General features: G+C 39.4%; 12 protein-coding genes across 17 annotated transcripts; 6 read left to right on the forward strand and 6 right to left on the reverse strand.

Moving 5' to 3' along the window:
- Positions 1–549: 549 nt before the first annotated feature.
- Positions 550–41605, reverse strand: LIN52 (lin-52 DREAM MuvB core complex component). Of its 2 annotated transcripts, none has more exons than XM_083863505.1 (6): positions 41564–41605; positions 41407–41481; positions 41208–41245; positions 40675–40741; positions 39601–39684; positions 550–4508 (listed from the first exon to the last, which is right to left on the reverse strand). In XM_083863505.1, exons 1-6 carry the CDS (start codon positions 41580–41582, stop codon positions 4453–4455), a joined length of 339 nt encoding a protein of 112 aa, XP_083719631.1. In that variant the 5' UTR covers positions 41583–41605; the 3' UTR covers positions 550–4452. The 2 variants fall into 2 exon arrangements, with proteins under 2 accessions (XP_083719631.1, XP_083719632.1); XM_083863506.1 differs by lacking the exon at positions 550–4508 and adding an exon at positions 39093–39526.
- Positions 41606–41820: 215 nt separating this feature from the next.
- ALDH6A1 (aldehyde dehydrogenase 6 family member A1) lies at positions 41821–52177 on the forward strand. Its single transcript, XM_083863139.1, has 12 exons — positions 41821–41895; positions 42077–42139; positions 44189–44263; positions 45586–45747; positions 46308–46386; positions 46931–47233; positions 47936–48057; positions 48304–48493; positions 49179–49360; positions 49750–49929; positions 50121–50219; positions 50662–52177. The coding sequence occupies exons 1-12, from the start codon at positions 41836–41838 to the stop codon at positions 50764–50766; spliced, it is 1620 nt and encodes a 539-aa protein (XP_083719265.1). The 5' UTR covers positions 41821–41835; the 3' UTR covers positions 50767–52177.
- Positions 52178–59063: 6886 nt separating this feature from the next.
- On the forward strand, positions 59064–79177 carry ENTPD5 (ectonucleoside triphosphate diphosphohydrolase 5 (inactive)). The gene is made up of 14 exons (XM_083864412.1): positions 59064–59177; positions 62060–62337; positions 63536–63615; positions 64885–65028; positions 65384–65459; positions 67054–67089; positions 67964–68052; positions 70621–70700; positions 71379–71440; positions 72835–72936; positions 73783–73923; positions 74269–74325; positions 75830–75945; positions 76113–79177. Exons 2-14 carry the CDS (start codon positions 62121–62123, stop codon positions 76197–76199), a joined length of 1287 nt encoding a protein of 428 aa, XP_083720538.1. The 5' UTR covers positions 59064–59177; positions 62060–62120; the 3' UTR covers positions 76200–79177.
- Positions 79178–79706: 529 nt separating this feature from the next.
- On the reverse strand, positions 79707–89450 carry COQ6 (coenzyme Q6, monooxygenase; the record flags this gene model as incomplete). 2 transcript variants are annotated; one of them, XM_083864410.1, is made up of 12 exons in its annotated part: positions 79707–79861; positions 80981–81147; positions 82029–82144; positions 83269–83471; positions 83869–83976; positions 84293–84355; positions 84443–84550; positions 84917–85047; positions 85489–85612; positions 86687–86745; positions 87462–87596; positions 89282–89450. In XM_083864410.1, the coding sequence occupies 12 exons, from the start codon at positions 89448–89450 to the stop codon at positions 79832–79834; spliced, it is 1413 nt and encodes a 470-aa protein (XP_083720536.1). In that variant the 3' UTR covers positions 79707–79831. The 2 variants fall into 2 exon arrangements, with proteins under 2 accessions (XP_083720536.1, XP_083720537.1); XM_083864411.1 differs by lacking the exons at positions 84917–85047; positions 85489–85612 and having other exon boundaries at positions 89282–89390.
- Positions 89451–89623: 173 nt separating this feature from the next.
- On the forward strand, positions 89624–98136 carry FAM161B (FAM161 centrosomal protein B). Its single transcript, XM_083864568.1, has 8 exons — positions 89624–89944; positions 91122–91684; positions 93416–93753; positions 94149–94276; positions 94578–94745; positions 95269–95368; positions 96752–96882; positions 97106–98136. Exons 1-8 carry the CDS (start codon positions 89796–89798, stop codon positions 97194–97196), a joined length of 1668 nt encoding a protein of 555 aa, XP_083720694.1. The 5' UTR covers positions 89624–89795; the 3' UTR covers positions 97197–98136.
- A 1423-nt stretch (positions 98137–99559) lies between these two features.
- On the reverse strand, positions 99560–117886 carry ZNF410 (zinc finger protein 410). Of its 3 annotated transcripts, XM_083862989.1 has the most exons (10): positions 117845–117886; positions 116461–116690; positions 107271–107406; positions 106746–106979; positions 106266–106457; positions 105227–105386; positions 104727–104908; positions 101971–102060; positions 100742–100867; positions 99560–100194 (listed from the first exon to the last, which is right to left on the reverse strand). In XM_083862989.1, the coding sequence occupies exons 2-10, from the start codon at positions 116491–116493 to the stop codon at positions 100010–100012; spliced, it is 1338 nt and encodes a 445-aa protein (XP_083719115.1). In that variant the 5' UTR covers positions 116494–116690; positions 117845–117886; the 3' UTR covers positions 99560–100009. The 3 variants fall into 3 exon arrangements, with proteins under 3 accessions (XP_083719115.1, XP_083719117.1, XP_083719116.1); XM_083862991.1 differs by lacking the exon at positions 116461–116690 and having other exon boundaries at positions 117845–117885; XM_083862990.1 differs by lacking the exon at positions 117845–117886 and having other exon boundaries at positions 116461–117369.
- A 3758-nt stretch (positions 117887–121644) lies between these two features.
- Positions 121645–138544, forward strand: FBXO33 (F-box protein 33). Its single transcript, XM_083863655.1, has 4 exons — positions 121645–122174; positions 128512–128622; positions 131541–132226; positions 136151–138544. Exons 1-4 carry the CDS (start codon positions 121660–121662, stop codon positions 136420–136422), a joined length of 1584 nt encoding a protein of 527 aa, XP_083719781.1. The 5' UTR covers positions 121645–121659; the 3' UTR covers positions 136423–138544.
- Positions 138545–141926: 3382 nt separating this feature from the next.
- MIA2 (MIA SH3 domain ER export factor 2) lies at positions 141927–176944 on the reverse strand. Of its 2 annotated transcripts, XM_083863653.1 has the most exons (30): positions 176646–176944; positions 175009–175142; positions 173663–173749; positions 172207–173341; positions 168908–169123; positions 168659–168759; positions 165665–165796; positions 163174–163195; positions 162968–163056; positions 162503–162574; positions 161718–161828; positions 161327–161398; positions 160817–160921; positions 158178–158300; positions 157497–157620; positions 157019–157072; positions 156632–156678; positions 156355–156445; positions 155003–155141; positions 153281–153382; positions 151886–151946; positions 151541–151576; positions 150558–150625; positions 149804–149886; positions 149314–149445; positions 147636–147788; positions 146154–146285; positions 143681–143757; positions 143056–143290; positions 141927–142244 (listed from the first exon to the last, which is right to left on the reverse strand). In XM_083863653.1, the coding sequence occupies exons 1-30, from the start codon at positions 176758–176760 to the stop codon at positions 142096–142098; spliced, it is 4197 nt and encodes a 1398-aa protein (XP_083719779.1). In that variant the 5' UTR covers positions 176761–176944; the 3' UTR covers positions 141927–142095. The 2 variants fall into 2 exon arrangements, with proteins under 2 accessions (XP_083719779.1, XP_083719780.1); XM_083863654.1 differs by lacking the exon at positions 157019–157072.
- Positions 176945–183603: 6659 nt separating this feature from the next.
- PNN (pinin, desmosome associated protein) lies at positions 183604–193537 on the reverse strand. The gene is made up of 9 exons (XM_083862574.1): positions 193395–193537; positions 193044–193115; positions 192333–192401; positions 191161–191233; positions 190985–191079; positions 188980–189061; positions 187247–187402; positions 187026–187164; positions 183604–185997 (listed from the first exon to the last, which is right to left on the reverse strand). The coding sequence occupies exons 1-9, from the start codon at positions 193505–193507 to the stop codon at positions 184712–184714; spliced, it is 2085 nt and encodes a 694-aa protein (XP_083718700.1). The 5' UTR covers positions 193508–193537; the 3' UTR covers positions 183604–184711.
- Positions 193538–194461: 924 nt separating this feature from the next.
- TRAPPC6B (trafficking protein particle complex subunit 6B) lies at positions 194462–199366 on the forward strand. Its single transcript, XM_083862976.1, has 6 exons — positions 194462–194564; positions 194641–194708; positions 195753–195870; positions 197243–197326; positions 198438–198531; positions 199178–199366. Exons 1-6 carry the CDS (start codon positions 194484–194486, stop codon positions 199207–199209), a joined length of 477 nt encoding a protein of 158 aa, XP_083719102.1. The 5' UTR covers positions 194462–194483; the 3' UTR covers positions 199210–199366.
- A 712-nt stretch (positions 199367–200078) lies between these two features.
- GEMIN2 (gem nuclear organelle associated protein 2) lies at positions 200079–210310 on the reverse strand. Its single transcript, XM_083862975.1, has 10 exons — positions 210172–210310; positions 209567–209651; positions 208306–208395; positions 205947–206006; positions 205665–205775; positions 205048–205092; positions 204280–204348; positions 201119–201229; positions 200851–200909; positions 200079–200528 (listed from the first exon to the last, which is right to left on the reverse strand). The coding sequence occupies exons 1-10, from the start codon at positions 210291–210293 to the stop codon at positions 200489–200491; spliced, it is 792 nt and encodes a 263-aa protein (XP_083719101.1). The 5' UTR covers positions 210294–210310; the 3' UTR covers positions 200079–200488.
- A 3356-nt stretch (positions 210311–213666) lies between these two features.
- Positions 213667–241637, forward strand: SEC23A (SEC23 homolog A, COPII coat complex component). The gene is made up of 20 exons (XM_083863927.1): positions 213667–213723; positions 217175–217408; positions 219205–219262; positions 219520–219606; positions 220300–220536; positions 220636–220715; positions 221608–221752; positions 222090–222248; positions 223062–223177; positions 224584–224707; positions 225962–226042; positions 227738–227827; positions 229045–229151; positions 230132–230285; positions 231016–231093; positions 232055–232216; positions 233688–233774; positions 235094–235249; positions 235841–235906; positions 240166–241637. The coding sequence occupies exons 2-20, from the start codon at positions 217188–217190 to the stop codon at positions 240253–240255; spliced, it is 2298 nt and encodes a 765-aa protein (XP_083720053.1). The 5' UTR covers positions 213667–213723; positions 217175–217187; the 3' UTR covers positions 240256–241637.
- Positions 241638–288358: the final 46721 nt, after the last annotated feature.

Consider the following 288358-nt stretch of genomic DNA (forward strand, 5'->3'; position numbering starts at 1 on the left):
GAGTTGTTGCTCCATGGAAAGTTTCTGTCCAACTATAATTTTCCTGGGCTGAAAACACAGAGACAACCTTCTAGAAAATTGTCTTTCAATGAATTATCATCTTCTACTAAAGATTATTTAATGACTTCTTCAAAAGTGTCAGTACAGACCGGCATAGGAAGATGGAGGTACAACACTAAGAAGTGAGGATTATTTTCACACTCTATCAAGTTTGTATGCCATGTTCAGATAGTTCACTCAAAGATGTGACACATTTTCCCACTACAAGTACCCTTGTTGCCTGAGGTTCTTACTTACGAGAAACTTGAATGTGAAGATGCTTGAAGTACTTTTGTTGAAGTGTTTTTGAATGACTGCTGATTCTAGGGGAGCATATGCATCACTGTGGACTTTCTGCAATAGTAATTTGCAAGTAATCTTTTAGATATATACAATCAAAAGAAAAAGTTTATATTAGTTTAGGATGTTTAGAAGAAGTTACTGAACTTGTGGCAGGCAAGGAGGCCAGGATTTCAGACCATGTGACAAAGATGAAATTTGCCTTTTTCACATACAGTATAGGATGATGATGGAATTGCCAGGTGTCAATTCATTAGCACAGAATGGTTGGGATCACTGTCATTGGGATTTGGAAAAAATCATTGTTTGCCCAGCACTAGTTACTGTAGGTGAAGTGGATGAGATCAGCTGCAAATCTAGCTGATGATCCTGTTCTTAGGGATACTCAAAACAGGATTTAGGCCCCAATGCTGTGAAAGAAATCAGCAGAGTAACAAAATACAAGCTGCAATTAGGACATACACACTTCACAGTATGCTTGCACAAAGAGTACTCTGCAATTTTGATTATGCCAGCTCAGGCTATAATAGAAGACAAACCACTGAACATTGTGAACATAAGGAAGGTGAACATAGCCACAGAACAAAAACCATAGTAGAACCTGAAAAAACCACGAGTAGTGCACAGACAGTAAAGCAGAAAAAATCCAAACAACCATTCCTGACAATAAAAGAAATGAAAGATTCAAAACAGAATTATCAGGTAAGCAGATTTAAAACAACTTTCCCTGCCCCCAGCTTTTTGTTTGTTTGTTTGTTTTTGTTTTAATTTTTACTCTTTCTTTGTTTAACTGAATTACAGAATTCTCTATCTTGGAGCATTTTTCTGGTCAGAAGTACAGACAAATTAGGACCAAGACAAATTTATGGAGGGCAGTGTCTACTGTGGACCAGATTCAACTAAAACAGATTGCTAGATGCTGTGTAAGTTACTCTAATGTAAAATCACTGTGTAAGCCTTTTGTTTATATCCTTCCCTATCCTTCTACAACTGTTTATAAGCAAAGAGAAGATTACAGATAAGACTGGCTTGTGATTTGACTTGTAATAGCACCTCACATTTTTACATAATATAAAAAAATCAGTAAAACCAGAATAAGGTTCAAACATTACCTCCAAGACAGATTAGTCAATTTTCACTAATCTGTCATTTCTAGATGTCTTTTTGAGGGAAATATTAATCAAAGTTGAGAACTGTGAGTTACAGGACTGTTACAAAATTGTTGATTTTGTAATGGCAAAACACTGAGTTAAATGGAATATCACATTATTCCATTGCCAGTGCACACAGACTTTATTTTGATAATGATTAATATAACAAACAACAATTTCTTCTCAGTTGGATTAGATAGCAAAGCATTTGATAGTCCAAGACTGAAGTGAATAGCCTTTATAACTGAATGTGTGTAATACTGGCATTTAAAAGGAACCAAATAAATATTGAGTTTACCTCCAAGAAACTCACATCTAATATACCAATACATGAAAACACTTTATAAAACGATGCATCAGCTTGATTAATATTATGAACTCCTGATTTTCTTACACTTTTCATTCCCATCAATAACAAAAAATCACTTGGATTTTCTTGTATAGATAGATAACTATGGATGTCAGGAAGGATAGGACTGAAGGAAAAAATAGGGTTCAAAAGGGTATGAAAATACTTAGTAGCATTTGGATATTGACAAATATTTATTTACTGATGGGAATGGAATATCCACAGGCCAAACCCTGAGGTGGTGTCATGCAGATAAGTGAAGAAGAGCCTGAGGAATAGTATTGCCGAAGTGGCCAAGCAAAAGCTTTTGCATCTCAGAGGGCTATTTTGGAAACCCAGACAAACCTCTGAGGTTTGTATTTGCATATTATTAAACCAAAAAGCAGTAACAGAGAGAATAAAATTTCTCTGGCTAACACACAAAAATACATATAAATATTACCAATAAAAAAAGAAGATCATTGACTCAGCTCTACAGATGATAAGTACAAAATCAAAAAATATCACAATTCTAAAGCATATGTTATTGGCTGAGTTTTTTGGTTTGTTTTGTTTTAATGTATGTATGTTACTAAAAACTAACTAGAGTTTGAAATTTCTTACTGCACGTATCAGAAAATGCACATATACTTCCAGGACAGGCGTTCATATATTTTCCTATATCCTCTTTTCACATCTCAATTCCTGAATGTGTTGGACCAAGAAACCTCTATAAAATGCACAAACTAACACTGGTGATACAGATAAGTACCCCATTATGTCATATATGTGTGCATATATTACATATATAGTATACAAACTTAAATTTGCATTCCAAATCTATAATTCAATGCTTAAAGCTGTATCAACATCAGTTTGCACCACTGGTTTTTCTTCTGTTCCTGAACTACCACTTTCAGCTTCTCGTTCATCTGTCTCAATTCTCATGTTCTCAAGGGATGGAGGTCCTGTTAAGCTCAGCCCTGCATAAACTGTGAAGGACAGAAATAACTCTGTTAAGTCTTAAATCAGGCTCCTGATATTTCTAAATTCGTGCAGGGTCTTTCCAGGATGTAGGATTTAACTACTTAAACTTAGTTAACTGGAGCTGTCCAAAACAAGCCTAGTTCTCACTGGCAAAACCACAGACCGCAAACCAAAGTGTCACCGTCAATTCAGTAAAACTCAGAAGTTTATTTCATCAAAAAAACTCCCCCTCTTTATTGCACATGCACCCAAAAAGTCTCCTCTCTCTGCAAAGCCAGAAAAATGCAGTGCTGTAAAGACAGTCTGTTACATGTACTGTTTCCAAATAATTTCTCCTCTCAATATGTGACTACAGCCTGAGAAATTACACATTTTGAAAAGCCTACAAGGCAAAAATAAGATTATGTTATGTTATGTTTCAACATTATGTCGTATCCTAAAAAAGAACATATTTACTAATGCTTAAAATGTTGTTTTCTAGGAAAAGGAAAGAGGATGGAATGAAAAAATATTCTCTTAAGTAAAACAAAAAGTCTGAACATGTTCTGTATCTCTTCCAAGGGGTGAATATGTAGAAGTGCATGAACAGAAGAAAAAGGCATTAAACTGTAATCACAGTGTTCTGAAAGGGAGCAGCTCACAGAAGTTTCCATCTTAAAAAATTCTGGTTTTGTAGAAGAAGAAAATTTTGAGGTGCTGGTTTATAAGCAATAAAAATACCACAAGACATTATTTTCAGAAATGTTGAGATCCTGTATAGGCAGACCATCTTCACAATGTAGCTAACAGTCCTGTTGCCACTTCTTGGAGTGATAACTGAAAACATTACCATCTTTCAACTTTATAACTCTTTCCAGTTTCTAGCCCTGCCAGAAGCAAAGAATTGCAGAGGACTGACAAAGCTGTTTCTTTGTGTACTGGCCAAAGTTTCTGTGAGGATATCTTCCTTGAGACACAGTAACACTTCTTATTCCCTGTGGTCTGTTAGTTTCAATTTCACTTAGAGAACCACTTAGCAGTGAAAGGAAGCTCCTGGTACAGGCAAGGTCTGGAGGTTTTCCTCAGAGTACCATACATGCTTCTCTGAAGGCAGTGAGCAACTGGACTCTAATGCAGACATTGCACTCAGCTTCTACACTAAAAGCATATGCTCCTGCTGAGCCAGTGCTCCTGGTCAATGCACACCCCAAACTATGCTCAAATCCTTCAGCACAGACGTCACACCCAGGAAATCAATGCATCTAAGACAAAAGACACACAAAAGGGTCAAGGCCTCATGATGGACACTGGCCAGTGGCAGATCTGCTGTGTACCTCAAACAGGCTGCCCCTAGGAGCAGCTGAATAGGGACACTGGCTGTTCACTTTGAACTGCTGATTGAAACAGGGAACTGCATGTCAGGGCCAAGTCCTCCTGCTGGACATCCTGTGGTCAGATGTAGTCCGAATTCCAGTGCAACCAACTGCAGTCCTTGTGACCTGTGCAGACCATACATTTCCCCCATAAAAAGATGAGCTGTGGAAGCAAAAAGACATGTTTTTCTTCTGAAGGTCTAGAGCAAGAGCTTTGTTCTTCTTAGAATTTCTGAGCTTCATCTGGATCCAAAATGGCCTAGTTGGCGTATTTTCATCCAAATGGTAGATGCAGCTACTTTTTGGGTTTCTCTAGGATGTTCAAGAATTTCCCTCGAGTCATTTCTCTAGCTGAAATCACAAGGGAGGAAAAAGAGGTCAGTATTTTTTAAAAAGCCAAGAAACTCAAACAATCATATAATTTGTATAATTGTATAAAATATTCTAACCATAGGATAAAGAAATTCATTTAGATCTGTGCTTGTACCAAAACTAAGAATTATTTTATTTACCTATTAAAATGGAAAATAAATAAAACTGCATTTCAGCTTGAATTCCTGACATGCTACAAATGCAGGCAGGGTCTGGAATCTTCTAAACTCAGCAATAATTCCCACAGGCTGTCTCATTACATACAATCTATGCTTTCTATTCCTACTGCATTATGCTCTTCCAGCACCTCCTTTTCTCTGTACTATCCATCTCTGAATGATGAAATCCAAATCTCCATCGCTCTATCTCAGCACAATGGTTCCTGTATGTTATAATCTGTCAGAGATTATGGAACTCTCTCTTTCTCTGTTTCAGGATTATTGGTCCCTGGATGATGTGGTCTTCAACAGAAATTAGGCAGCATTTTCTCTCTCTCAGCAGTGTCAGTCCCTGGATGCTGTAATATAATGGGGTTTATATTCCTTCAATGCAGTTCATCTATGGATAGGGTAATAAAGTAAAGTTTATAGAGCTTTGGTCTTCTCTCTGTGTTGTCAGTCCTTCGGTGTTTAATACAGCAAGGCAAGGCTTATATGTCTCTCTCTCACTCTCAGTACCATCAATCTCTGGTAGCTGTACTACAGCAGGGTTTACACAGCCACTTTTCTGCATGAGACATGTCTGACTTGAGAACCCGTAAGATCACAAACTGGCAAAGCAGCCCTCATACCATTCTTGTCTTGCAATAACAATACAATGCATCAAAGACAATACCATTAGCAACTGAGGCTTGGAGAAAGACAATCTTCCCACTGGTGTCCCTTTATTTCTTTTCAGTAAAGGTGTAAGCTTTGTGTTAGACTGGTGGCACCAAAACATGGAGGGTTTTATTCACAGGAATGCTGAAAGCAGGCATGTTTCCCACACCTAGCCTCAAAGACAGTCTAGAAGGAGATAGGAATTAATTTTCTGTTTTACGCATTCAATTCCTGACTTCTCTACTGAGACAAACATCAGAAATTAAAATTAGCATAAAAACTGGAGGTGGGTTTGTTGATGTTGGGTTTTCCTCTGACATTATTGACTATCTGTTAGAACAGAACTAAATAAAATGTAATCAAAATGTTCAGCTTACAATACTCAGTGTGCACTCAGATAAAGACATTTTGTTGTTGTCTACATGAAAGTTAGTATTTGTCTCTTAAAGCCTCTTGTTTAAATTATTACATTCTAATATGTTTACACAAAATTTTATCACGAGGTATTATCATCAGCAAAATCCTTGTAAAACAATTAATTGTATGTAGAATTATATAACCTGTCTGTTACATACTGATACTTGTAGGCTGCAAAGTCCAGTGTCCTGAGTGGAACATGCTTCAGACCAGCTGCAGGTTCAAGCAGATCACTGCACACTATTTACTTGCCTCACACCTCCAGCTATGAGTTATATCATCTGGGATCCTGCTTCTGATTTGCAGCATGAACTACTACAAAAAGTACTCATTTGTACCTCTACCTCCCCAACCCCAAGATAACCTCCATGTTTTAAGTGCTGCTGAAGTGACACAGGGATAGAAGGTGCTGCAGAAGAACAGAGAGAATAGGTATTTTTTCAGAAACTAAGTTGTAGTGCACAAAGAACATGACTAAATAAAACTGAAATATTATTAAAATTTTAAAATTGGAAGAGATTCTTAGTACTTAGTTCTTTGACACCTCCCTGCCTTGCTCCAACAATAGTGCACGGTTTTAAAACATTCTTAACGAGAAAAGCACATAAGCTGAACTGTACTTGATAAAGTGGAAAGTTCTCCAGAGTGCAAGTCCCATACAGGAGATATACTAATGCATGACAATTCTGTTCCCCTAAAGAGGGCTGCACCCTATAAATCAGGCAGAGAGCATAGACTCCTTCTGTGTGCTGAGTGAAATTACTGTGGGTTGGAGGTTGCTCCAAGAGCACGTGCCTGCCTGTTCACTTGTCATCGGAGATGTTAACATTTCTGATTAATTCACAGACCTCTCATTTTATTCTTCATTCCTTTATCCTTGCTATCCTGTTCTGCTGCAGCTTAAAGATTCTTACCGACCTGCTACAATAATCACCACCCGCTTCCCCCCCCAACCTGGTGAAATTGTTTAGTGATGCCAACCGCGCTTTTAATTTGCAAGACATCAGACACAGAGGTAATTTATACCAACATCTGTTCATTTCTGACTTCTGAAACAAACTCGCACATGCTGCTACAAAATCCCATTAGGAGCAGGAGACAGCCTTCTGCTATTCTGTATTCCTCGTCTCCTCACAGATTCAGGCTTGCAGCAGGGCTTCATTTTTAAAGATATGATGCCAAACTGAGAAGGAAAAAGGACCTTTTATCTTTGTATATGTATGAAAATGGCCAGGAAGTAACATACCCATTTGACAGAAAACCCACAGCCAAACTAAGGGCAAGTTTCCTCAAGCATTAACAGTCTTGTCTTCCCTGCTTCAGCTGCTTCCCTCATCTGCCCAAGAACCACAGTTCAATGTACTCCTGGTAAACACAGGCCAAATTTTTATTACATGGTACAGTGTTCAAACATCTTGGCTATTCCTTCACCTTTGTTTCATTTTCATCTGCGCCGGAGTACAATCTGATGGATTTTGCACAGTAAAAGGCTCTAATATTAAACTGACTTCTGCTCAGTATTGCTTCTGAGAAATGAATTCTTAATAATAGGAATATAATTTCCATTGGGTCTTAGGGAGCTTGCTGGAGTGAGGGAAGCACTTGTAAATGAAGAAACCATCACCCACATTCCAAATACAATTGTAGGCTAAGAGATGGTAAAACCAGCTTTAAGTAACTACTCAAGGGACTAGCAGAAGCTATTTGAATAGTAGAGGTGGATTTTTTAATTAAAAGATTGGACAAAACTATATTGAAAACCTCAGGGATTTCTTTTTTACAATGGTAGTTTAAACCACAGACTTCAAGGGAAGAGAGGGTTTGAGCACAGGTTTCATTGTACCAGCAGACACACACTACAGAGGCTGCGCAGCACAAAACAGAAACATGAATCTGCATGACAAGTCACAATTTACGACCTTGCCTACGCTGTGCATCTACTACAATAGAAAAATCAACAATGGATACCATTGCAATAGCTTGGATACAAATTAACGTCACCTACAAAGGAAAGGAAGACACGGAACTCCACAAAAAAAATCACTCGAAGTTGATATCAGCACTGGTTGCTCTGGAAGTAGTGCTTGAATAAACTCCTTCAGATGAATGTATTGAGAAATGGTATCAGGTTATTATAATTAACAGAGAATGCTGTACTGTAGGAATTAAGTTTGCTGCCCAGCAGGATCTGCCAAGCAGATCTCAAGAACAGGTACTGGATAGGAAAGGCTGGGGCTGAAAGGAGGAGGAGACATTTCTACTTGATAGGGGAGCAGAATAAGGTTTAATATAATCTCCTCTTTAGAACTTCAATCCCTCAATCCCACATTTAGCTTTGTTGCCTCAGGCTCCATTTTTACTACACTTGTCCCCAAGCTGCCTCTCCGCAGTAAATTTTGTAGTTGCTGGTTGAAAAGATTCAGTAGTACAGATTGATTTCCTACAAGTGAGGAGATGAGGGATTACCAAAAGCAGTCCTGGTTAACAAGATTGGGTGCAGAATCTCCTGCTAGAGCAGCCCACTCTGCCAGTGCTTTGCATCCTTTCACTATGACATATGGGTTTCATTACACAAAGATTTTCCTGATTTTAACTTGGAGGCGATTACATTGGAAACTCAGAGCTATCTTTACATCTGTAGCAATTTAAAGGTTAAGTAACTTTTAATCAAATGACAAAGACTCATAATGTTTTTTCCTCGATTGAAAATGAAAACTGCTGTTCCGGATATTCCTTCCACTGACAATTTAATTAGAAAAAAACACTGCACTGGAGATTGGGGTCCAGCCTGATTATGGTCCCCATAAAAAGCCTTCTCACACATATGACAGCACAGGACATACTGTGTCATAAGGTCTGGATAGCCAGGAAATAATGGAAGGATTTACTGCTTTAAAATCAGCAAGGAAAACAGTGATTTATACTTACATAAGCAACTTTCATCCAGGAGAATCCCTAAGCAACACACATAAATGCACACTTTTTAAACACAATATACACTTAAATATATCCACAACACACTTGGGGGTAAAGTCTATGTAAAAGATATATGTGACAAACTGTATTTATCACACATTCATCATGAACATTATACCTTCACTGCTTACTACTTCTGGGCTTATCTAAAAATCTCAAAACAAAGCTTGCAACTATCTTCAAATTATAGATACTTTAATACAAAGTCACTTCCTAAGAAGCACTTCTTAGCTTCTATCCCAGATGTACAACTTATGGGACAAAATTTGACTGTGATCCTTCTCCGACCTGAAAATATAGCCTAGCTGAAATCTAAAGATCTTGCTACTAATAAAACCCAGCAATACAATTATTGTTTTTAGTTATGAAATGTCTTGCAGTGTCACATTTTAAATGCCACATTCTTGCCTACAAAAAGGCTATTTTAGGCACTGTTATACTTTGTTACCTTATCAATTATTCCTTCCATTCAGCTGTATTTATGGTAACTAAAGAACTTGTTTTTCAGCATGGAAGAATTCTTTTAAAGTATTAATAATGCACTCTCAAAACACTGGTGTGTCATTGGACTACACAGAAAACAAAACTAGAAAGGTTTATATCTGAAGCACTGTCAATGCAAATTACCATTTTATGGCAAAGAATATGAACTGCAGAAAGACAGCAGAACAGTTCTCTGGTTTTTAACCTTCTATGACAAGAGTGTGTTACATCAGAAATTATTTCTTATGGGCTGAGATACAATATTAGGATAAGAAGACACAATTATTCTTTTTCTTAGTTGGCAGGGCATAAAAAAGACCTAGAAGAACCTGCTGTGAGCAACTGTGGGAGCTTTGCTTGACTGAACTTGTGAAAGCCAATTGCAAAGTCATACCTTATGGTTGGGCTCAATATTGCATGTGGAAGGAAAATAACAAAATAAGTCAGCAGATGAGGGTTGAAGGCAAAAAGGTAATCTTAAATCAGCAAAAATATTTAAGATTGACATTAATACTGAACAGCCCTCAAAGAAAAAAGAAGCATATGACAGACAAGACCAAGAGAATTACTACCCAGACAACAAAATCTGAATTTCTGTAAGAGAGATAGAAGCTGGTCCCTGCAGATCTATCTCAAACCAGACCCCCAAAATCCTATCACCACCTGGCACCAGCTCACACCTCTTTATTCAAAGAAAGAGCTTCAATTACTCTGCTATCTGTTGTCTACTTCCTAATGTAAGTGTTAAATGACCTGCTAGCTGAAGACTGTTGGCCTTTGCCAAATACCAATGAAGGCTACCCCAAGCCCAATTTCAGAGAGAGTTGAACTGCCATCTCCGGAGAGCAGTGGCTAGTGAAAACAAGGTCAGTCACCTCCACTGGAGTCACACCTGGCACACGCAGACACTACAAGCTGTGCTTCAGGAACTGTTACACTGACACTGAAGACCACTGCAATCACCTAACACTCCTGAAACACTTTCCTCAGGTAAGACAACAGCATCAGTGTAAACCTCCAGGTGGAATAAGTTTGCACTACCATGGCATCTCTCAGCAATCAGTATCAAAGCACTTGCAAAGTTTATCAAGCCTTACAATATTCTTGAAACATACAGTCATTTAATTCCCACCTTACAGATGGGGTCACAGCCTCAGTACAGATTCTTGTGCTTTCACCCCGGCCAGCAACCAAGCCCCATGCAGCCATTTTCTTACTCCCTCACTAACAGAATCAGGGAGAGGATCAGAAGGGTAAAAGCTAGGAATTCTTCGGATCAAGATAAAGACAGTTTAACAGAGAAAGCAAAGCAAAACAAGGAATAGATTCACTGCTTCCCATGGCATGCAGGTGTTCAGCCATCTCCAGGACAGCAGGGCCTCATTACACATAATGGTGACTTGGGAAGACAAATACCACCACCCTGAACATGCCTCCCCTCCTCCTTTTCTCCCCACTTTATATACTGAGCACAATGTCATGTGGTCTGGAGTATCCCCTTGGTGAGGTTGGATCACCCGTCCCAGCTGTGTCTCCTCCCAACCTTCTATGTACCTCAAACCTCTTTGCCAGCGTGGCAATATGCAAAGCAGAAAAGGCCTTGGCTCTGCTCACCAATAACAAAACCATCGCTCTATTATCAACCTGTGTTCAGCACAAATCCAGAACACAGGCCCATACCAACCACTGTGAAGAAAATTAACTCTACCCCAGCCAAAACCAGCACAAGATGTATGTGAAAGGATTCAGCAACTGTGCTAGAATTCAGGCTCTGAGAGATGAGCTGTCAAGTCTTTCTGCAGCATTTTTAAAAAACAACACCCCCTTGGTACAAAACATCAGCGTCCTTCCCTGGGTGAATGAGACAGCAGAATGTGCCCTTATGTCAGCTGTACTTCACAGTCTGGCATGGCTTGTTTTGAAATGCTGAAGAAGGCGAAAGCTTGCACAAAGCCAGGCTGTGAATAGGAGCAGGTGAGCACACAGACTGCTCCTCCCAGTGTGCCATGAGAACAGTCCTCTCTGACAGAGAAATGGTAAATAGCTGAGACTGATAAAGTTTTAAACCATTGAAAAGTTCAGTGAGTGTTAGCTAGAGCCTTAAGAACTGTAATCAAATACCTAATGCTTTCTTGAATTATGAAATCCCCACGTGACCTCTTTCCACCTTGTTTTTCTCCACACACAGTACTCATGTTTTATATTATACCTGATAAGAGATCTCAGAGATCGTTCAGGATTATCCAGTGATAACAGACCTGCTACAGATTAATAAATCCTCGAAAATGTTATTGTTGCTATCAATAAATACTAAAATTATATCTGCTCAAAGAAAAAATAGATTCCTTTCCTGCAGAATAATTTACATTGTTCTCCTAACCAGATTTCCCTACCTCGCAAGGAGGTTACCATTCTGTTTGCATTCAGCTGCAAACTGTGATGTTCACAGAGCTTCGAATGCCAAAACCACAAACAGTATTCATTCACATACAGATGGGCAAAGTCAGTCAATGAAAATGCTCAAAGCAAGGGGCAAAGACAACCCTGCCAATGACCAGGGAGTTACTAAACTTATGTTCCAGGCCACAGATACTAGGATGTGTAGGTATTTTATCCTGAGTGACCCTGATATTACAGTAAACTCTTACAGTACCTCCCAATTCTAGGAGCTGCCTGCAGCCAATATCTCGTAGGGCCAAAGATCTGATCCCTCTGACCCCCAAAGCAGGGAAAGAGTTACATCTTCTCTCTGCAAAGCCAATAAAAACCTCTTGATTATAATTTAGATAAGAGCCACTGGATTGAATAATAATGTCTGAAACTCCCCTGGCTGTTTCACCTTGAGACGTCCATCACTGGGTTAAACATGATGCTAATTGCATTTGGATTGATTAATTTCTCTCACTCCTGTCTATTCGAATAATGCTTAACAAAATAATCACAGCACCCAGAGCCAAATCTTCTCCGTCAAAGGAATGAAGCCATCAGAAGCAGCAGAGATGAAAGAAATGAAGATGACCCGTAATTACTGCTACGGTGATATCATTACCATATTACAGAAAATGAGTGTACGTGGGGGGAGCGGGGGCTGCGATTATTATTTATTTTTTAATGGAACCTCACATCCTAAGAATACAGATCCAACACAGTGAGTGGAGCATACAGAAATACAGAACTAAAAAATTATTGTGCGTTAAATTGCAAAATACAGTGAACACTAGGACTCCTGATACATCAAGCATCCTGTACTGTGAGCTGCTGCTTATTCACTTCACTCTTTTCATTGCAATAATATTTTGTGTATGACTAGCATAGAGATTTAAGATGCCTCTCTTCTCAAAAAGATCCTCAAGGGCCTGCAGCAGAACTCACCCATAACCTTGATGCTAAAGTCATTATTTTTTAATATTATTACAAGTCATCTTATTTTCAATGCCAACATTCAGATTTTTAAACCACAAGACCTAAATTGATGCTCAAAGAAAAGCTATTATGGAAGAAATTTTTATTCTTCAATGCTGATTCCTCTCTGAAGGCAGTTATAAACTGCATCCCCAGCCACAGTAGATCACTTTCAACCATTCAATATGCTGGTTCTGTAAAGATAGCAAATGTATCAAGTCTGGAAGAATTTAAAGCAGGATTTGAAAAAAAAGAAAATGAAAAAACCTCGAACAACCAAACCCACAACCCTAACATGCAAATGGAAGGCCTTCTGCTCCCTTTATTCTCCAAAATGCACTCCCAAAGCCCCTATCATTTGAGAAACAAATAACTTGGCAATTGTGTAAGATCTACAGACACCTGTGCACTGCAATTCTAATTGTGGTTTATACACTTCACTTCTCTCAGTGCTCCTTATGCCTGCCCCCTAGTCTCAGACCAAAGACAAAACACACAACTAACAGCTTAAAATATTTATTCTGGAATAAAGCCAAGGTCAAATACACAAGAAAATTTCACATGCCAAAAATGTCAAGACCTAAGACCAGGCACTGACTCATGAAGCTAATTAAACACAGAAAAATTATTTTCAAGTATTTTGCAAGGCTGAAATTAAAAAAAAAAAAAAGAAAAAAAAAAGAAAAAGAGTTACACTTCTAATTAAAAGCAGTAAGAAAAGAAATTTTGCATCAAAGTTGAGGATATTTTCAAATATATCTGAAAGGTACTTTACTAGCGTAAGTTATCACTGGAAGAGCTACAACTTGGGAGAGCTCTGACCATCAAATCCCAGAGATATCACAACTAAACAGCAGAATAGGGCCATGTTTTCACAAGGAGCACTCTAAAGGGCCTTTTTTCTATTTGCTTGTACCAAAAGGAAATAATCTCTTTCTGGCTTCCAACACCTGCAGTAGACCAAGAGCTCTTGATAATTTAGATTTTCTCACCACAGGATCTCATGGAAGAATCTTTCTCAAACAACATGCAGAAACAAGATCAAAACTCTTTGCTCAAGAACTCTTGGGCATAAAACACACAAAAAAGCTCAGCAAAGAGATCTGTGCTGAACATACACATGGAGCCAGGTATGAAAGGTTTCTGGAGGTGAATAGACCCTTCTCAAGGGAATGGAGGCAGAAGTGCTGCCCACACTTCCACAACACAATGCACCACAATGCAGTGCCTCTGCCTGCACTGGGAAACACGTATTTACTGCTGGGAGCAAAGCAGGTGAACCCTGAGAGTAACAATTTTTTCAAGTTTTATCAGTGGCCAGGGCATGAAGGCCATGGCCAAATCTGAGCGCAGGAGCCAATAGAAACAAAGGGATTAAGAGTTATTAGGAGCAGAGAGAATTACATATTTACAGTACAGTTACTGAAAAATAATCGTGTAATGATTATGTAAGTCCCTATATTCCTTTTGGCTAATAATGCTGGGATACAAGCTGTATGGTTATGCAAGCCAGGGCACACAAATCCAATCAGAAGACATCAAGGCTTGTTTACAGGAAGGCTTGTAGCACTGCACCGAGAATGCTACAGCTCCCTTGACCTCCAAAAGGCAGAAACTAGCCCTTGTCAATAGGTTAGCTAATGGCCTGAACTGTGAAGAAGAACTGAATTTTAAAATTTAACTTCCATCAACAAACTTAATGGAGAGAGATATCTAGATCCAAGAAGCTCATAAGATGGTAGTCTGTATTTATTTGTCCAGACATATGTCTTTACTTCATAAAGAGCAGACTAAATCTTTGAAATGTTTTCTAATCCCAAGATTCCTTATTGAAACATTTTTCTGTTTAGATGACTGCAGCTCTTGACACAACAATGCATTATCAGTATTGAAGGTCCCTATGAAAAGAAGATTCATGGGCTTTGACTGAAAAATACTATTTGATTTACATATGAATTACACCAAGATTCCTTTTGCAATTAGTTCATACAACACATTATATTACATAGACTTCCAAACTTTCCAAAAATCCAAGGAAAAAGTCTGTATGGCCAAATACATGCAAAAGACTGAAATCTTAGTCTTCCAAGGTCAAAGTCTCAGGTTTTGTTAAGACAGAATTATAGAAGAACAGCAATATGCAGTTTGTGGGCTGCAGAAGAAAACCCTCACAACTGCCTCCATCATTTTATTCTTTCCTTCACATGGATCAAAGGTATTTCATGTAACAATTACCCTTATCCCTATCCTCATCTTCCCCAGTATATTCATTGCTTGCTTTACTCCAGCATTTTAAGTTATAGTTATACTATTTTAATTATTTTAACTTGATAAGTTTGATGTGTTTTGCCCACTACAGTACCCTTCTGGCAGCAATATCCTGAGCTAAGGAGTATCCGAGAGATCAGAAGAGGTTTCAGGAAATTCAAAACAATCTTAACCAACTCCAAGCGGGTCACAAGACATCTGAGGAAATGCACTGATTTAGAAATGTTACAGTTTTTAGAGCATCCAAATGCTAGCAGAGTCAAGTTCAAATGAACAGGGAAAAGCTGCTATTACTCAGAGAATCTATGACTAGTGTTAACCTGACCTATGTGATAACAAAATTGTAACATCACTCAAGGCTATTTGGAATGGGTATTAAAATATAAATAATGTAGGTTCTGCTAGTTATTACAATTTAGCTGCTAATGAGCTTAAAGGCAACTAGGCAAGGCTCAACTGTAAAAGCAGATGTAAAAGATACACTCAAAAATATACCCTTCCAGACCCACAGGGAAATGTGAGAACATTTTTCATGAAGACCCTCATGCTTCTAGTATTGATGAGTTTTGAAGAAAATATTAAGAATATCAGAAATATGAAGGGTATTGGAGTCTGAAGATATCTCCTGAGAGTAGAGGCCAGAAGAAACTCCAGTTTTTTGAAACTCAGAAATAAAGCCAAAACAAACAAAAAATCATTATTTTTCACTCCAGAAGGTCTACTGAGAGTAGCCAGTAAGCTTCCAAAAATCTCTTCATGTTTATTTACAGTCCATACATACCACTAGTCTGACACCACGTTTACCATTAGATACTTCTCTTATGAAAGCTGAATGCAGCCACACCGCTATCTTTTAATGAGCACAGAATTGTTTGTCATCCATTACTAGAAGAAAGAGCAGAGGCACTGCAGCAAAGCAGACAGCAAACCTTCTACAAGACAGCTCAGAAAGGAAGGCAGAAGGCTGTGCCTCTGTTTTGCCATGAAGACAGCCATGAAAGATGACCATGAAGAGTCTCCATAGATTTGGTGACTGGGAATACTGTTCTGAGGGCTGAGGGGCAATGAACAAACTTTGGAAGTCAGGAGAACTCTGAAGACTCCATGATCCAGTGACAATGGAACTATCAGATGTCTTTAGAGTTAGAAAGGTATGGCAGAGTAGAAGCAGTATAATAAAATGAGGATACAAGGAAAAAGTACTTGGTGAAGAAAATTTAATCTACCAGAAGAGAAGAGATCAAATAAGGTATACAGTACAATATCATATGAGGAAAATTGTACAGAATCAGAGATTCATTCTGATTTAATAGAACCTTGGCAGGTCTCAAGTTAATGCTCAAGGCTTTATCCAGTCAAGCCATAAAAACATCCATAGATGGAGACTGCACAACCTCCCTTGACAATCCTTCCAATACTTGACTGTTCCATGCTGGAAAAATTTTCTCTTGATTCAAGTCAGAAAGATTCTTGCATCAATTTATACTTATTGTCTCTTGTCCTCCCACAGCCTGACACCATCCTCTCAAAAAATCTCCCCGCACCTTCTAGCAGGCAGCTATCAGGTCCCTGTGAGGTCACCTCTTCTCCATGCTGAATAAGCCCCATTCCCTTGGCCTCTGTTCACAGGGCAAATGCTCCAGCCCCTGATCATCTTGGTGGCCCTCCACTGAACTCACTCCAGTTTACCAATGTCTTCATGCTGGGGCATGGAGGATGCCACTGGATGTGGTGATGCAGATGCATCACTTCCCTGGATCTTCAGGTCATGTTTCAATCATCAGACGTATATGAAATCCCACAATGCTTTCCCATATACTACTTACTTGCTGTATTCCTTTTCAACACTGTTTCCTTGCCTTTAATCTTCCACGTACCCACTGCTTTGCTTAAGGTTCCAGGAAACCCAAGCACCATAGGCAAGAATGAAGGCATTTTATGCCCTGAGACAGGGAAGGAATTATTTGCTCCTTTCAGTTTTATATACATTCTATATACACATTAATATACATATATACATTAATAAACATAAATTGTAAATGCTTTTTTTTTTTTTTTTTTTTTTTAATTAATGAAATCTTTATTTTAAAGTAAGCCAGGTACTAGACATGAAAATCTTGGGGCAACCCAGAGAACTATCTATTGAAAACCAAATGAGAGCTTGGCCTGCTACCCAGAAACATCCATCACCCAGCCCTTTTCTGCTGGGATTTGTGTTGAATGACGTCCTCTGCAGGTTAACAATTAGTTTTTAGCCTAAGAGTCCTGTGTCATCGTCATCATCTCCCCAGGAGACCAAAACAGGCTGAGTGATTTTTAGATTACATGGTCTGATAAGACACAGGCTCCTGACTCTCTGTGTGCTTGTGCCATGCAGGCCACCTGCTCTATGGAGCTGCCACCAGGGACACCTTCAAAAAGGTTTAATAATGATGTTCTCTCTAGAGATGTAACTCAGAGCATGCTCAGAATTTACACTCTATACCACTGACTAAAATCTTGCATATAAAATGCTATATATAAATAGCATCTATGACTAGCTGCAGAAAGAGATTGTAGAAATGTTATTTTCTATTAAACGGGAATCTGTGTGCTCTGTAGTCATAAAAACTGTAAATGAGCACAGGAATTGATAGAGCAGGGCAGATCAGTAATCTACCCAGTCAGACAACCTGTCTGACTGCACCCAAGATCAGAAGCATCACAAGAAAAGGGAGGGAGTCACATTATGAAGACACATGGAATAATTATTACCAAAAGATTCCTCTTCTTCTTAAGTGCTTGTTTTATATCCTGAAGGAGCTGATATTTCCTACTTATTTTAGATTTTTTCTGTTCTAACTAAAAATGTTCTCATCGTCCATTTAATTGCCTGATTCCTTTTCAATTGCTGCTAAGTACTTCGTCTAAAAAAACAATAATCCCAGTGTGGCAGAAAGTCCCACATCAAATAATTTATTATGTTAAAAGCATTTATTTTTGCTAATTTTAATCTGACTATCTTCCATTATTTGCTTTCTGATTTTCTTCCCTCTCATTCTTTTCAGGGTTGGGAGTCAATAGGAATTTTCAATTTATGTTCTCATTGAAGAGATGTAAAATAACAACTGCACTACCTTTCAAAATCAAAGAAATCCTCTTTTTTCCCCCCACATTCTCATGAAGGAAACTCTTGATTTATAAGCAGCTCTCTAAAAGTGAATAGTGTATACCACACTATCACAAAATTATTCCTACCAAAATAATGTCTGAAGTGACAGAGTATGCAAAGTTACAAAATAGAGAATGAGAGTGATTTCCTTCCTGGGAAATTATTATTAGACCTTATGCAGAAATACAGGGTGTAAAGCATAAACAATTATTAAATTCAAACAGAAGAGGAGGGAGATAGCATAATAATTTGCTGTGACTTGGAGATTCACTCAAGCCTGAAGACATACAGGAGAAGAACAATTTGCTCAGCTTCACCATGCTGGGGACCTGGCTATTCTGGACCTGGCTGTTTTGGAGGATCCCAGGAACTCAGGAAGTTTGAGGGGCACATGCAAAACAGGATTAAATCCTGCTACATTCATCAACTGTGCACAAAACCCAATTACTCTGAGCAAATTCTCCAGCAACTTCAGACAGATTTTTCAAGACAATCCTGCCAAACAGCAAGTTTTTCATCCAGAAACACAAAAGTCATGTAAAAACCCACAACATCAGAACATCAGAACAAAGAAAAAACATGACAAGAAAGAGAAATGGAGAAATGGTCTGATGCAATAGTAAAGTATGTGTAGAAATGTATGGAGATCTTGATTACAGTCAAAATATGGAGCTCATTTTTGTGAATGGAACAAGATTTGATAAGATCAGAGTAAAAGATTCTGAGAAAGGTATAATATTATAAAAACTTGGATAAGCACTGTGTGGAACCATAGGAAAGGTTTTATTCCATAAGTGGTATATCAAAAAAATGGAAGAAGATTTTAGATTATGGCTTGAGTGCTTCGACTTACTGGAGAGTCAAACATTATACTTGGTCACAAAGTTAAATGAGCAACAGAACAGCAGTCATCGAAAGAGGGATCACAGACAATTAGTTTGACATTGGAAAAGGAGTAAAAAGTTCCAGTTTCAACCAGTATTCAGGTCTCACAAATATAAGGGAAATGAAGGAGCTGCTAGGAAGCATTTTTAACCCACAGGTTCTAGAAAGGTAGCAATGTTCGTTAGCTCTTGCTCTAAATACTCTGAAAAATGGATGTTGCTAACTTACAGTTGTAATACAGAACAAAATATGATGTGAGACAAACAAAGCCATGCTACACATGCATTCACACTCGCTCTACAAGATAGTTTTGTTTCATGTACATAAATTTTACTTTTTTTTTTTAATTATCTGGCTTCTTAGGAGTAATAAAACACTACCTCGCCTGAGCATTGTAGTGCTTGAACAGAAATTATATTATGAGAATTATTTACTGAAAAAAGAATAAAGATAAAAAGAGTACTGATAAGATGGGAAACAAAAAAAAAGTGCTACAGAACTGATATTCTCTTCATTCATAGAACATATTTTTCACTTCTCAGTTTCATTGCCATAACCACGTACAATCTGAATCATTACAATACATCCACATCCCACTTTCCTCATCATTTAATTGGAAACTAGGTGATACCCACCCTAAAAATCATCAACATTCACCATTTCTCCTCCTCTCACTGACACACATGCAAAGGGCCTATAAACTCCTATTGTCACCAGCCTAAGACATGCCCTTCACTGGGACAGATGTTGCTACTGGCTTGAAGAACTTGTGCCCTCTCTGGAAATCCAGCAGCAGGCCTTTTGTTTTATCCAGCAGGCAGGGGCCACTCAAAATCCTCATTAGGAAGTGATCTGCAGCTATGCACTAAAGGGAAGAGTCCAGCTTGTAGGATTTTGGATTTCAGTTAAGGCAGTGCTTAGCAAGAAGAGAGACCAGCAGGTACATTTTCAATGCCATCTGCTGGATAAGACAGACAACTCTAATAACGGCAAACACCCACTGTTTTCTACCTATTACCATCAACTCATACCAACAGCTCCCTCCTCTTTGTACCTTACCTAAACAAAGATCAAATTTGAAGTTGTCTTAATAATCTTATTCCTCTTAATAGTATCTTATTCCTTAATAATATCTTATTCTTTAATACTCTTCCTGTTAATGCATCCAAGAAAGCAAATAAGCCAATATTTATGGACATGTTTGAATGTATAAAAATGACTGCATTTTACCCCAGCTGAGAATTCAGGGGGTTCTTACAAAGAAAAAGATCTTAAAATAGATATGATTTAAAGAGCCTGATGCCTGTGCTGCAAAACATATTCCTGCACTGCATTAATTTCATCTCCCATTCTGGAAGGGCTAATACTTCTTTCTGAGGAGAGCAATGAAAACATCACGACACAAGAAGTTTTTTTCTCCTCTTGCCTGAAGAGTATTTATCCCACTGCAAAGACCAACAATGGAAAGCATTCACTCAGCTAAATGAGTAGAAACAAACTTGTATTTCACAATAAAACAGAACAGACAACTGCTCTAAAGAGACAGGTAAATTATTTTCCTAGAATAGTCCAACACCAGATATTCTAGGATTTGAGAACAGGTTATTTATTAATTCAGAGTGAACAAAATGTTGGTTTGATCTTGAACAATTTTCTGACTTTTGTGAATTATGACATATTATGGTCAACCAAATTGCAAAGCTTCACTAAACGTGTCTCAACTGTTCACAGAAATAATCAACAATATGGATATCTGCAATTTCTCATAAAGGACATCTGAACACTTGTGATAGTGGAACCAAAGAACTTCTGAAGACTCTGGCAGAATGACCCTCTTGCTCTATCATGCTATTTAGACAGCCTATTGGATCACCTAAATTGAGTAAAAAAAGAGGGAATGGCATCAAATGAGGTCTGGCATGAGGTTGATATAACTCATGTAAGAGATACAGGAACAGATTGCACTCCTAGGTCCTCAAATACAAAAATCGTACATGCTGATGTGAAAAAACAACAATTGTTAATAAACAGATATTCTACTCTTCAACACTCCATATGGCAGTCTGATGGATTAAACACCAGCAGAGTGTTGATCACTCTAAAAGCTCATATTGAGATGATCTGGAAAATCTGTCTATCTACAATTTACGAATTCTGGTTAATTTAATTAAAATGTTGCATCACTAAGTGCCTTAATATGGAAAGCCATAAGCTTGTGAGGTTCCTGGCACATGCTTGCCTTCAGAAGAAGCTACGGAACAAATTAGCAAGAATCTCCTTTTAAATTTGGGGTATAAGAAGGAAGGAAGACTCCTGAGCTAGAGAATTAGTCTGAGAGTACAAGCAGGAAGAAGAGGGCAGAAAAATCTCCAAAACAGGCAGAGGGATAGGTGATACAATAAGGCTAAGGAATGCCCATAGCATAAGAAGCAAAAAGGACACAGGCTGTCAAGGTACAGGTGACTTCTTTGAAAGGGGCCAGCTAAGGTTAAAGGAAACTAGATGTGTTAGAAATCACAGACTGAGAATTGGAGAGAAAGGGGTGGGGTTCAGAAAAGAAACTGTCCCCTTGCAAGGAGAACAAAGGCCAGGAAGTCCCCAAAAAGAAGAAGCCTGTGATCGACATGCTTGGCCAAAGGTAAACCCAGAGATGTAATCTCCCCTTACCAAGGAAGGCTCAAGATCTGGCTTCTTCAATTGAGACAGGCTCCAGCATATACACAATCAATTACTGCAATTTAGCTAAGGGGCAGTACTTGTTCATTTTCAATTTGGTGTCAGTACCATGAAAGAGAATCTTTGAGGCTAAGCCAGCTTACAAAGATTTTTTTTTCTTCCTAGAAGCATGGTTGGATGAAAGAATACAGACATTCCCAATGCAGAACACCTGCCACAAAAGACAAGTGAGGAAACTGCTAGAATGTGGAAGCAGATGATAGTTTGGAAAACAAATGAAAACCATATCTGAATGCAGCTCTAAGTTAATAGAAAGCAAAACATTCCCAGTACATTCACTACTGTCTCTGGAATGACACGTGTGTTAATACATTTTTATACTTAATAATATCTACTGTTCTTCTTCTTAAACAAAAAATGAAGATGCTGAGTTCACTTCTTAGCAGTTAAAGCTGAGGATGCAGCATCAAGGGTTTTCTGGGCACAACTGCTAATATTTGAGAGGAGTCTGAAAAAAGGGAAGTGGTGTTGTCAGGGAGATATTGTGAAAGTACAGACAGAAGCCCCCATGTTACTGTTGTCCACTCCACTGTAATTCAGTGTCTTGGGGTTTCCTCCTAACTTGTCTTAAACTGAGACATTCAGCAAAGCATAAAAACCTTTTTTTTCTCTTTCCATTTTCAAAACTATCTAGACTAAAGAAAAAGATTCTAGATTGAAGGAACAGCAGTTATCTCTAGGAAAAAATTGCTTTAGGCTCATTTCTTGTTCCAAATTATTAAACATAAACAATTTTGGATTTTGTTCTGTAGAATGATCATTGTAATTGGAAAAAGTAGGAGGAGCAGTCTCTCCAGTATGGCAATTGGTCCTCTACTTGATAAGGTTCTGCCTGCAAAACCCAAGAAGATCTGTTGACTTTCTGCAACAGACAATGGGGTATGTGAGACTGTGAAGAAAGCCTGGCTGTGTTCTATGTCTAGCACAGTATTATAAAAACTGTCACCCCTAGAACACCACTTCAGCCGTGTTTCTACAATTCACTGTGTGACAAAAAAGAATATTTACCTTTTACAATGCACACCCCTATACTAAGTTTCCCTGTAAGAGTAGAATTCAGAAAAAATTATCTGGGGTAAATAAAAAAATCTGTGTGCTTAGAAAAGAAAAACCATTCATAAAACATTTGATCACATTTACATCTCCATGCTTCCTCCAGACTATTTACAACTACTTTTCAGAACACCCAACTGAGTGTGTCGGAGCCAAAGTTAATTATTTCCATATTCAAATACAAGAGTACTGATCTTCTATACTATTATAAGCATAAGAGCCAATAAAAAGTGCCAAAGACAGAAAGCAAGGTGGGAAAATAACCTTCCTTCCCATAAGTCTTCTCTGCTTCAAGAGAGACCAAGCAGGCTGGTTTCAAAACAAGAGCAAGTGATATCACCAAACAAAAGCAGATTTGAAAGGTGAGCAAACCCCACAAGCCACAGAGTCATTATTATTGTGTCGACAGCACACTTGTTAAAAATGTATATTTTAATTTTCTGTATTGCTTAAAGGTCCCAATTTGCCCAGGGATCTAGCTAAGCTGCCATTTTCTACCACGACACAGTCTAATCTTTATTTAATGGATTTAGCATCTATCTTCACTAGAGTGGTCTCTAAGGGGAAGGGGAGGGGAGTATGAAGGGGCATGAAGAGATGATCAGGGCCCCCCTCTCCTTCATCCATCCGGCGCTCATGTTTGTGTTCAAAATTCAATTACCTCCTTATTGATACTTCACAGAGATATTTAAGCTGCAAACATGAAGCCCTGATTTCCCAGGGGGCCATGCCCCTCTCTATTTCACTGCTCTGCTTCCCCCAGGGTGAATTCCTGAGGCGTCCATATTAATAGGTAATCAGTCACAATTCATTTATTAAACAGCTAGCAAGGTTTATCAGCCTGCCCTGATTAGCCGGAAGAAGCCACTGAATTCCTAATTTATTTATGGAAATATAAGTGTCTTTTTGAATTCCATTCATGAAAGACAGGGGTGTCATGGGTCTGGCACGCTGAATTTTAGCAGGGAAGCACCAGGCAACCTGGACACTGAGGACTTTGCTACATCAGCCTGGTAAACCCACTGTGGTGACCCCAGCATGACAAGAGATTTAGACCAGAACCTCAGACAAGGATTCACAAGCCAGCTCTTCAGAGAGTAGGCACTGCCACCCATTGCAGCTAGAGAATTACCATCCACTGATGGCTCAGTGTGTAGAATGGCTCAGTGTGTAGAGCCATCAGTGCAACAAAACTAGGTCAAAATAACAAAGAAAAAAAGATGCATTTTCAAAAGTTTGAATGAAACATTCAGATCAGTGCTGAAAACAATTGCCAGGTAACATTAATACATGCATTTACAAATGAAGTTCAGCTTTTTGAAAACTGCATACTGTTACAACCCTTACATTATTTCTGCTATAATAATTTCAACTAAACTTTTTTTAAAATGGAACACCACTACTGTACATTCAAACTCAGATACAGAAAGTCAGTGATGCTGCTGATTACCAAAAAGTGAAAATGGCTAAAAACAATTTTAAAAGTAATTTCTCTATTTTTTAAAAAAGAGATACAGAGTACTCAGTAAAAAACAGACCTTGAAGTGAAAAGACTTATACATTCACTGAATACACCTTAAGGCAATTAGAATACAGCTTCATATAAAATAAAGCTTATATACACGAGCCTCTGAAGGTTCAAGGCTACCATTGGTGAAAAACTATTTTTATCCCTGTCAGCTGTGCAGTGATCTCCAAAGCTCATATGCACCTGAATTTTACCCACTATAGCTACTTAATTGGAACACAATTAGGAATGGAAGACTACAGAAAATGTTTATTTCCTTTTTCTTCTTAACACAAATTTGTACTAAGTAACTTTCAATGTGTCCCCATCTGCCTCTGGTCACTTTCCTGAATAGCACTACAGGGAAGTAAACAGAGATAAATACAGTAAATACAGGGATTGTATGTTCAGATGCTCTGAAGGAGGTGGATGTCCTTCACACAGATGCAGTAGCCAAAAGGCTATTTTTGATTAATTCTTTCCTAAAATATTTAGATCTCAAATCTGACAGGATTTAACAATATATAATGTTACATGAAATATAGATAGAGGCATGTTTAAACATATTGAGAGCATTTCTGTTCTGAGACATCTTATGAGACATTTTGTTTAGCAACTTCAGTATTCTGATCATGCTATTAACTGACTACAAAAGTATTCAAAACTAACAAGTCAAAGCATAAAGAGCATGCAGATGCCACTCCACAATACTGTATCTCACAAAAATATTTCAGTTCAATCACAATTACTTGAAAATATACTTCAAAAAACACGCCAAAATCTTGTGTAGATTAAAACTGGCTATGCCTATATCCTCTGAATTTACAAGCACAAGCTCAATAGTTACACAAAAGGTTTTAATTTAAGATTCCATTACACAAAAATTGCAGTGGTGCATTAAAACATATAAAATCCCCACTTCAACTGAACTAGTACAACCCATAACCTTAAATACAAAATATATTATTTCTTCTCAAATTACAGTGGTGAGAGATGAAAAGATGTAGTACATGCAATAAATACATCCAAAATGCTCAAACACTCATTCAGACACTCAGGAGGACTGAATGTTTGAATTCATCTACAGCCAGAACTTGTATGTTGCAGGTGTTTGAAGTCAAGGATGGCATGGGGACACGAATCCTGGAAGTATCTTTTTTCTGCCTGAAAAAGTAGTCAATAGCTTAGTTGTTATTAGTGTGTGTTTTCCGCAAATAACGGTGATTCCGTGTATTTTTCCTACTATGAAATGTAGTTCCTAGAAGAAGGAAAAAGACACAGAATCTACATGAAAGATTTCTCAATACCTTTCCTTCACTGTATAAGGAGGATGTTCAGGCTGGCACAAGAGGCAGACACCACAGGATTTTACAACACACCCAAACATCTAATCAAGTTGTGGCTCTCAACAGCCAGTTTCTGCAGCCCTCATTGCTTGGGGAACTGCAAATGCTACCAATGAAAATAAAACAACCTCTTCCTTTCCTGAGTCTATCCATACTTCACCTTTTCCCCCTTCAGCAGTAAATTCACAAGGGTGATTTTAAACAAGGGCTTTGCAGAATACACAAGATAGAACTCACCATAGAGCAGGTAAAATAGGACACTCATACATGTTTCCACTGGGAAGCTCACTGAGCATCAAACTCAGTGTTATTTTCACTCCCTCAATATGTAAGCTCCTTATCATGCAGAACACTGCAGCACTGTCCATAACAGACATCCAACCCATGATGCCCAAAGGTGCTGCAAAATGTAAGCTGCAATCATGTTGCAGTTATTTCTAGTCTAGACAGATGTTATTTCTAGTCTTGTAGTTTTCACAGATGTTACTCCTAGTTATTTCTACTTTTCACTGCTTTCAAAACACAACTGAGTGAAAGTAATGCAACACTGGCACATATACAGAAAAAAAAAACCCTACAAAACTATCAGAGAATAAAATTTACTATTACAACAGAGAACACAACATTACAATCTTTAACTGCTTGACTGATTTTCAGATCAACCGGTTTAAAGTCCATTTTAATGCAACCAAGTTTGATATAGTTACTGAGCCAAACCCAGCATACCACTGCCCACCCACCAAGCAGAACTGGAATTCATGTCCCTGTATAGCACTCAAAGGGTTTTAAAATAAAACCAGAAGTATTACCAGAAGATACTCTTTCCTTTCTAAAGCCATCACAGAACTTGAGGACAAGCACCTATTACTCTGCTGAAAATTATCCTTCATACTTTCATCCTGTCCCATCTTGTCCTCCATCTTATATGTTTATTTCCAATTCTCCTGAAACAATGCCATATATACTTTTAAGGCTACTACAGTAACAAACTGCATGATTACAAAAAAGCCTGGGATGATTATCTTCTCTCTTTTGTCTTGCACAGTCAGTGCCAGCAACATCATACTCTTAGTGACTTCATAAGGAACATCACAAACTGCACACACAAAAATTACTTCCTCCACTACTTAAATCCTGTAACTTAAGTGTCAGACATTTACAGGCAGAGTACAACATAGTTCAGAATAAAAATGAGACTCTTTAATTGACACCGGAAAAAATTAGATTCTAATTGCATATGCTATATTTTGCTGATGACAATGAGGTTAGCACTTGCAAAAAAAGTGTTATGAGTTCCTTAACAACCAACAGGTTATTAAGACCTTTGTCATATAAGTGATTTGAAATGTGACATTTCCAACAGCAGAGAGCCCTCTAGAGCTACCATGGGATAACAGTTCAGCAACCCTCCAGGAGAAGGGCACTAATACTGCTTAATGCAACACCTGGGCTCTTCACAGATTCCCCTCCACCAAACCCGATTCTACCTGGTTCAGCAGAACAGAGCTCAAACCCCACAGTGAGAAAACAAAACTCACATTTTAATTTGAAGAATATGACAGCTAATATTTATTGTATTGCCAGTAAACTTGGAAAGCTTTGAAGTGTAATAATAGGTTTGGGGAAAGTTGTGCAAGGACTTAGAGATACTTATTTATAATACATATGTTTCTAAAAAATCACCAAATACCTGAAAAGCAAAATTTTACATGACAGTGCATAGTGACACCAAAGTAATTGTCACTTTGTGAAGTTTAAACAATATGTGGATATATCCCTCATAGCACAAAAAGCTCTCCATATGAAAATGCCCTATCAATGTAAAATAACTTATACACAGAAAATATATTCTGCTGAACTTATAATAAAGTTTACAAGCTTTCACTAAAACAGTGCTCAAAAAATACATAAATGAAATCTACTTAATCAGTTATTAGATGTCTTTCAATTACCTCCACTCTTGTGCTTCTGCTGTAGCAACCAATCAGTACAACTAAATTACAAACTGAAAATCTCTTCTTACACAGCATGGAGTTTCCTATTCCCACCTCCACAATTACAGTACAAGTTGTAAGATAAATTACAAGAAAATAACTGAACTGTATCTTTTAGCTTTACTGTCAAGACGTACGACTGCAAAAAACAGTAAGCACAACTTTATTATCTCCTCATTGTGACCAAAAATAGAGAGAATAAATTTACCCATTTTCTCAGAACCAAAACCCATTGAAGCATATAATTTTGTGACTGACAACCAAATTACAGCACACCAACCACAGGTTTGGATCCACATTTTAAGAGCCTAAGTTAACCACTTAAAGTTATGAGCTTAACTTTCTGCACATTAATTCATCAGACTTAATTATGATACAAGTTTGCAGTGTGCTTAGGGAACAACAATCTCTTGGACACTTTAAAGAAGCCACAAACAGCCTTCAAACATGCTTTCATGGGGAAGTATAAAGTAATGTTTTATTACCAAAATAAATTTCTAAGAGCCAACACTTCACTGGAGGGGGGAGATGAAGAACAAACTTCCAGTGAATATGATAAGAAGAGGTAGTATGTCTACTCTCCCGGCAACAGCATCAAGCTTCCTTTTTTGATCTCCAGCTAGAACTCAAAAAGCCACAGCAAAACCTTCCTCTAGAGACAGAGGCAATTCAAAACATCTCAGCACTCTGACAAATTCATGTTAGGAACCTGGAAGTCAGGAGTACAGTACCCTATTGGGGCTATTTTTGTCTCAGGCCCACTGCTCTATTCAACAATGCACTTCTAAATAAGAATATTTTTAGAACAAAAATCACTCTGTTTTACATAAATTGGTTATTCCTCTGCCCTAAACTCACAAAATCTCATGCCATAAACTCCAGTCATATTGGGACACATGGATATGCTATGTTTTTACAAGATTTTTATTCTATTGTACATTCAGTTTTCAATGCCTAAGAAAATGCAAATAGCTGTCATTGCTTCCATGCTATTAACAGCAGCAATCCTTCAGTATTGTTAAATAAAGTTATTATCTTCTTTAAGAATCAAGTACAGTCTTTGTGCATCACGAAGACAAGGCTTAAACATGAAAGAAAAGGTACATTCAGGTGTAATCTGTTGCACATGCCTGTGCAGACACTGAGCAGGTCCATACCAAGACTAAGGCAGAGCAAGAACATCCAGTCATGGAAACACGTCAGGACAGTAACTACATCTGTACACCAAGGGTCCTAGCAGAGTCCTCAGCTCCTTTTCCTTATCCCCTTCAAATGTGTATTTCTGCAGGAGATGTATGGGAACTAGTTATGAAAGTCAAGCAATTAAAAAGCATTTCTGAGGTATTCATGGGACTGTACCAGCCACAAGTGCCTGACAGCTCTGCATGTGTGAAAGTCCCTGGAGAGCCATCACACTTCAATTACTATCACTAACATTAGTCATTATCAGGCTGGCTTCAGTCCCTGGGGAAGGCAGCTTGTGATGACAATATCCAGCCTCTCCTTGTAAAACAATTCATTAGGCAAAGCAGAACAGCTGGGGCAGCCACGTGGATGTCTGCAGAGTGGCCCCCCCACTGGGACCTGCAGCCCCCCTTTTCCTTTTGGACGGGGCAGCCACTGCCCCCATGACAGCTGTAAAAGCCTCTGGGGACACTTCAGGTTTAATCAGTGCTCCTTATACTCAGGGGAAGCATTTGATTGCAAACTTAAACTAATGGCACTCAGAAGGTTACAACAATCATCAGATAAGAGGCTTTAGGGCATTTTTATCTTGTTCTAATGCTCACAAGTTAATGAAGCAATAAGAGACAGATACTATCAGACTTGGTCTAGCAACATTGTAAAGATGGGATGTTCAAAGCTGCATTTACTGCAGATGCAAGAGGTAAGGTGGCAGGTTCACTATTGATCTTATAGAAGACTTCATGCTCAGAACGACTAAAACCACTCAATAAAGTGACAAAATGCTTGGCAAATTTTCACATACCCTTGTATGCATTATCACTCCAAAATTAAGAAAACTGAAGAGGAATATAGCAAATGAAACAGGTAAATAACCTCTAGCATTAGAACAGATACAGACTAATAATTTCTAACCTTTATGCTGCTTGCAAATAGAAATCCTTTTATATATACATAATGTCTGCAAATGGCTGAGAACACCCTTGCTTTTCTTAGCTACCCTGCTTGGGTCCAGGCTGAAAAGTATTTGATACTGGGATCTGTTTTATTATCATATTCTCATTTTAATTTTGATGACCGACACGATATTCTAATGATACCTTCCTGTGGCATGTAACAGCAGCAAGCAGTGGGAAACAACAAAAAGCAGCACACAGCAAAGGATACTTAACAATAAATGCTTTATATACTGTTTTTTAAAATTCATTATTTTTTCAATGCCAAGTTAACATGAACTCCACCTTACAGCTGGGGAGATAGGAAAAGGCATGTAAGAAAACAGATAAACGAACCAAGCAGAAGAAGGGTAGTACCAGAAACTGAGCCAAGTCTCCAAAGTCACACTCTAGTGAGATTTTTCACTAGGATCAGCTGCTGCTCTGCAAATAAGTCCAGCAACCCATACTGTGGAAGAAAATTCTCTCTTCACTCCTGCCAGAAGCCAAAATTTACAGGAAAACGTTTCAGACAGAGATGGCACAGGGATAATCTTTCCAGTGTCTTTAAATGCAGAGTAAATGTTCTAGTAACACAGAAGTGGGAAGTTTTAATTAAATAAAGACATAAACAGTAAAAGATGTTTAAATAATAAATACAGACCAGTTGTAAACGTTCAAGAGTCCCTGCTAGAATGACTCCTGAGATTTGTTTGGCATTTTTGTGTTTTTAAATTATAATGGAAAAATGCACATAACCTTATGCTTGATCAAAGTTTTCCCCATCCTCAATTTCCCCACTGACAGTAGTCTACAAGTTATCCTGTCAGAATGAGAGTAGCAAAAAATAGGCTTCTGACAGTATAATGTAAGAACATTTTGTTTGTAGTCATGTTTCTTTCTGTGCCCAGCATGCGGCAGGTAGAAATGCTTTAATGTGACAGCCCATTTCTTTACTTTTGTGGCTAAAAGCTCTTCAGTCAAGCCCCATTGACCCTCTACTTGTCTAGACAGACGAGGATAGTTTCACTGTTCATTTCAGCCAAGACACACAAGAATCTCTGCGTATGCTGAGGACCAATTCTCCTATTCTGCTTAGTTGTACTGAATGGACTTCATCTCCCTAGGCACAAAAATGGGCTCTACAGCCCACACAGCACAGACTTGTAATCAGCTCTGTCAGTGAAAGTATTTGAAAGTCCATTCATCATGCCCCCCAAAGCCTAAAAACCACCACTGTGACACAGTCTTAAGTTTTCTCTTCCTAATCAGCTGCTCCCATACAGGGAAATCATAAAGTTGCACCTTGCCTAAAGCTCATAAGCTGAATTGTTTGGTGCTGTGGGGAATGCAGGCTTCAAATGCACTCCTAGTCCTAGAAAGAGATCTTAGATCACAGAAAGATGGAATCAATGCATTAATGGGGTTATAAGGGCTCAGCAGGTCTCCTGGTCAAAGTAGGGTCAATTATGAGGTCACATAATGCTGCTTAAAGCTTTATGGAGTCAGGTCTGGAAAACCTCCAAGAACAGAAAATGCAGAACTGGTTACTGCACAATGTGTTCCACCACTTCAGTAACCAGTGCTAATATTCCAGATGTCTTCGCAAAGCACAAACTGGTGTGTGGAGTAGCACACCAAAAATGGCACAGAAGTTAATGGTGATGAATCAGATGACTGATTTCACTGTCTTCAGAGCAGTTTGGTCAGTTGGTTTTCAGATTAATCAGATTTCTTTCTCTTCTCTCCCCCACTAACAAGGAAAAGGCTCCCTTTTCTTAACCACAGCAAGTATCTAGAACAACCTTTACACTACCAACATAAATTCAAAAACTCTTTTCCAGAAAGGATCAAACCATTGCAGAATTTCTTCCTACTACTGAACAAACTATAGGAGACAAAGAGGACTTTCACAAGAGACATTCCTAGACATTAATACCAGGGTACAGGAAATGTTTTGTGTGAGGTTTTTTATTGGTTTGGTGGTTTTATTTTGTTGTTCGTGTTTGTTGGTATTTGTTGTCCCAGGTTTCTTTTTGGTGGAGGCAGAGGTGGTATTTTTGTCTTTTTTTAATAAAGCGAGTAATACATCCTGGCTGAAGCACCTATCAGAGGTAACCTTTGTTTTAATAAAATCAGATTCACAAACTCGGTATGGGCACGTAGAAAAGGTGAGGAAGACGACAAGAGAAAAGGAAAAAAAACCCACATGTCAATAAAGATTGGGTAAAAAGCATCTCATCAACTCAGCTTTTATTTAGAATTTAGCTGTTGCATTGAGCATCACTCACTTCAACAGCAATTACCTGCCAGCTTTTGGGCCACTCAGCATGTGAACCTCATACACATAGCTTTGGAAACTCAGTTATCAGAGCTAGATGGGACCCTACCACTAGAAAAAGTCCCTGTTGTACTTCCAACTTCAGGCTCTGGAATTAACCATGCAATGGCACGTGTCATTTTAGCATTTCTAACACTTCTACACCTAACCACATTTTAAAGCTATCTACCCAATCAGAGAGTTTACATTGTCTATGATAATCTCCCTTTGGTAAGAGGTGTCAATCAGAATTAGAAAAATGCAATCAGCTGCATTTGGCAGTCTCTGAATACCTAACATAATGGAAATTTGGGGGTTTACAGTCACTTTGGATATTTGAAAATAATTCTGAGGTTAAATAATTATCTTATTATGAAAAAAATTAAGTCACAGACAAAAAATCCAATCCAAATTGTAGAATTTAACAAAAGAAGATTCCACATAGACAAGTATCTACAACAGGCATCAAACAGAAAGTACAAATACAGAGGAATTGTAGAAGTTTGAATTTCTAACACATAGAGGAGAGTTTTCGAGATTTTTTTTTTCCTTTTCTCAAACTTCAAAAGTATACACCTCCTTCTGCAGCAATCAGGATAATCAATGCCTGGAGACTATGATGATGCATTAGTACTCACCATCAATGTCCACCACAGCATCTTTCCCTAAGAGCAAGGGAAGGGCAAGGCAAAGGTGCAGAAATTTCTTGAAACTTAGAGAAATATTCATTCTACTTTACCAGCAGACAGAGAACACTCTAAGGATTCATGCAGTATTTCTTTCCATATATGACAGTTACCTAGACACAACATTTGTTTTATGGTAAGAATGCACCATTTATGCATATGGGTAGAATCACATCTGATATCATCAGTATACTGTCTCTCTCTGATTTTATATTTAAGAATAACCTGAACCTGCCTTTTTTTTTTTTTTCTTGCACACAGAGGGCAACTCAAATACGCACTCTTTAAAAAAAAAAACCAAAACAAAACAACAATAGCAGCCATGGTCCAAACTCAATTTTTATCCTCACCACCGCAACCTAATCTCCTGGCACGTTAATGCAAATCAAAGCGAACACTTCTCTGACACTGGTAGCAAAGCGTGTTCCTCTCCCAAGAGAGACCTGTAAAACAGGACAGTCACTGACAGCAGCACAATTACTGACACAGATACAGACTTTATGGACATGTTTATCTCTGCTGTAAATCCACACTCTCTCTCCACTCCGATTCATGAGTCATAAAGAAATTGCAGATAATGAAAAAGTTGGAGAAATTTACAGCATGTCGGAAACCTCAGACAGCCAGAAGAAATTAAAGAGCTGACTGAGGATAAATCACACAGGTACAATTAAAACTTCCTATGCCTCCTGCACTTCCAAACTGGGGCACAAGCCAATGGAGATGATGAAAAGTTGAGGTCATGACTTCTCTGACTGTAATAATTTCTTAACTACCTACATGTCAGAATTAGCCAATTCACAGGTCATGTATGAATGGCAATTTCAGGCTGGCATTCTGATGTCTCGCTCTTCCAACAGGAGGTGCCCCAGAAAAATCTTGCCAGTAAATAAACCACCCAGCAGACAGTATAAGGAAAGGTGATTTCCTTGTCCCTCTGCAGATGCAGAGTATCTCTTACCACAGCAATGTACATGAAAATGAAGCGGTAGATCTACAGTGTGGGAGGAGAGTGTAAAAAGAATCAGGAGAAAGGCCAAGGTTTCACATGGAAATCATAGCACCTTGGATATCATGGTGACAAGTCATATAAACATCTTAACAGACAATTTAAGTGTTCTTTTCACCTCTCTGAAACAATCAAATAAGGCCCAAGAATTACTACAAATGTAAACAGAAAACAGCCTCCATGATTTTCCTACTGTGAAAAACTAAACCAACCATTTCAGCTGATGGTGAGCTCCTAAAACTCTCTGTGATCATCTCCTAACCCAAAAATGAACCATCGAAAATGTAAGACATTCTATGGGAGAAGTCTACTAACTCTGCTAAGTAACTCCTCAAGCTATGTATTACAGAAATCCAGTGTTCAAAGAGCATATTTTTGCTGTCCAGATGTAAAACTCTGCCTTCGAGCTTTGAAGCACATGAAGTATACTATTTCACACAAAGTCCTTGCCAAACACAGTACTAAATAACAAAATAAGTGAGAAGTATGCTTTCAAGCAAAAATGAAACATGATAGATTCACTTGGCAAGGCAGGGAATGCAGAAAACTAACCAAGAAAAAAATAGTTGCTACAAAGAAAATTCTAAGTAGAGCAGAAATAAGTGAAGCATACACATTGCAAACTGCTTCTTCCTATGCAGGACAGTTCACCTTGCAAGTAAACAAATCATGTATTTTGTTTAAGAACAAAACAACCACTGGTAGACAGGGTTCTCTCCCAAGCTCACCATATTTAGAACAATGTAGGCAATCCAAAACATATTTTCTTCCATCATGTTACAGATTAATACAGGCACATAAGCAGTAGATGCACAGTACTTGTGGAGATGCCAGCTTTTAACAAGGAAAAAGAGGGCATCCTCCTCACTCTTTTGTCAGCAGTCAAGGTGGTAAAACCACTGCCATACCTTTGTAATAGCTGCACTGAGACTGCTGTGGGATGTAGACCCAAATCACATGCCACTCGTTCACTTTATTTCCTTCTTGCCTCTCCAAAGGCAGTTCCCTTCTCCAGCTCCACCACAACACATTAGTCTTAATTCCCCAAGGAAACAGAGTTAATGTTACAGAAAGAGTCTGCTCTTCTACACAGTTCCAAAACCTCATTTTGACTAGTAAGAAACCATAAGAGTCCAATTCACTTTTCCATGCAATTCTCCAGACTACATAGAGTGGACATACAGCTGTTACTAAAATGGATCACCAAGAGATTTCAAAAGATGTCATAAGACATATTAAAACATCCTTTACTTACACATCTGTTCATATATTAGTTTCCTACAAATGTAAGAATCTGAAACATTTTGTTGGAAACAACTGTGCATACACACCAGAAAGGGCACCAGGCAACTGTAATGTAGAAATGAGGCTATGTTCACACATGTAAAGTAAGGCTTCTGAGCTTAAAAAGGCTCTGTATTGCCAGGGCTAAAGAAAAAGTGGTTATGATCAGAAAATATTTTTATCTGATCAATTACATCATTGGTAGAAGCCTATTTGGGTACAAAGGCCAGGTGTTTTGCATGGAGCCTAAAAACACTGCATGTTCATGCTACATGAAGACACTCCTAGGCAAGCCAGTCTAAAATCTAATTCACAAAAAAGGAAAAAGATATTTCAGTTAAAGGATACATTATCTTCCCTCATTTCCTTATTTTGATTCTAATTCAGCAACTTTGTACAAAGTAAGTTCAAGTGTAGCAACTGTCATGCCCTGTCTTGTAGTTTAATAGATAAATTCAGTCCACCAAAGATGGAGCCCAGTTTAAAGGTATCCTACCTATGATCAGCATCAAAATAAGGTAAAACAACCCCCACCATCCAAAATTCAATGACAAGAGCAGCCTGCAAGGATCACTGGCAGAACTAAGGGTCTGTGTTTAAAAATCCTATAGTTAAATCCTGATGAACTGCTCTGCCCCTCCAAACCTACAAAAAAAGCTGAACTTGCAGGCAAGAGATCACAACAGACAGCATTTATCTGAAATGAAAAATGAAAACCCAAAGACTACCAATCTAAGGGAAAATGGTGATCCATATATAGCTTGGAATTCAAAAGGACTCCTTTATGATTTTCCAGAAATTTCAGAGGCTGCTGAGGTTGCAGAGGACTACAATTCAAAACCAAGGACAGCTTAACTTGAGAGCAAGGTAGTTGTTTCTCATTCATGTGCCCATCCATCTCTTGCTGTCTCTGGAAGAGTCCCTCCATTACAGGGAACCCTCAGAGATTTCTGGTAGTGGTTGCTTAACTACCAGGCAGTTTAGCCTATTACTAAAATAAATAATATCCATTGTCAAACAAAAGGTTCTTCCAACCCACCATCCTGACTGACATGCCAATAGCAAACGTCTATAGAAGAGTGTAAGTGCAGGGAGGCACACAGCTGTACCTGCATAGTAATCTCTCTCTGCTTTCTGCATCTCCAAGATGTCCAAGCCAGTGAGGACTTCTCAGCATCCCGGAAGCATTTATCTTCCAATCATTTTCCTCATTATTGAGTGAGAAACTCCATGCCCACAAGCTCCAGTGGTGATGTGTTCCAACTTCAATGCACAACAGAAGCATCTCCTCATGCCTGTCCCAACACACTCTTATTCTCTCCGGCTCACGTACCATGAGAGTGAGGAGTCATTCCCTATTCACACTTTCTCTGCATTAGTGTTTTACAGATCTTTTTCACATACTATATCAGCTGTTTCTCTCCAGGCCAAAAAACCCTGGCCATTTACTTATTCTTCATATTAAAGAAAACGATCACTGACTGACTAAACCTGAAATGGCTTTTCCTCTACCAGTCTGGTGCTACAAGATGACCAATCTTTTGCTGTTCATCTGCAATCTCCCAGGTCACCCAGGTCTAATCTGTGGGCCCTTGATCAAACAGCTCTTCCACTGCACTCTTTTTTTTAAATTTGCTTGAACATATGTGGAAAATAAATTGGTGTTACAAAGAAAATGGGAGCAAAGTTGCTAGAACCTGCAGCTAGCCAGGGTGCACAAAACCATGGGAAATTATAAATAAGGAGACTTGGTTGAACATGTTCGGGAACTGTCTCATTGCTCCTGAAAGAGTATGAGGATTTGACATTGGATAATACAGTTATTCCTAATTTTACAACAGGAACGTCACAAACTATCTTCAAATAAAAATTGATTCTAACACAGGAGATTACACTAGCAAAAATCACTGAGAGGGAAATTATAAATGATATTCATATCTGTTTGGTCAGTTATCCCACATTTTCTAATATTTAAGGCACAGATAGCACAAGGCATCATTACCTTCACAAAGATATTGGGCTTTAAGAAGAACAGGCTTGGCAGGACTCGCACTGACGGTATCACTGGAGCTGTGATACCACAGTGGCCAGATAACCATTCTGCATTAGTGAGATTTTATAAACACGGCTGTGATACCAGCTGTCTGTATTTACATTTCAGGACTTCTGAACCAGTATTGCAGGTGTTATCTGAAAAATATCAGAGAGTCACAGGGAAACAAGAGCAGGGCTTTCAAAAAGTCCCTGGACAACCACATTCCTTCCGTGAGAGAGTGCTTTTCCCATTCTCCGATCCTACATATCTGTTACTTTTATACATAAGTTTTTGTTCTGTTATGGCAAAACCCAAACTTTTAGGCTTTTTGTATGAAAAACATTTTTCTCTTTGTATGTAGTTCTCAGATACATCTTTCTATATACATATATCCCAAAGGACGGCAGAGCATATCTTTAAATGCATGGAGTTCATCATGCCAAATCCATTAATTCAGATCTCAATTCTAATGTTGCAACAATACCTCAATAAATGAACTTTTCAAAAGATATCCAGTCCCACAGCACTCTGCCTAATGAATTCTAATGCAAAATTGATGTGAAGTATGTTGTGAACTGGGTGTAAGAATAAAAGATTTCACAACATGATTGCAATGTCACTCAATAGCTACATTTTTCATGGAGTGCTGCAGGAATCACCCTGGTCCTGCACAGTATGTAATTAATAGCTTGGATTAAAATAAAAGTCTTTGAAAACATGAAGGATTTGAGGTGGGATCTAGAACAGAAGAGTTGGAAGGAAAAGTAAGTTGCTAATACAATGAAGCAGAATTGTCTCTCAACTTCACTGCTGATGAAACACTTGAAAATACCATAAAAAAAAAATGGTGCACATTCTGAAGAGAAAATATGTCACAAAAAAGAATCCTGGGAAGAACAGCTTCAAACCATAACTGAAATGTCAAGAGTTCTATAAAAAAGCAAGAGGAGGGAGGCCTCATGCTGCCATCTAGAGGAGACTGGTCAGCAGCGGGTTTTGTCTGCTTTTGACAGCCAGTTTCAATGAACCAGCCAAGTCAAGACGGGACTAGTAAACTTCAGTATAGAAATATAACTAAATCCAAAATATTCAAGACAAACCACAAGTCCCTTAATTTTATTGAACAGATCTTCTGGATTTTTTTTCTTGTTCTCTCACTTATCTAAGTCCATAAAAGAAAATAACCTAATGATAGTATTAGGAAAAACAGTTCTGAGCAGCTTCTGTTCAAATTCCGCAACTAATGTTTGATAATAATTTCCCAAAGATAAATGTATATTATGACACAGAAAGTATTTAATGGATTAGAGTGTAAAGGAAAACTGCCTTCAGTAACAAGAGGTTATAAGCATGGAAACTTTCCATAAAGCTTGAAAATTCAAGACTTAAGTTATAACTGTTGAGCCTCAGATATTTTGGTTTTGTCTTTACATATACACTCGTTCTCAGTAAAATAAATGGAAACACATGCAACAAATATTGCACATGCAGTAGGGAAACAAACACCTCCATGGCTTTACTGCAACTCAGGCTCTGCTAAAGTCCATTTAGCAGAACAACACTGTCTGACATCAGAGCCTACAACTTAACTGAGAAAGCCAATCATCAGCCAATCTTTGCATTTACTCAGTTTTACAATGTTATACTTTAACTTCGACTCTGCTAAATGCTTTACACAGTCTTAACAGATGTTAGCATTGAAAGTAAAATAAACTTGAAGTGTGTTTTAAAAAGCTTAATAATTTGTTATTAAGAATGCATTAAGCTATCCTGGGTTTGCAGTCAGAAAGACTCTAAAGGTTTATTACTAAGTTGTGTTATCCACTGAAAGGAAGGTGAAAGACTTGAAATTTTTGGTGCTTTGTGTATTAGCCCAAGAGAAATTACAGCCAAGGTCTATGTTAGAGCTTAACTAAACAGAAAAAAATAAATGTGTTGGTATGTATGGGTAGCATTAAAAACAACTCCACAATTCTCTTGAAATCCCCAAAGCTGGATCAACCTGTTAACAAGAGTCCTAAATGAGACAATGAAAGGAGCTCTTTCTTCAAAAAAACCACAGTAAGAGTTGGCTGTTTGCAATTGGGATGAAGGTCATCTTTATTACTCAATGACATCACTTCCCACCATAAAATGAGTGTAGAAAAAAGTAACAGCTACAGAAGCAGAAAACAGTCTGAACAACAAAGTGACAGGAGAATCCTATACACAAATGCAAGTTTCACTGTGGAGGAAGTGCATGAAATTTGAGAGAAGTACTGCCACAAGTATTCTGAGAAATACCTTCAGTATTCTGAGTGAGAAATTTAGCAAAGTGACCTGATTTATTTAAGACAATGTTAACTCAGGAACAGAAGTCTCTATGCCACTGGGTAACACCAGACTGACATACATTTTCCCCCATGCATGTAGGCTGTAAGTTGGAGATGTAAGATCATTCTCTCATTCTGTTACAGGAGGTCACTAACTGTCAAACACTTGGAAAATCTGCCAACATACTTTTCCAGCTACAAATGTACAAGCACATGCTTTAGTGGAAAGATTTGCAATGCAGTCAGTCACATCTGTGTACAGCACTTACATTCATCCAGTCCCAACTGATAAGCCAGGTTCTGCAGGCCACGAACTTTTTCCATCAGGTTAGCCGTAGTGAGGCTCCCCAACTCTTAAGAAGAGAGAAAAAGGTGAATTTTAACAGTGTCTATAGTCCTCCAATTCACTTGTTAAGAACTTCACAGAGCACTTTCAAGCCATACTTCTGTCAGGATCTGTTCCAGTGAACAGCATATGCTCAAAATTCAAGCTGACTCCACTCCTAATTTTAACGTAAGGAGAAAGACAGCCATGACTCTAGTTCATGCTTTAATCTGCCACCACTGCAGAGTAATTTGACCCATACTTTGGAAGTTCCTGCAGGTTCACATTGCAACATGAACAAGCTACATAAAAGTATGCAAGGGAATTATTTCACATTAATAATGTGAGTTCAAGCACATTTCTTGGAGAAAATCAGAAGTAATTAATCTCATTTTCCCTTTGTAGCCGTGACATGATCACACACCACCATCCGGAATCCACGAGAGGCAGAGCACGCTGAAGGATGTTTACTGCAAACTAACAACTGCAACATGCAGCAAGTGTACGTGCTGGCTAATCCTTCTATAACTTGCCCATACAGCCTCAGCACTGCATTAGAGCTCCTGGATCTGTGAGGGAAGACACACACATAGAGCATCTCTGAACAAATCAATCAACGAGTCTAAGCTACTCACCAAATGATCAGCTGAGCCCCTCCAAGAAGTTCACACTAATTCTCAAAATACAGGAGACACTCACTATACTTATACAGTGATAAAAATGGCTAAGCAAGGTGACTGAAATATACACAGCGTTACACTGCTCATTTTGAAAAAAGAGCCTGCCACTGACATCTGGATAGGCTCTAGGAAATAGCTGGTTTAATGAAAATGTCTATCATTAACAAGATAAAGAGACTTCTGAGTTGGAGATTCTGCAAATATAAAGGCTAGAGATCTCAGGCCATAGGGCCACCACCAGAACATTTAAAGAACAACTGTTTTAAGCTTCTTAAGTAAGTACTGAATTCCCATCTGCTTTGGCAACCTCAACTTCTGTTCACAATATTCATACTCACCCTTCAACATATCAATATCATCATTTTCTAATTCAGCCATCCACTTGGGAGGAGAACTTGTGATGGGCTGTTTTGAAAAAAAAATAAAACTCATAATCAGAAAAGTCTATTTTTATAATTATACAATGAAGAACGATCTGTATGGAAAACCAGTTACACTTAAAGCAAAAAATACAAGAGTGTCCTCCATAGAGACACTTTTATGTTTAATCTTGTTTTTTCCTGGACATTTTAGAGTTAAAAACAGCATACTACCAAAACGGGATCCAGAAGCCAAAAATCAGTAGGAAAAATAGGATTTTCTAAAGTTTAAAACCCTTTATTTCTTCCAAAGTATAATTCGCATCCACAGTAAATTGCATAAGATATATATTAAAAAGACATTTAAACAAAAAGGTATATTGTATCATACACTGGAGTTATTACTGAAATACGGTTCATAGAAATGTAAAGCCCTCAAGAGAACCTGCAGCTCGACCATCGCACGGAAGGAAGGAGGAGGAAACGCGAAAGGCAAAGCAGCGCTCACTCACGCTTTTGAAGGAGGCGGCGAACTCGGCAACCCCGGGCACTAGGAAGAGAAAGAGGAGGTTGGCGGGGTGTGAGCGCCTCTGAGGGCAGCACCGGCCCCCCGCCCAGCCCAGCCAGGCCCTGCAGCTGCCCCAGGGAGCTCCCCCCACCCCACCCCGCTCCGAGCTGTCAGACCCGGGGCCGCGGGCCCGCCGGACTTACGCTGCTCGGGCCACAGGTCGGGGGACGCGCGGTCCAGCTTCTCGAAGCTCAGCAGCGAGGCCTCCAGGTCGGCGCCTGCAAGAAAGAAGGGGTGAGCGGAGGGCGGGCGGGGAGCGGCGCGGGGGAGCGGCGGTGCCGCGCGGCCCTCCCGCCTCACCGTCCGCGGGAGCCGCCATGGCCGTGGCGCGCCTCACGTGACCGCCCGCGGCCGGGCGGGAGCGGCAACAAACCCCGCCCCCGAGCCCCACGCGCCGCTCGGAGGGCGGCTCCGTCCCCTCCGCCAATCCGCGGCCAGGCACGGGGGGCGGGGGCCGCGCGGGGCGGGGCCGGAGCGGCTGCTGGCGGCGATTGGCCGCGGGGCGCTCGGGGCGGGGCCAGGGGCGGGGCCGGGGGCGCCCCGGGGGGCCCGGAGCAGCGACCCTCGGCGGGATGGCGGCGGCGGCGGCGGCGCGCGGAGCGTGGGGCGGGAGGCGCCGCGTGGCGCTGAGGGTGAGGCGGCCGCCCACGGCCCGCGGCGGCTCCCGCGGCTCGGGGGGCGCAGGGGGGTCGCGGTTCGCCTGGAGCTGAGGCCTCCCGGGGGTGTCGGCCCGGGCGGGGAGCAGCCCAAGGGGGGTCGGGGGTCGGTGCCTCCCGACCCGGCCTGAAGTGGTCTGTGCTTCCCCCCGTCCAGCTGCCTCGGAGTGCCGGTGCCCCTTGGATCACCTCCGTCACCGCGTCCTTCTCCTCCTCGGTGGTGAGTGCCCGTCCCGGGAGCGGAGCCGGTGTGGGGGGGGGAGGCGCGGGGAGCCCCGGGCGCCGCCGCTGCCCGACGGGCACTGCCCTGGGTGGCCCCGCTGAGGCCGGTCCCGATGGAACAAACATCGGCACTGCCCCCGGGAGTGCTCGACGGGAGGGACGGAAAAAAGTTCCATGTCCGATTTGTCAGACCGGAGCTGAGCGGTGGCCGCCTGTCACCCAGCGTTGTTCCCTGTGCCTCTGGACTGGCCCCATGGCATCCCTTTGCGACAGAGAGAGGATCTGGTTTCCTTCGGACAGTATCGAACAGCTTTAGGTGTTGTACTGCCTTTTTTCCTGCGCTGTCTGTGGCCACACGTTCCCCGAACTCCAAGCCAGGATTCCACAGTCTGCTTTACTGCCCTCCATGTTTCCACAGCAGGTGCATTCTCTACATGAAAAAAGGTGGCGATCTTATGGAAAAAGTGCAATTAATATTAATCCAGCGTTTCCTGGCTTGCTTAAAATATTTTTTGTTGCATGTGCAATTTTTGAGATACTCTTTTTAAGCAATTTGAAAAAAGCCTGAATTAACTCCATTGAAGTGAGGTCTGTGTGGGTGATACAGCACTGGAGCTTGTAGCTCTATTGAAGATACATGGCACTGAGGCTAATGGAGTGATTGAGAGCCGTAGGAGTTTGTCATTCTTTAGACCAGCACTGGCCCAGCAGCTTTTCTGACATTCAGGAAACTCGGTCAAGGGACTCGGATTTCCTGTGCTTCCTTCCAGGTTCTAGAGGAGATTGTGTTTTCCTAGGCAGAGTTCTGCCTCTCTTCCACAAGTGTGATTCCGGCTACATAATCATCTGCAACTTTTTCATTTTAATTGTCTCCTAGTGTTGCTTTCCACATCATTAGTTCTTGTTTGTCCATTAAAAGACTTATTTTACACTTCTGATCCTAGCTTTCTCATCTCTGAGCTTTCTCAGTTCGTTCCAACTAGCATTGTTGCTCACTTTTTTTCATTTTCATCCACTTTTCACTGTCATTACTTGTCTACCCAATACCATTTATATTCCTGATTCTTGCTCTGATCTCTTTCTCTTCATTATGCCTTGGTTAGCATCCAAGTCCTCATCTCCCTTTCATAATTCCACATCACGATTTCTTCGGTTTTCTGATATATTTGGGTTTATATCCCAGTTCTGTTTATCTGTCCCATTTCTGTTATTCATACAGAAGATCAATTTCCTCTTTCTCTTACCTGTTCTCCCCAAGTCATGAGTTTGTGTCATGATAACTGGTTCTTGTTTCTCCTAGTTCTCTCCTTACGCCTCCCTGTGTTAACTCCTCTTTTCTAGTTTCTTAATTTATACAGTCAGAATTTGTTTTCCTGCATGGTACAGTTTTGTTGCTTATCTAGTGCTAATTACAACTTTTACCTCTGCTTTCTGTTCTGTTCAATTGCTTGCCTGAACTCCTTATTTAAAACTTTCCTGTGCATCTGAATGAGAAGGTTCTGTTTTCTGTGCTGCCAGCCAGGACAGTCGGTCACTGTGAACTCCACAGATGCAGGTTCCTTGCTCTTTGTTGCAAGACCAAGTTGGGAGTGGGGAAAGTCCAATTTTCTGCTTGAAGCTATGAACTGGAAAGATGAACCTGCTTAGTGGCTTGATGGGACAGAGGCACATAGGACAGTGGTACAGCCTGCTCTGGGTTCACAGCATTCCCATGAAGTGGATTATTAACTGTTTCTTCTGAACATTTATGAGTTGCAGTTTTTCAGGTTTTGATTAAATCAACTGAAATAATTCTGAACCTAAGCAGAGCAATGTATTTTTTCTATAATGCTTTTAGAAAGAATTTTGGCCATTTTGGTGTAAAGTGAAAAAGAGAGAAAAATGGGGCAGAGAGCAGTTAGCTGGGTCTTGCTGTGAAGACTGCATCTAGACTCTCTAGTGGTTCACACAGCAGTAAATGATGAAGGCTTGCAGGTAACATGGCACACTGGTATTTAGGCACGTTGAGACAAAAATAACTCACTGTCCAGTGTTTTGACCTCCACAGCCAACAACCAAACTCTTCATTGATGGGAAGTTTATTGAGTCCAAAACTACTGAATGGATTGATATCCACAACCCGGTAAGTGAAATAGTCTCAGCTTATATAAATAGTGATCACTGTGCAACAAAGCTCTGTGCCTCTCTTCAGGGATGTGGCAGAAGAAAAACATACATATATTTCTTGAGAAAGGTTTAGACTTGGAGCTACAGCTTCTCAGTTTCCTTTTCACATGAAATGTCAGTCTCAGTCTCCTTTACCTCCCTCACACAGTAAGCCCCTGATCTCCAGAAAGGAAGCTTAAACTCTGGTTATATTTTTTTTTCTTATAGAAAAGCTCTGTGATGATTATGTCAAATTTCTGAAGGGTGTCTTTCACCCTGTATTTGAAATTAGCTGGGTGTGATTTGATGCCAGCTAAATGTGAAGTTCTGATAGAGATTGATATTACTCTCAAACAAAAAAGGTGAAAAATCCTAACAGCTGAAGCTCCTCTCCTTTCAGAGAGCTTCTATCTGTGACCCACAATAATCACAAAGAAGTTAAAAGCTGGATGCTATGCAGTGCAAAATAGATAAGTATCACTTGTATTGTACTATGTACTTTACCAAAGACAAATGGAAATGAGGTTGCACTCACAATTCTGACCCTCTTGACCTTCACAGTAAGCATTTAAACAGTGATTTCCAAATCCTCTCTGTAAAGCTCTATTCTCATTTGCTTTGTGGAAATGATCAGAGCAGCAAGCCATGTTCATGAAGCTCATTCGGTCTCTATGTAGCAAGCAGTGTTCTTGTTTAATTTTCTTCCTCTTGTTTTGGGTAGTTTCTCTCTTAGTGGTATATCTGAAATTTTTGTCATATCAGAGCAGATTTAATTTTTAAGAGAACATTAGAAGGAGATTAAATTGGAAACAAGCTTGAAGTTAAAATGCTGTAGAACTAAGGTTGCTTGTAAATACAGTACTTTTGCCTAGGGGTATCGGTAAGTTAACATCACAGTCATGTACTGCTTTTCCCAAAGGAATGTTGCCTCATTTAATGTGCAAGAGGGACAGTCAGATAAATCAAGACGATGGAGAGGGAAAAGACCACAGCCCACAGAAACTTTTGCCTTATACTCTAGAAGTTTCAAGATAGACAAGTCACTTCAACATCAGCTTGGAAATCAGCACTGCATTTCAGTTTTCTGAGTGCCTAATTTGAGATATTTGGAGTGCAGGTTTTCAGAACTAGTCCATTTGTAGCCCAGGCCTTTTGTGTGCAACCTTTGTGCTCTGCCCTCAGAAGTACAACTCCTTGTAGAACAAGAATATTAGCTGTGTGCTGTGAAAGGACTCTTGGATGGTTGGTGGAGACAAATGGAAAAAGTTGAGTTTTGATGCAATTTATTTTCTCTTTCAGGCCACAAATGAGGTGGTTAGCCGTGTACCGAAAGCCACAGCCAGTGAGATGGAGGCAGCTGTGGCTTCTTGCAAAAAGGCTTTTTGGAACTGGTCAGAAACATCTATTTTGAGTCGCCAGCAAATCTTTCTGCGTTATCAACAACTCATCAAAGAAAATCTGGTGAGACACCATGAGTGTGTGTGACAGCTATGGCTGAATGCATTGCAGATGATTTTAGGAACTAAATTGAGAGACTTAGGGTTTAGAGAGTTCTTGATGAGGTTTTGCCATGATCGAGGAGCCAGCTGAGACACTGTTGAAAGGTGCAGCAAAATGCTTTCCATCAAACGGTAACAGAGGCAATATTATTCTGAACTTGTCCCTTTACCAAGAGACTGCAGAAGGAACTTTGAGCCTTGATGGAACATGTGCCAGTTGATGAAGACAAGTATGTTACTATGTTTTTGGGGTTCCCTGATTGCTTTTTTGATGTGTATGTAGTGCCATACCTGAAAGCATTAGAGTACAAGTCATCCCAGGATGATTTTTTCTAAAATGTCACCTATGTGGGTTATTGGCTTCTTGTCTACAAGGAGAAAATCTGTCAGTATAGGCTTTCCTGTTTCTGTCAGTCTATGCACTGTGATGTTCAACTCTCTGTTAACTGTCTTATCCTTGCACTCTATTTCATGAGTGGGTACTTTTCTAACATTCATAAACTTTGTGTTTTCCATTTTCAGAAAGAAATTTCCAAACTCATCACCTTTGAGCAAGGGAAGACCCTGGCTGATGCTGAAGGAGATGTGTTCCGAGGCCTCCGTAAGCTGCTGGCTCCTCCTATTAAAAAAGGGGGTTTGAGAACCCACAGAAAGGGATGAGGTTTCCTGAGCAACTGATGGCTCTGTGCATGTTGAACCCTTTATAGGCCCCTACTCAAAGAAAAGTGTAAATTGTAACTCTAGGCTGAAGAGTTTACTTAGATAGAGTAGCTTTAAATCACTTCCAAGTTGTTAGAGCTTTTTTTAGGAATGACTGGAAATTACTAAAAAGGAATAAGAACTTCTCGTCTGTGCTCAGACATCTAAGGTTGAGTCCCAGGTGGTACAATAACACTATACCTGAGCATTTAGTACTGGGGCTGTTGTGTCTATGCTCCTACACAATGATGTGTAGTGTGGTCAAGAGAGAATCCGTTCATAATTGTTCACAATGCTTGGCAGAGGGATTTTCTGGAGCACGATGAGTTTTAAATTGGGAGAGAAGAGGCTGGAAGAAAGAGGTGGGTCAAGACAGTAGTGAAAAAAGAGTTTGAGGACTAATTGCTAACAGGTCATCCAGCAGCCTATTGTCCTTTCTGCTGCAGAGGTGGTTGAACATGCTTGCAGTGTGACATCCCTCATCCTTGGAGAGACCATGCCCTCCATCACCAAAGACATGGACACTTACACCTACCGCCTGCCTCTGGGTGTGTGTGCTGGAATTGCACCATTCAACTTCCCAGCCATGATTCCTCTTTGGATGTTCCCCATGGCTATGGTTTGTGGAAACACTTTCTTGATGAAACCATCTGAGCGTGTACCAGGAGCACTAATGTTCCTTGCCAAGCTGTTTCAGGATGCTGGTGCCCCTGATGGGACCCTGAATATTATCCATGGACAACACGAAGGTAATGACCACCCTTCCTGGGAGATGACAAGTGTGTGTGTTGTGGTGTGTGTTCAGTGGGAGGTACCAGTTGGAGAGTCTGCGACTGCTGCTGTTAGATAGATTTGGACAGATGCTTCAACTCTATTGATGAAGTTGAAAGGTGAGTGGGAGATTCTCTGTCACCTTACACCAGATCTTTCAGGAGATATGGTGAACAAAATTTTGGGGATTGGGGTCAGAGTTCCCAAGGCATGTAAGTGCTCAAATTCTATTTAGCAACCTAAACTGCAACTGAAATAAGTATATAAATCATATTGGTTTTGCAAGGAAGCCTAAACAAGAATTAAATGCCTCATTGACTATACAAGTAGATGCCAGAATCCTGGCTCCTAACATGCTATTTTTTACAGCACACAAGTAGCTTCAGGACACGATGATACAAATACAGAACAGTAACTTTGGCATTGCTCAGACACCCTAGGAGGTGCCCAAAGGATGAAGAGATGTAAGAGAGCCAGGAGTATGAAGACAGGGCAGGAGTATGTGTGCTAAAAAGTGAGTGAAAAGTTGCACAAACAGGCATTCAGGGAACTCAGATGTAGGAAACACAGAGGCCAGAATTTCAGTAAGAAGAAATATACATAGATCTAGCGCTGTGGGGATGGGAATGGAGGGAAGCATTTGTGCACCACAGTTATAATGTATTATTTCCTATTTGAAGCTGTGAATTTCATTTGTGACCATCCGGATATCAGAGCAATCAGCTTTGTGGGATCTAATCAGGCTGGAGAGTACATCTATGAGAGAGGATCCCGGAATGGCAAGAGAGTCCAGGCCAACATGGTAATGTCTCTGAACGGAGCACACTTTAGCACACAGACTACCTCGGTAACCTGTGAATGTTAAGAGAGACCACACCACTCAGCAGCAGAAGCTGATTTTGCTGCTGATAGCTAAGTGATAAGGCTGCTGTCTTGTCAGCCTGTTGGTAGCAGAATCATACCTACTCTAAGAAGTCATTGCCAGAGGGCTAGAGAAGCAGCAATCTGGGATGGTTAATAATGGAAGACTGTGTGTGTTGTTTTTCAGGGAGCCAAGAACCATGGTGTGGTGATGCCTGATGCCAATAAAGAGAACACCTTGAACCAGCTGGTTGGAGCTGCTTTTGGAGCAGCTGGCCAACGCTGTATGGCCCTGTCTACAGCAATTCTAGTAGGAGAAGCTCAGAAATGGCTGCCAGAGCTTGTGGAAAGAGCCAAAAATCTACGAGTAAATGCAGGTACAGACTGAGATAATTTTTACAAGGTACTTCACATTTGTACAACCATAGCTTCTTAGGTCAGCTTATCTTCCATACCGTGTTGTGACCCTTGGAGCTATTGGCACCACAGATTTGATGTGTAGGGGCAGGAGCTAGGAGATTGTCTGGATTGGGAAACCCAGCTCTAGACTTGGAGGTAGAAATATGTTTTCAGCTTGCTGGTTGCTGGTGGGACTGTGATGCAATGTTTACAAGATCAGTCTTGTTTTAACTGGAGACTTGAGGTTAAATCCTATGTTTAACTAATATCTGCCATTTATATAGCAACCTCACTTCAAGATCCTTCCAATTTGTAGTAAGCATACAAAAAAAAAAAAGAAAAAAAAAAAGAAAAATGGAAACAAGTACTTTGGAAATAAGCTAGACTGTTACTAATTCTAGGGGAATTATATTTTGTTTCTATTCAATAAAGTGCTGCAAAGGGAAAGGTCTCCTTCCTGAGAAGAATCTTGTGTTGAATTTTGGCTTTCTGGTGATTCCTTGTTGATGATAAGAGCTGCAGGATATTGTTCCTGTTCATCAATGTCTCAAATCTTTATTCTGTGTCTCAGAAACATCAGGATTTTCAGATTTTTCCTGCCAGTGTAGTTATCTCCCGGATGCCTATGAAGAGTTGAAAATTGGTGTCTCTTTCTCTTCACAGGAGACCAGCCTGGAGCAGATCTTGGGCCTCTAATCAGTCCCCAAGCTAGGGAACGGGTTTGCAGTCTGATTGAGAAAGGAGTAAAAGAAGGTGCCAGCCTTCTCCTGGATGGACGTAATGTCAAAGTGAAGGGTTATGAAAATGGCAATTTTGTTGGACCAACGATCCTTGCCAAAGTCAAGGTAAGATGACCAAAACCAGTACTTGTAAGCAGGATCAGCTGAAAAATGGGTTAGCTAAATCAGTCAATAATCAATAATCACCAGGTAGAAAGGCCATAAATGGCTCAGCCATCCCTTGCACAGTGTCAATGAAGTACTCATTGTAATGCAGGCAGTAAGAGCAGAAAGCACTCTGGAGATAAAAAGTGGTGCCTAGCTAGAGGACAGGGCGTGGGAAATGGTGAAGAGGTAATGAGGACTGAAGGATGGCCTGTGGCAATGGAGTATGATCAGTAATCCTAGGAATATCATGAGTACTAACAGCATATGTGTTTCTTATATCCTATTTACTATGATATTTTTATTAAATCCTTTATACAAGCTGCTTTTTCTGCTGTTTATATTGGCAGCCAAACATGACTTGCTATAAGGAGGAAATCTTTGGGCCTGTCCTAGTGGTGCTGGAAGCAGACACTTTGGATGAAGCCATTGAGATGGTGAACAATAACCCCTATGGGAATGGAACTGCAATCTTCACCACCAATGGAGCCACAGCTCGGAAGTACTCTCACTTAGTAGATGTGGGGCAGGTATGTTCCAGCTAGGATTGTTGCTTTTAGCCCTCACCATTTACAGAGGGTAACTATTCAGTTGTAATCACTGCACTCTCAGCCAGCAATACCCAGCCTCAGGTGTAAGAAACAAAATGCAGAAGCTTTTGGAAAGTGCTCTGCAATCTGCTACTTCTTGTGACTAATATGGCAGCTTTCCTTTGGTGTAGGTGGGTGTCAACGTTCCAATTCCAGTACCTCTGCCCATGTTTTCTTTCACCGGCTCTCGCGCTTCCTTCAGAGGGGACACCAATTTCTATGGCAAACAGGTAACTTTCTGATTCAGAGCACTCTATTGGGTTGAATTGTGATACATCATGTTATAAATGGCAATGGAGAGATGGGCATTAGACCTTATTATTGAGGAGACTTTGAAGCTATTTCAGCCAGGAAACTGAAAACAAGCCAGTGATCACAGCACTATAATGCATGTCACAATCATAGATAGCCTGTTCCTCTTTATTTTTCTCTTAAGTAAAAAAATGCAAGTCTTTTTAGGAGATTTGAGAAGGGAGCAATAACTAGCAAGCTTTCTCAAAAATCGGAATCTTTGTGAAACTGCTAAAAAGAACAGGCTGACAAGAATTGTTTACACTGAAGAAAATCAGTCCTGTTTAGATAAAGCAAAAACTGTTTTGAAATACATCTAATGTTGACCTGAGGATTTCATAAGGCCAAATATCTGATCTGTGGATCTCTCCTTTCCTCCAGGGAGTGCAGTTCTATACACAGCTGAAAACTATCATTTCTCAATGGAAAGAGGAAGATGCCACCATTGCCAAGCCTGCTGTGGTTATGCCAACTATGGGAAACTAAACCAGCCTTTGCAGATGCTGTTCTTGGTGCCCTTCTATGCTGCACTTTCCAGCTTTGTCCTATCACCCCTTACTTGGGAATGAATAGAAAGCTCCTTTGTCTCAAGAATCTGTGACTGTGCAGATTGGATGTGACTCACGGTCTGGATTTTCTGTTGCTGTCAGTGGTTTTTTTTTTTGGTTAGCTGAAATAGTTTTTTCCCTACAACCTATCAAAGACTAAAAAACTTTATCTAACTGAAAGGGCAGCCACCAATATTGGTCTTAATTTGTGTTTCTTTCTGGACCCCATGAACTTGAACATTACTCTGGTTTTTACTTCAATATCTTTAGCCTTAGTGACTCACTCCGGGCTACATCTTGTAGCAAGTTTATTTACCTCTTTATCTTGCATGTTAAGATTCTGAGTTCACTTTACTCAAAGATGAGTACTCATTTTGAGTGACATTACTGGGACATCTTGGGTGTCTCATAGAAGTGACTTTACATACGATGAAGACAGCAAGTTGTCAGTCTTTCACCTGTCGAGCAGTTTCCAAAGCATTGGGAAATAGCTTTGTACAGATTTTTCAGGAAAGCATATTTGGTTGCTTGTCTGAGGATGAAAGAAGTTTCTGTATGGTACAGTGGCCTTCACTGTGCCTCTGACAGCTTGAAAACTTCTGTTCCTGTTCCTTCTTGGGCTTGTATGCTCAAGCTTGCCAGAAATTCCATTATACCTGAAAGCTGTTTGGTGCCTTTTCACTGTGCTAACAGATACAAGCCTACAGGTCCTGTAGCATAATGAAACTGTAGAAGCAGAAACATAACCATGTCTACGTATCTTTGTGTCACAGCATCATGCGTGTCTGAATAAAATGGAGCATAAGTGGAGAGGTCAGTATGAAGAAAGAACACATTTTTTAATCACAAAGCAGCCAGGCCTTGTCTGTTGGTTTCCTGTCCTGACTGTAGCTGTATTTCTTGTGTTGGTTGATTGACTTCTCGTCACATTTGCTCAAACACAGTCATGTACTCTTGAGACTGCAAGTTCCTATTGATAGAGAAGAGTAAGGTTTGGTATATACACGCTGGTTTTAAGAATCTGTGCATTTGGAGCTGGAGAATATATTTTTATTTCTGGTTCCTGAAAGATGATGCAGCCATGAAGGATCTGAAGGGATCTCACTCAAACACCTATGGAAAATAATATTCTTCTAATGATTGTAACCATTACTTGTTCTAATTAAACAATCTGAATGTGAACAGTTTGTATCCTGCCTTCTGGTTAAGATGCCTTGTAACTGACAGCTCTGTATTAGTGCAATTGCTGTGCATTCACTTACGTTTGTATCTTGTTTTTTCCTCTGCTATACACTAGAGGGAAATTCTCACCTTGAAATTTGATTACAAATTAAAAACAGGCTAATGTATTTCTGCAGACTATGACTGTTCCTTGGTAAGACCTTATAGAGGTGTGATATTGATTTTATTCCTCTTTTTTAATAATGAACTGCCTTTTTTAGATCAAGCTGCAGATGTTATTTGATTGTGATTTACCTGCCTCATCTCACTGCTGTTACTGCTTTCCACTCATCTGTTTATTCTCCTTTTTATTTAATACTTGACATAAAAATAAGCTAAATAATGTATCTTCTATGTTATAAAAAAAGTATAGTCTAAGGTATCTCATAATAAATTTCTTTAGACTATTAAAATACAATTTCATAGTCAACCCTTTGAATACTATTAAAAACAATTTCTTGCTTAGAAGGCATTGAAATCTAGAATCTGAAAGTTATTTAATATGCATAAGTCTAAAAGTTGTTTTAAAATAGCTTAACCACCTCTGAGAATTGGGCCCTGTGACTTCCACTCACTCCTAGGGTTTTTTTCCCGTCTGTGTCAAGAAAAAGGCTCCAATCCACTTCCACATCCATTTTTGGAAAGTGGCAGCCTGCCTTTCCAAAGGAAGTGTCCCATATCTTTCTGTATCTTTATGTATAAATACCTCTAGGGCTCCTGCTTACGAACTTTATCTGGTAATTTGATGTCTGGGTATTACATTTTGGCTTGTGTGCTTGGCAGCCTCACATCTGACAAGCTGTGCATGCCAGAACCCCGCCTGCCTCCTCCTCCAGGGTAAGCTGACATTGCTTGCCTTGGAGCGTTATAATTAGCAATAAAGTTGTATCTGAGTTGGTATCTAAAAATCAGGCATATGAGTCTTCATCATGGTCCACCCTCTCTGATTCTATGCTGAATGCAACATCAGCTGCATAGATTTTGCCTTTTGAATCAAAACTCACTGTGCTAGCTGAAAATGCAGCTCCTTGTATAATCATGGACTTTCACAAGAGCATTCTCTAGAAAACATAAACCCACTTTTCAATAAGAGAAGACCTTAGGAAGTCATAAGATTTTTTCCATTAGAACCGAGTCTAAATGCCTGCTGCTCAAAGATCAACACAATAACAATTTTTAAAATTAATAAAAAGTTCCTCATTTTTGTCACACAAACGTTCATGCACATATAGATACACTACTATAGATCTTATGTCCCAATTCACAGCTTATAATATATTTAATGCTGCTTGAACTTTGAATTTCCAGTGTAAGCCATATTTTAGGTATCTCTAAAGTCATGCTCCCACATTTCTTATGCAGTCAGCAATGAACAATAGAGTAAGTAAACGTTTCATAATCTGGCTGCAGATATTTGTACTTTTTAATACTGGGAAGTTTGCTTTTCAATACTCTTATAAGGAAATATACCTGGGGAGTGCTACTGTCACAATAGACATAATCTACTTGTTTGGTAATGATGGATAGGGATCCATTAATGACTGAATGAAATAAATCCCACTGTATTGAGCAAAGTTAATTCTCCTGACATCTATTTTTGACCTTAGCAGTACCAAAATTTATTTCCCCTTGTTTTTATTTTGATACAATTTCACAAAGATCTAACAGTATAGTGCATGTACAAAATCAGTATATAGTGTACCAACTTTTTTAAAAAGTTAAAGTACCTCACACCAAGCCACAGAGCTAGATTCTTGTGTTATAACTTACTAGAATCCCGTGACGTGGAGTGACCAGCCCAGTTCAGTATCCACCTACTTAAGCAACAAAAGATTACCATGGATTTGTCCCATTCGTTTGGACAAAAAGCGATCGCAAAACACGGGGAGTTTTTTCTCATGTCAACTTACTGATATCCAATTTTTCAAAAAAAAAAAAATTTCCCCTGAAAACCTGGAAAAGATCAATGGATTTGAAGATAATTTCAAAGGCATATCATTCATGGATTCTGCATGTGTAAAACAGGTTAAAAATTCTAGCTCTGCATTGCTCTTATTCAGCTTTTCATAGCACGTAAATTTAAAAAATAAATGTGAGCACACAGTGTTGTGTTTTCAACTTTTAAATCTATGGCTCTCTAAATAGAACAAACCAAGTGATTTCTGTTCTGTTAGTGGTTATAAATACTGGGAGGGGGAGGACTTGTACAAACATGTATTAGTTTCAAATACATTGTCCTTTCCTTGTCTCTCCTGATCAAACATAAAAGGGTCAATACATAATTTTCTCTCTCAGTTCCAGTCTCCCCCTTCTCCTTCTCCAGGGGTGAAGATCCCTTAGACCTCAATTACAAATTTCACCCCCGATTTTTCAGGGAGTGTTTCTGCTGTATCATTTTTGAGATAACCTGAACAAAGCATTCCAACTGACTATGTATCACCAAGTTATTCAGTAGCCAAGCCATACTAAACAAACATTTTTCTGGGGTTTGGGAACATGTTGATCTCTCACCAAGGATGTATGCAAGCTTCAGCTATGGGGGACCTTAACTCTGTGGCTTAAAATCCAGGTGCTCAGATACAGCAATGGTAGTTACAGATGTCTAGGAGAAGGCTGGAGACCTGCAATCCTGGCTACTGCAGCATGTGTAGCTCTAATTTAATTTAAACTGCATCCTAACAGAAGTTCTGAGATACACTTGTAAATATGAGACTTTGTTTTATTCACTATAAAATATACTCCTGTCAATCAGTACTGCAATGCATGTGATCCTGTTTTCAGTATGTCAGTGTCTGTTTCACACTTAATTTTTAGATTATTAAAAAGCTTGAGGAAAACAGCCTTAGAAGCACAATGCAAAGCAGAGACTTCTGAGATATGGAAAACCAGTGGAAAACAGACTGGATTTACCATCTAGTATATGTTTCTGTTAAAATGATCAGCAATAAAGAAAAGAGCAGTTAGCACCTTAATTGTAAATTTTTAGGCCTCACTGTTAGCTCACTGGAATGAGTAAAAAGGAAGAGAGCGATGCCAGAAAAAGCAATGCCTATAAAACCAAAAAGCAGCAAAAATAATCATTAAAATGAAACTACAGAAGCACATCTGTACTTGAAGTTCTCTATCCAGTTCCACAGGACATGGCAGAATGTGCAAAGAACTCTTTCAAGCTTACCTTTAGTTTAATCCATAGAAATAATGATCAAAAAGTGATAACCTAGTTGAAATTAGGTGCCCACAAAGTCATTACTAATTTATAGGATACTGCAACTCACACTTATTCTCACTATAGAAGTCTTCTTAAGCATTCCAAATCCAAACAATATTATCATGCAAAGGATTTTGTAGGTGTCTCTCTAGGAAGATAGACACTAGTTTTCAATGTTTTCATACCAGTGGCATTTATGCACTATCTCTAGGTCTCTGTGCACATTATTGGTGCTATTTCTGTTGCTTTTGAATGTTTTGATTTGGAGAAATTGTTTCTTCCCTGTAAATGCCTCCATATTTTTTTGTTATAGGTAGTTTGGGCCTTTTTCTTTTCATGCTTTCTAGTGGATATGATCTCCTGATTCACGTTACAGAGCATCTCTATAGAGCCTTTCCATCTCAGTGCCCTCATTTAAGATGTTCCAGGCCATGTTCTGCATTCAGTCCATCTCTCAATCCTTTAATTTCTAGTAGTTGCTGTAGGTTTTTTGATCCCCACCATACTTGGTTGGTGCTGTGCTTTCTCAGACTCTCAGCTTCTCTGGCCCTGCGGTGTAAGGCTCTTTCCACTGTTTCCACTTCATACTGCAGATGCCTGGTCTGTGCTACAGATGGTGGTGCAGTGCTGAGAAAGTTTAAAAATGTAGAAAAAAATGACAGATACAGGGAGAAAAAGCCAGCTGGAAAAAGGTCCAAGTAAGGTTTATGACGCTAACAGGCTGAAAGCACTGGGACATGAGCAGGAAAATACCGACTGACCTCACCAATGTCCTGAGGATCAGAGCTTTGTGTCATCTTATTCAACAAACACGATGTTAAAATAATTTTTTGTTTCCGTCTTCAGTTTCTAACTGTGTAAGGGGTTTGCTTGTTATTTGGATTTAGAAAAGTAGTAATAGGGGTAAAGTAAAAGAACCTGTGATAGAGCAAATGGCAGCCCCCGGCACAGGGCTTCTCTTTCATTCTGTTCTGAATAGTTTGGCTGCGTTTTCTCTGAAACCTCCTCCAAGCAGCCAAACCCAGCAGATTCGCTCCCAGCTCTTTTAGAGCTGAACAAGCGCTTCAGCCTCTCCTTGTCCTCTCCGTAAGTGCTGAAGGCCCCGACCAGCGCCGTGTTCGCGCCGGTGTTGAGGGGTCCCCGGCGAAGGAGCGGGAATGGGAACACGGGAATGCTGCCGGATCCCTGCGGCCGGGACCGGGGGCTGCTCTCGGGGCCCGACCCGCCCCGCGCCTTCCCGCCCGCGGGGGGGCGCTGTCGCATCACACGGCCCGGGCGCCCCCGCGGGGAGCTCGCGCCGTCCCGCCCGCGTCCGGCGGCGGCAACGGGAGCGCCTTCCCCGCCGCCGGGAGCCGTGCCGCCGGTGGCTGCGCGCCAGGAGCGGGGCCTGGGCCCCGGCGGGAGAGACGCCCGTTCCCGTTCCCGTTCCCGCAGAGGCCGCTCGGCGCGCGCCCGCCACGCGCAACTCCCGCGACGGGCGGCGCGTCACGTGTGCGGGCGGGCGGTGACGGAGGCGGCGCGCGGGGCCGGCGGGATGCGGCGGCGCGAGCGGCCGGTGAGCGCGCGCAGCCGTCGGCGGCGGGGGGAGGGGCGCGGCGGCGTCCGCGCGCTGCCATGGACACCGCGCGCGCCCGGCCCCCCCCACCGGGGCCAACGGCGGCGGGATCGGGAGCGCGCGCGGGGCGGACACGGCCCCACCCGCCGCTCCCGGGCTGGGTCAGCCCCTCCCCGCGCCCAGCCCGCTCCCCGCGCCCCGGGACGGCGCTCCGCCGGGGGCGGGGGCGAGGCCGAGGCCGGGCGGGCGGCGGCTCCGTTACTGCCAGGGGCGGGCGGGAGGACGCCCCGTCCCGGTGGAGCGATAGCGCTGGCCGGCGGGTGAGGGGGGACGGGCGTTCTGGCCAGCGCCGCCGGTGCCGGCCCCGGGAGGAGTGCGGAGTCCCGGGCCGCGCTCCCGCCCCGCCGGGCACGGAGAGCACCGCGGGAGCCTTGGCCGGGGGCGGGGACAGGAAGGTAGGGAAGGTGTTGGGGCGTGCTCAGGGCAGGGGTCAGGGCGCAGCTGAGGGCAGCGGAGCGAGGCAGGAGGCGCAGCGGGCCTGAGGCGCCGGGGCAGCGGGCCTGAGGCGCCGGGGCACCCCCGGAGCGGCTGCGGGATCAGCGCGGGGCTCCGGCCTGGCGGGGAGGCAAAAGCCCTCAGCGCCCCGAGGCTGTGGGCACCCAGGGGCTGTGCTCCAGGAATCCCGGCTGTCCCGGGACAAAGCTGCCCTCACAGCCCCCTCAGGTGTGCGCCTTCGCGGCTCCCCAGGGGTGCCCACACCGCGGGGTAGCGCTTTCCTGGAAAAGCCGCTTTGGTCTAATTAAGGAGGAAAACTGAAAACCCACTTGGCCAGAAATGTGAATAAATAAATAATGTGTATTTGGAGCCTCAGGACGGGGGAAGAAAGATTAAAACTTTTGATAAAGCATGTTTGTGAGTTGGTTCTACTTTTTTCCCCTGGAGTGAGTTTAAAGCTCTAGAGCCAGAATTTTGCTGAAAATATACATGCACAAAGAATACTGTGCCATTATTTTTATGATAATACTGGGAAATTCTGCCTTTGAATTCAGTTGTTCCTTCTATTGTCTCTTCTAAACAGTGTACTTTTAAGAAGCTTAAGTTTTTGTCAAAACAATCCAAGGCATCTATTTTTTTTTCAATAGATAAAAATAAGTCCAGAAAAAAAATGTAATAACTTTCTTTTTCGGGGAAAGAAAGGTTTAAAAGTATTTATTTAGTCATGAGTGTTAAGTGTTAAAGCTCTTATCTGGGAAATAGATTTTGTGACCGTAAGAGCTGCTCATCTGGAAAATAGATTTTGTTCCTGTTTTAGTCCAGAAGACTTTCCATTCTGAATGATTTCTGGTGTCCTTCAGCATGGAAGAATATTAATTGAATTATGTAATTTTATTTGTTGCCCAAAATAGTTTGTGGGTTTGTTATTTTTTGGTGGGGTTTTTTGTTTGTTTGTTTGTTTGTTGGTAAAATATTTGCCTGAATTTATATCATTAATATTTATAATTATTTTTGAATATTTTTGTGTATCTCCAAATATTTCCCAATATTACATTAGGAAACAGACGTGAAATTCTTGTGTATCTCTGATACACTCCTTCTCCCTTTTTACAGGGAGACGCTTTTGTGTGGTTTGTGTTTTGTGTGTTATTTTGTCAGAAATAGTCAAGTATTGAATATTTCTTGTCTTGAAAATTACCAGCGTTTCTGTGTATGGTGAGCTCTAAGTAAGGTTGTGTTTTGCTGTCTTAAGGTTAGTTGTTATTATTATGGTATACTTTTCACTTTTGTTGTTTAAGGAGACTTTGGTTGGGTTTTTCTCCTTCCTGTTCGTGCTTTCAGTCTTGGAAGTCTCTATGCAACGTCCCAGTATTTTTGGATCATACAGTTTGCATAGCTCCCAAATTTCTATATATTGGACGTACTTCAGCTTTTGCACTTAGTACCTAAAATCTGCTGTGTACAGATGACATTTACATGTGTTTCTCTGCACTGCAAAATGAGTGTTCTGTCCTGTTTTGCTGGCTCAGGCCTTAGGGATGTTGAGGTCAACTGTAGCATTTGTGTAAATGTTTTACTAACTCGAGATGAAGTTAACTTTCACCTCCTTGAAATTCATTCTGTGTAGTTACATAAGCATGTTTCACTGCTTGTATTGAGTAATGATAAACTCAAATTTGAATAAAACAAGTCGATTGGTATTTGATGTGCCTGCATGACCTTATAATTTGCCTGATACACAGTCCACTCTTACTAGCTGACAGCGAAGGTGAACAAGTGCAGTCGCAGTGTCTCTTCCCGTGGTGCTCTGAAGGTGGTTTGCATTAGGAATCCCTGGAGTGGAGTAGCTGCTGCCTCCATCCTGCTTCAGGTGTGTGCCACTGTGTTCGTGTTCAGTGCTGATTATTACTGCTCCTGACAGTAACTGAGCCTATTGGTGGGGAACTGTCGGCTTTACCTTGCTTGATTGCATTAACGAGCTTGTGCTCACGTTACAATTACAGTTTTCTCCTTTCTGTTTGTTAATTTTGCCCACCCTGTTGTCTTCTGATACCAGCTAGGACTTTTAAGTTGTTTGAGAGGAACTGTTTTGAAAACATTTTTCCTTCTCAGTAACTTCTCTTGTCTAGTTTTACCCTGAATTTTTTTCCTCCATACTTTTGATTCTGTCTTTCCAAATTCTTTTTCCATTTCTGTTATGCTCTGCTAATTTCTCTTTCTTGTCTCTGATTTCTTACTCTCATCTATTTTCATTTTTCTTGTGGGCATTGTTTTGGTAGTGTGCTTGGTTAAATGGACTTCACCAGTCATTGAAGGGGCTCAGTGTGCGGTTTTCATTCTTAATGAGGGAGAAGAAAAATAAAATCCCAAGGTGATTGGTTGTGAGTGTGTTTTGTTGGGGTTTTATTTGTCCTTAGAAGTATTAAAGGGGAAAGAAAAAAAATCAGGGGAATTACAGAAAACAGAAAGTGTGATATGGTGGTGGATATCTGAGAAGGGATATAGAAGTGAAGCTTCATGAGGGAATTTCATGTGAGACTAAGGTTCTGGTAGATCTGGCAAGGAAAGTATGAGTTAATGATGGCAGTTGCTCAGATATTTTCGGATCATCAGAGATTCTGAGGCTTACATAACTATCACATGTGCTGTTTGTAATAGGACTCTGGAGTTTGTTCTTAGGGCAGGTGCTTGGGTTGTATTTGTGATAGTTACTTAAACAAATCCTTGCTTTGCATAACAATAAGAACAAGAACACCTCTTCAAACCTGCTGGAGGGTGGGTCTCACTAATGCACCTTAGGTTCTGTTAAAGCTGTGCACCTGCTTGGATTTTCAGTGGTCTTCCCTTGCTGTGATGAAGCAAACCTGGGTAATGCCAGCTGCATCTTAGTACAAATCCATAGCTGCAAAACTGCCAAACTGCTTGGCACTTCTCATCCGGCCTCTTCAGGAGAGCACTTTGTTACAGAATTACCTATTTACTCCTTTCCACATAAAACGTGGATACTTTATGAATTACTGCAGTTGGAGTTGATCTGTCTCAGACACTGCTAGTGGAATTGTGGCCAGTTCTTCTCAGAGTGTGCTTCTAAGGCAGAGAGGATCAGGAGTCTGTCCTTCTGCCCGCATCTCGCTGCATTTGTTTGGAACAGGAGGATAAAAATAAAGGTCACAGCAGACAGGTGAGTTACCAATCTGCTGTGTGCTGTGCACTTTTTTGGCTCTAGACGTAGCAGAATGCTGGAGTGAGGGAGATGCCTGAAGAATGTGACATTTTTTGCTGGGAATAGTTAAAAGTAAATTTCCCTTTGCTGTAACTGAGGACAAAGGTGAAGGATGGAAATAAAAAATGTCTTAAAAGGGCTGAATCTAGGATAAAAGGGAATGGAGTATAAGTGAACTCTTTGGGTGTGGGAGAAAGGTATGTGGAAATAGGGGCTATAGCAGACTCATATAGAAAGGAAAGGAGAGGGTCTAGGGCTGAATACATGTGGGCTAGAGACAGCGAGTAGAGATTTCGAGAGAATCTTGAAATGAACGTGGTGGGGCTGAGCAAATTGCTAAAAGACAGTCAAATGTAAGAGCAAGCAGTGGACAGGGCTCTTGGGCAGAGCTGATGAACAGCCAAATAAAGTAGAATATTCAGTGCTGTGGGTGGGTAGATGTGTTACCAAGTGTCTGGAAAGTGATAAGGAGCTGTTTGCACCTTCTGTACGCTGAGTGCTCTGTGTGTAGGTTGGTGCAGGCAATACTGCATATGGTGGGACATCTGGCCACATGCTCTTTTCTGCTGTTAAAGATGCCTATATATTCTCCTCCTTTTTACTTGAGAACCACATGATTTCTGTGCCCATGTCTTTTATTAGCATATCTTAGGAAAAATACACGCAAAGAGATAAGTGTTAAGGGGAGATATAGTTGCATCTTGATATCCAATACTGTGTAACACAGGTTTGGGGCTTTGCCTTGTGCAGCCGTTGTTAGAAGGTGTGTAAGCAGCCTGAGTGTTCAGGGCAACTGCTTTAGGTTTGCAATGGTGTGTGGGTTTTGCTATGATTTTTTTTGTTGTTGTTGTTTGTAATTCTAAAAATAAAATCCAAACCAAAAGGACAGAAAAGAAAAATATGAAAAAATACTGAGAGGCAGAGCTCAGGTGCACTTCAGCTCAGCTGCTTTTATGCAGCACAGGCTTTTCTCGGAGATGGGGATGCTGCTGGAAGGATATGCCTTCATTTTCTCTCTGTGTGCTAATCTCTCCCAGCAGCTGTTCTTAGCCTGAGATGAAATTCTCTTTGTTTGTGACTCTGAATAACACTAGTGTTCAGCCACAGCATCTCAAGTGTGTAAATGTTAAAGTGGTTCTGCCCAGAGTTTGCTTCTGGCAGTGCTTCTTTTTGGACAATATTTGGGCTTTTGGGAGGTTCTGGAGACTCTGAATGTTGAAAATCTTCAAGACTAATAAGAGAAGACAATTGTCTAAAAGTCAAAACTAGAAATACTGGAAAGCAAACTACTCCATTGCTTCTGTGCTTGGGAAATGGAGAAACCTTTACTCTGAAAGAACAAATCAGATGTAGTTGTAGCACTAAGTGCAATAAAACAGCTATTTTTAGATTATAAGGTTTTGAAAAGCACCTAAAGGGAGAATGTATGTGTACAGAATAATTTACTTATTCTTTTTTAAACAGAGTTTTAAATGAGAGAATTGGTAATTTCCATTCCTTCTTTTTTCTTTTTTTTTTTAACTCTTCAGGACCTTCTGCCGCTCTGTGATAGCTGATGCGTGCTTGACATCCTCAAGGAGTCCTGGCAAAATGGCACCTTCCAGACTTCCCATCCTTATAGCATTGGCATTTTCTTCTTTGCCCTTTGTTCTTTCACATTCAAACAGGGTAATGTGGTTTCAGGATTTCTTTCCACCTAATGTGTGCCCTATAAATGCCAAAGCAAACACTTTTTATGGCATCATGTTTGACGCAGGAAGCACTGGAACCCGTATTCATATTTACACCTTTGTGCAGAAGAGCCCAGGTAAGACCCTCATGTATGTTGACTTAGGTTCCAACTTCTCAAAACAGTTTTGTTTTTTGCCAGCTCAGCATTTGGGGGCAGCTGAAGATTTCTAAAGTTTGTCCTTCAAATGATCCTCCTGCAGATGTTTATGGTTCATTTGTCAGGGTGTTTTGCTGTGTAAATACCTTTTTTGTAAATCTTTTGAGTCTCAGAGATACAATTCTGGTTATATTGAAGAATTCTAAAATTTTAAACGTTTTCATCTATCCAGCTTTTTAAAGGAATATTTCATTGAGATGAAAAGATACTTACGCTGGTTTTGTCAGGTTGCATGTTACCTTAAATTTTATCAAGAGATACTTGAATTCTACATATGTTTATGTCACATTTTGTAGCAAATTAAAATCAATAAATTAGAGAGTTCTTAAGTACTGAAGGTCTGAGCCATTTCCAGGAGAACTGTGCTGCGATGCACCACACTCCGGTATCTGTTGCTCACATCGTGCAGAGTACAGTTTTGGCTGCATATGCAACAGGATTCAGGAGGACACATTAGCTTGGGTACAGTGAGCCAGCAGGTTTGCAAAGGATGAAGGCTGGTTGCTGAGACATAGTACTTATGTGTCATTGTATGACTTCATCCATAGTTTGGAAGGACTGGTACAAGGTCCAGTTCTGTTGGACTCAGCCTGGCTTGTAATGTGCAATACTCGGGGATGGCTTTTACGCCCAAACTGCTCTGGGGGCAGTGGCCAAACTTGTTTGGCTTCTCAGCCAAGTGCTTGAGTACAGTCAGCTCTGCTCTGTCTGAGTTGGATGAATCACCTAACGATAATTGGGAGTTGATCGTGTGTGTCTTGATATGCACTAGTATTTCACAATTAGCTTAAGGACAGAAAGGGAAAGAAACTTTATTAAGAATGGGCAACAGTTATGCTGCATTGTTTTAACTTCCTGTAGTTCACAAATGCTAAATGAACGTACTTTTAATTGTAACAACTTGTTATTAATAAATTGTTTGTGAACTCGGAGGGTACAAGTTTCTGCTAAATATGTTCCTGAAGTGAAGTAGCAAGGCTTATTTTAGGAGGGGAATGATCTTGTTTGCAAGGAGATTCAAGGATAGTCACTTTACAGGAGTTGAGGGCAACCTTTTGGAGATGAAAGAAAAAGATTTGAGTTGTTGACTGTATCATGTAATGTTTTGTTTATGCAGAAGACCTTCCAGAGGTGGAAGGGGAAATCTTTGAGTCTGTGAAGCCAGGTCTGTCTGCATATGCTGATCAGCCTGAAAAGGTAAGACTCTCCTTTATTCCCTCTAAGTTGGTCAGGCTTCTGTTATATCATCTAGATTCTACCAAGCAGTTCAAGTATTACTGATTGCAATAGCAGAAAGTCAAGAAGAAATGTAGAAGTTCTGCTTGTCTCTCTAAACCTGTTCCTCTACTTTTGTGAGTAAAGTTCTACACGGGGAAATAGGAGCTTGTGTCTTTCATATTTCATCAGTGGAACAGTGGCTTAATTAATTGCTTAAATGCTTATATAACTAGACTATATGCCTTTGAGAATGTCAAAGACAGAGTGATTTTTGTCTCTAGCAGTGTCCAAATTCAGTGTTTATTTCCCCTATAGCTTCCCCAGATATGAGTAAATGCATACTCTGTCTCATTTACAGATAATTCTCTCAGTTCTGAAGACACCATTTTCCAGACACCCTGCACTGACAGGAAGCTCTTTCACAAACTAAAGGCGTGCCAGACAAATGATAGATTAGATAGACTATCTTGTGTGCTTTAGCAGCCTTGACCTTGGGGGCAAGCATTATGGGGATTTCAGGATTCTCATTTTGCTGTGTCGGATTCCATGCTACAGGAATTTGAGTGTGACAATTTATGAAAGAGTGAATGGATTTGGGATTTTTTTTTTTTTTTTTTACTTTTATAAGACCACCTATGATTCCAGTAAATCTTGTTTGTTGGGTAAGGAGAGGAGAACTCACCCCAAAAGAAATTTCTAGGCATTTTACAGGAGAATGTTTATTGCTAATGCCAAACTTTAATTGTTAGAGCAGTGGAAATCATTAAGAGCCAGCAGTGATGTCTGTACCTTGTGTGGTAAACATTGCACAGCTGGCATTTTAATGACAATACTTTCTACGGACGCACTTGGAATTCTTATGTTTCATTTAGTGAAATCTACAGGTATTTCCCCTTGCTTTGGTGGCTTCAGTCAGTAATTGCACCATTTAGTTTCATCATACTGGAGGATGATTAGGTTTGTCAGGTAATCAGTTCTCCACCTCCCTCCATACTTCCCAAAAAATACCTTCCACAAACAATGATATTTATCTTCCCTAAAATATATTTATGAATACACCTTTCCTTCCAATGCAGACATTCTGTTTAATGTTCTAATGAGATATCTGGCATGGTTTTTGTACTTATCTTGGGTGTGGGTATCTTCTACTATTGAATAACGTTCTCACAAGTTTTGAGGGGAAACTGAGAGGCCTGTTCTCTCGGCCTGTAGGAGGAAACCATACAAAAAACATATTTTTCCTTTTAGGGTGCTGAAAGTGTCAAAACATTGCTGGACATGGCCATAGATGCTGTGCCACCTCATCTCTGGAAAAAGACCCCAGTAGTGTTAAAAGCCACGGCTGGACTTCGCTTGCTGTCAGAGGAGAAAGCTGAGGCTCTGCTTTCAGAGGTAGTACTAAGTTGTTTTGGATGCACTAGTATTGTTCTCCCTGATTTATTTATTTATTTATTTATTTATTTACATTCAGTTCTCTATTCTGTTTAGCGTAAGAGAATTTCATCTATGAAAAGAGACTGTAATCTCAAGATTGTATGAAACTCCCAGAATATCTTGTCTGGTTCTGAAATCCTGTCTTGCTGTGATGGAAGGCATGGAGAGATTTACACTACTTTTCTTTCTCTCCTAGCCCCTACTCCACATACTTGTCTTATTTTCTGCTGCTGTGTAAAACAAAACTTTATCACCCTCAGAGCAGAACAAGACTCTGAAGACCAAGAAATCTAATCACTATTTCTTTCCTCAGGTGAAAGAAGTCTTTGAAGAATCACCATTTCTTGTTCCAGAGGACAGTGTTGGCATCATGGATGGATCTCATGAAGGTATGTTTTAGGTGGCATAAAAAGTAAAAGCAAAGAGATTTGGGGAAAAGAGATATCTTAGGAAGATGAGAGGGAAAGAGAAGTGTTCCCTGAAAGAAGTAGAAAAAACCAAAAGGTTTCTGGCCCTGTTTGAAGCAGTGCAGTCCTGCCTTTCTGAGGTGGTGTTCATTACTTGGTCACCTGTTAGGCTACAAATGCAGATACACAGAGATTTCACAGGTTTCAGAACAAAACCTTGTCTCAACAATAAGTATTGTCTGATGCAGGTTGACAGGCTGAAGCCTGCTCTTGGGACGTGGTGTAAAAGAGATGGTGTTCACCTCTGAAAGGCTGTATGACAATATAGAGCAAGCTGGGAAGCTAATGGAAAGTGCCTTGTAAATTCTGTAATATCAGCATTAAAAATAACCTATTATGATTAGCTCATCAATTTTCAATCTAAAATTAGGAGGATTGTAAATATTAGAGGAGAATGAAGGATAATTGGCAAGTATTAAAAATAGATAACTAAATAATAAAATAAGTTAAAAATATTCTGTTGGGAAAAACACAGCTAGTAAATTAGCAAGGAAGTACTGCAAAATACAAGAAAAAGTGAAATATGTTGTAGGTTTGGAGTGAACGATGACTTTGCAGTGCAGAAAAGAACACTGTATCATTCTGGCTACATATCCAGACATACTACCTTGGAGAACAGGCAAGTAATAATCATCTGCATGGATGCCTGAAGAAAAGAACCATCCTGTCATGTTATGTTCAGTTCAGAACACTTCCTTATGGCAGATAAACTGCCACTTTGGAAGGTGTTGAAGGAAAGCAAGAAGAATTATCACAGTGCTTAAACAGCTAATAAATGTAGGAAGATTGAAGAGCAGAATGGGCTGAGAGAAAAGGAGAAGTACCATAAAGTCCTCAAGTATTTGATAAGTATGATGCAATGCATAGTTTGTCACTATGGATTAATGGGCGAATTGTACAACAGGGAGAACTGTTGTATTGACAGGAGGCAGGACCAATGAGGCATAATAGAGCACAGGGTACCCTGCCAAGTTTATTTAAAACCCCTACCTCTTCTACTGTCACATGTTTGCCTATGTTTGGGTGACAGTCGTGTCAGTGTCAAGCAAGCCACTGGAGTCAAAGGAACTGTTTGTGTTTTACGGGTTGCTGCTCTGTCTGTAGTGTAATTATAGAAAGTTCAAGATTAAAACAGAGTGGTGTGAATGCAGTGTTCAGATTAGGAATTGAAATGCTGGACTGCAAAAACGGGCCCAAGGAAACTTGTGCATTGTGTCAGTTCATTACATCTTTGTATGTTGTTTGGATAATAGATATGATTTGTATATGCTGCAGTTGCATGGATATTACAAAGTCCTACCTATTTCAGCTCATGAGATTTGTGTGAATCAATAATGCATCATTTACATTACTTATGAGTTTGTATTGATCTCTGAAGTCCGGGGTGGTTGGGTTAAGTTAGTAATGACTTCCAGGTAAATAAATAACTTGTGGAGGGCTGGTACCAGTGGGCAGGAGACTGTGAGAATATTCAGTGGTGACTTTTTTTTTTCTTTTTTTTTTTCACTCCTTGCAGGAATTTTAGCTTGGATCACTGTGAACTTTTTGACAGGTAGTTAATTCTGTATGTCTACTCTCTAAACTTGAACTTGAATCTCTTCTGTGGAGGTGATCACCCTAAATTCCTCTGCCTTTGCCATGCTTTTCCTCCCTGCTCTGTCGCTGGTGCTAAAGCAGTGGATTGTCTTGGGCAGAGTCTGTAGTAACAAGGAGACAACCCTGAAGGTGCCAGAATTTACTCAGATCTTGAAGGCACTGGCAAGCTGGCTTCCCTAATGTGCTTTGGGGAGTGGTACTGCTAATGTGTGGGAAACAAGGCCTTGCAGTGTTCTTCATCCCAGTGTGAGCTGTGCAACTACAGTGGTAGTTAAAGTGGTTCTGCCCACAGTTCCCCTCTGGCAATGCTTCTTTTTGGATATTTGGCATAGTGCCTTAGTGCTACTGGTTCTAAGAGCTTCTGGGAGTGCAATCTACTGAAAATAAAATCAGTACTCTAGTAGACAGATGAGCAAGCAAAAAAGCTGCTCTGGGTGAAGAGAAATTATAATAGCTGGTTTGCTCTTCCTTCCCCTACTGCTTTTGACCGGCTATATGATGGCTACAAAATTTGTGTACTCTCCCTGACAGCCTTCTGCACAAGATACTTTGTCTCTTACTTTCTGTTTTGCTTGATACCTAGAGATTTATCTGCTTTTGTCTCTTTGGAGAAGAGATTGGAATCAAGGAAGAAAGTCTATGAACCTTTTTCCATAATACCTTCTGTTGCCTGCCTATTCTCTCTGAGGTTTTTTCTTTGAAGGGCAGCTCAGCTCCCCTTGCATTGCTGTGACATTGTGATCACCTGGTGGCTGCCTGAACATCCATGCAGTGTCTGCATTTCAGCATTTGTGCACTTAGGGCTGTTCTGAGCACGGTGTTGTTTGCAGGGCAGCTGTCTGGCCAGAACCAGCAAACTGTTGGGATTCTGGACTTGGGAGGAGCCTCAACCCAAATCACATTCCTGCCACGGTTTGAGGTGAGGAGTGGTTAAAAGTGCATGGGTTGGGACTGCAAGGCCAGTGGAGAGACCTGTGCACTGCTGTACTCTCTGCTGTCACTTTGTCAGCAGTGACACGAGCAGAACATCCGTGGTTTACAGATCATCTGTATTTCTGTTCCCTTTGAGTTCAGCAGTTGGCTGATGGGCGCTTGCAAACAAAGGAGCCTGAATAATGAGGAAATAAAAAGAAAACAAATGAGTAAAACCAAAAAGAAACAGCTTTTGTTTTCTAGACTCAGACTGGGAAAGCCTCATTAATATTGATATTGCTGTGTATTCAACAAATGTAGTATTCTTGAATATTAGAAGAAATGTAGGGGCTGGTCCATTTTTTTTTTCCCATTCCAGTCTGATAACAGATCTTCACTAAGTTTTGGAGGGGAGGAGTGTTGTATAGGATAAATTTTTTTAATAGTAGCACAGTCGGTTCTCTGTTTTCTTATCAATTTCTTCTCATTCATTTTGAGCATTCTGCTCTCTGTCCTTTAGACAGCTCCACTGGATTTCTTTGTAGTTCTATAGCTCTTTAGAAACAGTTTGAACTGAGACCCAAGTCTGCAGTTTGTATGAGAAAATTACATGAGTAATGGAAAGGCACTATAGCATTCTGTACCTTAATGTTGTGATGTTGTTTATGTCACTCTTTCTGAAGGAGTAATTTATTTAACATTTTTTGTTTATAGACCTTGAGATTCTCAAAAGATGTTTGGTAGCCATAAAACACATGACTTTCATATCAGGATATTTTCATTCTCCAGTTATGTGTTATGTTGAAACATGACATGCAACCTTATCCTGTTCAGCAAAGGCTGAAGTATACTCTGGGCTTGTCCTCTGTTTTGTGTTGATAACACCTGCTAAAGTGGGCACTGGACCAACAGGAAAGGGTGTTGCATGTCAGGGTTTTGGAGAATAAATAGAACTGTGAAATAGGCTGGACTGCAGCTCAGGATTCAAACATCCCCTTCAAGCCTTGCAGGAAAAGGCCTGGAGTGTTTGCTGCTGACCAGGACTAATGGGGTGAATTTGTAGGGCAGTGTGGAGTCAAAGTTCGTGTTGCCTGCTTGTACACTATGTCTGCTTCTCACCTGTCTTGTCAAGTTCAAATAAATAAGCTCAGTATATTTTTGGAGTTTTTCCTATCTGCCAGAATTAGCAGGGATATCTCCTTTTTTTCTTGCAGTGGGAATTTTTCCTTCCCGCAAAGGCTGTCACGTGTTTGCTCTTGTATTTGTTTTGAACTAAATACTGTAATAGTAAGAGATTTGTTAATTAAATATGAATTACAAGCAAGTAGAGAACACATAATGATAACTGCATGGAGCTGATTTTAATTTCATGGCATTATTACCAAAGTTAAAAGTAACTGAAAACCAGTCAAAGTCATTATGAAATTGACTGTCTACTGTCTGCCTCATTTTTTGAAAGTAGGGCATGAAAAAAGACAATTGCTTTCTCCAAACTAATTTTTTTGAAGATTTCTTCTTTAAATAGTTTTTGTGATGTAAGGTTTAGAAACAGAACTCAAAATATGGTAGTCAGTGTGTATGAGGCCAAGGATGTGACTGCCATTTCAGTGATAATCAACTTGAGACCCAAAACAAATTTTGATTTGTATTTGCTCAGGAGAAGCTCAAGCTAAATTAGTGTCAAATTCCTTTGAGCTTTGAGCACGCTTCTGTCTAGGACTCTAGAAAAAATAACCCAAATCTGGATCTCCTTACTTGAATGGCAACTGCAGGACTATGCAGCTTCATTTCTCTGAGATTCTGCTGCTTGGCCCAGAGTAACAGTGTCTGATACGAGTGCATGGAGGCAAGAAGGGGTGGGAGAACGAGGCTATGAGGAGAGGAGAGACAGAAACTGAGATTGAGAGCTTAGGGAGTGGTAAATCAGTAAATGATTGCTAAAGCAGTTCAGTTTTACAAGAGTGTGAGTTAGTCTGTCAGGAAGCTGGGGCAGGGTACCAGTGGGATGGAGGTGTGCAGGGGGGAAGACTGAGAGAGGAGAAAACTGGAGGTGGTGAGACAAGAGGCTAATTTAGGTGAAGCAGCCCTAGGACTGGGAGTGAATGGTCACTGTGTTTCCTTGAGCCAGCAAGGCATTTGACATGGTGAAAATGGGGCCTATACTTGCTATTTTTAATTCTTCTGAGTACCTCAGTTTAAGTGCCTAGTGTGACTTGCAAAAGTTCATAGCACTTCTAGTGCAGCTGATTTTGATGGAGACTCTGTACATGTAGAGTAGCATGTAAGTGTTCTAGAAAAATTCAGGTTACCTGAATTAGAAAGCACTTTCATTCTCATCTGTTGTGCTGCCCTGTTATACATTGAAGTAACACAAAGATGCATATAAATAAAATCAGTGTTAAAAGCTGCAGATATTACAGCAGTAGCACCATGGGAAATCTGTACTTTGTTTTCAAAGCAGATCAGATGAGTGTGCAGTCAACTCTATGGGTATATCTGTGATATTACATTAAAGTTGGTTATTCTTTATTGCCTAATATAAACTAAAACTTTTTTTCTTTTACTTAACTTTTAGGAAACTCTGAAGGAAACCCCTGGAGATTTTCTTACCTCATTTGAAATGTTTAATAAAACCTACAAGCTCTATACCCACAGGTGAGGAGCAAAAGACTCCTATTTCCACTGGGGAAGTCAGTCTTTTTGCAGCCCCTGAGCTAACAGCCACACCATCCTGGTACCAGCAGCAGAGACCATTACTTTTTTACTACTTTTCTGCACGGAACAGTAAAAGTGGAACATGACATTAGTTGGCTGGAAATGTTCCAGGATCATGGTTAATGTCACTGCAAGGGAATATTAGGCAGTCTGTCAAATGGAGTGGAGTCAAACAGCTGAATTTCAAACAAAGCCATGATTCCTGTTTTGTGGGAGGTTCTGCACTGTGCCCTAAGAGCACACAGTTTTGTGTGTAAATAAGAGTGGCTGTCCTATTCCCCATGCACTCAGCGCATACCCTTCTTTTTCCCTCCTTTTTAAGATGGTGCATTTTTGCTTTTCATGATCATCTTGTATGAATGCCACATCAGCTCTAATCACTTTCTGCAGTCTTAGATTTACCCGTTTTACAAGTCTTTATATTTCTTAGGTTTGTGTCACTCTTTTGGCCCTCAGGATTGTTCTGGCAAAGGGAGCTCTATTTTAGAGAGAATCCTTGTGGGAATCAGAGGAAGGAAATTTGATTTGGGTGTTCCAGGACTTAGGAAGAGGGATATGGGTAAAGCACACCAGATGTGCAGGAATCAATACTATAACGTCTGTCTTTGTTGTTCACAGCTATTTGGGGTTTGGACTAAAAGCTGCAAGACTGGCAACGCTTGGAGCTTTTAATATGGAAGGTATGTTCATATAGTAAAACGTTCAAGATATATGAAGAGATGCTTAGACTTAGCCTTCTGTCACCAGCCCATTTTCTGTGTTTTCACTTCTGTATCTTGTGCTTTCCTATGTTTCTGATGGTATATGTTTGTCTGAAAACAGCTACCACTTGTTAAAGAGTTGTCTTGTGAGACAGCTGCTTTTCCCTATTTTTGAGATCAGCCAGCAGTGACACTTAAGTGCCAATTCCAGAAATGCACACGTGGGAGCACAGAAACACCATGGCCAGCCACAAACACACAGCTTTACAAAGCATCCACAGAAGCATAAGCAGCATGAATAGATCTTTTTCCTGGGGGTTGCTGCTTAGGCCAAACCCACTTTGTAGGCCCCTCTGGTATCTGCCTGGCCTGTGGTGTTCCCCAGACATGTTGTGGGCACTGCCCAGTCTAGATGGGAGCCCACAAGCACATCACACACACTCACTAACCGGAATGCATACTCACATTTGAGTCTTTCCAGTCTCTCACCCACGGCTTGGGCCTTTTGTCTAATCTCTGGCCAGGAACTGGGATCTTTCCACCTTCTGGATTCTTACTTGACAGCTAGATGGACTTGTGATAATTACTGGAATGTACTCAAATCAAAAATAGTTGGGAATAGGGATTAAGAAGAAGATAGGACAAACTGCAGGGATTGGTAACACGGCTCAGAGAGAAAAGTACATGGAGCAGCTGCCTGCTTACTTGTGACTGTCTTCTTTTAGTCGCCTCTGGTTTGCCATCCTTGCACTTCCTTGGTCCCTTAATTCCCCTTTTTCCCAGCCTTTGACCCTTTCCCTAAGCATCCCATAGTAAATTTTGCTGTTCCATGGTCTGCCTCAAGCATTCTGTTAGAAGTTTGCTTTGTCTGTGAGACTTGAGTGTGCAGCAATAATCATGTTTTCTTCTTATCAGTTACAGTATTTCTGGTTGAACCCCTCAAAGGTACATTCAGTGGATCCTGTAGTGGCCATTGATCTCTGTCTTAGGAGGTTTTGTCTTCATTGCTCAGTTGCTTTGTTTGTCTTGGTTATCTGCTGTCATTAGGGTTTGTGCATCTGTGTGTTTATTACCTCTCGTCTTTTGTGGTGAATAGCCATTATCCAGATACCCTTGTACCATTTATCTCATTAAGAAATGACAAGCCCGGCTGCTCTGCTGTTTGTTTGCAGGACAAAAAGGACACAACTTTTCCAGACTCGAGACTGGTCCTTAATTTGTAATCAGTTAGTGCCACATTCATCAATTCAGATTTTTGTACTTTTGCTTAAAGACTTTAATGAAGATCTTTCAGCCTCTTCTGGCTCTCTGTATTGATTTATAGCTATGTTAAATTCTGTGCTTTCTGACTCTCCTCTCTGCTCTCATTCCAGTTGTGGATGGACAAATGTTCCGCAGTTCTTGTTTGCCAAAGCAGTTGGAGGCAGAGTGGCACTTTGGGGGAGTGAAATATCGGTATGGTGGCAACAAAGAAGGTAAGTTAAAGAGACTTGTTTCTTTTACAGTAAGTCTTATCTCTAGAATCTGAATTTTTCCTTGTCAAATGTTTCCTCAGTTAACTGATGATGATTTGGATATGAAGGATAGCTGTGCAGTTGTAGAGGCTGACTTCTGAGAAATACAGATTAAAATCTGAAGCTGTAAGAATACCTGACCTGTACCCCTGTCCTCTGACTGTGATCTCTTATTACAAATCAGACCTTTATAGGAAATGTTGAGAATTACTTGTGCAAATAAGAGAGGTTTTTCTGAGGCTTTGAGCAAAGTGCAAAAATTCTATCTGTGTTAGAGTACAAACATTTTGACTTACCAGATAATTTCACTTGTGGATCTGTTTCTTAAGTCTCTAATAATAATAAGTCTCTAATGCTGCATAGAGAGTGTGAGTCTGCTGCCATCATAGACTTGAACAGGTTGGGGAACATGACAACTGAATTGCAGATTTGGTGTGTGTGGAGTGGGTTGGTAAAATTACAATGTGATGGGGAGAGAAAGCAAGGTTTTATCCAACAGGCGGCAGCAAATTAGAAGGTAGAATATTCTGCTGACCACAGAACATGTCAGTGGGAGTTTTGCCTGACATGGAAGTAGTTTACGTGGCACTTCTGTCAGACACAGCAATGATCTTGCTCTAACTAGCTCTACTTGATGAGGTTTTAGAGTCCTCGCCTGTGTGCAGGTACCAAGTTGGATCACAGAAGGGATATATAAGCTCTTGTTCCGATACTTTAATCTCCTTTCATTTTTCATCCTGTTGCCACTATTTCTTCTATCTCTTGCATATGCTCTTTGGCTCACCCCATCTGTGTTTTTCCTGGCAGGAGAAACAGGATTCAAGCCTTGCTACTTGGAAGTACTCAAGGTTGTCAAAGGCAAACTTCACCAACCAGAAGAGATCCGAGGAAGTTCCTTCTATGCTTTCTCCTATTACTATGATCGAGCAGCTGACACCAACCTAATTGGTAAATTCGGGATATTCTACTGCACGTGAACATGTCAGCCAGAACGCAGACAAAGGAACCCAGGCGGCTGGAGCCATGGGGAGCAGAGGAAAGGAATGTTATTGAGAAAGAGGACACACACAAAATGCCTCAAGGGAATGACATTTATCTGTCATTGCAGTTTGGCATTCAGCATTCAGCACATGAAATGTGCTCAGGGCTCCAGTTACACCTGCAGCTCTGTCTTCTGTTCCAAAGAGGTCTCACTCCTAGTGCAGCATCACTGAGTTGCACTCTAAGGTCAACTTAGATAAAGAACTCAAATGCTGTCAGGTCTATGATGATGTTTTCTCACATCTTTTTCAGATTATGAACGCGGAGGTGTTTTGGAAGTGAGAGATTTCGAAAGAAAAGCCAAAGAAGGTAATTGTCATGAGCTGGGAAACTGGTTTGGACAAGAAATAACAAAAATATCAATGTGTAGGCAGTACATAATGTGACTTGGAAGAAAAGCAAATTTATTTAACCTTTATTTCACTTACACCTGTCATGTTACTTTTATTAGTCAAAAACTCTAACTGATCCAGAAGACAATACTGATAGCGCAGTGAGGGGTTGGTGGCTTTACAGCTCTGTTCAGGAGAAGGAGATAGTTCATGTCACTACAAAAGAAAGTGAATTTGCTGTATCAAGAGCTTCTTCTGTCAAACTGCAGCTGAGTTTAAGAGAACACTGAATTCTATAAGTCTGTCACCTTAAATCCTATTTAATCTCTAACAAAATGGAGGGAGAGAGTAAAGGGTTTTTAAGTCTGACAGCCTCTTCCACATTCCTTTACCTCCCCCTGTCTTTTTTCCTGAATGCTTGTTCTCGTTAGTACCTCCTATGGATAAAGAGCTCCCACCTTGCCTGGCTGCTGATGGCTAAAAGCAAGTTACCTCTGTACTGTGATCATTCTCATGAGAATGAGCAGACCATATTTTTCAGCAGATGCTTAATTACAGAGTTCAGGACTGACTTTTTTTCCTAAAATAAGGCCTAAATTTTAGTGATTTTTCAGTTAAACCCAATCTCCCTGGAAACTTGGAGGATTTTTTATAGGAGGATTAGGCTCTAAAATTTGAATGTGGGTTGGTCGTTATTTTTTCCCTGGATAGTGAGAGAGCTTACTTCAAAGATGTGGCTAAGATGTTACCTAACATTATCAAACCACTTACTTAGCTTTAGAGCATCAGATCAATTCTGTGATCCTGAACTAATTCTTCTCTATCTCATTTCAATAGTAGAAGGATGCTGTTCATCTTTTCTTAGAAGGAAGTGTACTCTGCTCTTGCTGCTGGTAGAGCAAGGCAGTTACAGTAGGTCTAGAAAATGATGCTTAGTGTAAATACATTTCCCAGTCACTGTCACCCTGACTATGGAATCCTGACTTAGTGAGGGAGTGGTTGGTTGGGCAATAGCCTCTTTCCATTTCCTAGGACAAGTGTGGCTGGAAAAAATAAAATAAACTGCCATCCTAGAAGGTGGAATCCATTACTGAAGCCATCTGTGGCAACAGCATAATGAAAACAGGTGATGCTGTGTTCTTGAAAAAATAAGTAATCTAACACCCTGCTACTTAGCAGTTGAGCAGAGGTTCTTCAAAAGAACTGTGTGGATAATGTTGCTGTAATAAAAGATGTACTTATGATGGAGTTAAGAGAAACTGGATGTACTATATGGTTTACTCTCCAACACTGCAGAACAGCTCTGTAGCATGTACCATGTGTCATATATACTAATGAATACACTAATAGAAGAGGGTAGCTTGTTTTTAGTAAGCTTTGGCTTACTAAAGCTTAATTTCAGTTCAAATGTACAATGTGGATAAATGCTCTTATTTTGATGAAATCCTTTTTTTTTTTTTTTTTTCTTTCTCTTTCTCTAGTCTGTGATAACATGGAAAGGTACAATTCAGCCAGTCCTTTCCTCTGCATGGATCTCACTTACATCACTGTTTTATTAAAGGAAGGGTTTGGATTTAGGGACAACACAGTCTTACAGGTAAGAAAAAAACCCAGTTAAATCTCTATCTATTAACATGCATTAGTTCATTTTTCTGACTAATTATCTACTGAATCTTTCCAGATTTGTAACATATAATTGCTATATTTTTGCAACTTATGAATCTAGAGAACTGTCAGTAACAACTTGTTTTTCTTCCTTTATAGTTGACAAAGAAAGTAAATGACATAGAGACAAGCTGGACTTTGGGTGCTACCTTTTATCTGCTGCAGTCTCTGGGGATGACCTATTGACCTGTGATACTGCTGTGGACTTCAGCATTTCTGAAAAGCTGAGAAAGTAAATTGTAATCTCCAGACATGTTGTTCAGCTGGGACTGGTCACAGAGCAGAACATGGACCAAAGATACATGACAGATCTTTACCCTGGATTGGCATTGTGCCTAATGAGAGTATGATTTATGACTGTGATTGCCATAAATGATTCAGAATCTGCCTTATGAAAGTCAAAAGGCCTAAAGTCCAACAGAGAATATGCAAGGGGCTCAAAACCAGCTTTCACCAGCAAGTTCGTCAGAAGCACAGAGTTCCTGGATGTGGTGGCAGACTAAAGACACGTGACTTTCCCTTACCCCCTTCTATTTTAAACATACATAACTTAAGTTTTCTTGTGAGATGTTAAATACAGAAATTAGAAATAGCATCAACAGTCATTCAGAGAAAAGTGAATAACTCTGGATGCTGCCAACCTCAGTGTTCCAAGAATCCAGCTGCTGGCTTAGCAAATACATGGCAAGAATATTCCAGTCTTTCAAGAAGGGCTTGCTGTAAGTACACTTTGGGCATGGTTTTGGGAAAGGTGTTGGCTAAAACATAGTAATTTACCAAGCATTTTTTAGGCAGTAGGCATTTCCCAAGCAGAATGTGTGCCTGACTGTTTCAGTTTTGCTGCCCTTTACAAGTCTGTGCAGCTACACCATACATCTGACTACCAGACTTGATAAATTTATTCATTTAGCATGTAGTCATAACACATAGTTGTGCTGGCACAACGAGGCAGCAGTGCCAGCTATTGAAACTCAACTGCCAGAAGAAGAGCTTGTCACATTCCACCCACAAGGAGATTGCAGTCAGATGAAATGGCTGATCTGACAGCTCACTTTGCTGTGAGAGCCAGTTCTGTTTCTCTGCTCTCAGCAAGGCACACCCACAGCCTTTTCCCTCTGCTGCTGGTGCTTCTCAGGTTCTTGTGTGAACTGATTTCAGGACACCTAACCTGAGGTGGTGCACACCCAGGAGTCAAGTCTAGTGCTATGCCAAGAACAGCAGGCATGGCACAGACCAGGGACCTGCTGGGCCAGTGAGTGGTCTGAGCACCACAGTCCCTTTTGCTGGAGTGAGCTCTAAGGGGTGGTCTCCCATTTAAAACCCATCCATTGCCCTAAGTAAAAATGGCTGTAGACACTTTCTCCACTCCATGAAATAACTGGCAGCTTCTACTGTCTCCTCTTCCCCAAGGAATGTGTAAGGTACAGGTGAATTTACCTCACCACAACAAAGAGGTATTATTCATGTGACTAAGGGAAAGTTTTATCCACTGATGTCTTGTGATTTCCCTGTTGGGCAGTTGGAGTTACCTGTTTGCTCTAAAACACCTTTCCCACTTCTGTCAAACCAAAGACTGCCCTCACACTGCCTTTTCTGCAAACTGGATTTGAAAATAATTGGTAATTCCCAGCAAGGGGAGGAAGTAGTGCACTCATGTCTTCAGTGCTCTTGCCAAACAGTTTGGAGACTTAGAACTTTGCCTTACTGTGAACATTAGTCCTTTTCCTCTAGTTAGCAGTGCAAGTTTGCCTGTGGCTGATTAAGCTACTCCTTTTCATATCTCAGGTTTTACATCATGAGGGTGCAAGGCGTGCTTTTGATTGAACAAGTGCAATCAGCAGCAAGCAGCAAGGGTTGGAGATGGAGCCATCCATACTTACCCATCCACACTTATCCCATCACTGACACCTTGCCATAAATTCAGGCTGCTTTTTTCAAACATGAAATGCTCATCCTACATGTGTCCTCTTTATCAGAATCTGTTTGAGAGCCACACTGAGGCATTCCTCAGTGTCACACCAAAGTTCTGTTCTTCCTCTGTAGGAGTTTCTGTTTGAACATGAAGAAAGTAATTGTGGCCTCTACTCCACCATAAGCATTTATTTTTCCTCTTCCTACTGCTGACAGAACTTGGCATATGGTCTGGTCTGCAGAACAAGGTGACTGCAAATGCATTCATTTTGTCTTCAGTGAGCACTTTTATATTCTTAGAAAACACAAAGTAGGATGGGGTGATAACTGGCCAGGCTGTGTTATCCTGAGAAGGAGCTAATTTAATAATCCAGAAGTCATCTTTCAGTCTGAGCCAGTGCTATGACAAACTCTTACTGGATCTTGGGACTAAAAGCTGTCAGCAGTGAGGCTGTGTTTTGAACAGGAAGAGAAAGTGGAATGCTGTACCTAAGGAAGAAGCAGCAGTGTTACCTACCCCCTGAACACACACTAGCTCTGAGGAGGGCTTGAGGGCTGGGATTTGTCTGAAGCAAGGAGGGGCTAGGAGAAGGGTACTATGTAGAAGAACGTGGGGTTTTTGCATTCTTTTCCTCAGACTCTGGTACTACAAATGCTACGGGGGAGCATCTGCTTTCCAGTACCAAAGTTGCATTTAATCTGAATGCTCAGGGTCTTCATTTGTCAGTGGCACAATTCATTAACTGAAGCAGAACTGCTGCTTTCTATTACTGGCATGATCCTTCAGTTATGGGAGAAACAAAAACTCTGTTAAAAGGTTTATTTTTGCAAGAAATTGCAGAATTGAGCCCCTGCTGTTTACATCTGAACCCAAGTAGGTGGGGGATCTGGACAACCCAGTCAAGTCCTCACACTTACCCTAGTGCAATGAGATTATTTATTAGCTAAACTAAAGAGTAAGCAGCCTTTTAAAAGAAGAGCTCTACCTGCACCTCTGATTTTTATCTCCTCCTTTGTAATGTCTTTTAGCCAGCCATTAACTAGAACTGCCTCTTATGAGTGAAGCACAAGTAATGGCTTGCAGTTCAAAACTTACATTTCATTCTTTCTGATACTGTGTAAATCTTGCCCATGGGCAGTGCTTACTTTAATTTTGTGAGTGGCAAATGTCTAATGCAAGAGGCTGGTGTTTGGAACCTAAGACAGAATATCTTGAATTGTCTATTTTAATAATTAAAGCATTTTTAACAATATTCAAGATGTTGTAGTATAATTTTTTTTCCTATGCATTATTGTTGCCTTGTATCTTTCCCATGGAGCCCTTAAGACTAGCCAGTTCCATGAGAAACACCATTATTAAATAAAGCACCAAGAGAAAGGCAGGGAAAAGAGTGAAAGGACAACAGACAGTTTTAAAATATATCTGCCACCATGTGTTTTCTCCCTTTGCTGCAAACTCCTCCTTCTGTCTGTGCTGAGGTGCCAAGAACCCAGGAGTGGTGTTACAGCTCTAGAAATCGTATCAGTAGAAACGGAAAGTAATTAAGCAGCAAAAGCTGTTAAAAATTAACCAGCAGTTGGCAAAATTCAGCACTGTGTTTGCCAAAAAACCACAGCTGTTTGCACCTCAATCTTCAATACAGGAGGCCCAAATTAAAAGCACATTGTACATTTAGTTCTGTGGCTGAAGACATTGTGGTACTATGGAAAGAAACCCTAAATCCTCTTGAGAAGGGCAAAGGAGACATCTTTTGCCAGTGAGACATCTTTTAAACCAGTGGATGATGTAATACACAGCTCAATCCCTCAGTTTTATTGTAAATTTAAAATAACAATTCAGAGATTCAAATCCCTTTTAAGGGCAGTGCATTCATAGGCAAACTGCTGACAGGCAGACTGACAACATATCACTTGCTGGCAAAAGCCATAATTTGCTCCTAAAAGAGAAGAAAAAGAGAAGTAATTCATAAGCATGTGTTCTAGAACCTTTTGGCATCTTCCTTTTCCTATAAATGAACAACAGTTCTTGGCCAGGCTTTCTAGCCATGTGCAGAGAACCTATCCCTATATCCTAGAAAATTTAAAAAATTGTAGCATTTCTTTCCTTCCCAAGTACCACACAACTTGTATCACCAATGGGTTCTGTGCTCAGAAAGGACATCTTCGTTTGTTTTTTCCTTTTAAACAGAGAAAGAGAAAAAAAAATTCTGAGCACCGAAGAAGCAGCATAGTCTTCCTTAATGAAGACACCATGCCAGTGGCAGCTGTTCTCCCTTAGGAATGTACTGATTTTCAAGGGAGGAAGTGTCTCAACTGTGACCATAACAGAAAGAAAACAGGGCATCTGTGTTTAATATGAAGATGGAGAATAAATGAAATTAAATCCAAAAATGAGAATCTAATTTGCTGGTGCTTGGGAGCTTTGAGAGCAGAGGGCTTAAGGAACCTCACAAAAATCCAGCAACTAGGTCAAGAGGGTGAGGAGTTCAGGCAGATACCCTGCAAACAGAGGGTCTGTGTTTAAGACAGGAACTCCTCACCACTGCCTTTCTCAGGTAATTTCCATTTTAGAGACTTGAACTTCTACCATGAGGGAACAATTCACAAGACAAAACAGCACAGAAACAGGAAAGTGTGGGCTGCCCACTGCATCTATGAAATCACTCAATGTCTTAGTGAAGATATGTCTTCACAGGCCTGCTTTTTCTGTGCATTGCTGGAATACAATTCAAGGTTTGACATTTCAATTCCATAGCAAAATAAAGCCAAAGACTTCTGATGACCTCTAACTCCTAATTACTGATACAGAATATAAGACACTTAGATCTCTTACATTCCCTTGTGCTGCAGGAAAAAAACAAAACATCACATCACTACTAGCCATCAGTTATTTAGGAACTCCTCAGGCCCATTCAGGACACAAACTCCCCAGTTTAAACTAACATTTTTCAATCAAAAATGTTTCATTCAAAACAATAAAAGATCTTTACACTTTGTGTGTATTTTGTGAATAGTTTTGGACAATTCCTACAGCCCTCACTGAAGTGAGATCTTACTTTGACAGGAGGCAGGGCATTTGTTGCTTGCAATCCCCATGTCCTCAGCAACACCAGAGGAGCCAGTGTGGTAGAGTACAGCCTTTTTAGCACATCGGTAGCAGCTATCAAGGAGACATTATGCCTCTGACGTTCTGTTTCAAACTTGAGGAGGTGTTTTAAGGAGCCTGGAAGAGATAATTGAATGCTTCTATTACACTGGATGTGCCACAAACAATTGTGCATCTTATCTATATAGCAGTTTCCTCTGGCAACTGAAAGAGAACAGAGAAATTGTCCTGTGGAATCCCTGAATTCCCTTATGGGAATTCCCAGAGTCCTGCCTTGGAAGGAGGGACAGTAAGAGTCTTCCCTGCCTGGGCTGAAAGAGGATCTCCCCTCTGGTGCCTTGCAATACTGTGATCCAGTTTGCTTTCCCCATATGTCCCTAATTGTAGTGGTTTCTCCTTTCCCCGTTTCCCTGTTGGTGTGGCACCCTGGGTGGCCGGCCCCATCCTCCCTATAGGTCACTGACCTGACCCCTATTTAGGCTTGTGCAGACCACATGGCCAGGTCTTCGTTCCTGATCTTCCTTTGGTGCCTGAAAACAAATCTTGCTGGAACTGATTCATACAAAGGCTCTTCTTGCCACTCTGAGCCGTGGCGTGTGTGATGTGTGAGCTTGGCTGCTTTGCCTGAATCCTCCTCAGTGGCTTTTCCACAGGAGATGCTTATGGGGATACAGGTAGCAGCTCCAACATCTAAAAAGCACACTGCTACGTGTTCCATCTCAATAAAGACCTCCTTCCATCAGCTAGTGCTCTTCATCTCACCCCTCTCTAACTGCCATCCTGCAGAGCTTTATTTTTTTTTTAAAGCAGCTTCGAGATTTTTGGGATGGAAACTGCATCCAAGAATCGTGAACTGCTCCATAGCCAATGGACATCAAAACAGCTTTGCTTCAACAAAGCTTTCAAACACAAGACAGCAGCATGCTTAACCAGAGGTACTGCAGCAAAGGCCTGGAAGACTAATCCTCTCACTGAACACTGTTGGCTTGGATCCTTACCCAGATCGCTCCCGTTGAAGGCTGCTGCACTGAGGTGATGAGCTAAACATGCAATATCACCAAAGCCCAGGTTCACTCCTTGTCCTGCAAGTGGGTGGACTCTGTGTGCTGCATCCCTGGAGCAAGAGAAGACAGAAATTGATTTCCCTTGAAGAAAGCCACAGTGGCTGACAAACCCCAGAAGGGATCAGTGTAGCACTCCTCACCTCTTTGCAATGAACCACCTTAGAATGCAGCATATGCGCTTTATCCAGTACCTCCTTGCATGCTATGCTGAACTACCTGACTGCCTCTCCAGTTGTAAGAAGCAAGACAAAGGGGAGGTAACAAAAAGCAGGTCTGAAAGGAAAAATTATAAAGAGGTGACTAGCCAAAGTCCTCTCAGATCACATGTGGAACAGGCCTTTATGTTTTTGTAAACGACCTTAGCACAACAGGAGCTCTGTCAATGACACATTGCACAAACACAGTGGACAGACATCATGACTATAAAGGAGAGGTGGGATTATCACTGAATAGAAACAAAATCGAATTCTTCTATTAACAGACTTACCTGTAAAGCTCAAAGACAAACACAGATATGGAAATCACAAAGTTAGAGAAATCAAATGAAGTTTTGATACGAAATGCAAGATCGTGTACTTTGCCAAGCTGTAAAGCACAGTGTGCTCCCAAACACAGAGTGGTTTACAGTTTGGAAAGATGAAAAGTGCACCACACAGAAGTATAGCACAACTTCCAAGAATTACTAAGAGCTACCACCATCCTGCAGCTGGGGCAGAGAAGAAAGTACATGTGACCTTAAAATATAAGAAATGAGGCATTTTTCTGTTTGAATAGGCCACCACACAAAAGTCTTTGACATCCCACATGGTGTAATTTTTGTAATTTTTGTTCAAGAAAGGTGAGTTTAAAACTCAAACTGGTGCACAGAATGGCTGGTACAATGTAAGGGGAAGTACAAATCCAGCATGAGATACTGGATTGTTTCACAGGACTCTACAAACCAGGAAAGGGAAATAATTATCTTTCAATTTACACAGAAAGCACAGATAATGGACAGAAAGCTACTCATACAAAGGGACATGAGAGCACACAGAACAAACTGGACCTGGGTAAAGTCAAACTGGAACTATATATTATTTCTAACATCTAATTTGTTGACTGGGAGTTGCTATCCTCACATCATTTCTAACCACATGCCACCCCCTCACCCAAGAGGTACCAGTGAGGACCTTACCCGATAAGAGCCACGCGATGCTGGACATACTCTGTCGCGTGCCCCATTCCAAGAGGGAACATGGCTCGGCTCTCTGGATCTACTTTGGCAACACTTGGGGGCAGCTGACGGACTGCAGTCCCTGAGGGCTTCAGGAGTGAAATGGCAGAACGGAACATGGCCCCAGCAGTGTCAATGAACTCAGAGTGATTTATGTTGCTCCACTGAAACAAACAAACAAATCTTTGGAAGTTGACCCAAACTAGAGCCTTAAAAGAACCCAGTTGAAAAAAAGTCTGAGTTCCAAATACTGAATTTTAACCATTTGGACAACACTATACAGCAGAAAAAACTATCTTCACCATTTTAGGACATACAAATTTCCAACTAAGATGAGCCTACTCTTCCTGGCTTTTGGAAATTTAGGTTAACTTCTGTGACTTTCAGAACTAACCTAATTCAGTCCCAAGGGGTCATCTTTTCTTTGCTAAGTGCCTCTCTAGTATCATTCTCACCAGAGGAAGGAACTTCAGAATCCACCTCTCCCATTACTGTCATTGAAGCTACAGGATTCTATTCTATTTCTTAAAGCCTCTTCCCTGCCACAAGGCTGATACTCACAAAGGCAGAGTTGATGCTATCCACAAAGGTTTCTTCATCCATAGCAAGAAGTTCCAATGCATGGTCATGAGATGTAGACCAGACCAGAGAGCTGGCAGTGTCAGACAGCTAGTTTAAGAGAATGTCAAGGGTAAATATCAAAAGAAAAAAAAGCAAAAAATAAATATTCAGTGCAAAGATTTCCCCACTGCCCTGCCTCACATCAGTCCGTCTGAAAATTACAGTTTCAGCCCAACTTGTTACAAGTGGGAAATGCCAAGGATAAAGTGAGATGGCAGGAGGGGAAAACGTAATAAATGAAGAGTAAAGGGCAGATGTGCAAATTGTTAAGAGACAGAACCAACACAGAAAGACATGGACAGAAATAAAATTAATAGACTACAAAAAAAAATTTAAAACATTTTTAAAAATACAGACTCCTTACTGGAAGAAGCGCAATTGGCCCGGTGGGAAGGAACCGCTGCCACGCTACATTGTTGTCTGTGGCCTACAGTGGAAAAAAGTAAGTAACAGAGAGTCAGATCACCCTCTTAGGTTCTGCTGCTTATGGAAGAGTCAGTTTAGCAGAATTTACCTCAGATAAATGGAGAGTTGCTACCACAGCTGACTGGTCATACTGATGTTCAATGTTCTGAATTTCAGCTTCCTTCCGGACCACAGAGTTATGACCATCTGCACCTATCTGTAAAAAAAAGAGATGCAAACCAACTTCTTCAGCAGCTCCTAGAAAGACTAGGAGCTAGTATTTCACTCTAAAAACTTCAGCATGCATCTGTACATTGTCTGTTCATTCAGAAAAAATAAAAAATCCCCCCAAACCAGAAGACATGGCCCCTTCTACTCTTCTCGAATTCAGCAGCATCTCCTTGCACCAGGCAGAGAGAAGGCCATGCCCAGTGCCCCACACCCTCTCTGACAGGGTTAGCCACTCACCTCACTCTAGCACTCCATGTGGGTGGAGTGGCACACACAAAATGAGAACCAAATCCAGTAGAAAGGACTTGGGTTATAGATGATGCTTATCAATAGAAATAAAGAGCTTAGTTACCAGCAGCTTGGTCTGAAGTCTGCGTCCATCAGCTAACTCAACTTGGACCCAAGTTCTTGTGTCACAGCTGTGGGAAGGAAGGGGCCAGGTGTACCCAACTGCTTTGCTCCTGTAGAAAACCTCCACCCGGTCTGATGGGAACACAGAGTAAGTACCATGGTCACAGCATGACATAGGCAAAAAGGAAACATTGCTACAAACAGCCATGGCCACACGTGTCTTAACAGCACCCTAGGAGCTCACCCTACAATTCTCAAGCCACCCTGAAAGAACAGATATGGAGAACCCCTTGTCACTGTAAGGTTTGCTCTGAACAAGGAGCTACAGATCTTTTAATTAAGTCCAATTCTGGAGAGACTGTATTCTGGAGAACTACATATGCAAGTGATTTCCTGCTCTGAAGCCTTTGTAAGTCAGATTTCTCCCTCCCTTCCCAATTCCAGAATCTGCCCATTTCTCAAGAGTTACTTCTTAGACAAATTTCTCCATCTCAAGACTTAGTACACACAATAAAAGGCAAGTAACTGAAAGCTATCTGCAGGAAATAAAACATTAAAGAAGTTGTCCACTACCTGCTACTGCATCTAACTGTTTTGTGAGAGCAGACATAATGACATCATTCTCCACTATGTAACCCATGTCATCTAAGTCATCTTTCTCAAAAACGATCATGGCTTCTGAACAAGCATCCCACACCTATGAAGAAAAAATACATTACATGAAGCTATGTGATAAACAAATCCATTTCAGGGACTTAACAGCAAAAAGACACAGTAATCTAGAAATACAGAACTAGAGGAAGCATCCTGGATTACTACTAAAGTGCAACACAGAACTAATTTCATTAAATGATTTAGCTTAAGCTCAAAAAGTAATTCCAAGTCAAGTTTTTTATCCCTACTTTCCTGTTACATAATTGACATCTAAAGCTACCCTACAACCTTGCTGTAGGTTAACCCCAGCAGGCAGCTCAGCCCCACATAGCTATTTCCTTACTCCCCTGCACTGGGATGGGGAAGAAAACTGGAAGGGTGAAAGTACAAAACTCATGGCTTGAGGTAAACACAGTTTAGTAGGAAAAGCTAAAGCCACATGTGCAAGCAAAGCAAACCAAGGAATTAATTCACTGCTTCCCAAGGGCAAGCAGGTATTTAGCCGTATCCAGGAAAGCAGGGCCCCATCAAGCATAATGGTTACTTGGGAAGACAAACACCATCACTTTCCTCCTTCTTTTCCTCAGCTTTTATTGCTGAACATGACACCATATGGTATGGATTATCAGTCAGGGTCATTGTCCACCCTGTGTACCCTTCCAGTTTCTTGTGCACCCCCAGCCTGCTCAGTGGCAGGGCAGTGTGAGAAGCAGAGACAGCCTTGGCACTTTTTAAGTGCTGCTCAGCAATAGTTAAAACATCCCTGTGTTATCAACAGTTTTCAACACAAATCTGAAACACTGTCCCATACAAGCTACCATGAAGAGAAGAAACTTTATCCCAGCCAAACCAATACAGCCTTTACCATTATTTCCACATCTTCCATGCCTCAATATCTACAGCTGCCATTAGAAATCCACCTTTCAGCCTGTAACATCAGACCCTGAGGACAGGTATTTCTGAGCAGACTGCTATCCACAAAAAAGGGACAGAAATGAAGATAAGCATGATGTGCCCTTTACCATAGAAAGAAAAACCTTTGTATCATTGATGTAAGGACTTTTGAGAGTTCAGAGTAGACAGACACGTGGTGTATCTGCAGCCCTAAGTCAGGCACCTGCATTCTCCGGAATGGTTTGAGTCTCAGGCTGCAGACATGATCCCAGGCACCACAACCTGGAACAGAAAAAGGACACAAATACATGGAGCAATAGGTTCACATGTGACACTGAGACCAAAACAAAACTGAAGCTCACTCCATACTCTCCTCCACTCTTCCCTGACCATGCCCAGGCTTGGCTTGGGTCATCCCTAGACAGGGCCAGGTCTGCCTCAGTGCTACTACAGCCCCAGAATCACAGTTTTACTGTTAACACAAGCCAGCAGGAAAGAAACAAGAGCTCTCCATGAACCTCTGACCTAACAGACAACTCTTACTGTCCCATCACTGGGCAATAAAACAGACACAGAAGTGCACATCATTGTACAGAACATTGCTTTCTCCATAAGAAATCAAGGCTCCAATATCTCCTTAAAATGACAATTAATCTTCATTAATTGAGGATTGAGTTATCAGACTACAAAGCACCAAGCTTCTTTTGTGAATTGAACACTCCAGGTGCTGTAGAGAGCACCTTACAACCTTTCACTAGCCTAACCTAAAGTCACAAATACTTATATAATAAAAAAAAAATCAGACCAAGATACCAGAACACAGACCCCTGTTATCAAGAGAATTTGGATTCAATAACCACAACTCAGCAAGCAGAGACAAAGGCAAATAATTCTACTGATGTTAGGGTGAAGGCAGCACATGGTCAAAACAGTTTTTGTTTAAACAAAACCAGCTCAAATATAAATGTTAAAAATGCAAACAACAAAATCATACTTACTGCTTAGGAGGGTTGCTGATCCTGGGGAAATGGAACTGACCCTGTTACTGTAACTGTCTGGCAAGTGATCATAGTCTTTCCTAGGACCAGCCTCCAGCAGAGCAATCTTTTTATCATGGAAATGGATGTCATGCCCTAAAATAAATGCATGCTATGTTACAATATTCCTGCCAAAAATCCCAAAACCAAAACAAAAACACCTGAGTTTTTGTAATCAGATAGAGTAGATGCAACACTTAATAAAGAAATACATATACAATACATGCTTTGACCAGGCAGGCAAACGTTTTTATGTTAAAGCCTTATGACTACAGTCCTGTTACTCAGATGGACAACTCTTTTGCAGCTAAATTAATTAATTACTGGAGTATTATCAATTGAAATCTGCAATGTTTACTCCACACATAGAACACATTTTCCAGAGCTTAAATATAAAGTCTCCTTTTAGAAGATGAAAATAAAACTTCTGGGACACGTAGCAATTACATTAATATCTTCTCTGTCCTTACATTCTGACAATGGAATATAGCACAGGCAGTTTAGTCTTTACACTTCCAGTTAAAGAGAACTGAAAAAAAAAAAATGGACTGAAGTAAACTGCAGCTGAGCTGGCCACACTTGCAGCATCCCATCCACTACAGATGCAGAAGGTACTCAGGACAGAACTGGTGTCCTTGCAACATCTGGAGTTTACTATTACAGCAGCCCTAAAGATAGCAGTGTCCTGGACATATTTTCTAGATTATGTATAGTAAATCACCTCATCTCCTGAGAGGTCTCAAACCTACATATCAGCCTTAGATATCACTGTTGGAGGGGACACTTATGCCGTCTCAAATCCACTGTGCTCTTGTTTAACAACACAAGCAGAACTTAAGCTTGCAAGTTAAACCCTTATACTTGCAAAACACTTATTGCTCAGGATCTTTGATCTTCTGTACACCATTTTTTTTAGGTTTCAGTCACTACAACACCCTTCTGAATCCATGTTGCAAATTAAAAAGCAGCCAGTACTCTCAGGTTCTCGAATGATACAAAGCAAGCAGAAATCCATTTTAACTTGGTATTCCAGTGTTTAAAATACAGGGTTAGAAAATGAAACTTGGGATCAGATGATAATGGTTATAACCTCTCCTACAAGGAAAGACTGAGAGAATTGGGTTTGTTCAGCCTGGAAGAGAGACGGCTTAGGGGTGACTGAATTGTGGCCTTATAGTACCTGAAGAGAGCCCACAAGAAAGACAAAAAGGGACTTTTTACAAAATCATGTAGTGACAGGACAAGGCAGAATGGATTCAAAGTGAAAGAGAGAAGGTTTAGATTAGATATTAGGAAGAAGTTCTTTGCTGTGAGGGTGGTGAGACACTGGAACAGGTTGCTCAGAGAAGCTGTAAATGTCCCAACCCTGGAGGTGTTTGAGGCCAGGCTGGAAGTGCCTCAGAGCAACCCGGCCTGTGAAAGATGTCCCTGCACACAGCACAGGGCTGGAACTAGCTGATATTTAACCCTTCCAACCCATTCTATGATTCTATAATCACAAAAGCATTTTTAGCTATGGGTGACATTATCCATCAGCTATTTAAGGATGAGTGTTTGACAGAAACACTACAGTCTATAAAACTCCAATGGCTCCATTAACAGCCGTGCACACTGAAACGGCTGGGCTCATCACTGATCAGTTCACCAAACAGCCTGAGGTCAATTTTAGAGCGCTGTCACACGAGCACGCAGGATCAAGGAGATCCCACAGCAGGATCCCGGACACTGAGATCCTACACAGGGCCATCCTCACACTGCGGGTGAGCGGGTCACAGCCTTACCCAGCACGGCGGCCATGGCGCTCCCGACCATGCCCCCGCCCGACACCAGCACATCGTAGAGCGGCGCGGCGGAGGCGGTGGCGGCGGCGGAGCGGAGCGGGGCGCGGGGCCCGGCCCTCAGCCGCGCTCCCAGCGGGGCCAGCAGCGCCCGCCCGCGCAGCGCCGCCATCGCCGCGGAACTGACGGCGGCCGGAAGTGGCGCCGCGGAGCCATGACAACGGCTGTGCGCGCCGCCGGCCTCGCGGCTGATTGGCCAAGTGAGGCCAAGTGGGCGGGCCCGAGCGCTGCTGGCCGCGCTGATTGGTGCAGCCGGGGCGGGGCGGGCAGAGGCGGGGGCCGCAGAGCAGCGGGGCTGGGCCGCGGCGCTCCCGGCGGGGAGGCGGGTCGCGACCCCGAAACGGCACTTCCCCATTTATTTCATTTCTTCCAGGTGACGCGACATCCCCTGGGGCCGTAACACGCCGACTCCAGCGCTTCCCGCCGCCGGGCGAGGAACTGGGAGCATCCTGTCGGGATGGGGGGCCGGCGGTCTCCGATAGAGCCGGGCGTGCCGTGCCAGGCAGAGCTGTGGGGTGACCTCGCGGTGCTCGAGGAGGATGAGGAGCTGGAGGGCTTCAGGAGGGAGGCGGATGTTCTACGAGAGAAGCTGAGGGAGGCTCTCAGGTAGGATGAGACCTGGTGAGGAGGGCAGGATGGGGTGCAGGATTCCTCACCCTTCTGGCCACTGAGGGGGCGGAGCATGGAGTCCCAAAATGCACGTGTTTGGTGCCAAAACACCGGCCACAAGTGTGGTCACAGCAGAGGGATGGGGTCAGTAGGTGCCCGTGTAAGCAGCATTCACATAGAACACCAACAGCACAAATCCCCACCTCACTCATCAGCTAATCATGATTGAAATGTGGCAGCAGATCACACACATTTCTATCAGTATCCAGTCTTCAGAGCTGTGATCTTTCCAAGGTCGAGCTCTCAGCTGACTTTCCTTGTGGTTAGTCTAGCTTGGCATTCACTAGCAGGTCACACATGCACACTCTTACAAAGGAAGGAGTTTGTGAGGAAGAGACTGCAGCAATCATCAACAAATGTATTGACCAGGAGTCTGTTCACACATGATCTGCACCTTCTGTCTCCTCTCCTTTTTTCCCCTTTCCTGTTCTTAGTCCACTCTGATTCACCTTGATCCTTCCTTTTGCCTGCATTTATTCCTTCCCTAAAATCTCCTAAGTTTCCCCTCACTTCCACAATTACCCTCAGGCATCCTATGAGAAGTTTGCTATTTTAATGAGACCCAGGATAGTCTCAGGTGGGTTTTTTTCTTATTATCAACAAGAAATTGATAACATCTTCTCAGGCACAAAGTTTCTAGCTGAACCTCTCAAACATCACATTAAAGCAGTTTCTTGTGATGACATTCCTATCAGCATCCCAGGAATGCTCGTGTTTGTTACTGTTTGTTAGGATTTGTGCATCTGTGTGGCCAATTGCCTCTCCTGCATTTGTCTGTTGAGTAGCTATTAGCAAGATAACCCTAAAGTTGGAACTTTATGGTTTGCTTGTGGCCTTTCTGGCAATTGAGTGCTAGCAGCATAATAAATTGCATGACAAAGCTAAGTAGGCCTAACTTCCATTTTGTACATGGAAAACAAAACAAGCAAAGCTCTGCTCACGAACTTTCATAGCAAAGTGAAATATGGAGCCTGAAAATGGCAAAACCTAGGCTTGTCTTTTAACAACCAGCTCAGCCTATGGTGTCTTTCTCTCAGTCAACAGTGTCTCCCTTCTTTTAACTCTGTTTTTTAATAATTTCACTTATTTCCCCTCCATAATGTCTTTGTCTTAGTCATACATCTGGTAACATAAGGCAGTCCAGTTCTTTGACCGACCTCACCTCAGACAGTACCTGGGATCAGCAAAAGCCTCACTTGTTTCCTAAGTCGCGCTTGAGGCCAAAAAGTGCTTCATCTCCCTGGATTCCTTCCATCACCATCCCTCAGCCTTTCAAAATGACACTGCGGGAAGCTCGCAAAAAGTCCGAGTTGATGAAGTCATACATGTTCCTTGAACTAGACAAACAGAGAGACAAAAGGCAAAGCCAGGATGAAGCTGAATGTCAGAAACAATTCCGGGCACAGCCTGTACCTGCCCATGTGTTTCTGCCCCTTTATCAGGAAATAATGGAGCAGAATGAGATTCGCAGGCAAGCAGCAACACAGAAAAGAAAGGAGCTGCTACTTTCAACACAGCGGCCCTTCAGTTTTCTGGAGAAGGAAGAGAAAAAGAAAGAAGCTATCAGACAAAAATTCCTGGCAGCAGCAACCCCAAATGAGAGCTCCAAACAGAAGCAAGCCAGTAAAAAAGTTCCTAAATCTACTTATGACTCACTTCTTGGAGACAAACTCAAAGGTAACATGCCAGGGCTCTTTCTGTAAAAGCACCTCCCTGCCTGTCCCTTGCTGTCTCCATGCTGGGAGGTAAGATCATGGCCCGGAGGGCATCACTTGGAGCCTAAGGCCAGTGTCCCCTGGTGTTGTTGAGTCTCCTGTGTGTCACTGGTCATTACATTTTGTTTAGATACCCTTGCAGTAGAGTGCCCTAAGTTTAGTGGTCTTGTATCAGTGTCAGCAGCAGCAGTTCTGTTTCACTCCCCAGAAAACATGGGCATGTTGAACTCTTCAGACAGATTTCCATACCCATTTTGCTGCAGATCATGACAGTTTGGGAATCTTTCTCTATGCTGGATTCCATACCTTTGGTTACTTTAAAGGGATTGAGATGATTTGTGGCACAAACATCAAGGCAGATGTAGTGCCATAGGTCTCCAAGGTCCGTGCAGTATCTTAGATCCAACAATTTTACTCCTACCCAAGTGATCCATTCATTCTTCACAGAACCCCTAGGAGACGAGAAAAATATTTCCTGAGCCCAAATCAGGCCATTAATTTGGTTCTAAGTGATAGTGTAGTAGTCCAGCCTCTCCTGCCACTCTCTGATGTTTCCAGTTGTCTTCCCACTTGGCACTGGCTGAAGTGCTAAAACAGGGGAAGTAGGTGCCAGGACCATTCTAGTCAGAAGGACAGTCAAGGAAATGTTACTGATGCTTGCTTGCTTTCAGATGGCTTAAGCTGCCACAGTTGAAAGCTTGAAGTAAACAATTCAGACTTCACACTTGAATGTGGGAACTAAGCCAGTCCTTAATAATTCTCATGGCTTTTCTCATCCTTTTCTCCTTTTTTACTGTTTCCCAGTGATTTCTCCTTGAGGATACACCAGTTCAGTTTTCATCAGAAAATATTCTGTTGGGGTGTACTAACCTAAATAGATTAGAAAGGTAAAAGGCAGCAAAGGAAAAACCATTGCTCTATTTCTATGTGGCATATAAGAAGGGAGGAGAAATGAACATTTCATACTTCAGGCAATGAATGCCTATAAATTGACTCAAAACCATCTTATTTTGCAAACAGCAGTATTGATTTTTTTTTTCCTAAAAGCAAAAACCAACCTCCAGCCAACTGTCTGCATTTTCACAAATATTTAGTGCTGCACAGGGAAGGACTTCAGTTTGATGCTATAATCTGAAACATATTCTATGGAAAGTTTGTCACGAAAGTCACAAAATGTGATCTGTCCATCAAATGTTCCTTACTTAAAAGCTTTTTCAATATAGACAATTACTACTAGAGATTACATAGAAAAGCCATCATCTATTACAAGTATACATAACTCATTTGTACCACACAGTCAACATGGCTGTAAATCCCATATAAAAAGTATGAGACCAGTATGGAAGATTAACACTTCTGCAAGACAAAGGAGACAAAGGGCACAAGTTACATGGTACCCCTAAGAATAGGAGAAGTCCTGTTCAGTTATTGCTCCAGTAAGTAAAAGAGATATCTAGAAATTAATGCCTAAGAAAGAGACTCTACCATGGTTTTACTGGTATTTTTGAATTATTTTTTCCTGGGAGGCAGAGGACAGAGGGGTTAAAAAGGGAGTAAGGAGAGCACAGGATGTTTGGTCTCTCCTGTACGTGTAGCTGCCATCATAACGGAAAGTTTAGATTTGGGCAGTGGCAATTTCACAGCCTTTTATGTCACTCATACTCTTCTCATTGCTTTCCATTTGATCCTTTAGAAGCCGAACTCTTCAGGGAAATCCGTATCCAAATGAGAGCAAAAGATTTGCTCAAGAGCTCCGTAGCTCCAATAGATACCAGCAACTGTCGGAGGGAGCCTCAGTCCCGAACTGCCACCAGAACTAAGCAGGAGAGACTGGGCTTCTTGCAGGACAAAAGTTTCAGCTTTAAACCAAGGATTAATCCAACAATACCAGATTTTGAAGAACTTTACTGGGCGTTTCAGAGGAAAACATTAAGGAGACAAGAAATCAAAGAGCCAATTCATAATAAACCATTCAAGCTAAGAACCTCCAATCTCCATTCCAGGCAGAGGCAAGCTAGTGAAAAGATAAAGGTGAGATACCAGGATATTTCTGTGGTACTGCTTTCTCCTATCAAGATACCAACCTTTCAAGTTTATAGCCTTTAATTATTCGTGGTTAACATCCTGTGACCTCTGCCCTTGTACTGGGATTTCTGCAGAATTCTAGGCCAAACGAGAGAACAAAATTCTACACAAAGAGATGAGCTATGACACCTAAGGCACAGTCACCCTTTCATAGCTCTAATTCTGTCTCCTTCCCCTTGTCCCTCAGCCCATCCACATGTAAATCTCTGCTGATGGAAGAGAGAAGAGTGAGTGAATTCTCATACCCCAGCTGTTCTCTTTGGTAGGCAAATAACAGAGGAGATTCTGTACTAGCAACTGTCTGTGAACAAATACACTGAATGAAGTTTCATTTCTTTCAGGATTCTCAGAAGCTTTCCAAGGTTTCAGTGCAAAAAAGTCACTCTCTGCCTGGACTTTCCTCTCTCTCTTCCAACACCCTTCCTGTGCATATTACAGATGCAACCAGAAAGAGGGAATCAGCTATTAGGTAGGTAGAAAAGTTTGTCTACAAGACTGTACAACTACTTACTGAACAATATGGAGGGAAAAACACCAGTGTTTTCCCTCATCACATCAACTACATCAACAATACATTTCCTAAATGTTTCTTTCTCTGTCTTCTTTCTTTGCTAAGTCTTGCTCTGTCTCCCAGTTGCTTTGGAAACTGCACACTTGTATGGCTGAAACTTTGCTTTTTCTCCTTAGAGGACTACAAAAATAAAATTCCCAGCTAGCATGTGGTCTGGCAGTCCACATGGGCTCATCAGTAACTTTTTTTTTCTGTATAGATATGCCCAAGAAAACAAAAAGGAAGGGGAGAAAGAAGGAATTTATTGGCTGGAGAAACAGAAAATGAAATGTCAAGCTATGCAAAAGTCTGTAAACAGCCGAGCAAAAGCACTGGATCCTCATAAAAGTCTGGAGGAAACGCAAAAGGAGAAGTCAAAACAGAACAGGTCAGTATCCTACTCTGCACAAAAATAACTGTTTGCTCTACTAACTGAGGATCATCAGATAATTCTTCAGGACAGGTTGGTTCTGAAAACATTCCTAACCTAACCTTTTTTGGCTGTTGTATCCATTCCACATTCATTTGCATATCTTGATAATTCCATGCTTCTCCTTTCATACAGAACTGTTTCCTTTAGATTAATGTTTGTACAAACTAATTTCTGCAAGCCAGTCAAGTGTAATGTGTAGCTTGGTAAAGAACACATAAGAGATAAGGTTTTCTAAAAATCTGAACACTGTTTCCTTGCTTGCAGTCTAAAAGAGCTTTGCTAATAGGTCCATAACTTGTCAGCATAGGGTTTTTTTCCCCAGCATTCAGAATCAAGATAATTACCAAAGTGATTTAGAGAATGAAACACTCACTGATAATTCACCATTCCTGATGATGGGAATATATAGTATGGAGGAACTATATATAGAATATACATGGAGGGAACCTATAGCAGACAGGCAATTTTTCCATTTCAGGCAAAATTTGCAGGACAGAACAAAAGAATACAGAAAGGAGCTGGAAGAAATGCAGCTGCGGGTCCAGAACAGACCATTCCTCTTCGAACAGGTCACGAAGGTAACTGGTCAGAGTCCCAGAATGTTTCTGGGCAATAAGATGAGTTGTCTTTCATTTAAGACACGTATTAAATTAATTCATGGTTAAGAAGGTAAAAATGGTAGCATAGCCTCTGGACTGCACTCAAAATAACACATGGAAAACCCACCAAAGTATAATTTAAATTCCTTCCTACCACTTGGAAAAAAAACATTCAGGCTTGTATCTAGGAGTTTGCCAGTTTCTAGTATGTATTGCAATCACAGTATATGGTCTGATCAAAATCAAGGCCTTATCACACCAGAAATTAAATAAATACCTATTCTGCACCTGAATACCATACACTACAGTCTGGAGATGCAAAACATTTTCTTAAAATCCTCTCCTTAAAACTTAAAAGTTAAGCACTTTTTCTTTGTACCTCTACTGCTACAGAAGAACATTAATTATGGTTATGTGCTTTTATCTCCTATAGGCTTTGCGTCTGGGGCTGCATTCAGCACATCTCACTCATCACACAATACCAGCTGCAAATCTCTATTGCACCTGAGGTGTAGATACAATCTGTACTGTATCTTTTTCCCCTGGGTTTTCTCTGTCAGTTCCCCATCCTTGCAGGAACTACAGCTGGTTAGAGACAGTGACAATACATTGACAATATGCTGATTTAAAATTTCTCAACAGAAAGTACCCTCCTGGATCAGGCTTTCTGTTCTGATAATGGAGGCAGAGAACACACATGTGTGATAAATGCTGGTAATATTTCCATGTACCAGATTGGTAAGGATTCACCGTTATCAATACCGTTCACTCATGTTGATTCTATTTTCTATCCTTCCATATAGAACACTTTAATCTTTAGGGACTGGCCTCTAGAAAACCCTCATCTCAGACTACATTGATTTGCAAGGTTCATTTGGAGGCAGTGAGGATATAGGACCCAAGATGCTTTTTTTTAAATTGAGCTGATGTGAAGCTATTTCACAGGCACTCTCCATTTATTAACTTCACTGTTGTTAGTTCTAACCACTTACAAGCAGATGTGCTTACAGTATTTCACACAACTCTGTTTTTGGACATTTTTGATTTGAGTGTCAGAGTTTGGACTCAGGCACAAGTATACCAGTCTGGTAAGACTGGAATGTGGTACAAGGAGAAAAGCAGAAAAAGGAAGAAAACAAAGAAAAGAAGCAGGAAAATGTGAGCTCTGGCTTTGAGAGATGTTAGACATTGTCCTAGTGTTCAGTTTTGGTAGTGTACTGTATAGATTACAAAAATCTTGGACAGGAGGTTATGTTGTCCTCATGTGCCCATTAGGAGCATCAGATGTGCACTTCAAAACAATCTGACTTTATGGGGAATCGCCAGTTCTATGTATTTACTGTTTAAGTTTTGATTTCACAGCGTGATGCTCGTCAAGGAGCAGAGCGTCGCTACAGACACACCCTCCAGCAGGTTGGCCTAAGTGAAGAATTTGTAAGGAAAAAAGGGGAAGATGCCAATGACTTACTGGAAGAAGAATGTGATGTTCAAAGGTAATAAAAGCAAAGCAGTACAGCTCTTTTGTCTGTAACTAAAAATACTTTCCTTGTTCATGAATGCATTCCAGTTTCTATAATCTAGTGTAGGAAAAATTAAATCAACTTCACTGCTCTTATTAAGCATTGTGGCTTCTCTCTCTGAATTCCTATGACTGCACCCTATTTGATATGCACGGGGCAAACCATTTCTGGTATTAGACCATCACTGTTTCTGCAGGCTGCCTGAGCCTCGGGGTGAAAAGGATGACTGTACTGAACAGGAAGGAGTACCTCAGGAGGAACAGAGCACAAAGGGAGTGCCAACATAAAAGTTCACAGAAGAATCCATCAATCAACTCTTGACTTTTTTTGTTCAAGATTCTCCAAGTTAATCCTCAGGAACTTAATAGTTTAAGCTGACACCTAAGAATTGCTGTGGGGTGAGATGGGAGAATTTAGTAAAGGAAAAAAAATCCTGTTGTTTAGAGCATGTCTTGTTCAGCCCAGCAAACCCTGCAGCTTACTTTAGTCTTCAAAAGTGTCCCTTGCGTGAGCTCTTTCCCTTTAATGGGCAACAAAACAAGTTAAAGAGGTTGAAGCACTATCTTTGGATAAAAGTATATAGAAAGATTGAAGAGGTGCATCCTCTAGTGTCAACTCCTTGCATTCATGCCACAGAAGCACACAGGAAAGGGAGAATGCCTTCCACTGTGCTAGAATGCTTTCAAACAAGGTATTTCTACAAAGACAAATAGCAGGATCTGACCCACCTTGGGAGAAGACTCAAAGGGAAGTCTTTCTCTGGTGTTAATTCTTCATTTGCCCACTACCAGCTCTGCTTCTTCCCCCCATTAGTAAGAAGCAATAGTCTTCTTACATTAAAAAATCTCCCCAAGTTTCGTGATTTGAAAGTGTTTCAACATCTTACCAATTTAGGTCACTAATTTGACCCAAAAAGCAACCAAAGTTATGAAGAAAGTTGTAATTAAACAATTAAATAATTCAACTTCAACAATTATTGTTTTCCTAACTGTATGATTACTGTGATATCAAAGATGGATTTTGGAGGAAAAAAATTAGGTATTGCCTACCAGCACGTTGCACTCAAATGCCTATTGCATCTTGAATGGTGTATTTCACACTTTATTGATCTCCCTTTACCTGACACTAATAACCATTTCAAAAATAAAAATCCTTGCCATCTGGAATGTTTTCTGAAAATTCTGCACTTTGACATTAAAATATTTTAAAATGGATATGTTTCTGTTTTGTTCAATTTTCCTTATCAATCATCTTTTCCTCACTTACTTAAATAGAAGATGTATCTCTTTTTGTCACCTCAATCCTTTTTTTCCTTACAGTGTAACAACACAGCGTTATCAAATCAAAAATACGGTACCTGTCAGAGCTACCACATTAGACAAAGATATAAAACTGAAATAATGACATTTTTCATCATAACAAAGTACTAAATCCAAGGATTTGTTGCCCAGGGGTTTCACACTGCTATGTTACAGGCTGAATGCACCAGACTGCAGCATCCTCATTTTTGATTCAGTCTCCATACTGAGAACAGGCTTAAGCTCCTTGGAGGGTTCCAGGAAGGCTGTTCCCAGTCTACCAGTTCCTACACAGGTTTAATTGTGTAGAATGTACAGAGGCTGTTCCTTCTCTGGGAACCCCCTGGAAAAGACCAGTGATGTAAACATACTGTCACTGTGCCTTGCCACATTGAAAGAGGAAGGAAAGAAGATTACTTCCATGTTCTAAGTCTGTGGTTTAAAGCCTCTTTGTATGGATATATTTGGAGCAGTGGGACTGAAATTTTAATACATACGTTTTAAAGGCTATTTACTAAAACTGGTTGCTAATTTACATAATAATAGTTAATGGTGCTGAAAAAAAGAAATTTCCAAGTATGTGAAGTGAAAAGGAAAACTCTAAGAAAGGAGGAACAAAAGTTTAAGTTATTATGTCATATCCTTTTTACAAATACTAGGGTGATATGCATGAATATAATAACAAATAAAGTCTTCATATTGGTCTCTAAACAGAAATTGCAGAAATGTGATGAAAATAAAAGCATCAAACTAAGTAACTGAAACTCACATCTCTTGCTAAACAAAGTTTTTTTCTGAAAGGAGAATTACAGAAATGTAATCCTAAAAGAGAGCTGTAGTCTCTTAATATGTCTCAAAAATGGTATGGAAATGAAGAGTTTCAACTATGGCTCTGGATTTTTGCTTTTTATGAAAATATCTGGTTATATTCAGTTACAAGATTTACAGCCCATTCAGCTAACTGACAAAAATACTGTAGAAAGGAAGACATCTCACTGGAGTATCTTCCATCAATTGCTGAGATGGCAGCCAAACTGCATCAGACCCTGATTCCCAGGTACCTGGTGGAGCTTCTGCAGGAACCTCCAGGTTACAAAACCTGTACCAGCAGCAGCACTACCTTTCCATTCAGCTGGGGAGCAATATAAACTCTAGGCATTCCCTTTGCAGTGAAGCTATTACAGACACACAGTACCTTACCAAAACTCTGTATTCTCAGTAATGCCAGTTCTGAAGACTCTTTAACAAAATATTCAAAACACCATGTGAAAGACTCATTTAAAGAGCTTGATATACCAAACAAATTTTGGAGAAAAATGACTGGGAAAAGCAGGAACAGAACACAGCAAATATAACCAAATGATATCAAGTAGTACATTTATTTCATATAGTAAGTCAGCTTCTGACAGTGAGATGTATTAGAATATAGTCTCTGAAGGTAAAGGGTGGAAGGAAGGCCTGTTGCTCAAGATACTGAATATTTGAACAGTGCCTAGCACAATGAGGTCCTGGTCCTTAGCTGGGGCTCCTAGGTGCTCCAGCAAAACAAACACTTTAGGCTTTAGGAGATGGACTGCATAAGCAGTTTTGAAATGGCATTCCACAACATGGGCTAAGTGACACCTAAGCAGCAGATTTCACCTTTTCAGCTCTGCAAGAGAGAAACTTGGTCCAGCAGATCTTCTCCAACTCTAGTATTAGGATTCATCCACTATCTACCCACAACTCTGTGCACAGTTAAAGCAATGTTCATTCATCCCACTGCTGATGGTGAGCCTCAAGGAGGAATGATCGATCCCATCTCAGTCACCACATATAAGAGGGCGGAAAAAAGAGCAGCTGGTCTCACCCTCTTCTACTCCAATAATTGACTCTGTGTCTGGCAAGTGCAGAGACTCAACACCAAGGCTGGGCTGAGAGTTCATGGAGATGAGATTCTTACTATGCACTGTTGATTCTTCCAGCAAACTGCTGCCCATCAGTGACTCTATTATGGAAAAAAAAGGGTAAAATTCTCATGATGCAATGACACTGCAATATAAGATAGAATCCCTGTCCCACTTCAAGTCATACTGGCTTCTTCCCTAGACACCTACTTTATCCATTCCTACTCTTTGGGCATCCAGTGCTCCAATTCATGGAAAATACTAAGTTTATTGTTTTGAACCTTACTATGGTGGGATCTTATGCAGGATTGGCTTTCTCTTCAAATAATTCACATTGTGTAAAAACCCAGGGTGCTTGCAACAAGAAAACATAACCAAGGGAAAAAATCCACATAAAAAACCCCAACTAGATTCATACTGATTTTGGAAACAATAAATACATCTGCCCCTTGACCACCATACAAAAATACACCTTTGTCTTCTGTCCTAGAAAAGGGGAGGGTAAGCAGTCCTCATCTCCAAGAGAAACAGACTTTTGTTTCTTACTGGCTTGTGGTTTCATAGTATCAGGACAAACATCTTTTCTTTGACCATTCACTATTTTTTTCCTGCATTTTTTCCCCAGAGTGAGTGTGCTCCCCTCTTTACCTGGCTGTTCTCGCTCCCTGCTGCCAGCTGTTCCAATTCGGGAGTGGTGTTTCCTCATATGCACATTTCTGCTACCACTCTGGGAAAATGTCTTCCCACAAATTTGGCACTGATGGGGCTTCACTCCTTGGAGTCAAAGGGGGAAGAAATATCCCAAGAATTACCAAACTGGGAGAAGAGACCTCATCAACTAAAAAGCTAATAACAGTTTTGAAATTACTGTTAACACCACTGGTGCTAATTTATCAATAAAAACCAAATGGGAAGTATTCTCATCTCCTGAAGGGCCATAAGCTTCTAGAACAGAAGAGGTTTAGATATCAGTAATGGCAGTTGTTGGAAAACTCAAGTCTGAAGAGCAACAAAGTCTTCAAGTCAGACTGATGAGAGGGAACAAATTATTTGAAATAATTTACTCATTGATATGGAAATACTTGATGTCCCACACATAAAATAAAATGACCAGAGGCACGGAAGCTGTCTCCTGTCATCACACAATGAATTGCAGCATCTGGTTTATGTTACAGAGTAGAGACTTGATGATGACTTGTCACTGTGAAAGGATTTCCATTTTACAGAGCAGTTCATAATTTTCACAATACAAGCAAGCTGTCCATACTTCTTGGCTCAATGATACGGAAGCCAAGGAGACAGGACAGAAAAAGCATGGAGAACTCAATCCCAAATGTTATTACTTCAATAAAATCTCCCACTCCCCAAACATAACATTTTCATTGTGTGCTGACAATATTTAAGATAGATCAATCAAAACAGAAGGCAGAAGCTTTGAAACACTGGTGAAATACATTTCCACCTAAACCTTTGTCCAATTACAAGTATGTAGTAGGAAAAAAATAAAGGAAAACCCTACCTATGGCAGAAACCCACTTGCAAGAGATTTCAGATTCAAATGGCTGTGGTTAATATGCAGAAATACTAGAGTCTCTCTTTTAAATAACCAAATGGCAGCTATGAAAAAGATACTCAACTTCATGATATTTTAGAAACTATTTTTAAAATAATTTTTAAAATGTAATTTGACTTTAGAAATAGAAACAATTTAAAAGATTAAAGTGTACAGGCTACGGGCACCATGAAAGGGAAGTCAAAAAACACTATGACCAGAAGTTCTGTAGAAACCAGGATTTTTCTTAAGGAAATCAAATCAAAGTCCTACAATAAAGGTATTTTTTCAGACAGATGACAGAATGTCAGATGAAGACTCTTACCTGAGTGGACAACCAAATGTTTCCGAAGACTGGAGTATTCAGCAAAGGAGCGACCACATCCCTGTGCCTGACACAGAAAAGGTTTTTCCCCTACAAGGGAAGAGTAAGTTCTTAGATTTTGGGATCACAACTTAATCTGATTGCCCAAGTCCCTGAGAACAGCCTGGACATCTCTACTCCATTCTCCCATTTGGCCTTATGTATATCAAAGTTCCATGGAAATTACACATCCTTGCTAAGCTTCCTAAGGCTTTCACCAGAGGAAACAGTGGCATTATTTTAATATATTCTTAGACCATTCATCTTAGACCATCATTCACCAAAAGTGAAGCAAGAGACCACTGTTTCTAGATAATCCTCCAAGTATATAAATAATAATAGAATAATATAAAACTACTCGACTTATGATGTATCTTCAATGCAGTTCTCAACAACTACCTCTCTGTTCCACACACTCACAGGCTCACTTTCTGCCTCTCAGTGCCAAAAATCCCATTAACTGTATTTCCCTTCATATCAGATTCTATACATTATTTCAGATCAGGCTGAACTTGCCAAAATCCTGTGAGAGATGTGTCAGTCATTTATATCTATGAGTGAAGGAACTGTAATTCAAGGCACAAATTGTTCTCATGGGCTGAAATTTATATCACAGCTATTTTTAATTTATTTGAATTATGATAAATTGGGAGGTTATTACATTAATGCAGTGCAATAAAATTAATGTTTTGAACACTCTCTTAATAAAGCTAGACATAACTTTTGCCTGCAACATCCCACTAAAGAACTCAATATACTATGCTTAACACTATGATTTCAAGCCTTTAACTGAACCCCTGTACAAGAGTAATAGCAAGACCACAGGAGATTAAGCAAGCTATTTTAACATTTTATTATACAACACATAAATAATTCTTTCAGAGTAAACTTGTTTTTAAAGGTGTTTCTAAAGGTGTTGCCTTTAGAAGTCTTCTCCCTACAGCTCATTTACTAGCCTCTTATCTACAATAGCATTTGACAGCTGTGAGCAAAAAGGATCGACCCAGCATGTTCCAACTGGTGTTCCAAAGCTGAAATACACGGCAGAGTCTCAAACACTGATTGCACTTTCTGGCTTGCTATAAATCTTTAAAAGTTTGGGAAAACTACCATTGACCTAAATAACAGTGCACAGTTCTATCTCTAAGACACCCTAGAGCTATTTACACCTGCAATTTCATAACACCTTTGGTCCGATCAAATGCTTAATTCCACATTATCCATTTGCAACTTAGAAAGTTATTATTTACTTCACCAGAAACTACAACTCTGTTGGTTGCAGAATGCTCACGTATCAGGGAGGATTGTGCATGTATCAGCTGAGCCTATTAACTTAATCTGCACTTTGGCTGGGAGCTGTAAAAGCAAAAGAAAACTGCAAAAATATAGCTGCTGTTACTACACATTCAACATTTTATTATTGGTATGTACAGTTTTTAACTACATCCCAACATCTGCCCCCAAACCATGTGTTCTAGCTAGACTGCACATACTTTAAAATAGCAGCCTTTTCCCATGTGTATCGACAAACCACACACCATACGGTCGTGTTTAAGTAAGGCAGAAGGCACAAACAGCTGCTGGCGACCCACATAACCTGTAATTTCATTTTACCTGGGAGGCCTTGTTCTCTCACACTTCTCAAGGTTATTTTAAAATGTTCCCCAACTGTAATACAATGCTTTTAAGGCCATCAGGGAATCTCTAACTATATTCTGAGGAGCTTGAACTGGGCCATTTGTTTGAGTGTTATGATAACCCTGAGGCTTAAACTAAACAAACAAAATCATCAGAATATTCACTATGAACTTTGCTGGTCATTAATTAAATTGCTGGTCACTATTAAACTGTTGGTCATTTCAGCAGTAACTTTTGTGCCTCTCTCTAACTTTCTAGTACAAAAACACCTAAAGCATTTTGGCTGTTAAACCAACTTCTAAAAATACTGACAGGGCAGGATCATATTCTCCACAGGAGCCATCATAAACAAACCATGTATAAAATACAGCACTATGAAATAAAGGTTCTTGTTTTATTTACTATAAAAAGCGGAGTATGAATTGAGAGTATACAGGCTCCAGCATACAGTAACATCCCCAATTAGCATTGGCACAAACAGAGCAGTTTGCACACCACAATGCTGTCTTCTAATTAATGCTTTTTTCTACTTTTCTTTGCTGCTATATTTTTGCAACTCATTCCACTGCATTCCTCATTTCCCTGTATGTCCCAAATATAGTCATTCTACAAGCAGCATAGGTAACACAAGCTAGTCAGTCAGGCAGATGTCAGTACAGCTCCTACTATCTGAGCAACTGAGCCTTTCAGGAATTTCAAATAACCGCTTTACAAAACACAATTTCAAAAGTCATGTTCACTAACTATTCCCTTGGTAACAGTCTAGTTTCACACACCCCTCCCTCCATCACACACCAGGAAGGGAATCTTCAGAGTATGGATCTGAACAGAATACAGCATCACCACACACTATTTGAAAGGTGTAAGTTTGTGTGAAACTATACAGGACAGTAAAAGAGAATAGATTTGTTTTATCTGACCTATAGATTAATGGGAATTGACAGAAAAGGGACATTAATGGAGGGCAGAGGTAAACAATATAATACTTTCAATAGTTTGAGGACAGAGGAGGAAGTGGTTTATTCCTCAGGAAAGACCCCACCTCAGCAGACCACAAATAGGTGAGGTCTAAAACACACCAGTGTGAATTCGTAGGTGGTTCTTCAGATTTCCAGCTGTTGTGAACTGTTTACCACAGCCCAGTTCTGTGCACACAAAGGGTTTTTCACCATTGTGAGTTCTCATGTGCACCTTCAGCCTCTGCAAGACATAGAAACTTTTTCCACAACCTTCTGCTGGGCACGTGAAGGAGCGGTCATTCCTGGAAAGCAACAAAAGCTGTTTTGTTACCAGCTACTGCAACACATTTTTTCATGAACACTTGACTTCTTTCTTTTATTAAATATGAGTATCTGTTAAAATACAAAAATTCTAAACCAAACATTACAAGGACCTGCAAAATTATCTAAATCTAGTCCAAGTTTTTCAGCATAACTGACTTAAAGCACTCAAGAGACCTAATATTTATGAGAATAATGCCAGGTTTTCACAGCTTGTCAATGTCAAAACGTAACATTATCTCAAACACAGAGTGCATTTTTTTCAAGGTCATAACAGCAAATAGCTTCATTCTGCTCACCGGTGTGTTTTCAGATGATACTTGAAGTGAGCTGGATATACAAATGTCCGATCACAGCCCTCAACTGTGCACTTCAGCTTCCTTTCCACACGAGATAAATGAGGAATGGGGCTTGAATCTTTTGGCTGCCCATCTCCTGTGCAAAGATGAACATTTTCACCTGAAAAAAAAAAAAAAAAAAAAAAAAAAAAGCCCACTGAAATCTAAAAAATATACAGATTACTATAATGTGTCAAATGTAATAGAAAAAACACCATCATATATGATACAGGATTGTAAGTCAGTTTACTGGCTACTAACTGTTTAGCATGTCCTACATGCTGCTGCCTAGCCTGTAACAGAGATGAGACACAGACTTGCAAACCTTACCAGGCTCATAAACTATTCCCAACAAGCTATCTGGATCAGATCAGCTGCTACCAGATAAGGCTTATCACAAAAAGAATAGAAAGCAAATGCACCAGAAATTGTAAAAATGGTCTGTATATCAATACCAAACAACCAATTTTAACTATCAACCAACCATCATTTATTAGCTAAGTTGTTTTTAAAAACACCCTCGCTAAAGTAAGAGATACTGCATTTTCTTGCAATTATTTATTAAAATAATTAAGTCAGAAAGCATGTGACTAAATCCAATTACGTATTCTGCAGAAAACTGATCTCCAAACTCAGTGGAGCTAAAAAGAAAGCATAATTTACAGTATGTGTTAAAAATAGGCTCTTAAAAGTGAAAATGAAAGTTGAAAAAACAAGCCATTGGAGTCAGAAAGAAGATATTCTTTACATGTACCAGAGAACTAGTAGGCTACAATGAACAGATGGTTCCACTAAAGCTGATTCCCCAAGAAAAAATGCAAAGCCTATTTATACTGAAGAAAAAAAGCATAATTGTCCTGTATAATTCTGTCACTGATGATGTGAAGACATCATACCTAATTCAAGGCAAGAGAGAATTAAAGAGAGGAAGAAACAACATGGAACTAGGGGTCTTGTATGGAACATTCAACTTTTGAGACACAATCTGTGGCTCTCCTACCATTATTGCTTGCTTTGGCATTCTTTGCGAGCTGTGCCCGAGTGGCAGCAATTAAACTGTCATGGGCCAATTCTTGCACTCGTAGGAACCATGGGGTACTGCTGTCTGTGCTATCATGAGAGAGAAAGTCATTGCCAGAATCTTCTGCTTCATCTTGGACAAACACCAAGTGCTCTGCAGGAGACCCCAGCCCTAGAAAAGAAGACAAATTTGTAAAACAATAATGGAATAGAGGGAAAATTTCTTTTGCTCCTCAGAGATTAGTGTTCATAGCATGATAAATAGCTGCCCTGAAAAAGTCTCCACTGACCTCTACATTGTAGAAAGATGTTGATGACTAAATGCTCCTAAAATATCCAATAATGCCCAGCAAATTTCATGATCTTTCCTCTTCATAAGCAGCAGGGACAGAGTTGTACTTGTATCTCCTGCATTCTGCTGAGACATATCCAGCCAGGTGACAAACAGAAGGACAATTACCTGCTCTTGTTAGGTTGAGAAGAATGAATGAAGTGCTGTCGCTGGGCTGGAGGTCTTGCAATAAACTAGAAGTTTCTGGAGTTGACAGAAGTTCAGATGGTTTCTGCACATTCTGTGCCCTTGTTTCCTCTCCATCAGGGCCTACATTTACCTGGAGACTTCTCAAGACAGCAGATGAAGAAACATCTTTGGAAGAATTAGTGTGACTTGGAGAAGTGAGATCTCTTTCATCATCTAATGAGGAAAGTGAAACCAGAGTAAAATAAAAGTATAAATGCACTATGACTAAAAGACACCTATAAAATTATTTCTGTAGGAAAAGACCCCAAAACTTCAGAGAGAAGGGAGGAGGAAGTTTCTAACTAGTCAGACTTCACTATTAAATGAAACGATTCAGTTACTCTGCTGAACTTGTTCCTCCATCCCTGGAATGTCTTATCAGCAAGAGACAGTGGGGCCAGAGTGGTGAAGTGAAGGCAGCTGTATGAAGGGCAGGGTCACAAAGATCTGCCACATAGATTTTACCTGGCAACATGAGTCTGTTGCATTCTGAGGTCTCAGTAACAGGAAGCAGAGAGAGACAGGTGATGTCTTTTGGTTCTGATTCCACCAGTCCTTGTCCCAGTGGAATAGAAGTATTTTGAACAAACTGAACCAGCAGCTGAAAAAACATACTGAAGATTAGGTCAAGAGCAGCACAAATCATTTAAAAAGGTACTAAATCCAGTCAATCCAATAGTCCCTACTGTCTTGTAGGAGACATTGAATTTAATACCATGAATACACACAGATATAAAATAAAACTTTTCAATCTACATTAATACAAGAAAATAATTGTTTGTTATCTCTGAAATACCTATAAAGTTCTCATTTCTTTAACATACAATAAACACCTTTGGATCATTGCAGAGTAAGCCTAGTTAGGCTGTATTTCTTTTTAATTAATATTTTACCACTTGATATTTTACTATGGTGTAACATTTCAAGTAAATGTTTTCCATGCTCAGCCTTTGGTACAGGTATTTTTTAAAATCATTGTCTTTAAATACTTAACCTAAAGTTGGCCTTTTCTAAATGAAAAAAAGCAATCAGAAGACTAGTTACAAAGATATCTATCATATGGCTATTCAAAATAAGCAGATAACAATCAGAGAAACAAGGTTGGGATGACAAGGGGGAGAACACAGACACCCTTACCCACCCAAATCAGCTACTCCTAAAACCATCAAAGATGGACAACCAACCCACCCGCTAAGGGGATTAACAGAAGAAACCTTGTCCACAATACTACACAAAACAAGGGGGACTATTGCATAAACAGGTATAGGACTTAAACTGAGTTTAAGGCATTCCCTGGGGAGGAATTTGGGACTGGTCAAAAGATTTGGGGGGATTTGTACAGGACTTATTAGGCGTTGTTTAAGGGAAAGGATCAAGATGGAACAGGGCAGAACAAACACAAGAAAATGGAGAGGGAAGCGTAAAAGGGGCCCATTGCATATAAGCAGGAAGTTGGTAAATTCTATTATCTGACACAGCGTATCTCTTACACTCCATCCTGTCTTCTTGTTAAACTCCATTCTTACCTACTTCCTGTGTGGTCCTGCTCTCTACAGTGGGTCTCTAGTGGCACACACTAGTTTCTAGTGTGTGCCATATGCTAATGAACTCCAAGCCAACCTAGTTAGCAAGTGAAATGAGAAGTGTGGGGATAGATCCTAAAGAAATCCATGAAAATTTTCCTTAGGCAGCAACCTTTGAACACAGAATCAGGTACTTTGTGTTGCCCAGGTTTATGAGGGTAAAGCTACAAGCACTCAGCCTATATTCATACGTTTGGTGCCAATCACATCTGTACAGTGTGTGCACACATTTTCAAACAGGTACTAAAACTCACTAGTGGCTGGATCTAATATCAGGATTAAAGAGCTGTCCTCATGTTTCTTGATGAGGCCAGGAGATGAGAGATCATCCAGTCCAGCAGATTTAGCCATCCCTAACATCAGTCAGCTCTGGTAAAAATTACTTCCAGCCAACTCCTCAAAATCTTGAGTTATAAAAAAGGAACCTGACACTTGAACAGGAAGTCAGAGAAATTACTTTTTTCACCCCTGAAAAGTCTTCCCATATTTTTAACCTAGTTCAGAGCAGCAAAGTGTGTGCCTTATTTACTCATCCTGTTCCTTTTACAACATCTCAAGTTTTTGTCAGAGTACCAGAAAGAATGCTGGACTCCTTCTACCTCCAAGGCAGGCACAGAAATGAGACTCTTTTTTCTGTTACCAATGTCACAACACTGCATATTAAAATATTGTGATTTAACAAAGGAAGTGCTGTTGTGAGTTAGGAGATAACACAGTCCAAGTTTTGCAATGGACTGAACAAATTCTGTGAACTGCACAAGCTTTTTTAAACACAGTCTCAAATCCCTCCCCTATAGGGATTTAAACTTCAGAAAGAGAGAAAGGGAGCAACTGTAACACACCCAGACATATATTCCATGTTTCAGAGAAAATGCTGCTCAAAATCCACACGTAGGATCTATTTGTTTGCCTTTAAGTTCTATCAAACAAATTAACTCCTATACTCACCTTCTCAGGTTTTTTTTTTTAATACTGAGTGAAGAAATATGGAAAATAACAAACACTAAAAAGTTAAACCTCAAGTTCTTTATCTCTAGGAAACTCCTTGACAAAGATCCTGCATTCTGCTGATTCTGCTGCTGTCTAGCAAAACAACTGTAGGTAGCAAACTTCCTTTATCTTTGGCATTTAGAAGGAAATTGTACAAAATATTTATTCAAATCTACTACCCTCATTGCGACAAATTTTAGCACGCAATCACATAGAGCCCAGATGGAGTTGTCTGTGCAGTGAGATAGTTCACTAGTGTCAAAAGGAGACTAAAATATCCTGATGTGCCCATTGTATATTCGTGACTAAAACCCATTAGTCACATATAATTTGATTTTTATTTTGTATGTTGTGATTGTCTTAGTACTTCCTTTTCAGAACTATTGGCATCTAATTCCAAATTATTCCTGTGGCAGACACCAGCCTTTTTGAGCCTTTCTTACATCAAGAGAAAAGTCTGTTAAATCAAAGAAACTGTAAAGAAAACTTAGCATTTTGTGCTCTGATTTCTCTACGCTCATTTCCTCTCACAAAAACACTAGAAAGACAGATGCTTTCTCAAATACTTTTATCTCAAAGAGTTGCTGCAGTAGGAACCCTGAAGCTTGAACAGCCCTGCCTGGTCTCCTCCGGGACCCCCACCTACACTCTCTCTCCCTAGGGGCTCCTCTGAAGCTCAGCCTGGGCCAGTCATTCCCTTCCTGACTTATGCTGTAGGTTTACCTGTCTCAAGCCCTGTCTGCTGGATGAACCTCAGATTTTTACTGCATCAGTGTCTCCAGCCTCATCTTCTACTGCTCCTACCTGGACTCTGGACCTGGCTCATCACTTTGCCTTATCCAGGGCTGAGGATTGCAGCACCTGTCTGTCTTTGCCTTCCATGCTCAGGTGCTGCAGTATTGTGCCCTGGTCTGTGAGGGCACTGCCTGGGCTGGGATCACCCTTGACTCCCTGCTCACCCTCCCTTAGGAGCAGCCTGTCATCACTGACAATTATGAAGCTACAAATTAAGTCCTGAAGTCATTCAGATGGCAATGTGCCATTTGAACTAGGCCACAAGCCAGATGGCAGTTGGAAAGGTTAGAATTGTTTCATCTTAGATTTGATTATCCAGAGAACCTAGCAAGAAGATAGAACTATTTTTATGCTGTCAAAAAAATACATAGGCAATAAGAGACAGTCCCTCTGCCAGGGCCATGCATTCTAATTTAGGATTTAAAAAAATAGGAGAAAGAGAAGTAAAGAGTTAGGAATAATGAGCAAGGCAACCAGAAAAAAGAAGTAGGGACTAAAAACTGTGAGCACTAAGATAGATGCAAATTATTGGATTGTCTTTTATGTTAATGAGCCCTATTGCTTCTCTACTCCACCATGAAACACTCGTTTTATGGACTTTCCTATTTTTATACAAAAAAGACCTAAATGAAACTTGCCTCCTACAAGAAGAAAGCTTTGCTGTAAACCTTCTACTTCAACATAGCAACATTAAGCCACCAGGGAAAAGCAAAATGCAGCTACCACAAACAGATGCTCAGAAGAAAAAAGTTCCTTTTAATTTGCTTCATAAAGTAATGACAAACTAGTACAAACAATTATGAGAGAGCAAAAAAAGCAGAAAGAAACAAACAGACATGAATCATGCTCGTTATTAAAATGTGGAATAAAAAAACCCAACCCTTCACATAAACCAAAGCAAAACAATCAACTCAAATAATTCAGACAAAATAAAAAGTTTTCATGTTAGTTTTATCTTGATGGTTTTTTTTTTCCTAAACCTGCTTGTTCAAAATTATTGAATACCTTTGTGGACAACTACAGCAACTGGAATGCAGGAAAGAACTCATTACAAACATTGTGTAATGCTTTCTTATGCTTCTCACAATATAGTTTTGCAGCTGAAAGTAAATAGGAAATTATAAGGGTATCTGGTAATTGGTTATTCAGCATAGAAATCCAGGAACAGGACAGGTGATAAATTAAATATACAGATACACAAACACTAACAAACTCTAGCAAACTGCAGATAAGCGATAATAAAAATACCCAGAACTCCTGGGACACTGATGGATAGGCTAGTATAGGAATAACTTGAGTGTGACCTTGAAAAAGATTCAACCAGAAACTTTGTAAGGAATAGGAACAACGTTATCTTGAATTATCAGAATCCATCTCATCTGCAAGAGCAAACCCATCTCATCTGCAAGAGTAAACTTACGGGATATGGGGGAAATTCTGGGACTGGATAAAACATATTAAGATATCTTGAGCTGAGACTGTGGGACTGTGAAAAACTTATGGATGTTTAGGGGAAGGACGAAAGGGAGTGATCAAGGTAGATAGGGGAGAAACAACTATTGCAAACAGAAAGGGGATTAGGGATAATACTGATTGACCACAGAAGCAGGCTGCAGGTTCATGGTCTGCATCACCACTGGGGTCTATCTCATCCTCTCTAATGCTTTCAGCTCCTAAATGGTTTCTGAGTACATTAATTTGATTAAATTCCCTTTGGCAGAGCCTGTGAAATAGAGAAAACCACAATCTGGAAACCCAAGATCCTGGCCAGAGGCTGAACTAAAGAGCCCAAGGCCTGGAGATGGATACTGCAAGGACTCAAGGTTTGGCAAAGAGTGGACAGATGCATGACCACAAGCATCTATGTCAGGCAAGAGAGGAGATGTGTGATGTGCTAGCAAATTTCAAGCCTTTTTACCTGATAAGGAGGGACAGGATTAGGCTGTTTGTGGCCTTTCTCTCCATGGGAATGCCATTTGTGTTTGGGTGTGCTGGTAAAAGCCCTATCTTGCCACACAGCCATGATGTCTGTACTGTCTATGTGTGCACAGGCATATTTTTGCAGTTCAGGCCCAGGTGCACTTCTGTGTGCACGTGGGAATAGTCCAGTAGTCTCATGTCTGAAAGACCAGAAAGGCAGGAACCTCCTAGGAACACAGTTTGACAGATTCCATAACCAAATAACATCTGGCATCACAAACAGGCCCCAGATGGGCTGTAAATATTCCTGAGATGGTGACTGTAGTATCCCTACGTAGGGAGGAGACTGATCCACTATGACCAAAGTGCTAGAATTCGTAAGCAAAGCAGATAGGTCATCTTGGGAGACCAGAAGAGGAATAGTTAGGGAAATTGAATGTACAGAATATTAACAAAATACTAAAGGAACAGTAAGAGGTGTGAGGTGGCTTTACCCTATAGCTAAGACATCCCTTGGAATTTGAAATAAATTTTAATATTGCAAAAGGACATCCTTGACTTAAGAGATACAAACTTTATGGGACAGACGTGAATCATACAGAGAGACTCTATAATCCTTGGAGGGCAAAGTTCAGCTGTGTCTTGATATAAAGAATTTTATTTTTGCTCTGCCATATCACCTTCTTGAATATACCCTCCTTTAACTACTTCTGCTGAAATGCCACATAACTGAAAATTCTGTAAATAATGCAGACAGGGAATGTATTAAAAATGTAAACTATTTCTTGGCTGTTGTCACAAAGGAAATACTTGTTATCCCTGCTGGTCAACAAGAAATGGTTGGACAGGATGATCCCAGGGTCTACCGCTGCAAGCGATGCAGAATGCTTGTGTTACCAAGAGACTCGGACAATGTCTTTGACCTGAAAGGGAAAAAAACCCACAACGAACAACAACCAGAAAACTGTTTAAAAAAATGAGAACCTCTACTAGAAATCTTTAACTAACAAACAAGCAAACCCAACAACAACAACAAAACCCCAACCAAACAAACAATCCAACCAGAAACAAGTGGTGATATGGCCACCTGGGATGGGCTGTCTTAAGTTTGTCCCACAGTAGATGATTCAAAAGCCAAGAAGTGTCAGGCACCTGCTTTGGCTGAAGTAGGGGTTGCTGGGAGGGACAGGGTAAGAAGGTTCTCCAGAACCTCAGATCATCCTCCCACTAGACAGCTGGAGAGCTAGACTAGATTGCTAGGACAGCAGGGACCATGTCTTTAATGAAAACCATTCCTGTTCTAAATTTAACCAATGAACCACAACAAAATAAAGAGGTCAAAAGAAAATTTAGTGGAAGGGAAGGAGACAGGAGGGGCTAGAGCTGAAGGGTGTGCAGGGCAGAAGGCTTGTTACCTAGAAACATACTTAGAGGGATGTACTCCTCCCATACAGCCTCTGGGGAACTAATTAAATCACAAGTGTCTCTCCTTGTGAGGCACTGAGGAGGAGAGAAAGGAGAGGCTAAAATACCTCTCTTCACCCTCTTTTCAATAACTAATTCAGTTTACAGAACAGAGCTGTAATTCATTTGATTATGCTAAGAGTTACCCCAAGTGCAGAAAGCCCCCTGCACTGGACCAGTATGGTGGGGGTGACTGGAAATACTTGCAAGTGTAATAAATCACCTTGAAGGCTTAAAGCATGCAAAATGCAAATCTTTGCAGTTCCCTGAGGAATGATAGTTACATAGCTTTGGGGGCAGGGAGTACAGAAGAAAAAGTAGATCAATCTGTCCATACAACTGTCTCCAAGCAACTTTGTAACTTTCCATGAAAGAAGGATTCACCTCTACTCAAGCATTAAATATTTAATGGTATGTTGGTGGCTTCTTTAGGGATAAAACCAATAGCAAAGAAGCCTATGCAATAGAGACATAATGCTTTGATTGTTATCAACTAGATGTTACAGAAGTACAGCTAGCTGTAATTAATACATTTCTCACATGGTAGGTATATTAAAAAAAACTATCTGTGGCTATAAGAATTGTGGTGCCATGGCTCACTAGAGGATATAAAATCATTATTTACTTTCAGAGACATCTGAACTGCTATTTGGGAAAAGTGTAAAAAGGGTATCTACCAGTTTAACATCAAATGACTAGAAAATAGTACTAACTTAACACTCAAGTTTCATAATCAGAACTAGAAAAAGAGGGTGGAAACATATACATGGAAATGAATCAAAACTTTTAGTATAAAATAGCCTTAATCAAGATTGAGGAACACGGTTTAGAAGACAGCATCTACAGAAAGGATGCCCTCTGCAACAACCACGGCAAATTTTTTTATCTACCAGCTCATGGAGAATAAACAGCCAACTCTTAATATGGGCTTGCTGGGAAGGAAATGTGACTCTGTCATGAGGAAATAGGGCTATTATGTAAACAAGCCTAATTAACAAATACCTTACTCAAGTTGAGAAGGGACAAGGCCCAGTTACAGCTCCTATTTGAGGAACGAGCAACAAGCATTCCAACTGCCCTGGACCTTGGCTGTCAGAAATAATCTAAGGGAACCCACCCATTCACAAACCAAAGTAACATTCACCTTATCATTCAGAACTCAGAAAAAATTGATAGAATGTAGGAGATATCAATGACAAGGCAAGACAGAGGAATTTTTTGTAGATCATGCTGAGATTACTCTGAGCTGCCACAAATTTGCAGCTTCCTTTCTTGAACAGTGTGATTGGAAGGGTTTTGGGTGCTCTGTTAAGAAACAAATGCCTTAACACATCACACGGGCTGTAATGAATTACCAGCATGTAATCATCATTCTTGTTAGAGTACTAGTTTAAGACACATGCTGCATTGCTCACAGGGATAGAAACAAGACTCAACAAAAACCATTCAATTAAGTCTTGCAAACTTCCCCAAAAGATATTTCATAGCTGTACTATGTCCTCTGCTCTAGGACTTTAGCCATCTGCAGAGGTAAAGCTGAGAACCAGGAAAAGCAAGGACACCAAGTGATACAACCCCTGCATTTTTAAATGGGGAAATGCACAGAGAGCTGGCTGATGGCCATTCAACCTGAAAAATAAGGCAAGAAATAGGAGAGGCAGCAGCTGGTGGTGGTGATGGTGTTGAATGTAACAAATTGCAGATACTTGTATCTAGCACATTCCAGGTAAGAGTAACAAAACCCAGAACCCCTCAGAAACTGATTAGTAAGACACTGCTGGGAGTGACATCTTGTAAACATTCAACAAATTTTAACTGGTAAGAAAACAAAGCTATTATGGCTTATCAGAATGGGTCTCATATGACAGATCAAACTTAATATCCAATATAACAAGGAGAGCAGGATGTGTTAAGCTTATTATGCTATGTTTAGGAGGAGGATCAAAGGAGGAATCAAGGTGGATAAATGAAGAACCAGGAGCAGGGGGGAAGAGACTCCAATCATGTTTGCTGGTTGCTAGTCAGTACACTGCTGTGCCTGATCACTGCAGTCCCTCCTATCTAATTACCAAAGACATTCCTAAATATTCTACCCACACGTGTGTCCACTGCTAGTGAGCTTCTAGTTGACTGACGCATGTAGGAGGCTAGCACACTGTGGAAAAAAACCCCAAACATATTCCAGCCAGAAACAGGCTAAAAGCTCTGGGTCTGGGCAGAAGGAGGACTGTGGACCTGGCAGAGACATGTGGATGTGAGTATGCACGAGAGTTGAGTGATGAGGGTACAGCTATAGCCCACTAGCAAACAATCGTTGTTCATGCTTTACCTGTGCACATGATAATGTGTATGTTCATGCTTTCCCTGCGTTTGTGGCCAGCTGTGCATGCACAAATACTCCTGCAATTCATGCCCAGCTGTGCTACCAGCTGAACGTGGAACAGTCCAGCAGCCTCACACTGGGCAACTGGGATCCTCTGTGTGCTGCTGCCTACCATCTCTACTTAATGGAAACAGGAGTACTTTGAAAAACAGGATTGGCTGATGCTGACAGAATAATTCAGATTGCCCCAAACCAAGTAAAGTCAATTTGGTTTGCAGGAAATAAATAGTCAATTTGTTAAATATATTTTATTCTCGTAACAAAAGAGTGCTGTAATAGTGGGGGAAAAAAGTAACCTGAGAACAGGCAAGAATATTGGCTGAAACTTGAAAGGAGGTGAAAAAAACTTGCAATATTTTCTGATTTTTTACCATTCAATTCAAGGCATGGAAGCATTAGAAGATGTCACTGAGAACACTTGGAAAATTAGTATGTAAGCAGCAATCTGAGTAAACTCACTGAACTCTAAGAGCTGCCCATAAACATTCCTGGGAACCAAACTCAGTTCATAATTGCTCACCTCAGGTTTGGATTCTAACTCATCCGATAACATTGATTCAAGTGTCCAACTCCTGCAGCTGTTCTCAGCAAGGCACAGATTTTTATTTATTTATTTCTTTTTTTTTTTTTTTTTTTTTTTTAAAGTTCAGAGAGAGCAACACTCCCTGATTATTTTCATATTTTCCTAAGTGCAAACCAGTGTGGTGGTCCTTCTGCAAGAAGCTCTGTTGCGGAAATAATTAATTTAACCTAAAACAACAAAAAAGGAAACATAAAGAAAGAGGAACTGAAAAACGAGCAAAGCAAAAAGAAGTGAACATGTGTTGATGCAACTGTAAAATATACTTTGAGGTATCGGTAAAACTCATTTACTGAGGTTCCTGGATTTCTGTTTTCACTGAATCAACAAAATAGCCTTTAAAACTTAATTTCACGGTGTTAGGATGTTATTTACCACATTTTCTTTACAATCTCTAATTTTCAATGGAAAATTGCCTTGTTTGTTCTGGAAACTTATGGGAGCAACTGGAAATCACATAAAGCATGCAAGATATGAGGAAGCTGAATTCTCAGCCCACAACACAGCGGAATTATCCAAATTATTGATAAAAGGGAGCCATATACAAACAACCTGTCAGCAGGAAACATCAGTTCTTCCTGTCAGTCAGGATATTTCACAGAATCAGAAACTTAATTTCTTGACGAGCCCAGAGAAATAGAACTTATTTCACAAATCCCCATACGTTTGTGCTAAAAGGGGAACATGAGGACAAACTTTTCTTGCCTGCTGGGAAAACACTCAGACACTGCTGATGGGAGAAAAATGTGAACTACATACAGTTCTTTCCCCTTTCCAACACAACTACCCATCTACTGACTATGTTAAAAAATAACGAGAATACTGGATCAGCTAAAGAGAGAACTAAAAGCCTCCCTCTCGCACTCCGGGCAGCAGCACCGCAGCAGGGAGCAGTGAAGAGGCAAGGCACGCACAGGGCGAGCGCAGAGCCGCTCAGCCGGCCGCAGGCAGCGGGCCGGGGCCCGGCGACACTCCCGCGTCCACCCGCCGTCCCCGCCAGCCCGCACCCGGCAGGGCGGGCCCCGAGTGACCCACGGGGACAAGGGCCGGCGCTGCCGGGCCCGGCTGCCCACGCTCGGGCCGGGAGGAGCCCGGGGAGGCCCGGGGAGGGACGGGGGCAGGGCGGAGCGCCGAGGCCCGGCGGGGCAGGTGCCGCCAGCCCCGGGGCGCGGGTCCGGCCGCAGCCGTGAGGGGCGGCCCCGGCGGCGAGGACAGGAGGGCAGGGGGGGTCCCCCCTCGCCCCGCCGCTCGCTGGGCTCCCGCACCCCACGGGGACCGGCAAGTCCCGCAGGAGCGGCCGGGACGCTCCCCACACCCGCCTTACCGGCATCTCCGCCGCCCGGACGTGACGGGCCCCGGCCGGAAATACCGCGGGCTCGGGCCGAGCGCGGGGCGGGGCGAGGGGAGGCGAGGCCTCCTGATTCCACCGGCCCCAAAACAGGGAACAGCACCGTGCCTGGGGTGTCCCCGCTTCCCTCGGGAGCGTCACCAGGCCTGCAGCCCTTAGCTGCAGCCTGATTGCTCTTCACGTAACCTTTTTTATGTGGATTGTTACTCTACAAGAGAACGTTATGCCGGAACCTTATGGAAACGCTCAATCTGCTGAGTTCTTTTTTTTTTTCCACATAAATCATCACGGAACACATTCTCCCAGTTTGTTACAACACCGGTTTCCTACTAATACTTTGTTTCTGTTTCTGTTTTGCTCTGATTTACTGCTCTGTCTGTTCCTGCAGCGGGTGATGGGAAACTCCAGGAGTTCACAGTAGCTCACTAATAACCTACACCGAGTTAGTAATTCCAGAGACACGTATGTCTTGGTAATGTACCTAAAAACCATGAAAGGACTGAGTAATTTAAAAAACTTGCACTCTGGTTTCAGCTCGTTGTCTGTCGGTGACCACGACAGAGCACCTGAAGCAGCTGGCAGCCTCTGGCCCTGACATCAGCAGCCAAACCAGTGACCTTCAGGGCCTGTGAACCTTAACTCGGCAATGGCCAGCCCGTAGCTTTGGAGCCATGTGTGATTCCCGGCTCCCATGCCAGCACAGCTGCTGGTGGTACACTCCTGGTGCTGGTGCTGACCGGCAGTGAAAACCTGGGTGATATGGAAGTAACCCAACAGCAGCTGTCAAGGCTGGCAAAATCAACTTTCCTGAGGCTCCCTCGGAGCACAGACTCTTCTGATCCACGGTGGACTGTGAAAAAAAAACCTGTGGTCACTTCCTGGTAAATGCCTGTCATCTCCTGCCTTGAACTGCTCTGGAATGGTTTCTTTTTTCCAGCCCCGCTGAGATGTGCAATATGGCTTCACTGCCTTTAAGAACATTTGAAAAAATTTATTTGCAGCATAAAGATTCACAGTCGTCTCTCTCAGCTTTAAATGTGCAGTGAGTGGCTTCATGGAGAGCTATGCATTGGAGTCATACTGACAGCCTTGTGCTTTAGCAAAAAGACTATTGACCAGTTACTTGCTGGAGCCACCTGGTAATTCCATAAAGTTAGATGCATGTCTTTTTCTGAGGTAATTATCCCATCAGCTTGTAGGCATTGCATTAATACTAACAAAAGCCTGCACTGTGAAATCAATTTTCAGTCAAGTTGAAGCACGTTTCTGTTGTACAAGGCAGGGAAAACTGATTCAACATCCAGAATCAACAGCCTCAGAGACTGGGCTGCCTTAGTGCCATACTGGCCCTGCAGATGGATTGTATCAGAGAACCTAGAAAATCTGGCATTTATCATGTTGGTCCATTCAGCCATAGTTGTGGTGGCCTGAAACTTTAGACAGATTCATTTATTCAAGTCTACAAAAGTGAAAGTAATAGCTCTTGAGACTGAATTTTTAACACAATCCCAAAAAGCTGGAGCTCATTAAATGGCCGTGCAACAGTAACAGTAAAAGACCATTTCACTGTACTTGTACTGTTAAGGAATATATTCAGTGCAGGTAGCTGGGTTTGCAGCTGCAGTGTAAGCTGCAGATTGAGTTCTCTGCATGGCTGGAGTCTGAGGCAAGAGGCCATGAACTGCCGACCCTTTGAAAAGCTCAGGGACCTGTGTCCCAACCAGGTGACTGGACACTCAGAGACATGGCAGCAGCCAGGAACCCCCATGCTCAGACTGTGAGGGTATAAAACCCCAGGGTTTCCTTTGTCCAGGGTCCCAGCTTACACTGTTACTTAGTTATTGCACCAAGATTGAATTATTTTAAGGATTGGAACCACTGAGACTCTGCTATGGGAAACCTGGTGTTGAGATGATAAGGAAACCTTGTCTGACTGTGTATCAGGGTGTGTGGGGAGTCAGGCTCACTGGAGCTGCCCACTGGGAAGGGGTTTTGGTCCCAACTTAGATGGTGGAGTGTGACTGCCAGAGTAGCTCCTGGATGGTCAGACAGGAAAGTTTCCCTAATGCAGCATCCCATTGTATTGCTGATCCAATACAATCCAACAAAGGTAACCATAAATGCAGAACTACTACCTTCATAAACCAACTTTTCTTGATGCTACTTTGGTAATCCAAAGGAACTGAATCATAAAGCTCAATGCTGTTTTACATTAAGATACTCAGTAATCTCGGAAGTCCTTTGACTCATCACCGGCTCAACAATGGGGAATCATTGAGTAGATATTAAAATATGGAGACATGTAGGCGCATAAGTTCCTTTCATTTGCATCCTTCTAGACCAGATGAGTTTGGCTGCTTCAGAACTTGCATCTTGACTGCCTGGGGAATTTTGGTGGAATCTGCAGTGGGAGTAGCTTACAGCACTTACCTAGGTTGTTTATGCTGGTTCAAATCACTTGTGCAGGTATGTGAAGCAGCACTAGTCCCTGATGAGAGAACTGGCTGGCTGGGAATTTCCTATAGTCTTACTTTCATAATAACATCTGCCCCTACAGGCTCCTTCTCTCCAATCAAGGAGAAATGAAAGACACATTTCCCCCAGGACCAAATTCAAGAAAAAATAAGTGAGACTCTTTTTTCACCCCTGCTGTGAGACAGCAAAAATGGCTAGTCGTGGAGAAAAGGAAGAGTGGTGGTTTTGATTTAGTTGTTGATGAATCTGGTTATAAAATGTGCCTACTCTGTATATAGAGAAGTTTAGGTTTCATTTCTATTAGCACAACTTCTATTATTTTGTGTGTACCTTTCTGAACACTCAGATATAAAGTTGTTATAGAAACTGTCCATTATTCCAAGATACCGGTAGCATTCAATTTTATGTTGATACTTTTTTAAATTATAAAAATGCATGCAATTACCATCACTTTGTTGTTCGGCTTTTACAGCATCAGCATGTAACAGACTTTTAAATTCTCTTGAAACTCTGTATGCACAGAAGTCGCCTTTACACACCTACAGCGGATGTTGGCACGGATGAGATTTAAGAAACTGAGAGGACTAAGATTTGGAGCAGTCTCTCCTGTATCTCCCCAGGCTCGCACTCGGTTCTGTCACATGTCGGACTCCTCCTCTCCTGCGCAGTCAGCGCGTTTCCCGCGGCAGCAGCAGGAATGCTGCTGAGGTAATCCTGCTGGCTCAAAGGCGTACGTGCGGTCCCATACGGGCCGCCGCCACCAGACATCACCAGACACCCTTCCCAAGTTTTCCTAAGCACCGGGCGCTCGGGGCGGGCGCGTCCGGCCCCCCCCCGAGCCTGCCCCCGGCAGCGGCCGGCGCTCCGCTGTGGAGGCCGCAGGGGGGAAGGCGGTCCGGGCCGCGCCCGGGCAGAGGCTCCGCCGCACTGCGTTGGGAGCCGCCGGAGGGGCGGGAGCGGGGGGGCCGCGCCGCCGGCACGGGGGGGGAACGGCCAACGTCCCCCGCGAGGCGGGCGCGCCGGCCCCGCCTCCCAGCCCGCCGCCGGCACCTTCCATTTTCCCCGCGAGGTGAACCCTGCTCCCTCCGCCGCGGCGGCTCTCGCCGCCCCGCAGAAACAGAGCGCGGTGCCGGCGGTGTCCTCCTTCCCACGCTGCCCTCAGGGCCGGCTGATCCGGCCCTCCTCTCCCCGCCGTGCCGGGCAGTAGTAGCGGCCGCTCCGCCCCTTCGGCTCCCCCCCCCGGCGGCGGCGCGGGTGGTGCGTCCCGGCAGCAGGCGCGTCCCGGCCGGCGCCCGCCCCCCCGCGCCGTGTCATTGATGTTGTTGTTTGTGTCGCAGGAGCCGCAGGCCAGGCCGGGGCCGCCGCCCGGGGCCGCCGCCGCGGGGCTGGGGCCGGCGCCGGCGCCAGGGATGTCGGTGTGCGGGGAGGCGGTGGGCGCCGGCTCCCTGCCCAGCGAGCTGGTGGTCCACATCTTCTCCTTCCTGGCGGCCCCCGACCGGCTGCGGGCCTCGGCCGCCTGCTCGCACTGGCGGGAGTGCCTCTTCTACCCGGCGCTCTGGCCGCGCCTCCGCCTCAGCCTCCGCGTCTCGCCCGCCGAGCGCCCGCGCCTCGAGTTCCTCATGCGCAAGTGCGGCTGGTTCGTCCGTGAGCTCCGCGTACAGTTCGCCGCCGACAACTACCCCAGCGGCGGCGGCGGGGCGGCGGCGGGCGAGGGCGCCGCGGTGGCGGGGGACGGGGAGGCGCCGCCGCCGCTGAGCCCGCGCTGGCTCGACCTGCTGAGGACTTACCTGGAGCTGGTGCTGTGCGTCCTGAGCAGCGTCCGCAACAACAGGTACCGCCGGGGGAGCGGCGGTGCCGGGCGCGGGGGCAGACGGAGCCCCGAGCCGCGCAGGGCCGGGGCCGGGTCCGGCCGTCCCGCCGGTTCCTGCGGGCGGAAACAACGCCCGGGCCGGCGCCGGCCGGTTCCTGCTGGGGCCGGGCTCGGGGCCGCTCCGTGTGTGTGTGTGTGAGTCCGGCAGGGGGGCACGAACGGGGACGCGCCGCGCCAAACTGCCAAAATGTTGTCATTTCGTGTAGCTTGATGAGGAGTGTTAATGTTCAGAAAGTTCTTCGTGTTTTGGATGGAAGCGGGGAGTGCAGCTCGAACGAGGCAAGCGAGAGCCGGGAGTTTGAATTTACTGCACAACAAGACAGCTTTCTCACTTAAAATAAGCCTTACTGCGGACATACTTTGAACCTGGTGTATGCTTGAACAAAGTATGTCATGAGAAATTAGTAAGGGGGAGTTAAAATTACGGCTCTGGCGCGCTGAGTAACTGCCCCAATAAAACGCCTTCACCTTTCCAGCTATGAGATCTTTTGCTGTAGAAAAGCTGAGCTTTCATGCCAGCTCTCGCCTTACCTGCTAATCTGAGGGTTGAGGAGGTTTTATGTTCTTTTGTTTATTGGAAAAAAGGTTCACATGCAGGACTTTCTTGGCCTAATTGAATTTAAATGATAGAAATATTTTCCTGTGCTTTGTATGTAAAATCTGTTTTTTCACACACTTTGGCAGGTTAGATAATTTTCTCAGTTTTGAGGTTTTAAACAAAAAAATACTTGCATTCTCTTCACTGTGTGTGGGTGTGATAGAGATAATAAGATAATAATCAGATACCCTCATATATGGCCTCTAGACAGCATGTAAGACAGGAAAGCAAGGATATTACAGTTAGGTTATGATGAGTGTGGAAAGCCATGTAGGTTTTAGGATAGGAAATAGTTAATATTACTTCCCCTCTGTGCACTTATAGCTTCAGCTATCCTGGGAACAAAAAAAAAAGATGGAAGTGTTTCAGGGCATCTTTAGGATGAATTAAATCTTGTGGATGGCCTTTAGAAAACTGTCTGCAACTGAGTCATGATCTTGTTACCGCCCCCTTTGATTCTGGAGGTATGAGAGACTAGCTTGAGGCCTTCCTTGTGTCTTTATTTTGAATTGTAGCAAGAGAACTTTAAATGCAATTCCTCGTTGGTTTGAGATGAATGCAAATGTGGTGTGTGAATTCCCACTTTCAGTTCCTCTGCTCTGTTGCGCCCAGCAGGTACTTCCTGTGGTGCAGCTGCGATGGCTGAGAGCTACAGACGTCACTTCAGAAAACAGCTCGTTAGTCTCAGCTCACCTTTATCTTAATTTATTTCTTGCCCTGTGAATCCTTCGTGTGCCAGTCACGATCATCTGTCTTGACTGGTCTTCTCTTGCATTTCAGGAGCTTTCACTTAACTGTTCAGTCTGCGGGAAATCCAGCTAGTATTATAAGAGGAAAAAAATGTCGAAGTGATTGTGGTGATTGTCTGATCTGAGACAAATGTCATGACATGGGCTTGGAATTTTCAAATAAGTAGTATCTACAGGAGATGTTGCATGGGGGCGTTGTTAGAAAACGAAATAGTTTCTCTTTTTTTTCCTCACTGAAATACCAGGCTGTCAAAATTAACTGCAATGTGAGAAGGCTTTTGATACACTTTTTCTTTTGAAAAGTTCTCCATGGCCTTATCTGAAATCTGTACAAGGACACTTGGCTTTCTGAAGTTCACTTTACAGATTCTGTATTGACAGTGTGACTCAGGGCTGCAGTAAAATACTGTGCAGTGGTTGTTTTTCCGGTACCTGTTCTCTGGTAGATTATTTTGGTGGTAAGACGAGGATGAAGAGTTACCAGGATTTTGTATTGCTGTGCTTTCTTGCTGTCTGTAAATCATTTATATGCTGCTCTTTTGGTTTGAAATGAATGATGCATGACTGGGAAATGCAGGGTACCTGGTTATTACAGCAGGCTTTTTTTAATGAGCATTTTAAAAAATTGGGGGAAGAGTGGCATAATTTACATTAAACACTTCACCTTTTTTCAGTTTTACTTTCAGAATAGATTAGGTTTTTTTCCTTTGAACAGACTAAGTTTTTAGTATATTTTGGTGTTTGAGGGTTTTGGGGATTTTTGCTTGCAAAGTAACTACTTATAACTGATTAGTGTTAGGTAGAACACTGGGGTTTAGTTCTTTATGAAGATTTTTGAGATTGAAAAGAGGTGAGAAGGAATATTAACATATGCCAGATTGCTGCTTAGTTCTTACTGTGACCACTTAATGTCTAAACCAGAGGCATTTCACCTGCCTGATGCTTAGTTTTGTCTAAGGAGGGACTGCAGTCCATAATTAATTATTTTCTCTGCTTCTCTTTATTTATCTGTAACTCAAAGACTATTAATAATTCTTGATTGTTTTCACTGTATTTCACTGTACACAAGATAGCTATTGTAATTTCCAAATAATGGAAATGGAAATTTTTTAACTTCTTCAGTGGCTGAATCACTCTAAATGCATTCCTTTTGGAATTAAGTTTGGAACAGGTCAGTCTTTCATAACTCCTGCCAGCCCTTATGATAGCTTTTTGGCACATAAGTTCAAAAAACATTCCATCTTACACTTCAGAACTGAAAAGGACGAAATCTGCCTTTGTGATGCTGTTTGTTAACTGTGTAATGTTGTTTTGGGGATTTAAATATATTATAAGCAATGCAGTAGCAACGTTCCTTCTTGCAAGAAAAATCATGCACTTTAAATGGCTACAGGTTTCCTTGAGGATTTACAATACTGCAGGACCTAAGAAAAGTAATTACTAGAAGTAATGAAGTTTCTAAATGCTCTCTTGGCTAGAGGAGAATTAAGTGTAGTTTTGCTACTAAGAGCACTTTCTGTACAACAGAAAATTGCTAGTTTCTAAGCAAATCTCCGTGTTAAGTCTCTAGAAAAATATTTCGGAGTGACCTTTGCTAGTTCTGACAGAATTAAGGAAATAACAACTATTCTGCAACTTGTTTTAAAAACAACTGAAATTTTTTTGACTAGTATTCCTGCTGCCAGCCAGTTACCATACATACCAGTATGGTCAAGGTCTGTCTCGTATTTAAAGCAGAGCTCAAGTTGTTTTGTGGGTGGCAGCATATTACTCCCAAAATATTGGGACTAATAGCATTGGGACCTTGATGACCTCTAAAAATCTGTAATTTATTTAATTAAAAGGTACTAAAGTAGTGTTTATAGTGATCTGTAGCTTTTCCATAAGCTTTTATGTTTATGACAGCAAACATAGGGAAATAACAAAGCGTATAACTGTTTAAAAGCTGATGTTCTCCTTAATACTGAGAAAAAGGGTGTGGGTGGGCATGGTGTTTCTTAAATCTTCATGATCTGCATCTTCTCAAACTGATCCTTTAAACTAAGTTCTAGATGGCAGGGTGGGAGTGCAACAAACTTTCTGTTTCCACTTACGTGCATACAACAGCTAATAAGCACCTGGTGATCATTCAGAAGGAAAATCCTGTTCTTTTATGTAACTCTAAGATACCAAAGTATAGTCTCCTCTACTCTGCCTTCCTTGCTTACAAAGGAAGATAGGAAAGTAGTGACACACACACAACCCCCCTCTTTTCCTCTGCAGCATGTTAAATTGTGTGACTTGTTTGATCTTTGCTATGGAAACAAAAATGCAGATTACCATAAAACTGTGGTATCTTGCTGAAGTATGGTGTCTCTTGGAGTTACCAAAAATTGGTAAAAACAGTGGACTGCATCTGTTTTTGATGTTTCCTAATGACCGTTTTCAGTCTGAACAGGCAGCTGAAACCAATATAGTAATACAATATGTGCCTTACTGCTTTGTTTGCCTTGAATGTAAGCAGGGACACTTCGTGCTTGTTTTAATTGGATGTTAAAAAAGACCAACCAAAACTGAAGATGGAGCCTAGTAAGAATCTTATTATTTCTAGTGCGCTTTTTGAGCTAGTGGAAAATAAATGTTTTAGAAATGCTTCCAAAACATAAGTTTTTCCCCAGCTGTATGTATGGATACTACACAGGATTAAGATGCCATTATGACTTTTATAACTTTTGAATAATTTTATTTAAATAGCAGTCACTTTAATGACTCTCTGAAATAAAGATGAGCAGTGAGCTGAGTATCATGGAGTTCTATAATACTGCAAATAGTAGCAAAAATCTAACATTGTGTTGAGCTGTAATCAGATTTGTTGATTGTACTAACTGCGCTGTGAATGGAAAAGTAAATGGATATTGTCATTGGTTAAGTTTTCAGGCAGAGAACTGTTCCATTTTTCTGCATGAAATGGCAGTCAAAAAGATGAAGTGAAAATGTGTGTAGTGCTACTAATTAGTGTTCCACGTGTCCTGTACTTTGGTGGTCCTCTTAATGTCTGCCTACATCCTTCTGTAGCACTGGCTGGTGGTGTGAGTGATACAGACCAAGGCCTGTATTTGATGTGAATATGCAGGTAATTCAGAACTGTTCTGAAGACTGCATTTTGGCTCTTGACTCTCACAAATAAGTCACCAAGCTCAAAAGAGAGATGCTTATTTATAACATTGGCTGTGAACAATACTTTCCACACCAGGTGGAGGTTTCTACTACTTCCCTGTCATACCAGACTATCTCTTACAGCTTTTGAGGAAAAAAGAGCCCAAAATACTCTCAGTTGAGTGTGCCAGTGTTTTAGGTATCCTTGCCAAGCTTATTCTTCATTATGATCAGGCAATGTCTTAGTCAGATTTGTAGAATATTAATCATATTTTAAGACTCAGTTTATTTTAGTGTATCAGTACAATAGGCCTATATTTAAAATACGAAATATTAAATGGTTAGAATTTCAGACGCAGTTGTAAATTCTAGATATTTGACTCCATTATTTGTCAGTCTTTATATGAAGCTTGTGGATCTTGCTATTAAGTTGTTGCTCTCCTGTGGAAAAAAGTAGCAGGTGCAACAGTGGATAGAATTCAGGCAGTGTGCTGTTTTTGAGTACAGGACCTTCAAAACAGGTAAATTATGATTTATGGTAGATAACAATAATAGACCACAACTCATACCTCATACCTCCTAAAAAATGTAAAACGTGGCCACTTAATCCTTTTTTTCCCCCCCTCTCCTCTTAGTAGAGTATCAAGTTGTACAGTGGAGGTAGTGAACTGTACCAGAGCTTCCTTATGCTTTGAGCATGGTAATCATACTGCATTTTCCTCAAGGCTGATTTGAAATACTAGCATATGCTTTGTGAGCCAGAAGAAATAAGGATTTATGGTAACTCACGTAATTGTCAGCTACAGGTTAATTGGCATCTACTGTTTAGGAGTAATTTAACTTATGTGTCCATTTTTGGTGAAACTGGAGTTTCTGTCTTGTTAATTATCAACTGCAGACTAGTCCTTGCATGTTAGGAGTAAATCTAATTTACAGCATATATAAATAAAAGCAATGTTGACCCAAAAGTCAGCTACAAAAATAATAATAGTAAATGCTACACAGCTACTTTAAAATGGCAGTTGTTTGCAAATCTCTTTCTTGATGTGTTTTAGGAATAGAAAAGAGGCAAGTCAGGAAACTGAACTAGGGAAAGGAAAAGTGACTGTCTAGTGTACTGTGTCATGTTCAGCATCAGCTCAGAGGTTCTTCTTTCACATCTTTTTAGGTATCCCTTCTAAAAGTTAAAATCATATTTCATAGTGGACCACTATCCCTTACTGATGGGTAATATTAGAAGAGCTTCCCCTACTTTGATATAACAGAAATTAGACTGATTAGGATGTGGGGAGCTTTTGCTTTTCCTGTCTGAGGTTTGTTATGCCTTGATTGAGGCAGATTTGGGCTCCCATTTGTAACCCAGCTGATGTAAGTGCTCAGGCAGGGCTGTTTGGGCTTGCGCTCTACTTGGGCATTAAGTGCAGTGTTAAATGTTAAAAGGAATAAGTATTTGATGTTTTCATCTGTAACACTTAACACACATGTTCCAATGATTAAAAAACTCATGAAACTACTTGTAAGTTTTCTTTGTGGTGCTACAGGCCTGCTGAAAATACTCCTGTGCTGACTGAAAAGCAGTGTTTGCTCTTACAGCTGGTTTCAGCAGTTGGTGTAGTCCTCTTCCCCTTTATACTTCAGTCTCACTTTCTGTAGTTCCCTACGTGCCTGCATTCCAGGACAGTAGGAAGTTTCCCAACATAGGCTGTATGTTCAGTGTAATAATGGGGTTTATTGCCTGCATTTGTCTTATCCAGAATGATTTCCCACACCGTTTTAGTTTTGTGTACAGATTCCTTTTTATTTTGTTGTTTCCTAGGAACCTCCAGAAATTAAGTCTCTTTGGGGATATAAGCATTCTGCAGCAACATGGAACTATATCAAATACCTACCTTGGAAAAGTTGACCCTGATGGCAAGAAGATTAAGCAGTAAGTTATATTTGTAAAATTATCAAATACAGAATAATAATAATAAAAATAATGAAAATAGATAACTGAATGCAGAATTTCCTGACATACATTACTGAAAAGCTTTTAAGTTTTTTAACAGGATGAAAATCTAAATTACTGCTCCTGCTATTTACACGAAGTAGTCTGGTTTTGTGGCTGTTGTATTTTTGTTGTGTTTGTTTTTTTTTCCCCTCTGTTCTCAGCAGGGTGAGAATCCTTTCTTTTCCTCTTTTAATTGTGTTCTAGAAACAATATTATGTTAATGCCACAAAAGGGGATGAGGGATGAGGGGCTGTTAAAAGAACCTCTTACTATTGCTGTACATGAAAAAAATTAGAAAAGGAAGTAATCTCTTGTATTTTGCAAGAGTTGAAAACATGTTTGTATTTATGTTCTCTTTCAAATTTACTTGAAAGGCTAAGAACTGCAGAAAGTTTTCTTAGGACCTATAGGTCATTAGACTAGCAGGGCAAATCTAAATACTTGGATAAATACTTTGGTGCTTGCACTAAAAAGTTGATGTGCAGATTGCATTAAATCATTTTCTCTCTTTTAAAAGTTTCTTACTGCAGTTCCTGCTGAGGAGAAAAGCTATCCTAGAGCTGCACAGTTATGTGTCATATTCCTTTTTACTAAATTTTGCAGGTACTAAAACAGTATTCTTCTAAGCTCAGATGTTTAAGGTGTATGAGAACCACAATGTAAACAGATTTTTAGTGTAATGAGGCATATAGATGGTAGTATTCTCTTGAACACCTCAAAATTGCTTTGTCTTCGATAGTTCTGTAAAATATTAAAAGCACTATTACTATTGGGCTATTACAAAATAAATCCTACCATTGCTGCAAGCATTACAGCACCCTTTGTGGATGTATATGCAGGGAGGGAAGAGTCTGGAAGAAATTTGAGATTGCTGTGGTAGAATCTTTTTCTTAGGGGATTGTGAAACAATCTGCCTTCAATTTAAGCATTGGTAAGAAAAGTTATGAAATAAACATTTCAAATCAGGATCAAATAAAGTTCATCTTAACTCTAAATGAATTTAGGAATAAATTTGAAAATTACACTGTCTATGGGTCTTACCTGTTGTTCAAAACTGTTTCATTTGTGTCACAGTTGCAAGTCCTCAATTTAAAGTAAAATGTTTGGAGAAATCTGGAAATATTGAAGTCTTTTTACCTGATGACTATCTTAGGCAAAACCTTGGGAACTGAGGTGTAAAATAAATACAGTAACAATACCAGCTTTCCCACTTGAGTGAAGTCAGGCCTTGCAAACCCAGTACCTTCACAGGAGAAGGAAGAAAGCACACATGGGCAAGGGAGGGGATGAATAAGGAATTGCCAACAGAGAGGACGAATGAGGACTGATCTTTTAACTTCATTACAACAGAGGGGTTATGGGGCATCAAAGGTAGTAAGCAAGAAGGGGTAACCACACTGAAAAGTTCTTTATTATTGGGTGTTGTGCTTGCTAAACACTTGCTCCCCTAAGGGAGGAACCTGGATGAATTTGTAGAAGTGAAGTCTCTTGAGAGTTACAAAATACGTAAAGCCACCTCTGCTCAGAACTGAGTTACAAAGTTTTGGGAACTAGAGAGATATTTGATAAATATCTCTCCCTATGTGCTTTCCTTGTTCTGTCACCTTAAGGTGCTAGTGGTTCTCTGCTGTCAGTCTGGATACTGGCCTAAACCTTTAATTTTGCCTGGACATTATCTCTATTAAATTTACGTGGATGAGAATAAAATTCTGTGATATTTTCTTGCTTAGATGTATAAAGTATACAGAACCTCATACCAATAAAATGAGTGTTCTATGGAAAGCCATTACCTGATTTGTGGAGCAAAACTTCCTGCTGTTTTTTTACTGGATCTTATTTCTTGATGTTTTATGGGACTGTCATAGCCTGGCTCAACTGCTTCTCTGTAATGCTGACCAGGGCTTGAGATCAAAGACTTACCTACACATGTGTCTAATATGCTGTTTAAATGACAAGTGAAAGTACACTTGTCATTTGGGCAGGAGGACTCTTTTGGGCCTTTACAGCTTTGGAATGAAGACTGGAAAAATACTTATATGGAGAAAATTTTTCAAGTGTGACTGTACTATTTTAATTTAGTATTGAAAATTTAAAATACTTCTGTTGCCTTCTTGAACAAAATAATGTAAAGAACATCTACTCACTAAAAAAAGGGGGTAGGAGAGGTGGGTGCATCAGAATAAGGTCATAAGTAATCTGGCAGTCGTAATTTGAGATTGAAATGTTGCTGGGTCCATGTTGTTTTGGCAAAACATGAACTTGTTGACACTTGAAAATCTAGTTAGTTGTACATTTGGAATTATTTAAAGAATCTTCTTGTATGTTTGTTCTTTACCTTTTAATGAGCAGATCAAGCAGGTAATTTCACATCATTCTGACTTATTCTCAAAATTAAGTTTCTGCCACCTTTCATTGAAAATTACTCTTTTTCCATACTAAATTTGGAGTTCTGGAGAAGTTAGGAAATACAAAAAGCTGTTTTTAAAAACAAGAGCTGCATTTGAAAAGCATTGCAGGTTTTCTTATTTGCATAACCTTAAAATGTATGTAGGAGGGTGTTAAATACATGCTGGAAAATACATGAAGTGAAGGTTCATAGTGTGTGACCGTTTTTCACAAAGTACATATTTCTTTTAGTTTACAGTTTTACCCTTTTAAGTGCAGTGGATGTTAAAATGCTCTGGGAGGTCTGCAGTCAGGTTGCAGTTCACAAGAACTATAATAATAGCATCTTCCTGCAGAATAAGGCTATAAATAAAGGAAGAATAATTCTTGAATAAAAAAATTGAATGGTACACAGTTGGTAAGACTAAAACATGTTTAATAGGATCATTGTCTGTTTTGTTTACTTACAGAATCCAACAGCTGTTTGAAGAGATATTAGGCAATAGCAGGCAATTGAAATGGCTGTCTTGTGGGTTAATGCTGCAAATAGTAACTCCCACATCATTGTCCTCCTTATCAAACCCCATAGCCAACACCCTGGAACATCTGAGCTTATTGGACAACCACATCCCTGGTAATACCACTCTTATCACTGCGGTTGAGTTGGAGCGCTTTGTGAATCTGCGTTCGCTGGCTTTGGATTTCTGTGATTTTACAGCTGAGATGGCAAGAGTCCTGGCTGACAGCAACCATGTGCCTTTGCATCGACTGTCTCTCCTGGTCCACAGTGTTTCCATAATGCACAAGTCATTGGACAATATGCCAAAAGATGAGAATTGGCAGGCGCTGACTCGCAACAGCACTAATCTTCGGGTCTATATAATGGCTTTTGATGTCAAGAGTGATGATATGTTAAGGATTCTTAAGCCCAGTATCCCGCTAGAGAGGATTCACTTTGACAGCTATGTCACTTGTGTTTCAGGGGCTGTTGTTGACCTCATATCCAGGCAGTATGACAAGTTCCTCACTCATTTTATACTAATGAATGATGTGGTAGATATGTCTGCCTTCCCAGATCTCAGTGATAACCGGAATGAAGATCCACTTGTCTTATTAGCCTGGAGGTGCACAAGACTGTCTCTCCTAGCTGTTCATGGTAGGTAACACATTGCACGGGCAAAGTATGTGACTTTTAAATGCTTACAAGCCTTCAGCCTTTCTAATTATAGTGTGTTTTAGTGGCATGATATTCAAAAGGCTGTTGCACCATTGCTATACATGCTGTTGTTGAAGGTTTTTATTGTATATGAATTTAAAGATGCTAGTATCTTACTAACTTCTATTGAGAAGTCATGTAGGATTTTATTAAACTCCTCACAGAAATGAGGATAACCTGACAAGTGAGTATGCCAGGAGGCTTATCCTACAAGTGGTCTGCAATGTGCAACTTCCATTAAGTGACTGGTTATGTGTATGAACTGAAAACATCTGCTGGTTTTCTGTGAGCTCATACGCTGGCAAGATTAGACGATTTTGCTTCCTGTTTGTAAATAACATGAGTCAAGTGCTCCAAAGCTGAAAAGAAGAAATTTATTACCAATTTGGTAAGACTGCCAGCAGATGAAGGCTGAAAAATATGTAGAGGGGGTTGCCTCACTGAGTGTATTGGTTTCACCAGTAATACCAGAGCTAGGTTTATCCCACCTATTTATTTGCCATATAGTAGCAAATAACTGTTAGAATTTACTTAGCTCTGTCAAGAGTAGAGCACTTGGTGGTAGAAGTTACAGCAGTCTGGCAAACTTTAAGGCACCCAAAACTGAAATTATGCAGAATAATTTTTTTATTTTATTTATTTTTACCAAGACCAAGTTTGCTGATGCATGAAGGAGTTAAGCAATGACTGTACTGTGTTGCATAAGAATAAATGTGTTTCCTCAGACTGCTTGAGGGAGTAAATCTTCAGTTGTTCAGTACAGACAGGAGACCTTCAGCAGCAGGAGGTGGACATTCAGATTTCCATTGGTTGAAGTCAGAAGGTCCTGCTGTATTGGCTCTTTTTTTTTCCATGGTCTTTTCCTGGAAAAATCATTGCTGGGGGCAGAGGAGGCATGATCAGTTCAGCTGTCTCTCCCTAATAGTTTCCAGGTGAGACAGATTTTGGGTACTGGTACATGACTGTATCAGTCTAGATGTGGATTTTAGCAGTTTCTTCCAAAACTTGGATACATGTTTGAGGACCTCTAAAAAAAATTTAAGATTGTGTTACTTTAAATTATCCTCCTGCTACAGAAAAGTCCTCTAATATATTATCTAACTTTAAAAGCTAGTGAAACATCTGAACATAAGCTAGTGTGTATTATCATTTAATATCAGCATGTGTCTATTCAGTAGAAAGTATTAGTCTGTGCAGAGCATTGGGAAAGCAAATGTCCTTTATGCTTCTGTCTGGCAAATGGTTGTTGCTACATCATCTTTCTTTGGAGAGATGCTGTGTCTGCCTGTGTGAGAAAATGGCCAAATATCATCTTGCTGTTACATTGGGATTCACATTCTTTACCCTTCTTTCCCCCTCCTTGCTAAGCTACTTATAAATGCCTTCTGATCTCTTCTAAGCTGTGGTCATAACTTCTCTAGTACTACGTCACAAGCATCATTCTTGGAGAGTAGTAACTGCAGATGGAGCACTGTTAGGAAGAAATACCCAAAATGCTGTGATGCCTCAGTACAACATCTTAACCTCATGCTTGGATTCCCTGAGGTTTGCTATATAATGTTTTCTGGCTCCACTTGTCGTATACTGTGAAGCTTCCTTCAGGAAAAGAAGGTGGTTTTGTTGAAGGTGCCATAACTTGCTTGAAGTGCTCAAGTTTCTTCTTCTGTCTCCTAAAGTGGTTATTCTTCAGTTTCCACTGCTTCTCAGGCTTTTGTGTGTGTGTGTGTATGTTTCCTCTTCTGGTATTAGTTTGCTTTTGAAAAATTTTTGATTTACATCTAGTTTTGGCTGCCACTTGTAGCTGACTGAAAGAGGAAGGGGAAAACATATGCTAAAGACACTTTATATGGGCTGCCTCGAGATTGTCTTTTGTGAGAGCTCATCATCTTTCCACCAAGGTAGCGTGTCCAGGAGCCAGAGTATGGCAGATGTTAAATACATTCTTGCAGAACGAAGAAAGGGTGTGAAGAGTGGGATAGGATGGAGACAGGACACTAGTTAGTGGTATGATCTTGGCACTGTGGATAAAAAGCATGGTCCATCTGTGAGAACAAAGGCCTTTTTTATTTTTTCTTCCTCCTTAAGGGAAGGATACTTCCACTTTATGACCTTGTGTTATAAACATACTGGTGAAGTTCTATTCTGTCCATGAACAAAACTAAAGTTGAAATTTTTCCTAGCAAGGAAGAACAAATTACAGTGTGCTCATGGTAAATTTGTTGTTCAGTGATACCAGTAATGAAGTGATCATTTCCTCATACCTCTGAATACTTAGCTGGACAGAGACTTTTTGGCAGCTGGGAGGTCACAAAGAAATTTCAGGCAGAACTTTTGAAAGGAGAGTTAATTTAAAATGAGACTAAGTTGGGAATGATTGTTCTAGTGCACAGAGGATCTCACCATAGAAAGTTACAGTAAAAGCCATGTACATGACCACATGATAGTAAAGGGTTTTTTGTGTGCAAGGCTTTTTATTTTATTTTTTTTCCTGTATTCTTGCACTTGCTGTCAAGGATTTCTCTGTTAAGTTCCTTTACAGTCAAGATAATTAGAAGGTGGTGTGAGCTCCTTCATGTCCTGACAGGAGTGTGTCATCATACAGGGAGGAATTTTCCACTGAGTTCAATGTCCCTATTAAGGAAGGGACAGTGAACTAAGCTGCCTGAATTAAGATAGCTTCATCTTCTGTGGACAGTTGTGTTGGAGGTAAAGTATCCAGCAGATAAAGATTGTAGGAATTCATGCATTTCTAATGGTTAATATACCAGAAATGAGCCTTACAGATGTCTGCAGGCTTCTTCATTGAAAACCTACTCTAACCAACATATTTCCAGAGACACAATAAAAAAAAGTAAAAGAAAACAGAATGGAATTTTTTTTTCTTTATTACTTTGACGTGTTTTCTTTATTCTTTATTTTATTTTGATGCGTTATGATGTAGGGCATGTCAACTACATTGTTGGAAGACCAAACCACAGTTAGCTTTTACTTCTCAGCAGTTTAGCTTTCCCAGTTCAAATATTATGCAGACTGCAGCTTTACTTGGAATCTACTTGGGCATCTCACCAAGAAGCTTAGCACCTGCGAGAATGATGATGAAGGCAGAAATGAGTCTTGCCTTTTGCAGTGGAAGGGTTGATTTGGCAGAGCTCCCCAAAAGGGAAGTTCCCAGATCATCTGTGGTTTGCATCTGAGTAGGAAGGGGCTTTGCATTTCTCTTAGCCAGGGCACAGAAAGCTTAGAGGTAACTGAGGAGTAGGAGTTTTTGAAGAGGAATGCTAATATGTAGTGTGAAGAGAGGGAAGCTTTGTAATTATATTTTATCTCAGACAGAATAACAAAATACATATAGTTTATTTTATCTATATATATATGTGTGTGTGTGTGTGCATGCTGACTTTTTGTTTGCTTGGTGGTGGCTTTTTTTTTTTTTTTAAGTCTGAAGCAATGAAAGCAAATCTTTTTTCCTAGCATAAGCAGGGTTTTAAAGCAGTCCTTTAATGCATTCAGTTAATTGATAACTCACTTTTTTCATTCTAATTTTATTACAGAGTAGATCACAGGAGGTTTGAAATTTTATATATAACTTAGAGTAGTCCACTGCTCTGCAAGTAGGAGAAAAAGATCTAGAAAAGCTCGATGAAACTATTTGAAATATTTTTATACTTTCTTATTCAGAGTGTAAAATGGCAGTTTCACTACTTGAAACCAGAAAGCCCCCACCATGCCCTAGGGGAATTCTGCCACATAGAACATGACAGAATAGGTTGGGAGAGATATTGGGATGGTCTGGTATTAAGTACTAGAGTAAGAAAATGCCTTATAGGAAAATGACAGAGCGACTTTATTTTTTTTTCCCCATAGGTTACACAGTCTGGGCTCATAATCTTATAGCAATTGCTCGTCTTCGTGGCTCTGACCTGAAAGTACTGGAAGTCACAGAAGAAAGCATTGAATTCGACCAAGGAGAACTGGCTGATCAGGATGTGGATCCAGTACACAATTTCATTGAGCAAGTATCTCTCGGATTGGGTCGCCCTTGGCACGCCGTCATGGACATAGAGCTGCTCAGTGTGTTCACTGAGCCAACCCGTCACTTTTACAGAGAGATGCAAAGCTTCAGTGAAGGCATCTAGCCCCTTACTTAAAATTCCTGTGGTTACATATGCAAGTAGGGTCCTATTATGTTTTTTTCGGTAGTGTGAATTAACCCCTTTTGTGCTGTGTTTAATCAGTATTAGCTATATAGAATTATATATGTGTATTCTACTTCTTGATCAAAGAACGTAGTCGGGTATTGGTTTAGAAGCTGAAAGTGGCAGTGTTTAGGGTTTTCACGGTTAATGGACTCGTCTACCAAACCTTGCAAAGATACAGCCAAAGGCTGTCTGAGGTTGCCGGCTAACTTTACTTTAATTGAGTAACTGCATTTTGAATTATTTTGCTATTATATTGGAGTCCTGTGCTTGGGAGCCAACTGTTTTTAATACCCATATCCATAGCCCAGTGGATTTCTATGCTGTCATTGTATGCTTAATCCAGTAGCATGCTACTTAAGAGGCTTAAGGGACGAGAAGTCTATCCAGGGCTGTTCACTCTAAGACTCTTACCTTGCTTGATTTCACGTGCGGATTCTTCAGCATGGCTTAACTCCATTCTCGCTTTCCTTAGCTGCTAAGCGGCGGTGTGAAACACTAGCGTTCAGGTTCCTGCACTTACAGATTCACTCCATAAAGCTGTAGTCTTTTGGATTCTTTGCAAACTCTTCCTTGTTTGTTCTCATGTTCTGTCATCTTCCTTAAAAGTTAGCTTTGGGCCAAAGTTTAAAAGGAGAAAGCAAGAAATGTGCGCTCCGGTGAGGTAAACGCATAACAGTGAAGATTTCAGTACAAAGGTCTACACCTGCAAACAAACATTAGTCGTGAAATCCCTAACAACCAAGTCACTGGATTTTCTCTGTCAGCGCCTGTGTCAGCTGCCAAAGAATAGATTAAAAACGAAGAAGTGCCCACATGCTGGCAGGGGTAGGCCAACTTTTGGCCAGCCAGATACTGCTAGATTGTAATATATAAGGTCGAATTTCGACCTGTGGTACACAGCTGTGCTGTGGCTCAGTCAGCAACCTCAGAACTCTTAACAAACATGCACCTGTTTCACTGTGAATAGTGAATGTAAAGGAAGGAAAGGAAACAAATACAAAGCTTGTTCTATCACAGGTATGAGCTGCTATGATGCATGAAGAACATTCCATGAAGTATGTTTTAAAATCTTGTTATATCTGAGAGGCTTTAGAAGCCGATGTAACTGTTTCAGGGCAACCGCGGTACAGACGTGGTCTCTGTGAGACTTCCACCTGACCCCAGTTTTAAGTGGTACGAATGTTGTGCATTTAATGTTTAAAGGACAGTCTGCAATAATAAAGTAAGTGGCCAACGTGGGTGCCCAGCAGTGCTGAGACCTGGCTGCTATATTGTAAGCTTTGGAAAACACAATTTATGCAACAGATGTCCAGATATGATTCTATTTATGGAAAAAGTTTATATGTGTTTTACAAATGGTTTTACCATCTTATATTAAAATGACCTTTTGACAGGTGTGCGCTGTTTTGTCTCCAGTGAGCACATACCATGCGGATTTTATATGTACATCAGTAGAGTGAATCCACTGGCACAGTGTGTGTATATGCCAGATGTGGTGAGATTTTATCTTACAAATGTGATCAGATTAAAAAAAAACTCCTGACAGAAAATGTAAGGAAACCAGCTGAATGTTTGACTTGATGACTGATGTTGTATGGTTTATGTTAAATGTTATATTCTTTTAATCAACGAATAAAGCATTAAAAATTGATCGCTGTATAAAATACTTTATTGTTATTAGCATGAAGATTTTTAGAATTAAAATGCAACATCGTTCATAAGATGTGTATAACTAGTAGCTCCCATTGTGTTTAGGTCAGCAGAAAAATCTAAAGTCACAATTTTTTTTAATTTGGCTGAATTTTGTCAACATTTTTTGGGGTGGCAGAGGAATGGGAAGGATGCTTTGCTAAAGATCAGACCAGTTAGCACAAACAGTATATCATTATATGACCTATTAGACTGATACAGTAAACTGTGGATTGTAGAATATAGAAGACTATTTTTGAGAAATTACTGCATCAATTGCAATCGCTTAAATCAAAATCTAATGTGCTAAAGAAAAATGTGTAGTACTTCTTTGGTGTCCCACTATTAAATAGATTATGAATACCTGCAACGCTTCGGTTTGACGTTTTATCCGTACTCAGAGTACACAGCTGTGCCTTCCGAATGAAAGCTGCAGTGTCTGCTCAGCTGTTGGAGAGCTGCTGTTCCCTGCAGTGGCTGACTGTGCTGTGAGGCTTGGCAGAGTGGCTGGTCAGTGTGTGCGTGCCAAGCACGGACTTGATTCGGGCTTCTGGACTTCCATGTTACCATAGCCCAAACTGCTGCCAAGTGTGAAAATTGCACTGCTTGTTCAAGCAGTTCCTTAGATCTTCCAGATTTGGTAAGCAAGATCATTTGCCAACATACTGAAGAGATGCTGTGGGTAATAAGGTAAATACAGTTACAGCTTTTCACGTTCCAGTAAAGTGAAATATTGGGACTTGTCTTGGTGCTTTTCAGGCTCAGCCTCAGGAGGTTTATGTAGCAGATAAATATGCTGGTGATTGCTCAGCAGCATCTGAACCTGAAGTTTGGTTTTGAAGGGTTCAAGATTTCAGGAAGTCACACAGAAAAAGCCAGAAACAAAGCAAATTCTGCATCCTCTGGTTTAAACAGTTGCAGAATGGTAATTTTCTCTCTACAAGCTACTGCATTTTATGGGTAACTGCCTTACTTAACAGTGTTGGGAAGTAACCTGTTTGCCTTTCTATTGTATAAATGTGTTTTTAATCTGTTTGGTCTAACCTATTATCTACTTTTAATTAACTGTTTTAATTAACTTAATCTTGAAAGATAAGACGAGCAGGAGAAGCAGCCCACTTGGCTACAGTAGAGAGATGCGCAGCCTTTTCGCTCGCTGCAGTTGCAGCCAGAGCTGGCTCTTGGCAGTGGCTGTCCATTGTTAGAATGCTCCAGGTCTGACCCTTTTCATACAGCCTGCAGTCTACTCACTGGGTGTGACTTGTGTTCAGGGAATAAGTCAATGTACTTAAAACAGATGTGTAGAATCTTTCTCTCTTGGAAATTATAGGGAGTCCAGTAAAGCAAGAGTGTGTGGTGAAAGCCATACCTTAAGCAGTGCTGGAGAAATGCACCCCTGATTCTTCTCCTGTCTTAGGAACAGATAAAAGTGGGGTTTGTTGTCTGCCTGTATTTTCAGCAAAAAATCTTTATTAGTGATACCAGGATGAATCTGTAATTGTTAGGAAATAAGATGATCTTAATATTCTCTTGCATTTGGAGTGGGGCCTTACAAACTATTGTGAAATTACTTGCATAATCCCAAAAGGAATTTTACTTTTGTTTCTTTGTATTTCCTAAAGAGATGACAATGTCAAGTTAGTCAGCTATTCTAGGTTCAGCTGCAGGAGCTTGGAACACAAGCCTTCATCTCTCAAAACTAGGTTGCTTATTCTTTTGTGAGTGGGTGGAGCAGTGACTTCCCCACAAACAGTTTTGTGTGACCTTTCTACATTTGACAGGTTACCATCTACCTGCTTCCTATTGCATAAACCTGAGGTTTCCAGATTTGCAAATAAAATTTCCAACTGCTATTAGGGAAGGGGAAAAAAGTCCCAAATGATGCCATTCTCTCTGCAGGATGATCCAATCCATGCTTTTCCTGCATTTTTTTAGTCTAGCTATCTTTTCTTTTGCCTGCAGCTTTCAGCATAGACTGTTTTGGTGGAGGAAGCATTTTTCAGTTAACTTAGAACAAATATTTAACTCACATGGAAAAAATAGTGTTTACTCAGAAAACATAGATATATTCATAAATAGTTTAGCAGCCTCCCAGGTGTGTTGGGCAAGGAATGAAAAAGGTTTATGGTAGTGTTATCAGCCCAGGATTTCTGTGCTATACCGTGGTTCTCTGTGCAGGGGCAAAGCTGTATTTGGCAGTTTTTGTTGTTCCTAGGGCTGATGACAAGGGTAAGGGTAAAACTCAGTAGTTCCTTTAAGAATCCTCCTGCAGTCTCTCAGGCAAACTCATACCCATCAACTACTTGGGTAAAACTGATTCAACAGCCACGTTAAACTATATGGTTAATTTAACATGGATGACGCTTTAAAATGTCTGTTGTCAAAATCTCTCATGGAATTGCTGGAGTAGCAAAGGCTTATCTGAATGCTTTGAGGGCTAACCTAGAAGCAAAAAGGATAAAGAAATTGTAGGAGTGCACCATGGAAGAGTTCTGCAGCTGAAAGAAGCTGATGTGGGAATAATGGTAGGAGCAGGAGTACTGAGCTACAAGAGAAAATGTTCCCTTGGCAGACTCAACCTAAGCAATTACAAAAAAAAGTGGGCTGAGGTATTTTTGGTAACTTCTAATTATGGGGTGTGGTGGCTGCATTTACATTAAAGCCTGAAACTGTGTTGTGTGTGCATGCATGCAGAGAATGGAGGTTGAACTGCTGCTGAGTTGGGGCTTGCTAAAATCAGTTTGCTTCTTTATCTTAGAGGGTCCCTTACCAAATAACTGTACTGAGTCCTTATATGGTTTTCAAGTTGAAGCTAAACTGTCAGAAGAGCCACCAGCTCCTAGCAGAAGTCTTTAGATTGTACAGTTACCTAAAAGCAGAGCTTGGCTCTGTCCTGATCCAGCCTGGCACTGGCCAACCCTGCCCTGGCTGCAGGTGGGTGCACTGTGCCTGCTGGGACAGCCACTCCTGCCAGGGAAGCAGCACACAGGAACCTGAACATGGGAAAGAGGTACCACACTAACTCCTTTTATCAACAGAAACTTATTGATGCTGCAGTTTGCCACTTCCTTCTTGTACTTTTTAATTCTGCTTTTGTCCTGCCTAGCATTTTCATAATGCTGGTGTTAAAATCTGAAGCTTAATAAACTGAATTCATGTTGAGACAGTAAGAACACACCCTTCCTATTGGTTTGCTGCAGACATATGTCTTTGAAGGCAAGGGCTGGGCTGTCCTGGAGCATGTCCTAGCTATGACTCCTTCCTCCCAGGTCATAAAACCCCCCTGTACACATCTTCAATGAACACTACTCCACTCCAGCTTTTGAAGAGTGATGGTCAAGTTGCTCAGCTCTTTTGCTGCCCCCTTAGTGTTGTGGCAGGAGCACTGCCACAGTGTAGAGCCTGAGACATGATCACCTATGAGGCCATTAACAGAGAGGACTCAGGTGGAGAATCATGGTTATTCATCTCCACCTATCTATTAGACCATGTTACCAGTGACATTGCTTTCATTTTCTGTAGATTTTTATTAGCTGGTTCCATTTGTTTTCACAGCCTATTCATAAAGCAGCAAGCATCACTTTTGGCATGCAGAGAGACTCTGTACAGCTCAACCAGCACAAAGCAGCTGGACTTTTACAGTAAGGTACACATGATTTAATTTTGTACACCTCTGAAGAGACTACTCCAGTTAGAAATATTTAATTTAAAATGACTATTGTACAATGGAAATCACTTATTCACAATAATCATAGGTATTTAATTCTTTATTTACAAAATACTATCCTGAGAATTTTCCCTATTAAGCTTCAATTTGAGCAAAGTAGTTTGTGTAGACCTAAGTAACAATGGTTACTTAACATAAGGAAAAATGCCAGTAGGAGAGCACAAAACTGGTTCAGGACATTCCCCAAATGACTGTCAAGTCTCCTGCTGTGGTTCTGGTTCTAGAGATGATGGGTTTGACTGAGATGGTTCAACTCTATTTTCAGGAGGAGGTGCTGGAGGCAAAAATCCAGGTCGTTGAGGTGGATAGTGAGGATAAGGTCTCATTGGAAATGGATTTCTTACTGTGAGAGAATCAGAGTAATCCAGTTAATATCAAGCACAACAGTAAACATGTACACCTGCTCCTCTTGCTGTCTTACTGCTCAGCTAGGCCTATCTAACTAGATGTCATGCCAGGATCCAAAGAGACACAGATGCCAGGGAAGAGGAGGGCAAAACTATCATTTTTTCAGTAGTTACCTGCAACAGTCTCAATGCAGCAGCCAGGCACTGCCAGCTGCTGGGCTGCTGCTGCCAACATCCCCTTTAGTCTGCCACAGCAACCGTTACGTGCCACTCCTCACCTTACAGAATTTGGCAGATAACTGGCTTAGTTCTTCACACATACTCGGAGAAGAGCAAGAGTCAGAAAGAAGTCCTGCAGTCTGATACTCACACCTTGCTTCAGTCATGCAAACTCCAAGGGAAAACAGTTGTTTTGGGACTGTCCCTTTGAGGCGCACCAGCGCACCTCAGAGCCACAGGATGAAACTTTGAGGATTTGTGTAAGATGGGATTTCATAGGAAGAAAAGGATTAATGTAACCACCTACTTTCTCTCCTACCCCCCAAAACAAATCCTTTAAATGCTGAACAGTACATGCAGGTGTATTTTCCAGCCAAAGCTAGTATTTGCAGAAAGATCAAGATGAGCTGTTGTGAAAAAGGAAGTGCACAACACAATGAACCTTAATCAGAAAAGATGCTCCCTGTTAGCTGAATTAAGCAGCAGTGTGTGCAGATATGTACACGTCTACTCCCTGTGGTAGCTCGCTACCTGCACAAAGCACTCGTGTTCATCACCACAAAACAAATGCTGGCTAAAGCCACGTACTTGGCAGTGGAGGGCGTGGAGGCCCGAAGTCTCGTACTGGAAAGCATTCCCGTGGCCCATACATGCCAGCAGGAGGAGGGGGAGGAAAAGAAGGTCCTCGTCTCATGAAAGGTACTGGCGGTGCTCTAGGATCCACAGGCATCAGTGGAGGTCTGACTGGAGGGAAAGGTGGGGGTGCAAACCCTGAACTGACAGCTTCACTTTCAGGTGCCAGCGACTGATCAGGGAGCGAGTTCTGCAATGCAAGGAAACCAGGGAAGTTAGTGGAGGGAAAGAGAAGGGAACATCTCCAGTCCCGTCAGGCCCACTTTCATGTAGGTGTGACAATAGCTAAGAGCTAGTTCAAACTCTGCCTTAGCTGCAGCCTGAGCAAGGCTATCTATGTGTACTGACCATCTGCTCGACCATAGTTTCATCTTTTGGGATAGAATTAATTTTCAACAGGGATTATATTAGTAATACATCAAAGTAATTCACAAGACAATGTGTTGTGATACAGTAACCATATAATTTTATAATTTGCACTGAAGAGTGCAATATAATGTGACTAATGAACTACAGGCAAATGTTTCTATGTTTTTTTGCAGAAAATTTCTTTGAATCAAGCCTCTCCTTAGCTACTTACACTAAGATTAGAATGATCCTTCATCCCATCTCCACTTGGTTCTGTTTGTGGACTATGTTCTGAAGATGTCTGCCCATCTGTATGCAGAAGTTAAAAAAGTTATTCAGTGCTGATCTCTTTCTCTCCACCACTTTCAGTATTTTTTTTCTGAAAAGAGGACAGATTGGCAACAAAACCAACAGCAAGCAGTAGTTCCATTTCCCCCCTCTGACTAATAGTTTATTTTTTCAGTAAGACCCATGCTGGGAATGGCTGTGCTATGATATGCTCTTGGCACAGAGCTTGACACCAATCCTATTCAAGTATGACAAAAACCAATTCCCTCCTTGGCTGACAAGTATTAAAGAGACTTCTAGAACTACATCAGTTTTGGATGAGCAGTCAGAAACAATAAGAACCATCATCATCTTCCTCCTCTCATTTGCCTTATTTACTTTATAAGTAAAGAGATAAATAGAAACTTCAGTGGTTTTACTTTTAAACTTTGCTGGGAACAAGTATTTTCAATAATAACTGGAGAAAATTATTAAAGGTAATTGTCAGAGAGTAGAATCAGATTAGATATAAATATACTAAATACACTTTCTTTAAACAAACAAACATCTCAAACCTGGGATTTGAAAAATATTGCTTTCTTACGCTTCAGCTTGAATAGAGATGATTATACTAAAAAACAAAACAATAAACCAAAACAAGACTTCTAACTAGTGACAGAATTTGTATGTGCCTGTTGTATTTCTACTCCTTGAAAGCAAACAAAGCTTTTTTTCCTCAATGAACAGACAGGACTTTTCAAAAACTCTAAATTACTTGTCATTTCAAGCAGGCCCTGCCTTGCTGATGATACTGTTACTTAATCTAAAACATTTCAACTCCTATGTCATACAGAATATTCATGCCTTGATATTTATGCTGCATAACTCTTTCCATTTTAGATCCTTATGAAGTTCTTCATAAACTCTGTGAACCTTTAACTCTTCTTTCTAACAAAAAATTTCCTGCTCCAGGTACCTTCTCAAGTGAAAAGTTTTTATAGTTTTCACCCCAACTTAGGAAAATCTTTATTATTTTGTTCACTTTAAATAACATTTTGATCATCTTCCTAAGAAGTCTAACTTGTTAACTCTAACGAGTGGGAGCCTTGATTTCGGTACTCTGCTGTTCTGAGGTCAGATGTGCTGGATGGGCTGGTTTTCGGTGGTTTGTTTTTTAATTGAAGAGGTTTTTTGGGGTTATCCAAAACTCTGTTTCCGTTCACTAGGTTTGGAATTGCCCAATAACTGAATACAACGTTTAAAAAAATAAATTGTTTCTTGGCAGTGACTGAGGAAAGGCATAAAAAAGGATGCATAAAAACGTGCAAAGACAGTGCACCTCCCCTGTCCTTCAGTCAGCAGCCAGGTGCTTGATGAAAGACCTCAGTGGAACATGAAGTATTAGAAAGCAGAAGTGAGAGAAAGCAGAAGTGAAACTGACAGAAGGCTTGGGAAAGAGGGAAGGTCAGTAACTGCACAGGGATAGAACTGACTTCCAGTAAAGAACACTTCCCTTTGAAACCTGAACCTTCAACCTGAAACTAAATTCAGCATTTGCAGTTCTCACACTGTGACACCAAGTAGGCAAAGATTCTGTCTCCTCTGGGCAGAAATGGTGCAAGGGAGATGGTAACTTCCTACTAATCCTGTCAGTAACTGAGTCCTGGGTGGTGAAGTTTCTGTTGGGAATTTAATGGCTTCACTTCACTGAGGAATCAGACACATGTGACTTACCAGGCCACTACATAAAGATGGAAATTGCTTAGTAAGTATTAAGCTCTTAAACTGTCAGTGATAAGGTATCAGTGACCAAAACTTTGCCTATGAGCTTCTGGCAGTTGCCAAGCATCAGAAACTAAAATGTACATAATCAGCCAATTTGAAACTAGTGGGATAGTGGAAGTTGTGATTAAACTGGGGGCAACTGCACTGTGAACTACAAAAAGCTGCCACTATGGTCAACAGTTTGAAGGAAGAGCCCTCAGCACCTTTTATCTCCGTGCATCAAGCCAGTGGACACTTGAAGGGTTGGCTGTTTCTGTTCCATTCTCTGTGAGTCTAACCCTTTCTAACTTTGCCAAATGAGGCATGGAAATCCAAGTATGGATTTGTGATGTTTTAATGCTGTGATGAGCCTCATGAGAGGGACCAAAACAGACTCTTAAACAATTAGAAGTGGTTAACATACAGAACAGTAAGGGTAGACCAAAAAAATACCTCAAGACTGCCATTCACAGAATCCCTGCCTGACAGCAAGGAGGGCTATTGGTCCAACAGGGAGTGGCTGCATCAAGGCTAGCAAGTGTTAAAATGTTTCTTACACAATGGAACTTCAGGTCTGTAGTAGCTAAAAACCTGTCCTCTTGCCACAGCTTGCCATGCATGGTCAGCTTACACTAGGATTTTCCATTTCAGAGCATCATGGAAGCTATTCCCACCTGTTTTATCAAAAGACTGCATATTGTAAGTCCGTAGTTCTGCTGGTCCAGAAAGTCTTCCAGTAGTTGGAGGATTAGGGAAAAACCTTTCCTGTCTTCGAGCAGGAAGAACTGGATCAGCATAAGGCTCACCTAAACATTGAAGAAATCACAAAAAACAGATCTGTGAAGATTTATTCCTTCCATTCCACACAAGTTTAGACCAGAATGATTCTCTGGCTATCTTATACTCTTGTAAATATACAAAGTGTCCATTAATCAGGGTGAGCAAATATATCTTAAATAACCCAGAGGAATCCCACCAAGAATAACCCAATAGCTTATGTTTCTAAAGAGCTGCAAAAGAGAAAGTTCATTGATTTTTGGTTTAACATACAGCAGAATTTTGAAAGCTATGACTGCCTAAATTATAAACAGTAGGGCCTTGAAACAAAGGCTCAGCCAACAAAGAAGATCAAAGACAAAATAAGGTACTATACATTTTAAGCCATTCTTAGGTAAGAATGCTGTTTTCCATTATGTTTCATAGTGCTGTAATATGTTTCCACCAACTTGCTGGGATCAGATCTAGCAATCCAGCATGCAGCAACAAGACAAACTGTATCAGTGAGATCCAAGGGCAAAGGTGAGCTAAGAACACGAAGGAAAGGCCAAGGAAACCAGACTACCTCTCTGCAGTATTCTGTCAACAGACCAGACCTGTCAGATGAGAAACTGCATCCTGAGAGGACCTTGAGTTCTACCACCAGGCTTTCACACAGATGTGTATTGCTTGCTGCAATAATAAATGAGGTACCTTAATCTGTCTACATTACCTAAATGTTTATTTTTCTAAACTTGTAACGTTTTCTCTTCTTTATTACATGTATCCAGGAAGGTTGTCCATCCCCCCCAGTTTTTACTTGAGACATAGCAGAATACTCTTAACTCATCTCTGCCTTCTCTGAGTGGAAATGTGCAATACAGATGTTTAGCTTTAGAAGTGAGGGTGAAGACTGATTTTTGCTGCTGTTAATCATTGAAGAGACAGTATCAATAGGAAAACATGTGCCAGACAGGATGAACATACCATGGTACTTCTGTACTATTAATATAAATGCAGGGTTTTTTTAAAAATAGTATTTAACACATTACCTAGTTTTATTTAAATAAATTAGAACTTTTTACTTCTTAAATCTCTTATTAACTATCCAGCCAGACAGGTCTTTTAATGCACTAAACAAACTCCCAGTCAAATGATGAAACCAAACAGTTGATTGTCCCTTGGTAATACCAATATATACTCAAAAGATAGCAGAGAAGAGCAAGTGAGCCACACTGTTCAAGAAGAGGAGAAAACTACTATCAAAAAAAACCACTTCAGTTGCACTTGCAGGTCCAAGAAAACATTTAATATTTTTAAACCCCAAATAGTTAAATATATAGACACTAAGTCAGTAACTCCTCTTTTCCATGGATACAGTAGCTAAGCTGAGTTTTTACCTGGTGGAGGCAGAACTATCCTGCGTTCTCTTTCCCAAGGAGGAGACAGGGATCCAGTATCTGATGGTGGTCTGTGGGGATCAGTTAGTCTATCAGAATTCAGCTCTCCTCTTTCACTTCCAGCTTCATACATGACAGTTGGTCCTCTGGATCCTAATCAAAGAAACTGAGCAGTTATTCCCCCTTGTGTTTTAAATCCTCTGCTATGGCTTTCCTCATTCAGTCTGGAAATAGTGAAACAAATCATGGGATGCCAACACTGTCAAGACACACGAGGCTCACGGCTCCACAGGACTCTCCAGCTGTTTGCTAAGGACCAGTTACGCCTATGAGAAGTGTTCACAGGTGTGCAATGAAAAGGTTTTAGTTCAGTAACAGCACAACACAGAGGACCTGCAATGCTTTTGAAAAAACTAACAATTTTACAAGTTTCAGTTGATTTGAACCAGAAACCAGTACCCTCATGATAAATAGTCTTCTCAGTGATAAAAAACCTGCTGCTAACAGTTAGCATGCTGAGAGAGTTAACAGTGGTATTAACAAACACCCATCTGCATTCAACACTCTTCTGGTTCTAATTCTTTATTCAAGAAGAAGAAAAATCTAAACCAAAAAATCCAAACCAGACAAAAGAAAAACCTCTAAGGCCAGGTCAACACATAATCAAGTGCAATAAAAACTGTAAAAATTAGTGATTTTAGATTGCAAGCTTGCTCTAAAACAGACTGGGTCTGAAAAATTAGAGAAATACTGAATTCTGCTATCATTCTCTAATTCTCCGTACTAAAAGTCAACCTAAAACTCGAAGCCATTGTGTGTCTTGTGCACTCTGAGATAAGTACTACAATTGCACTTATTGAAATCCTTATAGAAGAGAAATTTGGGCATACTTCTCACTAATTAAGTAAGGCTTCAGTGGGTGTAATGGTAAAAATAAATTAAACAGTAGCTTCTTTATTACCTGTAACAGATGCTGAACTTCACTCTAGCATTTACCTACACTGCTTCCATCAACATATGAAGTATGAATGGAGGATATTTTTCTTCCCTTACAACCCATGCCACCACAGCTTACTGTCACCTACTCCTCAATCTCTGAATTATATTCCTCACACACAAACTTCCTGGTCCCTTCTATCAGTAGAGAAGAAACACTCTCCATGTATGATGGCTGCTTCGAATTTAGAACAAAGGGAAGAGAAACAATTTACTGAAGCAGTAACTTTCTAATACCACAACCACCAATAAAACTGCCTCATGTTTTTGACAACATTCTCTCATGGACTGCAGGCCAATGAGATGAAAGGGGCAGTATTCTTTCTTCAGAAAACTAAGACTCCCTTTTACTTTAAAATCTTACTTATTTCAGCAGAACCTCATCTGTCCAAGAAATAAAAGACAACAGCTAAGTCTGACTTTTTTCTTAATTTATGCTTGCTTCTAAAATGAATCCACTGACCAACCTACCAATAAAAACTAGATTTCCAATTGTACAGTTACACATTAAACAGCTTTAGAAGGAAGTTGAAAAACAGGAAGAGTTTGTTCAACCAACTGTTGATGTTGAATTGGTTGTTTTAATACTTTTTGTCACTAACAAGAGGAAAAGGTGTGACAGGTTTATAGGAGAGGAGAGAGAAATCCAGAATAGATAAATTTTCAAGTTTAAGAATTGTACCTCTTCCTCCTCCTCCACCTGGAAGCATAGGTGAAAGCCTTAAAGGACCCTCCAACAAAGTTGGAGGGGAAAGAAAAGCTCTTGTTTCAGATGAAGGCCGGCCCATTGGTGAGGGTCCATATGGGGAATGCTCTGGAACAGTTAAAACAAAATACTCAAGTTCACAATACTTAGTTTAACAAAATGTATAAATAACTTCTCAGGTGAAGTTAAAAACTAAACTGTGTAACTAAAATGAAAATTGTGCTCTCATTACCATGTGTAACATATTCCCAGTCTACTCTCATCAATACTACAAATGCTCTTAGTTTCAACAAAATACTAGACATGACCTAGAGTCACTTATGACCCAATTATTTTTTTTTGAATGACTGGTATTTGTACATACACATGGCCAAGATAGTTTTCAAACAATTAAATATGTGTGGTCTTGGGAAACAAAACCATAAACCAAAAGAATTAGGCTCTATTTTACAATTCAATACTGTACCTCTGCCAAATGGTCTCAGTGGAATATCAAGAGCATAAGGGTCTTTTTCTAAAAGTTCAAGTTTAAATTCTGCTTCAGTTAATCTGCAAAGAGACAACAAATAGTAAGTGACCAAGAAATGCAAAAGCTTTACCAGGCTACACTGTTTACTGCCAGGCTTTCTACCTAACTAGTTAATGAAGCAAGGTATTTTATTCCCTAAATAAATAAGACAAAGGATGTCACAGTGCTCTGAACTTAAAAATGCCTTAAAGTATTTCTCTATGCTGCTGTGTTTAAACTGTAATGCTGAAGTTGCATTTCAGATACCAGATTCCTAGTATGACATCACTCTAACTGCACTCCAAGTATTAGTTAAACTCACCCCTGGAAGTTCCTCTCAACTACTACCCACCATTAGTTCAGCAGTAGCTTCTGAGATAAGCTGTAAAATCACAAGATAACCATGACATCTGCTTGATACATACTTAAACAAAAAACCAAACAAAACCTCCCTCTTAATATTTGTGTTCTAGTACTACATTCTGCTTCTTTGCTGAAGTATTTAAATACTTCACATAGTTCCTAAGTTCTTACTTTCTTGCATGTCATAATTACAGGAAAGCTCAAGTGACTCCCTTTCTTTCAGAACTCGAGCACTGTGATCTCTATGCTGTGGCTGGGGCCACAACACATTAACAGAAAACATCAAACTGCATAAATCCAACACATGCCAAACTGCATTTGCTTAGGAATAGATAAGAACTGCACTTACTTTTGTCTGTTATGTGCATTTTCTTTTTTTATATCACTGAGGTGTCTTTCAGCTGCTCGGGCTGTCAGCTTTGGGAAAGGACAAAAAGCAGATGCTTAGATACTGCTATTTTTTGATTAAATGCTTCATAAATATGACAATTCCTAGGTCCAAGACATTCTATGTGAAGTGTATAGATTGCATTTTCACAAGATATAACTCATGTATGGAGCCCCACATATGTCAACAAATGATATAAGCAGCTCTAAAACCCAAATGTTTGAGGAATGATAAGGCTTTCCCTGCAGGTCCTTAAAACTTCAGAGATTGAATTCTCTGGCTATAGCTGCTTTGAAGCATCTAGAGAAGATTTAAAGTCTCAAATTCTATGTAAGAATGTTTCATTTTAAAATGAGATAGATAAAATCTTTACGACAACAAAGCACAGCTTTTAGCAGGATTTTATCTCAGACGTTCTATAAAGTGAAGAACATATTAGTCAGGAGATACTTTAAATTTTCCTGTTTGGAAAAAAAAGGCAAAAATGGATTTTGTAGAAACACTCTTAGGAAGCTGTCAGTAGAACATTCTGTTCTCACAGGACATAAGGTCTTCTACTTCTAGATAAAAGAAATTAAGTACATTCAAAGAAAATACCAAAATGGCATTGAAACAAAGCCAAAGCTTTCATTATTAGCAAAATGTCACACATTTGTTATATGGTGTCATGTTCTTCTAGCAGATTTATTGCTATAACAAATGATATAAGATTATCATTCTTCTGTGTTCATAAGTATCCAGCTTAATTTTTCCAACTGTTTTATATAAGTATTTTTAACATGCTTTTGTGTATTTCTGCAAGAAATCTGTATGTTTAAGTGAAAGGTTAGAGATAATTTTGATGATCTGTTTTTAGTAAGAACCAAAAAGTGATAACGCAAACTTTTTGAATAATGAAAAATGAAGATGCAGAAAACAGGGAAAATTCAGTATTTGAAACTTACCCAATTATCATGAGCTTTCTTCTCATGTGAAGTAATCTGTGAAAGAGAGATTCATTATTCATCTAAACACCCAAACTTATGATTATATGGTCTTTTTTATAAATTTAATGTGTGTGAGTAATTAATAAAAGAGATGCCTAAACTGAAATTTCAACTTTTCAAAAAAGTTATCTGGTGATCTTTGCTATGAAATCATGTCAGTCAGAACCAGATGACATTAAGAAGAGGGAGGGGTGGCAAAATTAGACACCCAAGAAAGCCAAGCCACAAACCAACAGTAAGTGATATTCCAGTCACACTAACATCCCTCCTACTGGCATGACGTTGTCACAAAGCACAAAATACCTGATTCTCGTAAGAACGAATGGTTCTCTCCAGCTCTTCTTCAAGATCCTTTGCTCGCTCTCTGTAACAAAATGAGCATTTATGATATTGTCATGAAATGTGCAGGAAAGTTTTGAATACGATAAACTCAACAGTAGCCACAAGGTGAAATTAAGATTTTTTTTTTTTAATCCAAAAGACAGTATTGTCACTTATGCCCATGGGATATAAAAAATTATACTAACAGGGGAAATTCTAGGTCTTACGTTACTGCAGACAGGGATGTAAACAAGAGAACAGAACCCAAACCCCAACACACCCCCAGCTTTGATTGTGATGTTTCCAACATAAAGGTTATCCTTTCTCACATGCCCTACCAGCCAGCCTCACCCAGCTCAGCACAGGAACTGGTGTGGCTGGAGCACCACACTGTCACAGGCTACCAGTCAGTCCTGAGGGACAGTCACCTGCACTGAAGTTACTGCAAGAGCACAGGTATGATGCCACCTTTGCTGCCAGCTGCCCTGTGCATGGCCTCTCTAGGTTCTACACTCTCTCAGCAGGTGGGCCAAAGACACAGACATTGCTTGGTTATACTCAATTTGCAATATTAATAGTCCCTTTTAAATTAGGATGCCTACAAAATCCATGTTCTGAATAAATCAAGAAGAGTGAACTTTGTCTTCCTGTATGAATACTGAAGAATGTCCACAAGAAAGAATTCATCTAATTAACTCTTCAGGAAGCATTCATCACTATTGTTAGGCCTAATACTCCCATAAACACGGAAGTAAAATGGCAAATATACATTACATATTGAAAAATTATGCCAAAGTTAGAGAAAATGCAGAAAAAACCCAGAGGTACACAGCTGGTGTAACAAAAACCAGAGCAAAGCAGTTAAAAAACAGCTACAGCAAGTATTCACCCACGACAATATTTTAGTAAAGAATTTCTAAGCAACAGGACTATGTGACAAGCTTGGAGATACAGAAATAGAATATTGTAACTATACAGCATAAATGTTAGCTCTGTAGGGAAACTGAACATTCCATTTACTTCACAACATCCTCTTAACTTTGTATTTTTAGCTTCGTTCAGTAAGGGGAACAAATTAGAGATCAGATCTCTCATCTCAGATTACAGATCCACTTCTACCACACCATTAAAGCTGATGTATCAGTACAATTAGGATTTTAATGGAAGAGAACTTGCCACAATCTTCAACACCCAAATGATTTAACAAAGTAAAACCACCCTTAGTCTGTATTATTAGACACAAACTAGCATCTAATACACACACACCACAAAGAAACTGGAAGAAAATACATTTGCTTATGCTGTATTTTTTTAATTCTCTATTGCTCTTTCTTCACTTTGGAACAAGTGATTACAGCAACTAAAATCTGCAATTACCTGTAGCTGTTAAGTTCTTCAGCAGCATGAATAATTTTTTCATCTACTTTAGAAAGCTTTTCCTCCTTCTGTAGACGTTCCCTCTCTTCTACTGTCAACTTCCTTTTAACAAAATTCAAAAACTGTGGTTAATTGTGTTCCGAGGCAGCAGTTTTAAAAGCAGCCACAAATCATATCAAACAAACTAAAACCCAAACTAAAATAATGGTCAGTGATTTGTCCTGGTATTTTCTAAAAATTATTTTCTAGAGGAAAAAAAGATGGTTACCTGCTATTAAAAAAAAAAAAAAAAAAAAAAAAAAAAAAAAAAAGTCTTTGCAGGTGCCTCTATTTTATCCTTATGCCTTATTGGGCACTACAGAGGAGAAAACTCTGTACTCCAGTCCACAGATTATGCACAAGGTGGTTCTGCAGAACACACATGGATACCACTGATGCATACAGCCCTGACTGGATAAAATGGTCATTCTCCTGCAAACAGCAGTTCTTAGCAATCATCCTGTCTAAATCATGGATCTTGTGAACGTGATTTAAATTTCTATTTAATCTTCTCCTACTTTTTCATTTCCCCTGCTTGAACAGACACAGTTTTTAGAAGATGCCTTAATTCTTAGTCTTTTTTGTGCTGCTACATCACCCCACCAGCTTCTCCCCCCTCCTTTTTGGCTTTTCTAAAATTCTTTGATAAGCAGCGTACACTTGCTGACTTTTAGTGAGGTTATTTTTAAATACCATCTACACTGTCTGCTTTCAGCCTGCTTATTGTATCTTCTTTTTAACAGGTTCCTTCCCAGTCCCTTCCTGTTCTTTTTTAAAAATCAAAATACTAATGCAGTAATTTCTAGGATTTGTTGCATCTACAAAGATGCTAAATATCTACACAAATATATATACTACAAAGTAGATTACTGGAAGTAATACTTCAAAAAGGTCCTGCACACTGCTCAGTACAGGATCTAGTCTTGTGCTGATTCTCTTGCTGCCTTCAAGATTATGCCTGTGCTCTGAAGAAATGATTTCTGATTAGTAAAACTGTAATTTTACCATCATGCCCTAAAGTGATGCACCCTGCTGCCACACACACACACACACTCCTGAAGGTTACTACATGCCCTGGACCAACTTTAATTTCTAGTCCTAAACATATTTCTGATTTCAATCAATAATCATAATCCCCACTAACACTCTGACTTGAGGCAGATAGTACAGCCTTCCTATTCTGGTTTTCTTGGTGAGGAAAGCCTGATTAACAAGGGTTCTATGTTGCTTACCAACAAGAGCTTGCCTATGTTTTAAGTTTAGTTTTATATATATCTCATCATTTCTCTGACATTCCTCTTTTCAGTAAGTAAAATACATCTTGAAGTTAAAACACCTACTGATTCTCTCAGCAACTTTGACACATGTATTACATCATATAATAAATTAATTAAAGAAAAAATAATCAAGCTTTCCCACTTTAACTGCCTTATTTCCATAGATCTGTTGCTTCTTGTTTTCTGTACTTCCTTGTGGAAAAGTCCTAAAATGAATTGTTTCATGGAAACAGTTCCTATAAAACTACTGCAATCATAAATGTACATGAAAGTGTCATAAATTGTTTTCACAATTCAGCAACTTCTGGAAAGCAATATTCAAACTTTCAATAATTTTCAGTCCTCCAAATCAGAGTTACATTCAAATCAAACAGCAAGCATTGAATATAAGAAGAGGAACTAGCACCTGTGTAGTTTCATTTCATTTTCTTGATAAAGCTCAGTCATTACTTTAAGTTTCTGCTGAAGCTTTTGAACTTCACTTTCAAAACGTTCATTTTCAGACTGCAAGGAAGCTTGTTGGCTTTGAAGGTTCTCTATGCGTTCTGTCAAATTTAGAGATAATTATACTGGGATAGCACATTGGCAACATTTTAGCACACAAAAAGTCTGTAAAAACCTTTGATCTTATGTTGATTTAATAACATATAAGATATAAAGTCAGTATATTTCAATATATGACAGAAAATGAGAAACCAGCAACTATACTGTCTACCTGCCACAAAGTGCAGCCCTGCATGTGTATCAGGCCTTTGCTCCAAATCATGTAACTTGTTTGAAAACAACTCCGTTTTGTAATTCAGAATCTAAGATTTCATTTAGGGCTCTTATTATTGTATTTATTTGACTAAAGGAGTAAAACTAGCACCATCATATGCTCTTGCAGTCTGACTCCCACAAGGTCTTCCTCAACAGGCTGAATGGTTCAGATTTGTCAAACCCCCTTCCATCTTTCCAAACTGAACTCAAATTCATGTTTCTTTTCCTATTTACTATTCCTGTGCCTCTTTTCAAGAAATGTAAAAAAGCTTCAACTAAGTTTAAATATCTTTATGGCACAGAGCTTCAGTCAATTTGGAGAAGTCACTAACACAAGGAATACGTTTAAAGGACTGTAAGAAACTGAACAATCAGTCTGACAGAGCATTCACCACCCAAATAACAAAGCCTTACATTCAAAAATGATGGCTACTCTGCTGGCTATGATTATGAAACAATAGCTAATTACAAGTTTTAATTTAAATTCGAGTGATTTTTATTTCATAAGGTTTAATTCAGTATGTCCTACACAACAAAGGAAAAGAAACAGATCAAGATGTTTTCAAGTTCAATTCTCTAAATGCAATACTTTATATTTTAAGGATTGAGCTTGCACCCTTTACAAACTAACTATAATTAAGCTACCCTTTTAATAGATGGCTTTAAAATTTAGATTAAAACTCCACTGTTTCATGTACAGAAATTATGTAAAGGAGGTATTATCTATTTATTAATATCACTTTGCTCTTGTATTTTAAGATTCTATAACTTAATAGTTACAGAATAGTCCAACAGAATACAACCAAATTGGCAACTTCGATTGCTTTACATCTAAAATCATGTATTTAAAATAGTTAAGCAACTTAAACATTAATTTTAAAAATTCAAGTAGTTATTAATGTAAACTAAATTAAGTCTTTACTGGAATTAATACTTGCAGCCTGTAACACCATTTCACCAAAGCAGCATCTTATTAAATGCAGAAGAAGATTTAATTACCTGCAAGTTCTTCTTTAGCTTTATTTTCATCAGATAGTTTTGAATACATTTGGTCTCTTTCTGCTTCCATGGTCTTTAAACAAGCATTTAACTACAATCAAAATTGAAAAAAAAAGAGAACATTAGAAGATTACAGGATTAAGAAAGTGTTTGCACACAAAAATATCTAATGAAACATTAAAAGATACTGAACTCTGACACTGGTATTACCAGAATAACTACATATATTCCCTCTAGTTTCCCCTCTTCCACCCACAAGTTTCTTAAAATCACGTACCTTTGCAGCATAGATCAATTTCTTTACAGTTCGTTTTTGCTCATCATCTGCTTGAAAGAATAGAACAGTAAGTCACATAAAAAGCATGAAAGTGTTTGTGACAGAGTTTACTGCTATTATTTGGCTTTTACACAAGAGCAATGCCAACATACCACAACAGGCACAGCATCCCTGGAGGATAAAGGAGCAAAAAAAAGCAGGGGTGTGAGTAGAAGACATGCCAGTATTGTAGTGCTTTGTTTGCCAGTCAACTATGACTGAATACACACTTTAATATTCAAAGACATGTGTCCTATGGAACCATAAGCACCAGCACAAAAAGAAGCTGCAGCAAGAAAGAGGAGGAAGAAAAAAGGCTTTTCTGTGTTGCTGTTTAAAGGGACTCACATCTACACCCATTAGATGACAATGCCACCACACTGCCTGCAACAAGCAACATCTCTGTAAGGATAAGGAAGCAGAAATTAGGCTCTAAGGACCCTCAGTACTACTGCTGGGAGGAGCTTAAAGAAGAAATAAAAGCAAGATTCCCACCTAGAAATGCCACAGAATCACTGTTTAATACACAGGCACATACTGCAGAATGACACTAATGACACTAGTGTCACTCTGCAAGAGACTGACCACCAAGTCTTTACATTGCTCTGTGACAGTCTGTATGCCACACAGTGCCAAACAGGAGGACAGGTTGCTATTCCAGACATGTCCAAGCATCAGTTAACTGTCCAACATGAATGACATTGGGTGAGATTGAAAAATCTGACTTCTATAAAGCCAACCTTCCAACTTTTCTGGAAGTTGGTCAGTTCTGTCATTTCTAAAACATCTGTTAAGTATTTAAATAGGGAAACTACACAAAGCATACCTAAGTGCTCTCCGTTCTCTGTTTCACCCTTTATATCTGTGTCCCAGTGGTTGTCCTCAGCATCACCATCTTCTTGTATTGCTGAACTCCAGTCTTTCATGTTCAGTATATATTGTGTCAGTGACTAAGAAAAAGCACACAAAAACCTTACAAACAAATACAAGCAATGAAAATGTAGTCATCGTTACAATTACTTTCCAAGATTTCTGTCCTTTATTTAGTTCCCTTAGTAGATTAAGTCAGTCCCACATACAGGATTCTAGATGCTTGATAATACTTTTTCTCTCAAAGTATGTACTTGCAGGTCAACAGGCACATCCTTACGAAGAAATTTCAGACAGCTCTAAGCATACATGCTTTTAGGGGGGCTTGTGTACATAAGGTACACAACTATAAGAATATACATCCAAGTTCCACACCCCAAACTGGGACAGGGGGGAAAGCCAATACTCTGTCAGAAGAAAAACAGTTTTCCCTTAGTTGTCTTTATCAGATTGTGCTGCTAAGCAAACTTGTTTTTTTCTTAGCCAGAAACATGACATTAGAGACTAGAGACAGCAATCAAAAGCCCAAAACAGCCTAAGGCATATTAAGACAAGGAGAGGTTGTCAGGCTTTCTTGGAACTCTGTGATTATAATCAGACTGAATAATTTGATTAAATGCTAAATGTCATAATTTACCTTGATTTGGCTCTCTTTATTTTTCAAAACTTCTTCTACATCTGTTTTGGATGATTCAAACATCTTCGTTTGTTCATTTAGTTCACTAAGTCGTTCACCCCATCCTTCAGCTTCTTGTAAAAGCTGAAAAGGGAAATACCAGATTAGTGTGATTGTCTACAAAACCAAGAATCAAGGATGAATAGTACTGAGTCTGTTATGTGTATTGTCTATATATAAGCAGGATTTAAACCTCTCACCACCAGTAAGAATTAGCAGAGATAAGAAACAAGGTAACAAGAAAGTTACCTCAAGAGTTGAAAATTAAGACTTCTGTTATAGTTCAGTTGCTTCAGCTGCTACAGCTGCCCATTGTAATTAGTTGTTATTTTTAAGCATTTATTGGAAGCGTTCAGTTTATTGCACTCAAGTTTAAAAACCCTGATGTGACAATAGCAATGAATATAAAGTAGAGATAATTTATGTAACAGTGACATACACTGGGGAATGGACGGAAAACACTCACACTCCAATATGCACACACAATTCTGAAATGGTGCCTGTGTCTTTTCAACTTGGAAGTGGTCAGAGATGTAAGGGAAAACAAGAAGCTTTTAGGCTGTTATTTATATTCATGTGACTTGCAAAACTGTATTATTTTTCCTCCTCTTCTCCGTACCTCTTGAAGTAATTTTAAAATTTTACTTTAAAAAAGCTTCTCCATTACATACAGTCACAGTTGTATGTAATCAACACCTACTAGTACATATCTGCAATTAACTGGGCTTATCTGAAATGATAGGTAGGTTCCAAGGTTACATTTTACAGATATTCCCTAGTAAAATATCATTTCACAAAAATATTTTTACAGGAGTAAAGGGATTAGAACACTTCATCACCGGCTACTAAAAGTAATCACTGCAACATATTAACTAATTACATTGTGAGAACAAAATTGAATGGATGCAAATTTCTATTAAGACAAAACATGCTTTACAACAACATAGGGTAAAGTACAAACAAATTAGCTTAAGAGTCTATCAAAAAATACTTTTTAAAGTTGCACAACAGGCAATTGATTTAAAAGAAGTAAATGTACAGAAAAGAATAACTAGGTTGAGCAACGAGAACATAACAGGCAGTTATACTAAAAATAAAACCAGAAAATGGTAATTAAACAGGGGAACTGCCATGCAAATAGACAAGCAAGCCTGAACACTAGTTATCAAAGATAAACTAAAAGGCACAAAACAAAAGGTATGTGACTAGAATTGAATTAACACACATTGCCCCTTAGCACACAATTGCACTTTCCACACAGTAAAAGGCATGTATAAATTTGCAGCATCATGCAAACGACGTATTAAGGATTAGAAGACAAACATAGAAAACTATTTTTATCATTGTCATCATCAAAAGATGACTTTTAAGAGATTCCTTCTTCATGAAACCAAAAAGAAGAAAAATTTACATTGTAAATTGACTTTATACGCCTGTAAGAATTACGATAAAGAGAAACAGCAAGGATTTGCAATGAGCTAAAGCAATATATATTTCTAATGTTCCTGAAGAAAAAAAAAAAAACCAAACCAAAAAACCAGCAAAGCACAGAAGTTCATTAACAGTTCCCGCCTTCAACCTAAAAGGCCCAATCCTCTCTCTGACACATCACAAACCTGAAACAACACATCTTATAAAGTTAAGCTGTGATGTGTCAGAAGATTTTTACCCATTTGCATAAAATGGACAGAGGAAGAAAGGACTCTAGTTTCTATGAACAAATAACATCTTTGTTATCTTTTGAGCATACATGAAATTCCATCTTTAAGAAAAAAGTAAGAAGGGAAAACAAAAGAAGGATATGGATATTCTGATATAGTAAACTAACTCTCACACTTAGAAAGCACTTCAGAAATGAGAAGACAAATAAGTAAGGCAGATGCTTTCTCTTTTTCACTTAGCAGGTTCCAGCAACAAATAATATTATGTTGTTTAGCTACTAAAAAGCACAGTGAACTATGCACAAACATTCTCAAACTAGTAAAAAATGCAACAAACCTCAGTTAACAACAAAGTGTAGTAATTAATCCTAAAAAATGTGGTTAAGGAACTACTCATAACCAGGTTATTTTATCTGAAGAAATGCAAAAGAACTTTTTTTTTTTTTTTTTTTTTTTATCTAGGAACATGGCAATTAAACCCTGGAAATAGTTTTTAATGTTTTTTTCCCATGGTTCTCCTTGATATAAAATGATTGCCTAAGAAATATAGGCAACTGCCAGGGTTTCTAGACAAGTAAAAGAATTTTCTCTCTGCCTCTGTAGAGAACCCCAGCTGTGGACTTGTTCAGATATTTCTGCTTTATTCCAGGTCCCAGCAAAGTTCTTATTAGACTTTCATTACCACATGCCCACCTTCCACTGAACTCCATCCATTCCCCACAAACTGTAACTACTGCATTTCTTTCAAACAGGATTATTTTAGACAAAGTTACTCCAAGGTAAAATTGTTTTAAAAACCATGCCCTCTTCCTCATTCCATTTACTAAAACACACAAGAGGTATTAACAAACTTGTTGAGGATGAGCTTTTTGGAGAAATCATATTTATTATTATCATAGAAAAACACAGTATTTCTAAGGATAACTAGGAAGAACCTACCTGTTTCTCACTTTCCTGGAGATGGCTGTTTTCATCTACTGCATCTTGAACAGATGTCTTGAGTCTTTCAGTATTAATCTGATACACTTTTAGGGTGGACTTGGCCTAAGTGAAATTAAAAAGTGTGTTGTTCAAATGGTATTGGTGAAGATATAGGTGGGATCATTATGATATTACTGGACTTGTCTTCTGTTTTCTGGCTGTACTACATACATATTCTCATATTTTCTCTACAATTTCGACAGTTTTTGCTGACTGTAGTTTTGCAATACTGTATCACGGAGGAGTAAGAAAGCAAAGACCAGGTAACTACTTCTCGATAAATGCCAATCACTATATGGAATTAAAAGCTGCTCAATCAAGCCCCCCCAAAGTACTAAGCCTTACAAAGTCTTTTGGTTTACACACATATGATTTTTACACTCTTAATAGAAAAAAACCCCAGTAACTACATGGGGAATATAGAAATTGCAAAGATTTGAAAACAGAAACTATAAAGGTTAGACATACCTCGTCAATTTGTGACTGGATAGATTTTTCTTCATTCTCTAAAGACTCCACTTTCTCCTGAATTTCAGCCACCTGAAAATTATTAGTTGTCACACAGCTTCTTTCACATATTTGACTGACAATGTCTAGGCAATTAATAAAATCATTTTTATTTTCAAACCAAGAAAGTTCTACTGCTGAATCAGTAAAAATGTGAGTAAAAACAACTTTTCTTCTTTTGAGTATTTTCCTTTATCATTTTTCTAATGTTATAGGGAAGACAAAATGGAAAACGTAGGGTTTATTGCAGAACACACAAAGAAAATAGTTTGTCTTCTCTGCAGAGATTTTTTTTCGTGAGAATTTTTTTTTAAATTAATAGAAACAGAGACAAGATTCTATTTATTCTTACCAAGGTATCATTTTCCAACTGCTTAGATTTTTCTTCTTCCAGTTCTTTTTCTAGATTCTCTATTTCCTCATTGAGTTTCAAGTTTGACTTGTTCAGTTTTTCATGCATTTCCTAAATCAAATTTGTTTGTGAGTTAAGAAATCATTTGATATTAATTACATATAACAAGTATATTTTAAATATGACAGCCAAATATTTTTCACTCAAATACTCGAGAGACTCGTGCATGAACAAAAGCTGTAAGAATTAGCTCTATAGGATCTGAGGTGCAAATTGAAATAAACCTATTTGCTTTTTTACATGAATTTTATAAAGCCTATTAGGCATTTGATTCACTTATCCAGAACTCTTTTACAAATATATTCTCAGTTTGGGGGATATGAACAATGTACTGGTAATTTTACTTTAAAATTGTGCACCTGTAGGCTATGGAAAGTATTTGGATTAGATCAGATGTGAGAAAAAAATACTTCATGCACTACCCTCTCCCCTAGAAATAGAAACAATTTAAGTCTTAAAATTAAATGTTGTCCAGTATACCATTTGTTCTAGTATCACTCATCCTCAATGCAATTGTTAGAAAAGGCTTCTCTTAATTTAAATGCTTTGATTTTAAGTAATTTTCAATAACCCAATTAAAATAATGGAGTTGGAGTTTTTGGGTTTGTCTGACTTTTTTTACTGTTGTTTTTATTTAGTTTGTTTGGGTGTTTTTTATTATAGGCCACTTTTCCTAAAATACTGCCTTATATTGTTGAAATAACAATTTCCATTAATCTTTTTACCTCAAAAAAAGATGTGTCTGTTGATTCTTTCATAGCATTACCATCCTTCAGAGACGACTGCAAATCTTCAAACTGAAAAGGAATTACTTTATGTCAGAATATAGGTAAATAATTGATTAAACACTAGCATTAATTTGCAATGCTCTAGTCTGAAACACAGACATCATGTAAATATTTACAAATGCACCTTGCTGGAAATCAGGAAAGCCTTAACCCTACTAGACTATTCCAGTGACATAAACCAAGAAAAGACATTTTGAAGTTGCTTGCAGTGAAATATATTGTACTGAGAATTTAAAGGCAGAACTTGCTAACACCTTAACTGCTCAAAAAGACACTGACAGAAAAAAGCATTTGAAGAATCCCTTTGAAAGCTTCAAAACATCTTGATTCTAGAAAAGTTAGTATTTTACTTGACTGAATCCATTTCTACAACACATCTAAAAGCAATAAATGAGCAGTTACCTCTTTTTTGCAGAGGCTGAGTTTTTCAAGAATTTTGCATTTTTCTTCAACTAGTTCAGCAACTTTATCGGCAAGCTGTTTTTCCCTCCCTAAAAAGTGAAAGACAAGCAAATGTTGCATCATCCAAATAATTAAAGGTGCAAAAAGAAATAATAAAGTCATACTCCAAAGAAATATGAAAAATAAAGTATCAAAAATAAGCTTACCTACATAAAGTCGACTTCTAACCTGAAAAAAAAAGATAATAAATACTGAAAATGTCTGATCAATTACTCTCGCACAGTATCTGAAAACTAATCTTTTAAGCTGTGATTCCATGCCACGTTTAACCATGGAACTTAAAAAAGGAATATAAATGCGGGCTTCTATTAAAAACAGGCAATCATATCCTCTGCTCTTACCCACTCCATGTCTGTGTGTTTGCCCCATCCATCTCCCACTCTTATCAGACAAAAGAGGGGAAAGGAGATTAGTTTTCATCTGAATCACTTTAATAACACACCTCTGCATATTCATCACATAACCATGACTGCCTACACAAGGCCTCATAGTGGACACACACAGTCAGAAGAACAGGAAAGGGAAGGGAGGGAGAAGCTCCCCACACGAGCTCAGATCTCCTGTTGGGAAAGATCTCCCACAAATTACAACACGCAACAGTTAAAGCTGCAGTAAGGTACAATTCAATGGGCATGCTTCAAGTACCAAGTAAGCAGCTGCCACGTGGGGTCTAGTGCCCTAGAATCAAAAACTAACAAACTGCAGGGCAAAATCTGTCACAAATGGCTTGTGCAAGAGAAGCAGGACTTGGCTGAAGCCACAAAACTGTTACAACACAGCACTTATCTCACGGCTGGGCCCGGGTCATGTGCCTAATGTAACAATGGGCCCCTCAGATCTTCCCCGTTTCCCCCTCATTTAAAGCCAAGGAGTCCAAATAATGAAAAAAGGGTAAGAAAGTTCTAAGTATATTTTCATTCTATCATCCCAAATGGATGTTTAGTTACTCCATTACTGTTCAGTAACCATCAATTCTTCAAGGAGCAGTCAGTGTAGTTCTAAGTAAGGATGACTGAAAAAGCTCTCAATAACTTCTGTGATATCTCACACCTTAAGTGACATGTGCAGGACAAAAACAATACCAGATTAGCTGCTTCCATGATTTTAGTTCAAATGCCTTTTGTATCACCTAGAGGGATGCCTCTAGAGAGCAAAAGGTATGACTAAATTATAGTTACATTAACTTACACAAACACAGATCCCCTTACAGACAAGGTTAGTTGATGTTAAAACCCTAAAAATGCAGTTGCTAACATCTGAAAAACTAAACAGCTATGCAACCAGTCTTAAAACATGAGTACCATTACACCTACTGTGAAAATCACATTGGCTGTATGACAGTATGTGAAAAATGGGAAGAAATTTAGAATACTGAATTACAGATACTGACCCCATTTCTGTAGCAAGGAAAGTATGGTAGCCAACTTTTATTACTCAGATCTTTACTTACCCTCAAGAGAAGACAGATATTACTATAAAAATGTAATCAGATTGGTGCATTAAAAGGTTTCAGTACCACAATTCTTAAAATTATTATAATATTATCTTAAAACATCAGATTAGTGCTCACAAAGAGCACGCAATTAAATTGGTTCAGTGTTGCAATAAACAGAATCCAGGTGTCACTGTCCTAACAGTTTTAAAATGCCTCCCTTGACAGGAAACCATGTGGATTGCTTTTGCTTACAATTACCTTGAAGACTTGAGCTGCTTTGGCTGTGGCCAGGCTAGTCACAGAGACATCAATACACACAGCAACACACACACCCTAGGGAAGACAGCTGTATCCCCTGAAAATCATTTAAAGGCTGACTTTGAAAGTCCAATGTAGAAATTAAAAAGAAAAAAGGAAGCCTTACTACACTAAGGTTCACTGCATTTCCTCTTACAACAGTCACTCTCTACATGTGCAAACGCTTATTATCTTGACAAAACAGACTTTTCAGTTTCTCTTTTAGAGAGATTCTAAATTCAGTCACAATAGATTTAAAACTCTGAAACATTATGTATCTTGTACAGGAAGGCTAACAACTTCAATGCAAACTATTAATGCACTTTATATATCTGCAAGTAACTTGAACACTTTCTGTGCTGGTTTTGTCTGGAATAGTTCATTTTCTTCACAGTGGCCGGTATGGGGCTGTATTTTGGATTTGTGCTGATAACACATGGATGTTTTAGTTATTGCTGAGCAGTGTTCACCAAGAGTCAAGACCTCTTCTGCTTCTCACCTCCCCCACAAGGAGGCTGCAGGTTCACAAGAAGCTGGGAGGGGACACAGGACAGCTGACCTTGACTGACCAGAGGGATAACCCACACCATGCTCAGCACATAAAGCTGAGGGGAAGGAGGAGGAAGGGAGGGTGTTTGGAGTATGGAGTTTGCCTTCTAGAGTAACTGCTGCATGTTATGGAGCTCTGCTTTCCTGGAGACAGCTCAGCACCTGCCTGCCGATGGAAGCAGTGAATCAATTCCCTGTTTTGCTTCATTACATGCTTTTGCTTTTCCTATTACACTGTCTTCATCTCAATCCACGAGTTTTCTACCTTTTAGTCCTCCCTCATTCCAACGTGTAGGGGGAGCAAGAGTGGCTGTGTGGTGCTTAGTTGCTGTGTGGCCTTAAACCACAACACTTACTGATTGATAACTTCTGTACAGGAACAAGAGAACTGTCAAGGCTCCAACAATGCCAGCACAAATCACTATTTCCCACGGGAAACCATACAGATCAGGGCCAGGCCTCATATCTTCAGGTAGTGAAGCCACAGCCTGAAAAGTAAAGTAAAAAGTTTCAGCCAAAGAAAAAGAGGTTAATATAACCCACAGAAACAGACATTACATGTGACATTGTTTACTTCCAAGGCTTGTATATCTATTTTTTTCCAAAACTCTGTGAAAATGGTTAACAGAAGCATTTGATTTTTAAATTATAGATTTACCAAGTGAAGAAAAAAAAAAAAAAAAAGAAAGAAGTTCCAACAAGATATGAAAATCAACAGATAAAGCTCTGAAACCTTTTCTTTCTGAGACTATCAATTATCACAAGAGTGATCTGGGTTGAAAGGGACCTAAAAGATCAATTAGTTTCAATCCCTCTGCCACTGGCAAGAACACTTCCCACTGGAGCTACTTCCCCAAAGCCCCATGTTGCCTGTCCCTGAACACTTCCAGAGATGGGGCATCCGCAGCTTCTCCGGACAACTTTCTCCAGTGCCTCATCACTCAAACGAGTAAAGAATTTCATTCTCTTATCTAACTTAAATGTATCTTCTCCAGTTTAAAGCCCATTCCCCCTTATCCTATCACTACGTGCCGCTGTAAAAAGTGCCTCTCCAGCCTTTTCGTTGGCCTCTTTAGGTACTGAGAATTTACTATGGAAAATTCCCTTTTGAGTTGTCTTACACAATTCACTGCTGGAAGAATCAATAGTAGTAAGCACTTCTTGATTACCTGCTAGGAAACTTGCTTGGTAGAAAAACCTGTTCAACCAACCTCAAGCTAAAATAACACACCGAACACATCAGTGATGTAACACATTTTAAACACTTCGATACACTAATATTTCATTTGTAAACGGATCCATTTGCTCAAAGATATGACATGCTCCATGTAGCTCAAATTTACTACCCGTGACCCGTGCTTAAGAACACGATACTGCGCAGTTAAGTCTTAATTTCCATCTCCCCCCTGCCCGAGCCCCTCAGCAGCAGCGCTGCACAAGACCCCGGCCCTCGGGGGGCCGTGCGGAGCCCCGCGTCCCTCCGTCACTCACCCAGCGCAGCCCTTCCCAGGCCAGCCCGCAGTAGCTGCGGGCGCTGTCCCGCAGCCCCGGCCACAGCCCGGCCGTGCCGGTGCCGGCCAAGGGCCCCCCGCGCCCGCCCGCCGCCATCTTCCCGCGGGCGGCGCGCGCCCCTTCCGGCCCGCCGCCTGACAACCGGCCCGTACCACTGCCCGCGAGGGGGGGGGAGGAACCACTGCCGCCGCGGTAACGGGGGCCGGGCGGCACAGGTGGCAGCGCCGGGGCCCGGCTCCCCCCCCGCCCAGCGCGGCTCCCGCGGCCCCCGCCGGCAGCTTCGGCCTCCCCCGGCAGACCCTCCCCTGGGCACGGGACCGCCGGCGGCTCCGGCCCCGCGGGACCTGCTCCTGTTCCTCCCTAAAGTCACGCTCAGAGAGGCTCACCTCCCGTGCGGCGCTGGATGCCTCCATGTGCGCCCGGGCGGCAGCGGGTGGCACGGAAAGAAAACTCCCAAAAAGTCCCCTTAGGGAGCAGGCCCGGGTCCCTGCGGGCCGCCCGCCGAGCGTGTCCCGGCAGTGCCCGGCGGGGCGGGGCGGGCCGCAGGTGGGTCCGGGGCCGCAGGGCCGGGCGGGCCCCAGCTCTGCCAAGTGCGTCTGCCCAAAATAGTCCTGCCGGGCTGCTGACACCGAGTGTAAGGGAAGGTGTAGTGCCACATAGCAGAGGACTCTTCTTCGTCTCATTCACTAAGATTAATGCTAATTTGGTTCGTTATTTTTTTTTTTTTTTAAAACCTGTGCTAACGACTTTCACAACGCAAGGTGAGTGACTTGCCTGCAGAGCACCTAAGGGACCAGGATAGTGGAAGTGCCTTTTTTAGCTGTATCAAACATACAAGAAGGAGTTTGGCCATAGCAATGAACGCTCAGGGAGCTGCAGTAAGTCAGGAGGGACAAAGCCCCTCAGCGTTTGTCATCCTAAACTACCATTTAACCATATTCTATATACCTACACTGGAAACCAGGAATAAATTTATGTGGTTCTTAAACTTCATTTACCCAATCGAAACAAAGTTCAACCAAAGCACCGAAATGAAGTTTACCATATGGCACTTTTACCTGTCACTGCTCTTTTATTTAGAGGAGACACTGCAGCAACATCTCCCTTTTCTCAGGTGCTCTGGCAGTGTTGTTTCTTGTGCAGTTGTGCCCTTTAAGGTTCACCTTCACTCTACACTGCATTTTGATGTTTAGGACACCCTCCCAGCAGTAATAACAACCCTATTTTCTATTTTATGTATTTGCTTAGAAAAGTATCTTTAATGCAGTTATGAACGAGGGGAGGATTTGTGAGTCAGGGCTTCGAAAATAGTCTTTAAAAACAAGGGAACTTGTTTGATTATTTTACTCATCATAACCCAAAATTTTAAAGTCCAAGCAAATTTAATGAGTACTGTTCTGAGAGCTAGAGGGAGTTACTAGTTTCATTTAAAAAAAAAAAAAAAAAAAAAAAAAAAAAAAAAAAAAAAAACCAACAAAAAAACACCACCACAAACAACCCCAAACCTATAAAATTTTTAAAAACATCACTCAGGTGTTTCCTGGTTGTTAAAAAACCCCACAAAACAAAATTCTAATCCTCACACCCTAAGTTCATCAGATTCTGCACTGCAAAGAGGCAGATGATGAGCAGCTGACCTAACATTTTCTTGTGCTCTGTCTCATTTGGCATTAGATAACCCAGGAAGCAGGGAACTGCAGAGGGTTTATTTAAAAGGATTTTTTTTCTTTTTTTTTTTTTCTTTTTTTAAAGAGTTTCATTGCATAATAAGAAGAACAACTTGTAGCTGACTTAAATTTGCACTAATATCAATGTTATATCACAGAAAGAATTCTTACCGTTTTGATGATGATCATCACTGCTGATGATGTAGATTTTATTGTTTCTCTGATCTCAAGAGCATTCAAGCACAGAACTATCTGATATATCCAGCCTCCTTCTGGTTTGATCATAAGGAATAAAACAAAAGGTTTTACATTAGTATTGTTAATTTCATATAATTCCAACTGGTTTCCCTGTTATTTGTCTTGCTTTTTTTTTAAGATTGCAAATTTATTTTCCTTAAAATTAAGAAACTTAGCACTTACCATTACTTGGAACATAGTTCTGGATGGCATCAGAGAAAGACTTTTTGACATCAGTTTCAGAGTCAGGTCCTGAACTGTCCATTTGTGTTTCAGAATTTACTGAAGCAATGGCTGTTGCTTTTGAATCTTGGTCACTCTCATGTTCATTGTCTACAGCTATGTACATGTCATGCTCCTTCTCTGGTGTTTCTTCTAGTAGCTTTCTTCTGCCTACCCCTGCACATAATTGTGAAGGAAAATCATGGTTATTTTTAGAGGATTCAACTTACTCCTATAAGATATTAACCTTTACAGAGATTTTTTAATTTTTCTTTTTCTCAATTTGAAGCCTAACACTAGAGTGTCAGAGTAAATGTGCTACAGATTTATGATTTAATAAACACTATACAAATAATGATCTCAGACTTTAAAGGACAGACCTTTAAGCAAAACTTACGTTGTAGTAAAGTAATTAAAAATCAGTGTTCAGGAAAAAATATGTTTGGTTTTGATAGTTAGTTTGTAGATTCCCTGGTCAGGATTAGGAGGTCTCTTTCTTATATCCAAATACAAGTGGGGTAAGCTTTGGAGGGAGAACAGTTAAAAATTCCATGTAGGATTAAAGTTTAACAAACTCCCACAATCTATCAAGTTTCCCTGCAAAATACAAGAAACCACAGGCATGTTCATGCAGAGGTATGACTGAAGGCACCTGGCTGCCTCCTTTAGTGACTTAGAGTAAATTGCCTGAAGCCAATAAAATACTGCTTGCAAGAAACCCCACACCGTGCTTACCCACAAAGAAAAAGAAGTTACAAATTGTTTAATTTAATCATATGCTTCAAGACAGTACTGGCCAAAGATACACATCAAAAGTAGTCCAGTAGTTCAAGACCAGTAATTTTCTCTTAAACTGTTACCATGATATTAACTCATCAGATCCTTGAAATATCATAAATCAGTCGTTAACTGGTGTGAGTTAGGCTCACTTCCTCTTCATTTTAAATCACCAGAAGGAGACAGTGTTGTGGGTTTTTTCCTGCCAACAAAGGATATTTTGTTCTTGCTAAATCTTTGTTAGTGAAACATTACTCTTAGTAACTTTAGCTACAGTTTGGCAACACACTTAATTGTTGTAGCACAGAAAAGCTCTGGCAGCTCTAGAAGAACATTCCTTTTTTCTGTATATTTTCCCTGCTCAGTGTCCAAATTGTGCCCCCTTTGTGCAGACACAATGACCTGTTCCCACCACATAGCATGATCTTTAGTTGAGTAAGCTGTGATTTCATGATGAATCTTTTCAATTTGCTGGTGCTGCTGCAGCAGTTTGCTTCCATCACAGATACTCTAAGAGTTGCTTAATACCTTCTTTTAATTTAAATGAAATTGTTGAAATGTAATTAATGGGTTTGGTAAATCTGTTTATCATATAATATTTGCCTGGTTTCATTTTTTTTTGCACCTTCTTTGTATTTAATAGCATCTTACATTTTTCAGATTCCCTTCAACTCCCTCTCATTTTTCTGTGCAGTTTTCAAGTGTACTAGTCCTAATTTCATTTGAGTTTTTTGACCAAACATATATGCTTAGACTTTTTTTGACAGGCTTAATTGTTAGTCTTACTAAATATACTTGCAAAGAACTCTAATGGTCTGGTAAAAATACTACTGAAATCCTTTTTGTTAGAATATAATTGGTATTATTTGTATTTCTGGATTTTGACTCTTATTTTCAGAATTTTTCTTTTTTCTTCTTCTAACTAGTTTTAGTAGCAGCAATTTTTTGTTCAGCAATATTCATCCTTTCCCTTACCTTCTTTTTCAACATCTACTCTATCAGCTAGGTTTATGAGCAATCCCAGGTTGCCAGGATTTAATTAATCCAGTTTTTTAATAGCAGTCTGGCTTTCTAGTTAAAGGGCTTTAGAAGACACTAGCTGTCTATTTTTTTTTTCTTTAAAAATGTCTTCTATTTTAGAGAGCTCAAAGGGTAAAAGTTTACACTTGGTCACTCATATCACATGACTGTTGCTTTTATTCTCAATAAATTTTCTTTATAAATAGGTTTTTTGACATGAATTCAGCTGAAGACTGATATTAATTTGTCTTGAAGTACTTGAAGTAGTATGCCTTTCAAAACTCAGATTAATGTTCTATGCTTTTGTATCTTGCACTGTCATGGTGGTTTGAATTGATAGGCCTAAATCTGAGGATGCAGATTAATATTTTGTTTTACTACATCATAGGTAATTTTTATAGTTCTTTCTGAGATCTAGATTAGGACTGTCCGTTCTCTGGCACCAGAAGCTGATGCTGGGAACATGAATCTTCCCGTTTTAGTTCTCTTCCACCTTCCTGGTGATGTTGCACATTTATAGGAATTTGTTCAGTTTATTGCTTCTCTCTGACAAGCTATAAGCAAGAGCATCAAGAGTTGTCCAATCTTCTACTCATTTGGTAGATTTTGTTGAAGTTTTTTCTGCACTGCCCTGTTTGTTACTTTGCACTGCCAGCTGACTAGGAAAGATCATTCTCTTTGGAGGTATTTGCGTTACTGTTACCTGATACTCTATGTTTAACCTCCTGATTTGAAGTGCCTTCTGTTTCTTTTCCCTGTGGTATTTTATCAAGGCTTACCAAGGTCTTTATTATGGAAGCTCAGTTCCTCTCAGCTAGCAGTTTTTACCTTCCATTCTGAAACTCCATATTCTTCCAAATGGCCGGTTTTTTTGGAAGTTTTGGTAGCTGTTAAACTGAGGCCATTCAATGAAAGGTGAGGAGAGAAAGGTTGGACTGGAGTCAGTTCTTGAGACTCCCAAGATTCCTGATGATGTTCATCATTAAAAACATCCTGACTGAAATATTTGATGTGAGACACTTCTATTCTCTGATTTCCAAATTTCAACTTTTACAGTTCTATCCATTTTGAAATAGCTTTTGGATGCTGAATTTTTTTGTGCACCGTAACCTTTGACTAGTTTGTCTTTCTCGGCTGTTTCCAGACTAAGCCTCGGTTCACTGTCACACGAGGTCATGATGCCCAGATGATTATTTGCAGTTCCTGGTAATTCCCCATAATGCTGCACTTGCCTTTTGGCTGTTGAACTCAGAAACTTCAGTATGTCTCAAAATGACTAAAAGAGAAGCAATGGCTTTGTTCTTCAGATAGTTCAGGCTTTTTTCCTGTATTTTTTATATCTGAGGGATCACAATTCAGAAGGGGTCATGAGAACAAGAAATTTGATGCAATTGATTAATGTTCCTGTTAATTGTGATGTTTGTTCATATTATAATTAATAACATGGATATTTGTATACCAACCTGATTGGCCACGTCTGTTTTCTGACTCCTGATTTTTCTTTTCAGCTTCAGTGTTTCTCAGCAGTTGGTTTTCTGATACCAGGTCTTCCTCTGAACTGTAAGGTTCAACTGGCTTCTCTTTGTCACATGTTAATGTATCAAAAGATGATTCTGTGCTACTTGAGGTGTTTTTGGTGCCATTAAGAGTATGTCCACTTGCTGGTGTTTCCCCAGGATTTGGCCTGCTACTGTTTGAATCTGTTATTTCTTGTACATAATTCTCATCTTCATTTGTCACCACGTTAACTGTTTCCTTTGATTCTTTCATATGTAATTCTTTCTGGTCTAAAGTCTGTTCTTCCTCATTCTTATTTGCTTGATCCATTGTTTCTCTCCTTCTCTGGTCCTCTGCAGCAATTGTAGCTTCCTCACCATGGCCAAAATTAAGAACATCACTTAAACCCAAATTAAACCAATTTGATTCAGATTCTTGGCTTTCACTCTTTTGTTCTTCTAACAATACCTCGGTGACTGTTGTTTCCTGTTCAGTACTAGAATGCTCAGGCACACCAGAGACACCATGGTTTTGTGGATCATTTTCTTCTGATGCCAAATCAACATCTTCATTCTCTTCACCAAAATACAGAAAGCTTGTCAGTCCACCTTGAAACCAACCAGATGCAGGGGGTTCTTGTTCCTCCTTATCGTTTGGCTCCTGTAAATCATTTTCAGCTGCTACCTCTATTTTTCTGCCTTGGTATTTATTTGCCTCTGACGATTCAGTAACAACTTTTAAGGGTTCTTCATCGTTTTCACTTTCTGTGGTGAACCATCCTGAAATCCAACTAGACTCAGTTTGAGCAGGTTCTACTGGGAGACTGTTTTGTATTTGTGACTCTCTGGTATCATCTTGTCTAACCAACTTTTTGTTTACAGACTCCTGAATTCGAGATTCCTCTGAGTCATTTTCAGAAATTGATTCAGTTCTTTCTTCATTTTGTATGGGGTCTCTTGTATATTTTAAGAGTTCATTTTCATGCAGCTTTGAGTCTGCATCAGACAATGAGTATTCACTTTCGTTGTTGTGATCATATAATGCATTATCTTCATTTTCAAAAGTGTATTTATCTTCATGAAGACAAAGGAAATCAGTTTCCTAAAAGAATAATATTAACTTTTAAAATGCTCTGATGTGTAATTTTCTGTATCACTGTCTAGTACAGCAAAATATATGATTGTTTTTTCTGTTATAACTTTACACAAAGAATTGTAATTAATTATGTTATTCCTAAAGGTTCTATATCTTTAATTATAAAGAAATTATTTTAGAGAACAATAAACATACAAATGGAACAATTATAAAAACATGTTTTGAATAATCTGAAATAAAATATCCATCAATATTTGACTTTCTAACTGGATATTATATTTTCACTTATTGTAAACTACATTGGAAAACATGGTGATGTTGGTTTACCTTAGTGAGCACTTCAACTTCTTCTCCAATTAAAACTTCCTCAACCTTCACAGCATCTCTTGGGAAATATCCAAAATCCTTTCCTTTCTATAAAAGAGAGAAAACTAATAAGAGCATTTAAACTTCAGTGATATATATGTTAGGTATTTGCATATGTGCTGGAAAAATATGGATGAACAATAACTTTATAGAACAGCCCCCATCTCCTTAATTCTATTTTGCCAAAAGATTGGTTTATTTTTCCTTCACAGAAGTGTTCCCCTTGCCATTTCAGAAAGCAAGGGGAAGTATATTACTCCATACTATTATATTCTGTATTATTTTTATGAACATGGGTTTGTGCAGTGCCAAAGCAGTAGCCTTAAAACTGCTTCACTGAAGATAGTGCTGTGTGCACTGATGGTCACAGCCAGCTCCTACTAAAATTGGCTGCAAATTTCCCATTGTCTCAAATGGGAAAAATGTCATGCCTTAATAACTAATAACCCATATTAAGTTAGGAGAAAAGTAGGATGTGAAATTTAGATATGAGACTAGCTGCAGCTCAGGAGAAAAATTACAATGAAGATGGCAACACCACAGAAAATAAAATAATGACAGGGCCCAGAAGAATCAAGTCTCTCTGGCCAAGAAAACACTGCAGTCTTTACATCAAACAATTGCAGGTAGCCTTAAATGGAGGGATACGTCTTGGAAGGTTAGGAATAGTGAGGTACCTGCAAAGATGTGCTTGGATAAAAAAAAAAAGGAAGACAGAATTTCACTTTTAAGCAATAAATGTGACAGATTATTTACATTAAAAAACCAACACCCAAAAAATGTTTGAATGTCTTGTAGTTTTGAAGCACTTGCACAGTTTTACTAGCAGTAAAAGTTGATTTGGATCAGTGCATCCATTCCTTCTTAAATGACTGTTCTAACTTCGTTGACACTTGTTACAAGTCATTAAATATGCATGGGAACTTCTCTGGGAACTTTCCTTAAGCACTGAACTGTGAAGTCAGGTCCCAATACTGGGTGTGTTACCCACAGACTTGTAGGTAGGAACCTGACCTGACAGATCTGAGTGTTTTCAAGGAAACCAGATTAAATCATTACAGTCAAATGATAAGATGAAGGAAACAGAAAGCTTGTATTCTGATCTTAACTTTGTTTCTCTGTAAGTGATCTTTGACAAGATTTGGTTTTCTCTTTCTGTATAATGACAGTAACAATGACCCATCTCCTAAATACTGTATTAATCTATGGTTAATATTCTAAAAGAGATAGAAGATCCTTGAAAACAAGTAGACTGTGGTTGTTATGCTATTACTATAGCTAAAAGTCTTTTGGATTGAAGTACTTACACTTCCTGTCCACAAGTTTTCATTTTCCCTTGAAAGTTTGGAGTATACGATGATTTCCTCCCCTGTTGTGAAGTTAAGATACCGGCAGTCAGGCCCTATGTAGTCGGTCGTGGCTTGAACTCGGCTCATCGCCTCTGGAATAATATGTGAAAAGAAATAAACAAATACAGATTCAAGAAATAAACAAAACATCCATTTTGTCTGAAGTCAGGCTACTGAAAAGATATGATGTACATCAAATACTGATGAATTGCAGTAGCAAACATTTTAATGTATGTGCTTTGTTACAATACTAATCCATTTGTATCATCAAGTGGAAGTCAACTAAAACAAAAAGCAGCCCTGTCTTGTTTTCTTTCCTATGTACTGCAGACATCAAGGGGAAAAGCTTTTGTCCTATATGGACATTTTCCAGTGCTTGTTATCCAAGGTTTCAATGCTTAAATTAAAAGGATGTATGCAGGATTAGCAAATTCAATTACTGAAGTAGATCTAAACAGCTAAAAAGTGTTTCCCAGGCATATTTATAATTTTGTATTTTAGAAATTCCAAATTAAATCTGGTAATTATTTCAGGGATTTTGTCCTCCGTTTTGAATACATTTATCTTATTATGAAAATATGTAAATTTTAGGAATATAAACCTTAAACATGTTGTTAAAATTGAAGTTTCCAATTCAGTTTGAATTATTCTAAGTTTTCTTTGTCTCCACCCCTGTCTCACCACGGAAACCACTACTGGTGTGCTTTGGTCAATTTCAAGCCAGTTTCACAGATAGACATCTCTGAACATCCAGAACCTACTGAAGTTGGTATGGCTCCACAAGAAAATAGAAATCCATCAGCAGAGGAAATCTAAGGTCTCTTTCACTTCAGAGGAAGTGGAAGATTAAAAATACATTGAAAATACAACACTTAGTCTACCAAACCAGTGGAAACAGCTTAGAAACAGCTTCAACTATGATTATGACAGGTTTCACAGTGGTAATCAGTGGATAATAAATAGGACATTATTTGCCTACTTGTGATTCAATGGCTGTGCTTCCTGCAGAGTTATTTACTCTTTGAGAACCACATAACTAGTTACAGCACTTACTTCATGTTAAAGAAGAAAAAATAAATAAAGAGGAAATACTAACAGAGTGCTTTTTAAGGAGTGTTACAAAATAAATCTCAAACCAATTTGCTTACAGTAGAAAAAACCCCAAGAGTTCTGCAGAATGGGCTATGAATGTACTATAAACAGATGATAATGAATCTTCTTTCTCAGTTAACCATTTTAATTTTGTTCATATTTTGTTTATTTTATTTTATGCCTGTAAAGAATGAGTTAAAATACTTTAAAGCTGTTTTATACGGCTTGTTTTTGGGACAACTGAGGAAAACTAGCTATTCAAAAATATTTTTACTGAACTTTGATCCGTATAACCTTACACAACAATCCAGCAAGATGGTTTTCTTTTTCTCTTTTTGTTTGAAAAGTTTAAGCTTATTGCTCTTAAACTTAGTATATTTACAACAAACATTTGCTATGGCTATTCATTTTTAGTCTGTTTCATTGCTAATTTTGACATTATGATTTCTAATAGCTGCATATATACCACAGACACCCATTGAAAAAAACAAATTTTTACTTACTCTCACATTCCAGATCACCACACTTTTTCCATTCTGAAAGTACCTTTGTACTCTGCACACTTGCTGAAAATGAAATTACTAACAACAGAATTCTCTGATACAAGATCCTTGACATTTTAGATTAAATCCAGAATGCACTGAAACTGTGGAAACTGCATTGATGTGCAGTTAGAAAGAATATTCTACATTTTTCTTAGCCTAACAAAACGTTGCAAGTAAACTTTCAATCCTATTTTCCTTCTCTGATCTGCTTAAACAGACGTACACTATGCTAACCTGCTAACAATCTGCAGAGTCAGGTGTCCTGATTATACACACGCATTAATAATTAACTATGTTCTGATAGCTAGGCTGATGTTTTGAATACAAAGAAAGTAGTTCTGGTCAAATCAAAATTTAGCCTCTGTCAGATAGATTCTTCTGTACTGAGTTTGTAGAAGATTGTGCCTAGGGAAATTCAACAGCAGTTTTATTAGGATTGTTTCTGGATCATGAATGCATTTTTAATGTACCTCTTTCATCTGATTTTAAAATGGTGTAGTGTGATGACCTAGAAGCCTGGCAAGGGCTAAGACAGCCTACTATCTACAGCCTACACCACATTCCTTCTACATTATCTTTACAGATGGAATTCTGCATAGCTGACATCAATAAAGGATGAGTGGGCCAAAGGAGGAGGCCCTGTGGAGATAGGATGGTTCTGTTTTGGCTCTGAAGAACTGAACAGAACAGAACAAACTCAAACGACTAGAACTTTGAAGGACACCATGGGCAAGAAAGTAACTTTTGCCTGAGTAAGGATTTAAATATTTAAAGCACACACCCTGAGAATGCTAATAAGATTATTGAAGTACATGCTACCACATACATGACTATTTTACTGAATCCTCCACCTAGATTATGCTACATGTAAAGGAGGAGGAGAATAAGATGGGGCTGTATGTGTATGAGCCAGATAGAATTTTCATATACCTAGCAAAGGACCCAAAGAGATCTTGGGGTCAGTTGGTGGGTTACTCTCCTCTCTTCACAAGCAGGAACGCCTGCTTGGTAAGCTTCTGCCTAGGATTATTGTTATTACCCAGGCTAACACAATATTATTGTTATTGTTAGAGCTCTGTCACATCTAGTGCTGTTTATCAACAGCAATTCCAAGTCTGTGTTTCTGTTGTTTCAATAAACCAAACTATGTGTGCTATGTGTGAATCTGGGACAGTGAAGGTTCCTACTGAGCTCAGCTTGACCTGTAGTTTTGGATTGGTAAATTGCACTATTTGTGAATCTGTGCTTGTGAAAGTTCTTACTGAACACAACCAGACCTATAGTGCCAAATTGATTATAATCATAAATCAAGCCCAGCCACATGCAGACCCTCTGCTCTCTAAGGACCAGCTGGAATGCAGGGGGTGTTATTTTCTGTCAGTCTCTATACCCTTCATATGATAGGTGAAATAGGTGAACTATCAATTTTATGCTTATATTGATTTGCATTAATGCTAACCTAGCTGCTGAGAGTGTTCTAGCTTTTTTTGTTTGTTTCTTTCTTTAATTAACTACTACTTTTCTGTGTGCTGATGTTTTAGATAATTTATAGCTGGTCAATGGGAACTTAGAAATGTTTTTCACATATTCTTTTGGAGCTTTCTCATGCACTAGATCTAAGTACAATCCATCCTTTAGCATGGGGAATGCCTACTTGGCTCCAGTCTTAAAGGTGCCTGGCAGTTTTCAGGCTTGTAAGATAACTAGAAAATCCATATGCTATCTCTGCATATCATCGAGCAATATAGCAAAGCTAAGCAAATTACATGCCCTGCTTTTTAAAGAATACCCTGTTTCTTAGCAACCTAGTATCCATTATGTAGTTATAGGTATTTTTTCTCAAATGTTATGCTTTAAAGTAGTAATTATGCACAGAGATGTACAATAGTTATACAGGCATGAAGTTTTGCTATAAAAAAAAATCTGCAGAGAATCAGAATACCAGGTTGGGACAGGCCTTAAAGTTTATCCAGTCCAATTTTTCTTGGTAAAAGCATGGTCTAAGATGGTCCACATGAATCTTAGAAGTGTCAGAACATTTGGGCATCCATCACTTTATGGGGAGATTGTTCCAATGGTAAATTGCTCTCACTGTGAAATATTTTCCTATTCAGTCTAATCAGAATCTCCCCTAAATTTTGTACTCATTGTCTTTTACATGTGATTTCTAAAAAAAAAAAAAAAAAAAAAAAAAAAAAAAAAAAAAAAAAGCCTTCATCTTCTTTTTTTGCATCAGAAGCAGGCTTTGCTTCAAAGGTTTCATATTGTCCCACACTTCTTTTGTGACCTAAACACAATATATCTTGTTAACCTATGAAAAAAAGTTTCACTTTTCCTTTCCCACTGTCCTGCATAAAGGAGCTTCTTCTCCCTGCCTTCTTGATAGCGCCCCAAGAATCTGCATTCCTTCCCAACATGATCTTTACAGTCATATGGTTCCTAATAAGCCTGCCCCTCCTTCAGTCTTGAGTATGACTCATGCAGAGGTCACTATTCTCTTTCCACAAACCTAAGCTGAGTCCTACTTACAGCATAGTTTCCCCTTCCTTCTGCTCCACATCTCGAGTCTGCCAGACACTGGTGCTTAGCCTGATCTACAGAGCCAGCAAAAAAGGGCACAAAGTGAGCCAGGGTCACCTTAGCCAGCGGTGGCCTGCAAACAAAACCTTCACAGAGATATGCCCCCCACTTGCAATCTAACACTTTGGCCCCTTCCTTTGCCACATGACCTGACAGTCAGGCAGCCTATCCTATGACCTGTTATACCAGCTGTCTCTGCTGTTAGGTAATCCACCGGAGAGCACCAAGGAATGCACTGCAGACAGCACCCCTTGTCACTCCTGACTAACTTTAATGCTGCCACTTTTTTTTCATTCCCAAGGCTCTACAAAACAGATTGGTGAGAAGGAATATACAAGCAATTTATATTGGAAAGACTCATCTATATACTGAATTTTTCAAATTTAAAAAAGAAGAAAGGGGAAAAAAAAGGAAAAAAAGGAAAAAAAGGACATTTTTATCCAACTGGTCAGAAGTCTTTTACAGTGTTGCACACCAAACAGAGAACATGGAGCAAAGCCTAACAATGGGCCTAGAAAGGTTAACAGTCTTTTTTTGAGCCTGGCAACATGGAGCCCATTTACCTAAAAATGGAAAAGTGAGGTATTCTGACATCTAAATTTACATACTTAAGTAGGTTTGTGAGGGAGAACAATCAGACCCACATCTTGAGGTCTGTACAATATTACTGTATTTGTGAAAATAACTCTGAAAATGGCACTGACTTCAGTTTCATATAGATACCAAACTTAGTCCAAGTCTTTGCATGGAGGTAACTGCTCATTGTGTTGCTTAGCCACTACAAGCATTCTTCAAAGGTTAAATGCTAACAAACACTGCTCTGATCTCTGTTCTTTGTTCTTCTAGTAACTTCAATAATAAATCATATTCATACCAAATATTCTTTTCCTTTGGGTCCAAATCCTATACATAGCATAGGCTATCAAGCATGACTTGTAATCACCTTTGAACTGAAGTCAAAGATTCATGGAGTTTATTATAGCTAGATTCCAAAGGACAAAGTTGAAAGCTTTAAAGCAGATAGAGTGAGACTTCGGTTAATTTCTGTTCTGCAGAACTATTGCACATGCAAAAACAAACAATAATGAAAAAGATCTATTTACAATAACTTTCATTAGAATGGAACTATTTTTATTTGCAATGACACCTTAGTAACTGAAACTACTGAAGTAGAAAGGCAGACATCTCTCAAAGCATACTAGAATTCAAAGAAAGATCAGAATTAATGGAGTAATTGAAATAATCTGAGTAGTATGGCACACTGGATGGCTCTTTTAAGACATGGCTTTATAGAAGTGAAGATATTGCATTTTGTATTTCCTAGACTATTTAGTATCTGCATTGATAATAAAGATCAAAGCCTTTCAGAAGTTGATACAAGTTCCCCTATTTTATAGTAAGAAGAGGATATACAGCTTTGGCTATACTGTTTTGATAGCAGCAAAGGGCTCCAAACAGAATGTAGAGTTTCATGGTGTAGAATATTGCACAGTATGTGGAATAATACAGTCCATGGCTAAAGCACTTTTAACAATATAGTTCTCTTGACGTTAGATGTTTGGAAAATGCAAATTGACTTTTACATTGAATCAAATGTCATGCCAGAAAAATTTTGTTTCTTTAAACAAGTATCTTTTAAGAAATAAGTCAAAGGAAGAAAATTATGTAACTAATACTAATTCACTCTTCCAGTTAGACAAATCTAAGTAGGTAACAGTCATTCACCAGCCAGACCTAAACTTTTTAGACCAGGGTAACAAGTAGCAAAAAAGCCACTATTGCTTCTCTATTACAAGAAAGTTACAAACATAATAACTGACAGTGCATTTCAAAAAAATCATGGAAGACATGATTTTTCTTACTTTGAATCTTGAGAACACATTTCCAAGCTTTGAACACCCCACATTTTGCCATATTATAGAATACTCTCACCTAATAAAAACTGCCTGAACCAGGAGAAAAAAAAAAAAAATCAAGACAATATCCTCCATAACACAGATCTCTATATATTACTAATGCACCACTGCTGCAGCATTTGATCCCATCATAAATATATGTAGTCTCAGAGAAATTCTTCTTTGACCAGGCAAACTCATTTTGAAGATCTCGGATGTACATTGAATGCATGCGTTTACCCTGTTGTACCACAGTGATTGCTATAAAATCAACAGCTGAACCTGAATCTTATATGTGGGGCCGAATCACAAGACCATTACTTTCCTGAGAAATCAAAGATGTTCCAGCAATCTATTTGTAAATGTATTGGTTTTGAAATTAATTTTGCTGGAGGGGCATTGTTCAGTTCTCTAATACCTACTGTCTGCAGAAAAATTATGTTCAGGTTTCCGTTGAATAAAATATAAAGAAGCTGTTCCAAGCAAAAAACATCCCCCTAAAGACCAGGAATGAGGTATGCCTTTAATCCAAAGTCATGTTTTAGCTTATACTCAATGAACAATCTGTGTAACATCTGCTCTGACAAGAAGTCTAAGTAGAGCATTGTGGAAAAACAGATTCTTGGAGAATTCCAGCCTATCTGTGCATCAGGGCTGAAGAAAAAACCAGCAAGTAATGGTATAGTCAGTGCATAGTATCAAGGTTCTAAAACAACCAAACCACCAATAGCCTTCTTAAATGATACTTAAAGCTAGAAGGGGGCATGTGATGGAAACACTTCAAAAGACAAGCATAGAGCAGACATGGTATGTTCCCTACTCATATAAAGCATCTCTACTTCATTCTTGGAAAAGGGGAAAAACTATTGTTCCTTTGTCCACTTTACTTGAATGAAAAGAGAACAAGGCATTTTTCCTTTGATCGCCACTCACCCTTGTGGGGAAGGGAAAAGAAAATAGTTTAAGTAATTTCCTATCCCTAATCTATCTGCACTAAATGCTCAGAAAATATAAACTCTTCCATCAAATTTAGTCTTGAAGTTGTCAGCTATTTTCATGGTCTCATTCCTATCCACAGCTCTGATACTGTGGATAGAGGGGACCTTGAAGGAAAATGTAACAATTACTAGAAACACTACTGCTTTATGGTGCTAATAGTACGCTACCATCTTACACCATTTCTGTAGTGGAATATTGATTGGAGTATTTAGCTTTTAGAAAACTTGGAAGTTACCACACACTGACATTCATGTTACACTGAGCTGCTTAGATCTAGGAATGTTAACAATTAATGGCACTGCTTAACAATGGTAGTAAGTTTCTTCTAACAAACATTAAACTATCAATTATATCACCAGCTTTGTATGCAGCAACAAAGCTCCTCTATTTTCACAGTCAAAAATACATTGCTGCTGGGAATATAACCTGAAACAACCTGAAACAATCCAGTCCTTAGCTCAGCAACCAGACCCACCATCCTGTTTTCATAAAGCCTGTTAACATGTTACTCTGAAACAGCGGTCAGAAAATTTGCAGAGACTCCAGTGCCAGCCATTTAAACCTGTGCAGCAAATGCACAACAGTGAATCACACAAGCTCAAAATCAGAACCATTAAAATTATTCAATATTACAAAAAAAGAGTAACTCATTGAAAAAACTAAAATGGCTTCCAAAGGCAATTCAAAACATGAAATTAATCAAAACATGCAGACCACTAACACTTACTCAGTTATTCAGTACTAAGTTTTTTTGGTAGAACATTGTTTAACATCTTCAATAAGGCATTTAAACTTGTTTGTCCTTCAAAAAAGACAGCACATTAAACCACAACATTCCCTGAAGGAAAGGAAACATTGTTGGAAACTACTGACAAGAATAAAAATTACTCTGTTGTAGAGAGGCAGAGGCAGATAGGATATTGAAGTAGCAAATGCACTGAAGAATCTGAACTCCTTGAGAAAGGGGAAGCCTGGGTTTTCCCACTGCCTATTTGTGCTGCACTCCATCCCTTACTAGACACATTTCTTTAAGAATGACATTCAGCAATTCAGAACACATAAATCTGTTACTACTCTTGAGTTCAGATGAAAAATGACACACTCCAAGCTACAACTTGGCAACTACCTTCTAGAAAAATGGGATGTATATGGCATTTTGTACACGAAACCAAGCTTACGTGTCCTTCCATCCTGAAATCCTTCTAGGATTTCCTGGTCTGTGATTTGGCATATCAGATAACACAATTTTCTTCCTGTCAAGACTGCATGGATTATAACACTAGTTTCATACTCAGTTAGCAGACAATTAAAGCCCTTAAGAATAATTTTGGATACAGAGCTTGTAAGGTATTGCCACCTGCAATTACAATTCATATTTTAAATGTAGAAAAACTAAGGTGATACATCTGTTAATAGAAAAGATCACAGGCATCAAGAGTAAGTAGTCTACAAAGCCACATTTATTTGCACTTGTACAGAACAAAGCAACAGATGTTGTTTTCCATACAAAATTATATAAAACCAGTATTCACCTTCATAGATAACACTACACCACCTTAAGTTTTATTAAATACATTCAGAAAGCATTCTTGCACGCACACAACATTAGTATTAGGTAGTCCCAGGTAACTCCAACACTGCAATGTAATTATTCCTAGTGGTATGAAGGGATCAAAGATTAGTCTGCAACTAAAACGAAAAGAATCCTGGTTGAGAAGCAAGCTGAAGTCTTTCTTCCACTGGCCACCAAAACAAGGATCATCATTGAACAGATTAACTATATCTAGAACATAGATGTAAATACTACTAAAGCTCCTGCAGAAAGCAGGTAAAGAGTGGTTTTCCAGACTGACTTGAGCTATCTTGGCCAGTGTTAACATTCCCATTTTAATCACTGCTTGCCTATGGATAGGAAATTTTTATAAAACTGGAGGATAGACAGAATTGACTAAGAAGCTTGCAGTTACAGAAGAAAACAAAAAGTATAGATTCAAATAATTACTTTGCCTTCCTACCCAGCACTGGAGAGATTATTTGCTTTACTAGGTCTTAAAATTCCCATTCTTGCAAGGAATAGAGGGGAAAGGCAAAATTTTATATTTCCTGCAATACTGCCTTCCTACATATAATCTAAAATGGGGAATTTAAATGTCAACAGGACATCTCAAACAATTTATTTAAAATGCACATTTATTTCTACAAAAAAAAGAGTGTATGATACAGAAGAAATGATCACATCTACTTTAAAGGTTTACCTATTAAAATATACAGAGGATCATAATGAGTACAGGATATTTAAAAAAAAGATGCAAAGGAGTGTTAATCTTTTATTTTTACATTTTCAGGAACTTCACATAATTTTGGTAAGTAACCTTTTACAAAATTATGTAAAAAGTACAAGAATGCCTGGTAAACAGTCTGCATTTTTCCAAAAGATTTTTTACAGCATGCAATTCTTAAGGCAGCCTTCTCTTCCTCCTTACAAGGAATCCTTTCTCTCAAATAATCTTCTGCTGCAAAGATTAGGCTAAGGAAGCTTGGTCTCTTCTGTTAACGCCTTTTGTCTTTCCTGTCTGATTTACGGTCTCTTTCACTCCGTGAAGTTCTCTTGCCTGACCGACTACTTTCTGATATAGATCTCTTTCTGTCAGATCTCGAACTTTTATCCTTTGAGCTTTTGGTATCTCTACTACCACCTTTTGAGGACTTGTGACTTCTATCTACTCCTGAAGCATCCCTTCGCTTCCTGTCTGTGCTCCTCCTGCGTTTTCTATCTCTGTTATGCCCTCTGCCTCGGCTTCGACTTCTACTTTCACTGCTGCTCGAGCTACTGCTGCTGCTGTCCCTGCTTGTACTCCCACTTGTAGTGCTGCTGCTGGTGGAACTGCTCCGACTGGTACTGCTGCCAGTACTGGAACTACTTGCACTGGTAGTACTGCTTGAAGTGCTACTGCTACTACTGCTGCTGCTACGGTTATGACCAGTTTTGTTCCCTGCCCTACCCCTGCTTCTACTCCTAGTCTTACTCTTACTTTCTGCACTCGGTGTCTGATTCTGCTCTGCCTGGGCTTCAACCACCTTTACAGACATCACAGCATTTTCATCCTTGTCTGTCTGGGGCTCTGTATCCTGAGTGGACTGAGACAACTGAGGTGACTGTGCTAGGGGCACAGACTGTGGCTGAGATAAAGCCTCAGCCACAGATTCTGTCGGAGCTTCAGGTGTTTTCTCCTGTGTTTCTTCAAGTTCAGCTTTATTTTCTGTTTTGACACCTTTCTCCTTCTTGGGAGAAGGAACATTAGACAATTTTTCTGGCTGAGCATCACACTCTGTTTCTGGTTCTATCTCTTTGCCATTTTCATTTTCTACAGGTTCTACACTATCTGCCTCATTCATTTCAGCCATATCCTGCTCATTATCCACTGGCTGAATGTTTTCACTTTCCTCTTTTACAACTGTGACCTCCTCATGCTGACCATCCTGCTGCTTGTCATTCTCCCTCCCCTCAGTAGGCTCTTCTACTTTCATCTCTGTGTCATGTTTCTGCTCATCCTCTTCCTGTTCTTTTTCTGCATCGCTATGTCCCGAACCTGAACCTATTTTTCCCTTTTCCTCCCCTACCTCTTCCATTTCTACATCATTGTGCTGATTACCTGTCTCCATCTCTTCCACCTGCTGAGCCACCTTACCCTCTTCCTGCTCCTTGTTCTGTTCTTCCTTCTTTTCTTCATTCTGCACCTCCTGATGTTCTTTTTCCTTCACAGATTGTCTTCTGGGCCTGGCCTCCATTTTGTTAATCTGCTCTGCAAATTCATTTCTCCTGCTTTCAAAGAGGGCTAGAGAATAAATGCATAAATAATAGTTAAGGTAATCTACAGACACTGAAGTCTATTTATGAGCTAGTAAGTTATCAACATATAAATACTGCAACCTTGTTCTTTCTGAAGTAGCAAGCCATTCATGCATAATGAAAAAGACTGCTAATTACCTTAAGAAAACAAAGCAAAGGGGAGAATAAGCTCAGCTGAATATTAGAACAGTAAAGCCTTAAATCGAAGCTAACAAAAACTTTTTGACTTCATTAAAATTAAACCAACCAACAGTATATCAAAATAATACCTTAATTTCTTGGTATTTATCTATTAAGGTTATACTTCCTAAGGTAAACAAAAGACAGTAAAAATAAGCAAAAAGCTAGCTACGTATTTAGAAAGCTTAATTATTGTAGGCTATCCTACAGGATACTGGTGACAGACAGACAGGTGAGCTTCCTTCTTTTATCCCCCAACCCCATAAAATGAAGAAAAGCTCCTAAGAAAAAAAACAAACCAACGCATTCTTAGTTTAATAAAAAAGAACAGTAGGACTACCATCAATTGGAGCATTTTAAATTGTTTTCCAAAAGAAAAATATAGTCATCCTGTGAAATAGAAATGAACACACATTGAGATTAAAAAAAATCATCATAAATTTCTAATGCTATGCTTAAGAAAATACTTCTCAAATGCTTTGTAAACACCTGCAGTTCCTTGGGTCTTCACAGAATCTGCCGTTTTAAAAATGAAGTTGCTGCATTTGGATACATCCAGGTACTAAAGCTAATAAAGGACTGTTTTAAATGCATATTTCTGAAATTATGCCTACACATATTTTGATTTCTTGTAAGAGAATCAAATCTCATTCAATATGAAAAATAAGTCACTTATAAAAAAAGAGTAATATCAACTTACGATGAACACCCGTGTAAGAATATAGCTTGTCCTAAACATGAAATTCATGTATTTAAGCATATACTTAAAAGAAATTTGTATGGAAAACAAAGGGAAGCAAGAACAAGGACCTTTGTATCACAAAACCCACTTACCATTCATCTTTTTCTGTGACTCTTCCATCAGCTTCTGCGTAGCAGGACACATTCTGCCAGGTATGTAGAATAAATGAGGTTTTGTCCTTGTTCTTATGTATTTAATTATTTTAGCATTATGTTCATTCCATTCTTCTTGCTGAGAAATGAAAGAAAATAACCGTGAGATACACAAGAACAGTTTAAACAAGAAAAAGATCAAGAACAAAACAAAAACTCACCAACTGAGCAAGTTCAACCTTTTGCTCCAATAACCGCAGCTCAGTCTGTTTAGCACGTCTTTCTTCAAACAGTTCTCGCCTCTCATTTTCAACTTGTTTTCTCTCTTCCTCTGCCTGCACTTCAAGTTTTTGTTCAATTTCTTGTCGTCTCTTTTGCTAAAATAAATGAAATAGCATCTTAATTTTTTTCTACATCAAGAGGAAGTGTTATAGTTTGATTCACTTAAAAAATTTCCATTATTTACACCATTGAAGACACTCCAAAAAAGACATTAGGAAATACCTCCTAAACTACAGCTAATGGAAGAAAAGAGTGTCACTGCCTGCAGGCACTTAATTTTTTGTTGGTTTAATTATAGAGTTATGGGGGCCTGTGAATTCCTTTACTATCTTTCAGTTTGGACTTTTCAATACAGGCTTCAACAAGTTGAGGGTTTTTTCCCCAATTGCAGAAAAATAAATAGTGTGTTTGAGGTATCAGGGAAATCAGGTAAATTGGGAGAGAAAGAAGTCAACTCCTCTAGAAACAAACGAAGGACTGCAGACTGGTGTTTGCGACCAACAAAAATTAGACTGTGAACACTTCCAGTATATTAATTGCTAATTTGATATATTACTACTATCCAGGAATGCTATTTGTATGCCCTAGACTGTCATGTGCTTAGATTGTACAATAATTGTCAATAAAAATACAGAATTTACTGTCTAGAGAACAAAATAGCTGTATTGTAAAACTCCTCAGGCCTCAACTTCAATTTATAGAGTGTATATGTATGAACAAAAAAAAAATCTCCATACAGATTCTCAGAAAAATTTTGCGAGGAGCAGTATCTCCTCAAAGCCTCTTTGTGCAAGCACATACTACTATAAATTAGATAGGGACTCTATGTTTCTAGACCATCCTGATAAATAGCTTTTTGTTCTAATGCAAGCAGGCAAAAGTGAACTTTGGTCTTATGTGCCACAGGACGTTAGGTAAACCACCCAAATACTGAATCTGAAAGTAATCAATACCAGCAGTGTGAGTCATCTCTGCTGAGACTATACAGAAAACGTTTTAAATCTTTCTATCTGCTTCAACTGGACTGCTGAAATTCAAACTTTCAAACACTGTTTTTAATCTAAAGGTTATTAGTGTTAACTGAATAACTCATTTACTGCAACAGTAAACAAATACCATAGCCTTCACAAATTAAAGGGCACACTAGGAATAAAGTTACCACCATCTCATATACAAGTTTTTTGAAGTAATCACTAAGCTATGCAAAGCTTTTGCTTCAGTACAATCACACATTTATTTATTAAAATTAGAAATTCTGTTAATCTCTACTGGAACAGGAAAGACATTTTTAAACAGATACCCTAACCAAGCATAGATTTCTGTATACTTGGTTATAATTTAAACATCTGGAACACACAAGGATAGGCACTGTTTCAGCAATACTGCATCACTATTATTTCCAGAAATAGCCCTCTTGAATAGTTACCTGATTAAATTCCATTTAACATTGCCTTTCTGTTTCCACAAAGCGTTATAAAGTCATAGTAAGAACCTCTTTCCTGCCTCCCACCCTCAATCCCCTGCATCAAGACAAACAAACACCTACATGCACTCCCACCAATTCGCAGCACCTGCAACCTACACTGTAGGGAACTTTCATTTTTACTTGAAATAACTTAACCACACAATTTTGCTTTATTATTTACAATCTGATAGAATTTAAAGTAAGTACCCTCTCAGTAGCAATAGCAACTGTGGACTCCTGTTTAAATTTTTGAAGGGTGCCCATCAACAAGCCAAATATACGTCGATTCCTGAAAAAAAACAAACCCACAACAAAAAGAAATTTGAGATTCAGTTCAAGTACTAAGATTTTAATTTGTATAAATAATCAGAGACATTTTTCACCTCAAATATACTTATTTTTAAAGGCTCAGTAGTACCCAAGGCCATTAGCAATAGAAGACATACTGACTGTGCCAACAGTACAGGATATAATTTACAGTGACATATCATTTTGCTTAAGACACAGCTCTTACCCAAACACAGAACAGCTAGCACTGGCAAAACTGGAAGCCTGCACATTTTTCATCTGGAAATAATAATGCTAAGGAAACAGTTTTTAAAAATCTTAAAGCAGAAGTTACCAAAGAAAAAAAGAGTCAAGTAAATACAGTGTGAGTTATCAATAAGGGAGCAAACTGAGTTTTCTAAAAAGCCTACAATCCCCTCTCCACAATCTGCTTAGACCATTAAGGAGAAATGGAGCCACAAGGGAGTGAAAGCTTATCTATCAGTTGCCCAACAATGAGACACTGTACTGGGGGATGAAACCAGAACTGCTCTCCAATTAAGTGTTGTTTTGAGAAAAAAGAAGTAAAATTCTTCAACTAATTCCCTTCTTCTGAGCAAGAACTATTTTCTTGACTTTCTCCTTCAATTTCTTTTCATTCGATCCCAAATTAAATCTTTCAACATGATGCAGACTCTGTTTATTTGCCTTGAACCTTTACTTAATTAAGTGAGAAAGGAAATGCTACTTTCTCCCTAAGTACCACTCTATTACAGTGGCATGAACCTCACATGGAAAGGTAAAAGTATATTAAATAATAGAAACAGATAAAAAATTGGAAGCAGAGATCACTGAAAATGCACTTGCATATGAATGACATCCCAAAAGACACTGAGCAAAATCAGGAGCTCAGTGGATGTTGTCCTCTTGAAGAACCTCCTTCCATCACAATTCAGAGAGACTAGTATTGGTTTTCTCATCTCCCTAGAGACCACTGAACTGAAAAGCAGTAAAACTACAATTCTGAGGGAACAAGCTTTTAGTGCCTGAAGCTCTAGGAAGTTCAGTAAGAAATTTGGAAGTCTCTCTGTGAAAGAAGGAATTAGAATCTAAGTAATGGAAGCAAGAGCAGACTCTAAGTGGGGTTATAACTAAAGAAGCAAGCAAAGTGCCAGTTTTCTGTGCCAGTTGATCTGTAGGGACTCAATCAGAGAAGCTTTCTGTAGCTCCTTATTCCTTAACTCTAATTCTTCTATTTGAGATGTAATTATTATTGCACCAGTGCCTTGCAGTCTGAAGTGGACGGAGTCCAAATTTGCAACTGTGTTTAACCTCTTGATTTTCCAACACCTCTTACCAATAGGGCTGCATTTCAGCTAGAATTTTAACAGCCCTGAGAAAAATAAAATATAGGAAAAAGGAGAGAAAAAGGAGATGTACACAGGAGGAATGGAAAATGCAGCAGGCGAAACGAATGCAAGGCTCTACACACAAGAAGTCGTCAAAGTAGTACAAGAAAAAAAACCATGATGGAACTACTTCACTTAAAAAAACGAGGCAGAAGGAATGAGGAACTATACCCAAACCTCTCCTTCAACCAACAAAATAAGTGATGAGCCAAGGCAGCTGTAATAATCCAAGACAATAAGCAACCAATGAAGCTACAGATATTTCTGTCTCACTCAAATTACGTTAAAACAGCACTAGCAAACCTGTTCTTGCAGGTGGCCTGAAAAGTAAAATCTGTGTCAGTTAGGCAAACAATGCACATGTTGCTGCTTGTGCAGTATTTTCAGAGAACACTTTTTAAATTAAATTTCACATTGTAATGGTAATTCTTCAACATAATCTTTGATGCACAACAGCTTGTGTGCAATGCCTTTTAAATCGGAAGCTACTTTCTATGGCAGAAAGTATTACGTTAGTGTGAAAGATTTCCACATACCTTTGTTTTCCTTTCTCATCCATATTTTGATCTTGTATAAGGTCTCGACGTGTTCGCTCTTTGGAGGTAGCAACAACAGAAGATGGCAACGCTGGCTACAACAGAAAAACAAATGACTTTGTTCATCACGTTGCAGGTAGCTTTCTTTCTGCACAGCTCCATTTACTATATATTACCTTTTTAATATCATCGTCCTCTGCGTCGCTTTCTTGGCGTGATTCTCTTCTTGTCCGACGTTCTCCACCCAGCCTGAGGAAGAAGTCAGTGGTCATTAGAGGGAATCTCTTCCAGCATGAGAAAAATAAAAGCATGTCTAGTCAGAAGAACCAACACTTTGGTAAAAATCTCCCCATTGTTCCAACAACCAGTAAGTAACATTTTACAGAGTCTACTGTTGGCGAATATCAGTGAAACAGAACAGTTTAAAATTTAATACAACTTGGAGAGTAATAAAAACAGAAGACTCCACAAATACCATATTTGACTTCTTAAAATACATTTGGAATTCATTCTTTTAAATGTCTGTGCTTTTCCAGAACCTCTAAAACAGCTACTGGTATAAAGGGATCACCGGATAGATTTAAATGCATTGACATGGAAAGGTTGGTACAATTTCTTAAACAGGAAATGTTATTTAAGTTACCTGCCAAAAACCTATGGGAGAAAGGAAGAGGGTTTACCACTTGAGACATGGATGAATTAAGGCTTTAACAAAGAACAACATAAAAATAAATAACTTAAATAAATTAAATCCTAAAATAAATAATTAAAGTTGAACTTATTTTCAGCCTTCATTTTCAGCTTTGTGGCACAGCACTCTCCTGCTTCCCAGCTTCGTTTTCTGCTAACTCAAACATTCCAAAGCAAGCTTTGCTTTGGTCAAGAACTACCATTGCACAATAAGGGCCCACAGCACTTAAGCTCACCACTATCAGTCACATCTAATGGATTTGCATACAGATGTGAAAGCTCAAAACCCAAGTTCATTGTCACATTGCCTGAATTAAATTTATTGAACAGGAGGTTTCAGTCATAATTCAATTTGTGTTCACTGCAAACAAATGTCACTACTGAAAATGTAATACAGCAAATTGTATGCAAAATAAAACCAGAAAATTCCAAGTATCTTTGTATTGCTATATCTTTATATCACTGCTACCATCTTTATGTTGCTTTAAGGTATGAAAAAGATTTCACCACAGTGATTTGCTGTCATCCAAATTGTTCCCAACAGGTCTTGAATAAGTAACCTCCAAAGAAAACAGTGAAAGTCCGCAGTTTTTACCAGTTTTTGGTTACAAATTCTCTTTCAGAAAAGCAAGTTGGCTACATCAGTTTTTGCACTCACCTACTGGATGCACCTTCAAGATCCCTCTGTTTGGCTGGGGGTCCTCCTCCACTATCCGAGAATCCACGCCTGAAAAGAAAACACTTACGGTTTTAGACGAAGTGAGGTTAATCCCCAGACCATCTCAAGTCTGCACAGCTGAATTATAATTTGGCTTTATGGTCACGATTAAACCTAAATTCTACTCAGCTTTTTCACCATTTACTGTTAGTACTGCAGTGAAGTGTTCAAACACATTGCTAGTGAACTGTCTAATTTCACCTTGAATTTCTGCACTTATTTAACTAACTAGCTACACTGAAACAAGCATCCCACCGTGTTCAAATAATCTTATCTGCAGTAACTTTTAGGATGTGGTTTTATCCACACATATTTTAAAATCCCTCCTGGAGCACCTACCAGTTTTTTAATCACTCAGAAACCGATCTTGAACTATTTCAAAGACAAGGTCTCAGCCACCACACAATACCCTCCTTAATTTTGACGTTTCCCTTTATTTTTCAGCCTAACAGCTGAGAAGGTCGGGGAAAACCATCCATTTAAACTTCTTGCAACTCGCCATGAAAAGGCGCTTTAAATTTAACCCCCAAGCCCTGTAGGGCAGCTCTGGTGCTCATTCAAAGCGAGCAGCGGAAGCAAACGTGGGACACACGACACCCAGCGCAATGGCACAGAAAGGATGGATGAAACCACACCGACCGTTCTCCTTACCTTAGCAATAAGCTCCCACGCCCTCTACCTCCACCGGGGCCTGTGAGGGCTAACAGCCTGTTTTGAGGGGGCCTGAAAGAGATGGTGGGCGCTGTTAGTGGTGCCTGTCCGGCCCCGGGGCGCTGCCGCCCGCCCGGCCCAACGGGCCCGCGGCCGTCCCGTCCCGCGCTCCGCGGCCGTGGCCCCTCGCCAGGGGCAGAGCTCCCCCATCGCCGCGCCGGCGGGGCGGGCAGGGCCCGCGCAGGGACGGGACGCGCCGCCCTCCCTGCAGGCCCGACGCGCGCACCGCCCCCCCCCCTTCCCAGCCCTTCCTTCGCGGGACAGCGGCGCGCCCAGCGCCCCCCGCCTCACCTCACGTCATTGGGGTCCCGGCCCGTGAGCTTGCGGATATTCTCGTCCACGTGCTTGAGGCTTTCCTTGGCTTTCTCCAGCTGCTCCTGCAGCGCGCGCACCGCCACCGCCATCCCGCCCGCCGCGCGGCCTGGCCGGGCCCCGCGCGAGGCAGCGCTGGGAAACAGGGGGAACAGGCCCCGCCCACTCCGGTGGCCGCGGGCAGGGAGGGCGCAGCCAATCGCGCTCCTGTGGCCCCCTCTGACAGCCAATCACTGGGCACGAGGGTTAAGAGGACGCCCCTCAGGATGGCTCGCCGAAAGTCCTCACCAATCACAGAGCCCAGAGACAGAGTGGCATCCCGGCTGCCCAACTAGCGGAAGGCTCTTCCCGTTAGCTGGACGAATCAATGAAAGGGGTCGCCAGAGTGACATGAGCAGAGCTAATAAGAACTCAAACGTCATTTCCTTGTAGCCCAATCAGAAAACCAATTCGAGGCCGCTTGTTCCCGCCCACCTGGGACACATCCTGCTTTCTCACTCTCAATGGGGCCGAAAGTCGGCACGCTCGGGATTCGTGCGAGGGCCAATCACCGCTGCGCTACCAGAGGCGGCTGTGCCCGGCGAGCCAATAGACGGGGGTGTTACTTGACGCGGGCTGGGGTGGCCCTGCCCTCACAGCCCGCCCGGAGCGGTGTGGCGGGGAAGCTCCGCAGGGCGCGTTAGTCGTGGCGCCCGGGGCGGCGGCGAGGCTTTAACCCACGCTCTTCCCCGGCCGCAGCCGAGGCCGCTGTGTGACGCCCCGCGGCGGGCAGGGCACGAGGCTGCCTTGCGGGCAGTGAGGCGCGCTCCGCCGGGCTCCGGCCGCAGGGCGGGCGGGGCGGGTCCGCAGGAGGGGCGCGTTTGATCCCCGGCTCCGGCCCTCCCTCAGGAGCCTGGGCTGCCGGCACCGCCCGATTCCACGGGCTCTTCAGAGCCTTAACGCGCGAGCCCCTTTCCCAGCGCTTCCCCGGCGGGCAGAACCGGCCCGCCGACACTGCTGCACCGCCCGGCCTCGGCCGGGAGCTCCCGCGGGTGCCCGGCCCGCCCGGAAGGGGCGGCGGCCCCGGCGATGGCGGACGAGGCGCTGTTCCTGCTGCTGCACAGCGAGATGGTGGCGGGGCTGTACCGCGCCGCCGAGCAGGGCGAAGGGGTGAGTGGGGCCGGGGCCGCCCCGGGGCCGCCCGGCAGCGGCCGGGGCTGACGCTGCGGCGCCTTGTGTCTTGCAGGAGAACGGGCGCTGCACCACCAAGCTGGAGAGCATGGGCTTCCGCGTCGGGCAGGGGCTCATCGAGAGGTGAGTCCCGGCCGGGCCCCGGCAGCCGCTGCTCCTTCCCGGGGCTGTCACCTCCCGGTAAAGCACATCTGCCCGGGCAAAGTGTGGGGCTTTGGCTGGACGGACGGTGCCTTCCTCTTACCATCAGCTGTTCTGGCGTCTCCTCTTGTGGTATCTCGTTCTTGTGGGGACCTGTGTTTGCGTATCACGGGACAGTGTTGGAGTGTGTTGTTTTCCTAGTGCTTCCCGTCACGAAAACCGAGTCAGGGTACATGATTACTTTTAATACTTACAATTGTCTTTAATTCTACGTTGTGTAGACTTTTGCATGTTTCCTGCGTCTGGTACGTTTTGTGATTTTTTTTTTCTCTGATTTACTTCTTAAGCATAATTTTATGATTGGCTGTTACTCTATTTCGTTTTTGTAAAGTGCTCTCAGTCCTTGCGACTTCGCAGCTCGGGCCCTTTGGGGACCCGGGGTCCAGCGCCCTCGTTCGGAGATCGTGTTTAAGATCTTGAGTTTCTTAAGTCATGTTTTTGTTGAATAAAGTGGTCCTTTAGTGCCAGATAAAGACCCTCAAGGAGGACAAAGGGAGAGAAATCTGAAATAAGCAAGAGAAAGAGGTCCCTTCTAGAAAATGGGAACAAGTTTTATGTGCTTGTTCCTGTGTTAGAGCTCTTTTGCCTATTTCAAGGACTTCTTCCAAGGAGTAGTATAGGTGAGAGCATTTTGTTTATCTTCTGTTTAGATATTTTGTTGAAGATAAAACCGATGGAGCACTTTCCACCTTTCTGTATGTCAACTATGTGTGATAACCATGGAATTAAAAAAAAATATTCTGCTATCATATTGCAGATAGTAAGATAACATTGTGTTTCTCCGAAGTTAAAATACTTGATGAATGCACAGTGAAACTAGAATTATACTGTATGCTGGTTGGAAAACTAATTCTTATAATAACCTCAACAATTATTTTACATAGTGCCATTTAAAATTATTTATATGTTTAATTGGTCAGGCTATGTGTACCATCATTATTGATATATTTCTCACTTTTGTTTTAGGTTTACAAAAGACACTGCCAGATTCAAGGATGAATTAGATATTATGAAGTTCATTTGCAAAGATTTTTGGACAACGGTATTCAAAAAACAAATAGATAATCTAAGGACCAATCACCAGGTACTGATGCTGTAGATTAAGATTTAACTTGGCAAGTCAGTGAGAGTTTAGAGTTGCTAGTGCATTTTTTGTTTTTATTGGTCTAGAATTTATTACCAGATAAGAAACCCAAAATATTCCATATTTGCTTTGTTTAAAAAGCATGTTTTTCAATATTCATATTATCATGTAGTTTTAGAATACGATTTAATAATTGCCTATGATGTCTTCATTGCCACCCTGTTTGAAAAGACTAAATGCTTTGAATTTCATATGCACTGTTGCAGTGTTACAGAAAGGACAGTAATGATTACAGCTGATTAACATTTAAACAAGAACTTTTTAATCTGTCTCTTAATAAATGTTAATAAGAAAATAGTGAAAAAGTGATGTTACTCTCTTAACACTATTTAAATAGAATGGCTGCTGTGAAGTGATTTTATTACTTTGAAGAATGTTACAAGTTTTCAGCAGTTGAGACAGTTGTAATCTGTTGAAAATACTTGTATGAGAAGTTTCTCAGATTTGCTGGTGACATTGAGCTGTGTCCGTGCTTTCCTTTATCAACAGCCACAGTTCCTAAAGCCAGATCAAAATAACTTAAGGAGCCATTTTACTAGAATAAAAAATACTTTTCCTATTGAATGACTTGGTTTTCTTATGGCTATTTCCCTGTTGTGTCAAATTAGGAAGAAGAGAATTTGTACAAGGATTGTGCCAAATAAAATAGGTTTTATTTTTCAGTCACTTGTCAAGTAATAACAGATAAATATTACTTTAGAAATCTAGGGTTTTAATTCAAAAAAGCTGCAGTATTGAGCTTAAGGTCTTAATTGTATATGCAGCCTTAATTTAAATTCAAGACTTGTGAAATTCCAAAGCAGCACAATCAGTAGCAAGGAAACTTAAAATGGCAGGTGTAGATAAAGCTATAATGTGTTTATACTTAATTTATTAAGATGTGTATTTTTGAACAAAAGCGTATTGCTGAAAACGCCAGACTTTTACTTTGATTTTCTGCTGGGTGTTGTTGCCTGTACTGCTATTAAGAAAATAATTCCCACTGAATTTGAGAATAAGAATAGAGATGTGCAAAACCCAGTGAAGACTGAGATCTGAATGTAAAAATCAATATACATTTGATATATTGCCAAAGACTTTCTAGTATGGAACTATTTTTTCTGATCATTGGAAGGACTCTTCCAAGAAGAAATGTACATAAACATTTTTTAGAGTTAACAAATATAAATCATGTTGCCTTAATCTAAAATTTTATTTTTCAGCTCGAGATTATATATATTTTATTTAGAAATAAAGTCCATTCACAGAAAACGTGGACTTTTTGTTACTACACAATTAACTAAACCCCTCAAAAAAATTTTTTTTTAAACAGGGTATTTATGTTCTTCAAGACAATAAATTTCGTCTCTTGACACAAATGTCTGCAGGAAAGCAGTATTTAGAACATGCACCAAAGGTACCCTTCAATTTTATTGGGGAGGAGTGGTCTACCAGTTTGGTTTTTAATTATCTTGATTTATTAATAACTTTAAATTTTGTAATTAAATAGATACAAACTCTTCTCCTTTTAGAAAGGCATCCTATTTTAGAACAGTGGGTTTGATTTATAGTTCAAAAAATGGTCATGGTTGTGGTGAAACTTGCTGCTGTTACATTTGACTTCATGGTGAAAGCTTGTCTGCCACTACCTGCCACTGTCACACAAATTCTTTCTCTTCGGGAAGCGTGTGGTTTCAGAAACTTTGTTTAAAATTCTCAAAGCACATTTGGAAGATGCTATTTGTTACGTAAAACAATCTTCTGAAAATGATGTGAATGTTCAGAATTCACAATTTCTAATTCCAGAATTAAAAATAGTTTTGAGTGCAGTAATATATAATAATAATGCTGAGTTACAGTAATACTTCAGGTAAAATCAGTCCCTCTGCAGAACCTATCGTAGAGCACTTTGGTTCAGGTGGATTAAGAAATGGGACATTCAGTTCTATTTTATGGTTTCTTAAATCTTAGTCCTCCCAATTGGCTACTGTCCTTGTTGTTGTTGTTGTTGTTGTTGTTGTTTTTTTTGGTTTTTTTGTTTTGTTTTGTTTTGGTTTTGTTGGTTTTTTTTTTTGTTGTTGTTGTTGTTTTGTTTTGTTTTTGTCTGGTGAAATGCTTGTTCTGTTTTGCAACACACATTTTAAATATCTGCATGCCTTTGGATTCTACAGCATGACCTGTGCAAGAACGCTGTCTTGGACTGTTTCTCCTTTGTTGACTTTAATATCAGTTGCTATATGTCAGCCACATCTTGGGAATAATTGTTTTAAGAATATTAAGTTCCTACAGGTTTAATGGAAAGAGAAAGTGACTCAAAATAACTGCCTCTAATGAGAACAGTCTGTGTAATCAGCTCCACTCTAAAAATATTGGAGCTTTCATCTATTAGAGACCTGATAAAGTCTCTCAAAACTTCCATGGTTTTCTGTTGTTCAAGTATTAAGTCATATATTCTTGAGTACTTAGTTTCAATCTTTATCCACAAGCTTCACTGTCCACACTCATTTGAAGCGCAACTTTGTATTTAGTATTTAGCATTCACCTGTGGACTTATCAGAGGAGGTCTATCAAATCTGGGAATAAAGAGTATTGTAACAGCTGAAGTTTCATCAATGCCTGCATGTAAGTACTACTTGGAGTATTCAATTATTAGCTTACTTGGTAACTTCCCTGACTGACTGTGTTGCTGTTATAAGCATTTTCTAAGGTGGGTTTTGTTTGAAGTTGCTGGGCCATAGGAGTACATGTGAACTTCAGATATGGCTTGCCACTAAATCCTTTAGTATTTAGAAAATACTGACAGAGAATAACCCTCCATGATGTTGAGTGGAAAGCAAAACTAAAACGTTGTATTTACATTTAGAAGCATCAAATGTGTATGGATGTCTGTCCAGAAGGTTATTTACACAAGTGAAGATGTTTCTCTATAGGAGTCATTAAGAATGTTAGTAAGTGAAGACCATTGTAACTACATAACCTGTTCAATTAAAAGTTTTCCACAGACTTAGCACAAATTTTAGATTTAGCTAACCAAACTCCTGTGATGTGGGACATGGTCAACTTATAGAAAAAAGAAAAGAGAAAAGCTGTTCAGTGTGGAAGTAAAAATTAAAATGCTAAATTTAAATAATGGCTTACCTGCTTACAATTAAATCGTAAAACTGAAATGTTCCTTACTAATTCTTTGAATAAAATTTTACAAGAAAATAATTACTTGGAGAAATAATTCTAATGGTAATAATGTGCTCTGACTCTGCTTTTCCTGCAGGTAAATTTCAGGTGATGATACAGAAGATGTAGAGCACATTCAAATCTGAGTATCTACTTTACAAAGCCTTTGTATGTGGATGCAGTATCTTGGCTTAGTCTTGTATATAACATGTAAATTATAGCAGTGCGCAGCACAATTTAAAAATATATAATAAATGTTCATCAAAATAACACTATGGTTGTGTCTTGGTATGAAATTTATCTGTACCAAAGTAATAATGTCCAAATGGTAAAAAACTGTGTACTCTACATATTAAGCAAAACATTTCAATTACCAAAAGAGCCTGGAAGACCAGAGGCAGAGTTTGAGAACGGAGAAAAATCCTGACCAAGATTTGAATAAGAAACGAATTGTATTTTGTTGCCTAATATGAATGCCCAACTGCTACCTTTCCCCATTCACTCTGACCTGGGAGGCAGTGATTGCTTTTGTATTTCTTTGATGGAGCCTGTTAGCACGTGAGCCAACAGCTCCTGGAGACCTTTGTATGAATGTAGTTTGGGCAGTAGAAGAAAACTTATTTTTACACAGTTCATTAGGTTCTCCTGTCCCTAAAATTAGCAGCTGTTCCTTGTGTCAGAACGATTTATAACTGAGGTCTATACTGGCCAAAGAAGAAAATTTATTCCACCTTGTGCATAAACTCAGTATTAATGTAATTGTTTTTAATTGCTAGCTAGGGTTTACTCCTGTAATGTACTACCTGAGAAGTAGTAATGTTTACATTTTACTGAAACAATTGTTTCAGTAACATGCTGGCTGTAGTTGAACTGCTAAGCAGTGCTAAAGCTCAGGCACCAAAACCTGAAAAAACACATTCAGCCTTAACTGTAGATTTCTATAGTAAGGCTGCTGTTAAAAAATATGAAGTGAGAAAATCCACAATGTTTAAGAAAAGTCTTTAAAATCCTTTAGTTTTATTTAAAAAGTCCTCAGTAAGTCTGTTAGAAAAAGAATAATAATTTGTAATGTAACCTCAGACTTCACCTAATAGCAGTATCCACAGATTACTCAGATTGTAGAAAGTTCTAACCAAGAATGTAGTTACGAAGATGGAATCTTGAGAGATGATGTTGGACACTTCAGTTACCACTTTATGATGATGGTGATGATGGTATTGGAGACACTGACAATCTCAGCTAAAACTCAGCTGAAGTAATTCACAGCTGTCCCAAGTGCATTAGCGTGAGGGTGTTCTGGAGGAATTGTGTCATACTTCAGGTCTGAACAGCACAGTGTCTTGCTGTTCACTCTGATAATGCTGTTTGTACTGTAGCAATGCAAAATACTGGATGTTTTCAAAACAGCCTAGGAAGGCTCATCAGCCAGGTCACGTTGATCAAAGTACCTAGGAATGAAGTGAAATATGGTAAGAAACCTCCAATGCAACATATTCCTTACTTAAGGTTGTCTTACCCATAGCTTTCTAGCTCATCTTTTAGTGTTGCTATCATAATTATGGCTTCATGGTTCAAGGGCCTCGTCTGAAGAAAGGAATAAGCTTACTTTAGTCTTAGGTGTATCTTAAATCCTTTCAGCCAAGTTTATTTGCTGCATTGGCCCAGGGTACTTTTATTGACTTTCACTTTTAAAAGGATTAAGGTTAGTACAAATAATTACATGTTTATGCTGGACATACATTACTGGTTTGGGTGTATAAGTTGCATTACCTGCTAACTAAGCAGATTATCAAGTTCAGAGCTGATATTTGTTCTTCATTCTTGCTCTCCTGGAGAAGAGAGAAATATTACAACAATTCTTTTCTTACCTGTGTCAAATAGAGCAGCTGTTACATGCCATGGTATGTGTATTTCTAGTCTTTCCTTCATTCTTAAGCAAACTTAGGACATGAAAAATTAATTATTGAGACTTCTGAAAAATGATCCTCCTTACCTGCTAAATTCACCAAGTCCTCTGCACAGTTATATTAAATCTTACCTCCAGTGCCCTGACTTCTGAACATCGTCTTGCCAGCTGTCGAATAAGGGAGTGAGCTTCAGGTAGCAAAGGTTTTTCAAGGCATGCCAACAGTGCATAAAGCCATCTACCCTGTGAGGATTCAAATAACAAAGTTTTAATTCTGAGCATTTCCTTGAAGATTCAAGCAATTCATGTTATACAGAGCAGGACTGAAGTATAGGTCTCAAAACAACTGCATTTAAGTGCTATATGCCATAATTGAATTTTGAAAACCACAGTAGACACTACATGGTAGAGAGTTCTGTGTCTCTAGATAAGATTCTTGTGAGCACTACTCCTGGGTTTCCTGGCATTTTTTGAATGCTGGCCAAGATAAAAATTATTAGAGCTGATGCTATTGTAGTCTGAAAGGATTATTTTAGTAATATCTAACCATTATTAGTTGGCTATTAAGTTTTAATTTCACAATCTGTGAAAAAGCATTCCTGAAGACTGAATGTATGAACTTGGATTTTGTGGAATTAGTGGTTAGATCTGCTTTAAGATTTTCACCACTGTGAAAGTATGTCCTTTGAGTTTTACATCTCTGAATTCTTACAGACTTAATTCCTGGTATCAGTCTAACTTCATAATTTAATCACAGTGTCTAGTGGCCTTCATTCTGGGACCTAACCTAAAAGTCAATGTGAACATTGTCTGCAACATACATACTGGTTAAAAAGAAAACAGTCTTCTACAGGAAAGGACAGAACATGAAAGGTCTTTAAGTGACTGAAAAAAAATAGTGAAACTATGCTGATCATCATGTAATTTTTCATTACTCTTGCTTTGTGGTACTGAAAGAGATGAGACGCATCCACCAAGGTCTTCTGTAGATATGGTGCCATTACACAGCTGGTCAGTCTAGATGTGGCCAAACTCCATGCCAATGTAGCCTGTCAATCAGGAGTTCTTAGTAGGTTTGACTTGTCACCACATGAATGCAGCTGAGCTTTCTGGTCTGTGCTGCATGTGGAAAGATTAAATGTGTCTTTGCCAGCACATTGAAATGCGCCTCCAAACTAAATTGGAGGCTGGTAAATAGTGTGGAGCACCCTGACAGAACCAAAACTGCTGAGATCTCTCTCCTAAACCCTGATATTCATCAAGCCTCGTTGCTTAAGTTAGTGGGGCAGTACTTTTTATATCTGTATCTGTTATGTATGGAAGGGGCTTCAGCTGGTCTGCAAGCCCAAAGCGTAAGTTAGCTGAAGAAGAAACTGGTAACAGCCGTGTTTACCCGTGAAAGGAATTTCACCAAGGTCGTTGGCTGGAAAGCCGAGAAGGAGAGGGAGGTAACCTGCAGCTGGAAGAAGTGTGCTTGGAAAAGTTTTGTTAATGTTGCTTGAAAACACAGGTGGAGACTTTTTGTGCTAATGAACGTTGTGTTTATTTTGTGACTAATGAGTGGAGTGTAAACTTTGTTAAGTGTATAAAAGACAGCACGCTGTGATAATAAACAGAAGCCTTCTGAAGAGTCTACTGTGTCACTCTCTGTGTTGTGACCGTCCCAACCACGACATCTGGTGGCGCTGACCGTGATCTGCGGGCTGTAGGAGCGACGTACAGCCGGGGGACGGGAACCCAGCGAAGCAGAGAGCAGCGGGGGAAGCTGCTTGGTCCGGACCTGAATAATTTTGACACCTGGGGTCCAGGTAAGCCGCTGGGGATATAATGGGAAATAATTTATCAAGTGTAGAAGAGATTGTTTTATCTACATGGAAAGCTTTGTTGAAAAGAAAAGGTATTAAGACTTCTGACTATGCCCTTTGTAATGTGTTATTGTGGGCATAAGTCATAAGATTTTGACACTAATGCAAATATTGCCTTTAGTGTTAGAGCATGGAAGGAAGTTGGGGAGAGACTATGGGACATGGTATCTGAAGGGAACAAGGCAGCTGCAGATCTGGCTACTACTTGGAGATTGCTTTGTGAGACGTGCTTGTTGTGTTAAGCCTTACCTGGAGTACACAGGAAGGAACAGGATGGATGGTCCCACAACTGAAGCAGAATGTGTGGGTGATACTGGCCATCAGATGGATTGAAGCATGGACCCTCAAAGAACATGTTGTAAAGATGATAATTCAGGGCAAAGCAGACGGGGATATTGACTCATGCTGAAAACCCAAATTCAAATTGGTGGATGTTACCTTTACTTTACTTCTTTGCACTTCTCTACAGAGAGGTTGGCAGTGCTGAGTTACATGTCTTCCCTTTACATAGCACCTACTGTCCCAAAATAGAGGAGCTTAATGTACCTAGGGGAGAGGTGTTGCCTTTGTATAAGGGTGTTGATTTAGTAGGTGACACTCCACACCTTAAACAACTAGGTTAGTTGCCCATTATGAAAGCAGCAGCCAGTTGCAAAGTTAAATGGATGCTAATTATTTCTAATTGGTGACTGAACAGATGACTTGGTCTCTTAGCCACAAAAATATAACTGTATAGAGAAAAATTTATTTAACTAAAAGTGAGGGTATCATTCTGCCATAAATGTGTCATTAAGGGACTGCAGAGTCTGTAACAGCATCTGAAAATCCATTTTCTACGTGCCTTGTTGGTGTATTTTTTTTTTACTGTTGGAACATGGTTATGGATGTCAGGATTTTGAGGGCATGTGTTGTAGGGGCTTGTCAGATCACAGTTGGGTCAGTTCAGGGGAGCATTCTAGATTTGAAGGAAGGAGTTGGTCAGTTGAAGGTGGATGAAAGATGGGAATGACTGAATGGTTTCCTTGCAAGTTAGGGTACTGTTGAACGGCTTGGGATATTGTTGGAAGCTGAACTGTTAATTCTGCTGGTGGTTGTAATCATTGTTTTGTGTCTCACTGTCTGCTTGGATATTTGCAAAGGGCCCTGCAAAAATCCTTAGCATGCTGTGATAACAAACAGAAGCCTTCCGAAGAGTCTACTGTGTCACTTTGTGTGTTGTGACCGTCACATAATGACAGTTATGTTTTATAATTTTAACCTTCCAAAAACAACTGTAAACACTCATTTAGTATCTAATGAATAGTTTTGAAAGCAACAATATGATACAACCATCTACAGAACTCTTTAGAAAATTAAAATAATGTGATAGAAAACTACAAACAATTTGTTTAATGCCATCATGTACAAGTAGAATAAATTAAAAATTACCAGTTCTGGAGTAAATTTTTTCTCTCCAAACCAGCTTATCAGGTATTCTAGGACACTGGTTACTGTTGCCTTCAAAAGAGGAACAGAAAGAGATAATATAGTATCTGCAATATTTTGTTTTGCTGCTCTTCTACCTGAAGGATTTTATTACATAAAAAGTATTTCTACTCCACAGTATTTATTCCACGTTGAAGTTACATGTAAGGGTAAAGTGTTAAAGTACCACTTTATGGAAAGAACTTTGTATGAAATTAAGTAATTCTCTGTGTTAACAATAAGTTATGGATAAGTAGCTACAGATTAGGAAAGAGGCATCACACTGACTGGTTGGTTGCTTGGTTGCGTATAACGGTGACAAGTGGGAAATGTAGCAAAGGAAAGGTAAGTGTGATTCTTCTAGGCTTGCAATGTGCATAAAAGTTCACAATCAATATGAAGGACTGCACTTAAAACATTAAATGAGAAATTTAAAAACGTTGTAAAAGACCTATTGGGGTATTCAGCAAAAATTCAAACATTAAATGTGATATAGAGAAACTACAACAAGATATTTCCAGAACTAGTAATGAAAAATCTTTGCTTGTAAAGTTATTTGTAGCTGAATGTGAGATAGCAAATACATATTTTCCTTCTGAGTGTACAATGAATAGAATTTGTAATAAACAACTGCCTACTCCAGTCAAATAAAAATAGGTAAGCCTTCTGCAACAGAGATGAGAAACAATGATTTAGGCCATGTCACTATCTGATTCAAAGAGGTAGGCTTACCTGATTCATTCTGCTTACAATACTTAGCAAAGGGGGAAAGCCCACCTGAAAAAACAAGCAATTTGGAAAACACAAACATTATCATAAACATTTTTGTTCTAATTTAGAATATATTAAAATTTTAATTTGATATTCAGACACTTAAAGTGATTTGAAAGTCTGTTCTGAGCTTTGAAATGTATTAAAAAAGTATCTTCAAGAAAGTTGAAGGTCCAGTGAAGTATCAGAGCACCTTGCTGCTACTGTTACTTGTTAAAATTTTGTTTTTTTCAAATTGATGCACTAAAGAACATGTTTGTAGGGTATCACTTAGGAGGAGAGTAAGCACATATCACTATGCAACAAAACACTAAAGCAGACTATGAAGAAAGCTTCCATTCTGTTCAGTGAGAACAAAATAAGAGATGAAGGAACTCTTCAAATTTTGACTGAAGACATAAGACTTATTTTCTGCTTCACTTAGTTTCTGCCCAAAAAGAATGTACACTGGGACTTTCTGTGCTCACCAGAGCCTATTTTCTACTTGGCACAAAGTGGTAATAAGCAGTAGGATTGTTTCTGGGGGCCATTAGTCTATAAAATAGCTGGTGAAAATTAAATAGAAGTTGCATACTCACCTTCATGTAATCAATTCCTAAATTTTCATTATCAGATACTGCATCTATTTCTGAGTATACTCTTTCACCAAGGCAGAACTTCTTCCAGCCTTCTTCATCCTCTGATTTTGGCTGATGTAAATAAAAATAAATGGAAACTGTGTAATACTGTTATCTTGAAGACAGTGGAGAAAAGACTTGGTAACACTCATAAATTGTTGCATGCAACTATAAGGCAAGATTAACTGTGAATTCAATAACCGGGAAAACAAACCACAGAGTGCTGTTATGAATTCTACTCACCATAGTAACGTTGCTGTCCAAATGTTGTGACCGCCAGTGATTCCTGTGCTTGTTCAGGCTCTAGGTAATTAAAACAAAGTCAGATTCCAGTTTAACTCTGCAGTTATTTTATCCTAGCCACAAGGGCTCTTCATTATTCTTAAAATGTATGAAAAGAATATTTTATGAATTTATATAAATTAGTAGATATATAGGCAGCACAACTGTCAAAATAGCATGCCTCTTAGCAGAAATGTAATTAAGATGCTCATGCTGGGATTTTGGAAGTAATGTTAAAACTGAAGGCATTTTGAAGTCTATAGCATAAGGTTAAGCTGAAGTAGCAAGCTTTAATAGTCTCCTAGATTGTTCTTGTTAGAACAATCTTAAGAAAAAAACCACTTTGATTTAATCCAAAAGCACGCATAAAGCAAATATCCTGTTTCCAACAGTGGTCTGTGTCTGTATCAGAAGTCTACAGAATTGTTTGAAAGAAGGCAAGTGTGGTTTCTTTGAACATTTCTTCTACCTGGCAGGAATCCTGTGTAAAACAAAAGCAGCCTTCTTAACAGTTACTTGTAGAGAGCTGTAAATGTTCTGTAGCAGAAGAAACTTGTCTCCTATTTAAAGTGTTACTGTAACTGTATAAAAGACCACTAAAAATGCTGTATGTAACAGCAGCTGATGCAGTGGTTGAACAAGTGAATTCTGATGCTCCTTTTTGGTTTTAAATACTTTTTAGGATAGTCTCATATTTCAAGGTTAATTCTGGCACAGATAAGAAGACAATTGATTTGAGCATAAAAGAAATACCTACACAGTGAATAAGCCCTTAGATGCCATTCTCCTTAGTTCTGCTAAAACTTTAGATTATGCCTAATATACAGGATGCAATGTAGATCCCTCGCAGAAGCAGGGGTAGCTCAGTTACTGTTTACAATGTAGATGCAGTGGCACAGATCTCCTCCTTCACTAAATTTTTCTTCCTGAAGAACACATGGTACATGAGCTGATGCAGAGCTCAGTGCTAGAGCAGCTCATAGCTGGTCACACCTCAGTATTTGAGGTACTCCTACAATGCAGCATCAATGCACTGTAAACATGCTCTCTGCAGCACTGGAGTCACAAATGACCTCTACCTACATCTTTATTATATTTTCCATTTCACCCTGTTTGAACTGTGCATAGATAATAGTAGAATCATAGAAAGATTTGGGTTGGAAGAGACGTTCACGGGCCATCTAGTCCAACCCATCTTCCATGGGCAGGGACAGCTTCAACTAGATCAGGCTCAGAGCCCCATCCAACCTGACCTTTAGTGTTTTGAGGGATAGGGCATCTACCCCTCTCTGGGCAACTTGTGCCAGTGTTTCACTACTCTCATTGTAAAAAAAATTCTTCCTTATATCTGATCTAAATTGACCCTCCTTCAGTTTAAACTTTTACTAAAGCTTAGCTGAACTTAGAATCTTTACCCTTTGAGACTGCTTAATTTTCTGTTCTTGTTGTGTTATTTTAAGCAGGGTGAAAATGTATCAGGAAAGATTAAAATCTGGGCTAACTCTACAACCTTACAAATATGTTTTACCAAATCAGTATTTCTCCTCATAATGGGTTGCCACCTCTGTCAGCAGGTTTGTAAATGGACTGTTATGAGTGGACTTTATGAATCTCCTGATGGGTTACAGAATCCACTCGGTTCGAGCTCTGCAGAACATTTCCTAAAAGCAGTATGTTTTAATATAACTGCATAACATCATAGGGGGTTTTGTCCTTCCTCAACTACGCCATATCATTTAATCTAAATACAGACATATTTTTGTTGAAGGAGAATTTCTTAAATGTGACTCTCAAGAGTTTTATGACCAGGTTTAAAAGCCACACAGTATATGCTCAATTAGCTTTCAAGAACTTGAAATGCTTGCCTATAAACATCCATCCTGCTACAAAATTGTAAAATTTCTATACTAGATATAAAGTTATCCCCCATAAAGTGTTGCCCTGCATTTTCTTGCTTTCAAGTGTTTGAGTCTTCGCAGTGTGATTCTCATGAAGCTTGATGTAAACTATATGCATTTTTAGAAATTGTGTTTTGCATAGTTCTTCTCTGAGAGAACTTGACTGATGGTCAGAGTGACCACTGGGTCATGAAGTTGTAACCTTCTTGGACCAATCCTTATATACAGTAAAAGGTGTATATAAGTTGACCGAGTCAGAAAAATAAAGAAGCTTTCCGTGTCTGACCTGCTGCTACCTGCTGTCCTCTGTGTGGGTCTGCACCCACATCACAACTTGTGACCCCTCTGTGTGAGGTGGCCACAATAAAGCACAGGTATGTCCTATCTAGACCATGCAAGACCCCCCACAGACCATCTTGTACCTGACGAACAGCTGAGAAATTGGCCACTTGCTGCTGCTGCCACTTGAGTGTTGGAGAGTATCCCTCAGGAGCAGGCTGACATCCAGAAATCTGAGAAAACACTGGCAATAATTACAGTGTAAAGAGAAGAATATAAGAAGAATTATTAAGAACAAGAGATCAGTAAATATTTACTGTTGTGTAAACAATATCCTTTAAATCTTCATCTAAGAAAGGTAATTTCATGACCACATCCAAGGCTGAGGTAAGATTTTGGTTTAGACAAAATATCTTTTGTTTGACTCTTCTCCTATGTACATAAGAAGGAAAACTAAGTGTTCAAAATGCATTGTCCTACATCAGGTCATTGTTCTACAAAGGTCTCCCTTTCAGCAATTGTTCTACTTTAATCTCCCTGCTCATAAAAAGCAGGATGCTGTTTTCTTATCTGAGACAGATACAATCTTAGGCATTCCACCTGTTAAAATAGTAAGCTGGGGAAGACAACCACAATAAAACCATCTAGGAAATTAAGTCAGGTAGTTAAGTAGATATAAGCTCTTTAAAGATTAGCATGAAAGAGTTACTAAACAAAATCTTTCTACATGTCTTTAAGAATGTCACTACACTCAGATGAGACAGATGAAGAGAATGGCTACAGAAGTTACAAGGTCATGTCAGTATTAGAAACTTTGAGAAATCTAGTAGTGAAATCTCAGATTACAGGGTTGTCACTGGAAAAAGGCAAACTATCTGAAAGCAGATTAAAAGCCAAGATGGCAGGACAATGCAACAACAGAAAAATCTGCTTCAACAGTAAAGAAAAGTTCCAATAAAATATCCCTTCCAAAAGGAAAGAAGTGGTGCTAAAATTTCATCTAACTTTAGTAAAGCTTAGCTGCACTTACTACCCTTATCCTAGATAAAGACTTAAACCCAAAGACAGGTATGGATATATTTTTCTTCTAAAAATTATGCGTGTTTTATGATTAAATAATTGTGAAATTTAATGCAATATTCGATTTCCTCAGACAGTAAAATAGTCTGCTGCATATTAAATAGCATGGGGATTATCAATTTAATCAGTTAGAAAGACTGCTGTCACCCAGCAGTTGAGCAGGGGTTTCTTCAAATGCAAACATTTAATTCTGTAGATGCTTTTAGACTCTAGCAGTGTTATTTAGTTACAGCATTTACTCCCCAAAATTAATACAACCATTATAAGAACATCTTTCCCCTTATTTTTTTCCCTCTTGAAATGTGTAAAAGCTCTCAAACTTACTGAAATGTTTACTGTCGGCTTCTTTTTTAATTTTCTGGGATCTATTTGTGCCACGACCACGTCAGGACATCGAGCTGCTTCAATCCTACAAAACAGAATCAAGTAGGCTGATTTTTTTTCTTTTCTGTAACAGGCCAATATATATCGGATGCCTTTGAAATACTCATAAAATCATGGAGGGACCAACCAAGATCATTGAGTCCAGCTCCGTGCACGGGGCAGCCCAGAAATCACACCTGTGCCCCAGGACGCTGTCCAAATGTTCCTGGAACTCTGTCAAGCCTGGTTCTGTGACCACTGCCCTGGGGAGACTTTCAGTGCTCAGCCACCCTCTGGGTGAAGAACCTTTCCCTGATACCCAGCCTGAACCTCCCCTGACACGGCTTCATGTTTGCTCGAGTCCGGTCGCCGGTCACGAGAGGGAAGATACCGGTACCTGCCCCTCCTGCAGGTGTGTAAAACACCGACTGTACGGGCCAAGGGCAGCACCGCACGGCCGCCCTGGCGCTCCCCACACGAAGCCCGGTCTGGGCAGCACCGGCTGCCGCGCCGCCCTCGGGGGGAAGCGACGAGCCCGGCCCCGGCCCTTCCGCCCCGCCACTCACTGGACGCGCTTCAGATACTCCTGGGGCGTCCTGGGAGGCACGGTGGGGTCGAAGTCCTCGGCCAGGTCACAGTCGTCCACGGGCAGCAGCCGCGGCATCAGCTCCTCCAGGCCCGGCTCCATGTCCGCACGGCCCGGCGGCACAGCCCGCCCGCCCGCCGCTGCTCTCGCGAGAACTGCGGGCCGGGGAGGGGGAGGGGGGCGATGTGCGCGCCCCTGGGGGAGGGCCGGCCTCGCGCTCTGGGTGCCGCCGCCTGCTCCGGGCGTCTTGGCTGCCCTGGAAACCACCGCACGGGAATAAAGGAAGTATGGCCAAAGAGCAGTGGCAGAAAGGGGCTTGCCACTTCACTACTCAGCAAACCAGGCCTATTTTTGTGGTGAATAGGTGTAAACCTTTAATAACTTCTTTCATTAGGCCCTGTGCCATTATTCTAACACACTGTAGTTTTTGCCAAACGATCTTTAAACTTCACCCATTAGCACTCTTTTATTTTACCTGTGAACACTCAGTATTCATAATATTTGTCCCTTCCTTGAAATGCTTTGAGATCCGTGGTTAAAGTCAGTTACATAGAAGTTAATGGTTATAAATTTACACAGAATTCCCATTCTGGAAGGCTCAATGCCTGAGTTGTTGCCATATGAGTTTTCTAAAGATTACAATGTGGGAGCACCCACATGCCGGAAAGCAAGGTAGCATTTGCACAGAGGGCCATTTTTTTTCCCCAGGTAGGATAAAAAGCAGAAGGATGATTCTATAATAATTTACATTGTGTATTATGAAATCCTTGTTACAGAAAATGTAACTATTAATTGTGCATACAAAGTACACAAAATGTAACTATTAGTTGTGCATGCAAAGTCTGTTTAGATCTAATATTTCAGAGTAGTTTTAGATACTTCTTACCTAAGTTTAAAAAACAGCTTTTTTTTTTTTTTTTTTTTTTTTTTTTTTTTTTTTTTTAATTCCCTGCAAGTCTGTATTTCAGTAGTTCTAAATAAACATCTACCTTAACTCCTCCTCTCCAGCGGCTTTTGTTTGTTTTAAGGTGTTTCCAAAAGCACCTACGTGTACCAGGGAGTTTTATTACTGAAACCCGGATCTAACGTCCTAGTTGAGTATGCAACAATTGCAGTCACCACTAGAAATAAAACCTGCTTAGTTAAGCCTACAGGGATAATTTTGGAAAGCCTGACTGATGATCAAGACAAAAACTTCGGTGAGTCCAGCTATATAAATTATTAATATTAATATTAATAATTAATAACATTATTAATTATATTATTATTAATATTATAATAATAATATTAATAACATTATTAATATTAATTTCTAATATTTTAGTAAGATTCAGAACTTATTTTTCCTATTTGTTGTAAAGTCCAGAACTACAAACAGAAAGAGAATCCACAGATATCAATACACTTTAAATATACTTTCTATCTTTAGATTACTTTTTCTGGAATTTTCCATTGATACTTTTTAAACAAAACAACATATTTTCAATTATTACAGATGGTTTTCCACAGGTAATAAAATTGTTCCTGACGTGTCTTACCAACAATGCTGATGCAATGGCTAGCAAATACGACTCAGTGGAAAAAGAGGAAACTGAAACTAGAAATGTATATATTTCTCCTCAATATATATATTTCTCTCTCCTGCTTAGGTATTAAGGAAGAGTACTCTTCCAAAGAAAGGGTGAGCTGCATTAAAAGATATGCCCTGTTAGCTAAAAATAAATGAATGAACGAATAAATAAATACATAAATTCTGCATTATGAAAAATTAAAAAGCTTTCAATTTACATTCTAGATAAGAAGAAGATGAGGAACTAACAAAATATTTTCTTATCATGAGTTAATGAATTTATATCTATTTTCTACTTTTTTTCTTTCTCCTTGATTTTCCCTGTGGTTCGCACCATCGTAACAGCTGCAAGACTTTTCTTTAAGTTTAGAGCATTGGATTGAGTTATTATGTAATGAAATTTAATTGTGCTGAAGATTAATCAAAAATACTGAATGGCTTTTATTTGTAGTGAACTTTCAGAGTAGTATACTTTCCTGTTTCCCCTTTTTGCCCTTGGAGTGGCTTTAAATGTCAGCTGTCTCTTTTATTTATAGAGTTCATCCTGCAGTTTAGACTTCAGGACTTGCCTCTTTTTTAGGTAATTTTCTGAAAATGTTTCACAAGGTATTTGAATACTTTCGAAATTGCAACACTGAGTCACTTTCTGTGTATCTGTTTGAAGTGCACAATGTTGTGGGGTTTTGGGATTGGTCTTTTTTTTTCTTTTTTCTGTTGAGTTCAGAGTGAAGGTTTTACATGTCATTGGCAAGCTCCTGCTTAATACTCCAATAAATGGCAGTGAGATTTGTGACGAGGAAGTTTATAATGCCTCCTGTAAATTCTGCTGTTGTTTACCTGTTCATGTTTTTAGACGGAAGAGGACTGGTAAACCATACTGGACATAGTAATGGCAAAGAAATTCTATCATAATCACGTTTGACATATAAGAAAAGAGGATAAGGTTGTTTTAGTCATTTCTATTTGCTTGATGGTCACAGAATGTTTTCTGAGTTGCAGTGAAGGAGGGAGGATATGGTAGTCAGTCAGCAGAATGTTTTTCAGTCCTCTCCCATGTCTGGATTAGTTGCACTAAAACATCTCGGGAAAGACAGAGGTTACTGTTCTCACCTTTCATGACAGGCTTGTTAAAAACAATTCCTGAAACTGAAGAGTCACTATAACTTGGGTTTGGGGAAAAAATCTGGCCACACTAACAAAAAACTCAGACAAACACCTATAGTAAAGGCTATGCAATAATTACTGTAGATAGTAAACAAACGTATTAAATATTTATAAATACGAGATAAAGGATTGTTTCAGGCTAAAACCCCCAGGAATATAATTTCAATATATTTTTTTTTTCCTCAGGCACTCAGAAGAACCATGTAAACAATCTTCTAAATTAAAAAGTTGCCCTAAGCACAGGTGGTGGAAGATGGGAACAAGCAGGGTGAGCTGAAGGACTCCCGAAGCCCGGCTGTTTCGGTCCCGGACAGAGCAGCCCAAGCACGGCGGGGCCGCGGGCAGCCCCGGGACTCGCGGGCACGGGCACGGCCACAGCACGGGGGAGCCGAGCGCTGCCGCGGGGAGTCAAGGCAAAAATGCCCCCGGTGGCCGGGATGCCTTTTTTTCCTGAATGGATGTGGGACCGAGATGCAGAGTTCCGACCTTCAGAAGAAAGCCGGAAAGGGCAGCGGACACACACACACCAGCTGGAGCTGCCGAGGCGGCGAAGCACCGTCAGCGCTACGGGACGGCTGAGGCCGGGAAGGCCGGGAAGGCCGGGGAGGCCGGGGAGGCCGGCGGGCTGCCCGGGGGCGGGGGAGCGGCGGGGCTCAGCCCGCCCCCGCTCTCTGCCCCTTGACGTGGCGCGGACTCTCCCATCAGCCATGTTGATGCGTCGGCAGCGCCGGGGCGGCTGCGAGCGGGCGGGCGGGGAGAGCGAGCGCAGCGGGAGCGGCGGCGGCGGCCGGGACGCGGGTGAGCGGGCCGGGCAGCGCTGAGGGGGCGGCGCGGGGAGCCCGAGCCGGCGGAGCTGGGGGCCCGCGGGGAGACAGGCGGCGGGGCCAGGGGGCACTCCGGGCCCGCCGGGAGGCACGGGGGATATCCCGGGCCGCGGGGCCCCCGCACGGCTGCCGGGCCTGGAGCGAGCGCGGTGGGAGCTCCCCGCGTCCCCTCCGTGGCAGTGGGGGATCTCCGGGTGCCCCAAACTGCTCGGGGAGCCCTCGGCGGCCTGAGGGTCCGGGGCTGCCGCCGGTCAGCGCTGCCCGCGGCCTCCCGGCAGAGGGGCAGGAGGGCCCTTCCCTTGGGCGGGGAGCGCCCGCCGGGCCGGGGCCGGGAGAGCGGCCCCCAGCGCGGCCGGGACTGCCCCCAGCTCCCCCAGCTCGGGCAGGGCCGGCGGGGCACGGCCTTTCCACAGCCGGGGGTAAAGGGCGGCACTCTCCGGCAGCGCCTGTGGGGCTCCTGTCCCGGAGCTCTGCTGTACCTGCGCCGCTGTGCCACTGACGGGGTGCCTTGCGGTCTAGGTGAAGCCACAAGAAATGCAGGTCTTGCTGCGTTTGATTATGTGTTGATCTTTAAATTTAGGTGGGCTATCATATACCGTGGTTGTTAAAAAAAAACCCGTTTCCAGTGAGAGGTCTGGGAGAGCACATTTGGAGGATGACTGTGTTGAGTGGTGAAAATGTCCGGAACTTGCTTTAGATAACTATTTAAATCATTCTACTCCTGTGTTTTAGTTCCTCCTTGGAACTGAAATGGATTTTTATCTCCTATGTGATTTGGGCATAAAAAATTAATTAAGTGTTTATTATTAATCTCTTTTACCAGGTTGTTAGTGCCTAATAAACTGAGAGAACAGGTGTGTTGTAAGGAAAGTGTGCAGTGAACTGTACTCATTTAGTGGTAGTTAAACACATGGTGCTGTGAGGGACTTGGATCTATCTGTGGGGGAATTCTTACAATGCTGTAGGGAAAAATGTTTTGATTTTGTATTCTGTGTGCAAGGATTAGGGGATATTATTTTGGGATATTCTGTATTGGGATGTGATGTGTAAACGTTTAAAGGTGCTGATAGTCAGCCAGTGACTCTCGATGCAATTCAAGTGTGTCTCCTTTTGTGGCACACAGTTGAGATTGTCATGGTGCAGGGTTGCAAGGTACATTCAGCCTTAGCAGTGGGAGGGAGGAAGCAAACCAGAAGGAACATCTGTTTTTCCTGGATATCCTAATCTGCAGCGAAGTGAGAACTGTTGCTGTTCAGCTGTTCTGAAAATTCCTTTCCTGAGGTTTTCTGAGGTGGACAGTGTCCAAAATTTCGTGTGTAGCCTGTAGGCCAGGAGGGTTTGCTGTTCGTGTATAATGCGAAACATCTCCACATCTATCTCAGAAAATGTGTGTGCATAGCTGTAACAGTGGTACTGAATGTAGCTTGTCAGACCAAGAGTTCCACATTTGATGAATGATGAAATAGGTAAGCATTATTGGCTCTTGAAAAGAATAGAAGAAAAGGTAGAGGACAACTTGATTGTTAGCCACTTTTGCCTTCTGAATAGGAAATCCATACTTAATAGAAAATAACAGTATTTAACTCAGTAAATCCAACAAATCGTTTATGTGGCTATGTGCACGTGATTAGTCACTGCTCACTGATGTTTGTACATTGCCCTTTAAGGAGTAATAACTGAGTGGTAAAAGTAATATCCCTGTACAGCCATTTCAAATGTAGCTACAGTAAAATGTGGAGAGAACACTTTGAAGTCCAGGACAGAAAGTGTGACACGTTGCACTGTTTGGAGCTGGATTTGGTGAGTCTATAGCTGCTGCCAGTGAATGGCTGAAATAGCCTTAAGTTGCAATTTTCTGTCTTCTCAGGAAATAATTTTTAAATGGAGAGATTATTCAGTTTGTGGTTATAGTGCAGATAGTTGTGTTGTGCAGATTCTTGCGTTAATACCCCATTTTTCAGAGATAATGTTCCTTCAACTTTTTTACAAAACACAGATGGATTTTGATTTATTAGGAAAGAAATTTCTTAAATTCTATATCCTCTTCAGATGCCAGGCTGTTTTTTCCTCTCTTAGCTGAGTTAATTTCTGTCTCTGATTTCTCTGTAGTAATTACAACTTCCAGATATTCTCTCTTTGCGCAGTTATTTCCCCTGCCCAACGGCTTTGCAGAAATTCGAGTAAAAGCAATGGTGGAAATGCTCTTATGCACAAAGTCTCTCATGCTCCCTGTGTTGTAATTGCCATGATGTGTTTAGATAGGAGCAGGTTTGCTCCTAGTATCAGTAAGACATTCCCATTAAAATATTGGCAGTTGATTATTTCCTAAGGATATTAACTGTGAAATGCAGCACTTCCCTTTGTTTTATGTATTTTGTTAATCTGTTTTCTTAAAAGTTACCATTAGAATAAAAGCATTAAGTTAGGCTATAATTTAAAGTAACTTAAACTTTTAGCTGTCATAGAAACTAAAGGTGCAATGCCATTATAATTTTCATAGATAGAAATAAGTTTTGATAAACTGAGAGTTTCTATGAGTCTCCTGTAATGCAAGGTCAGAACTAAGAATGTCAGTGTGCTTTTGAGAATTCCTTATTTAAATTCCAATTCAGAAGGGCTCCAGAATTTCTAATAGCTGTTCATTAACTTTGTACAGTATAAATTGAGACCTAGGAGTATTTCTGCTTCCTCTTAGGTGGTTCATGTAGGCTTTTACAGGAAATCTTTAATTATTAGGCAGTGTGAATTTAGATAGCCCAGTTCCTGGAAAGACCTGTGCTGTATGTTCTATAAAAGGTACTGTGTAGCTTACAGCAGATAGTCAGGAACAGTGTGAATGTATATAGCTGAGGAGTTTGGGATTGGAAGGAGGGAGTGCTCCTTGCTGACTACCAGATGTTTACAGGTACCTGCTGAGTTTTTCTGATATATCTGTGCTCTCCAGTCCTCCCATTTCTGAGTAATCATAGCAGAAGATTTTGAAAGCCTTAAGTCAGTGGCCAGAATGGTAATTTTTAATTCAAAGAATTGTTGAAAAGTGCTTCTTGGTACATAATGTATTGAAATACGGCACTTGTATTTCTTACAAAGTTACTTCCTAGCATTGCTGTAGGAATGTACTCTTGTGGAATGTCATATTGTTATTCTTTGATGTTTGCATGTAGGCTGCATCCTGAGATACCAAAAATATGGTTAGAAACTCTTAAGAAATTTTATACAGCAGTATTTTGTTTCCCCTTAGAATTCTGCACATTGCTTTTTGGATTTAAGAAGCTCTACTGAGTGTTTTATTGACTGTCACTCAGTTACAGTATTTCAGTGTGTGACTGTCATGACGTGCATTCAGCATTAAGTAGTTCAAAGTTTTTGCATGTCAAAAGTCTTTGCATTCTGCTCATGGTTATCTTTTTATTTTATTGTTAAAGAGAGAAGTTGACCATGACAACCTTCCTGGAATTCATCCAGCAGAATGAGGACAGAGATGGAGTTAGATTCAGCTGGAATGTTTGGCCTTCAAGTCGTCTTGAAGCTACAAGAATGGTAGTCCCGGTGGCTGCCCTCTTCACACCACTGAAGGAACGGCCAGACTTGCCTCCTATTCAGTATGAGCCAGTGTTGTGCAGTAGGACCACGTGTCGAGCTGTTCTGAATCCCTTATGGTAAGCTTAATGCATATTATTGTTCCAGGGCTTTGCCTTAGAATCTTGAGAATGGTAGCTAACTGTGTGAGAGATATGGTGTATGGAAGTTCAAGAACTCCTCACATCATTATACAGTGCAAACTTACAGGTCTTAGAAGGTTTTGCACATAGATTTGCATATGTAACATATTTACTGAAAACATAACTTTCATTTAATGAGTAGTTTCAATGTACTTAGTATTGATTAGGTGTGGTTTTTTTCTGGAGCTATACATCTTAGTATACTCTTGCATTTTGCCTCTAGACTTGGGTAAAAAGTTACAATACTGTATCTTTTGAACTTTTGGACCCTGATATAGTTTAATTTCCAAGTGAAATAAACTATGTTTATTACTGACATTAGTTCATTTGTGGACCAAAGCAGGTTATCTGCTTTAGTTTACCAAAAGAAATGATAGATAGACAGACAGACAGATAGATAGATAGATAACATCAGAAGTAGGCATGAAAGAGGGTAGAAAGTGGTTTAAGCTTGAGGGTGATATTGACACAAGCTCAAATGATTGTGGACTAGTCAGGGGTAAATTTGGGTTGGAAGCACTGGAGGTGTTTCATATGCCATTCCTGTCATAGAAGTATGGAAAAGAAGTAGGAGGATTTCTAGGTTGGAGTTTGATAGGCATGGGAATGGTCCTGATTGATAGAGATTAGACATGATGTCAGAGAACCTGAAGAACAAATTTAGTATTATGAATGACTTGCCCTTGCCTGGGAGAAAAGACAGCTTCAAAGCAGATGTAAAATGGTGTTTCAGTATTAAGCAGCCACAGTGGCTGGTTATATGGGGAGTCAGACTTAGTTAACTTTTTCAGAAGCATTATCTTTTATTGAGGGCTTGAGGAAAAACAGTGAAAAGACAAAGTTGTAAAGGGTCAGACAGATGCCAACATTACAGTGAACTGTGTACATTTTTCCTGTGTTGTATGTGCAAGTGATGATTGGACTTTTATTCCCCCTGAAAGGGTGGTTAGAGACTCAGTCTGAGGAGACTTTAGAAGGCACTTTGGGCTAGGTAATTTGCAGCCCCTATAAGTGGTAAAGATAGCTAGATAGCAGTAGATCTGTGTTTTGTTGACAGCATGCTGGGACTTCCCTGAAGATTTAATGATATTTTAAAAAGATTTTTGCTCTTGTAGACAGAAGATGTAATAGCAGGAGGTGTGCATTGAGAACTCTTTCGCTTAATATGTGATTAGGATTTTTAAGACGTCTCACAGCATGAAGATAGTATCTGCATTTTTTTAAACTGTTTGAATACTAATTAAAATGTAGACAAAATGGGGTAGACTGATCATTTGAAAGCAGTGTTGTTTTTGTTATAGAGACAGCTGTCACTTATCACTATAGCTGTTTTTAGGGCATAATGTATATTCAGGCTAGTCCCACACTGACAGCTAATAGATTGAGGAAGAAAAAGATGAAGAATTCAGAGGTAGGGAGAGTTAAAAAGATTTGCTAAAACCATGGAGAAAGGCTCTAATATAGGTGCTGAGTCTGTATTTTAAAATTTCTTATTTGCATGTTTTTCCTGAAGACCATTCTTTCTCCCTAAACACAATAATTTACCTGATACATCTGTGTAAGGCTCCACTTATTTTCAGTTTGTAATGTGGGTGTTTAGGAGAAAGTATAATAGAAAAAAGCTTTTTCAAAGTCAATGTATTTTTTTAAGTTTTAAAGACATGTATTCTAGGAACAGTGGAAGAAAATGAATTGTTCATGCTGCATAAACTTTTTCTTTTGTATTTTTATAGCCAAGTGGATTATCGAGCAAAACTCTGGGCTTGCAACTTTTGTTACCAGAGAAACCAGGTAAGAAAATGAAATATTCAGCATATGGAAAATATTTTTTACCAGGTAAAACAAAAACCTTGATTTTTCAAATTATAGTTGCAAACGGAAATTGACAGCAAGAGCAGGAGGGTGCAATTGTATCTTTAGACACTGCATTGAGATTTCTTTCATAGCAGCAACAGTGAATATCTGTTGAAAAAAGTCTGGTTTTTTTTTTCCCTTTGTAGAAATTGTAATCTTTTATTTATATTTAATTTCTGTGTTTTTATTTGCAGTTTCCTCCCACTTACGCCGGCATATCTGAAATGAATCAGCCAGCTGAACTTTTGCCTCAATTCTCCAGCATTGAATATGTAGTACAGGTAAAATCATTAAATAGAATATTGAATATCTATTGCCTTGCAATATACAAAAAGAATAAATTTTGATTTTACTTCTTTATTTTAGTGACTGTGAGTATTTATGTGCTTATTAGTAGATTGAACATTGATGCCATCTGTTGGAAAAGGAAAGCATTTTGTAAGGGTACTAGGATGGCTAGTAAGACTGGTTAAAAAAAAAAAGAGAGTTCTCCTCTAAAGGTGATATTCGTATTAGGTCTGTTTCTTTACAATGAGTTTAATTTGTGTTTGTGTGAGGAGGCTGCTTACCTCTGTTGCTTGCTGAAGTAATTTCAGTTCAGATTTGACTGTTCATTCACCTCTCAATAATTGTTTGAATTTAAGTTTGTATTTGAATGATGAGTAGTTAGTTCTAGTGCTGTCTGGTTTAGAGACAACAGCTAATACATATTCAATTCAAGTGTTTGAATTCTAATATTCAAGGATTTTTTCTTTTCTTCTGTTGTAAGCATTTCCTTTTTGTACAGAGTTAACTTTGGTAGGGCTTTTGTTCTGGACCCTGATTATTAATTGAGAGAGAGTTAAGTTAGATGGAACATTGACATTACTGGTATGATTAAAATTAAGTAAGATGTATCTTACTGATGTTAATTTTTGATTCTTTAGATATTGCAGGACTTGTTTTTCATATGATTCTAATTTTGTTTCTCAAAGCGTGGTCCTCAGATGCCGTTGATATTTCTTTATGTTGTGGATACATGCATGGAAGATGAGGACTTGCAGGCTCTGAAGGAATCCATGCAAATGTCCCTTAGTCTCCTGCCACCAACGGCGTTAGTGGGTCTCATTACCTTTGGCCGAATGGTGCAAGTTCATGAGCTTGGCTGTGAAGGAATTTCTAAAAGTTATGTCTTTAGAGGAACAAAGGACCTCACTGCAAAACAGCTTCAGGTAATGAACAGAAGCAAACAAAAAGAAATAATTAAAGTGCTAATAGTGAAATAGTCTGTAAACAAATTTTGTAATAAAATCTTACTTACTTGACTACAGGAAATGCTGGGGCTTACAAAAGTAGCTGTTGCACAAGTTGGTCGGGGTCCTCAAGTGCAACAGCCACCACCTTCTAACAGGTAATCTACTTTAAACATCTTAAAACATGTACCTTGACTCCACTGATGTACTGGAATACCTAGGTTTTGTGACCATTAAATCAGTAAACTTGACAGCCAAACGTCTTGGTCAGGCAGAAATTTACTAGTAGACTGTTCTTTCCTACAGTTTGTACTGGGAAGAATTGACTCAATGGGTAATAGTAATATTATCTGGATAATTTTTGCAAGTGCTCTGAGAGGCATGCTGTAGATACATAAATAATGATACTTCTGTTGACTGATGTTCTGGAAAGTGTTAATAGATGCTTTAGTGGCCCACATGTGGATATCCAGTTGTGCCTTCCTGTTTTCTCCCTCTTCTATTCCTCTTCCCTCCCCTTTGGTCTCTCATTTGGAAATTGCTGGCTGGTGTTTGATTTTCCTGTATATTTCACTATGACATAGAAGAAATTGATGAAATGATTCAAAGACAGTTTTGCTGTCTTTGCTCTCCAAAAATTAGCTGCATATGTAAACTGCTTGCAGCAGCATGAAAGAGATCTTACCATGTTAATTTTTCTCCTGATCTGTGATTGTCACTGAAGTAGGGAAACATGTTTATTTTTGAAATTCATAGGTAATCACCTGCTTTGTTCTTTTGACTAGGTAGAGTTCTTTCTGGATAGTAGTGGTATGTCTAAGTCTTCAAGTTTCAGTTTTGCAAGCTCTTTGCTTAACTTCTTAAGCTGGGTGTGTATGTAGTGATTCCAAATGGCCTTATTTTGATGAGGCAGAGACACTGGTCTGAATTCAGACCAGAATCTAGAATTAGACATCTCAAATACATATCTAATACTATTGCTAGTGAGCAATTGATAAAATTTTTATTTAATAATTTAAATCTAAACTATTTCCATGTATTTGTTTCCAGATTTTTGCAACCAGTGCAGAAGATTGATATGAATCTTACTGATCTTTTGGGTGAACTGCAACGGGATCCTTGGCCTGTTCCACAAGGAAAACGGCCCTTACGTTCTTCTGGAGTGGCCCTGTCTATAGCTGTTGGACTCCTTGAGGTAAAAGCTTTAACTACAGCTGTGCTAAACGTAGATCATTTTCTTGCAGAAAAGCTGCCACAATCAATATGTAAAAACCTTACTAATTGATGTGTATTAGATTTGTAGGATGATTCTGATGTATATCATCCCTTACGTGCATAGAACTTCATAGACATTTACATATCTTAATACGGCAAAATTGAGACTTTGAATTACTGGCAGATTTAACTTCTGCAAGTGAAAAAATGCAGTTATTGTTACAATCCTGTCAGTGTGATAAATACCCACATATCTATTTCTTTTGTTCAGCTTGTAGCAAACGCCAGTGCTTTTAATTGTCTTTTATTTCCTGCAGTGCACTTTCCCTAATACTGGTGCACGCATCATGATGTTCATTGGAGGACCAGCCACGCAGGGACCTGGCATGGTTGTAGGGGATGAGTTGAAATTACCTATAAGATCATGGCATGACATCGAAAAAGACAATGCAAAATACGTTAAAAAGGGTACTAAGGTAAGAGATAATCATGGGATTTGATGCATATTCCCAGTAAGTAAACATTTAAATTGCTGGGCACTGTAAAATGCTGTTAGTAATTGCAAATGTATAAAGAGGTCGGAATTGTGTGGTTTTGTTTACCTGGCTCTGAATAGCAGTATGTCTCAAGAATTTCTTCAGAAGATTCAGTATATTGAGTTAGAACTTAGTTAGAGTCTAGCTCTTGCTGAAGTTCTTTTGAGTGTTTCTTTGATTTAATTCAGAAAAAAATTGTGTGACCAAGTGGTATATCTAGTGTTTTAAGGCTGGTGCTTCTAAGAGAGGTGCTCAAAACTGTCTCAGTAGTTGGGGAAGGATTAGGCTATAGAGTTTAGTCATATCTAATTTAATTTAAGATGTACATTTGGGTTGGTGAACTGCATCCGAAACTTGTTGAATTAATCTTGACTTATAATGGGAGGTTAAACAGTTAGCTCACTTGGAGGCACCTCTCATTGTAGACACTTGAGATTAGAACAGTGAATTCAGTTCTGTGCTGGATCTATTACTAAATGCAAAGTCTCAAAGGAAGAGTATCAAACTAATTTTCGAATTTAAATAGCAACCATTGTTCTGTTTAGTGGGCATCAGGGTCTCAGCTGATCAGAAAAAAAAAACTCCCAAGTGTTGAAACTTCCAGTCTTACTAACTCTAGGAAAAGATTTTTTTTGTGAATAGAATCTGATAATGTTGTTTTAGAAAAAATTCTGTGAGTTTAGGATTTAATGTGAAGATGAGGAGAGTTCACGTTGTAAATTGCTATGAACTGTATTTTCATCTTGGATTTAGCATTTTGAAGCCCTGGCTAATCGAGCTGCAACGAACGGTCATGTTATTGACATATATGCATGTGCATTGGATCAGACTGGTCTACTGGAGATGAAGTGTTGTCCCAACTACACTGGGTATGTGTCTACTTGTTTTCTAGTAGTATATGAAGATGCAGTTTAAAATTGTTTAACAGGAAGCACATGCAAAGAATGTTGTGCTATTTAAAAAAAAAGGCATAAACACACTGATAGACTGTTATGGTTACATTTGTACTGGAGTTTTGGAGTATCTTGGCCTCTGGCAGATTTGTCAACACAATTTTTGATTTAATTAGAAGCATGTTTGCTGTTTTCTTTTAATGTGATCTTTTTGAGGCTTGAATAACATCGATATCTTTAAGAGAGACAATTTATTAGATATGCTGTTTCTGTTTTTCCATGTGTATCTGTGTAAGTGGCAGGTTTCAGTAAAGAGAAAGACCTGTCTTTATTTTTCTTCAGAAACAAGACCCTGGTGGTACAAAAACCTCTGTTACTCTTTTTGTCTTGTTTATGCCATTCTTCTGTATGTAGTTGTTTATAGGTTCAGCTAGTGGTTTAGATGACTATCAGATACAGCTCCTGAGTTTCAGGCCAGCTTGGCCATGCTAATTACTGCTTTTCTTCACAGCTGTGTATATAGCCTTAGCTTGGGACCTTTCACTGTTCACTTTATGTTTGAATTTGATTTTACCTGTATATTTGACCTATTCCTTTTCTGCATCTGACTCATGTTTTGTTTTTGTTTATACTGTTTTGCTCTTTCTGTCCGCTCCTGTGACTCACCTTATTTCTGTAGCCTTAATGTATAGTTTGTTTATTTCTCCTACAACTCTTCTGTTTTGGTTTTGGTTACATCCTGCGTACAGGGAGAAATTTCTGATTCTATCCATGTCTATTTTCTTCTATTTTTGAGTATCCACCTGGAAGCTTCTTTTGAGTGTAATGTTTGACCTATTGACATATTTTACTAAAAGGCTTTAATTAACATTTTTTGATGACCGAAAATAATATCTCCCAGTACTATTTTCTAAAGGCAGGGTGTGATATTTCATGACAAGTGGCAACTGTTGCAGTTCTGTGCAGAGAATGTTGCTAAGCATAAAAATAAATCATGCTTCATGAGCATAGATTTAACCCTGAAATAATGAATGAACTACACAAAATACTATAGTTTGGAATAAGAAAAATTAGAAGTAAACTGACATTGTGTGACAGGTTCTCGAGACATCCTTAATGCTGAAAGTCCAGTATAGTATTTTCACAGTGGAAGATTTTGTTACATAATATAATGACCTTTAGATCCATAGGGCAAGAAGCTTACTTTAAGCTTTAATCCTTAACATTGTAGAAAAATACTAATTTAACATTAGTTTATTTTAAGAAGGTAAAAATATGTCTCGCAGTGAATTGTCTTTAGTTTTAGTCTTTAATAAAAATGAGCTATGTAAATAATCGATTTTAACTCATGAGGTTTGCTTGTTTGTTTTGTTGTTGTATAGAGGCTACATGGTAATGGGAGACTCTTTCAATACATCATTATTCAAACAAACTTTTCAGAGAGTATTCACTAAAGACATGCAAGGACAATTTAAAATGGGATTTGGTGGCACATTAGAAATAAAGGTAAGCATACAAAAATGCAGTCTGTTAGTGAAACAGTGGAATAGGTGGCTACGAGCTGTGGAATTTTTGCACTTCTAAGGAATTTTTAGGAAATGTTTAGCATGAACAGATGCATTAAGGTTGGCCTGTACATAGTCCTAGCTATCTTTCTGCAGTTCTGGGATTATGTAAATGTGAGTTATGTATAATGGTAGTTCCTTCTCACCTTGCATTCAGTGACTGATTAAAGAGAGACTAAAGCAAAATAAATGTTTCCATTAGAAACTGACAATGCTGTAAGGTTAGATTTTGATATTAGTGGTTTCTTGGTTCTAGGTAGGTCAGTTTCTCTGTGCAGTGCAGGACAAATTTTCTTTAGCTTTCCATCCTTATCAGAATCCATTCTGGCATTTTAACAATGTTGTTTTTTGCTTCCACCATTGTGAGAAGCTTAGAGCTGAATACGCTGTAGGTTCAGGCACTGCCTTCCTTGATATTTCTTGAAAAATTTTACAGTCCCATATTGTAGAAGAATTTGAGGCTATTTTTGGTAAAATTCTGTTTAAATTTTTACTACTAGGACAAATAGCTGAACCCTCTTTTTCCCTATACATATTCATGTGAAGTTTGTTGAAAGCTCCTGGAAAATGTAAAAAGGGAGCCCCAGTTCTAGAGGGATGTACAGATCACTTCAAAGAGGAAAGTGACTTTGGACTAATGTAAATAACTTGCTTTTAGCTGAATATATTTAGGACATAGAGTATAAATTCTTCTCTATCAGGTATGTATAGGCTTATCTTACTAGTTTTCAGTTTTACTCTTACCTTTGAATGTTTAAAGTTTTAATCCTTTCATTAGAAAGGAAACGTTATTATATACTATAAAGTATATGGGGTATATAAATATCCCATAATATAAAATATTTAAAAAATATATATATATAAAATATAAATGTATATATATGGGCTATAAATATATATAGAGGCTATAAATAAAGCCAACTTTATAGGCTCTTTATAAATCAAGCAGCTTTTCTCCATGTTTTAATTTGTGTTCATGCTGTTAATATATACTAATGGGTGTAACAAACAAACATAATTAAGTGTAGAAACTGAGCAGATGAAAAGTGTCTCCAAATGTATCAGGCATTATTATAACCTTTCCTAAAGGTATCAGTAATGTCATATGCCTTGAGGTTTTAATTATCTAACGATAAAATGAGACTGAACTCTTTAGTGTTGGATGCTAATGTATATTTTTATTTGAAATATGAAGACTTCAAGAGAAGTAAAGATTTCTGGAGCAATTGGACCCTGTGTCTCTCTCAACTCTAAGGGACCTTGTGTCTCAGAAAATGTAAGTAAACTTCACTGAAAATGAAGGTAATATCCTACTATGGAAAAATAGAATTTAAGATTTCTGGATTTGAAGAGAGGCTGAAACTTCGTAGATGGAATAAAGTGTTAACTTTATACCAATTTTAAGTTAAATACATGCAAGCTCACATTCATTACTAGGTCAGATTCAATTGTATTAGACCTGTCAGATCCCTTGTTACTTGTTTAGATTAGTCCACTTGTTTAGATTGTTTAGATTTCGTTGCTTTAAAATTATTATACAAAAGTTATGTGATGATGTAGCAGAAACCAAGTAGAAAATGAGTAGCTCTGTTAAAATCAGAGCTGTGTCCTTTTATCCAAAGTGAACCATAAAAATACATTTTTTAGAAAGAATTGACAGAATAGGAGGATGCTAAACTTTGGAAACATTTTATCAGAACTCTGTCTTCCCATTTCTGTAGCTGTTTCACCAAATTCACATTTAATTAATTGATTGAAAGATCCAGATATTGTAGGCTCCTGAAGTAGTACTTTTAAATTATATTAGACTTAAATCATCACTTATTTTCTTACCAGATAATATTATTAACTTTTGTTTGCCATTAAAAAAGCAATTCCTGCAAATGACCAAAATATCTTACATTTGAGAAGTCTCACATTTGTTCCTAACAGTCTGTGTGATAAAGGACTTCTTGCAATGAAAATGCTGGCAAATGGCCTGCTTTAACCAAGCACTTTTATTCCTTAAATTTTCCTTGTATTTATGATTGCATCTATGTGAGTATAAAAATTTCAATATAACCAGCATTTTTTTTTCTTGGTGATCTGGTACAGTTTTCTCTCATTTCATTGCCTTAAGGGATTGCATGTATTACAATAAAAGTTTTAAACCTCAAAAATATATTAAAAATCCATCTCCTTATTTAAGCTACATATCTATTTCATAGGAGGTAATAGGAAATTCGATTGTGAGATCATCCATTGCTTTGTAGTTATATCATGATTAATTTATATTCCAAACCCCTTTTTGTTGAAATTATCTGACTTAAAATTTGAATGTGAATAAAATGAGAGTGCATGCAGCTCATTTCAGTGGTAACTGGACAATTCCTCTAGCTGTAGTGCTTTCAAGTGAGTGCAGGCACAGTGACAATATTGCCAGCATAGTTTTCCTTAAACGTTTTATTTGGTTTCACTGTGTCCATTATGGATGATGGATTACTTCAGTTGGTTTTGCTGGATATTCATCAGTCAGTTAAAATACATTGCTGTCTGTGTACCATTGCTATCAAGTTACCTTGTTAGTGACTAGAGACTGCGTAACTAAATAAAATAAAGTGTGTAAGCTATTAAAGTTTTACTGCTGCACTTTAGAAGAATCATTCCACTTATATGTGCTTTTTGCCTCTGCTTAAGCAAAGTCTGATACTTTTTCCTGTTACTGACTTGCTTTTTCAATCTTTTTCTAGTGCCAACTCCTGATCTTTCTAATTTATTAATTTTTAAAAACAACAACCTCTCTTTTTTTATTATTCCTACATCCAGCAGTGCAGTTGCTTTTAAAGGGTGTTTATCTGAGAAGGTGACAGAGTGAGCAGGGAGAAAGCTTGTGAGAGTAGTTGCAAACAGTTATTGGTAATGGCTAGATGCTGTATTTCACAAACCAGGAAATACTTCTGGTTTATAAAAGTATTACAAAATCTTTCTGCAGGAGATTGGAACAGGAGGCACTTGTCAATGGAAGATTTGTGGTCTTAACCCTACTACAACACTTGCACTGTACTTTGAGGTGGTAAACCAGGTAATAAATATTTGTCTACTAAACACAGTAATCTTACTTTATATAACCTTTGAAGCTTGTATTTTTGTGTGATTCCCCCAAGCACAGTAGCAGAGATAAAAATGATGTTGTCAAAGTTCAGAGGTGGACAGGAACTGCTTAATGATAGACTAATGCTCTGGTATGTGATAATGAGCACTAAAGAGCTCTACAAATTTTGGTTAGAGTTCTTAATCTCTAACTCCAATTTTTTCTTTCAGTGTATTATTAGTGAATGTATTTTAATTGCATTACATGAAAATGCTGTGATCTGTATATTTAAAAGCGCTTCTTACCTGATGTTTTAGTTACAAGGTAATTACTACATAGTGTTACATTTTAATTTATTGCTCAGTATTTGTACAAAGATTGGTTTTATTGAAATGCATAAAGGGCAAATAGTCTGGTTTTCTGTTTCCCTGAGGGGTTACTAAAAAAGAAGATGAAAATATAAGGAGCAAGTGTGGTACTCATTCTCATACCAAGAACCAGCTCAGGAACTGAGCTGACTGTAGTTTCTATATATTTAGTATGTTCTATTTAATATTTTGTTATTCTATGCAAAGGTTTAAAAACTTTACCTTAGCCAGGTTTTGATTTTACTTCTTGCATATTTATGTTGGGCTCATTTTATTAGTAGCTCTAAAACTGCCCTAATTATTGTGTGTGATTTCAACTCTCCTTCTCTTTTGAATTGCTTATGTAGCATGTAAACCTGTATTTTCACTGAGCAGAGTTTTGAAATTTCAGTTTATACATGGATTCCAATCTTTGTTTCGATGGTACTGTTGGAGAGCTATTGCTCAACATTTTAGACTAGTATCAGTTCTCTTATCCTGTAATTCCAGTGATTCATACAGTGTTCAAATAAAATGTGGTGAAACCAGGAATTGTAAAGTGCCTTGCAAAGTGTTGTCTCTGTAAGGGCATGTGTAAGGAGAGAGCATTGGTTGCTCTAAGGATAGCTAGTGAAGCCAGCAACTGCTTCTAACCTTTCTTAACAGTCTCCAAGTTGATTATCTGTGTTTAGTAAAGGCACTTAACAAAAGCACCAGACAATGCATTAGTATATAACTTGGGCTGCCTATTGCAAAGAATGTTATGATTTTCTAGTAATTAGTTGTTTTTTATTAGTTATTTTCAAACTGTACTTTAAAATCTTGAGATTCTCTTTCATTTTTTTCTTCTTCTCTGCTTAGCACAATGCTCCCATTCCTCAAGGAGGACGTGGTGCAATCCAGTTTGTGACTCAGTACCAGCATTCCAGCGGACAGAGGCGTATCAGAGTGACCACAGTTGCCAGAAAGTATGTTTTATTTGTCATGAATAATTCTTGAAAAGTCAGGGTATATATACATATATATATATACACCTTTTACTTGGTATATTTTGTAAGCAGTCTCATTTCAGACAGTTTCCTCTCTTGTTCTGTGGACTGTTTTTTCTCTGAGAGATTTTCTCTGAGTTGGCTGTATAATGTTATTATAGGAGTCCTCTGAAGAAAGCCAAGTGATTTTAGTCAAAGGGGAAGCTCTGAGTGAAATTCTGTGGCCTAAACTGGGGGTATGTTTAGAGTTAGGAAATGGCAAAAATCACTTCATAACTTAACTTGTGAATGCTAACTGCAGTTCAGAGGGATTTAAATGCCTGGTATTCCATGTGTAACCTTTACCTGCAGCTTCCTTGATTCAATATACTTCACAATTTTAGGAAATTACATTTAGTATTTTGAAAACATTTTTCAGTGACATTTATTTACTCTAAGCTGAAGTTTATCATTGCTTGGTTAATTCAATGGAAAATTCAGTTTATTGGAAAAAGCATTGCCCTAACTGTTGAAAAGACGATGTTGTTAACTTAATTAGTTGCATTAGTAGAATCCTGGTGACTGATAAAAGGTCTAATTAATAGTTTACTCTGTAAATTAAAAAGAACTGGCAAAGTGCACAAGAAAATTTCTTATATGGGAATATGTGATTAGATTTGTGGATGGTGTTTTCTGTAACAACCTTTCATCATTAATTAAAAAAAAAAAAAAGATAACTGTCTTATTAGTGATATTATATTTTATTTCACTGGTTGCATGGCATCTGTACAAATAACAGAACATTTCTAATTAAGGAATGGTTGAGTAGGAGGCTGCTCATTTAATCTACCCAGTAGATTTTTTGAAGCTTCAGCATGAGTTTGTTAAACTTCTAACTGTTAAGCTTTCTTTGCCTTAATTTTGAGGTCGGATTTTTTCCTTTCGCTGTGATGCAAATCTTTATATTTTTTGTTTTGCAGCTGGGCAGATGCACAGACCCAGATTCAAAACATTGCTGCATCTTTTGACCAGGAAGCTGCTGCAATTCTCATGGCTAGACTGGCAGTGTACAGGGCAGAGACAGAGGAGGGCCCTGATGTGCTGAGGTGGCTGGACAGACAACTTATACGACTGGTAAAACGAGCTCTATTGAAAGAGTCAGATGGGTTTCTTGTTTGCAGGCACATAAGTGACTACTGCTCAGTGATGGTTTCTTGTAAAATAAAAGCAAAGTATGAACTGGATGCTGAATTTCCATATAAGCTTGTACAGAATTAACTAAGATTTTCTATTTTAAAATTAAAAAAGAGCAGGTGTATTTTCAGTTGATTTATTAATATTTCCTCAGCACATGATAATTGACAGAAATTAAGAGAAATTTTAGCATGTGCTAAGCAGAAATCAAAGTTTTCTCTACATTCTGCTGTCTATAATGATATTGTAAATATTTTTACCAAAAAAAAAAGGAGGCAAAGTATCTAGCAACTGTATGGATTTTTTTATTATTTTCAGAAGTTCAATTTTCTGTTTGGTTTTATTTTAATGTATTTTAATTTTTATTTGTAAGTAATTAGTTATTAATAATTTAATTTTAAACAATTTCTTCTGAGTTGTTAATCATCTAAATCTGCTTAACGATTTTAGAGGGGTAAACAACCAACATACAAAGCTCTTAAAGCCTCATATACAAGAAAATGACTGTTTGTTAAATAGAGAACTTGTGTCAGTGCTTTTGCTAGTTTTCTATTTGTTTACAAAGTTGCAAGCACCACAAGACATGTGTCTGTTAAAACCAAACTTACAGTACTGGCATGACCATGCAAGTATATTTCTTAATATAGATTTTGTTTCTCATTTATTCCAGTGTCAGAAATTTGGAGAATATCACAAGGATGATCCAAGCTCTTTCAGATTTTCAGAAACATTTTCGCTTTATCCACAGGTGAGTTTGTCTATAGGGATAGAAGAGAATGCTCAGTGAAGAAAGAGTCCTTGTAGCACTGAGTACAATAAGGCATATCAGGATGAACAGACCCCCTGCCACCAACTTCTGTCTGGCATGTGACATTAGGAAAATCACTTCTGTGCCTCTGGTGCTGTGTCCCCTTTTGTCCTCTGCCCCTACAGTTAACTGCCTAACTATGTATATATTTTGTTTTTCCTACCATGAAATCCTTATCTCACCTGAATTTGTAATTGATATAATGACACTTTTTAAAGGCCTGATTTAATGAAGAAATGCAAAAAACAGAAGACAATAAATGAGTTTGCTTTATTGTTTCTCTCCCATATGATTTATGATACTGACGAGAAAAGCGACACTTCTCTGTCAAGTGAACTTGACCTTGACTGTATTAAATTTTGAAAAGTTTCTTTGCTAATAATCCATTCTGATAATTTTCTACCTTCTAATAGCTCCAGATACTTCACTTTTGCACTCCTCAAACACTTCCATGATATTTCTGTTTCAGTTACCTACTAATCTGTCTCTAGGTGTTAAGTTGTGTAGAGATTGAATCAGTATGTGGAGAACTGGTTTCAACAATGAAAGCATATACTTTTACTGGGAAAGTTTGACTTTGCTGTGGTTAAGGTTCCTCTTTCTGTTCACATGCTATAACTTAGTTGTAGAACAGCAACCTCCCTCATAGGAACAGTAGAATTTAGAGTAAAGGAAGGATTTCAAGGTTGTTTTGTAGGTTTACCCATTCTGATACCTCTCTTCCTGTCATGTGCGTGTGTAAAAACTGGCAAAGGTGCATGTACATATTCAAAATGTTAAAGGAGTTGGAATTCAGTTTTGTTGTGGCATTGGTCTCATGTAGTTTGTGGAAAATATTTTCTCCTTCTACAACTATCCTTTTTATCTGTCAAAGTTGAAAACAGTGGTTCTTGTTTTGCAGTTCATGTTTCACTTGAGAAGATCTCCTTTCTTACAAGTTTTTAACAACAGTCCGGATGAGAGCTCCTACTATCGTCATCATTTCATGCGTCAAGATCTAACCCAGTCGCTTATTATGGTTCAGCCAATTCTTTATGCCTACTCTTTCAATGGACCTCCAGAGGTATCAGTAAAATAACTCCATAGTGGGTTAAAAGGTGTTTTGTTGAGAAAGAGGTGACTGCTGTATTCACTGTAACATGTTATGAAATGAATTGGTTTAAATTTTTTTGTATGCGAAAGAACGTTCATTTAATTTAAAACAGCTGTGAACAAGGCATATCTCAGAATTCTGATGTAGCAGTCTTGAAAACAAGAGTCACTTTGTAAAGAGGTTATGTTTTAAACTTAAGGATGGTGTACTTTTTTCTTAGTTCATGAGAGCTTTTTTTGGTTTTGTGGAGCTGGATGTAAACATAAACAAAAATTGTTTTATTTAAGAATGTACTTTCACTGTTGCTTGAAAGAAAAGTGGACTGTTTTTTAGATGTACAAAAGTTGCTCCATTTTACTGCTTTAATCCAAAGCTTCTAATTTTAATATAGTTCCCATTATGTGTAGATTTAGTACAGAAGCTTCCAGCTGACCTTGTCATGGTACATTCTGTATAAATCTAAAATAAAAAGCTAGTCTTCCAAGAGAGTTCTGAAAGAAGTGTCAGACACTTCTTTGTGTCAGCAGATGACAAAAGTAGTTTGTTACATAAAAGAGAGTGAGGCAGTGAAAACAGAGTAGTCAACGATTTTGGCAGGTTGGATTTCTAATGTTTTTTAGGATTTTTGTTTTAGACTATTCATGAGGGCACAAAAAAAGACTTTTAGAAGTGGAATTTAAATTAAAGTAATAAGGTGGTTTGTGAAGAGCAGCTTGCAAGTGTAGTATCACTCCCCATGTACGCAAACCAAGTAGTTCCATTGGTGATTGAAGGATAAATATGATTAAACAGGAGCTGATGTCTCAGTGTAGAATGAATAGTATTTTTTCTTGATACTTGGAATAGTTAATATTTTTGTTATCTCTAGTAATACTGATTCAGTTTAAATCATATAGCACTGATACAGTGTCACTACCCTTAAAAAGTTGACTTTAAACCTTAAATATTACATTAGATTTCATAAATCATGAGTATTTACTGTATGCAGTATTGGGAAATATATATGCACAGTAATAATATGCTGCAAGAGCAAGACTAAAAAAAACTCCAAACAGCCCACAAACCAAGAATCTTACACTTGAATAACTGCTGAAGCCTTATGCATTGAAATACAGTTCAAATTAATGGCATTGTATGGGTAAATACGAAGGTACATGAAATACTAGTAAAGTGTGTAATAATGAAAGGGGTTCAGCTCTTGAATACATTTTTTATTACTTCCATGAAGTTTTAGTTATAGAATCAGGCAGGATAACTTCAGAATGAAATTGTGTGGGTTGCAGATGTGTAACATGAAAAGGAGCAAATACAGAGCTTTAGTAAGTGATTGAAAAAGGTCCTAAGATTCAGTTACTGATTAAAAAAAAAAATCTGGCAATGCCATCTGATTGCTCAATTCTTCATCAGTTGATAGTTTTTTAATTTATTTTTAAATCTCCAGCCTGTTCTTCTAGATAGCAGCAGCATTTTACCAGATCGCATTCTCCTTATGGACACCTTTTTCCAAATCCTTATTTATCATGGTGAGGTAAGAGTTGTCATTTCTTATGTAAATACTCCTTTTCTGTAGGAGTGAGTGCTACATTATGGATATCACTGTAAGTCAGGCTCCAGTTCTCGTGCACCTCAGTGCTTGACCCTCTCATCTTCATGGCTGACAGTGGAGTCCTAGTTTGTGTTTGTAGTTCGGTAGTTTAACATGACATGACTTGACATTTTGGTTCTGTTTCTTATGATGAGTTAGATGAATTAGCTTCAATGTGCAGAATATTTTTTAGATCAATATTTTTCCTAGACGGTGTTATACCCTGCCTCCCCCTCCCCCCACTTTTCACTAATTTATTTTAGATCTTTAAATTGTTTCTTCAGGGATGAGTAGTCGGAACACCAAGTTTTATAGTTACCCTTTGTCTGAACTGTCCTGGAGGAATGGAGCTGCTCCTGGCAATTTGGTGGATAGACATTTCTTAGTAATAAAATTAAAGTGCTTGTGACTTGCTACTGCTCTGCCTCCCTGGAGGAATTGAGCTGCTGCTTTTTACTGCTTTGCAGCTGTAAATGGTTCATAGCTGAGAATTTGAAAAATACCGTTCTGGATCATGTCCTTGTAGCTGCACTGATAAAAATATTTACTGAACTTCGACACTTCTTAAGTAGCAGAATGTTATATCATTTTTGTAAGGTGCTATCGGTAAGCAGCAGTGGTGGGCTGCTCCCTGAGGGAGGGGAACAGGGAGCTGAGCATCACTGCAAGGTAGACGGGGTCTTGTCACTGAGGACCTGTCCCCACTGTACCTGAGCAAGGCAAGGAGGAGCAAGAAATGAGACCCTCAGTTTAAAAGCAGCTGCCAAGCAGAGGAGGTAGGAACCCCAGCTGAGGGTCCCTCCAGGTCTTTCCTAACAACTGCCTGTATCAGTGAGCTGACTTTGAGCAGCCAGTTTCACTCCTAGAGGATGGGGAGGTTGTGCTACAGACTCTGAAAGATAGCAGTATAAATACTGATTTCTGATATGCTTATTTCTTCTATACATAGACATGCATATTAGAGAAGTATAAATAATATCTTTGATCTCCTCCAAATGAAATATTTGGCATGCAAAAGATGATTAAAAAAAGAGGAAATAAAAATGGACCACAAATTGTTCCAAGTTAGGAAAAAACCCATCTAGTAGCATGTTACTTGCACATCTTGGCTTTTAAAGATTATCTTGCATTCTATAGGGCAGAAAGGGATGAGCGATAGAAAAGAGGCCAACAATGGCACATTCTCCTCTGAAAAAACCTGTGTATCCTCTAAGAAAGTTTGGTGAATCAGTTCTAAACTTCTTTCTTTCCCCTGTCCCCAGACCATAGCGCAGTGGCGAAAGTCAGGGTACCAAGATATGCCAGAATATGAAAATTTCCACCACTTGCTACAAGCTCCAGTAGATGATGCCCAAGAAATTCTCCATTCCAGATTTCCAATGCCCAGATACATTGATACAGAACATGGAGGAAGCCAGGTATGGTGAAGTGTGTATTACATAATCTTGGAAATGATGTATTAGTAATGTTGTGAGATATTTTTGGTAATAAGCATGCATTTCTTTGCTAAAATATGCATAAATTGCAAATCAGTGTTTTGAATCTTAAAGCTTTTACAGAACAAGGTATTTTAAAGTATCTTTCCCCATAATTTATGAATCCTGCTATTTATTATTATTTTAATCGTATTGACTTGGACTCTCAGATTCTTTATGTAAGGTGGCTAGGGCAGAAAAAACAGTACTTGTCTGGGTCTCTGGACTAATACCAGAACTACTATTTGTGTTATCTTTCTAAAACTTACTAATAATGTCTTGTTGATATTCATGTTTGCTTTGCTAATGCTTGACAAAGACAAAAGCTTGCTTTCAGCTGCATTAGAAAGTTGTTAGTAGTTCTTCATTATAGCTGTGGAGTCAGTGAGTGGCTTTATTTACAGAGGTGCTGTTTTCAGTGTCTGTATCTCCAGATAATAGAAATTACATATTTCATACATATCCAACTTTTTTCTGAGTGCCAGAAAATTCTGTTTGAGAAGATCAATTTATTGTCTTCTATTTTTTTTAAAGGCTCGTTTCCTGCTTTCAAAAGTAAATCCCTCTCAGACTCATAACAATATGTATGCATGGGGACAGGTGAGTATGAATCTGCTGAGGAAGCTTGTACACATGATTTCCCCCCCCCCCCCCTCCCCTATTTCAGAAGGCAAGTGGCATATTATGTACATATAAGTAACAATGTGAAGTAACAATGTGAAGTTCTTGAAACTGAAAAAGAAATGCAGTTTTGGTCTGATGGGACCAAAAGTTAAGAAAAATGGGCTTTATTTGTTCAGACAGAAATTATCTGGTTTACTATTTTAAGCTTCTGTTAGGCTGCTTTCATGTCTAGCCTACTTTTTTAGACAGTGTTGTCTTGAGACTATGGGTTTGATGTTTGCCTGACCAAGCCTCTCCAAGGACTGTCACTGAAACAGTTTTGCAAAGTCAAAAGCAGATATTTTATTGAAGCAAGAGGTAAAAAGCTTTGGAATAGTCACTGGTAAGTGTACTTACTGCCTTAGTATTAAATACTCTAAGGGTAGACGATGATTGATTAAGCTAAGTTTACAGTTTACAATTCAGTAAGCCTAACTTCACCAGTAATTAAGTTTAGTTTCATTCTGCTAAGTAGCAGAGATGCAGATCTTACCACAGGTTATTCCTGCTCTGGAGGAAGAGAGGAGCAAACCCATCAGCCTATCTGAAAGGTAGAACCATATTCTTGTCCATACCATGGTGAACTTAAAATACCAATTTTATACCTACTGTAGTCAAATGGGATTGGTTCCCTGTTGCTGCTGTAAAAGTTGTAAGAAGGGCAGCCACTTTATCATTTTCATATTGGTGGGTGTGTTTTTTCATATATAAATAAGTGACAATGAGGGCTTAGGCAGCTTTGGTCAGGCTGAGCTGTCTTGTGGATAAAAATCTGCATATCTTGCTCAAGGGCAGAACAGAACTGTAACACTTCAGTATCACTTCTTCCACTTGGCTGAGCCATTAGTAAGGCTGCTTGACCTTTGCCTGGTGGCATTCTCTTCAAGTCAGCATGTTGCAGCCCTGTATTGTTATCTTCTTGCCCACCTGTATCGCAGAGCTTTAGATATCATCCCTATAAATACCTTCAAAATACTGGAAGTGAGAGTGCTTTCCACACATGAAGTCTAAGGGACTGCTTTGCAATAGGGGAAATAAGTTTTGAAGGTAGTTATAAGCAAGAACTGGAAAATACACCAGTGCCAGTGTACTGACGTTTTCTAGAATTTCTGTGGCCAGGAATCAGTTTTCAAATCTTGTCTTTAGGAAGGAAGTTATGTTCAAAAGTTAAACATTCTGTAATAGCTGATATTCTTGAATGTTGCATCTTCCACATTCTCTTTCCGGATTTGGCTTCTATAGTAAGTGCTAATGCAGTGTCATCTTCGCATGCAAATGTAATGGCATCAGATATTTGAAGCTACATATTAACTGTGCTCTTAGAGTATTTTGCTAAACAGTGCACAGTGTTGAAGTCATGAGTGAGAGATCTCTGTAGCAATTTTATGGCAGTCACTTTGCCAAGTAAGTTTTATCAGACTACATTTTCATAAGGATGAACTGGTTCTAATGAAGCTTCTGGCAAGTGAACAGCGCCGAGGTCCAGAGTGGAAATACTTGAAAATTCTGTGCTGAGTCAGGTCCAGCACAATTTGAACACAAATTCCAAATTCTTTTGCTTCCAAAATTGGTAATGTAACCAGTGGTGTGTTAGTGCTTCTCTTCATCATGTTTCCCCTCAACATACACACAGATGCTGTAGTTTGGAAGGTCTTATTTTTAATTTAAACATTACCTGGATTTTTTTTTAAGTTTCCACATTTCCAGCAGTACAGGACAACTGTTTTGTTTGTTTAATTAACAAGCAAATGAAACAGTATTCCAAGTGTAAATACAAGAAAGTTCTTTAACTAATCTGGACGATAATTTTTCATGCTGAACAGGTGAGACTGATACATCTTGCTGTCCATTTTATTGCTGAAAAGAATTCAGTTCTAACATACGAACTGAAGAAAACGTAAGAAAGGGTAACATAAGAAATGGTGTATTAACTTCCCCAGGGGCGCTGCAGTGTGTGCTCAAGATAATCTGCTCTTGTATTTGCAGGTTTTTTGTGAAAAAAATTAATCAAGTTCTAATTATGAAATGAGAAATGTTATGTCTGGGAGAAATTTAAAACTGATTTGCATCTTGCTCTTTTTTTCCTCATGACCTTCCTGGACTGTTGAATATTTTATTTTGTGCACAACTGAAAGTCCACATTGACCTGAAGAGGGCACCCACACACCACTGAAAACATGTTTCAGGAGGTGATGGATAGCCTAGTTTAGTTTTTAATATTCTAAGTAAAGATTTTCTTTAAACTTTAGCAGACAGGTGCCTTAATAGTATAGAAAGCATTTTCAGAAAATAGTGATAAACTTCTTGTGCACCTCTGTTATGTGGTCGGTGTTTGAAGATGCGATTGAAGTTTTCAAAAAGGACCTGGGACTGCTGATTGACAGCTGCTGTACATGAGCCAGTCTGTGCCCAGGTGGCCAAGAAGGTCAGTGGCACTCTGGCTTGGATCAAGAATATTGTGTCCAGCAGGCCCAGGAAAGGGATTGTCCTCCTGTACTCAGCACTAGTGAGGCCACACCTCAGAGTTCTGTGTACAGAACAGAACAGTGGGCTCCTCACTGCAAGGAGGACACTGAGGTTGCTGGAGTGTGTCCAGGAAAGGGAAATGGAGCTGATGAGGGCTCTGGAGAACAAGTCCTGTGAGGAGCAGCTGGGGGTGCTTAGTTTGGAGAAGAAGAGGTTCAAGGGAGAGCTTACCACCTCCACAGCTACCTGGAAGGAGCCAGATAAGAGTTGGTCTCTTCTCACAGGTGACAAGCAATAGGGAAAGAAAAAATGGCCTCAGGATGCCAGAGGACATTTAGCTTGGATATTGGGAAAAATTTCTTTATAGGAAGGGTTGTTAAGCTTTGGAATGGGCTGCCAGAGAAGTGTTAGAGTCACCATCCCTGGAGGTATTTAAGAGATGTGTAGATGTGGCACTCAGGGATGTGGTTTAGCGGTGGGTTTGGCAGTGCTGGCTTAATGGTTGGACTCAATGACCATAGAGGTCTTTTCTACCTAAATGATGCTATGGTTCTTAAATAAGAGAGCTCAGACAGCATTTGACGGGCTTGGAAGTAGAGCATCCTTTAATCTCATCTTCCTGCCATCAGATGATAGCTAATTTAGTGTGCCTTCCCTGAGAGTGGCTGTGTATTGTAGTGATCCAAGAACATCTTGCTGCACTTGGATTTGTCTCTTGATTGTTAACTGAGAACTGTTTCTGGCCAGATCTCAGAACAGCATGACTTCTGACCATCCTCATTAGGACTTTTATGTCTGTGTTTTAGAAGACTTTACAAGAGTTACGACAGCTCTGGTTTTATTTGGAAATATGGATGCTTAGTACCTTTGAAAAGGTTGAATTGTTGAGATGTACAGAAATTCTTCCTATATCTGTAAATGGAAATAGTGGTAGACTGGTCTCAAAAGACTTCAGGGAGTTACTGAGTAATATTTGCAGTTGCCAAATGCTGGTTTATTTTGACTGTAAATTTGTTTAAAAATAATAAGAAGAACATGGCCATTTTGAATTTCTTGGATTTGTGAAATTGCAAGAATCCCCCTGAAAGGTTTTTTCAGTTCTTTTGTGATCTGATTGCTCATGACTTTCAGATGCCTTTGGTCTTTCTCTGAGGTGGTACAGAGCCACGGGAGAGAATAGGCCCACCTCTCTTTGGGAAAGGTGGATGACCTTCACTTGGTGTCAAATCAGACCCTTAGTGGATTTGTTTCCTTCTTTCACCATTTTGATATGTCTGAGCTTCACTGACAGATACTGATTTGTTGGTTGCATCATTTGCATATTACTGTTTTTCTCTTTTTTGCTCTAACGAGGTAAGAATGATGCAGGAGCTATGCTGTGGAAATTTTATTTACATTTAAAAGTTTGTAAGTTAATATTTGGCAGCTGCCAAAACTCTTGAGTCTTGTATAGCTGATGTAAAGGCCTTGCTATACAGCAAGTCATTGCTGTATGTATTAATATGGGAGAGAATGTAGTTGTGCTTAATGCTTGAATTCATGTAAACGTATGAAAATTTATGTAAATATACAGTCTGCTGAGTTTTTTGTCAGAATTTCAGCAATGATACACTTCTAAGATCTTCTTGCTCAATTTATAACATATTTATTCAATGGAACATACTGTGTCTTAAAATGCTTTTTCTTCACGTCGTGTATAATCAGTTCTCCTTTTTTCCCTTATTTCATAGGAGTCTGGAGCACCCATCCTTACTGATGATGTCAGCTTACAAGTATTTATGGATCATCTGAAGAAACTCGCTGTCTCTAGTGCTGCCTGAAATTCTGCAGTGCATTGAAGGCACAGACAAAATGCAGCCATATTTCAGTTTTTTCTCCCTTACCCTTTTCCATGTCTTTCTTGACAGAATGCTCTGATATGCACAAGCTGCCTGACTAGATGTAAAGCAGTGTTGTTTTCAAAGAAAAGCTTTGTTATCAGCAAAATGTTTTAATGTGAACTGCAGTTTGTAAAAATTACAGGTAGTAGATTAAGTTATAAGCAGAGGAAAAGGAACAGTCATTTTGATTACTGTGATACTATAATTACTTTGAGATCATTTGCAAGAACTTTGGGGTGTGATTTCAGTTTCATGTTTAAATGGTTGGGGCTGATTATGCTCTGCAGTACAAATGCCCATTGAACAATAAAGGAAATCTTTGGTGATGTCTGGCTTTCCAGACTGCCATGTGATTACTTTTGTTCACTCAATTTTACCTTGAAGTGAGCAAAACAACAACAAAAAGCATATAAGAATAGTATTAACTCAGTCTTTTGATTTTAGGCTGATGAACTTCTATTTCCTGCAGAGATATTACTGTTCATGAATTGTTTATTTTAGAGGTACTTAATTTCAAGTATTTCTTCCCATTTACCCTATTGGATTCTTTGAGAACAGAGTTTTTCTTTATTTCAACATAAGGAATTTGAACTAAAAACATATAAAATCTGCTGTTGCACATAATTTAAATCCACATATATTTTGACTGAAGTATCTGTTATTAAACACAATAACAGGTGAATATGCTCAAAAGTTAACACTTTCAGCTTGAGCTAAGAAGAAATCCTACACTACCAAAACAAACAAAGAGAACAGCCTTGATTTTTGTCTTGGTGAGTATAGTAAAAAAATAAAATTTATCTTTTTTATTATTGCCTTATAATGTTATTACACTAATGCATGACACTTCACATCTGCTTTTTGTTTCTGCATCCTTTTTGTTATGAATTCAACAGACTGTAGTTCTTGTTGAAACAGTATTACATAGAATATGATGTAATTAATTTGATATTTAGTTCATACTTGATCTTTTTGAGGTGGATAAATTAGTAGGCTTTCCCGTTTACTTGTTGAAGTTTACACATAAAACAGATGAAGTTTACACATAAAACAGTTATATAGGTAATATAACATTTTGACAAGCAAAGATGTGAAGTGTGGTAGTAGGCAATAAAAAAATGTGCCAAGCCTAAAGAAATAGGGAGTTCATAGGAAATTCAGTTGTTTATTGGTATAATAAAAAATGAGGGTTCTTTTTCTGTTTTCTGTCAATTCTTAAAAACTTGATTAAATCATTTACTCTCCATTTCTTTGATCTAAATGAGATAAGCTCCTTTTGCCTCAGTACAAATAAAATACATGTTTTTCTCTTGCTTTTTGTATTTATTGTGCTGGTTTCTGTCACTTGAAATGAAGTGTGGAAATAAAGGTAGTAGTGATAAAATTTAGAATAACTTCACTTTTTTGTTCATGTAATAATTGGTATCCAACTAATTTAACTTCCAGAGGTACTGAATGGTTTATGCTAGTGGCAGTTTAGAAGATGATAATTCAGTAGACTTTTCAATTTTCTTTTGTTTTAGCTAATAAACAGTCTAATTTTTTTTTAACACTAAATATGCCCAGTTTATTTGATAGTTAGGTACTGTTTGCCTAATAAATCTATTCATCACCAAGTCATGATAATGAATTTTTTTGTGATTTCCATTACCATTTAACCAGATTTCACCTTTTAATTTTTTTTTTTTTAATCAAATTTCTTAGCAACAGTAGCTTATCAAGTATTTAGCATTGTCAAAGATTTTTTGGAAATCCATATATATCTGATATATCACCTTTTTCCTCCTTCTTGTTCACCTCTTCCAAAGACTCTGTGATTAGTGAGACAGGATTTGCCTTCCTAAGAAGCATGCCAATTCTTTACAAAATGTCTGTATCTATTCATAGGCTCACAGGTCTTACTAGAGGCTCTACAATTTTTCCAGGGATTGAGATCTGGCTCATCAGTCTGTAACTTGCAGGATTCCCTCAACCCTTCTTGTGGATGAGAGTGACATGGGCAGTGATCTGCCAGTCTTCTGGCACAGTGACTGTAATGGTAGTGACAAGTGTTCACTGGCACGTCTGCTCTTCCATGTCTCAGTTCCTTTAGAACTCCTTAGTGAAGACATGCAGTCCCGGTAACTTGGAACATCTCATTCATCTACTTGATCTAATGCCTCTTGCACACTGGCATAGGTCAGGTGAGCAACAGTGGGGGAAGAAAGCCATTTGTTCACTGAGAACTGATCAACACATAAAATCGTGTTCTTAGGATAGTGCTACAGGAGAAAGTGGTTTAAAAAAGATAAATTGATACAATTTGAGGTCCTTGATAGTCTCTGTATTAAGGGTTTCTCGGCAAAGGGTTTCTACCAATCTGCAATATCCATGACACTCAAAGTTGATCTGTTTATGATTGTTTTGAACATTTCATTTTGGCTGGAAACAGATTGGAAATCAGAGGAAGAGTTGGTCAGATGTGTAGTTGTGTGCAATTGAATTTTTCTGAAGTTCTGTATGGTTTTTGTTATGTTTTATATTTGTTTAAAAATTGTTTGTTCCTGACACCCCTTCCCCTTACCCCTCTGATGGTCTTCTCCTTGAGTGATGCTCTGTCAATTACCCTGTTAGATCTGAAGATTTGGGGCAGAAAGCCATGGGATTCGTTTTGGGGACAGGGCAACACCTTTTTCTTTTGTTCTGTTAAGTTTCCCTGTTCTGGGTCACACCCTCCCTTGCTAGCTATTGGTTCTGGATTCCCTTCTCTGGGGGAACACCCACTCAGGTAAAGAGGGGCGACCCGAGGCCGAGACCCTGTCTGTTGCATGAGGTTTGGCTGGGACAAGAATAAAGCAAGCAAGAATCCACTCTCTTTCTTCCGTATCTCCGATCACGCTCCAGCCAGGAATTCCTGACCTGCCAAAAGCTCTATCATATCACCACAGGGCAAAAGCTAGCTGGTGGGCAGCCCTGGAGCTGTGATACAGATGTTTTTGAAAAAAAGACTTGGAAGAGATCACCACCTGCAGATCAAGGGATAAAACAGTTGCTGACTGTTCTGTTAAGAATTGGCAAGTTAAAGACTGAAAATTATCCATGGTAAGTCAGAGGTAGGGGAACAAGCAGCCAGCTGCTGCTTTCTTCACATTGTTAGGCGGGCTGTGGGTTTTAGAACAGTGCAAGATCTGTTCTTGATCTGAAGTTCCTCCTCACTGGACATGTATAAAAGTGAAACATTGCCATATGGGAAATATGTTTGTCTCATAGAGCAGCATGGGAGATTCTGAAGTAAAAGTTTTGCCAGGATCATAAAATCAAATGGAGCTCACAACAGTATAACAGCTGTTCCTGTTCTTTGATGTTCTTGTGTCTGGTGTTATGACATACAGAAAAAGAACATTGTGATTGACAGTGCTTACATAGTGCCTGGTCTTTAAGGTGCTTAGTTCTAGCCTGCTGCCTTTTTCTCTGCCACTTTTACAGGCTGTGCATGCTACACAACCATTAAATTTTTCTTGTCTTTCTAGTGCCTTAAGTCCTAAACTTGAGTCCATTTATTATATATATATGTATATATATAGGTCAGCCCACAAGACAAAGCTCCTATTGTCAGAATCTTAAAGAATAGGTAAAAGTTTTCTGGACCTGTATGTGTGAGAGCTATCCTTCACTCAGGAAGAAAAATGGTGGTTAATTATTTTGAAACAAGCCATTTAGAGCAATAGAGGGCATCATCTAAAATGTGGATGATAATTTAGTATGCAAAAATTCTTTAAACTTTGAAGTATTTCTGACTGGACCTAAAACCAGAATCGTTGCCATCCACATAGATATTAAAGTATGCTGGAAAGAAGGTCAGAACATCCTTGACAGTGTTCTGTTCTTTCACTAGCATGACATCAAGCCTCAGCTGTTTGGTTTCTTGCTGACTCTGGGCTGTTGTGAGAATGCCCTGGCTTGGCCTCTTCACTGCTCCTGCTTCACAGGACTGGGGCTTTTGCAGTCAGTGTGTTAAGAGCCTTTGGAAGTGCTTGACAGTAACTTAATCAGCTGTTGCAATACAGCTTCAGGATTTTTTTTTTTTTTTTTTTTTTTTTTTTTTTTTTTTGAGTTTAGGATTGGTTTTTTTAGCTAGTCTCAGTTTCATATTTTGTAGGGTTTTTTAATACCAACTAATAATTTGCTTTCCTCTTCCTAGGGAAAAAGTACTGGATCATTAACTGTACGCTGTCTTCTTGTGCTTGGATGAGATAACTCCCAGGTTTAGACACAGGTTTAACAAGCTCAACCAAAAGTTGAAGTTAAGTTACTTAAAGGCATGTGGATTTGCCTAGAAATACAAATACTGTCACATTCCTAGAACTTCACATCTTGGTGTGTGGATCTGTGACATCAGTGAGTGATCCTATGGCTGCCATCAGTGTTAAGAAAATTGCATTTCTCAGTGTTCCCTCTTTTCCTGGGTTAAATAGAATAGTTGGTGAACAGTGATGAGAAGCCTATCCTATTCAACCAAATCTGATGCAAATTACTGTATTACCTCTTGTCAGATTGTGAAGCACAATAGAATTGAGCTCAGTTTAGCTTTTGGCATTTTGCGTTCATACAGAAGTTAAATGTTACATGAAAGCCAACAAGCCTGAACAGCACAGATGGAAAAACTAATGAAGCTGTTGCTCTGCTCTGAATTTAATCTAAAATCTTGTTTTAAATAGCAGATTGTTCCTAATAGTGTAAGCTTTTGTCTGAAGGGAGAACTGCAATGCTAAAAGATAAACAATTAAATCAATGTCCATAAATTGATTTTAGAAAAAAATAAGCAAAATAATCGCTACATACTTTAATAAGGGAGGCTGTCCCCAATTCCTACAGATTGTCCAGTTTGTGTGTCTTTCCATCCTTTTCTCTGACTGCCTGGAGGTATCTAGCAGTGTGGTACACTTGCCATGAAGTGGGTAAGACTTTGCTTGCTGGCTAATGTGTGTGGAACAAGCAGTAGGCTGTTCTTTGGCTTTCTTGGGGAGAAATATGTAGGTTATGTCATGATCTGCAGTCAGCTTAATGCATTGAACTGTGCACATTTAGGGAACGTTTCTCTGGATAGAGAATGGCCAAAGGCCAATATACCTTTCTAGATAAAGAACCTGTGTCTCACCAAGTCCAGCCCTGTCATAGTCTCTCTTTGTGAATGCTGGGAACAGACAACCACTCAAGGGATTTACCACTTTCAAAGCATGTGTATAAATTGTGACCAAGAAAGCCTGGAACCACAATGGTGGTTGAAGTGTGGTCAAGATATGATTGGGACAGCCTCTGAACTCCCTGAACATGCACTTCCTCCTAAGTTAGAACTCACCAATTTGTGGTTACCAACTTTTCAGGAGATGTGCCAATGACTCATGTACCAGAGTTCATAGTCTGTAGACAGCATATGGAACTGCACTGCTTTTATAGGGTTATTAATAGAATTTAGCATAGCCAAGTGTGAAAAATTGAAGCTAGGCAGAGACCCAGAAAAGCTTAGGTGGCACTAGATTGGTATGAAGTAGCCCTTGCATTTACTAAGTGCCAAAGAAGAGAATTTTATGTTTTTAGAATTCAACTGTGAGCTCCTTTTCAGCTGCATACCATGAGCTGGTGTGGATTTTGCTGTTTTCTGTAGCAGCACAAACATGTTTGAGTCTTGGCTCTGAATTGTTGTGAACATTTTAAGGACCTATCCTATGTGACCTGAAGCAAGTGCTTCCATGGGAGACAGTATTTTTTTCCGGGTTTTTTTGTGTTTCTTCCTGCTAGATAGATATGTCAGCAAAACAGGATTCCTTGAATTACTAATTGAGACATGAACAGTTTAAACTGAGCTATCCTAATCTGCAGACATGTCACACTTGGCTAATGAAGTTGTTTTATAAGAAGTTTATAGCACTGCTGGTCTTTTTTCATCCTTGAGTGTACTTTTGTTAGCCCGGCTTTTTAAAAGGACTTGAATTTTTTCTAGAAAACTCACAGGAAGTTTATAGGGGGGCAAAATACTACTTGCTGTGTTTTTCTGGCATGCAGTGAAACCACCTAAAGAGCAGTGAACAACCCTCAGATCTCTTCTTGGTACCACAGTTGCTGTCTGCATGGAAAGTCCAACTGCTAACAAACTTGTTTGTCCAAGAGCAAATGTGGGAGAAAGTGCAACTTGGCAATTGGCCAAGCTGGCTCTCAAGGGCCAAGGTGGGGCTGTGGATGAGGCTCATGGTTTCAGACAATGTTGCCAGTCTAGTTAGGCTCAAAATGTGACCCTCCCACACAAGTTGCTGTGATGTTTCCTTCCACTCTAGGTTTACACACTGCACTGAGGGGGAAAATAGCCCAGATGTGGTGTGAGCAGTGCTTGGGCATGAGGGAATATAATCCTCATTTCAGGCATGCTCCTACTCACCTGCTAGAGGAGGAGGTAAATGCAGATGACACCCTTTGAATGATGGCATTGAACCAGACAGTGGAACTGTTCTCTGGTTTTGGCCCTGTAAAAGCAGAAAATGAGAAAGCTAATTTACTGCAGAGCTTTGAAGAACATATATTTTGTCATTTAGAAACTGAGGGTTTTGTCACAGTCTCCTTGAAGTTAGAACCGTTTGCAGAACACCTAGCATTTTCTCACTGGACTGCAGATGGGTCTAGAAAGAGAGATTGCAATCAGCCAAGTCCCCACAGCCGTACTTGCATAACAGACTTTGCTCAGGCAGGTCTGTTTTGCTGTTTCCTCTGTGAATGAGATGTCATTCACAAAAGGTATTTTAACATCTACTGAAAAACTAACTTCTCACAAAAATGTAAGATAAAAATTGCTCTGTGAAATGGCAGAAAAAGCAGCTAAGATTGAAAGCATGTGGCATTGTCTGGGATTCTCTGGAATAACAAAGAATTTTAAGTGAAGTGCCCAGGTAACGAAACAAGTTAGCTATGTGGAATACCTTGGAGTTCCTTGGAGTTCCCTGCCAATCTAACCAGAGCAGAAAAATCTGTGCTATGTTCCAGTCAGGAAGCTAATTTAATGTGAAATGCTAGCAAGACACCCTGGAGCTTTCATTTGATTATGAGCACCAGTTTGGCATCCTAGAGCAAGCAGTTGTTAGTGGTTGTTTCCAAGGAAGGCAAAAAGGCCCCAGAAGCACAGCTGTGCCTTGAATGGGTGGTGGAGCAGACTACTGCAGCCCTTGCAGAATAGGTTATACAGTATGTTAATGGAAAAAAGATCTTTACTTAATTCTGTTTTCTGATTTTTGGCCCATCAAAAGCAGATCGAGCCAAGTACACTGTGATTGCTATTTTTATAATTTGGCTGACTACAATAATTTCAGTGCATAAATGTTCCTTTTCTTTCCTTTGTGAATACCTGAAATTGATTCTCTTTGTACTTATGAGGTGTGTTAGTCACATGTTGACAAGATACTTTTGATCACAGGTGCACAAACTGATGGCTGCAACTTCCAGATTGAAGTGATTAAGTGATTTACTAATCTCATATCCTCTTTATGAAAGAATTTTCCTTGAGAAAGGGAGAATACAACCCTGATAGATAATGTTAGAGAAAATGGATCGATTTGGTAATTACATGTGAACTGCTGCAGGATAGAGTGTTCTTTTGCTGTATGTGCTACTTACAGAATCACGGGAAAGTGAAGATTGGAAAGAACCTCTGGAAAGGATCTTCTTGTCCACCCTGTTCAAGCAGGCCCACGTACAGCTAGTTACCCAGGATCTTGTGTAGAGGGCTTTTTTCAACTTAAAAATGAGTTGTAAATTTATAGAGAAGTCCTTGCACAGGTTTCTATTATCCAGCATAATTGTAGCCCAAATGGAAATAGTCCCATAAACCGCAGGAGATGTACCAAAAGCTCTCTGTTTCCTATGCTTTTTTTGGCATGGTGCGAAACTACTTGTGTGAATATACAGGGAGTATTTTTTGAGAGATTATTTTAACTGAAAAGATAACACGTGGGCAGGATGCTTTTGAAGGCTTAATCCATTTTAATAAGTAGACTGAAAGCAGATTAAGCAAAAATTTGAATTGTTCCCTGTGTGTATCTGAAATACGTGAAGTGACAGGTCCACAGAGTAGACCAGTTGCATCTGTATGAAAAATTATACTTTGTCCTAGTTAAGTAATGTATATAAATAAGTCTAGATTTATTTTTTGAGTTGCTATATTTGGTAATGTATGATATAATGCAATTCAAAGCAGAGCTTGAAATAACTTGGAATTAAGTTGAACAGAATAAATAGGGCATCTGTTTTAGTCAGATTTCTGCAACTTCTTAATCTTAGATGCAATGATTTCATTTGCTGATAGAACTATATATCAAAAAGATGTAATATTTGAAATACTGTGTTGCCCATTGCAATTGACAGTTCCCATGTTCTTGCAAAAAGCAAAGAATAGTTTTACAGCTTCTGCCTCCAGTCTCACAAAGGAATGGTATAATTTGATTTGCAGCTTTGATCCCAATGGAGTAAGTGGTTGCTTTGCTCTGTGTGTGGATCAAACGTGTGTGCTAATCTCCTGCAGGATCAGAGCTTTGGTTAAAAGAAAATGTTCTCTTCTAAGATGAGTGTCAGTACTTAATGCTAACAGATAAGCCCTTTCCACCACGTTCTGGCTGCTATTCCGTGTTTTTGTAGGATTGCAGTAGCAGGCCAACTGCAGAGAAAATAGTGGTAACAAATTGCCTGGAGAGGGTGTGGAGTCTCCCGCACTGGAGATATTCAAGAACCCTGTGGACACAAATCCTGTGCCATGTGCTCTAGGATGACCCTGCTTGACCAGGGAGAGTGGACCAGATGACCCACTCTGTTTCCTTCCAATCTTACCCATTCTATGGTTCTGTGAAAACAAGCAAACCTGAGGCAGGCGGTTCAAAGTATCAGGAAAGAGAAGCAAATGATTTGTGGAAGGCTGGAGCAGCCACAGTTGTTTTTGCAGCTGAGGCATAGTACTTGTGACTTGTAGACATAATGGGAGAAGTTCTTACAATGATAAGACTGGTGGCTTTGGTGCATGGAGTCACAGTGGGTGCCTGTCCTGTTCACTACTGCCCCCTTGTCCATGTAGCAAGTAATTTCATTAGAGAAAGCAGATTATCAGTGCTGATCTGCCCTTTGTAAATCCACATTTTTCCTCACTGCCTTCTTGTCCTTCAGTTGTTTGGAAACAGGTCCTCAAGAGTTGTGCTGCATGGTCTTTTTTGGGACTGAGTTGAAGCTGGCCATCTTTTACCCCCTCAGATCCTCTATGGCTTCTTAAAGATGGCTGCAATATTTAGCCCCTTTCCATGGACTTCCCTGGATCATCACATGTGCTTATGATGATGTGGTTTCACAATCATATCACCCGGTTTCAATCATCCTTCCATGTATCCCATCTATCTCTGTAGCCATGAATATACCAAATGTCTCTAAATCCTTAACTCTTGTGTTTCCTCATTCCTCAAACTGCAGGTGTGTATGAAGGTATGGAAATGTTTTGAAGACTGAGGCAAAAAAATCCTTCATTATTTCCCAGTTAAACACCAGTTTCACATTTTCTTTGATCCTCAGTTTGCTACTAGGCTGCTTACAGGATTCTTTTCCTTTTACATTTTATGCCCCTGGGGATTTTGAGGTTTTACTGGGCTCTGTCATTACTGATATCATCCCTGACTGCCTAAGCAATACTTCATAGTCCTCCTTTGCTGCCTGTCCTTGTTTCTGCTTTTTTTGATTTTTTTTTTTTCATTTTAATTCATTAGCTGCCCCTTGCTTTGTCAATTGGGCCTTCTGCCAAAGTTTTTGGTAATGTACGAAACCAGCCTTTAATTGGAATTCAAAAGTATTTTCTTTTGGTACATCTATCCATTTATTATTTTTAGACTAAATTCTGCCATTGGCCAACTCACAGATCTTGTGACCCAGTTTTTATGACAATCTTGCACTGCAGGAACTACTTTAAATCTGAATGATTCCCCTCTGTTTCTTCATTCAGTAATTGGGAGGTTTTACTTTAATGCAATGCAGATGTAGTTAAGGTGACATTCACTTGTAACCTTTGCAAGATGCAGATGTAGCTCAGATCCAGCTGACCTATCTTTATTCAGATTGCTAATGCATACTTCAATATTTTTAAGTCTTTAATGTCATACACCATGGAATGTGTTTATTGTACATGCATATTACATAAGGCCATGGCTTTTGGTGGACTCAGCTTTTGATAAAACAATTCTTTTATCTTTGAACGCAACACTCAAGGTACACAAATTGGCAAAAGAAAATCTTCGTTCCACAAATATCAGAGTCTCTATTGTTAGTACCAGTAGCTTAACTTTGTAGTTTTTGTACTGTTCACGAATACCTCACAATTGTGAAAAAATATTTCACAACTGTGGCCTAAAGCAGTACAGCAGATTTTTGCACAGCATTGTTCTTCCTTCAGTGCATCTCTCTTATTCAGTGTGACTGCATTCTCAGATGGGATTAGATGAGAGCCTGCTTGAAGTGCAGTGCTGATTAAAATCAAACTCATCTACTTCCTTGTGTATTCAGTACATGGCTTTTGGAATACAGCATGACCTGGGAATTTTTCCCTAAATCCATGCTGTTGCTTTCTCTGGGTTCCATAGGAGACTAGTAAAGCTCCTGCAGAATTAAAGACTGTGAACACAGTTTTTTAGAATTCACCCAGTCCTGTAAGATCTGCCACTCTTGGTGCTGATGAGTATTAAGAATGTCTCAGAATGAGTTTTAGGTCTGAGACTGATATGGCAAAGTCCTGGTTGCTCTAACTGTGCATACATCTCTGGTTGAAGACTATGTATACTTCAGTGTGGAAAAGGATTGGTTTTCTTCTTCAGACTGTCAGGACACACATAGCTGAAGACACAGGTATGCTTGAGTTTTGAATGGCAAGTCACATCCTGGAAGTTCCTACTATGTAGGCCATAACACTTGGAATTCCTTTTATCCTCTATGTAGTGATTTGTTTTCATAATGCTTTTTGCAGCAGATACAGAGATAGGAGTCCTAATCTTTTGATTACCCTTTTTCCTTGAGTTGCAAGATAAACCAATGCTAACTTTTTACCATCAGTGTTGGAAAACAAGCCTGTTTTCTCACTATCTACTTTAATGATACCTGAATGTTACAGAAATCCTGTGACTATTAGTCTAATATATACTGTAGATGTGGAGAGAGATGAAAAAAAATCATACGGGTCTGCAGAATTTGAATACAGTGGATTTCCCCTCTACCATCAAAGACTAAAACAAAAGCTACAGGTTCACAGTTGAAGTACTGCAAGAACAAGGAATGAGAGTGAGGCAGCTAGAAAAAAAATTGTCTATGTATCTCGTAAAATATGCATGAATATATGTGAAATATGTATCAAATAATTTCATCTACCCAGGGAAGCTGGGAAACTTGCTAGTTTAAACAGCCTCAGTATTCAGAATCAGAAAACTATTTTAACATTAGCAACTAATTGTCTTAGATGCTTTTTTGTTGAATAACTTTATGTTTGTAGAATAGAAGACGGATGGTGCTTTATTAGCAACAGAGTTTGAAAATGGAGTAAGAGAACAGAAGCTTGCCTAAAATTTCTTGAATGTTAGAGATTTTCTGACTTCTTGAAACATCTGAGCTTTTGCTACTCTCTGAAGTCTAGGGCTCCTTAATGGCAAAACCCACATCGTTTAAATATGTTTAATGTATCCTAAATTACGGTTGCTCTTCGGTTCTTGAGTTTGCTGATACGCACATGAGTCCAGAAAATAGCTCAAATTCAACTGACCGTGTGGGCTGAATGGAATAATTGTTCCTACTGTGGCACTGAAAGAGGCACAGAAGACGCTGTGGACATGCAACTCCTCAGACATTTTCTTTGCTCAAGTCACTGTACAGCTGCAGTCAGTGGTGGTGAATGTTTTCAGCCTTGTTGCACTTAGAGCAAACCTACAAGAGAACAGACTGAAATGTCATGGTAAGCCTCTGGTGGGCCAGCTTCAAATCTGAACTTTGGTGGTTAGGTAAATTGTTACCTCCTGCACAATTCCCATCCCTATTTGTTCTTTTCCCCAGCCCCTTTCTGTTTCAAAGTTTTTGGGGAGATTTATCCTAGTTGAAATCTTCTTCAAGCAAGATTTAAGGGAAGATTTAAACAGCCCTTACCTATCTTGAAAAGTCTGCAAGTAAAAAAAAAAAAATCATATGGTGTGGAAAGGAACCGATATTACATATAAGCTAAAAAAGTGGAACAGCAAGTGGTAGATGCTGCTGATGACGGCAGAAACAAAAATTTGTTGCCCCCAGTTTGGTTGTGCAGACCAGTTAAGAAATTCCTCTGAGTATGGTATGATGTGGTGGGCTGCAGGGAGAGTTATGTCTGTTCCACTGTAGATATTTCCTGACTCAATAGAAGGATGGTGTATGGATGCAGGCCAGGAAAAAAATTGGAGCAGCTGCCACTTAGTGCTGGCAAATAATTTTCCTTGAGGAATTTCTGGTGTGACTGCATGGTCTTCATGCTTGACCTGACAAGAAGAAAGAAATCTTTATCAGTCTTTGCATATCTTAATGGGGTATCTTGTAGAAGGAAAACCAAACTGAACTGGTAAATTCCATTTTCCACAACACTACAGTTTTAATGTCAAGAGGAAGATAATCTGATCCCAAGAGAATACTCCCCACCTTCTTAAGGGAAAAGCGTGACACCTCAGTAATCTGACCTGAAACATATGTCAATGTAGTAATGATCTTCAGATGCACAAAACCAAAAGGGCTGGTCATTCTCTGTAGAGCTTCCTGTCTAAATTCAGTGCTATCATAGGATTAGTACACAACTCTCCTTAGATCCCAGTAACTAAGGCTACCTTCTGATGTTTTTTGGACAGTGGACTAAATTCCATTTCTTGAAATGGTAGTCTAGAGTATGTCCACTGCATTTATGGATCTATCTCAAATGATGTCACTGTAGTGATTAAAAACTGAGTAAAGGTTTAAAGTTCTCAAAGTGTGTCTGTAGCTCTTCCCTAGGCCATAAATAGTGTTCTGCTAATGGTTTCTGTGATAACAATTTAGTCAAATCAGGCCTCAAGATTTAAATTTATTTTAGGCTCCTTTTCTATTTTTAAATTTTCAGCTGTATTGCTAAAATTGTTTTGAGAAAATTTTGGTTTGCTTGCAATTTGGTTTATGATGAGGTGACCACTGTCTCAACTGCAATAGCAAAATTACTCCATGTGCTGTGTTGCTTAGCCAGTGTTTTCTGGCTTGTTTCAGTGAACTGGTTCATAAGTTTAGTTATGCAAGGATGGTTTAGATTTGATAGTTCTTATCCATTTATAAAATAAAATAGCACTGGATATGTGCTATATGTAACACTGGACATGTATGAAATCTTCATACTCCTCTTAGAGCTTGAAAATACTGTGTCATACCTGTATAGGCGTTCCTGTTAAAGGAAAAAAAACCCCACAGTTTAAAATAATTCAGTCATTATAGTGGGATTTTTTGTATGCTTGGAGAAGCATAAAACCTTGAAAGCACATCAAATAGAAAAAGCAGGCTTCCAAAACACACCAACAAAATTGTTTCTTTACAAACAAATTACAAATACAGCTGTATAACAGCAGATGTGAAATGGTCTTTCAAATTATGGAGATTTAAGTTACCTCTAAGAGTTCCAGATTTTCTATCCAAGTATCTTTCCATCTTCAGCACACTAATTTCAGCTTTCCAGGTGACCTTTGCTAACTGAGGGTGAGAGTTAATTGTTACTGTACACTAAGGGCAAGGCTTGTGGGTTGGAATGCCATCTACTGGTGCTAGCTCAAATAATGCTAAGATTTAATTTGTGCAGGGATTCCTTGAGTGGGGAGGCTGAACCAGGTGACCCACTCTGGTCCATACCAACCTGACTGATTCTGTGATTCACCTTGAGCTTTCCCTTTCACTAGCTGTCAAAGATAAGATAAGGTGAGGTGTGTTACCATTCACACCAATAAATCCTCCAGGACGATTCTGTTGCTGCCACCTTCCCAAAGACCTTTTCTTGGTGTAGTGTGCAAGAGTTTCACTAGCGCTGATAAAATGAAGAGCTGTAATTACTGGGTTCTAATGTAGCCCACTTTTCTTAAACTCACTAGACTCAATTATTTTCCCACCCAGGCTTAGCTGGTTTGCTATTTAAAGTTCTGAAACTTCTTGTAATAGCAACAGTAACTGTTTCATGACCTAATCTTTGCTATATAAACTGTTCGGTGGTATTTCAGTCTAAAGCTTTAGTGGGTGAAGCAGACCTGTTTATTAGATAATCCTATGATAAACTGCAACAAAGAAATATTAATGACCAGGTAAAATTGTCATGTAAATGCAGTATTATGCAACTTCTATTATAAAAATGCATCTACATCTAGGATAATCTTGTTACAGTAAATAAGAGCAAGTTATTATTTCTGCCCTTGTAACTCTCATTTTTCTGCCAAGTCCCTGAAAAAGTTACTGTTTGTTTTTTTCCTTTCAGCTGGCTTATGCAGGACAGATTTCTGACCATCTTGGTAGTTTGAACTGATTCTCTCTCATGGGGCATATGGGAAAATCTCATTTCTTAAATGTTGTCAGTAAAACAACATTATCAGAAAAGACCTACAAGATATCTCTTCTATAGCAGTTGCCCATGTACAAGTTCCCACAGGAAAAAAGGACAGCAATCTTCCCTGTGTGCTGATCAGACTGAGATTTAATAGGTTAGGTTTTAAGTTTACTATATTGACTGACCTGCTTTGATAATGTTCTTTTCACTCTTTTTCCTCTTTCTATCAGCCCTTCTTTGTGTCCTTAGGAATGGGAACATGATTTCAGTCACAAAGTAAACAGTCAGACATTTCTAAACTTTGCTGTTGAATGGAAGTAGTATGTTTGACTGGGAGCTAATTACAATGTTTGGGAGATGGCTCAGTGACATGCCAGGAACTGGAGAAGTTATTTTGTCAAGTAGATTGGTGTTATAAGTGATGGCTTATCTGTGCTGATTAATTTACAGATGATGTATGTTAGAATGAATTCTGTTCCAGTAATAGGAATTCTCCAATTAGTTTCACTTTAGCTAACACAATGGTATGTTTTGTCTGGCACTAGTTAAGGACATTCACAAGGAGTGAAATAGAAACACTTTTTATTCTTGGAAGTGTTCTGTGATGCTTATAAATGTTCCATTGACATTTATTTGAATAAATTAAGTTCAGATATAATGGAATGGAGTATCAAGTTAAATAATAAAAAGGCACATTGTTTTTCCAGCAGTTTTCAATGTATACACACACAGAGTATTACACGCCTTTCTAAAGAACAAGCCTTGCAGTTATGGTGTTTGTGATATAACTGGTATCTGTGTGTTTTGATGGTTGAATGCTCTTTAGGAGGGCTCTGAACAGGCCCCCATGGACTGATTCAGAAGCTGGATGACTTCCAGATGGTGAGGTCACACTTGGCACCTCCAGCATCTTGAACTTATGTGTAGATGTTTTGTCTTTCACATTGGGTTTTTAAATTAGTACTTCCTCACCCACCTCATCAAAGGAACCCAGTTGGCCCTGCTTATCCCAGTTGGCCCTGCTTATCTGCACGACTGGTTTCTCCCTGCTTGCCCCTGTAACTCCTGCCCCCATTTGGAGTACTTCCTCTTAAGAAGAAAAATCACATTTTAATTCATACCTTTCCTTCTTCTATTAGAATTAGCCGTCTCAGTAACTTTCACATGTAGGTACAGTAAACATATATGCAGAGCAATAAAATAGTCACCATTTTCAAGGTGACTTGAGATAAGTCACTTGAAAAACATCTTTACCTCTGAATGTTTACCACTATGCAGATTCATTTAAGGGCAATAAAAACCAGGTAGCACTAATTCAGTAGGTGTCTGTTTTGCCATTTTGAGATAGAAAATGGAATCCTATGTTTATTTCACTTGCATAACCATGCAAAGTGGCAATGTCTTATTTTTAGCTTATTAACTTTCAAGACAGTTACAGATTCTGTTCCCTGCAGAGGTGTTTGCATTTAGCTGTACAAAGTTTTATTAATATTTTTGGGAACAGTGAATACCAAGGGGGAAGTGGAAGGAGAGTGGAAATAATGTCCGTGTGCCAATATAACTTCAAAGTAATGCAGCTGGCACAAGAAGAGACAAACTTCTTGAACCAAAGAAGAAATGGAAGTGTTTAATTTTTCTGTCTATTTATATAAAAATGTTGAAATGATATTATTTATATTTTAATTTTAACTAATTTTATTTACTTCATAACATAGCCTCTCTTTAAAGATGATTTTCCAAGATACCTGCAAAGTATCAATGTAATATAGCCATATTTTATTGTGTTTTTTGGTGGAAGAGAAGTACCAGTATGGGACTTGATAACAGAAGAATATCCTTGAGTGAGGGATTTCCCCGAATAGACTGGTGACACCAGGCAAAATGGCAAGCAGAAGGACAGTGGGGCAGTGCTTAAACTTTGAGAGCCACAGGAGGAAAGTTTAATATGGAACACTAAGAGAACTGATGAAGAAATGTGGGCTGGAGTATGTTTAAAAAACTACTAATCCCATCTCAATACAGATGGTGTTGGGAAGAAACTGGAGCATATGTTTAGGGCTTACTAGTAGGTTTTTCATCACATCTAAATGTGCACCCACTTATTGCTGAGTTAGTACATTCTTTGGAAGCAGAAAAGATCATTTGATAAAATTGCTTAAGCAAACTATTAAAGAATGTGCTGAGGTTCTTGGCTTCATAGTGATGGGGTTTTGGCTTACATGCTGTAGTCATTATTTATTATATTTTCTAATTTTTATCTGCATATGTCATTGCCAGGATTCATGACTTATGAAATGTTAAATTTGAGGCTCCAGCATAGATTACTAAGAAAGCTAGTGCTGAAGGCTACAGCCTCCTGGATAAACACATCCAGTCTATCCTCCCTGACCTTCACTAGCTAGCTAGGAATTTCTAAAATTAGTACAGGGATGATCTGTAAAGGAACTTTGCTTCATTGACACATATGCTGAAATATTTAGGTTTCTCTCTGGAAAACCTGAAATTGTAATTTAGTTGAGCTGCCAGCTATGGATCAATGCAATGCAGTGGTTAACAACAAAAAATTTCAAGGTTTTTCTATGGGGTGGTAACATATGTCCCTGTGCTCTTTACTAATCTGTGTTCTCCCTTGGAGTGATGAGCCTTGAGCTCTGTCACTTGTGCAGCACCTCACGCTCCAATGCATTGTGGCACATTACAGGAGACTGGACCTGCTTGAAAGGTTTGACCTATAGAAGTGACTGAGGGAACGAAGTATGTGGAGGAAAAGTATTGTGAGATGTTGTGAACAATACATAAGAGACTGATCTGTTGAGCAGTCTGCATCCCCTGGAATGGTATCTTGATCAGGCACATCCACCTTAAGACTCTGAGACTTACTGAACTGGAGTCTGACACCTGCAATGCAAGGGAATTGATGAAATTTGCTCATCCTAGCCTCTGTAGCAATTGTAGCAAAACTTTTCATGGAAAGGGAAGAGACAAATCACTGAAAAGTTAATTCCTCAAGGATGCCCAGGCCAATGGAAAACATTAGCATCTAGTTATAAGAAAAAATCCCCACCCAAACTCCCGTCTGCATCACCAGCAGAAAAGCAATTTCTTTGTAATTGGAAGTTGTTGCTATGTGAGGTGTCAACAGATAGGAAAGCCAGGCACTAATGTTCTAGCTCATGCCAGATTGGATTGCAATTTAACATTTAAATGGCTTAGTCTGCCTATAAATCTATTTGTGGCTATTTCTGATCTTCCCCTGAGAAAAGCAAGGAAAAGTGATCTATAAATCGTGTTGTTACAGATGTCTTTTATTTTCCTGGTTTCATGAAAAGGTGTGTTTGTTTCATCTTCCCCCTTCACTTATGCTTAAAAAACAGCTTTGGTTTTATCTTTGTTAAACAGAAATGACCTTTCTGGTCGTAACTAGGCTGATAATCTTGTGTAAGCATTTGGCAATGGCTATGTGCTCTGCAGTTTATGTCAGAAGCAGGTCGGACTCTTCTGTCAAAGCACCAGTAGTGAGGTAACTGCACATTCATTTGCAGCATGTAAGAACAAGCAGGTAGGCTTATCTGCTCTGCTCTCTCAGCAGTGATGTGTCTGTGCTGCTGCTGGGGAGCTCTGAGGTTCAAGTTTCTGGGGTATTAGATATGATTGCCATTTGTGTCCTTTACCACCTGCCCTCTGGCCTGCCAGTAAAATGGACCAGTTTATGTTTTCTGGCCATCCCTAATCCTCGCCTGGAATTTAGTAGAACATTAGGGACAGGAGGAGAAGACATAGCCTCAAGCTGTGCCAGGGGAGGTACAGTTTAGAATCAGGAGGAAATTCTTCATGGAAAGAATGTTTAAACTTTGGAACAGACTGGCCAGGCAGGTGGTGGAATCACCATCACCAGAGGTGTTCAAGAAATGACTGGATGTGGCACTTAGTGCCATCAAGTAGTGATCAAAGGTTGGACTCAATAAACTGAGACATCTTTTCCAACCTAACTGATTCTGTGATTATTCCTTCTGCCTTTTACAGGGACCAGTGTTAAGAACCTGTATTATATGGGATAGTGGTATAAAACTGATTAATTTAGAAAGCAGAGCTGTGTACTTGGAGAACCTAGGGAAACAAGACGTTGAGTGGAGCTGTGAAAAATGGAATAAAATCAATATTAATTTGTTTCAATTAGTCAGTGTCCCAGGCTGGGTGCTGAATGGAGGAGAGCTTCTCAGACTTCTAGTCTAGGCTAACACTGAAGAGGTTTTCATCTAAATACACATTGCCCAAACATATTTTTCTCTAAATTGCAAGATTTATTATGTTTGGGTTTTTTTTTAAGATGATGTAATGTTTTGTTTTCCATGAGTATTTGGGTTTTAACCCCCTTTGCTTTGAGACATCAGATACTTGTGGGGGGAAAGGAAAACATTTCTCTTAAAACCTCATAGTAAAAGGAGTACTCTAACCTTTTATGCAGTTTTCATGGTGGCATTTTAAGTATTGGTTTGCAAGTGGCTGTACTTAATCTCAGTAGAAGGATGTAACTGGAGTTTTCTATTTTTTTCCTTTGGTACAACAGATAATTTTCTTTTGGCTGTGTTGTTGCCTGTTTTGCAGGTAGTGAATCTTTTCTTATGGGCAGATTTCTTTTATATTGTGCCTTAAGGGCTTTGATAAATTAATTTAGTTTGGTACATGTGGCTTTAGGAGTGCTTCAACAGCTAAAAACCCAATCGATGGAGAAAAGGACAAAAAAAAAGTATCTTTGTTCCTTTAGGGGATGAACAGCTGAGCTGATGGCTGCAGTAAAGGCAATTGCACCGGTCAGTGCAAAACCACAACAGTTCACCTGAGATCTGACAAGGAAGTTTGCAACACAGGTGAAGAAGGAGGGAATAGAAGGGACAGCAAAACACAGAGTCTATTGTCCCTCATGAATGCTGAGGGTGTAGGTGAAAATTGGTGTGGGGAATGAGGGAAGCATCTCTGAAAGAGCAGGACATCTTGCTGATTTTCTTGCCTTTCTGTTACAAGGCTGAGGAAATCTGAGCCTCTGTCTGTTCCAGGTGAAATGGAGCCAGGAACTGTGTTAGAGAACTGAGGCCAAGTACCACAGCATACTTGCGGTAGTTGCCATAAATCTCTTGCAAGCCCCATGCAGAGCCTCAGTCCCACTCAAACGTAATCCAGGGTAGAAGTGATGAATTCAGAACCTGTGAAATGACATGTCTTTGTAGCATGAAAACCTGAGATTTGGCACAAGGACATGCAAGTATGCTTTAGGGTGTGAAACTGTCTGAGACAGTCTTAGAGGATGGGAGGAAGCCAAACCTAGTGCAACCTGTCCACACTGCCAGCTGGGATTGGATTTTGGCATTGATGTGTCAGCTCTGAGATATGTTAGTGCATTTCACTGGAATACACTAGTTCCAATATGCCAGAATTGTGCCAGGTTGACAGCAAGCTGCAATCCTGTAGAAGAGCTTGTCCTGTGCACTTCTTCAGGACTCTTTATCTCTGCTTCTGAAACAGACTTGCAGAATGTCTCTGCAAGGGCATCCGGTCTTTGGAAATAGTCCACAGCTCCTGAGGCATTTATCTCAGCTATGATGTATCAAGCAGCTGTGTATTGGTGCAGAAGGGCTCAGTGGTTGTTGGAAAAACTAAGCCTGCTTTGAGAAATACAAGCTTTGATCAGTTTTTGGGGAGTGCCCTTGCATGTATTTCTTTACAGAAACAAACATTTGCTATACCTAGAAGAGTTCTGGTAAAATACCAGTAGATGTCAACTGTCTGAGAAAGGGAAAATTGGAATACTGATTAATCAGTCAATGGGAGGGTCATCTTCTCACAGGTATGATTTAGTTTTTGGTCTGTAGAAATTCAGTCACAAAATATATAGCATGCTCCACAGCAGAAATATGCTACTTTGAGTCTTGTTGTTAATATTTTCTAGGACATCTGTGAAATTACAGTGTTTTTCTTCTAAATAATTTCCCCATGAAATCTGGTGGCTTTTTGAAAAAAAAAAGGAAAAAATTTCAATGTTCTGTGTTGCTAGGTTTACATTTAGTTTGTATGGAGTTTCTAGACACAGCTGCAACTTGAAAATATAGCCTCACATTATAAACAAAAGTGCAATGAAGCAGAAGAAGCTCAATGGGGCATCATGAGGGTTTCAGCTTACAACAGATGTTAAATGAATTTATTGGTACAAGAGTGTTTAATAAGCTGGTAAGTTCCTTGTAGTTCTCCTATAACCTTCCTGGGATCAAGAGAGTTCTTCTGAATTTACTGCCAGTGTTTCCTAGGTAGAAACCCAAATGGGTGATGAACATGGTGCACCTGCTATCTAAGGTAGTAGTGTTCTAAAAACATGTTGGGAATGTGTCCATTCTCTAGCCCAAGTTTCTAACAACTATTTATGTCAAATTACATCTGATCTCTATCCCACTTGGGTCTCCTAGCTTTTTTCTTTCCATTAGTTTTCGTAACTGTGGTTGGGTTTTTGTGTGTGTGGCCAGATTAATTTCTCTACTATGATAACTAGGAGAGTAATTAGTCTGTAAGTTCATACCTCAAATTTATAATGTAAGCTTCAATTGGCCAGAGATCTGTGAAAAGTTTGAAAATCCTGGTGAATGAGTTAGAAACTACGAAACTAGGAAATCATTATTTCTCTAGTCTAGATTCCTTACAACTCTTTTTTTTCTTAAGTGTCTGTGTCTTAAACCAATTTTCTTTGACTTTTTTTTAATAAAACCAAACTCGCATAGATATTAAAGATATCTTTAAACTTGATGATTTATGACTTTGAGATTGCATATTTCCATAGTTGTACAATGATACCCATGATGAAAATTATGTGCTAAGTCAAAGAGTTTAAAAAATAACTGAAATTGCCCCAAACTGTAATGGAAACTGAAAGCAACAGAACTTCTGAAATTGCATCATATCTGTGATAGTATTTGGTATTACAGAACAAATATTCTAGGAGAGTTTTGATTTATTACTTTGCTTTTAGTTTTTTGTTTCACACTCTTGTTGCTTTTTTAATTCTGGAAAGATTAGTAAATGCATGACTTTAATTTCTTTATTCTTATGACAGAGTGACTCATCTGTCAAGGAGTTTTGCTGTGTTATGGCAAGTCGTGTCATTTTGATTTCTCATCAGAGAACTAGTTTATGAGGTCGAACAACTACAGGATATAAAAATTAGTATAATTGTCTTTTCAGATCTCCCTAAAATTGATTTCTTCTTCTAAAAGATTAATAACTGAAGGTCTGGGAGGAGAAATGAATGGAACCTTTTACCATTGAAACAGGATGTTTTGGCCTGATACTGGTTTGAACTGATAACTTCAGAACCTGCTCAGACTTCATGTGTACCATTTTTTCTTCAGTAGAATGGTGCTCTAAAAATTAATTATATCTTCCCCTTTTGTGCTGGAAAGAGCCCTTGCTTATGATGTCAACAGAAAACCTAAGGGTTAGTCTGTCTTCCCTATACCCAAGGCCATCCATTGGAAAAACTTAAGTGCTCTTAGAACCTAATGGTTGGATAGAAGAGGACTAGAGAATCCTGGATGGCCCTGGTAAATGTCAAGGATCTGTAGCTTAACAATTGACAAATATTTGACTTGCAGTTTAATGACTAAAACATCCACTATTGCTGTAGACCTGATAAGTGGGAATTTGTATCTGTTTTACTAATGGTTGCAATAATTACCAGAAACCACATGCATTTTTCAAGAGACTCCAAGGTATTTTGCTAAAATAAACTTTTACACAAATCTTTAATAGCTTGCAACTGCAGGAAACTTCGTTGTACCAAACATGGAATACACATTTTTCAAAAGAGTTGGGTTGTGTCTCTAGGGTAACATGTACTTCTAAGTATCCATCTTGTCATCCTTGAATGAGAACATACAGTGCAACAGTGATGCTCCCATTACTTCATAATGGCAACAAAAAGTCCATGCTCCTACTGCAATGCAAGCAGTAAGACTTATGGCTAGCTGTTCCATGCTGAGGTACTAATAATAGCTAAGTGATGAATTTGTTACTGGAGTAAATGGCAGAGGAGGCAGCTGAACTTTTTGTCTTCCCCTACTTGCACCGTTTCATACTAAGTCTAAAAAGCTTTGTTGTCCTCACTTATAAATCTAACATAGAAATTCTAAGTAGGTATTTATGGTTTATTTTGAGCTGCTTCACTGGCCAGCTGGCTCTTCTGACAACCCTGTGATGCAGGTTTTGTGGGTCTGAACCTCAGACAGAAACGTGGTTATGGCTGGAAGAAGGAAGGCTCACACTTGGGAGGAAGGAAGGTTTATTTCAGGCCCAAGCCCATGTGCTAAGTGAGCTCTCTGGGGCTTAGCATGCCCATTAAATACAAGGGGCGTCACCTGGGCAAGGCAGAACTGATTTAGGGAATGTGGGGGAGTGACTAAGAACAGGGGGCATTGGCAGGGCCATCTAGAGCAGAAAGGGGAGTGGGGAACTTGTCTATTATTAGGGAAAAACTACAGGGAATTGGGAATGGGGGGTTGTAGGGATAAACCATTACAATTATAAAACATAACAAAAACCATACAGAGCTTCAGAAAACTCAAATGCACACCACAACAGTTATTGGAGTGTTTTTTTTTTTTTTTTTTTTTTTTTTTTTTTTTTTTGGGCAAAAGATATGAAGTCAGCATGTGAAAATGCTGTCTTTCACCAATTATGATGGGGAAAACCTACTTTTCCTTAAACAGAAGGAGGTTCCATCTTAAATTACATGTGCCACTGCTAAGGTGTGGTATGGTCAGACCCTTCAGAAAGTAGGACTGTGTGGGCAGAGGAACCTTGCTTGTAAAAAGTGGGGAATGACAAAGGAAAGTAGGAAATTTAAAATATACCTACAGAACACAGAACCTCTGAGAGAAATATTTGATTTCAGTGTTGAGGCTTAGGTACTGACCAACGGAAAAAAGCTAAAGATTTCAGAAAAGACTTTTTGTTTCCTTTTGAGTTCTCTGGCACTGTGAAGAAACAGGATTTCATATGTTCCTTCTAAACAAAGATACCAGACTTCATTTTGTCTTATCTTCATTAAGATCAACACATAGATCTTTGTTACTTTGGTCTGTTCGAATCAGGTAAGTTACAATAATTGTGGATATTTCCTCAGAAAAGCTCTTTGCTTGCATTTGTCCTGCTATTTTAATGTGCCCCTTTGTTGTTCTGGAAGACATTGAAAGAAACCATTGTGACTTCTAGTAGTCACTTCAGTCTCTGAACATATTATGAATACTGGTATCTACTGTGACCAACCTAAACAAAGAATCCCCAAAATTCAAGTTAACTCCATAATGAAATATTGATGTAAATGTATTATCTCAGGGGAAAATATGAATATAGGGCCCAATTTTCAGCTATATTAAAAGAAAAAATGGATTAGAACGAAGGAGAATTTGCTTTGTTTTTCAGCAGAAAATGTAATCAGGAATCCATTTCATGGACAGTTTCTCATATAAAATAGAAATATGTAGTTACTAGCTGGAAAGAATTAAAATCAATGAATCACAGGAAAAAGTGTTTTAATGGCATAGTGAAAGAGGCAACTATGTGAAGGAGGCCTCAGGCTGACAGAGGAAGAATATATAACGGAAGGGAAAAGCAAATGTCACAGAGAACAAGAAAGTCAACACATAAAAATTACACTGCAACAGCAGATTGAATGTTTAAGTGTATTGACTGTGTTGAAAGCTGAAGGCCATTGAAAGGGTTGGAAGTCTGACTTGCAATACAGGTACCAGGCTGAATGATTGTGTCCTTAGGTATCCGTGGACCTGTGCAGATACAATGTTTTATCTCTGTTAAAAGAATAATTTGGGGAATTCTGTGGCCATTTTACAAGGTTTTTCAAAAGATTTTCTTTGTGTTCAGACCTTTCAGAAATCTTTGAAAGAGTGTGATGATCCTTGGTTACTACTTTTACACTGAGAAAGACTGAGAAAAGCTTATGATAGATGTATTTAGAAAGAAAAAAATACTAGAGTAGTTTGATAACATCTCCTAAACAATCCTTTGTATTGATGCTAGTTTATAAATAGTATACTCTGTAGGGTGCTTTTACAAGAAACTGTTAATAAATCTAGAGGTCAAAACTCAGTTTTAAAAGGTGATGTAATATTTCCTATGCCTGCACATCATCAGATATTAAAAGCAAACTTAAAGAAGCACTGAGCTGATATTTTGTTTAGTTTTCTTACAACTTTATAAATCTACCATTACTGGCTGTGTCACATTACCATTCTCCCATCTGTATCTGAACCGAGGCATGTTTAGACTAGATATTAGGAAAAAATTCTTCACTGAAAGATTTTTCAACCTTTGGAACAGGTTGCACAGGTAAGAGGTGGAGTCACCATCTCCGGCAGTTTTGGCACTTAGGGACATGGTTCAGTGGTGGACTTGGCAGTGCGAGGTTAAGGGTTGGACTTGATCTTAAAAGTCTTTGCCAACCTAAATTATTCCATGATTCTATGAAAATACTTGGTTGAGAAAGGAAGTGGTGCCTGGTAACACTTTGTATGTTAAAAATTCTTCTTGAGTCAGGCAGTGTTCATGATTGAAGCTCTTCCTGTACCCATCTAGGAATACACTGTTCTTGGAGGGCAAGCTCAGGGCAGAGGGTGGGAAGAGCTGATTTCTGTTTTAAACTTCACAAAAAAGCAGTGATCCCAGGGCTGTAAATCTGAGCTTGCTGCAACCTGGAACACACAAGTGTAATATGAAACTAGGGTATTGTCCAACTTCAGGATTTGTGCTTGGGAAATCACAGTCCTAACTGCAACTTATATACTTTGTTTTTTAAATATATTTAAATAGTAAATATACTATGTTTTAAAAATATGATGCAAGCAATCATTTTAGCTTGAAGAAAAAAGAAGTTTACAATGTTTATTATACACTTGCCACACTATTCCCTTCCTAGGGTGGTACAGTGACAGGCTTTGGAATTGCAGTAGTTTGTACAAGGTTGTTTTTTATTTTTGTCTGTGTTTTCCTTCTGAAAGGAAGGTGAAATTCTAATAATCTTTTTTCAGTGACATAAAAAATGGGCCAAAGTTGTTTGTGATGAGTGCAAGTAATTGAAGTTTCTGAGATTGAACACATGACTGTAGAACTAATCTCTTGAGTGTAATTATTTCAAGATGGAACATGCTGATTGGAAATGAGCAGTGAAATTAGCAAGCAGGGAATGATGATGATATGAACTTTCTCAGGGTCAGTAATTCCAATCCAAGAATGGTTTTGCAGACACGTGAAAACTCCTCTTCTCGGCCCTCAGGCAGTAAGATGGTTTGTATTTGGCTGGTAATTGTTTAGCCCTGCAGAACATATGAATGGCTGTGTAATCTCTGTGGTGAAATCTTAGTGCAAGGGAGAAAATGGAAATGAAAGCGATAAAATAAGCAGCAATACACTAAAGAAGCTGAAATTTGTTTTGGAAAGAAGAAAAATGTTAGATGATAAAAGGAAACTATTATAAACTATTGTGCTGTGAATTTTGGAAATAGATTATTTTTATTCCTGACCTACTAATAATCCTGAAATATTTCAAACCACTGATGTTAGATAGAAACTCTTTCATTGTTATATTGGTCAACTAAAAGAAGGTACTGACAAATATATGAAGATGTTTGTCCCTGTTTGCCCCTTCTCCCTCTCTGTGGTTTTGGCCTGTACATTTTGCCTATGTGGATATGAATATAGTGAAAAGTATGCCTTGTGAAAGAAGTCAGTTCAAAAGTTATTTGGAATAGAGAAAGTAAGGGGCAATACAGAAACTTGTTTTTTTATCAAATTCCTCTTGGAGAGGACATGATGACTGTCACTTTATTTGCTCTCTTTGGGTATGGATACTTTCTCCTCATTCATGCCCTGCTCCCCAGAGTGCTCTGCTGAGTGGGAAGGGTACATTTTGATGATGTGCTTCTGGGAGAGGCTGTGGGAAAGGAAATAGAGTGCATTCTGGGCAGGTTACAGAAAATGTTCCCTGTTCCAGGTGAACTCAGAGACACTGAGGATTAATACAAAGGAACTATTATCTTCTTGCCAAATGAGTCACTAGAAGCAGCCTTTGACACAATCCTGACCTCTTAATTTTCCCCTACCCCCCTATGTCACATTGTTCCCTGGCTGGTAGTTCTGGTCTGAAACTTCTGTTAACTGCCTTCTACATTCTCAATCTCTGCAGAGTTTGAAACCATCTGTGCTTTTTAATCACTTAGTACAACTTAATTTTTTAATTCTGTGGACTGAACTGTACAATTTTCTTAAAGACAGTACCTTTGAAAGTGAATTATGTTGTTTATCTGTTCATTCAGTGTGTAAAATGGACTGGAGATGCAGGTATATTTTTAGATCAGTCATCCAGTAAAATTGAACTTATGAATAATGCTTTCATATAACATAAGAAAAGAAGTAATTAGACTGAATAAGTCAATCTGCAGTGAATAGCTGAACCAAGCTGTCATTTATAGATATTTTAAAGCTTATAAAAGCAAAAAGGAAGTTAATCTAGGTTAAAAAAGCAACGTAACACCTACATTAATCCCATCAAGAGAACATGCCTTACAATCTTCAGATGTAACAAGCTGTCTTAGCATTCCTCATGTGTTGACATGTATGAAGCGTTGTTTCCAGTATGTCTGTGTTTAGACAACATGTTTAAAGGCAGAATTTAATATGCAATAGGATTCCATTTTCATGTAAGTAACTTCAGTTTAACTGCAGTCTTGGATTGAAGAGTAACTAGTGATTATCTGAGTCATATTTTAATACCATAGCAGCTATGAACTTAGATACTACTTTAAATAATAAGCAAATGCTATTTTAAATGCTGTTTCATGCCTTTGCTGTCACAGACGTAAAAGCTGGAGCAGACTACTGTCAAATATACACAGCATTAGCATACTGGTACCAAAACTGTGTGGGAGGACATGCCATCCTGTATCAACTTTTCCAAGATGCATTTTCCTGCCATTTTCTTCTACCTGGAGCATACTTGCATTTTTAGTATAGACTTTTGCATATTCTCTCAGTGCACTTTCCATTTTACTTACAGCCTTCTCCTGTTGGAATTTTTTCCGTGGATGGCAGGGACAAGGAACTCTGCACACTTGAGATGCTCTAGAAACACGTGGCTTTATTATTACAAGGGTCGTGGGTAAAGCGGGCTCTGCTTCCAGCCACCAGCCTCGGCTGGAGCAAAGCCCTAAAGAGAGAATATGGGGAGAGAGAGATAGAAGAGAGCTAAGGGGTAAAAACGGGGCAGGAGCAGGGGAAAAACGTGGGGAGAAAGCAGGAGCAAGGGAGGTGAGAGAGAGGAGAGGAGATGGGCCAAGAGAGATAAGGGAAGAAGGGTGAGAGGGCCAGAGGAGAGAGGTAAGGGCAAAAGGTAGGAGAGCCAGGACAAGACAAGAGAGGGGAGAAAAGGGGAGAAGAGAGAAGAAGAGAGGAGAAGAGGGTGATCCTCTTGTTACAATACAATATATCCTTTTTTTCTGTTGAATATTCTAATTCACATTGACCAACCGGAGTGAGATACAAAACCTACAAACTTTGCATGCAGCCTATAAGAACGACTGCATTACCATGTCATTTTACTCTCTATAGACTTCTTTCTTATGCACTTGTCTTTGCCAAGGTGGAAAGGCAACATTCTTGTCTTTTTGTTAGCTAATCACCGTCTTCCTGCCTGCCATGCTCACATCTCGAAACTGGCTTTCATTCCTATTTCACTCAGGTTTTACATCTACAGTATTTCTTGCCATGCAGTCATATTCATAAGTCCTTCCTGTCCTGTCTTTCCCAACATTCTCCTAATCGGAAACAGGGACAGTCTTGATCTTCCTGTGCTTAACTTCTCTGTTTGCTCCCACTTACAAGATGAGCAAGATGGCAAAAGGATGTATGATTTTGAGGAAAAAAGAATATCATGCTGGAAGGGATATATTGCATTGGTTATTTCTGACAACCAAGGCAGATATCAAGGCAAGGTAAGTATTGCTTGTATCTGTCAGGGCCTATTCTGGAAGATCCTGACCTGACTGAACCCTGTTTACAGTCTGTGAAAACTCTCACAAGTAGCAATCAAACACTTCAGCAAGTTATGAAATATTGCCTCTCAACAAATAATTTTTCAATAACATTCCAATAATGATTTTTGGAATGTTATTAATGGATCCAGGCAGCAAATCCTGACCTTTATTATCTCTTAGAAAGCCTGGTTTGACACCATTCCTTGAAAGCATTGGTAATATTTGCATTTAAAAATGACTGTCTGTCTGGTGAATTAAGACTGGAATTGCAACCAAAATTCTTCTCACAATGTTTTCACTCCCTCCACCAAAAGTAATCAACTAGCTGATCAAACCCAGAAGTTATTCATGTCCTCTACCTGTATAACTATATTTTTATTGAAAGAATTTTTTTTGTAGTAACTTTTACTTTGCATTCAGTTTCAATTATTTTAATAGCCTTTTCTTTTAACTTGCATGTTCTGATTATTTATTTTATTTCTCTGGATACTAGATAGAAATAATGGCATTTCTGTTCTCTGAAGTGGGTAGCTGATAAATTTGGGTAGCTGAACAGTATTTAACCATAACACGAAAATCCCAAATATTTTCAGAGATTTTGTTGCAAAAGAATCAGTTGTTACATGTCTAGATCTTTCTCCTGAGATCAATAACTTCACTTCAGTACTTTTTCATTCACACTGCCCACCACGATTTGCTATTCAGATAGCCTAAGTATACCTTCTGTAAGTGAAAGCAAATATTAACACAAGTGTGGTAGTTTTCTTTTAAAATGGCAAACAGAGACTCGAGTTCCCTTTTGTCCCTGACCTTTTCCATAGCATTAAATAGAATCCAACTCTTCCACTGAGTAATCAACATGAAGAAATAATGAGGCACACATGAAAAAAGTTAATATAATAAGGAAAAAAGATTTTTTTATCATAGCAACTGATAGTGCTATTTTATCATATGGAAGAGAAAGCACATGGATGTGCTTGTGAAAACTGGTTTGTTGTTGTGTGTGTACGTGGTACCAGTCAGAATAGGCAAAGACAGCAATGCGTAACTTGAAGAGCATGGCGTTAATGGCGTTAATGAAGACTTACTTGTGAAACACTAGTTATCTATCCTGTAGCAGTTTTTTGGGATTGGGTTTTCTTTTTTCACTTTTCCAAAAGCTAGTTGCATAATGGAAAATCACAAAACTAAGTCACAGAATCAAGAAGGGGTAAGGGTGGGAGGGACCACAGAGGGTCACCTAGGTCAAACTCAATGCTCTAGTAGGGTCATCCCAGAGCACATGGCTCAGGGTTGTGTATTCCAAACAGTTCCTGAATATCTTCAGTGAGGAAGATTCACAACCTCTTTGGGCAATCTGTTTCAGTGTATGCTCATTCACACAGTAAAGAAGTTCCTCTTTATGTTCCATGGCACACTTTTGGCTCAGGAAATTTTAGTCCAGGCTCGTAGAGTTCAGGAAGCTTATCAGCATTGAAAATGGGACCTTCAGTTGGAAACCCTGAGGCAAGTTTTCTCAGAAGTTACCACCTCTGCAATACCCAGTTGGGAAAAAACAGACAAGAATAGAAGTGTGTGATGTCAGTTAAGGTGTTTAGACTGCCATGAATTGCAAATCTAAGAATAATATTGCCAGTAAAATGCAGTTATTCTGTTCCAAACTGTGGAAATTGTATTATTGACAAACAGCTTCAAGGCTTTCTGAGACCTTTATATGTCTTGATGTGTCCTTGTTTAATATTGTTGACTGATACAAATAATCCTTTTGTTATACTCCTCTTGGGTTTGAAGCAGAAATTTGACGTTGCTGTGCTACAGAAGAGAACTTTCTTACTATGTCTGTTTTAGAATTTTCAATTGTGAATTGGTACTCACAGTTGAACGGGTACTCCAAATTACTTAATTATACTTCAGTGATTCCTAAAAAGTCAGTGATAGAGAATGACATAATAGGGTTAGGTAGAAGTAAACAATTTTGAAAATGTAAAAGTAAAAGGAAAACTCTACTTCTGTGAATGTTGTTGTTTCCATATAATTGTTGTTACGGGAATTGCTGTACTATGAATATGCTCCCCCTGACTAGTAACAGTCCAGGTGTGCACTCATCAGGCAGGACAACAGAGATAATTTAGTCTTGATGATTATTCCATCATTATTAGTAATGGAATCACAAAGGAATGTTCTCTGCATTTTTGGGGATGGGGAGGCAGGAGAAGACAAATAGAAAAATACCATCAGCTCATCAGCAAGGGGTACAAAAATCAGACAAATTAACAGAAGAGGCTCTTAAAGAGGGCTCACAGAAAAAAAAAGAAAGAAAGAAAAAAAAAAAAAAAAAAAAAAAGGCAGTAGGTTTTGGTGGCTTAAACTGTTTGGGCATAATTTTGAGGCAAGGGCTAGAACCAAGAAAGCAAAGTGTTGAAAGCCCACTACTCAAAGGACATCCTGCTACTTGTAGCAAAAAGCTCTATCTATTTATTCCAACCCTTCTGTGACTGTTTTTTAGTCAACTCTTAATCTGTGAAAAAACTTTCCCTTTTGTTCTATGGTGTCTTTAGATTATTTAAGAGCTTTGAAGAACAAAATTAACAAAGAGGAAGGAAAAGGGAGAAATAGAAATTTTTAACAATGTAGAGGAGAATGGAAGTGGAGTGCAGGAAAGATCAGTATATACAGAACATAAATCATAATTTCATTTCACTCACATATAATCCTGGGAGCTGAGTAATGATGTGGCAAAACTTAGCAATAACACTAGATTTTCAAAGCAGTCAGATGAAAGGTGCCTGTCAATAGTCTCAGCTTGAGTTATCATCACTTTCTGTGCATGGGTCAGGAGCTTTCAGCTGTATATTAGTACCCAGTAAGGATCTTATCATCATGTTTTTTTGTACTATGAAGTATTAGGGAATAGTAGGAAATAAGCAAACAGAAAATCTGAGGTTACCATTATTTTTTTTTCTAAAACTGTGTCTGTTCCATCATATGATTTGAGTCCCTTCTTCTCATGAGTAAAGTTTAAACAGCATGGAGGTCTTTAGTGTGGAAGAGAGAGGAGATAGGCACATGAAAGGGATAAAAATTGAGAATGTTTTGATGATGTAAAAACAATAATCATCCACTGTTGAGTGAGTATAAGCACTATCCAACAGTAGATTTCAATAACAGAAATGCAGAATTTTTGCAGTTTTGCAAATCTTATCAAGATTTTCCACAGGAGTCCAGAAATTAAGAGATAAGCAATTGTGAAAATCAACATTAGAAAGATTTTTCAAATTCTATTAAATTCAATGCTAAAGTGTCTGACTTGAGAAGCAAAATGATACCATTAAACTTATTGTATTCTTACAGACCCTTGCTCCTGGGAGCAAGGGATGGCTTTTGGTGATTCAATTAGTCTCCACTTAATGAATTGAATTGAAAGAAAATGAAGGAAGATGTTAAAAAGACACCCCAAACTCCACCCTGTCATAATTTATAGATCCAGTGATAGAAGGAATTTTTGTCTAAACACTGTTGTCACAGATACAATTGTGTCTTCCAGGTTAAGGCAAACAGAGTGTGCAGATGTTATAGCCAGGTAGTGTATTTTCTAATGGTCTGCATTCTTGTATGATTTATCCTATAAGGAAAGAGAAATTCCTTAGAACATATGTAAAACCTATATCTGCATGTACTTTTCTGTGTGCATTAATCAAATGCTTCCTGAAAAGTTCAGCTGTATGTTAGCAAATTTTTACCTTTTGTGTTTATATTTACATTATGGCCCTACTCTCCGAGCCCAAATCCAAAATGGATTTGCAAGATTTGCATTTTGGGAAAATATGTGGGCAAGAGAGAAGAACCTTGAGCCTCCTTCAGCTTGGAACTGTTGCATCCAGACCTGCAGTGCAGATAGCTTGGGCCATCCATCTGGTCTCTCTTCTTTTAGAGAACAGATGAGGAAACATTTCTTGCCAGGAAAAAGGGTACCCAAACCTCTGGATTATACTGCTTGCTCTTTTTATAGATCTAGGCTGTTGGGAAGGGGTGGAAAATAGCTTTTGGGATCAGGCAGGAGGAAAGAGTATTGCTCTCTAATACTTCTGACAGCTTCAGCAGTCTGGACTTCTGAATCAGGACTTGGCAAATACAGCAGGTACCTTCGCTGTCACTGAGGCAAGGAAGAGTTGCTGCCAAGACTGGATGATGTGCCTTACTTCCTTGGTTCTCCTGGATGCTGGACATAGCCAGATACTGCTGCTGAGGTCAGAGCATCCTGGTATGACAGAGCAAGAGGAGGGATATGACATAAAGCATCAAATTAATTTCCTGAATGTGGAGGGAAAGTATTTGCTCAATTAAAAAACACAGTAAGCCCCGAGGCTACTCACAAGTGGTCTACTATGCCAAAGACTGAGGGGCAATGGGGAAAGGTGGGGTGTAGGAAATAAGGAAAGAAACTGCACAAAGTGTAGCTTGAAATAAGCAGATACCTGTTGCTAGGAAGAACTAGTGTGACTAGGTCTAGAAGGTGCTTTTTGGTTTTTTATATGTTGTCCTCTCTGCATGTGCTTCCTACAGCTGAAGAGTAGTAGCCTAGTGCCTCCTGCTAGGCATCTGCTGAGCAGCTAAGGATGCAGGAGATGAGCAGTGACTTTGAACATCTTCATGCAGAGAGACTCTTTCTGAGGTTTTCTTGGCAATCTGTGTCTTCTTGCATAGCCATTGAGATTTATTTATGCAGGGAGAGTTTTGATGTTTACAAAAATATAACATGATTTTTTAATAAAAATAATCTGCTTTTCTATGCTGGTTCTATACAAATACTCTCAATTAGTGCTGTAAAGAGAAGTGAGCACCTAAAAACACAGCTAAGATTTCTTTGATTAGTGAAAGTTTCAGTGCAAAGTGCAAATAATCTTAGAATTTTTCACTGGCATTGTATTAAGAAGAGCACACTTTGGCATTTTGTGTGTGTGTATGCTACAGAAAACTGATGGTGATAGTCTCTTGTTGAAAAACATCTCAGTTTTGGTCCAGAGCATATGTGAACATACTGTCTCTCAGCAATTAAATCAGTGCTCATATGCTCTTTTTATGACAAGAGATTTTGTAAATATTGGTAGTCTATTATAAAACAATCTTGGGGAAGAAAACCAGGCTGGCATAAGTTTCTTGCTGTTTCACTGTCAGAAATAATTAAATAGTTTAAAATTTAAATTATTCATATAATAGTTTCTGCAGAATTGCTTGGAGCAGATTTAGCTTTTAAAAATGTTTAATTTTTTCTGCTTTATTTGAGATAAAGTTCACATATTACTGTAAAAGAAGTGCCAGTTAGTTTTGCTTATGCGATATCCCTTACAGAGTAGAATTAAAATAAACAGTAGAATTAAAAACAGGCTACTGTAATAGCAATAGTTATAGTAGTACATGCAAACTGCACAACACTCTAGCTAAACTAAGTAAAATTATCCAATATAATGATCTGATAATCTCCAGTGGTATTTAAAAACCAACATAGATACAACCAACTTAATGTTGATGCCAACTAAACAAAACAAAGTGAAATTTAATAAAACCTCAAAAAATTATTACATCCTTAACCTCAAGTATGGTTACTTAGCCATGGCATGAAAAACCTCCAAACTGGAATGATGATGATGTGTAGTAACTCTGGTCCAGGTAAAATATGTTTTTTTGGGTGCAGTGCAAGGTAGTAAGACAATGGAAAGATTGTTGGTGGTAATCTGCAGATGAAACATACTGACTTAATACTTGCTATCTAAAAGTCTTTTAACAATTATTGTGATGGATTATAGAGATCTGAAAATTGATTCAGAAGGCTACAGTGAGCTGTATGCCAGACACTTAAAAGAGAGAACCATTCTTGCAGTCTCAAAGAAGCAGTTTCATCCAAGAGATGCTGAAGAACTTTTCCATTTTTGGAGAAAAATTTTAGTTGCATAAGTAATTAGTTATAATTAAAAATGCATTTACCCCCCTCTTTTCCCCCTTCTTTTGCTGCTCCCACATTGTGCTGTCCATTTCTGGCCTGAGATGTTGATCATTCTGACAATTTTATCTATTATAATTCTTTTATTTCTATCCTCCATCCTGTGTCATGTTTTCCTTCTGGGCCATGAAAACTAGTGTTTTCCTCTTGAACTAGTCTGGAGACTTTGCAGTGATGCTTCCTGCAACACTCGTTCTCCTTAAAGACCAAAACAAACAAAACTTGTAAATTCAAACAAACCACACACAAAGTAACAAAATATTCAGAGAGCACCTAAAAATTAGTCACACTGAGTTATGTTTCATTCATGTGGAGACCTAACTTATTCATTATTTTTATTTCAGTACAAATGTCTAGATGTCCTCTTCACATGTTCAGTTCCTGTTTGGGGAAGAAACCTTATTCACTTGGTTCTCTTCTGTGATATTCCAGAGGCTCATACTCCCCACCACTATTACACCAGTGCCACCTTCTGCTCTAATGTGTTTGAGTTGACAGGTGCTAAAATCTGAGGCAACAGCTAAGCTTTCAAAAGTAGAGCTTATAAACACTTCAAAACTCCTTGAACTTCCAGAATTATTATTAGTATCTTATGACACCCTTGGAGACTACACCAGAGTAGTCTGAAATTTGTCTGCACTTCCTTCCCCATCCTCCACCTCCAAACCAACAAAACTTCTAAAGAAGGAAGTTCTTCCTTGATCTCCTTTGCTACTGAGTTATGCTACATAGCAGTCAGTAGCAACTTTTAAACTAACACATCAGGCAGACTATATTTCTGTGATAATTTCCAGCCTTCAGTTTTTCCAGGAATTTCATTCCAAATGTCCAGATGAATGTGTCTGGTATTGTTGAAGTCTTCGACATGGTGAGACGGTAAATCCATGGGGGTTAAAGTAAGAATATTAAATACGGTACCAAATATGAAAAGAAATGGAGCTGCTCTGTGAGTGGATTTTAATGGGAGGAAAAAAAATCAGTATGTCCTTCATCCATATATTTTGTAGGAACAGTGATAGATAATAAAATATTTAAGAACACAGCATATAATGCAGTCTTTTAAGCATTTTTACTTGTTATTATCTTTTTTCCTCTCTATTTTCAAAGTTCCGTGTTTTAGCTGACAAACGACCAATTCACACAAAACTCCTTTTCATTTTATCTACCTTGATAGTTGGAAGCTTAGTATTTTAGGAATTTACAGTATCTGATTTTTCTTTTGACAGTTGAAATCTGATGCAACTCTCCCCATTATTTCTGTGTATTTGTATTCCCAAAGAATTGAAATGTATTCAAATGTTATACTGAGTGGAATAATAAGCATAGAACTGCTAGGTTTGGAAAACACCAACCATTAACCCAGAACTACCATGTTCACCATTAAACCATGTCTGCAAGTGCCCCATTCACAAGCTTTTTGAAACAGTTCCAAGGATGGTGTTTCCACCACAAATAATGATGATAATGATGTAAAAAACCTCACAATAACAACCCTACTAGTGATGTACAGTAAATAGTATGTGATCTTTTTAATGTTGACAAATGTTGGTAATTTCAAATGCTCATGGAAAATTTAAATGCCTAGTTAAAGCTTTTAACATTATGCTCCTGACTGCTCAACATCATAAGCAACTTACCCAATTATTTTTGTCAGAAAAAATGGGCAAACATCTAAGACAGTTTTGCAGACTAATTTGTGGAACTGGGTCTTGTTTCACAAGGATCATTTTTAAGAAGTACTGATTAAATGGAAGCAGGTTTCACTTAAATAATTTTCTGCTCAGGAGATAATATAAACATTTCTATTGGCAACTTATTTTTAACTTCTAAGCTGCATTCTATGTGCACTTCCACTGTATAATCACTGCTTAAATTTTGAAAGGCAATGTATAGAAAGTCATATAACTAAATAATAAGGATTTAATTTTGTGTAAACTGTAAGTAGAACATGAATGGTACTTTAAATTGGTTCCCTACCATAGATTTAGATAAAATTGGCTTTCTTACTATTCTTATCTTCACATTCTCAAAACTAAACCAGTGTTAAGATATAGAGCTCTTAAAAGGCTATAGGGCAGATACATCTGCTCCAATATTTGGATAGACTTGTATTGGAAAGGGAAATGAGACTGAACTTTCTTTCATCTCAGTGATCATTGGCTGTCAGCTTTTATTTCTCACATGCTGTTGTGAGGGGAGCTACTTAAAACCTTGGATGTATTCTGGCTTCAGGGGCATTCTTCACAATTTATTCTATCGTTCCATTGACACATGCTGCTACAGAACTGGCAATAGCAATACAGTTTAGACACAAGGAGTTGCCTGGATCGCTTGATCATGTGATGGAGAAAAAAATTTCTGGTGTAGGCAGTGTTGTAGTCCTTGAGCAGTGTAAGGGCAACTGCTGCTGTTGGTGCAGTGCGTGGGAAGGTGGATAATGCTTCCTTCAATTGCCATGGGAGCATGGTTCAGCTCTGCAAGGCCTTCCTGTTATTCATTGCCATGCTTCCACTGTTTTCAAAGGCAGAATTAGCTTACTTTAATCTTTTCCTCAAGGAAAGTTCTTGTTCTGGACACAGAGCTATGGAAAAACATAAAAAAAAAATATCTCTAAGGAATTTCAGCCTGAATGCCTGGAAATACTCATTATGAAACACCAGCTAGTGATTACAAATGGGTCTGGCAGAGACTATGGGATTTCTCCATCAGTCAGCTTCTCTCTTTGTGAGCAGAGGCAGGTTCACATCAGCATTCATGTAAGTTTGTCTTAGCTGCTGCTGCTTCTTAGTTTAAAGACTTCAAATGGCATTTTTCTTACTAGCACTCCTAGCAGATGCTCCCATGGCATTGGGATCTGGGAGCCTCAATAGGACAAATTAGTCTCCCCCTCCAATATCTTTATAGAGTGAAGATATCAGCTGGGTAAGAAGAATTTCATTAGCTTCTTTCTCCTTGTGTGTGTTCTTTCTTTTTCTAATGTTTTAGTCTTCAGCCTTAGGAGAGGGTTACATAAGGTTTACCAATATTTGTAAGTATAGTGATTGCTAGTAAAACAAACCTGGCCACAAAAATCTTCTCATCTTGGTAGAAAAGGATTAAGCAGGACTCTTCCAAACTCCAACCATTCAAACTAGCAAAGATATTAAAACATGTCTCATTTAGCACACCCATTTGTAATATTGCTATAATTTGAAAATAAAATGTAGGAATATAAGGAATGACAGGTAACTGCAGGAATCCCTACTCCTTTGTCATGGGTGACTAGGATGTTGCATCAATTGACTTTGGTCAGAAATATACAAGACTCCTCAATTTGTGAAATATTTGCCTTTTTTTTTTTTTTTTTTTTAACTCAAATTTATGCATTTACTTGTACCCAAATGAATTAGCGAGATATTAGTGGAACTCATTATGGATGTAGAATAGGGAAAAATATGAACACATCCTTATTTTCTTTCCTGTAGTTGACTAGATGAACTTAGAGGGAGCCGGAGCAGTTCAATGACTGAGTGTTAAACCTCTGTTTCTTCTTAAAAGGAACAACCAGAAAATGTGTACCTCTTGTGTCCATAAAGTTTTTGTGAACCTTAATGAATACTGAGAATTGCAGAACAGCAGAATCAGTTAGCAGCTATCTGTATTAGGTAAGAAAATTTTAATTTGTTAGATATTTTCAATCACTCAGAATCAGATATATTTGCTGCAGATGAAAGATTCTTAATTAAATGTATTTCAAAATCAAAGCTTTTGCAATTGAGTAGTCTAGTGCAGCTGATTAGAAGGGACATAATTAAAAAAACCCCACTTCATACTTTCAAATATTAGGGCATTTTTATCACCAGAGGGCACTATCCTTCCAAGCTAAGATTAAACTATTGTTATATGGGTTTGCATATATATATATTTTTAAAGCTAAGAAATAGGATCTCAGGCAATACCATTGGGGGCTTTTTCTTATGTATATGTTCATTTAAATAACTACATTCTGATCATCCTCTCCTTTAAGCTTTCCGTATTTCTATATGAAGAATATCCAGGTTGATGTTAGACTAGTTTAAGAAATCCCAAAAGATTTGCAGAAAAGGCAAAAGTTATATGTTGTTGTGCAGTGGCAGAGGTCTCTTTGTTGCAATCCAGTTGCTATTATAGGAACTGACCTGCATTTGAAAAGCTGCAGAGTATTCCCTCCTGTCTCCCCACTGAGGGATTCTTTAACGGCTGGTCTGTTTTCATTCTCTTCAACCAACCAGGGCTCCAGCAGCTGACAGGAGAGGTGGCTTGTGAGTCATGCTGACCACAGCCCAGCATGAAGTGTTCCTTTCTGCAAGTGGCTCCTGCTGGGATTTTTTTCTTGCAGACTATTGTGTCCCAGTGGTTAGCACTGCACAGATTCCAGTTGCTAGTTGTCCTCCTCTCAAGGGAGTATGGGAGATAGTAAAAGTCACAACTGATACAGTGGTGGCCACGTAGCAGCGACAGGCTGCAGTGGCATGAATGCAATATGTTGTTTCCTTGATATAATGATATTTTGCCTTTTGTATGTAGTATTATGCACTAGAAGCATTCATGCTATGAATATATATCTCATTTTTAAGTGTTTTATTTGTGCATTGCCTATATTCACATAATTCTCTTATTAACCAGACAAGACCTTAATTAGTCCTTTGGACTACAGATGTCTTTCTTGTTTGTGTCATACTAACTATGTGTTAGCTCTTCCCAGGTTCTGGTAAGTCAGTTCCATGGATATAGCAGTAAGACATCACATAGCTTAGATTTGCCTGCATAATATCCTGTAGATTTGCCTGCATTGCATTAGCTGTGCTACAGTTCTGGACTGAATGCCTTTCTCAAATATTTCAGAAGTTGAGGTCTTGAACAGATATTAAAACTCATCTCATTCCTGTCAATGATGAACATCCACAGCTCTTGCCTGTAACAAGATATTTGTAATTGTCAAGTTATTAATCCAAATTTGTGATTGACAAATAGAAAGAATGGAAATGCTTCAGTGTTCTTTGTTGCCGTGCACATCACTGCTGTTTAGTTCCAGGTACTGATGATAAATACTTCAAATTCAGGAAGTCTAAGAGACCACAGCTCTCCAATCCTACACAGTTTTGTGTTTCACCTGTAGCACCAGGCTATATACAAAGGAAGGAGTTCTTGGTATAATGTGATGGAAGCTTCCACCAGGGAAGTGCCACTTGTGCAATGATTGCCTTTATTTCTGGTCCTGCTGTGTTTATTTTTGATCTGGATATTGGTGTCTTCAAAGCGGGGCCAAAGAATGATACTGTTGGAGCTTTCTGAACCTGCAGGCCACTGCTAGAAGAACAGACAGCAACAAAATCCGCTCTCATGGTTGACTAGAAATATGACCTGCATTTAAGGGCAAAAGAAGGATTTACTTTCTGGAAGAGAACTCCCATAAGGAATGGTCTGGAAGAAGAAAGAAATTTAATTAACCTTTGCTGCCCACAAAATTTCCCATGGTGTTCATGAGTATGTCTTTTAGTAAAGCAGTACAGCAGATCAGGTGAAACGACTTTTTCTCTCTTCTCTGAGTATGTCCTTATAGCATCAGACCTAGGTATGCCCCTTATGCCTGATGGGTTCCTGTGGCTGACTCCTTGTTTTCCTGAGCTGCTTGATCTGCTTTTGACTGGCCAGAATGATAGCTCCAAATCCAGAGCTATCACAAACCACCACGTACAGTCACAGGGAACTGCTTGCACAGAGCAACATGTGATTTGTTTTTCTGTAGGAGTTTTGCAAACTAGAATATTAAAACAAGTCCTTTGATGCAAACAGCCTTATCTAAATTTGGCTATTCTTTGCAAGCTTATGCAGGTCCTTGCTGCCCAGTTATGATCTGCTTCTCTGCAGAATCTCTTTTTTCCATGCTGTGGCTTTTCAACTGTTTCCAGGTTCTGTTTAAAGTTTCTGCTGAGGATTTCCTGTTCAGAAGTTTTTCTTCATGCCTTTAATCTTCTTGAAGAAGAAGCTGTAGAAAAGCATCGAAAGAACACATCTCTTCAATTTGCTGCATGATTAAAGCCACCAGTGGCCTCTGGCTCTCCAAAAGTAACTCAAGATGACGCAACTCCTTGTTTATCTCTTACCTCATTATTGAAGACATCAGAACAGTGGAGATGCAATGTTTTTTGAAGATATGTTTCTCTTACCATACCAGAGTATCAAGAACAGGAATCTATTTTTCAAAGTATTTCTAGCTGTGATGTAATTAAATAGTTGGGGTTATTCTAACAGTCATTGACAGTAACAAATGTCAAAATGATTATACTTTTTCTATTCAGGAAAAGCTCTAAAGTAGTTTTCAAGAGGTCTAATCTTTTACTTATTTTATGAATAAAATTAATGGTACAATTATTTTCGTTTGGAGAGAGCAGATTTGAACAAACTACAACCACTTCTGAAAATCCCAATAATTTTCTGAAGAACTTCTAAATAATATAAAATGCAAATATTACAGTACCTTGCATAACACCTTACATTATTAATGTCCTTAGAACTTTGCAGTCACTGGTATTTTCTTTAGTGAGGATGACACTATCTTACTCTGAAAAATATCTTGCAGTTGGCAATGTGGTTGATTAGTGTTTGAGAACGTGTCTTTTCTAATGCATAATAGAACTTGCAAGATCTTATCAAACTGACAAGGTAAGTTTTTGTCTTTAAAAATCCAAACCAAAAGAGAAATCACCTTTATAGAAAGGTATTCTTGAATTCTGGTATTAATATGCAACTAGTTGCTCACTTATCAATCAGTATAGTTGGTTTTGTGCCATTTGCAGCATTTGTCACTGCCTTCTGTGGCAACTGGTCTTTATGGATACAACTAGAGTCTCTTTCATTTTATAAATACATGTATTTGTGTATGTGATGGAGAGATATATGTGCATGTGTATGTATGTAGCTGCATAAAATTATCTCCCTCAGTCACTGAACGTAGCATTGTAAGGCTGCATGATTGAAAAAAGTGTTTGGCGAGAGTGTTTTTACTGTTTAAATATCACATTGAGGTGGGCAGACTTTAGAAGTAGAGTTCAATCATCAAAGACTAAGAAAATTAATTCAGTACTTTTCTTCCCCAAAAGGACAGCAGTGTTGAAACCTGCTTGTGGTTTTGGAGTTTAACAGCTGCTTTGTGTTTAACACCTCAACAGCAAAATTGTAATTCATTGCAAGAGTTCTTGGAGTGACCTGGCTTGAATACACCAAAGAATTGTTAAGGATTTGAATACTTAATGATGGAAGCTTTCTTCTGCCTTTTTGTTTTCCTGCAGCAATAGATACTGTAGATACGTAATCCATCCAAGGAAATGCATCTGAGTTTGAGACTGTGCAACTTTCACTATTTTTTATAGATTCCCACCCTAGCTTTAAATGAGGTAACTTGGGTATTGGTAGAAATCTTGCTGCAGCAACACAAGGCTTACCATGGGTAATTTACTTTTCTTGAAAGTAGGATAAATTATTCTCTGCTGAGCACCATGTGTCTGTGTCTGGGCAGACTCTCATACTCAGGCTTTGTATCTCAAGCTTGCTCAGATCCCTACACCATATGGTAGCTGCAGGGTAGCTATGGCCCTTCGAATTGAAAGGGAACCAAAACTGAATACTAGAAAGGTAGAGTTTCAAGTTACAGTCAAAAAGCAGCAACCATGCAGTAGCTAGCAATGAGTAGCTACTTCCACTGGAGGAAGCTTCTCTGGTTTTACAGATCAGCTGTTCTCTCTCTGATGGGAGTCTACGTGGAATAGCTGCTCTGTGCATGAAAGACATAATGTAGAATAAAACTTAGGTAATCTAGCTTTGTGAGGGAAATGTTATCTAAATCGGACTGTCCTTTTTTGCCTACCTGGCAGTTTATTTTTTGCAAACTTAAGGGAGATGCCTTAGGTCAGAAATGCAAGTTGAAGTAAACAAGGATATGGCAGTCAAAAAAGAAGATAAAAAAGAGCAGAGAAATGTTACATCCTGCTGCTAGTGCAGAGCTCTGGTTTGCAACCCACCCAGTCTCTGGATTACCATTCAGACCTAATGCTTTCTATGTCTCAGAGTTATTTTGTCCTGTGCCTTCCATTACGTAATAATAAGTATCAAATATGATCTGCTCAGCTACATAATCGACAGCTGAATTGAATTTGTCCCACTACTGAAGAGGAGGTCCTTGTGCAAATTTGCATACTGCTCTTATATCAGTTCCTGTTGTCTCAGCAGTTACTCTCTTGGTGCTTACTCTCTGCCTTTAAACAATAGGCACAGTAAGGGCTGATTTAAGGGGAGGAAGTAAAAGTTTTGCTGTTCTTACAGGACGTGCCTTTGTGATTTAAATGTGCCAACATGGTGTTAATGACTGCTTTTTTAACATGTTAGGTGAAAGAAATCCTGGCATCAACTCTTCCAAATTTTATTGCTCTTAAATTTCATATGGCTGCATCACATCATTAATTACATTCAGATCTTGAAATCCCACAGAATGTATCTTGAAAGGAAATAAAATCCCAAATATTTTGGGAAAGCAGAGACAGTTCTGGATATGTTCCCCAACACAGGCACTGAAATATACAGGGCCTTGATTCTTCTCTGCCTCCTGCTTATACAGTAATTTGCACCTCTGTGGAAAGAGAGTATCCAGTAGAATTGGGTAGCATTTCAGCTAAATACTCATCTACATGATTACAGCGTGTGAGGCTATGGATGGTCAAGCTTGTAGTACTTAAATGGAAATCGAAAATTTTGAAATAATATTTCTATGACTCATCTTTCCACCTGCATAGCTGTCATGTTATAGTATATAGAAGATACTTCTTTAACATCTCTAAATTTAGAAAAGAATATATGTTAAATGTTAAAAGATGATAGAATCTCTCCACTAAAAATTTCAGGGTAAGATTCACAGCTCTTTGGCTTTGGCATGCTATCTCTAGTCTAAGGGCTTTGCTACACAGTAGAACTACCCTCTGCTGAATTTTCTTGAATATAAAGTCTTACCTTTACTGGGAAATTCACTTATTAGTGATGCCATACTCTGTTGCTTGGAAATAGCAGTTAACTCCATCTTGTGATTAATTACTGCATACTTACATTTGCTGGCATTGCGTGGTGCTTTGGCAGGTCTCCATTTGCCCTCCCACGTTGCTCAGACCACCTGGTCTGTTACCTGTGTGCCTGTAACTGCCCTGCAATTACTCAGAGCATTTGTTGCTGTGTTTCAAAGCTGGGGAGCAACGATGTTCAGTTCCTGCTTTCAAGTTCTAGCAATCTGTATAATTACCATGGTTTTCTTTTCAGGGCTTGTTTTCTTGCCTGCATCCAACCAATTCAACAACAATAAAGATGATCCCCAGAGGAAAGAGAGTTGGGAGGGGGAAGCAGTTCTCCAAAATTCAGGCATCATAATGTGGTAAGGATTCTAATGTTGCTAATGCGGATGGTAGAAAAGAGCCATGAATTCAATACAAATGTGCTGTGTCAGAAATCATGAATGTGAAACCACCTTGCTGTAAAACTGGACATTTGCATTTTGGGGGGAGGTGGAACAGTGAAGGGTTCAAAATCTGATGATGAGGAATTAGTACAGTTTTAGCACAAGGCTGTAGTGACTATTTTAGCTTGGCATTGCCAGTGCTCAAAATACGGACAAGGCCCATGGCTGAGGTAATGATTTTAGGTTCAGATTATTTGGTAGTCAAGAGGCAGCCAACACCTTAAAGTCTTGTCCATGCTCCCCACAAGGCTGCCGGCAGGCTGGCAGAGGGACCAGCAAGCAGCATGGTACTGGCTTCTGCTCTAAGTTGGTCCTACAATGAACAACCACCCATTGTTTGGTTTTCTTCCTGAAGCCAGAGGCACACTGGATCACCCCTACTGTGGGAGGCACAGTGCCTTTCATGCTGGCTTTCTCCCTCTCTTCCTCCCAGCCAGCCCTCTCTGGCCGTACATTGCGTTCAGAAGCTCTCTGTGCTGGCGCTAATTGAAGGAAATCTTATAATAGAAATGTGTTTGTTGAGGGCATGTCATTCTGTAGTTCTGCAATAAAATATGTGGTACATAATGTATTTTAATTAAACTGGAAATTAATTCAATTAATCAGTACAAGTCCACTTGCACTCTTCTTTTTAATATCGTATGCTCCAACAATAAGGAAACTCCAGATAGGAAAATTGCACATCTTCCTTAAAAAGACACTAACACCATTAGCATTTAGTGTGCTGGGCACTCACTGAAAGGCAAAATTTATTGAATGGGGGCCACCGAGTGTGTAAAAGAAACAAATTCTTAGATTCAAAGTGGATGAGTTGGCCCTAACTATTGAAGACCAAGGTGCATTTGCTTTCCTGTCATGGAAGCTGTCTATCTTCTTCAGAATGTCAGGGGAGGAACATTTCAGTGACTCATAGCAGCTGATGTCAGCTGTGCTTATTTACTTGGGAGTATCATGTACAATTTCTTTTTCCTTGCTATTCCTGGTCTTAGCCTGTCACAGATACCCAGTCTGCATTCATTCACTTGGATTTTGTGGGTAAGCACTTTCTTCACCTTGCTGACTGAGGACACAGGCCAGGGGTGTGTCCTCTAGTATTAATGCATCTGCATGCAATTAATTATTTGTTTGCCTGTCTTTAGCATCTATGTCACTCCTGATAGCACTATCAATACTTATCTTGGCCATGTACTCTTTAAAGCTGTGGCTACAGACAAAACTGCGGCTACAGACACATTAATGTGAAATGGAGTTTAAGAGAGTAGCCATCCAACATGCACTGAGCTCAGCCTGACAGTTAACCCACCTGATTATCTGAGTGCGCAAACTAGAAAGTTCTTCTGATTGCAGATGCTGGCAAGCTCTGGTGTTCAAAGAAATTGTCCAGTTTGGTTAGATAAAATACAGTGTTCTGATGATCAAGAGGAGAAATGATCTATCAACCTTTTAAATGCCACATAGCTGAAGGTATGTTATAGTTTTCCAAGGCTGAGAGAAAGGAGACAAGACCAGAGACAAGACTAGAGGCCTGCTGAGACAGATGAAGTAATGGGGAAGACTTGTTTTTTCTGCCAATAGAAAGAAAAGAAAAAAAAAAAATTCTCAGTGACAGGCTAACCGCCAGATAGAGTAGGTGGCAGATGGTGGGCATGAACAGGCAGATCTTATTTCTATAAGATATATTCTGTAGAAGCTGCTCTTCCAGTGCATGAAAGTGTACTTTTGTTGGGACACAGACTTGGGAGAATGTCTCATTCTGAGCCTCAGTGTCCCATAGCCAGAATGTTGATGGGTTTTTCTGTACATTTTTCCTTGAGACAAGACACAGTCTATCATGTAGCTATCCTGTACAAAGTTACCACTGTCACTAGTTTACAGAAAACTGTCCTGTCTCAATTAAATTTCTGGCAAAACCTTCAGCCTCATGCTTTAGCAAAGACTTTTTGACACCTGTAGCTGTGGATGAATGACACTGTCTGGGGTTTGGTACAATATAAGCCAGGCCTCCCAAGACTTGTGTCTTTGTCTTACTGACTGCTCTCTGTGATGCTCTAAGGGAGCACTATAAGATGAAGACATGTCTGTCTGACTCTCTGGGCACTCTTGGTGCTGAAGGGATGCTTGGATGGCACAGAAATACCATAACTCTTCCTGCAACTGGCTTTTGCAGAATAATTATTTTTCATTACTTCTACTGTATCTACACATCTGGGACTTTAAGCTGTGACTCAGGAGATGTGCTAAGTCACAAGCTGCAAACAGTGTTGTATTGTAGGTGTCGGGATCAATAAAAGTTGGTTACACCTTTGTCTCCCCATGTGCAAAGATGAGCCTAACTATCTAAAAGATGGAGATGACTTTCTTGGGGGGAACTTGGCTCTATTCCTTGTATGGATGGGCTTGGCTTCTCATGTGTAAGCCAAGTGAGCTCTCTCTTGGATGCTCAGAACTCAAGCCTGATATTTATGACATGCTCCTCTCTCATAAGTTAGATTGGAGGGTTTCTGTTTTAACTACATAGAGGAAAACCCTGTTCAGCCTTTTCCATATCACATATTAATGTCTGGCTAATCACAGCAATACCTAGGCAGGTTGTTTTGATTTTGTTTGTTTATTTTCTGGGAGAAAAAAGTCATTTTACAGTAAAGATGTCATTTAATGAATGGGTTAATGTTTAATGAGTTCTGACTCACATTAGAGAAGAGATGAAGATTGTAAACAAAGCATAAATTCTGGATTTCATAGCTGTTAATAGAACTTTAGACAATTATTAAATAAGTTGTATAACAAATCACAGAGAAGTTTCTTTTTAAATTCTACGTGATTTTTACTGACTGAACAATATATTTTATTTTCATCAACTTAGACAAACGCAACAATAAACCATAAATTCAGTGTTAAGTTTAGGCATGGCAGAATATATATACATCTTCAGTGAACAAAGAAGCTGGTGGGAGTAATAGGTCAATTAGCCTGTTACTTGCTTTGATGAGAAGGATTGAATTTTCAAGACTGATATATATCACACACATTGTGCCCAAGGATTATATGAAAGGACTTGAACAGCAGCACCACAAGGTGATCAAGGGACAGGATATGAAACTTATTGAAAGCTCTTCTTTCATATTTTTTTTTTCTGATTCTAGCTAAAGATTCGTAAAAAGAGGAAAGCTGAAAGAGAAGCCTATTTTTTTAAAAGATATTTGTTCTGAAGCTGCAGTATCTGCAAATACTCAAACACAACTAATACACATGTTCTGGTTATCGTACATTCACCTTCCACTTGTAACAGCAGGGAACAATTAGAGAGACCTGTATTCTTGTTCTAATAGGATCATGTTTCTAATGATCTTCAACTTGCTCTGTGACACTCCTACTTATAAAAGTTAGCTGGGTATTTAAAGACAGCATTACCCACCATAATTACATCTTTCTGGTTGCCTGGTTTGAATGAAAAATGTGAAGGGCATATCAAAATGCACTGCTTCAGCACAGATGTTTATCTCTGTGTAATACTGGAACAAATACTGACATGTATTACATTACTGCATCTGACTCAGGGTTTGGGAAAAATGAGAAGCTTCTGAGTTTTCTTTAAGGAACCTTGACATCAGAATTTTTGCGCTGTTTTCAAACAAAGTTACTGGTGTCAGTATTAGTTATCTGAGTTATGATACATGATGCTGAGAATACAAACTAGGTGAAAATGGTTAGGAAAGAGAGATAGAGAGGAAATGGCCTCAAGTTGCACTGGGGGAGGTTTAGATTGGATATTAGGAAAAATTTTCTTCACAGAAATGTTGTCAAGCTTTGGAACTGCTGCCCGAGGAAGTGATTGAGTCACCAGTCCTTGA

Source organism: Zosterops lateralis (assembly GCF_965231275.1).
Source record: "Zosterops lateralis genome assembly, chromosome: 6".
Taxonomy (NCBI): Eukaryota; Metazoa; Chordata; class Aves; order Passeriformes; family Zosteropidae; genus Zosterops; species Zosterops lateralis.

Coding starts and splice junctions, on each gene's coding strand:
- LIN52 (XM_083863505.1), bottom strand. Junction 39,685..40,674: donor TGATATTGATATGTTGAAGG/GTGAGTATGAAT, acceptor TCTCTTCTTAAG/AGTTGGGGAGCCTCACTACG. Junction 4,509..39,600: donor TCAGTTGGGACTGGATGAAT/GTAAGTGCTGTA, acceptor TTGTGATTTCAG/CTAGAGAAATGACTCGAGGG.
- ALDH6A1 (XM_083863139.1), top strand. CDS start 41,836: ATGGCGGCGGCGGCGGCGGCGCGCGGAGCGTGGGGCGGGAGGCGCCGC. Junction 41,896..42,076: donor GGCGCCGCGTGGCGCTGAGG/GTGAGGCGGCCG, acceptor CCCCCCGTCCAG/CTGCCTCGGAGTGCCGGTGC. Junction 45,748..46,307: donor AACTCATCAAAGAAAATCTG/GTGAGACACCAT, acceptor TTCCATTTTCAG/AAAGAAATTTCCAAACTCAT.
- ENTPD5 (XM_083864412.1), top strand. CDS start 62,121: ATGGCACCTTCCAGACTTCCCATCCTTATAGCATTGGCATTTTCTTCT. Junction 65,460..67,053: donor CATGGATGGATCTCATGAAG/GTATGTTTTAGG, acceptor CACTCCTTGCAG/GAATTTTAGCTTGGATCACT. Junction 72,937..73,782: donor GTATGGTGGCAACAAAGAAG/GTAAGTTAAAGA, acceptor TTTTCCTGGCAG/GAGAAACAGGATTCAAGCCT.
- FAM161B (XM_083864568.1), top strand. CDS start 89,796: ATGGGGGGCCGGCGGTCTCCGATAGAGCCGGGCGTGCCGTGCCAGGCA. Junction 94,277..94,577: donor AAGAGGGAATCAGCTATTAG/GTAGGTAGAAAA, acceptor TTTTCTGTATAG/ATATGCCCAAGAAAACAAAA. Junction 96,883..97,105: donor GAAGAATGTGATGTTCAAAG/GTAATAAAAGCA, acceptor CTGTTTCTGCAG/GCTGCCTGAGCCTCGGGGTG.
- ZNF410 (XM_083862989.1), bottom strand. CDS start 116,493: ATGTTATCGGATGAGTTAGAATCCAAACCTGAG. Junction 107,407..116,460: donor AGTTAGAATCCAAACCTGAG/GTGAGCAATTAT, acceptor ATGTTTTTTCAG/CTGCTGGTTCAGTTTGTTCA. Junction 105,387..106,265: donor TGCCAAAGCAAGCAATAATG/GTAGGAGAGCCA, acceptor TTTTTTTTTCAG/GTGAAAATGTTCATCTTTGC.
- FBXO33 (XM_083863655.1), top strand. CDS start 121,660: ATGTTGTTGTTTGTGTCGCAGGAGCCGCAGGCCAGGCCGGGGCCGCCG. Junction 122,175..128,511: donor AGCAGCGTCCGCAACAACAG/GTACCGCCGGGG, acceptor GTTGTTTCCTAG/GAACCTCCAGAAATTAAGTC. Junction 132,227..136,150: donor GTCTCTCCTAGCTGTTCATG/GTAGGTAACACA, acceptor TTTTCCCCATAG/GTTACACAGTCTGGGCTCAT.
- MIA2 (XM_083863653.1), bottom strand. CDS start 176,760: ATGTCAAGGATCTTGTATCAGAGAATTCTGTTGTTAGTAATTTCATTT. Junction 173,750..175,008: donor AAAACTTGTGGACAGGAAGT/GTAAGTACTTCA, acceptor TCTCTTTTATAG/AAAGGAAAGGATTTTGGATA. Junction 150,626..151,540: donor AGAAAGCTCATGATAATTGG/GTAAGTTTCAAA, acceptor CCTTTCCCAAAG/CTGACAGCCCGAGCAGCTGA.
- PNN (XM_083862574.1), bottom strand. CDS start 193,507: ATGGCGGTGGCGGTGCGCGCGCTGCAGGAGCAGCTGGAGAAAGCCAAG. Junction 192,402..193,043: donor CGTGGGAGCTTATTGCTAAG/GTAAGGAGAACG, acceptor TTTTCTTTTCAG/GCGTGGATTCTCGGATAGTG. Junction 185,998..187,025: donor GTCACAGAAAAAGATGAATG/GTAAGTGGGTTT, acceptor TTTATTCTCTAG/CCCTCTTTGAAAGCAGGAGA.
- TRAPPC6B (XM_083862976.1), top strand. CDS start 194,484: ATGGCGGACGAGGCGCTGTTCCTGCTGCTGCACAGCGAGATGGTGGCG. Junction 194,565..194,640: donor CCGCCGAGCAGGGCGAAGGG/GTGAGTGGGGCC, acceptor TGTGTCTTGCAG/GAGAACGGGCGCTGCACCAC. Junction 194,709..195,752: donor GGGCAGGGGCTCATCGAGAG/GTGAGTCCCGGC, acceptor CTTTTGTTTTAG/GTTTACAAAAGACACTGCCA.
- GEMIN2 (XM_083862975.1), bottom strand. CDS start 210,293: ATGGAGCCGGGCCTGGAGGAGCTGATGCCGCGGCTGCTGCCCGTGGAC. Junction 206,007..208,305: donor ATTTCTCAGCTGTTCGTCAG/GTACAAGATGGT, acceptor TTAATTACCTAG/AGCCTGAACAAGCACAGGAA. Junction 200,910..201,118: donor CAGAAGTCAGGGCACTGGAG/GTAAGATTTAAT, acceptor TCTCTTCTCCAG/GAGAGCAAGAATGAAGAACA.
- SEC23A (XM_083863927.1), top strand. CDS start 217,188: ATGACAACCTTCCTGGAATTCATCCAGCAGAATGAGGACAGAGATGGA. Junction 224,708..225,961: donor GTGGCACATTAGAAATAAAG/GTAAGCATACAA, acceptor TGAAATATGAAG/ACTTCAAGAGAAGTAAAGAT. Junction 235,250..235,840: donor CAGAACATGGAGGAAGCCAG/GTATGGTGAAGT, acceptor TTTTTTTTAAAG/GCTCGTTTCCTGCTTTCAAA.